Here is a 258,902-nt window from a genome sequence, read left to right on the forward strand (position 1 = left end):
ATTAAGATTACAAATTAAAGCCTGACTATCCTGGAGTTTTCCAGTTCATCAGCCATCCAATAAAAATGATGTCAAGCCTGTATGCATAATTCCCAGAAGATTACTTTGTCCTTACAGCTAAGCCCTGTCCCTGATATGAAAGATCTCTATCCACTTTTATTGAAATAAAGAACTAACATCATAATCCCAATATTGAGGTATAATCTTCATTATCTCCTGACCCTCTTGAGGGTCTCTCAATCTATATTACTTCAGATTTGGTTTATTTATAATCCTTATGTATTTACTTTTATTGAGATAGGATTAAAAACTTAAAAAAAAAAGCTTCCAAAATCCTTATGATCTCATGATTGAGTTTCAATTCAGCAACAATCAACTAATGTGGTAGAATGAGTTTTTTTTATACTGGTTCTTATAGTTATATAGTTCAAGCTTGAAAAGGAATTAATTGGTCCCCCGAGCATCCCCATTTCATCACATGAATTATTTCCATTCCAACTTGGTATGTGAAATGATGCTATTATCTTTTTTTCCTATTTAGTAAAAAAAAATGATTTGGGAGAGGTGGTACTGATAATATGTGAAAAGACAAACAGACACAGAACCATCCAGAGTTACTTTCATCTCTTTCCTTATCAAGTTTTAATTCATACCTATAGTTAATTACTGGTAAACTACAACCCTCCAACTTCTCCTTACCCCAGGAGCCTTAATGGCCTCTAGGTGTGCCTGGGGCTGTTAACTATCAAACTAGTCATTGATGCTGGTCAAGAGGATTTCTTGGAGATTGTCACTTGCTTATTTCTTAACCACAGATAAAGCAGACTTTGCTGTAAGAATGAAACGGGACTTTGGCTATAGCTTTCTTATAATGACATCAAGAAACACCCATCAAAACCACACTGCGCTGAGCTATTTTCAAGCCAGGCCACTTACCATTTTTGATGCAGTTCCATAGTGAACACTGAGAATGCATTGCTCAGCATAGCATGGGGAAGCAGCAGGCTTTCTTATTTTAGTATCTAGAGAAACACACCTTAGAGCTTTGATGTGTTCTTCACTTACATGTGTCTCTTATTTTTACCTTTTTTTGTAAGGATATGTAGGGAAATGTTTGGCTTTTAGCTTTGAAAACGTGGGTAGAAACAGAAGTGCTTTCTTGCTGCAGAAAATGCCAGGGCGGTGCTGTCTTTAAAATACGGATGACTGTTTGGCTGCAAAGAATTCTTGTTCTACTATTATTGATAAGGAATATTTGGAATAGTTTTTATTGGCTCCATTATTGGCTCTTGTGTTTTACCTCTGAACCTGCTGTTGTCTGGGCACCCACAGTAACACACTTAAGAAGAGAGTAGGGAGGCAGAACTAGCCATGATTCCAGAATCATCTTTCAGCTCTCACTGACTGCCACATGTACAATCCTCTGTTGTAATGATGAGCTTTATTAAAGTATTTACAACCCAGGGCATTGCTAAGCTAATACGTTTGTACACTTTCTATTTTCATATTTAACCTTCAGATCAATTCCTTATGGGACACTGCAGTGGATGTGGAAGTCAAGAGTCTGAAATGGTGAAAGATATGAGAGAAAAAGGAAATCATTGAAGAAGTGGTTTCAGGGCTTCAAATGGCATTGCTTGTATGGTACCCTGCTACATCATTGGCTCACAGATAGGAAAAGCCTTCTTCCTTTCCTTAGAGATCTTGTTCAAGCTGTCAAGACCATCTTTTGGCATCCCAGTTTAAATATTCCAGTAGGAGGGCTAATAATGACATTGATGAAGTAGGCTTATCCTAACCAAGACTGGAATGATTTAAGTATATTACATAGGTACCCCAAAGTATTCATTGTAGGAGAAAGCCCAACTGTTACTAATATTTCAGCATGAATTTTTGAAAAAAAACCCTCTTAGCTGTCATAATGTGTATCTAGTTGACAGATTAACTGATATAATTGTGTGAAGGAAGGGTAGACGGGAAAAGAAGGCAAAGAATATGATGGGATGTGGTCTAATTTGAAGGGTATCTACTCTCAGCCAGGGGTGGACTATGGAAGGCAGTGCTGAGGTGCAGGATGTTGGGTATCAGAGCTGAAGGAAGAGTTCCCTTGTGCCTTTGCCTTAGCTCTGTCCTAAGACACAGATAGGAGATGGTATGTGCCATGCTAGGGGACAAGGTTTATAATTTACAAGGCTGTGACTTCTCAGGGAATAAACCTCAATTATAAGACGATTTTAGAAGCTCTACATTTGGAAGTAATCCTGGCTATTCTGGTTTATCAAAATGCAAACTATAAATGCAACCTTTCTCCCTTATTCAGCATGCTCAATTACATTTAAAGCTACTTTCTTTCATTGTGCACATAAAATTCTTTCCAATCAATATTTTAAAAGATCTAGCTGGGTGTGGTGGTGTGTACCTGTGATCCTAGCACTTGGGAGGTGGAGACAGAGGATAAGGAGTTCAAGGCCAGGTTAGAATACATGAGACCCTGTCTCAAAAAAACAAAAGTCTATGCTTTGATTAGGTGAGGATTAGGGACCACAACACAGGTTTCATAACCCATCGTTGGCCTTTTAGCACCTGAAAATTTCCCCCATGCATGGGCAAGGTCAGAGGAAAATGTCTCAAAGATGATTATCTCCTCTCAGAGCAGGTTTCCAGGATCAAACTCAGGCTTCCAGGCTTTTGTAGCAAGCACTTTATTCACTAAGCTATCTTGTTAGCCCCTAAATTTTATTTTAAAGCATTGTATTTTATTTGTAATTACTAAATTTTATTTTAAAACATTGCCCTTTTTTGTTATTATTGGGTACATGAGTTCAGGCACACATGTGTCACAAAGAATGTGTGGAGGTCTGTGGTGGTTTGAAAGAAAATGGCCCCCATAGGCCCATAGGGAGTGGCATTATTAGGAGGTGTGGCCTTGTTGAAGGAACTGTGTTACTGTTGGGGTGAGCTTTGAGATCTCATATGCTCAGCCATGCCTAGTGTGACAATCACTTCTTGTTGGCCACATATCAAGATGTAGAACTCTTAGTTCCTTCTCTAGCACCATATATCTGCCTGCACTCTGCCATGTCCCACTGTGACAATAATAGATGAGACCTCTGAAACTGTAAGCCACCACCAATGAAATGTTTTCCTTTACAAGAGTTGTCATGGTCATGGAGTCTCTGCACAGCAATAGAAACCCTAAGACAAGGTCAGAGGACAACTTTTAGGAGTCAGTTCTGTTCCTTCCACCTTGAATTTCTGGGGGTCAAAGTTGTCAGGATTGTATGGCAAGCAATTTTTACCCCAGAGGCAATTTTTTATGGTCAGCATATCTATAAAGTGGGGTATATATAATTCTTTGCATTTCCCAAAATAGGTGCCTCAGGGTATAACTCTAAGTGCAACTCAGAGTGAACTGAGTTTAAACACTATGCAATACTATCACTCATTAACTGAATGCAGTTATAGACAAAGATGGTAAACCTGGGTACAAAGCTGAATGCTTCAGCCCTAGACATTGAGTGTTCATAAAGCACTTACCTACTTCCTACCACCTCAACAGAAGAAAGAGAATAAAATTAAAGAAATGTATGAAACATTGAAGACTATAGTAGCGCTTGTTGCTTTCAAAGGGTATGCACAGGTACAAGTGATTTTAGGGAACTCAATTCTCTATCAAGTTCATTAGTACACCTTCCCAAAGGATCTCCCCGAGAGACTTCAATGGTGCTGATTGCTTCAGTTTTTTTTTTTTTCCTTTTGAGACAGGGTCTCATATATCCCTTAAATTCTGTATGTAGGTAATGATGACCTTGATCTTGATCCTTCTGGCTCTACCTCTCAAGTGCTGGATTATAGCCATGGCCATAATACATTCTCACTGTTCCCTTCACACTCAAAACTTGTGAATGGGAGAATAAGTACAATCTCATTAACAGGAACAATTTATTATATGAGCATTTACCGATACCAAGTGATGAACAACTCTTGTCAAGGCGTCTTCGTCTTCTCCTTTTAAAAGAACAATAGAGTCAATTTGTTTCAATTACAGGAACTCAATTCCTTCTCCATAGTCCACCCCTTAACCACACACAAAGTTATTATTCTAGTGATAAGTTCTAAGAAACACTGATTTTCTTCCCCTCCAGGTCACCAGAGAAAAAAAAGAAAATCATCATATGTTTTATACACATTTAAGTTTGAGGGTAAAGAACCTCAATAGGAAAGCTATTAGCATGAATGTGTATGTGTCTATTGAAAAATAACATGAAAACTCCTTAGACTGCTTCATTACAACAAAGCATGGAAGGCAAGATTTGTTTTTATCTCTATTTTGTATAGAGAACGAGAAATTTGGTGTGCCAGAGGTTGTCCAGGTGGTAGGTAGTAAGCCAAACTAAGATGAAAATTTACGCCACTGGATGCTGACTAGTTAACCACTGACTTCCCATGTTATTAAAATATCTCTTATGAAAACTGCTCAACTTGTAAAGTTAAGTTCTTATAATATTCAGTGGAGGTGATGATCCCATTCCAAAGGTGGTATATATACACATATACATATACATATATATATATATTAATTTTAGTCAAGAAAGCAATATATGTATGGTTTATTAGTGACGGGTTTTTTTGTGGGGACTTGAAAATGTAATTCCCATGTCCACATAAAGCAGAAGTGTTTAGATAACCCTTGAGTGCACCTCAAGGAAATGATCTATATATATCCTTTGAAATTCTGAAGAAGTATTCCTGCTGAAAGTATACAGAACCATGACAATGCACTTGGTCTGTTCACAGGATCTGGCCAGGTTCTGTATCAATGAAAGTTCAAACACAGAACACCCAGATGGTGATGGATAAAAGGAGCTGGGGACAAGAGTGGAAGGGCATGCAGTTCCAGACCAGCCAGATGTCTGGCTCCTCATAGGGCTCTGCAGAACTGGATTTTTCTTTGTCCTATAAACCAATTGGGGAAGTTTCAGTGTGACTTTCGAGCACTCTCTCTCTTCAGGCTTGTGCCATAGACAAGCAAGGCCAAGCTGGAGTTCCTGTTTGCTTGAGAAGTAAGGGTGGAGAACAGGCAGAAAGTAGTGATGACAAACTCCTAGAAAGACATGGGACAATCACATCATGCAAATGTATCTGCGTCTCAAATGCTCACCTATGTAAAATCTTGTAAAATTATTGGAGAAGCACTTTAGGTTTACAGAGAAGAGCAAAAAGTAGATTCCTTAATCCCTCCCGCATTTATAGTAAACAAAGATTTGTTGAATCAGTTGACTCCCCAGCCTCCTTTGAAATGTGTAAGTGGAATTCTTATGGAAGCCTCTCCTTTTAGTTCATCTTTACACAGATGTGATGCCTTGCACTAATCAGTGACTTTGAGACAGTGGTGTGCAAAGCAACTGCCAGGGAAATGTTCACACTACCAGGTTCCGACTTCCCAAAACTGAACCAGAGCTAAGGAAAGGGCTAAGGAAAGGACACCTTTTGAGACGGTGCCTGTTGGACTCTGAAGCAATTGCATGCATGGAAAAACAAAGGCTAGAAATTCTCCTTGAAAGGGCGAGGTGGTACTTAATAGTCTTTTCAAATTCCTGAAATAGGTTAGAATGAAAAACAATTTTAGTGTCTGGGCTAATTTATTGTCAATGAACAGAATAATTAAAGTGAGAAATAAAGTAAAATCTTTATGGCTATCAAGATATTTCTATGGCCAGCAACATGGCTTAACAGGTAAAGACACTTGTTCCTTCAGTCCCTGGGACCCACATGGTAGAAGGAAGAACCAGTTGCCACAAGTTGTCCCTGTACCTGCACATGGCACCACCATGGCACATGTGCCCACCCAAACATAATAAATATTAAAAAAAAATTAAAGTGAAATCTTAAAGAAATCCCACAGACCATGTTTTTAAAGATGGGTGGAAGAACTAATGCAGCAATGTGGAGAGTATGGATACTCTGAATGAATATGTATTGACATGGGTGTGGCCACGTGGGTAACAAATATAGATGGCAAAGCCATCCTCTGGTCTGTTTACATCTGTTGATAGAAAAGGTCTGCCCACCATAGCCTTCTCCCTCACGATATTTATGGCCTGAAGACTGCTCCTTTACAGGGACTGCTGTAGCTTTCTTTATTCTTTGCAATTTGGGGGCCTGCCACCCAGCTCCCAAATAAATCCATGGAGGCTTTTTTTTTTTTCCCTCTTATGAATGTCCAGCCTTAGCTTGGCTTGTTTCTAGCCAGCTTTTCTTAACTTAAATTATCCCATCTACCTTTTGCCTCTGGGCTTTTATCTTTCTCTATTTCTGTATACCTTTTTTTTTAACTTCTTACTCCACGGCTTGTTGTGTAGCTGGGTGGCTGGTCCCTGATGTCCTCCTCTCCTCCTTCTCTTGCTCCTCGATCTTCTCTTCCTAGATTTCTCCTATTTATTCTCTCTGCCTGCCAGACCCACCTATCCTTTCTCCTGCCTGGCTATTGCCCGTTCAGCTCTTTATTAGGCCAATCAGATGTTTTAGACAGGCAAAGTAACACAGCTTAACAGAGTTCAACAAATGCAGCACAGAAGACTGCAACCTATCTTTGCACCATTAAACAAATGTTCCATGGCATAAACAGATGTAACACATCTTAAAATAATATTCTACAACAGACTGCTCCTAATTGTATTAGGTAAACCTGCCTCTTCAATCCAGCTTTGTACCATCAGACTTGTCTCTTGTTCAGCATGCAGTAACCCCACCTCTCTGTACCTCTCTTCAACTCTATATAATAAACATGCTGAACTTCTACTTCACTGCAGCTTCTCCATCAGAGAGCCCAGACCACCCGGTCCCAGCTTCTCAGTGCACCTGCATTTGTCTTTCCTTCATTCCCTTACCACCCAGTCAGGTCAAGTCTCTGAAGCCATCTAATCACATCAAAGCAATCCAATACATGATGTAATGTTGGTTATAATTAATTACTTCATACACCATATAAAAACATCTTTATTATATGTATTTTGATGTTTGGAACTTATTACTGAAATTACTTGGTCATTAACCTCTTGACACAGCATCACAAACAACATTTATGTGAATGAATATTTAAGAATGAGATTCTGACTTATTTAGAGTCCAATTCCAACTAATCTAACAAGAAGTTACAGATGTCTAGTTGAGTTTTATGACCTGTACTAGTCAACATTAGCATTACACAGAACTAATGAGAAAAATTCCTTTATTTCTTGATCCTTTCAAAGCTTACCAGCTTTGATTCAATTTCCAGCACTACTCCATGTGTCTCACTCACCCCCATAGTCCATTATTTTATTTCATATCATCATCGCTTGCTTATTGCTCTTATATCAAAGGGAAAACCAAATTCTTAACCAAGTAACTCACAGGCTTCATTCACAAGTTGATGCCACAACTAAACAAAACTTTACAACCTGGTGAGTAGTACATTTGAACAATTTGCTGACAGGCAGGTCCACCCAATAGTTTCAGTAAAGCCACACATTAAGAAGGAATCTGAATCATTCTCTATAGCCAGCACAACTGTACTCATACCATGAACTATTCTACATCCTTGCATTGGTCTCTCTAGGACCAGGCCTAAGTAAAAAGTAAGTGGTCTATTCAGAAAAAAAAAATCATAATTTGCTCTGTCTGAAAAGAATGATGCTGTTAGAAAAGCAGCGAGAGGCGCCCACCCCCGGATTTGGGAGAAACCGCTGCTTCTCCTCGGTCAGCAGCGCTCTCGTGGGATCACCTGGAACTTGTTAATTCATGCCCAAAACAATGTTAAATGCTGTTTACTCTTATTATCTAAACAAGCATAACCCAAACTAGGTAGGCTGCTGCACTGCTGGGTTTCTGTTGTCTCCTGGTAACCAAGAAAAGTGCCAATAGTTTTAGTCAGTGGCACTGCAAATGTCTGGAAGCTTTTCTTATTTCTCAATTGCTCCGATGATTAACATCAGGTTACTAGAGACTCGATGTGGCTGGTGCTGAGCTGGAGAGAAATCACTCAGGTAAGCTGAGGCTACTCCTTCTGTTTCTCCATCTGCTGAGCTGTTAACACGAAGACATTGCCAAGGGCTCAAGGAAAACATGGAATGTTTCATCAGTAAGATTATGCTGCCCTAGAGACAGATGTTAGGAAGCGGTAATATTTAAAAATAAAGAGATAATCACATGCTTGAGGGGAAAGAGGTAAGGGAGAAAATTAAAAAGGAAAATGGAAAGACAGAGAGGACCATGTGGACATACAAAATGGAGTTCTAGCTCTGCCTCAGGCAACCCTTTGCCCTTAGACAGGCATTCTCCACACACTGAGGTAGATCTGTAAGAAGTACTTATCAGGGCTGATATGGATTACAGAGAACAGACTTATCTCTTGTCATCAGCTGGTTAATGTCATGGCTTAGATGTAAATCCATATACTCCAGTTTCATAAAAATCTAAACATAAACTAATATTTTGGTAATTAACAGAGAACATGAAAACATTACTCAGTTCTAAATTGATCTACCTGTGACTTCTGCAGCGTCAAAGCCCTTTTCCTTCACTTATATTTCCTAAGTCACTAACAGGGACTACAACTGAAGATTAGATAAATATTTACAATTGACATGTGGTTGTCATATATTAAGTCAACAACACTGAACAGTTTTAAACAGCAGTCTCCTTTCTGTGACATTTTAACATTGTTTTGCACATAAATACAGAATCTGAACAGGAGTAATAGGAGCCAGGTTGGGCTGAAGTCCCGAACAGCTATTTGCTGCACTGCTTCTGTTTATCTGTAAAACAGAGATAATTAATAATGCCCACCTCACAGGGTGACCCACAGGATTACATGTTAGTAAATGCCGCAGCACTGCACGTGCACTCTCCGACCTCAAGAATGGCAAGTGACATCATTACAAAAGAAAGCAAACACAGAGACAGAAAGCAACTGATGCGAGCAAGCAGATGATTGTCCAGTTTAATTACTGCTTGTTCTTTTCTTAAAATCCATACACTCTGCTTGTGTGGTGTAGTAGAGCTCTTCGTTATCACATTCTCCCACTGGGAAAGGGGGAAAATACCCCTTGAAGGCAGAGGACAGGACACAGGGAGTTCCAGAGAAAGCGAGAGTAAACAGACAACTTGCACTGGACGAGGAAGGGGGAATGAGGTCTAACTTGATGGTGCCAATTACCCCCTTAGTGATGTCCCTGTGATGTCAAGAGTTGTCCCCACTTTCTGTTGGGCATTTCTAGGAGACAACTGTGCCGCATGACCACAGGCCAACGTAGGACCACTGCAAACAGTACAAGGGCAGCATGGTGAGAGGAGGCCGGGGATGCTCTGTCACGGTAGGCCTCAAGCTTCCTTGGCCCTTGCACAGCAGGCTCTCGTGCCGAGGTATTCCTTCATGATCACAGTAGCTTCACGTGGAAGGTCATGGAGAGTTGAAAATGAGAAGCCATTCGAGCCACTGTGAGGTAATCCCAGAGAAGACATTGCAGAGTAGACAGCTAAGCCAGGGTTCACAGGACAGATGTGGTTGAGACATGTAGACCAGCAATGCTGTTGAGAAAAGAGAGTATGTAAGCAGTGGAGGGCACAGGACTCTGACGACTCTGAAAGAGCTATGGAAGAATAGTTTTCTTCTGAGATGTGGTCCCTGACAGGCTACTGTTGTGGATATTGCTCTATATAAATAAAACACTGTTGGCCAGTGACCAGGCAAGAAGTAGGTTGCCAGGCAGGAAGTAGGTGGGACAAGGAGAGAGGAGAATTCTGGGAAGTGGAAGGCTGAGGGGAGAGACACTGCAGCCACCGCCAGGACAAGCAGCATGTAAAGACTCTGGTAAGCCACCAGCCACGTGGCAAGGTATAGATTTATAAAAATGGGTTAATTTAAGATAAAAGAACAGTTAGCAAGAAGCCTGCCACGGCCATACAGTTTATAAGTGATATAAGTGTCTGAGTGATTATTTTATAAGTGGATTGTGGGACTGCGGGGCTTGGGGAACCTGGAGAGAAGCCCTCCAGGAACAGGCTACCCATGCTCCAGTAGGGGATCCTATGCCCATGGATATATAAGCAGCACTAAGTTGTTTTTGTTTTTTTTCACATGAAATCAAGAGGGTAGGTGGTGGTGGGATGCAGGGGAGGGGATGTACTGATCAAAGTGCATTATATACTTAGAGTTCAATAGCAGATCAGTGAAGAAAACACTAATCAGGTTGCTCTACATGATCCCCATGGAAATTAGTGGGAATCACAGAAGATCATCAAGTTCCCACAGCCCTGAGGTTTTCTTGCTGCCCCTCCGGCCACAGCAGGATCCATAGCATTTACTAATACTGGCAGGCCAGTCTCCTCTAAGAAAGGGAGGTAGGGTGGGCACACAAGCTGACCTGCCCTACAGAACATATTTCAGACCTAAAGCAACTGAGGTACTTCTGTCACCTTCCCATCCTATTTGACTCAGAAGGATTTTCAATGCAGGGCATGAGGCACAAGCCTGGAATCTCAGCACTAGAGGGTTGAGCAGACAGAAAGCTCTGTTTCCAGGCCAGCCTAGCATATAGAGTGAGATACTATTTAAAAAACCAAACCACTTATAAGAGAAAGAAGACAGGATTTAACACAGCAGAAATGAACGGGAGGCTTTAGTTCCTGGTTAATGAGAGGCAGTGTTCTGTTCTGTGAGTCATCTTTTCTTTACTGAGACTTGGACAAGAATCCAAAGTTAGGATTGTGAGTATTCCACATAAATTAAGCCTTTTTCATACAGTCAATGGATAGCTGATGAGTCTACCAAGAATTAACAACATGTCTTAATATTTAAAAAGATAAATATTTACATATTTTAAATATTTAAAAAGATAAGACATACGCTTTATCCTTGATGAGATTTGTGTGATGTATAAATAGACTGAGTTAAAAAAAAAAACAGTAGTAAACTATCAAAACTATAAAAAATGAATTATCTTTTTCCATCTACCATACACAGAAGTAGTAAAATAGGTTACTCTTGTGCACAGAGCAGTTATAAAAGATTCTTTTGTTATAAAAATCATCATTACAAAAAAGTCTGTTTCTAGAATGACACACAATGAAGTAGGAAGCAATATTACACAAAATCTGATGTTTAAAATTTATATTTGGGGTTTGGAGAGATAGCTCAGTGGTTAAGAGTGCATATTGTTCTTTCAGAGGCCCCGAGTTTGGTTCCCAGCACCATCCCAGGTGGCTGACAACCACTTGTAATTCCAGTTCCAGGGGCACCCTATGCCTCTGGCTTCCACAGGCACCTGCCCTCAACCATACACAGACATACATGTGATTAAAAACAATCAAAATACATTTTTATAAAAAGAAGTATACTTGGTCTACTAGAAGAGGAACAAGATGTGAAGGAATAGATTACAAACACTAGCATTACCTTGCTCAGTTTTTAATGAACATTGTTAGCACAGGTGCTGTGGGATAATGCTGTTGTACACTGGTTAAATAAAACACTGATTGGCCAGTAGCCATGCAGGAAGTACAGGTGGGGCAAGCAGACTAAAGAAATGCTGGGAAGAGTAAGAGGCTGAGGCAGCAGACGTCAGCCTGCCATCCAGGGAGCAGCATGTAATGGCACACAGGTAAAGCCATGGAAAACGTGGCGACATATATAATTAACAAAAATGGGCTGAGTTTAAGTGTAAGAGCTAGTTAGTAGTTAGCCTGTGCTAATGGCCAGTTTTAATTGATATAAGCCTCTGTGTGTTTAATTGGGTTTGAGTGGCTGGGGACCAGGCGGGACACAGAAAAACTTAGATACACACAGGTATGCAAAACTATATAAAACAAAGATTTTATGGCTGTTTTAATTATCTCAGCAAATATTGCTTGATAATTTTAAGGAACTAATATGGAAAAGTCAAGTAACACTGTAATAATAACACTCTAAAGCATTTTTGTAACAGGGTACAGATACTTTTCATGAAGATTTTCTTCAAAAGATGTATTGCATCCCTTGATTTATAAAGTTCAAATTTTTATATTACCAGGCATTCTTTTATTTTTATGACTTCATTTTTAGTTATGTATATTTCTGTTTGTAGATATACATGTGAGTGCAGATGCCCTTGGAGACCAGAAGAGGGTGTTAGATGCCCTGGGGCTGAAGTTATAGATGTGCTGGGAACCAAACTCAGGTCCTCTGCAAGAGGACTGCATGTTCTTTACTGCTAAGCCTCCAGCCCTACATCACTAGGCTTTCTGAACAGTAGGCCATGGAAAGGAACCTGCAGCACGAATTGTTAATAGGACCTTAGGAATATAGAAGTGAATGCTATGGTTTTACAATAAAAAGGTGTCCATGATGTTCTGGAGATAATCATTGATAAATGGCATTGTAGAATATTTTTAGAAATACTTACACTGACTTTTAAAAAACCACTGTCAACTTACAGAATTTTAATGCATTTTCTTCTTATCTTGTTCACCGCTAAATATATTTGGCTTTAAATACTAGTGCATGGGGAGTACACAGTGATGTAGAAGAAAACCTGTCTCTGCTTTTATGTGTTACCTCTGACAAAGTCAGTGTTTCAGTCAGCCTGTGTATATCACACATTGATTGAAAGGTGACACTGTTAGAGATTATAAATAATTCAACAAACAGACTATCTGATTAGCTCTTCCAAACAGTATTTCATCTCCTCTCAGTGTTCTTTATGGTCCTAGTGTGCAGTTGCATTTGAAATCTATAGTTCTTGGCATATCTGGGCTAAGGTTATAGTAGGAATTTACCAACCCTGTCAGTCTCCTTAACTTTCTCCCACATTTCATTATATCATTCCAGTTATAATTAGTTGTCTGGTAGAATTAAGAACAGTCTATTTCAGTGAATGCTCATGTGAACATTTAACAACTTTGTGTTAGAATGACAGCTTCACGACAGGAAGAATAAACTAGAAAAGCAAAAGTCACGGGAGGAACCTCAGTTCACTCAACAATGCCAGCTCAACTGAAAATGCTGAGACTTTGTGATTTTCCCTTTTTGTTATTAAGCATCAGGCACGTTCTTCTTGCCAGAATACAAGCCACAGTTTGATGGCATTCCTGCCTCAACTAGCATGTTTTGAACTGACCTGTCTTCATTGCTATGGCTCTCTAGAAACACTGCTGCTGCTGAGCATGGATTCAGCTGAGTGCTTTGATGTTGAGCTTGTCAGTGAAAGCTATTTTAGTCTTCAACTGCATCTCCCTTCCAAGACTACAAACTGTTGCTGCTCAGACACAACATTAACCATTTGATTACTGTGAAGGAAGGGAGCTGAACAGTTACTATTAGCCCCTATTTGCAAAATCTACAGTATGAGTTGTACTTAGCAGGACTGGAACCATCTTATTTCATGTTCACATTTGGGGAACCTGAGTAGCTAAGTCTGCCCCATCACGCCCCCCCCCCCCATTCTTCCCTCATGAACTGAAGGATACACTGCTTTCTGCAATGTGATGGACCTGTAAAATGGAGTATTCTTCCTGCTGACCTTATAGGGATAGCATGACTGAAGGAGACACTCAGGAACAGTCTTGAGAACAGCTGTAGCAGCACAGTGAGTAACAGCTACAGGAAAAGCAGTAATTTTTATTACTATTTTTAGGCTGAAGATACCCAGTCCCAATTCACCAACTGTCCTACTCACATGAAAATGGAAATAAGAAAAAATGAAAAATTGCTCTATGGCATTTTCTGTATGTGTCTGAACTCTAGCTCCATAGGAGAGAGTATCATAATACAACAATGTAGTATGCTTTCACAATATAACCTTATTTCTCCCATGTTCTTTGTTGCTTCACCGTTTCCTTTTCCCGTTTAGGCAAGTAAAACTATGAGCTGGTGACAGTTGAAAGGGACACAGTAAAACTTCTAATAGCATGGGGGAATATCAGAATGGAGGGATCATCTCTTTCAGAGTTGAAAGAGACAATGGCAGAAGGCAGTAGAATCCCATTGTTAACTTGCCCAAGTTTGTACAAAAGCAGAATGCTATATATTTATGTAAAAACTCTAGGTGTACTCCCAGAGGCCCTTGTGGCATGTCTTGAAGGGGAACATAGGGAGCCTCTGTTTCCTGGCTGGGCATGAAGCAGCTTCCCACATCCACAGCATAACTAGGATGTTTCCTGTTATGGAAGGAACACTGCTCTTTGTCAGAATACCTTCTTTTCTTTCCTAGGGCCAAGCTAAACCACATTTCTTTATCTTTCTTGCCATTACCTGGAAAACTGGTGCTGAGTTTTAAAGCCTGTATAAAGTTCTGTGTATATTTACCTTCTTCCTTTCCCCACTATCGAAATGTGCATGAACTGGTGGAAGACATTATTCTAGAAAATGGGAGTCAGTGAGCAAGGAACTGAAGTTTTGTATTTGTTTCTATTGTGAATGTACGCAGGAGTACTTGCTATACTTAGGGCTTTGTCACAATAAAATCATAGTAAGTTCATATTATATTATAGTTATTGCAGGCATCTCAAATGCCATTTATACTAGAATCAAACCTGCTTAAAGATAACTAATCAATACACATACTGCTAGACTTCTATTTCTTATGCTACTGAAGCATAAATATTGTTGCACACATTTAAAAACCTTGACAATCCTATTCAATATTTTTTCTTATAATCCATATGACAATGATGCCTTCAGGAATTTTTTTTTCTTCCCCTATGAGGTCCTTAAGCTTTACCAGGTTGCCAAGGGGCTACAGAGACCTGTTCTAGGTGGACCGTAGAGTGATTATGTGGAGCAAAGCCTTTCCCTCTCCACCTAGTCCTCACCACCCTGAGGATCCATACTGCTCTATGATGAAGGAAGACTGTAATTCGTGAGCCACTCAGTCAGGGGCGCTTTTATTTAACAGTTCAGTTACTTTATGCAGAGCACTATATTCTAACTACTGAAGTGACCCCAACAAAGATCCACAGTGGCCTCTGGTTGAATATCACTCAAAACTGAAGACTGGAGAGCAAGCACTAGATGAGGTCATGGCAATGTCTCAGAACCAAAATTAGGTAAATCTCATCAAATTCAAGGGCAGCCTGGGCTGACCATGCCAAGAGAAAGAAAAGAAGGGAGGGAGGGAGGGAGGGAGATCAAGGAAGGAAGGGAAGAAGGGAAAACATCAACCTATAAGGAAGAGGAAGTTGAATAAAGGAACCTAAGATTCAACTATGTTGCATAAGCAGATAGTTCAACCATAATTGTATTTGTACAACAAGAGTTATAACTGCCATGTAAGAAGGAATCTTCTTTGGCATTTTTCTCTTCATCTAAGATGAGCAGATGTTTTTATTTACTTTATTTCTCAGGTCCTAAGGGCTTTTGAATTTACTATACTTCATACGTACAGTTTTAAAACACTCTTATTAGCCCTGTTCTCAAGTAATTCAACACTGAAGAGAAGCAAATTAACAGAGATGTAACAGACATATTGCCTATGTCCTTCCATAGATTTTTTAAAAGAAGTAATTAAAAAAAATCTGTTTAGATTAAATAAAATCTTTAGTGATAAAAACTCTTTTGTGTTTGATGTTTCCTTTCTTCTTATTTTATAAATGCAGCACTGTGTCTAGAACCCAGGGCCTTGTGCACATTAGGCAGTGAAGGTCTGCCATTGTCCAGACAGGGTTTAAAACGGGTAGAAATCTGATGACATAGCTCCAAACACATTATGTTTTGCTCAGTTTTACTGCTCTCTTTACATTCTTCTGCTGCCTTGATCTTGGATCAGATGAACCCCACTGAAACTTTAAAACTGTCCTTAGCACATAGACCCTAGAATTATATGACATAATTCTTCCTGTAAGAAATACTATGGTATTTTATTATTACAACTGAGCCTGTTCCCAAGATAGTACCTTATAAAAAGTACTTGTTGTTGTTGTTGTTGTTGTTGTTGTGTGTGTGTGTGTGTGTATTTATAGGTGCTGTGGCATGTTCTGTATGCTGTGAAAATGTGTTGCTATGATTGATTGATAAATAAAGTGCTGACTGGCCAGTAGCCAGGCAGGAAGTATAGTATAGGAAGGACAAACAGGGAGGAGAATTCTGAGAAGTGGAAGGCTGAGTCAGGAGATGCTGCCAGCCGTTGACACCATGAGAAGCAGATGTTAAGATACTGGTAAGCCATGAGCCACGTGGCAAGGTATAGATTTATAGAAATAGGTTAATTTAAGATATAAGAACTAGATAGCAAGAAGTCTACCACAGCCATACAGTTTATAAGTAATATAAGTGTCTGAGTGATTATTTTATAAGTGGGCTGTGGGACTGTTGGGTCTTGGGGGGACTCGAAGAGAAACTCTCCAGCTACATATAGGCACGTGTGTAGAAGTCAGAGGACAGCTTTTGGGAATTGGTTCTCTTCTACCATATGGTCCCAGGGATTGAAATTCACCAGGGCTTGGCTGCAAGTACCTTTAACCCCTGGGCCAGCCCAGCTCTTTTTTTTAAAAAAATTTCTAAAATAATAATATCTCACCAGCCCAGGATGGTCTCAAACTCAAGATCCTCCTACCTCCCCCAAACTAGGATTATAGACATGTGTTTCTGTGTGTGGCATTATTGGCATCTTAGGATGTTTTAGCAAGTATAATACTTTGCTGTAAGTTTTTGTGTGATTTTTCACAAATCCAAGAGTGGAAAAAAAAAAACAGCATAAGGAACCCACAAGCACATATCTCACCTTCAACAACTATTACATGCTGCCATTCTTATTTTATTCTTAGTTTTTTTTTTCCCTTTTCAGTTCTTAAAATCAAGCCCAGGCCATTCACAGGCACACACTCTCCCCCACCCCACCCCACCCCCCCTTGCCCCCTTTAGGCTATTCTGATTGGATTTCTCCATTAGGACTGTTTTTTTTGTTTTGTTTTTTTGTCCCTTTATTTTTTTGTTGGTGTATTTTTAAAACCAATTCTAGGCATTGCATTAGTTAATTTGACTGAAAAATATTTTTGTAGGATAATTACTTTACTTCACATTTAGCATACTTATTGGAATAGAGTCCATGTTTGAATTTTGCCTGGGTGTCTACAAATGTCTCATTGGTTTGTTTGAACGAGGATCACAAAAGTCCTCCTAGTGGTTATTTGGTTGCTATTATCTTCAGGTTAATAAAGAATTCTTTTGTTGTTGGTTTGTTTTGGTGGTGGTAATGGAACTGCTAATCAGGAGCAGTCCTGCTGAGTTACAGGCCCAGCTGCCCATCCCTCTCCCTCTTTAAAATGCCACTTATTTGCTGAAGAAGCCAGGAAGGATATTCTTCTGTCAAAATTCCTTCATTCTCATTCTGGATTTTGCTGACTGCACTGTTTACTGTTCAACATGTCCCTCTGTTGTCTATAAAAACACTCGTGGGATCTAAAAGAGAAATCTAATTTTCTTTCAGCAAGAATATGGACGGCATGGGTGACACTGTGGGGTACCTTCACTGAATCCAGGAAAAAACGTAACGTTGGTATGAGAGTAATGGCTGACTTCCTGTGTTCTAGGCCTGACCTATCATTACAAAGTGTTGGAAAGTTTCCCCTATTAACTATTAGTGACCATCGGCTCTGGAGTTATTATTTTATCAAGAGCTGTAAAATGGTGATTTTCGAATTCCATCATTCCAAATTATTAACTGGACTTCTCAGAAGATAAAATTCCTTGCACAAAGTACAAGGTTACCCAGAAACACAACTCATACCAAAGGGCGGGATGAATGCCCCCCTTTTCAGAATTTACCATACGTTCAGCATGTGAGTTCTTGTGTATTGCTTGTTTCGAACAGGGAGTCCTGAATCTTTGCTGTCAAAGTTGCTAGGGAGTGCTCACCAAGAAACCTAGCAAAAGTACAACAGGGTGGGACAGGATGGGATGGGTAGGACATGATACAACGCAAAGGGGTACGGGGGGGGGGGGGGACGCCAGGGAAGAGAATACCTTGGGCAAGGCTCTAGGAGGTGGAATCCAAGCCCTCTGAGTTGTCCTGGGCATCAGAGCTGTCACTGCTCTTGTCTTCACCTGCAGGGTTCTCCAGCTGACACGCCTCTTCGGCACCAGGAAGAGCGCTGCCCCGGGCCTCCTGGTTCTCCCCGGAGCCCAGAACCACATATCTGCCCTTCTTCAGCACCAGCTGCTGTCTCAGCTCGTCTGCCATCTGGGAGAGATCGCGCTTCATGGCGTAAGCATCTTCCCCGTCGGCATAGTACTTGGGTTCCACCTCACTAACCTGGAAGTGGAGGGTGTTCGAGTAGAGGTGCAGGGCGGCCCGGTTGCTCTTCCTGACGTGCAGGGACACGTACTTGGCGCCGAAGTTCTCGATCATGGCCCGGGAGGCCTGGTCCATCAGCTTCTGCGCCAGGCCGAGGCGCCGGTGCGAGCGCTTCACGGCCAGCGAGGTGATGTGCCCGTGGGGGACGTCATCGGGGTCCTCCTCCATCTTGGCCAGGACGTAGCCCACGATCTTGCCGCCCTCGTCCTCGGCGATGTAGGAGAGCTGGGGCCACGACAGGCCGTGGTAGAAGTAGTACTTCATCTGGTAGTTCTCCGGCAGGCAGAGCAGGTTGCAGTGCTGCATGTTCATGAGGTCGTCGGGCCGGGCGTTGCGGATGTTCATCCTGGCGGCCCGGTTGCCTCGGGAATTGACTTCCGCAGACCCAGCCACGCGTGCGCATGCAGCAAAGGTGCTGGAGACCGGTGGTGGCGGGAAGGCCGGAAGGCCGGCAGGCGGAAGGGGCGGGGCTGAGGGAGCTTCCGGAAGCCCGCCCGCCGTCCCAGCCAATGAGGCTTCCAGGGTGACACGCCTGCACCTGCGCACACTGGGGAGAGGGGCGGAGGGAGAGGCGTTCATTTGCTGAGCCCTGCTTTGTTTAAAATGTAAGTGTGGCCCAATGCTTCCCGTGTCTTGTATTTGTTTCAATGTTAACTTAAGTTCTTTTTTTTTCTTTTAAATTTACTTATTCCCTCTCGGTATGTAACATATATATATATATAACTGTACGTGTGTGCACCATGGTGCATGTAGAGGTCAGAGGGCAACCTGTAGGAGTCTCATTTTCCAAGACATGGGTCCCATGTATTGAACTCAAGCCCTGAGTTTGTCAGCAAGCGCCAGTATGCTCTATACTCAATGAGCCATCTCTCTGGACTCAATTTTAGCCTGCCTACATCTGAACAGCCCTATGTAACTAGAACAAATAAACCAGTATTTCAGTGCCATCCCAGGTAGTCTGCCTGACCTGCCCCTTACCCCGTGGACTGCTGCCTAGCAGTTTTCATATAATGAAATCATACTGCATGCAGAGACCCACAGCCAAGCACTGGGCCAAGCTCCAGGGGTCCCGTTGAAGAGAAGGAGGAGGGATTATATAAGGAGGGGGTGGGGGATCAAGGTCATGGCGGGGGAAACTCACAAAGACAGCTGACCTGAGCTTGTGGGAGCTCATGGACTCTAGACCTACAGCCAAAGAGCCTGCATGGGATTGAGCTAGGCCCTCTGCATGTGGGGGACAGTTGTGTAGCTTAGTCTTCTTTGTGGGGCACTTAGCAGTGGGACCAGGATCTGTCCCTGGCACATGAGCTGACTTTTTGGAACCTATTCTCTATGGTGAGATGCTTCACTTAGCTGTGATACAGAGGGGAGGAGCTTGGTCCTGCCTCAACCTGATATGCCATACATTATTGACTCCCATGGGAAGCCTTACCCTTTCTGAGGAGTGGATGGGGGGCTAGAAAGATGATGGGGGGAGGGAACAGAAGGAGAGGAGGGAGGGAAAACTGTGGTTGGTATGTAAAATAAATTTAAAAACTTAATAACAAATCATACTGCAGAAAACTTAAACATTATCATATGCAGCAGATCTTGAAGAGGTTAAAGGACCATAATTTGTTATATACATCCAGAGTACAAAAACTTATTTCCTAGTTACCTGGTAGAGATTCAAACCTGAAATCATGTACAGGAAGTTAGATGAAACCTTATTCTAGAATTAGTTCTCTATATGACCATTAATATCATGAAAAAAGTTGAAAAAATATGTATATATATATATATATATACACACATATATATGTATAAGTCTTATTAATTTTGAGATAATACTTATACCTTAAGAAAAGTTTTAAAGAGTCAAAATAAAACCAAAGGATTATGAAATTAGTAGCAATAGAATAGTCCCTTATTTTGTTTTTTCTTCTGTCCCATATCAGGTGCTCTTCTAACATGAGACAGAGACTTTGGATTTTTCTTTTAAAAGCATGCTTGGTTATAGTTTTTCTTAGTTATAATAGAACATAAATTAGGTACAAAATTTTGGAGTCACACAGATAAGATAAAAAATAGAATATTATCTCTAATTTTGTCAGACAAATGGGTTGGATATTATAATTGTAATTCTTACTTAATAACTGGTTTGATGTATATAATCTTACTATGTTAAAGTTAAAACCTTCCTTTTTAATTTGATAAAAAGGGGGAAATGCTGTGGAATAATCCTTTTGTACACTGTGAAGTTTTGTTATTGTGACTGATTTAATAAAGAAGCTGACTTGCTAATAGCTGAACAGGATAAAGTTAGGCGGAAAAGTAAAATTGAGAATGCTGGGAAGGAGAAGGGTGGAGTCAGGAGTCACCAGCAGATGCAGAGGCAGCAGGAGATAAATGTGCCATGCTAATAAAGGTACTGCTATGTCAGAGTGTAAATAAGGAATATCTGTTAACTTAAAATGTAAGAGCTAGTTAGTAATAAGCCTGAGCTATTGGCCAAGCATTTATAAATCAATCTAGCCACTAATGAATAGTTTAATAAGGTAAAATATCCAAAGGAAGAGATAATTTACTTTAAACTTGTAGTGATTTTGCTTGAGGAGGCACCATAAACTGTCCATATTGCCAGATTAGTTTCCTATCAGTGTCCCAACTGTCCCCATGTGTCATTGACAGTAATATACCAGAGATAGAAATCAATAATAGTTTTGTATGGTAGATATGAGTGTGTGGGGGAGTGAAATGTGACAATGGACAGAAAGTGATGAACAGGAACTGGCTGTTGAGATAGAGGGAGTAAGGTAGCATTTATGAACCATGGGTGTGGTCAGCATAAACTTGACTTACATTCTTACTTTATGGCTTGTTAACTATGATCCTGGAGAGACCACTTTAGTGTTCTAGGCATCTGTGTTTTATTCTATGAATGCTAAAACTCCATGCAACAGCTCTCCTACTTTGTTTTGAGGATGAAATGGGGGTAATGTATATGAGAGAGCTTTGTATAAAGGAGGATTGATGATTTTTAAAGAACTCATCCTGAAGCCCTGAGATGCTGATTGGCTGGCTGATAGACATATTGGATAAGAAGAAAGAAATGTTTAAAGAGAAGGCAATGTAGCAGGTATAGAAGAGTAGTGATTGCTGGGTGGTGGTGGCTCACACCTTTAATCCCAGCACTTGGGAGGCAGAGGCAGGTGAATCTCTGTGAGTTCAAGGCCAGTCTGGTCTATAAAGTGAGTTCCAGGCCAGGCTCCAAAAGCTACACAGAGAAACCCTGTCTCGAAAAACAGACAAACAAATAAAACAAAACAAACAAACAAACAAACAAACAAAAAGAAGAGTAGTGATTATGAGTGGTTTTCATCACATTTAAATTAGGGAAGGAGGAGCTAAGATGACAGAAGGATGCATCAATAATAATCTCTTAACTTTTGAAAGGACCCAAGAGGAAAAACCAACAGCAATGGATTTATCCCACATTCTTCCACTTAAATCTTACAATATCTATTGTCAATTATAGAACCATCCATTAGAAAGTCCATAGGAGTGGTGTATTGCATGGCCCCCTTGAGCATGGGGAGTGGCCAACTACCTTTACCTATCCAGTGAAGTAGAAAGGAGAGAGACTGAGACAGGGAAATGAAGTTTTATAGTTTCTAGGACGATAAGCTCCCAGATACCTGGCTTTTGGTTTCTTGGTGTACAACTGCTTGCCAATTCTTTATTATATCCATTCTACATGGTCTTGGCACTTTGGTAGTTGACTTAACTATTTTGTGTATAAATGCCAAATGTTTGTTTCCTAAAATTGACTTTCCCCCTTAAACCTGGGGAGTTTTCCAGTGATTGTTTAAGGAGAAAATTTGGAGTTATGTGACTTTTTCAAAAGGGCATCTTATTTAATAACTATGCCAAACAATTTGTTGTTAGGCTCAGCCATGTGATGTCTTAATTTTATCTAGGTCTAAAATTCTGTATTAGTGTAATACAGATGAAATTTGCTTCTTTGATGGATGGAATGGTGGGATTCAGAATAGAGGTAGATCGTCAATATTAAAATAGAATTCAATAAGTGAAATTAATTTTTACTAATCTGACAACAAATAGTTACACAAATTTTTACATTAATAAAGAGAAATTGGTGAGTTTGCCTTCCTACTATGTTAATAATGTTTTTGTTTTGCTTTTCATTAACTTGTATTAATTGTACCTATCTATAGAGTTGAATGTGATGCTCTCTTTTAAGCTTTGGCCAAATGTTAAATAGTTCTTCTCTGTTTGTACCCAATTTTGCAAGCAAGATGGTGCTAAAAGTGTATAGTATTTTGGGGGTACTCTTTTCCTTGCAAACTGATTAAGGGGAAATAAGCTTTGGGAAATTTAGCGTTACTTTGTTATGAGATGAGAATATATAACACATAGTTATATCTATTCAGAGTCTCACTGCAAAGTGCTTTCCTGGCATCCAGATCACTCATGCCAGTGATATTCAGAACTGGATGTATAGAAGTAGAAGTAGATTTTGAGGATTAATATAAAAATCATAGGAGTATCTGACATTTCATATTTCTTCAAGAAGTTTCAGGGATGCAGATTAGCTAGAGTTTCTAGGGTTCTCACTAAGGTGATGTCTTGGTTCAAGAGGAACCAAAAAATGTTCAAGATGGATGAGCAGAACAGCTCCATGAATGTAGGCTGAATGTTCAGCTGGAGAAGTAACTCCCCCACAATGAGGCTGCCAGTTAAGCACCACTTTGCAATTCACTCTCTAATTATTTCAAGAAATACAAAACATATTTTCAATCTTCTGCTGTGTCTTTCTGTCCCACTGTCATTAGCTCTTGGGATTTCTCTCTGCTTCACTTCCCCAACGTAGCAGATTAAACATGCAAAGCAGAAAGCACAGAAGAATGATGACACGTGGGTCTCTGTTCTCCTGGCTCACTCTGCTAATCTGCCTCAACTGCCATCACCAATTAGGGTGAAGCGATGGCTCCCACCATGGCTGTTGCTGTATTGAAATGCACTTGGAGAGTCATACATGCATGTTTCACTTGATGAACTTATTATTTAGCACATAATGTAGGAAGACAAGAGGTTCTATTTCAGGAATTGGGGACTTTTTAAATGGTTGAAATATGCTACCCATGTAAATGTATATAGTAATAGGTGATCTTTAAAAAATAATTAAATAAATACCCAGGTATTCAGCACTGAGCTAAGAAATAGGATAATGTGAATACTTCTGAATTCTAGTCATAATCCATGCCAATATATTTTAGAATATATATTAGGCTATATATATTAGGACATAGAAATAGAATATATATTAGTATGTGCATGCACACACATGACTATTAGAATATATATTATTGTGGGTGTATGTTTTAACCTTAACTTGTATAATTAAATATTTCTTATTATATATTAAATAAAAATTATACAAGTTTTATAATTTTAATAAATAGAATTAAATACTTATATTTAGCGATTTATATTTTTTTGTTTGTTTTTTAATTTTCCAGGGCTGAGGACCTAACCCAGGGCCTTGTGCTTGCTAGGCAAGTGCTCTACCACTGAGCTAAATCCCCAACCCATGATTTATATTTTTTGAACTTTTAACTTTTAAAATTTGGGTGTATGTTTTCTGGTTTAGGGTTTTCTTTGTCTTTTAGAGACTGGATTTCATATATCACAGGTTGATGTCAGGCTGACAATGATGCCATTGAACTCCTGATCCTCCTGCCTCTATCTAGTTCTTGAGTTCTGAGATTCCAGACATGCACTCACTCCTCCCTGCAGGTGGCCCAATCTCTGCAATGCCTGAGATCAGACTTGGGCTTCAGGCATGCTGATGCACATGCTCGAACAACTGAACTACATCACCATCTTCCCCAATTTATTTCTTTTCTTTCTCTGAGACAGGATTTCCTTATATACTACTCCCAGTTGGCCTGGAACTCATCCTGTAGAGCAGAGTGGTCTTAAAATCAAAGAGCTCTTCCCCTCCAAGTGCTGGGATTAGAAGTATGTGCCATCATATCTGGTTTTCAATGCCTGCTTGTTTGTTTGTTTATTTATTTTGATCTCTATCCAATGTCAGCAAACACACTCACAAAGTATTTAGTTTTAGCACTGTTTAGACATACCACACACACCATTGTGTGATTTAAATGGAATAATAATTAGTTTCCCTTCAGACATTTTCTTTATTTCTAATACTTTTAACAATACAAACTGCCTTAATTTTGTGTTGCCACAGCAAACTTAGAAGTTTGAAGCAACATAAATGTTTACCTTATAATTTTGTCATTCAGAAGTGTGGGAGCCTTATGCTTAGGTAGGCTGCTTTGCTGAGGATTGTAAGGCAAAAATGCAGCTTCCAATCAGAGTTGCCATCTCCTGTGAGGCTGAGGCTCCTCTTAGCCTCGGATTCCTGTTAGAATTTAATTCCTTGCAGTTGTAAGTCCTAGGTTCCCATGTTATTGTTGCACACTGTCTCAGTTTTCTTGTTGCTGTAATGAAATACCCCAACAAAAGCATCTTAAGGGGAAATGGGTTTATCCTGGCTCTCTGTTCAAAGACAGAGTCTGTCATGGCAGGAAGTCAAGACAGCAAGAGTTTCAAGTAGCTGGTTACATGACATCCAGAATCAGGAAGCTTACAGTGCATGAATTCATTCTGCTGGTCAGCTCTCTTTCTCCACTACCAGTCCAGGCTAGGGGATGGTGCCTCCCACAGTGGCTGGATCTTTCTGCCTGAATTAAGGCAATCAAAATAATTTCCCACAGGCATTCCCAGAAGCTCATCTTTTGGGTGATTTTAGGTTTTCTCAGGTTGATAACACTAAGCAAAGAAGAATTTTCTTAGGTCTTTTGGAATTACTCATTATCGCCTGCTATGGCAGCCATTCTACAATGTGGAAATTTGCTTACTTGGAGTTATCAGAGATATCACTAGTTTTGAATCTCCTTTAAATCTCTTACATTCCCTCTGATTATATTAAGCCACTGAGGGTATTATTGTCTTTGAGTAAGTCATCTGTGAGAGATCTTGCTGATTTCTGCAAAATCCTTTCTGCTGCGTGGCCTTGCCAACAATGGAGTGAAACATCATATAGAGAAGCCCCACTCACAGTCAGTTGACGTCATTGTGCAGGATGTCACTCTGAGAGGTAGAAATCTGGGGCATTATTCTGGAATTCTGCCTACCACCATTTCCTTTAATGCATTGTTTCTGAGTAGTGTTTTGAATGAGCAATACCCCCCATAGGCTCATGTATTTGGACATTAGACCCTTGTCAGTGGCACTGTCGAGGGAGGCTGTGGACATACAGCCTTGCTAGAGGAAGAAATCTCTGGACTTTGAGAGCTTTCAGCCTCTCCCGACTCCCAGCTTCTCCCTGCTTCATGATTGCAGTTGAAGATTTGATCCCTTAGTTTCCCGCTCCTGCTGCCTTGCCTCCCTGCCACCATAGAGTCTCAACAGTAAGCCAAAAAAAAAGCTTTCTTCCATAAGTGGTTTTGTTTTGGTCATGGCATTTTATCATAGCTACAGAAAAGTAACCTGAGTATATCTCTTGCCTATTTTCTTGCAATTGTAGGGATTCATTATATATTTTACTCCTTTACTAAATTTGGCTAAAGAGCTTCTAAAAATGTATTTACCACATGCAGCCATCACTAAGATATGACAAATTTTCTTATATATATCACCCCCAACAATTGAAATTTATTTTCAATGTTTTTGATTTTCTTTTCTCTTTATTTCTTATTGTTTGATAATATTATATATTATTATATTATAATAATATAATATATATAATATACAATAATATACAATATACTTATGTATATATTATATATGTATATATAATATGTATATATATAATATACTTATATCCTCTCCGATTCCCTTCTATTCCCACTGAACCTTTTTGTATTCCAAATAATGATTTTTTTCTTTCATTTTTTTATTCTTTGTGGATTTCACATCATGTATCCCGATCCCCCTTATCTCCCTGTCCCCTTGTATCTGCCTTCTGTCCTTGCAACCCCACACACAAACAAAACAAAAGTTAAAAAAATCAGTGGCTCAGCTGTTAAAGTCTAGACTCACAACTAAAAATAATTTCCTTTATTAAAGTATTAACTACCATTTCTTGGACTTACTCATAGGTATTCTATTTTTTGTTAATATTGTGTGTGTTGTTAGTTTTTGTCAACTTGGCATAAATCAGAGACACTTGGAAAGAGGGAACCTCAACTGAGTAATTACTTATATCAGACTAGTCTGTGTGCATGTCCGTGGAGCATGTGGATTGTGTTATCCTGGGCAGGGCTCCTGGGTTGTATAAGAAAGCAGGCTGAGCAAGCCTTGGAGAGCAAGACAGTAAACCACATTCTCCCATGGTTTCTCTTTCAGTTTGTACATCTGTGTTCCTGCCTTGGTTTCCCTTGATTACAGATTGTAAAGTATAAGCCAAATAGACCTTCCTCCCCATATTGGTTTTGGTGAATGTTATATCAGAGCAATAAAAGCAAACTAGGACTTGCAATAATTAAATTATATTTTCAATAGTTTGTTGAAGAAAAATATTTGTACATTAATGTCATATTGAAGTTAAGTTGTGTTATTATCATTTTTTTTGAGACAAAATTTCTCTGTGTAAGAGCACTGTCACAGGCTGGCCTTGAACTCACAGAGATCCACCTGCCTCTGCCTCCTGAGTGCTGGATTAAAGGCATGCATCACCACTGCTTGGCTCTGTTTTATAATTTCTAGTAATTTATTTGTATTTTGAGTTTCCTTCCAATGAGAAATGTCATTTAAGTAATAACAGCAGATTTAGTTTTTCTTGTCTTAGTCTGATAGTTTAGATTAACCTTTCATGCCTTATTGAACTTCTGATGTTCACCAATCTGATGTTGAATAGAAATATTAACAGGAATCATCTTTGTTCCCATTCCAGTTCTAGAGACAAAGCTGTTAATGCTCCGCTGTGGGATCTGTTTACTATGTATTTTGGGTACATAACTTGCATCCGGTTCTCGCCCTGTCTTCACAAATCTATCTAAAATTGCAAATGAATTCTAATTAAAGCCCCATTAACAATTTTGTGATATTCCAGGAAGTGGAAATCTTGGGAGTTATTCTGGAATTCTGCCTACCACAGTTTTTTCTAAATGAATATTTTAAGTATTTTAAATATTTAAAAATGAATATTTCTGAGTAGTTTAAAGAAACTGATAATTTTAGATTGTCTATGGAAGTGTGGAGGATGTAGAACACCCAAGATACAAATGGAGAAAAAAATACATGAAATCATGACCTACCAGAATCAGTGTTTGCTTTTCCCCTTTAACTTTGGAGTGTGTGTGTGTGTGTGTGTGTGTGTGTGTGTGTGTGTGTGTATGCATGTGTATGCATGTGTATATGTGTGTGTCTGGTGTGTGGTGTGTGATATGGTGTGGTGTGGAATATGTGGTGTGTGGTGTGTGTGTGTGGTGTATGTGAATGTGTCTGGTGTGTGGTGTGTGATATGGTGTGGTGTGGAATATGTGGTGTGTGGTGTGTGTGTGTGTGGTGTATGTGAATGTGTCTGGTGTGTGGTGTGTGATATGGTGTGGTGTGGAATATGTGGTGTGTGGTGTGTGTGTGTGTGTGTGGTGTATGTGAATGTGTCTGGTGTGTGGTGTGTGATATAGTGTGGTGTGGAATATGAGTGGTGTGTGTGGTATGCGTGTGTGTGTGTGTGTGTGTGTGGTATGCGTGTGTGTGTGTGTGTGTGTGTGTGTGTGTGTGTGTGTGTGTGTCCACCCATGCACTCACATTGGGACCTGGGGCTTGATGATTAATTTAAGCTGGTTGGCAGAGCCCCAGAGGTCCAACAATTTCAGCTCCTTCATACTGGGATTATGAGTGGTCACTGATAAGACTGAACTCAGTTCCTCTTGCTTGTTTTCTGGCTAAGTTATCGTCCTGGTCCCTCATTTCTGATTTTTAAATAAGACTATTGGGAGCTGGAGAGATGGCTCAGCAGTTAAGAGCACTGTCTACTCTTCCAGAGGTCCTGAGTTCAATTCCCAGCAATTACATGGTGGCTCACAACCATCTAGTATTGGATCTGATGCCCTCTTCTGGCATAAAAGCATAATGCACATAGAACACTCATACATAAAATAAATAAATAAATGAAATATAAAAAAAATTAGAATGTTACCTTAGGGTTTCTATTGCTGTGAAGAGATATCATGACCATGGCAACTCTTATAAAGGAAGGCATTTAATTGAGGTGGCAGCTTACATTTTCAGAAGTTTAGTCCATTATCATGGCAAGCAGCATTGGTGGCTTAGGTATGGTGCTAGAGAATTCTAGATCTTTATCCAGAGGCAACGGGAAGTGAACTGAGACACTGGACGGTATCTTAAGCATCTGTGAGACCTCAAAGCCCACCTCCACAGTGACACACTTCCTCCAACAAGGCCACACCCACTCCAACAAAGTCATACCTTCTACTAGTGCCCTTCCCTAAGAGCTTATGGGGGCCAATGACATTCCAACTGCCACAAGCGTCTTGTTATGTAATTCAGATGCCTTGAAGTTGTGGAAGTTTTCCTGCCTGAGTCTCTCTAGTGCTAGAATTCCAGGCATGCCCCATCATACCTAGCTCCAAACCAAACTTAATATTAGAGAAAAAGAGGATCATTTCATAAGAAGCATCAGTTCTGAAGGTTTTATTTTATATGCCTAATAATATACATTGAAAATGCAGGGAGTAAACTGTACGGAAGTGTAATTGATAAATGTTTGATTATTCATTGTCTTACCCTCAATAACTGATAAAATACTATAGTTATTAAATCAATAAATGTATGAAATACTCGAACAAGACTAAGAGCCAACTTTATCTGAGTGTAATTTACATAACCATTTACCTTAAATGGCAGAAGTCCACAAGATGTAATTACCAAAATAGACTGTCTTCTGTGCCATGAAACAGGTCAATAAAATCAAGTGGATTCAAATGGTATCCACTAAATTCTTCATAATGGAATCAAAATAGTACTTGATCACATAAGACACTGACAAAAAACCAACTATTCAGAAATTATATAGCATGCTTCCAAATAATCTGTGACTTGGGGGCTACCAGAGGCAAAGTGAGTATCTTGGAATGAATATAGTAAACCTTTTTAAAAGGTATCAGTGCTATTTGTGAAATTATTCTTAAATTGGGTGGTCGGTTGACGTGGCATTTATTATTATGATTTTTAGCTTTAGTGTGTCTTATATATCCACCTCAGTTTGTGCAATGATGCCCAATTCTCAAAGTTGCATAGAGTACAAGCTAAACACTTTATTCCTTGTGAAATGCCTGTGTGGGTGTAATTCTGAGTCCTTTTGGCCTAGCTGCTTCCACATCACTGGTTTTCAAGCTCTAAGAAAAGAGGATGAAGGCTAGAGAGATGGGTCAGTGTTTTAGAGTACTTGTTACTCTCACAGAGGACCCAGATTCAGTTCCCAACACCCACATGATGGCTCACAACCATCCGTAACTCCAGTTCCCAGGGGACATGAGCCCCTTTTCTGATCTCTGAGGGCACCAGGCATGCGAACGGCGCACATACATACATGCAGGCAAAACACTTGAGCACATAAAAGAAAATAAATACATCTAAAATACTTAAAAATCAAATAAAAAGAAAAGAAGACATTAAATCTTAGGCTGTACTTCACAGTCACATGATTAATTGTTGTTTGTCATCGGTATTTCTTCTGAAAGCATTCAACTCTAACACTGCTAGGAAGAGCACCACACATCCAGGTTCGCTGTGGTCTTTGTTGAAGAATAGAAAGTGAGCATATGTGCTCCATGCCATTGCTTGTATCATTAGGCATCAAAAAAAAAAAATCACAGCATCTGCAACCCCCTGTTTTAATTAGATCCTGAAGTAATGGCTGCAGCTGAGCCATTTATTGCTTCTGTAAATGAGAGCCAGTAGAGGGAAGATGCTCTTCCTAATATCACTTCTGAATGGGGCCTATGATGCCAGAAACACAGGTAGAACCTGCTAGGAGAGGAAAGCAGGGTGTCCTTTGGTGTGATGCAAATGGCCTGAGAGATCAAGCATAGTCAGGACCCAATGGTTAGAGTGTGGGGAAAGAAACCCCACTGACAAAGCCGGAAACACCCAGAGTTCCCCAATGTCACCACTCAGGGATAAATAGCATCAAATGCCAGCCAGCAAATGAGTTTTCATCTCCATAAATGAATAGTTACATTCTTAAATAATAATATCTTCATTTAAATATGATAAGGTTTTTAGAATTTTATGTGTGTTACTATGGAAAAAATTCTGGAGATATGCTCCTTAATACAAGTATATATCCAATTATTGCTAGCCCACCTGATTTGTCTTTCAAATTAATGGCTAAATATTTTGATTACTAGAAAGTGAAAATTATTATGAAATTAAAATACACATCATAAATAGCCCTCTGAACAGCTGTAATTTTCCAAAGCAATAACTTGCTGTAGCAGGATGTTGTCACTCAAAATGATTATGTCTATTTTCCTGCTTCTTGAAGATTAATGGTATCGACAAAATTAATTTTTTATAATAAAAATTTGCTTTTTAGAAATTATTACATCATAAAAATTGCATAGGAGATTTTTCCAATTGCTTGCAGAATAGATCCTTAAATTTTTTCAACATAGACTACTGTGAAGAAAAATGAGGTTTTCATAATATTAACTGAGACCAGAAAAGCATGTCAGATTTATAAAACCATTTGTTCCTACAATACCATACAAGTGAAAGGCTTTAGAAGAGGGCTGGCTGGGAGCACTTCATTATTTTGAATGCTAGATTAATGTTCGTAGTTTTCTGTTGCTCACTTTTATGCAGGGCTTGGTCTGAGATGCAGTATATTATGCAATGTTTTTTGTCATGTATCAGTGATGATATTAACAGTGTAATGCTAAACAGGTTCTGAGGAAATGAGGAGGGAAAAAAATGACTTACTATATTTACCCTGAAACAAGATTCAATCTGCCGCTGTATTTAATGCTATATTTTTCATTATCTTACAAGCATATGTTGGAACTGCTACAGATGATGAAGTTAGCTGCTGGGCAGAGTTACCATCAATGCTTTCCATCTTTATTTTAATAAGAAAAACGAGCAGATTGTTTGTGACCTTTGTCAAGGGCTTCATAGAAGACAAGGAAGCTAACCACAAAGCCGCTAGCCTGGAGCCCTACTGAATATTCACAGCCACCGTTCCTAGAATTAAATGTCTTAGGACAAAGCCATTATTACCAATAGAGCCCTACTTGAAAAAAATGGTCAGAAAGCTTTGGGTAAAATACATTTTATATTTCGCTTTAAGAATATCCCATGTTTAATAATATTTGTAAATGACCCTGTCCTATTTGGAATGAAAACATACTTCCTTAAGGTCAATACATCCGTAAAAATAATAATGTGGCATTGGGAGACAGGAAGGTAGAGCTCTGTAAATTGAACGCCAGCCTGGTCTACATAGAGTCTGGGCCAGACTAACACAACCTTCCCCTTTCCAACAAACAAAACAAACAAAAATACTAATACCTGATACTCTTTCCTAGGACTCTGGGATTGTAACTAAAGTGGCCCTTTTGTAAACCCAAGCTTCCTGGTCTATCCAGTAATTATAGATACTTACATTATTAAGTGTTTACTGTTTTTGCTGGGTTACACCCTGTACTCAATCGTTGCATGCAATTCTTACTCCGAAAGTCAATTCTGTGGTCATCTTTATATCATAGCTTGATGAACTGAACAGAAAAAGACAAAGGCGTTTACCTAAGTCCATCTTCGGTGCTGGAATTTAGATGGAGCTGAGACATAGGCATCTGACCCTGAGTGCCCAATTATTTCTCTACAGGGAATTAACTGGTGGCCTCAAACTTAGTTTTTATGGACATGGTACGTCTGGTATTTCTGGATATTAAAAAGGTGAGAAAGCTGGGTCTGTGCCATAGGCCTGTAATCCCAGCTACTCAGGAGCCTGAGGCAGGAGAGTCACAAGTTCAAGACCCACCTGGGCTATGCAGTGAGTTCCCTGTCAGTTTGAGTAATTTAGTGAAAGCCTGTCTCAAAGCATAAAGTAAAAAGAGTGCTGGGAAAGAGTTTGTGTGGCATGTAAAAGGACATACATAGGCCTTTTAATTCTAAATGTGTTTGGTTTTAAGCAAGTGTGAGAAGTTTGGCTTGTAGGAGGCATTCTTGGTTAACTTATTAAATCTTAAGATTTGTGAAGAGTCTCTTTCCCCATTTAGAAAAGTTGCATTTCCCACCTACAACTATTATAACATATCGTTAACTTGAAAGACATATATTCTCAACAGATTTGATCCTGTATGTAGACCAATACCTTTTAAATGCCCTTCACTTTATTGGTATCATTCAAACAAAATGTCCTAAGCCAATATAAATTCAAGTCCCTCATCTTTCGGTGGAAAATGGCTGATACTCCTCTTTGAGTGTGTGAAATGGCTCACTCCACAATGGGGAGAAAATGAACTCTGACAGTCGCTCTGTGCCAGTCCCTTAGAAGACCAGGAAAGTTGTACAAATAATGTGAATGGTGAACTTTCAGTCTTTTGTGCTCTTTTTCTTTTTCTCTTATTGCAAGCACTTTTTTTTTTTTTTTTGCTGAGCAGTAATATATTTTCTTTAATTCTTGTAGTTATTTATGTACAAGAAAATAAGATTGACTAGAAAAAATGTCAGTTACCTATTTTTAAAGCCTTAGGACTTTCATGAGTGATTGTTAAATTTCCAAACCACATATTTAATCGTGGCAATGCCTTACATCTGCTCTGTAAAGTGTGGTTCCAACTGGTGACAGTCTCTAACCGGTTAGGAGTGGTACACCATGTACTAGAGAGCTTGCTCCAGAATGGAAATCAATACATGGATTCGTTGAAAATGAAAATTATTGAAAAATAATTTCATTGAGCAATGTCTTGGAATGAAAAGAAAGACAGGTAGCTGAAGCTGAATGTTTTCAGTGCGGCTGATTCACACCCCAGAGAGGCACTTGAGTAGGATGCTGGACCCTGTTGAACTAGACTTTGCAATTTAGAATCCATTCCCTGTTGGGTTACCTTTGCTGAAATCATGTATCTGTTGCTCTTGTTAAGGTCAACTTAGAACCTGGGTGAAAATGTGAAGCAAGCCTCATAAACACTCCTGACAGATGCCCTCATCCACCGTCATTGAGTAATTGTGAGCACTCCAAATACCTAAGTTTTGGTTTTGGATTGAAGAACTCTGAACAACAGTATTAGGACAAGAGCTGATTTCTTTCCATAGTAAAATGAGATACATTCATTGATTTATGACTTTATTTCTTTAAAAAAGGAAGCAATTTCCATTTAAAAGTAACCCAGTAATTCTCTTCTTAGAACACATAAACTATATTTAAAAATTTACAAACACTTCTGTGTTATCATTTCATAGATATCCTACCCTCTCATTAGTAAATAGAGATATTTCAAGGGCAATATTATAAACCAATGCTGTGAGTTTGCCCAGATTAAATGACTAAAGCCCCTGACACTGAATTTCAATCATATAATTTTATGTACGTGCATCTGTTAGTTGAAAAATTTAATATACACTGTCAAAAATTTTTAAACTGAAAGCTGTTTTGTAACATATTTTAAATGAACAAAATGGAATACAGTGTTATTCTCTTAGTTTGTTTCATTCTTGTTTGTTTTTTTAAGCTTCAGCAAAGAATTCCTGTCACAACATTCAGGAAATATGGACAGTCTTCAGCAGTGCAATTGATAAAGAACAAATATGAACATAAAATGATTAATCATAAGAGATGCAGATGAGTAAATTAGGACTTAGAAATGAGGAAAATAATTAAGTAGTCATTTGTGTAAAAATTACATAGTTAGAATATTTCTAGTCTGACTTACAATCCTGTAGGAAGTAACATATAATGACAGACTGTATAGGTCTACTGTTCCAGTTCAGTTTTGGATAGTTTGATATAATATGGACATGACATTGGTTTTGAACTCTCAAATGCCTCAGATAAGTTTAATGACCATTTTTGGTTTTGATCTTCCCTAGCCTCGTAAGTATAACATATGGGTGTATCTATAAGTGACCTCATTCTTGGGAATACAAGTCACTGGAGAACAGGATAGATGATGTGAACTGGCTCACAGGGTGGGTCACCTACATAGTTTGCCTTGTGCTAATGGGCAGGATTTGAACAGATGTGTTAGAAAAAACAAACCCTCATTGTTGTAACAGTTAGTGTTGATTGATTGACTGTACCACTACAGTGGCTGAAGAAACCTGCACAGGAAAACATGATTCTAGTGGTACTATTCATAGCCTACAGATTTACATCAAAACATCTTGAAAGCAAGAATATTTTATGAACCTAGATCCCTATTTGTATGTCTTTATTTCTTTCTAAAATTTTTAATGATAAAATCAGAGTAGTTAACATTTCCTCCCTTTAAGCATTTAACAATTTTTGGTTAACACATAGTATTTATCCATATTAATGTGGTTTTATGTCTTCTCATGCGATCATAGAATTCGCTACCTCTTTCAAACATCTGGGGACATAGTGGGGTTACACGTCACATGGAAAGCATTAGCAAAGCAGGGAGGTGTGACATAAAATGAAAGGTGTGACACTGGGGTCAGGAAAGTCAAACATGAAGTAGCTATGGGCAACCCCTGACATACCTCAGGGCACTTGTGATTAGATATTTGCAACATGAGGCGCTTAATCCCTTATTACATAAAAATTTTAGATATTGAAAGAAAAAATTGCATTGAAAATAGAAGAGCTACAAATAAGCATCAGGTGATAATGCTTAGCTAGGTCTTTGGATGCAGATGAGATCACATTGTGTTACAGGAATTCTACCCTATAACACACAGAAGCTACGTTAACTCCTAATGTGAGTCCTCTTTGGTTATTTCCTCCCCTTGCATATCCAGTGGACACACATGTTAACAAAGGACTGGTGTCCACTCAGGTTCCCTTGCACATCTGCCTCCAGATTCTGATAGTTGTGGACTCTGCTCTTCATATTCTCCTTTCTTTATGAATTTCAGGATTAAAATCTTCGATTAGAGATTCTATCTTATGACATTTTTCTCCGATCATTAAATTGATCCAACAGCCACTAACAATGCAATCTGCCAAATGGCTCTTGCATTCTTTTGTCTTCTTTGAGTAGGTCTTTGTTGACTCAAGAATCATGGCAGAAATTTCTGAAATTTTATTTTCTTTTGTAAAAGCCGATTGGCTATCCTCCAAGAGAGCAAAGCCAGATTGTCTTAGGAAATTGAAACTAAAACCCTGCACTTGTGATCAGAGACCTGGATGCTATGATTCATTAATGCAGTTTTGATATCCAGCACTTGAAAAATATTCTGTATGAACAATTGGGGAGTCTAGCAAAATAGTTTTGACATTTTGCTAACATTAGTGCTTCAACACTGAACCATCTGCTAGAGAGTTCTGAGTCTGAATGAAAGGTGTAAACCTGGATTAGCATCGATACGGTTTTCTATCAAGTTTGGCTTTCTCTCATCTCCCTGGATGTTTTCCAGGTCCCTTTGGAAGCCAAGACTGCCATTGTGGAGTGCAATGCCATATGTTAAGATTCATATGACATATTACCTAAAAGTCATGAATTATTATACCGTCTCTTTACAGAGCTGTGATTGGAAATGTTTATGTAAATGTACCTCCAGTGGGGGGGGAGGTACCCAGGGTTGGGCAACAGTTTGCATGGTAGTGCAGACAAACTCCCTTGCTTAGTCAGAGTATTTCTCAGAAACAACCTAATCCTCTGACAAAGAAAAATCACTTTCTTCTTCTTCTTTTTTTTTTTTTTTTTTTTTTTCAAACAAAGTCTCCCTTTGAGGCTAGGAAACCAGACTGGTTCAGAATCCACTCACTTGTCATGTAGGCACAGGCTGGCTTTGAAGCTGCAGCCGTCCTCCACCCTTCACTTCCTAAGTGCCAGGATTAGAGGGGTGAGCCACCACTCCCGGACAGACACGATCTTTCCCCAAATGTATTGGATTTAGAATAGAAAGAACAGATGTAGGATCCCTTAGAAGGGACCCGGCAACTTCTTCTGCAAAACAATAAAATCATCATGAAAAAATGAAATGACTCAAAAGCTAACTAAAATGCCTTATGTGTAGGCCAGGAGTGGTGGTTCAGGCCTTTAATCCCAGCAGCGTTCAGGAAGCAGAGGCATGCCATCCATGCAGGGCTACATAGTGAGACACTGTTTTTTGTTTTTTTTAGAGCCTTATGTCTAAGGATAAGATAGCAATGGCAAAAGAACATATAATGTGACCACAAAAATCCATCAGTGTTCATGTATTTTTTCTTTCAGATATACATGAATATACATGTGAGTTTATATATATATATATATATATATATATATATATATATATATATATATACATACATATATATATAAATGTGAATACACACACAAACACGTATTTACTCATGTACACATACACATAGTGTTTCTAGTTGTTAGAGATAATGCAGGTTCTAAATGGAAGTTAACATTTTTTTCTAATGTTATTTAAGAAGTTAATAACCAGAGCTCTTCTTGGGACTTAGAATTATTAAACAACATTTGAACTTTTAAGGATTTAGGTACTGCCAGCATTGAATTTCTTTATGTGCAAATCAGTACTTTGAGCTAGAAACTAGACTTACACGACTTCTGCTATATTTTCTTATTCTGGCTCCCTTGCCTTGAAACATGTCAGAGGTGAATGCGTAAGGGTTACACTAATCTGGGTAGGAGAGAGTTTCCCTATCTTACATTTTATTGTCCATATTTAAGTAATGAAAAATAAGTGTTTGTATTGCTCTCACAGTATTTGAAACAATCTCTTTTATTAATTTTTTTATTTTATATACATAGAATTGAATGTGTTTAGACTTAAATGTTATTTGTCTTACTTTTAACAAGTCAGCTATATTACATGGAATTGAATGTATTTAGACTTAAATGTTATTTGTCTTACCTTTTAACAAGTCAGCTGTATTATGTCTTCCAAACATATTAGTTAAAATACATTGGAAATTTAAAAAGAAAAAGAACTTTAAAACAAGTCCCACCCCACCCACTTTCAAAGATCTGCAGTCTGCCAGCTTCTAGATCAGTTCTTAGGTGCTTTTATGATGTTTATAAAAGTGTATGGGATGATTAGTATTTTGGCTTCACTTGGCATTCAGTATGTGCTCTGTCATGCTTCATAGTGTTATAGACACATGTGGGGTCAAGTCCACATCTTCTTTCTAGTCCACCGCATTTTAGAGTTGACTAATAAAAGTGAACCCTTCTTTTTCTCTGTGTCTGTCTTCCCACCAACCCCACTTCTCTCTTTTTGCAAAGAAAAGAAGAAATGTCAGAAAGTAGGATTAGTTGATTTCATCCTGTATGCATGTTTTGCTTCTATGCATGTGTGGTGGTATTTGTTTGTTTTGTTCTTGTGCTGTTATAAGGATAGAATCAGAATTGCTTTGATCACATTTATTAATGTTTAATATTAAAAGAAAATACTATTCTTGATGAGAAATGAAGATAAGTTGTTGAGGTCAAAATACCTGTTGTAGGCTGGGCGTGGTGCACACGACTTTAATCCCAGCACTCAGGAGTCAGAAGCAGGAGGATCTCTGTGAGTTCGAGGCCAGCCTGGACTACAAAATGATTTCCAAGACAGCCAAGGCTGTTAACAGAGAAACCTTGTCTCAAAAACCACACACACACACATACACACACACACACACACACACACACACACACACACATACATACACACGGCTGTTGTAATCTTTTGAATATGTCACATTGGTTACATATAATTACCATGAAGTAGCAATGACGGATTAGTCAAAATTGGTATTACAGAATCACCTGCAAGAGACATTTATTTCTATGCATTATTGCAAGTAATTTATTTTATTAGGAATTTATGTGTATGTGTGTTTTTCAGAGACACTGTCTCACTGTATAAGCCTAGCTGGCATGGAATTTGATCAGGAACTTGTTTTATAGACTAGGTTGGCCTTGTATTCAGAGATTTCTGCTTGCCTTGTGTGTGTGTGTGTGTGTGTGTGTGTGTGTGTGTGTGTGTGTGTGTGTGTGTTAATGCCCTGGTACATATGACATTCAAGGGTCAAAAATGTTATCATGCATATCCAGCAAAATTATAAAAACTTCCAATTTTTTGAGAAATTATATGGAAACACAGACACATGTAAGTATGTGCTCCTTGTGTAATAATACAGGGATTCCTAGACCTGAACTTGCTGGACTGTATTTTCTCAGTGCCAGTGGAGTGGAGAAAGTATCCAGCAAGCTCAGTGTCGCTGTGGGATCAGCCCCACGTGATTGCATGTGGGATCAGCATGATCGGCTGTCACTGGTTTCACTGACATCTGTCCCCACAGTGAGACAAGCTGCAACATGAATTATTGAAGACATACACATGCAGATCTGTGTCATGACTATGCCAAATCATACATTTTGCCACACTCTTGAGAGCTGAAAGGAGGCATGGTTGACATCATCCTTAACCCCTTTGACAATCTGCTACCACGTTACAGATTAAAATGAAACTCATGACTATGGTACTGTATGACAGGCTGCGTCTCAGATATGAAAACACCCCCACCCCTTGACGGGCTTTTATCTGCTCTTTTTAACAGCTTTTTGCCACGTGTTTTGAATATACTCACTTTATAAATCTTTCCTGCATCAGATCATTAATATCCCTTATTTAAATGGTAAAAAAAAGAATCTCATTTGTAGAGTGGTCTGAGTATTGCAGTGCAGTGTATATTATGTTACTGAGAAAGTATGCATAATTAGAATATTTTGAAACAGCTCATAAAAATAACAAATACAAATACTTGCATCAATAATCTCTTGTAAAAGTTGTGACAGAGTTTAGACAATGTGATTAATAGTCTTTCTAATCAGGAAATATTAACCAGGGTAACAGTTTAAGGATTTGTCTTTTGAAAACTTCATGCTGTATGAAAGAGCTATAAGAAAATAATCACCCCAATCCATTACATTATTCATATAACACTCAATTATATCTGGTACATGTATCCTTATATATATGTAAGAATATGTCTGTATTATTATTTATATGACATATGTTTAAAATCATGTAGCAAATTGTATTTTTTCTATTACTAATGATGCTACCTATAATTAAATTATCCAGATATAACCGGTATGGCCTTACCTTCTCTGTGTCTCACACCACCCAAAAGACAGCAGAACACACTTGCTTATCAAATAGCATTGTCACAAAGGCAGAATAAAGCACTATTAGTTTGAAATTCAGAACTAGAGAATTTGCTACCCCTAACATTGGCTTGTTCCTCTGAAGATGTTTATGTCTTGCAGTGGTAAGGCCCCCTTGGACAACAAAGCAAGAGAATTTGTCGGCAGTTACAGCTTTTCTTTCTCACTTTCCACTCTCACTTTTCTCCTTTTCCTTCTCACTGAGGATTGGATGGTGGCTGTGATTTTTAGAAATAAATTTTTGATTAATACTGGGAAGAAAGTTGAGAGGCACTTCCTGGGTGCTCTCGTGTTTCTGCACTTGCTGTGAAAGGGGAAACTGGCTGCTTTGATTCTATGCTGTCTTTAAAGATTTTGTTGTTAATAGTGAACGTCCTAGGGAGGTGAGAACCTTCCCCCAGAACAATGGGCATGTCTGTTTGCTGCCATTCAGGATCTGTTCTGCAGGCTTTTGAGAGCCTCTCTGGAATGCACTGCACAGCATGAACAGGTTTCATTCAACCCATCTTGGACCACCGTGTGTGTGTGTGTGTGTGTGTGTGTGTGTGTGTGTGTGTGTGTGTGTGTGTGTGTGTGTAGGGGATGGATAGCTCAATTCCTGATCCTCTAGCTGTTGGAGCAGTGAATAATACGCCACCCTTTGTGTTTGACCAAGGAGTCTTTGTGTCCCCTGCCAGCACCTATGATACTATTGTGGTCTACCGTGTTAGATTCCCAGGTCTGTAAAAATCTTAGATACTTTACTCTTTTTGACAGATTTTTTTTTTTTTTGTTTTACTCATCTACTATGTTTCTGACTCAGTGTGACTGGGATCTTATATGACCAAATATTTGTGTGATGGGGTCTGGCTTTGAAATGGAAGAATTGGAAGACAAGGAAGAATGGAGGCATGTGTAAGTTCACTGTCTTCTGCTGATGAGAAGTTACGAGTTGACAGTGCTGGTGATGGTGATATCTTGGGGAAGATATCACCCAGGGATAAAGATTTGCTCCTGCATCTGAAACTGGCCTCATCCACCACACAGCAATGACCCCTTACCACAGATCAACAGCTCCAGGAAGCCTAACCATTAATTAAAACACTGCTGTTTTAAATCTTATTTGAACCTAGCCCTTCTCCTTTGCCCCTGGATCTCATGTTACGATTTGATCAATGCCCATTTCATTTGAAATCTGGTGTTCTTCTGGTAGAACATGTCCCCATGCCCAACCCCCAACCCCAGTGAAAACAACAAATTCTCTTTTCTTTCCAGTTAATTGAACCAGATTAGTTCTATCCTAAAGTCCAACAATGGCCCCTGATTGACTAAGCTAATCACTGTATTTTACACCCCATATTCTACAATGATCCCAGAATGGACCTATAATTTAGTGAGTCTATTAGCATTAATCTCAGGTATTTTTCTGGTTATGCTGAATAGGACTTAATGGGTATGAACAAGGAAATTGTCCTAACCATCTTGTGACCATCAACAGATGGGAAGAGTTAGAGCAGACAGAGGCAAAAAGTTCATGCTCACATAGTTCCTTTGTTCATTACTTGACATTTTCATTCAAATGACTGTACGCATCTCTCTCTCTCTCTCTCTCTCTCTCTCTCTCTCTCTCTCTCTCTCTCTCTCTCTCTGGTGTTCTGTTACAAATTAGGAAAATATTCTACTTAATATTACTTAACAGAGATGGCATCATTGGCCTAGGCTCAGTCTTTTGGGATCTGAGTCCCGCTATTGGTTCAGTCCATGTTCTACATGGGTCTAGGAGGATCATTCTAAAAGGGCAATTATTTTAAAAAGTCAATTATAAAAGGTCATAGATGAAGAGCCATTCTGGGAAGACAACTTCACCCATTGAGTTCACGTTTCCCTCTCTCTGGTTTGAGTAAAATTTTGAAGCCAATACAGTTGGTCCTATGGCCTAACAACAACTGTTCTATTTGTCCCCCTTTCCTCTCTGCAGCCATTCTGCAACCTGCTTTGTTAGATCCTGCTCAGCTGCGAGGTACTTACATTCTTTCTCTCTAAACCCTTGCCAATCTTGTTTTCAACGACATCATTCACACTAAAGCACTAGTTTGTGTGTGTGTGTGTGTGTGTGTGTGTGTGTGTGTGTGGGTGTGGTATTGCTTGGGAAGATGTCAAAATCTATGAGCCCCATTTCCTTTCAATATTCATATAAATGCATTTAAATAATGCTTTGAATATAGTATCCAAAGCATTATTATTTCTGTAACTCTTATCTCTGGCACACGAGTGCCAGCTAAAGAACTTCTTCACCAGATTCTGATGATGGATATTATCATAATAATGTGATGTGCTAATATAGCACCCACCATAGTGCTTGAAGTAACTATATTTGAAAATAAAACGTATTTCTCCAATTGTATACATTTGTGAGCTGCCCAGGGGCCTGGTGTAATTTGGACTGAGACATCTTTTGTCTTCCTTGAAACCACAGAGATCAAAGTCTTGCCTGTTCTCTTCTTCCCAGCTAGAGTCAGTGGGAATCAAGATGCTAGTTTTTAATTGTATTAGAATAATGATTTCCTGTAACAATGTAACAAGTAGGTTCCATTAATAATAACAAGAATGAAGACTGTTGAAAGCAGATTTGACAGTTACCTGTATGGAGAGGTTTTCCTAACCTACTCCATTGGTTTTTAGGTATGTGTGAGAATAAAATCAACATTGGAGAAGTTTTTTTTCTCCTCAGTATTAAGGGTGCACAGTTAGCTAAATGAAGGATGCATGATGTTGGTATTTAAATGAATTTTGTGGTTGCTTAGGTTACATGTATTTAAAGTTGTTTTGTGACAGGCTAAGAGAAGATAAGGTTCCATCTTACCCTCTATGTCTCATATCCAGGTCCTCTATATGTTTGTAGACAATTTGGTATTAGAGCCTACCATATATGGCACACTTTAAATACCATTGTTACATAATTGCAATGTATCTAGCAGTGAATTTTGAAACCCTCTGTGTCTCATATCCAGGTCCTCTATTTGTTTGTAGACAATTTGGTATTAGAGCCTACCATATATGGCACACTTTAAATACTATTGTTATTGTTACATAATTGCAATGTATCTAGCAGTGAATTTTGAAGCAGCTGAGCTATCTTTGAACTTTTGAGAGTAAATAAGAGAAAATTGAGCAATATAAAATGCTATAAAAAATTCTTATGCTTATGAAAGTGAAATGTATTTTTAAACTATTGTTCTCTGCCCTAAGCTAGTTATTAAGAGTATGTTGAAAATACCTGCATTGTTTGCAAATTATATCCTTATTCCCCCATGTTAATTTATTTATGAGTATGTAAATTTTATGCAAAATTAGGAGACTCCCTGGGGTTATAGCATTCTACTGTCAGCAAGATATTTAAAAAACAGATGTTTTAATATCGTCTTTAGGATTTGACGAGGGAAATTATGAAGTGCTATGTGAAATCAATTTCTTGTAATTTAAATTTTTTTCAAAAGCATATTGATGCCAATCTTCCTTAGAGTTGATATACAACCCTTATCTATTACATCTTAAAGAACTTCTCAGAATTTATTAAATACCCATATTTATTTCCTTTTATATCTTTTAGTTTAATTGACTGTTTTGGGTATGTCATATCAAAACTTTGCACTAATTTGAACTTTAGGAGAAAACCTTATTTATTAAAATATACTCAAATAATAGCATCACTTCTAAAGTTAATTTAGCATTACAGATTCATGACAATTCCCAGAGATTAAGTGGATTTTAATAGTTACTATAAATCCAGCTGTGGAATAAGATCATTTCCTCAACACAGAGCATGGAAGTGCACTGACATATTCTTTCTTTCTTAGACTTCACTTAGTTATGTACTAATGGGTTTCTCCCTTCCTGCCATGGAAAGGTGGGAATTGATGGCTTGAGATATATATATATATATATATATATATATATATATATATATATATATATCCCATGCTGAGCTCCTGAGACAGTGGCCACTTTACATCTTGCTCCTACTGTACATCTGTCTGTACCCTATACCTTCACATAAACTCCCAAATGTTCCTTCTGTAAGGAGAACTAGGCCAATACACTAAAATTGGCAGCTTTATGAATTTCTCAGTATTAACTGTTGTATAGTTTTCTCTTTCTTTTCCTGTTTTTGGTATGTATGTGTTTTGGGGTGCTCATGCGGTGGTGTGTGATTGCAGGTAGAGGCCGAAGGTTGATGTCATGAATTATCCTCCACTACTTCTCATTGCAGGAGGCTCTCTCATCAATCTCAGAGCTCATAGATATGGCTAGACCTGCTAGCCAGCTTGCTCTGGGGATCCCCTGTTTCTATTTTCTGAGGCTGGAATTACAGAGAGGCCACGACTGCCCACCCGTCATTTATATAAGTTCTAGAGATCCAAACTCTAGTCCTTACATTTGCATCACAAGAACTCTAACCACTAAGCTATTTTCCCATCTTTTCTTACTTTCTTTTGAGACTGTCTCATATATCCCAGGCTGAACTTAACTCACTGTGTAGCTGAGGATGAACTGGAACTCATGATCCTCCAGCCTCCACCTTCTGAGTGCTGGGATTACAGGCATGCACCACCTGTAATATGCACCACCTGGTTTATATGCTGCTAGGGATTAAACTAGAGTCTTTGTGCTTGATAGACAAGTAGTCTACCAACCAAACTACACCTGTAGCTCCCAGGTTTATTCTTTTCATGTGTATCTATAAGCACCTATTAAACTATGAAGACTTTTCAAAGAAACACAAGCTAGTAGGCCAGCTAGAAGGACCTGTTTTCCAATGATGTATTCCTATTTTAAAAAGTAATAATAAAAAACTGGCTTTTGGCTCTCAGTACCAACTCATGTGCTATTTTGCATATGACATTCCTGAATCACTAAATTCCAAATATGCAAAATAAAATAAAATTAATTAAGTAGGGTAAATGATGACAGTTGAATTCCAATTCAATGGGAAGGGCATGGCATGTTCTAAATACATAACAGATTTAGAAACCAACCATCCTAATTACATAGCAGATGAAGAGTCAGTAACCTTGAAGCTGAAGATGACTATGCCTCAACTTTTCTTGGCAGAAGGCTTACCGGGGACTTCTTTGGCATAGTCTGCCTTTGTAGCTCTGCTAGTCCCACTCTTGGAGGTCATGTCATCATCACCATTATCATGTGTTTAACATTTGCAAATATAGACACACATTCTCATTTGGTTATTATATCCACTGAGCAAAGTATGCTAAAATTATTTTTTTAAGCAAAGGAAGAAGATATAAGTTTTCAAAATTTTATGCATTGCAAGGAGCAAAGTAGGCTTGAAAAATTAGATGTTTATTCTGATTGTAGTTGTCTGTCCTGTATTCTAGCATGGTCTTGGTATTTCCTCCTTCCTACTTTTGAATTGGCATTGAGGATTGGCTATGTGTGTTTATTGTTCCTTTCCTCAATCTCCTCTGCATCATAAAGGAGAAACGAAGGAATATCATGTGACTCCCTTGTACGCCTTTGTTTTCTTCTCTATCTTGAATCCTGCTGCTGTGTTATCTCCATTTCATCCTTTCAGCCTATCTTAAGAGGATCTCATGGCCTTATTTATACTGCGGTATTTATTATTTAAAATGGCACAAACATTTTTATTTCAATGAGTCTAATGACAAATGACTTGTGAATTTGTGGAGAATCTCTTCTAGGACAAGCACTTTTCCAGACCTTAAGTATAACACCACAGAACCAAACCAATAGAAAACATTACCTTTGTAGAACTTCAGTTTTTGAGGCGAGGAAAGTAGAGAGAGGCTAGATATTAGTTGTAAATTATGTTGAGTGGTTATATGTGCTGTGGAAGAAAGAGGGATCAGAACTAGAAGATTTGGGTTATAAAGAATTGATTCAATTTTAAGAACGTGATCAAGGAAGCTTTGATAGCTAACCACATGTGAGCAATGACATGATGTAGTAGGGAAGCAAATTCTATGGGCATCTGGAGTAGCCGTCTTCCACGGAGATGGGAGATCAAGCATAAATCTTCAGAGGCAGAAGTACAGCACATCAAAGAACAAGGATTGCAGTTTAGCTTTTGTGAGGCCTTGAAGTTTTTCTCTGAGTGACACGAAGTCACTGGAGGGACTGAATAAAAGAAGGTCACAATTCATCTGATCATCTTCTGTTGTGAGATATTTGATTACACTGTGTAAAGATATGTCACTATGATTGGTTTAATAAAAAACTAAATGGCCAATAGCTAGGCAGAAGGTCTAGCATGGACTTCTGGACAGAAAGAGCTCTGGGAAGAAGGAAGGTGGAATTGCCAGACGGAGAGTAAGTAGAACAGACATTACAAAGTAAAGGTAATGGAGCCATATAAAAGAACGCAGATTAAAAGTCATGAGTTAATTTAAGTTATAAGAGCTACCTTATAAGAACAAGCTTAAGCTATAGGCTAAGCTTTTATAATTAATCAAAAGTTTTATAATTAATCAAAATTTAAAAAAAGCTCCATGTTTTTTGTTTTTTGATTTTTTTTGTGTGTGTGTTTATGTGCTAGTGGCCCAAAGAAAAATCTGTCTACAAGTTTTTGCTATGTTGAAAAACATGTTACTGATATTTTTGTAGCTCCTCCCAGCTAGAGATAGAATCTCCTAACATCAAGTTCCAGGCTAGCGATTAAAGTCATGTTATTTATTTGAGAGAATTAGCTTCTACAAATGTATAGAAGTATAAGCAGGTCATGTAATGGGTATGCCAGAGAACTGTAAGGTGTCTCGGAGGTAGCTGTCTAGTGCAGTTGGTGGAACATGAGACTCTTAATTCCAGGGTCATGGGTTTGAGCTCCACATTGGACACCACTTGCTGGGGACCAGCCTCAGCAGTTTCGGGCGTCCGAAGGATGGGATACCTGGAAGGCACAGTAACTCAGAGACAGTGCTGCTTCTGCAAGCTGACAGGTCACTTCAGGCTTCTGCAGTTGCTAAGTAGCTTCTCTGCTACAGTTTCTTTAGCTTCTGCTTTTGCCTTGGTAACCTCAGTCTTTTATTATCATAAGCAGGGGGAAACAGAAAGAAGAGGAGAAATCACCCGGTACAAAATGTTCTCATGATTCCAATGGTTATTCTTAGAAAATCACCAATATATTCTTCATCATCTTTGATTAAACACAGGAACTATCCCAGACTTAACACCAAAGCAAGCATAATCTGTTTTTATTATTAATGATTATACAATCTTCTGAGCACTTGACCCAGAGGCTAGCAATATGCAATTTTGCAAAAATGAACAGTAGTTAATGTACCAGACAGTCATTTCCTTCTCACACAACCTGCTCCAACCTCAAGACCCTTGCAGCTGCCTAAGTTCCCCCTCAGCCCTCTGTAAACACCAACCCCTGTGACTGGTGGGCTACAATGACCTCAGACAAGAAATCTGTCCCTGCAAGTCAACAACTTTTGTCCTTCTTATCCCAACAATTCCAAGGAAGACCTGATCCAATTTTCAGACCTTCCATGAAAGAAAGCTTACCTTTCCTGGCAGCTCTTTTCAATCTAGGAATCCAATAAAACTTGCATTAATCACTTCAACCACTGACACATTGTCTCCTTACTCCTTCAGGAGGAATCAAAATATCTGGATTAAAGTTGCCATCTCCCTTTCTTGGTGGAGGTCACCATTTTCCTCCTATTCTAGGTTCCCACTCTTCTAGTTTGTCATCCCATCTATATGTTACTCCATCCACAGTCCTCAGCCAATACCCCTTAGGCTCTCAAGTTTTATACAATGCCCTTGGAATAGCCTCAGAAATTGAATTACTCATCATGGCTAATTTGAGTCCAGTGTGTTGATGTATATCATACCATGTGCTATAGTTGACCACACATTGATACAGTTTATCCAAGCCTGAAAAGCTTCCCCAAGCTGCAGGTTCTTTCCCATGACCTGCATAAGTGCCTTAACCCCAGCCTGGGTGATCATCTCTGTATTTACTTCACTCTTACCCTGTATCACAGAAATCACCATTGATCTAGGAACAAAGAACATGAAGATCAGATAGAAGAAAAAAGACTAGCATTACAAGAAGTAATTCTGTGGAGGAGAACATAACATGTGCATGCCATAAAGCATGACCTTGGGACATGTAGACATTTCTGCCTTGGCCCTCTAGAGGCATGCTAAGCAGAAGATCTGGAGGGGAACACACGTAGGGTTGATGGTCCACAATCTCGGGTCCCTCATCTCCAATCTCTGCTAGTAGCACATCAGCCATTTTATATGCCATCCCTGGCATCTGGAGAAAGAGACAAAACTATTTAAAGGAGACAGATACTGGAGTTGAACATATCAGACTCAGAGGAGTGAAAGCTAGCTAGATTTTTTGTTGCTATCTTTGAAGGTCCTGGTGATGATACTGCATGTCTGAGGAATAACTGGATAGGCCTTCCCTGAGAAGGCCATGTGGCTGGAGGTGTGGACGAGGCTAACGGCAAATTGGCAGGCAAACCAAGTGAAAACCAAGCAAGTTCCTTTGCCTCACTCTGCATTCAAATAATAACTTGACTGGGGTGACAAGCGGGTGGAGAAAGGACAGACACACAGACACATCCCAGTAAAGCTGGGGTTAGGTGAGTGGTACCTTCTCCTGTGGAGGCACCAAGTGCAGCAGCAACCCAGATACTCAGTGAGTTTATTTTATATGTCTGAATCAAGGAGGCAGATTTGTGATATGTAGCCAAACAAGGAAGTGGGCTCAGCTGATCTCAGTAGGAGATCTCTGCAGGGGAGCAGTCTCAAGCTGTCATCCCAGGAGAGGAAGCTACCCTTTCTAATAGTTTCTGCACACACTATCAACATTTACACTAAGATAAAAGAAGGCTTTGTCATCCTTTTGAGCCTCACCTGGGGCAAGGTTTTGGCACTCATATGGGTCTGAGGTCTGAGTCTTTGGGGTTCTTGACATGGTTGTGTCCATGACAAGACACATTCACTCAAGAATTCCTCTCCACTCCTTACACATTCACTCAGGGCTTCCCCCACTCCTCACACACACTCCTCCTCTCACTTCAATTTTTTCATGTACCAATCCCTTTTGTGTGTGTGTGCTGGCCACATCTCATATCATCATCTTCATCCCAGATCCTTAGAGATCCATCAGATTATAGAACAGTCAGGTTCTTGTCTAAGAGAAAATTGCTAGAAACCAACAAAGACTCTTCCTCACATTTGCAACTAGACTGGCTACATGGTTTGCTTGACTCTCCAGGCTAAAAATCAAGAACCATCTTTTACTTTTGGCTGTTTTGAATGTTACCTGATGTCATCATATCCCGAAACAGATGGGTAATCATATGAAGTACAACCAAGGCATCCAAGAATCCATGTTGAACCTATTGGAAGCATGTGCCCAGTTCTGTCTCAGCATCATCATAAATGAAAATGGCTGACCATTTTCTGTTGTTCCTCTTGAAAAGGCTTTGTCTAATAGAATTCTCTTGTCTTTTCTCTCACCATATTGCATATATTAATAATTTGTCTTTTTGTACTAGGATCTATGTATCAAAAGAATTCAGCTAATTAGTTATGTTTAGTTTGGACCAGTACAGATTGGGAGATTGTGCATTTTGAGCCATTTGATACAGGGGTAGTGTGTGTGATACGAGAGGTAGAGAGGTATATGCTTTTAGTGTGTGTATGTAAGGAATGCAAATACTTTTTATTTTGGTAAACTATGGTAGATTAAAAGGCATAGTCACATTGTTTTTGTGGCTTATTCTTCAAAATGGGAAGATCTAGCTGGTGTGGACTGGAGGAGAACTGTTCAGAGAACTGAGGCTCCCCATCCAACAACCACATGTATTGCTTAATCTGTAAAAAAGGTTGTCTTAGACATCCCAGACTTACTTACCTCCATGAAGCCAGTGGATGAACATCTCATCCAACCCATGGGATCATGAGAAAGAAGAATTAATTGTGCTTTTAATTACTAAGTGTTTGGATAGTTTGATTAACTTTGATAGACAATAAACAGTATCATAATAAAACTTGAGCCAGGCGGTGGTGGCGCACGCCTTTAATCCCAGCACTTGGGAGGCAGAGCCAGGCGGATCTCTGTGAGTTCGAGGCCAGCCTGGGCTACCAAGTGAGCTCCAGGAAAGGCGCAAAGCTACACAGAGAAACCCTGTCTCGAAAAACCAAAAAAAAAAAAAACTTGATCATTCTAGCCATTTTGTATAAATAAGAACAAAGGTGAGGAAAATGTAATAAGAACTGAAGGAGATAAATCAAACATAACCCATTCCTTCAAGCTTCAAATATAAATATTAATTTTAGTAGACATCCATGATTTAAGAACAAAATAAACCTATGATGGATAGTGAAGGAAAGATCTGTTTTATAAAAGTACTCCTTATTTAGGCCTCTGTCTTTGAAATTATATAATGTACAAACTATGTATAAAAGTTAGACAAGACATCCTGCAAATAATGACATACAAAGCATATGTAACATATAAAATATGTTAACTCATCCCATCATCACAATAATCCTATTAGAAAAGGGATACCATGATTTGTACATCACAATGAAGAAATAGAGCTGTAGAAATGAAGTAGCTTAATCCAGACTGCTTAGGTTTGCAGAACTGAGCTAAATTGAAATCCCAGGTAGACCAGAAGTTCTAGAGTCTGCCCCTAACTACTCAGTACACTACACTCCAAAGTGAAGAATTTGATTAAAGTCTGTCAGCCAAGTTTATGGAATTTTTGGTTTATAACTTATATAACTTTCAAATTTCCAACTCAAATTTATGGGTTTCCCATTATTTTGCTACCCGTAATTACCCCATTTTTATGTTTAAATCCAAAGCTCAAACTATGTACGACAGTGAATAAAGAGGATGGAAGAAATTTTCCTCCAATAATTTATACTTGAGTTAGACATTGAAGAACAAGAGAATAAGAATAAAAATACTTTTCTGATCTCTCTACACATCTACATATTTCAACAGATATTTTTTAATGTTATGAATAACAAATATGTCTCCTAGGACACATTTTCTATCTTGTCTAACATTTATTTGTAGATATGCTAGACACCTTTTATGGTGGAATCCCAGCTTGATTTACTTTTGTGACGTTAACAGAATGAGTGGATAGATGGTTGGAGAATGAAAAGATGAGCATATGTATGAATGAGCAAATCTCATACTTTTGAATTGATGCATACCTATAACTCACAGTTTCAGTATTCCCAAGGATATGTTTCCTGAAATCTTTTTTTTTTTGATTCACTAAGATGAATTAATGGGAAGTAACTGAATTTTATTGTAAGATTGTACATCAGGAAGAATTATTTGTCTTCCTATTGTTTCACAATAATTTCTAATAACCATTATGTAATAATTATATACACATATATAATTGACTGTTAAGTGGAATAGATAGTATACATGCATATATATACACATATACATATGTATGTATGTATAGTGTAATTGAGAATTAAACAGCCTAGGGCTTTGCACATACTAGGCAAGTTTTCTCCCACTTGTTCTCATTCTCTCTGTCACTGTCTCTGACTCTATCTTTGTATCTCTCTTGTATTTAGAAATGGAATCTCATGTCATCTAGGCTAGACTCAAGCTCACTAGGTGGTCTTGAACTACCGATCTTCCAGCCTCCATTTCCCAGTTGATGGGATTAATGACATATGCTACCATGGCTGCTCCTTTTTCTTCTGAGACAGAATTTTACTAAGTTTCCTAGGCTGGCCAAGAAGTTGCTCTGTGGTGCAGACAGGCCTTGAACTTGTAACCCTGCTGTTTCAGCCTCCTGGAGAGTTAGGATTCCAGGTCTGTGCCACCAGTCCCATTCTCTAATAATTATTTTAGTATTTCTTCCATGAATTAGTCTTTGTGTGTCTATTTGAGTGGCCTTGCATGTGAGACACAATTTTATTTTTCTCCCAAAGTATCTCCTAATGTAATAGAAGTTTGTTTTTCTAAATGTTTTAACAAAATTGCCTTTAGAATTCTTTTAAAGGTAAATAATGTACCAAGGACTGTCATACAAATGGCAGAACCCAGCTCAAAATGAATATGTAAGACCCTATCTTAAAAAATATTTGAACTTTCAAAATAGCTTCATCAGAGTTTTAAACCAAATACAAGGGCAATCAAAACTCTGTTTCCCAAATTTGGTTTCCAGCATCTACTTCAGGTAGCTAAAAACTACTTGTATTTTAATTCCAGGGGATTCTGGCCTGTACACATAAAACACACACACACACACACACACACACACACACACACACACACACACACACACACACACACACACACACATGTAAAAGTAAAAACAAACCTTTAAAAATAAATAATCCCTGGTTCCTTATGATGCACTGGCCATACACATCCATGAAGTAAGCCCTGATGTCACCTTTAATGTCACCTTTAACCTTTTCATCTGCAGCCTCAAGAAATGCTCTATTGCAGGCTGGAAGAGCTCATCCTACAGTGAAGTGTGTGTGTGTGTGTGTGTGTGTGTGTGTGTGTGTGTGTGTGTGTGTGTGTGTGTAGGGGGACTAAATATGAATGTGCATATGTTTGTGTTGGGTTATGCCTGCTATGCATAGGGAGATTTTAGCACTTCAATACAGTAAGAATTATTATCGATAATTATATTACAGGGTACATTCCCAAGAGCTCTCACAAGTCAAACACACTAGTAGCTAACTATTAAAAAATGTATATCCTTCCTCGTGCCCCTGTCCTGTGTTATACTGTTACCCCAAGTAAAATATCCCAACTTTGAGCAGCATAAACTACTTTGCATCCTTTTATATAAATGTGGTGATACTATGTGTACTCTTCTGTATCCATTATTTTTCATTCAAAGTCATGTTAGAGAACCAACTCTATTGTAGCATTTACTTGCAGTAATTTTATCCTGTAAAGATGGAATTTCTTAAGACTTCACTGTGGGAATACATGACAATTCAAAAAATCTGTTTGGTTGTTGATTGGAATTTGGAAAACTTTTGTTGTCTTAAATAATAAAAATAATTCTGCTGTGAAATAACTTTGCTAAGATAGTTATGTAGTATAATTTTATAAACCAATTTGTAACAAATATATAACCAGGAATAGAATTGCTGTCATGAGTATACATATGACCAGCTTTAATGGATACTGTTCAATAGTTTTTTGAAGTCATACAAAATCACATTCACAATAGCCATTCATGAAAGTTGATTGCTTTACATTCTATCAGTGTTGGTGTTAAAGCTTTTTATATTCCTGCCATTCTGGAGTGTGTATGCAGTGGTACCACATTACGTTTTAATGTTCATTTAATCCATGACTAACAATGTCAGACTTTTTCCTACATTTGTTAGGCATCTCAATATCTTCTCTGTGAAATGTCTAAAAGGGTGAACTATTTTTTACCTGGTTACCTATATTTTCTTAGTTACTTATAGGTATTCTTAATATATTCTGGGAGTTTCTTACTTGTCTGTGTGTATTAGGGATATTTCCTTCCCCTCTGTAGGAAACCTTTCATGATTTTAGTGGTTTTTATTTATGTGCCTGATGGTTCACATTCTTAAAATATATCTCCTTTTGGAAAATGATAGGATAAAACCCATAAAAGGACAAAGAGATTCTTTATGAAAAAATATGCATCAGCATTTATGCAAATTATACTTGATTGATAATGATCATACCCAAAGCACTAGTAGTTTACAATGAACTAGCAACAACCCTGATCATGTGTCAGAATCTAAAAATTTCCACAGCAATAATGAGAATTCAGACAATTTCTGTGTATGGTGAGTGGGAGCCTTTTGACATTGCCACATGTGAGGAGCCTGGCTTCTAAGCAGAATGCTAAATTTTTAGTGTGTTTTAATAATATATCCAGGATTATTGTCTTAAGCATCACAAAGAATTAACAAAAAGCCATGTGACAAAGCCACAGATGTGTGATGAGTGGATACCCTAAACTCCCAAGTTCTGCCCACCTCAGGCTCTCATCTCAATGCTCTTTCCCACATTTTTGATGTTAGTAAATGGATGATCTGTTAATAAAACTGACACAATTGAGAATGTCAATGAAACACAATAAAGGAGGATGTGAGAATGTAGATCCAAGCTCCACAAACCAATCTATCGTTGTAAAATTAGGTTTTGAAAAACGATGTTCGTGAAATTGGTTTTTAATATGGTTCATGTCAACTTTATACTGTTTTTCTGAAAAAGTATTGATTTTCTAAAAATTCCAGTAAGAGTATTGTATAAACACTTATAGGAGTCATTATGGAAAGTCATTGTGGAGTTACTTAAATACAGCATGATTAAGCTGGGCTACGTGGGCAATGGGGACATAGCTCAGTTGGTGGAGCTGTGTGTTCATGAAGCCCTAGGATTGGTCCTCAGCACCACATAAACCAGGTGTGCTGGCACAGGCCTGTGATCCCAGCTCTAGAGCTGCGAGGATCAGACTTTTAAGGTAATCCTTAGCTGTGAGGCCGAAGTCAGCCTGGAATAGGGGAGATCTTGTTTAATAAATGTCCAACGAGAATTATTAGCACAGCTTTTAAAGGTTCCATATATGTAAATAGAACAATAAGGTTTCAAATTTATGAAAATCATTATTTTTCTTGAATCAATTAAATGCTGTGTATTTAACTCAACCATCCTTAAAACATTACAAAGAATATCATGTACTCATGTATTTTCATACTATCAATGGTTGAATAGTGATCATTTTTCCTCTTCCTCCTCCTCCCTCCCTTTCTCCTTCTCCCCTCTCTTTCTTCCTCCCATGTGTTTAAGCTTTCTTTTGTGTGTGTTTGTGTCTTTCTGTTTATCTGCAAGACATATCTGATTTGTGGAAGTTCCAGGAGAGCAGCTATATGCATATCAACCTTACTTTTGACGTACACCCTAGGCTGTGTATGAACTACATTGTATAATATCCCTAGATAGGCATCCCATAGGATATGTTGTATGATATCTCTAGATAGGCTTCCCATAGGACATATTATATGATTATCTCTAGATAGGCATCATGTAGGAGGTGGCTCAACAATCCATATCCTTCAACCAACTGATAATAATAAAAAGTGCTAAATTTAATTTATTTTTATTTTGCAAAATAAGTTCATCTTGCTCATTTTTTATAGCTTTTTTTTTTCTCTTTAAACTGCTATGAACCTTCCCAAGTTTTGAGGACAATGTATCTTTTTTTTTTGTAAAAGATGACAAAATATCTTTCTGAAAAAGAATCATATAATATGTGACACAATATAATACTTGTGAACTACTCATCAAATTAAACATGTGAGGTTCTTTTTAAAAGTGCGATTACATTTCCAATGTGTGCATTTGGTAAAAACTCACTGAGGACAACCTTAATGTCTGAAATTCCACCCTGAAAGCTGGGATTACAGGAGGGCTAATTGACAATGACTGAGCTAGAATCTTTGAGAATCTGTATTTCATTTCATCACCATAGCCAATTACTCAAGACGTCAAAGAAAAACTTCTCCATTCAGATGAACCATAGATAAATGCATATTGAATTTTCTTTGTTTCTTTTTTAAAGTATGGCTCCCAAGTCACTGAAGAATATAAAGAATACATGTAGGGATAAAATATAATGTTAGTCAGAGGACAGAGGATATCTCACTTCATTACTTCAAAATGAAAAGATGTTCATTTGTGTTTATGCTTACAATAATAAAAAATACATGATGCATTTTATAATATACACTTCCAAGTCCTGAAAATTAAAAATTTCAAAGCATTCTTTCTGTAACACGAATCTTAAAATGTCTTATTAATAAAAACAAACCTGGAGCCAGGTATTGGGGTGAATGCTGAAAGATCAGAGAGACAGAACAAGCCACAGGAACCTCACCTTGCCAATTCCTAAGCTGTTTGCTCAGACTGGAAGCCTCTGTGTCCTCATCCAAATGGATCTCAGCTGAACTGCTGCTAAAAGCCTAAAAGCTTAACCAGCTCTACTTCCTGGTCCTCATGTCTTAAATACTTTTTTGCTTCCTGCCACCACTTCCTGGGATTAAAGGTGTATGTCACCATGCCTGGCTGTTTCCAGTGTGGCTTTGAACTCACAGAGATCCAGACAGATCTCCACTTTTGGAATGCTAGGATTAAAAGTGTGTGTGTACCACCATTTTCTGGCCTATATGTCTATCTAGTGGCTGTTCTGTTCTCTGACCCTAGATAAGTTTATTAGGGTGCACAATATTTTGGGGAACACAGTATCACCACAAAAATCAGAAATAATTCTTTTTCCTGTAGAGAGATCCTTTGACCTCTTCTTTATCACTGAATTAGAAAACAAAACAAACAAACAAACAAACAAACAAACAAACCCTAGAATTCAGTTGTACTCAGAGCTGAAGTGGCACACTGCAGTTGTAAAGCAGTTTGTACATTTTGCAAAGTGCTTTTGGGTACTTGGGTTTTTCCTCATAGTCATCTAGCTTAACTCTTTTCCTGTGTGCACTACCTGTGTTCTATTTATATTTTTTGCTTCTTATTTGCAAAATCATTCATGTTTTCATCACATTTGTATTTCTACTGAGTCGTTTTGACTAATTTAGACTTTGTTAGGATTATGAACCAAAGTGGAAAAGCTATGAATTAGAGGACATAACAGTCACCGTGATTTACTATTCCAACTTTTGGAACTTCACATTAACTCATGGTGGTGGCCATGTTTGGCTGGGGAAAGCCATATGGCCAATGACATTGTTAAGAGGCTGCCTAAAACCATTTCACAGAAAGCTGGTAAACTACGACTTTGGGCTGTGGAGGCCACATGCTTCCTTTCTTCAGCCAAGAGAAACACAATAGCTGAGTTTCCTATAATGATTTTTAGAAACGTTTAAATGCAGGACTATATCTTCTCTCAGGAAGTCCAGGTGATAATTCAGGCACATCCCCCAGTATTCCTCTGAAAAGCATGCTTCTAGGGAACAACACCAACTTTTACTTCAGAAGGAATCGTTCCATTTATTTCGGATTCTAGCAGTAGTTGGGTGAGCCTGGTTCAGCTGGTTTCATAGCATGGGGATTTTCTTTGAAATGCCTTTCTTTGAAAGGTCCTGAAGACATTCCCCTCTTCTAAATCTCTTCCCCTGTTACAGGTTTTTCCATTGTGGGCTATTTTGGTAAGGGTATCTTTTCCTCAAAATAGTTATTCACTTAAAAAGCCTTCAAAATATTAACCAGTCGCTGAAGGTTCTTTGAAGAAAAATATGACTGTTCGTGTAAACAATTAATGGTTGTTAGGCATGGCAGCGTATATTATGACAAACAACACATGCTACATGATGCCAGCTGGTGTAATGATGTGATAATGTCTGAGTCATTAACTCTGGCACACAGTTTACGATGCCCTTCTATGACAGGATTAATTGATTCACACATACATTAAAACAAAAATAACTAAACTAAATTCAGCTGGAAGCCTGGCTCCTCGTTTGTCATAAACCCTGCCGTTGGTGGTTGCTGACACAGACCTGAGTGCTCAGTGGATTGAGGATCTCTTAGCTGACCTCACCTCTGTGAATGAGAGCAGGCACCTCTGGAAAGCACTAGAGAGCATTAAGGTATAGGCTCCTGGAGAAGAAGTCAGGCTGTGAAAACTTCTGTGTATATACCTATGACATGGAAGTAAATGTATAGGACATTTTAATAGTGAAATGGTTCACAATAGCTCTTAAAAGCAATCTCTGAAATAAAACAGCTGTTTTTTTTAAAGAGAATGTGAGAAATACATCTTAGATGCTTTTCTAAGACAATGAATTAGATGTTTGAAGAATTTCTTTCAGAAAGCTAATTCAGTGCTTTGCAGAGGTTTTATGGAATTATGAAAAGTTTGACTGATATCCAACACAGTAACAAATGGTGCTAACTTCTGTCTTCTGAAATTTTATCCAAGTATTGACTTGAGAGTGTTGGTAAGACCAGGGCTGATGGGATAGCTCAGTGGGAAAAGTGTTGGGGGTATGAGCTTGGAAACCTGAGTTTGACACCCCACATCCCACAGTGCAAGGAGGGAAGAGACTCTTTAAAGTTGGCCTCTGATTTCTACATAGACACAATGGCACGTGTATGCCCACACTCTCTCTTACACATACACAATAATAATAAATAAAATAGGAATTAAAAATAAATCTGAGTCTCTACAGTTCTTCATCTAACACCTGAGCATGCAGTACTAGTTTTATTAAACTGAGAACTCATTTGTTTTTCTGTAATATCAATGTATGGTATTCTATGAAACAATCAACTAGGAACTAAATTATTTCTTTACTAGATGGTCTTTTGTTTTGCTGGAAACCATATTCTATTTAACAATTTCTAGCTGCTTAAGTTAAGACTAAGGTGTAGAATATAAATTTCATTATGAAAGTGCTTCAGACACTTATTTATTATACTTACTGCTATTGTTAGTATTTTTGGCATGTGTGTTGGAGGTATTGAGTATCCAAGTGCTTAGTTTAGTATATTTTATGTAACATACTAAAAGATAAAATGCAATGGGAGAAAATTGATAACCTTAAAATATATGATTTCTTTGATAATTTGATATTTTTAATTTGCCACTCTTTTTCATGATCAGACTAGGCACGTCACACCTTTTCATGTTTAGTTTGACTGTTCTTCTAGCCTGATAATGTGATAACCATGTGATTGGTGAAGGGGCCTGTTTAAACAGGAGGTTCAGGACTCATCATCCTGAAAACATGTCATGAGATGAATGTTTCTGTCTTTCCTTTTCTGATTTCCAAAGTAACATTACAATAATAATTAAAAATGTTCACTCTAAAGAACTATGTTTTTTTTTTCTTTTCCACTGTTCAAAGAATTTTACTTGTCCATATTTTAAGACTCACATCTAATGGTAACAGCTTAGAAGATTCAATGAAATCATAATGAAGAAAATTAAATGTCACTTATAATTTTTATGGGGCTCAGAGGTCGTCACAATTAACATGTTGCATACTTCCCATTGGCATTATTTTATGCATATATTCTATATCTCTGAAGGCAAGACAATGAAAATATAATTTTAAACTCATTTTTCAAGATAGTTTTGTCCTAAACTTTATTTTATCAAATGTTTTATTAACTATTTCATTGACGTATGAAACATGAACAAAATTTCTGGACTTTATATTATTTTCCACTTGCGTCTATTATATGTTATACTTTTAATTATATGCTTTTACTGTTATATGTATGGTCCCTCTGTGTTTGACTTCGCAGCCCCTGTTCTGAGACTGAACTTGGCACAAAGGCAAGAGAAGTGAGTAATGGATTTGTCACAGCTGGAAGTAGACGAGAATGCAGTGAGGGTAAGACATAGTAAAGGCTGTAGGTTGCAGTAAATTGAGACTTTAACGTGTGATTCTGGCCACAGAAACACAAAAGTAAGTAGTCTGACGGCATAATAAACTATTGTAATTTTTTGGAAGTATGTTGAATACAAGACCCACAGTGTATGTTTAAACTTCACTTATTTTACAACTTCACTCTGGCCAAGTAGCCTTATAATCTCTAATAAGTAGTGAATCCCACTCCTTCAAAGATGACTAATAATCAGGACAGAATATGCAAATAAAAAGAAGTAAAATAACATATGCAAAGCAAATGAAGCATCTATAGTAAATGAGATAATTAGCAGGAACTGTGTCTGCAAATAGCAAATGCTTATAAATGTTAGACATATATCACAGAAATAGTCATCCAAAAGACAGATAATTATCTGACACACAGTTGTCCATACTCTCAAACTGAAAACTGCATGTATATTTACTTATAATATATACATTTATCCATAGCTATATATAGTCATATGTAACATTCACAAAAAAAGAGAGCATTCAAAGGAGACACAATGAAACAAAAAATATAAAACAACAAAAAGAGTTAGAATTATAAATGAAATAATGGAAGAAGTAATTAAATTAATTAATTATATAGATAAATTAAAGGAACAGTGGAAGATGAGAGTAAACACGGGTAGATGTATTGGAACTACAGAAACTTAGAATATGCACAAATATAATAATGTCATGGGCGCAAACCTGTGCACAACTGTAACTCCAGAAAAAGAGAATATGTATAAAGATGAGTGAATATGTTTTTTCTTTAAAAGAAAATATAATTGAATTTTCAAATCAAAATGGCATGTGGTGACCCAGGACAAACTGAGATCTAATGACTGATACCAAATTACTTCTTAATAAATTTACTAAACTAAGAGAATAATGAAAAAAATCATAACATTATCCTGGATGCTTTTTAAAAACCAGGGGAATAAATATGATCTATTTTCAGCAAGTAACAGTGAGCATAGCAACATCTGTGGTATTTTGAGAAAAACCAAGTATGACCAAAGAATCGTATTTCTAGCTAAATTATGTTTCAAGTTTAAACATTACAGAGGAACTATGACCAAGAGTGTAGAAACTTAGAACAATTGGGCTACTAATATAGGAAAGGAGGAAAGATACTTTTATTGAGAAAATTCAGCCAACCTAAAGATGGATGAAAATAAATAATTCAGAAAGGGATGTCATGTGGCCAATTAACTGGTGAAGAATTGTGGAAACTATGTACAAGTTCTAAAATTCGGCAACATAAAATCAAAACTCCACCTATCACTCCCCTGGGATGAAGAACAACCGTAGGTGAGCTAGACCTCAGTTCCCCGCAGCCCAGCAGGAGACACTCATGCTGTATTCCCTTGTTACAAAACAAAACCATAAACCGATATTATATAAACCATGCTTCAGGGAAGCATTTGGAAATTTAAATGCTTTGTGGTAAACATCTTAATTTCAGTTTTTTAAATTTTATTTTAAATTTTAATTGTGTGTGTATGTGAATGCACAGATGCCACGGAGTCCAGAGAATGTACCAGATGTCCTGGAGCTGGAGCCACAGAAGGTTCTGAACCCTAAGAGGTTGGTGCTGGGGACCAATCAGCAGCCCTCATATCTGAATTTCAATAAACCCTGAGTTTCACTCAATAACTTTTCCATTGAAATTCAGAGAAAATCTATTTAATTCTACCGGAATGATCACAAACATGGGTTTCTTTTGTTTCCACACTAAACTTTAGTCATCAGGCTCCTCTGCTCTCCAAGCTTAGCAAGCATTGCAGAGTAGACCCTCATCTTTGCCAGCTTCTCCCGAAAACCTGCTGATCTCAGTGAGAGCCTTTTCCTACATGACCACACCACCTGTGTTCTCTTGCTCATCCGACCTCCTCTGAAAAGTTTCTCCTACGTTTAATAATGTTTGTGTTAGCTTCCGAGGCCTGCTGAATAAGGTACAAATAAACCGGGTTGCTTAAAACAACAGTGATTTATTCTTTCAGTCGTAGACTACAGACCAGGATTCTAAAATCAAGGGGTCGGGGGGGACCATACATGCCCTGAGATTTTTGGTGCAGTCTGCCTTTCAGCATCTGGTGGTGGCTCTCAACGTTTTCTTTCTTAAGTTTTGCAGCTCTGTCACTCCAGTCTCTGATTTGATCTTTACAAGGTGTTCTGTGCAGACACCAGTTACCCCAAATTACATGATTGTCCTCCTTCTGTGTGACCTTATCTTTTTTTTTTTTTTTGGTTTTTTGAGACAGGGTTTCTCTGTGTAGCTTTGCGCCTTTCCTGGAGCTCACTTGGTAGCCCAGGCTGGCCTCGAACTCACAGAGATCCGCCTGGCTCTGCCTCCCGAGTGCTGGGATTAAAGGCGTGCGCCACCACTGCCCGGCTGTGACCTTATCTTAACTGTTTGCAATGACTATTCCTAAGGAAGGTCACATTCTGAATACAAGCCCAGAACTTCAACACATCTTTTGAAGCTATATAGTCAACCCATAGACTACATCATATCCTGTAAAAGAGAAGTTTTCTGTTTTAATTTGAGATGCCTAAAGAGTTCTGATATTGAAGCATTTTCCCTATTTTAAAAAAAAAACATAACATTTTTATTAATTCTTTGAGAATCTCATAATGCATACTATGTATGGTGATTATATTCATCCTCATTCTACCTCCTAACTCTTCTCAGATCCATCCTCCATGCTCCTTCTCCCTCCCTCTCTCTCCCCATTTGCTCATTGCCAACTGAGTTCAATGTGTGCTGCCCATGTACTCAGGTGTGAGGCCATCCACTGGAGCTTGGTTGACCTATAAGGAGCCACAACCTTAAACAAAACTGACTCTTCCTCTGCAAGAAGTTCTTACTTATCAGTAGCTTTGCAGCTAGGAGTGGAGGCTGATGAGCTTGATCCCTCTCCATGCTGGAATGTTTTCTGGCTTGGTCTTGTATGGATCTTGTATAGACAACCCCAGCTGCTGTGAGTTCATGAGAGTAGTGATTCTGTCATGTCCATGAGACACCTGCACTCTGGTCCTCCCTTACCTCTTGTTTTAATAGTCTTTTTGCCTGCTCTTTTGACTTTGCCCCTGCACTTTGGGAGAAGGGATGTGATATAGATGTAACCTTTGTTGTGAGAACTCCACTGACACTTACTCTTTCTTTACACTTTTACCACTTGTGAGTTTCTGCGTTTGCCACTACCCACTGCATGGAGGATTTTCTCTGATAACGTTCGAGAGCTCTGTCCTATGGGTACAGAGATACGTATTTAGAGGATAGTTTGATACTATGTCCATTTAACAAGATAATAATAGTAGGCTCATATGACATATGAGATCGATCCCCAACCATTGGTTTTTGGTCATATGTACACAGCCAGGCATGTGTTTCCTCCTATGAAATGGGCTTTCCATTCAGATCATTGTTGGTTACCTAATAACATCCATGCCACTATTTTGCCATGCTGCTCATTATTGTAGCATACAGGGTTCATAGGTAGGCAATTTTCTGATATGAAAGCTAACTATTGAAGAGGAAACTTTCTTGTCAGTACCAACTTGATTCCTCCGTGTTCTGTGATGGAGTATGTGGTGTCAAGTTCTTTAGATATTATGCAATGGTACTGACTAGTAGTTATTTCTTGAGGTAAGTGATCTATATATTTTACATGGTGTATCAGGAATAGTCTATCTAGATTTCCATCCGCTATGACATTATATTGTTATATTACATTTCATTCATCTATTTCTTCTGTACATCCACTAAGATAAATTTATCACCCATTACTTTGTGTGTAGTGATGTGCCAGACATGGTTCAGGTATATAACTAGATCCTAGAAATAAATCCTGTGGTAGATAAATTAAAGAACAGTCGTGTGTGTAAGAGCAGGGAACAAGGCAGCTGTTGGTGGCAAGGCCAGACACTGTCGAACCCCTAAATTCATGACAGAAATTTTGGAATTACCTTGAAAACAGAGGAGAGCTGAGACATGATGAAATTTCTATCTCAAATTATAAATCCTTGATTCTGAAAGAGAAAAATACTCTGGAATAAAATCTAGCAAGAAGACAGAACCATATTTGAGATGTTGTCTATGTGAAATACCTGAGAAATAGTGGACAGTCAAATGAAGGTATTAATAACAGAGCTGAAGAATTGTGAATGTGTGTGAGCAGTGTTTCTCATATAATACCAGGAGGAATTTACTGTAACCTGGGTACAGTCTAGAGAAGGAGGAGGTACATGGGGAGGAAGAGAGAGATGCTAAGTGGCACTCCAAGGACCGTCTGGATGTACCATTCACAGAGACAAAGTAAAACCATAGCAACAGAATTATATTAGGAATAAAACTACAGAGTTTGCTGTAGCTTCTTTTTTTGTCATTTTCTCATATCAATTGTTTACAATGTGTCAGGCTTTGTCATTATTTGCCAGATTTCACCTTTTTATAGAATTAGGACCCTCTCTCACTTGTTTTAAAAGATTAAAAAAAAAAAGACAGAAAGGATTTAAAAATCTCCCATTGTTATATCAATTTTAATAAAATAATTATAACAAAAATATTCAACAAGTGAACACATTAGTATTTTATTTCACTGTTTGAATATTTTGATAGTTTATTTTTCAATATAATTTTTAAAATGTCTAAAATATAAGTCCACAATAAACTTAAGACATAAGTGCAAAACTTAGAAAAATTTCTAGTGAGTCCTATATCTTATCCAGTTCACTTTATATCAACAAAATATTATAGACCAAGTAACATAAATAACAGAATTTTATTTCTCTTGGTTCTGGAGGTTACAAATCAGGACTCTGATTCAGTCGACTTCCAAAGATTCTCTGCCAGGTTTCAGACTGTTGTTTCTGACAGGGCGATGGAACTCTCTGGGGCCCTTTTATTGAAATATTAATTCCATTTATAAGGGCCCTATTGATATTACCCAATCACTCACCAGAGGCCAAGCCTCCTGTTACTATCTCAATAGGGTTGAGATTTTAACATTTATATGAACTGATTTTCAGTTCATCACAGCTGAACATTGGTTACTACTATTATTATTTTGTTGTTGTTATTGTTGTTGTCAGTTGGAACCAAACTGAAGTACATATTTTCAGAGCTTACTCATTACTCAGATTCATTGTCTACCTGTCCTCTGATGGAGTCAGCATTCTGAGAGCTTGTCTTGAGTTGCCTCAAGAGACTGATGACCTAATATGACACATAAAATTATTTTGAAGTTTATGTCATGGAAGAATTTGTATTTTTGAGTTTTAAATTACAGAGAACATCACTGCCAATACTACTCAGTAGTTTAAATCTTATTAATATTAATTTTTAAAAATAGGCTTTAAAAAATAATAGTGATTCCTTGTTAGGGAAGGGTGAGGTGGGGCTTTTTCATGCAGCCTATGTGGGCCTTAAACTTGGTAAGAAGCTGAGGGTGGCCTCAAACTTCTGGTCCTTCTACCTCTGCTTCCCAAGGACTATGATTACAGACATATACCACCAAGCGTGGTTGTGATGGTTCTTTAATCCAACCCGAAGTCCACCATATGGAAGCTAGTTACATGTTGAATAAAAGTGATTCAGACAAAACTGAGCACACACAAAACAGACTAATAAGTATCAAATTTCTTCTGTTTATGGATGACCATAATTTCAATAATTTCATTGTCCTATTAAGTGTAAATCAAGAAGAACCAGTAGAAGAAGTCTTCAGTGACTGATGCAAATCTTCAAAGCACAAAATACTAATCTATGCAATCTGGAGCCTTTGGGAGTCTATATTTGGTTTTATTTTAGCATGTTTCCCACCTGACTTAAAGTATTGCCAGCATTCTGATGGACATTCACTTCTGCTGCACAATAAAGAGCACTATGACTATGAGTAGCTAGGGAACAGTTTTGATGCCCTGTGGATATGAGAGCAGTGATAATACTAGATTTTGAATTTTTACTGAAAAGAGTGTATTTGGATTGCTTTTTGGAATTTTGGGCCTTATTTTCATTGAAAAAAGAATACAAAACTTTGAATATGTGATTCATGTCATATTTTGATTTGTTCTTAATCGAGCACCTACGTTTCTACCAAACTCAGCTAGGAGGGAATGGAATGGGGGAGGAGATCAGGGAAAAGAAAGAAAAGAGCTCTCACCTTAAAGAAACTTCTGGTCTTAAGACAAAAAGACAGTAAAACATAATTAAAATGTTATTTTCAAAAATTGCTTTTATTTATTTTAATGTATATTGGTGTTTTGCTTGCATGTGGATCTGTATACCATGTGCATGCCTGGTACCTGAGGAGACCAAAAGAGGATATCAGATACCCTTGGACTGGTGTTACAGACAGATGTGAATTGCTCTGTGGGTGCTGGGAATCGAACCTGAGTCTTCTATAGAGCAGCCAATGCTCTTAGTCGATGAGCTGTCACTCTAGCCCCAAGATGTTAATTATTAATTACTCCAAGAAGAGTAGGCCTATGGGAAGCCTAAATGAGGTAACATAAAATCCTGCCCAGGAAGGAGGTTACATTAGGTGGATACTTCATTCCCAGAATTATTATAACACAGCTTATCAATTGACCTGTGTGAACTTGGAATGAATGGCTTCTGCTGAGACTGGACACTGTGCAGAGAAAGAAATACTGGCATTCACTTGGATTGACCAGATGAATGATGGCTAACCTTCTGATGTAGTCCCTTTCTTGTCTTATTGAAAAGTCATTTCAGAGACACAATGGTGGAAAAGATCAGGGACCAGGAATCTTCTCAATCCACCCCTACCCCAGTTCAGATGTTGTGCTTGACTGTTCACTAGCTTGCTGGGTGGAATCAATCACAGTGGAAGTTTCTTGGATCAGCAGTTTCCAAACTTGGCTGCAGGATGAAATAACTTCTGTAATTAAAAAAAAATACACAAGTGTATACACACCTCTGCTGGTTGGGCTCTGGACAGGATAGTTAAACCTGTTCCTGAGATGGCAAAAGGAAAGAGAGCTTTGTGGTGACTCTTGCTGCAGATGTAGACGTTGCTTGTCGTAGAGGAAAGGGTACTTCTGAGGTGGTGGAAGGGATGGTGACGCAAGCCAACAGCACCCTCCTGTGAAGGGCCACAGTCCCCACTGGCCTCCTTCTCAGCAGCGACGCAGTGGGAAGCTGGACTCAGGCCTGAGCGTGGGGAGCACACTACACAAGGTGCGCTCAAGGAGTGACATCTATTGTTTCTTGCACAGTGCAAGAGTGTGTTATTGATTTGGATTTTATTCATAGTAGCCTTGAAGAATTGCCATCAGTTTTTACACTTGCCTCTTTATGCCATGAAATTACACATTTTTTAAAAGATATCTTGTTCAGTTTCGGTTCCCAAGTCTAGCTGGTCTACTCCATGACATGTTCATCACTTTGTGATTCTTGCATAAATGTATTTCAGGATACAACACTGTCTTAGTTTACTGTCTGTTTCTTCGATAAAATACCATGACCAAAAGTAACTAGGAGAGGAAAAGGTTGATTTGGCTTCCAGGTTACAGTCCATCACTGAGGGAAGCCAAGGCGGGAACCCAGAAGAGGGAACTAAAGCAGAGACTATGCTGCCTTTCCATGGCTTGCTCAGCTTTCTTTCCTATAAAACCCAGGACCACGCTCCCAGAGGTCAGTGCCCACAGTAAGATGGGCCCTTCCACATCAATCAGCAGCCAAGAAAATAACCCACAGATAAGTCCACAGGCCAATGTGATGTAGTCAATTCCTTGATTGAAGATTCCTCTTTTCAAGAGACTTTAGTTTGTGTGAAGTTGACACAATCTAACCTTCACAACTGCTATTTCACTTGTCTGTTCTATAGACATCTGGTTAATTGGAAAACCTGCATAATTTCCTGGTTTTGAAAATAGATGATATCAAGGAATACTCTTCTGGGGGTTGGAGGGGTGGTTCAGTAATTAAGTGCATCTATGGCTTTTACACAGGACCCGAGTTCAGTTCTCAGCACTCAGATCTAGCAAGTCCAATCACCTATAACTCCAGCTTTAGGGAAGCTAATGCCCTCTTCTACCTTCTCAAGTTCAAGTAGCTGTACTCACATGTATATATCTACACATAGTTAAATGGAAAAACCACACACACAAATCTCTCTCTCTCTCTCTCTCTCTCTCTCTCTCCAGACATTTGCTTTTAAGAGCTAGAAACTCAGAAGTAATTGATCCAGAATCCTTTGTGGAGTGTCTACTCATTGGGAAAGAAAATACACTTCATCTCAACAGGGATGCTGTTACTCTATGAACTGTCCCTGCAACTATACCCTAGAAAAGAATAAACAAAATAATGTCTTTTCATGTATCATATATACTGTTTGTCCTCAATTTTATATCAAGTAGAAAATATGAGGTTAAAGCTGTTTAAAACATTCATGAAAAATAACAATTTCTGAAGTATCACCACATTAGGTATGGGAGGGTTTTAAATGCCATATTCATTAAAAATTTGATGAACTTAGTTTTATATTACCTGATATGCATCTTTTAAAAAGCTGTTTTGGTACCAAATCCAATACCAGGTACATTTTACTTCCTGGTGAACATTCCACACTCTCTCTACAGTAAAAGTTCTGGATCCAGGCAAGGACAAGTCTTTAGAGCACACATAAGGCAATAGCTTGTAATGCAGTTTGTTTGTCCAAGGAGTTCTTGGCTCTGTAGCAGTGGCAGTAACAGAAATGTGTCTGGAAGTCCCAAGCCCAGGGAGATATGGAAGAAAGACAATGAAAGAGCAGATGGATATCTTTACAGTGCAATGATTTCAGAGCCACACTTGGGGTCATGCCCATTTTTTCTAACAGAGATGTGACAAAGAGGACAGACAGGGGCTAGTGAGAAAAGCATCTATCTCGGTGGTTTAAAAAAAATCTTTTTAGATTATCGAAGATTCTAAAGATTAAAATGAATATGATTTTAATTGTTTAGTCATAGAATACAAAAACTTGGTAGCATTGCTTTATAGATAATATGTCACATTTAATGATAAATAACCTGGTTATCAAGGGTGTATTCAGCATAAAAAATGCATATTCTTATATTGTTATTTGTTCTCTTAGAAGCAAGATAAAAATCTACATTAAGACTGTTTGGGGGCTTTCTAAGGAGACTCTTGCCGTGTATCTTTCAGTATCTCTCTTTTGTTCTTGAATTGTTCATAATCATCCATCACTTCCTGTTTCTACAATACACTGATGTCACATGGGAGTACTGAGACAACTTTAGACTCTTGATCACTGGATTTTAAAGTTGTTAAAGTTATAAAAATATTGGTGTGTATTTTAGGAATCTCTAAATTGTGTTGAAAACCAAGTGACTCTGAATACTATCAATTGGGGTCTTCTAAAAATAAAAAATAAACAAAACAAACAACTAGAAGACACGTGAGATATGTGGATTTGGAGAAGGGCTAACAGTGTTAGGGTTAATAGCGAACATATATGCTAATGGTTGTATGTTAGATGAAAAGTATGTTGTATGATGCAGTATTAGATGTAGTTGTACTAGCTCAGGGTGGTGGATATCCACAGGGCAGACTTGTTTGCTGTGACAGAACATGTACAACCTAAGCAGTCTTATAGTAACAACTCAGTGGCATTGTGCACCTTCATGTTGTGTAACTGTCATTACCATTCATTTCTAGAACTGTTTATATCTTAAACTTGACTCCTGTTACCCCTTTCCACAGTCTTGGTAATACTATTCTATACTTTCTATGAATTTGATTCTTCCAGCTACCTTGTGTGAGTCAAATCATACAGTGGCTGCTTTTGTGCATGACATATTTCACTAGAATATTGCTCATGAAGATCATCCATGCTGTAGCAGAACTCCACCTTTTTTCAGGCGGCATGTGTACACCATGTTTTGTGTATCCATGTATCTGTTGATGGACACTTGGCTTGTTTCCAATTTTGACTACTGTGTGTAATGCTGCTGTGAACATTAGCGTACACATATCTGTTTTAGCCCATGCTTCCAATTCATTTTGGAATGTAGCTAGCAGTACCATTGCTGGCTCATATGGCAATTCTAAATTTAAGTTTTGAGGACTTGCCGTTCTGTCTTCCATAGCAGATGTATCATTTTACATTCCCATCAACAATTGCACAAGGGTCCCCAATTTTCCACACCCTCCCCAGCTCTTATTTTCAATATTGTTTGTTTTTTTATAACAGACATTTTAACCATATTCTTATCTGTAGTTCCCTATGGGAACAAGAAAAATACTATCATGTGCTTATTTACCATTGATTGTATCTTCTTTGGAGAAGTGTCTATTAACATTCTTCACTTATTTTCCATTTTCTTTTTGTTTTTTGTTACTGACTGATACTTGCTTCTATTTTGAAAGTTAATTCCTTACAAACTCTTTTGTTGGAAGCATTAACTTTTTACTCTCTTGTCATCATCCTTTGAAGGACTAAAGTCTTAAATTTTCATAGTCTAATTACTCTCTTCTGGTTGTCTATGGTTTTGCACTGGACCTGGGAAGCTTAATCATAATGCAGCAATATTTGAAAACAGTGCTGGTAAAGAAATGAGTGTGTGAATGCAATTTCTTGATCGCCAAATGCAATGCAAAGATAAAAAAAACCCATGTTTTCATATTCTAGAAATAATTTGATTGAAATAACTGGACATTTAGAAGAATTTTGAAATTTTATAGTGCAACAATTGACTTCTAAAATACAGTTGATATCAAGCTTTCCAGATTTAAACTCACTGAAGAATCTATTCTGTCTTTTTTGGGATTTTTGAGGCCAGACCTTAACAGCCTACACTGTTTTGGAAGTCTCTGTTCAGGCAAGGATGATCTCAAACTTTTTATTCTCCACTTCCCAAATGCTGAAATCACACGTACACATCATTGCATCATGTAATTCCATTTCGTCCCCCTCTAGATATGGAGGAGAACATGGCCTTCATAAAGTGAAATTAAATTCTCTTCACGCTACTGTAGAGAATACAGCAAGAGCAGACTTCAGGGCTCTAACCCTGGCTGCTTGACATTCCTACAAGATGTAGGAGAGGCTGGGGGTTTGATGATGGGAGGGTCATTGTCAGTGAATGCAGACCCAGTTTGAAGGCTGACCTTAACACCATGCTTGTTACGTTATTGTTTTCTTCTCCTAAAGCTGTAGGGTAAAATAGCCAGACTTCCATTTTCAGAACCAGGCAGAACCAGCAAGACAGTGCCAGTGTCCTGCCTTCGGCCATCAAATAAGGCAGTGCCATGGACACAGAGGATACCTGTGATCAGCTATTTGTTGCTTTGACCCCATGGGACATGAAATTCTTAAGACCACACAAAGAACAAAGTCTAGACTACTAAAATCCATTGGGGAGAGGAGTAACTTGAATTCTAGTCTTCCTTTTGGAACTGCTTCCATTTGCTAACAAACATAAAAGGTTCTGTCTAGAGATGGGAAGCCAGACACTCTTTGGTGGAATGCTGTACTTAGCCACCATTTCCATTTCATTGCTGAGGTGCTGGGGAAAGTTAAAATGAGGTAAGGCACACTGGGAATGCAGAGGATAAACTAGAGAGATGGTTAGCATAAAAAGTTAGAGTGTATCTGGGCAGTAGATGGGGGCAGGATACCTCTGCATTATGAGTGTGAATGAAGTGTGAAATGGGAGGCTGTGAATTGCCATTTCCTTAGGACATTGGTGAATGCTGGATAGAAAACTATGCAATTGCAGCTTTATTTCTCAATCATCGTAAATTCCAACATCGAGGAAGCTAGTGGTGTTTTGTATACTTAAGTTTGAAATTTTACTCTGTGCACATTAATCAATTAAGATTCTCTGTGTTAGATGCCATCTATTGCAAGAAGAGACTCCTCTGGTGAGGGTTTGGAGATAACATAGCTGTAAGTCATTAAAAGTCTTTTTACTATTATGTACATTTTAGCAGAATTCTAGTACTGGGAGAGGGAAAGTCAGCTTTCCTTTATGACAGGTCTCCTGGTAGGATGAAACACTCCAGGGAAGACCACACTCCCAAGAGTTATTGGGCACACAAACTAGATCAGATGGGGCAAGAAAAAAGAAGAGTGGGTGGGTAGGCAAGGAGGCTGTAGAGTATGCCTATGAGAGGAGTTAGGGAGAGAAGCATATGATCAAAATAAATTATATGATATTCTTAAAGAATTAATAAGATATTATTTAGAAAATTGAAATTTTCAAAGAAAATTTGGAAAGTTCCTTGGGTCACAGTGCTTCCAGACACAAACCAGCTCTGAGAACATGGGTTATATAACTTTCTTTGAACCCTGAGTTCCCATATATGGCCTGTAAGTTTTAGTTGAAATTCATTAAGAGTACGTTTTTAGGTCCTTGGCAAATGAAGAGTTCATAACTCTAGTTCTCTAGTGATGGCTATCAATCACATGTCAGAAACAAAACATCATCAAAGGCTGCAGGGAAGTTTTATAAAATATGTTTTCTCCATGTTCCTCTTTACATAGGCATTGATTCATTTTCATAACATCCTTTGGGCTGGTATGAGAAAATGAAACTAAGACAGAAAGGAGAGGAGAATGCATACACAGACAAGGGGGGGAAATGGACATTGGTTAGAACTGAAGGGTAGAGGCTGTGACGGGATGAATGAAAGCTAGATAAATGATTGTCCAAATACTCCCAGAGACAAACAGTTGGTACATGATTTGGTTTTGATACAACTGTAATGAATGCCGTTCTTCTCTATGGAGCAGCATGCTGGAGCTTTAGCACAGCGCTGCTTGGTGCCCAGTGGGCAGCAAGCGCCCAGTCGCCAGTGCCACTTTCTAGTGCATGTTCATCTGCAGGATACTAAACGGGCTGCCATCCTTTTGATGTTTATGAATACAAGTAGTTACGATATGACCCAGTGGATTTTGTTTCAGGGAAAAGAAAAATAGGAGATTAAAAAAGGGAGATGGTGTAAGAATCAAGGAACAAGGGGAGGAAGGGTAAGAGGATGGTGGGGACGTACAGGATCAGGGGAGAGGAGGGTGAGGATGTTCAGGATCAGGGGAGAGGAGGGTGGGGATGCACAGGATCAGGGGAGAGGAGGGTGGGGATGCACAGGATCAGGGGAGAGGAGGGTGTGGATGTTCAGGATCAGGGGAGAGGAGGGTGGGGATGCACAGGATCAGGGGAGAGGAGGGTGAGGATGCACAGGATCAGGGGAGAGGAGGGTGGGGATACACAGGATCAGGGGAGAGGAGGGTGGGGATGTTCAGGATCAGGGGAGAGGAGGGTGGGGATGTATAGGATCAGGGGAGAGGAGGGTGGGGATGCACAGGATCAGGGGAGAGGAGGGTGGGGATGTTCAGGATCAGGGGAGAGGAGGGTGGGGATGCACAGGATCAGGGGAGAGGAGGGTGGGGATGCACAGGATCAGGGGAGAGGAGGGTGGGGATGTTCAGGATCAGGGGAGAGGAGGGTGGGGATGTTCAGGATCAGGGGAGAGGAGGGTGTGGATGTTCAGGATCAGGGGAGAGGAGGGTGGGGATGCACAGGATCAGGGGAGAGGAGGGTGGGGATGTTCAGGATCAGGGGAGAGGAGGATGGGGATGCACAGGATTCATAGGACAGAAGTTAAAAGAATTTCCTGGGTGTCTCCATGTTGTGAAAATGAGTAGCAAGCATTCTGTGTAGAGAAGAATTTTGTCTTCAGCAGTTCTTTCCCAGATTTATGTTTTGTGACTAAGGAAACAACTTCTCAAAAAATCTGTAAGCATTTTCTTTTTAGAAATTGAAAATCATTATTAAATAAAGGATTATTTTATTATAATTCAGAATCTTCTAGAGTGTGCCTGGAATAATTTGTAATAAAACTGTATGTATGTATGTATGTATCTATGTATGCATCCTCTAAATTGCTCATTTGCCAAGATGAAATTTTAAATTTCACAATAAATCTCACAGATGTGTTTATTATTGCCTTTGCCCTCATCTTGTAAAATGTATCACAGTATTGTCTGAGACAATGTAAAAAAAATTAAAACTATATTTTGACTATTTTTCCAATATATATTTATGAAATAGTGATTCCATTGTCTATTTACTTTTATTTGTAGATGATGTTGGGCTCCAGCCCTACCCAGTTCTAGCCACTTCTTGGGGTTTTCTTTGAGAATACTAGTTTTGAGACTACTATAATTCTTTCCATGATTCTAGAACCATACCCATTTTGGATCAAGAAGATGATTTTCTTGTTCATTTTGCTCAATGTTCTTAATAGAAAAACAGAAAACAGTACCGATGGTGGGAACTGTGGCCCACTGGAAAGATAACTGGGAAGAAGTGGTCAGTTAGTTGTTTCAGTGAAATACATTCAAGACCAGACAAACCTTATTGATGATGTGAGAACAAGACAGAAGAGAGACAAGCATCTACAGCATCCTTCAGGGGCTCTCTCCATCTCCTGCTCTGATCTCACTGCCCAGGCTGCACAGGTGTGGAAATGTGGAAGGGCAGCTGCATACACGGCCTTCTGCAGTTCAGAGGAAAAGCTCTGTAGACAAACCAGAATTGTCCTTATTTGCAGTCTCTAGAATGGTTCTTTCTCCTGGATTTTGCCCCATTTTCTTTGGAGTTACTAATAGAGACATAATGTCTTCTTACTAATTTTGGCTTTATAAACATTTCAGAGTTTGGCTTTTCTGTTATTTGAAAAATATACTTTCATAACTAAATATAAGAGATTTGTGGATTGTTCACACTGAGCTGAATTTCAGATGGCTTGAAACAAGATAATTAACACAGTCTTACTGCCGTCCACTTCTTTCTCCCCAAGGGTCTGTCAAGGCCTCCTTTCTCTTTTATTTGCTAAAATAAAGTCTTTGGTGAGAGTTGACATGCTAATGAGCAGTGATGTATGCTAAACACAAAAAGGGCAAGGGTCACATAATTTCTTCAAAGCTCAAGTAAATTGGGCAATAAAGATTGTTGATAGGAACTACAGCGAATATTTAAATATTAAGTTTATTAAGTTTTGATTGAAACAATCAGAATAGAGTATAGAGTCATCATTTCAGCGGCAAGCTAAAGTAAGCTACTGACTGAGATGATATTGTATCTGGACTTGGCTGAATGATTACTGTAGATCTTATTAGTTCCTATGTTCTTAAAAAAACACAGGAGCAAAATTTCCATATCTAATAGCCATAGTGTGGGTACATAATGTTCTACCTAAATGGAGATTGCTGAATATAACAGTTAGACCCAGACACTGAGGCATCTGTGAGTACAACAGCTTCCCTAGGTCATTATGGGCACTTCCATAACTATGATAATAGAAGCATCGTAGATCAGACAGACACATAATTCAGGACTCTGAGCAGAGGCAAGTTGCAGGTTGGGGATACTTATCTCTATGTCCTGTGTATATAGTTTACATTCCTAGAGCTAAATCAGAAATTATGTAGCTACTTAATGACTCTCCCCTATGATATTAAAATACTGTGTTTGTCTTTAAGTAGATTTAATAGTGCATCTTGCCTCTCTTTAGAGACCTTTAGCTCCCTCCCTTTCCTTGCTCTCCTTTGTTTCTCTTCCCTCTCCAAGTCTCCGTCTCTCTCTCCATCCTCATCTATTTCCTCTCTTTGCAGTCTGCACTCACTTGATTTGGTGTACAAAACGTGCCCTTGAGAAATTGTATCTAGATGCTACTTATGTTCATACTTCCTGTTTCAGCTCAACCTTTCTCACTCACACACATGTGCCTCACATTAAAGGATGACAGTCTCATAGCACATGGACTCCCACACCACAGTTTAAACAGGAAGTTCTGTTTAGTGGCCATATAGAGAAATTACCTACTAGCTGTTTTCATAATAGAAAACACAGGAGCTTCTTTATAGTTTGAGGGTGAAGTACTATAGTTGCCAGTATCGTATAAGATAAATTATGAAACAAGATATGCAAAGGCAAAGGTGTTTCTTAAAAAAGAGGAAAGCTGATGATCACAGAAGGGTGTTCATGGAAGGAATATGACTGAGACACTGCTAAGCTTGGTGTTTTTCTTAATACCTGTGATAACAGTTCTTGGTTGTCAGCTTGACTATATCTGGAATTACTGAAACCCAAGCAGCTGGGTACACCTGTAAGGGATTTTTTTTCTCAACTAAATCATTTGAAGTGGGAAGACCCACTTTTAATCTGAATCATTTGAGGTGGGAAGACACAGCTTTAATGCAGATCTTTTGAGGTAGGAAGATCCACATTTAGTATGAGCTATACCTTCTGCTGGCAGCCTATATAAAGGACATGGGAGAAGGAAGCTTGCTCTTTTGGCCTGATTGCTTCCACTGCAAATCCATTCCTTTACTGGCTTTAGAGCATGCTTCTTCAGGATTCTGGCATACACTGAAGAGCAGCTGAGACATGCAGCCTCCTGGACTGAACAACTACTGGATTCTTGGATTTTTTCCATTGGTAGACAGCTGTAGTTAGACTAGCTGTACTACATCCTATAAGCCATTTAAATATATACATGGAATTTATTACAGAATACACACACACACACACACACACACACACACACACACACACACACACACACGTATATTCTGTAAGTGCTATTCTTCCAGAGAACCTTGACTCATGCAACATCTTTGTGAAGGAGCTGAAGACCAGTTCAGTGGACAAGAATACTTGCTGCTCTTGGAGAGGAGCTGAGTTTTGTTCCCAGCACCCACATTTGGCAGCTCACAACTTCCTGTAACAAGGGATCTTTTGCCTTCTTTGGCTTCCACCAGCACCTATATGTATCTGCTACACATACATACACTCAGGCACACACACATATATAAAATAAATCTTTAAAAATTGATAAATAAGTGTAAAAAAATTAAACCCAAAAATTTTGTAATAGGCCGGATAATGATCCAGCATTCAAGAGTTACTGCTTTTCCAGAGCATATGAGTTTTTTTTGTCAGTATCCATGTTTAGTGGTTCACAACTGCTGGTAACTCCAGCTCCAGGGTATCTTCTGGACTCTGCAGGTACTGTATTCACATGTACAGACAGATAACACACATGCACACACACATTATATATATATATATATATATATATATATATATATATATATATATATATATATAATTAAAATAAAAAAAATCTTTGCAAATCTTCATAAAGTCATTTGCGGTAGGAAAATTATGATAAAATGAGAAATTAGTTTTAAATACTAGATACTTTTGTATATTTCACCAGCCTAATCACACAGAAAGAAATGAGCATACTGCACACCAGTCAGTCACAGAATTGGTGAAGACCCCTCAGTGTGCACATGAGAGGAGAGCAAAGATTGGTTTCTCTGAGCAAGATTTGCTTATGTTTATCCAGAGTATAATTTTTAAAAATAGTTTTTGAGATATAATTGTTTAATAAACTGTACTTGATCAACTCTTTAAATGTATTCATTCCTGCCACCATCATTCCCTCTGATGTCACAAACATGTCGGCCACCATTCAGTTTTCTGTGTGCCCTGTTATGATCGTGGCCTCTACCTTTGCTTGCTCACGCCTCCCTTTTCCCCGTTCCAAAACAGCCACTGGTTTGCCACTGGTTTCTGTCACTGTCCAAGAGTTTGTGGCTACTCTGAAAAGTGTCTGTATTTTATTGTGTATTTCTAAAACAAGTGTTTGGCCTGCATGTATATCTGTAAACCACATATGTGCCTAATTCCCTTCGAGGCCAGAAAAGGCATCAGATCCTCTGGAACTAGAGTTACAGATGGTTGTGAGCTGCCATTGTGGGTGCCGGGAATCGAACCCAGGTCCTCTGGAAGAACAGCTGATGCTCTTAACTGCTCAGCTGCCTCTGCAGCTTCTAGTTTGTACTCTCTAAAATTTTACATGAACCAGACCACATAGCTTCAGAATGTCTGTTCTAAATGTATAAAATACAAGTTCAATGAGGTGTATAGAGTCTGGGTCTGGTTCATTTTGCTGCATAATGCTTGTTATGGCAATGATATGATGAATTTTCATTCAACTAAAAATCCTTCCTCTCTCTTTTTAAAAGTTTTTCATATAGTTTCCAATCATTTAGGAATTTTTCAAAGATATTTCTTTTGTGAATTTACATATACTTAAATCTATACAAACTTGGAAGCAAATTGTGTTAGTTTCAACATGGTCTTTGATGGCAAATAATTCATTCACACTTGAAAAAAAGCCATTGTCAGTTGGCATGTTCTATGAATGTCCACTAAGTCAAACTGATGGAATTATTAAAATATTCTATACTTTCCAATTCTCATTTGCATGTCCTATTGTGATATTGGACACAGAAGAGATGATGTTGAAATCACTTGCTGCAATCAATATTTTATTTCTTTCCTATCTACTACATTTATGCTTTAATACATTTTGAAGCTTGATCATGAAGTGTTTAAATATTTAGGATTTTTATGAACTATGATGAGTATACTTTTTTGTCTTTATCACTGTAAAATGATCTGGTTTATGATTGGTAACATTCATTGTTCTGAAATTTGCCTTTAAGCACAGGAATAAGCACTTCAGATTTCTTTTGATTAATTTTAACATGATGTATCTTTTTCAATCCTCCCTCTTTTAATATTTGTTTTTGTATATGTGTAATGCTTTCTGGATGAACATACATGGTTGAGGCTTGTCTTAACTTGATAATCTTGCTTTTGATTTTGAATAATTGGATGATTTAAAGTTAATGTGTTCTTCAGCATGCTTATGTTTAAATATTTTCCTACCTATTATATATTCTTTTTTAACTGTTTTATACTGTTTTGGGGATCAATTGAGTATTTTATGGCTCTAACTTAGATATTTGAGTGATTGATAAAAATTTCCTTTTACTTTATGGTTTGTAATATGTATTTTAAAATATAATTTAAAATATCATACTACAAAGCATGGGGACCTTAAAACGTACACTTACACTTATTCTTTTGCAACCTTTCTTTTTATTCTTAGATACTAATTGTTTCAATAATCTCCTTCTGGAAAATAATACTTACTGCAGTAATCTACAGCCTTTTATTTTTCTGCTTAGATCTAAGATAGTCAATAAAAAGTACAGTACATAAGAAATAGTAATGAAATCATATTATTTCAACATAAATTATATATTCTATTTTTTAAATTTTGATGCTAGGATGTGACACATATGTTTAAGATAAAGTACTACCATTTTAGGAAACTTTTTTCTTGGTAAATAATATGTATACATTACCTTACACATATATGCCTATTTAACCCAAAGGAGTTGCATCGGTAGTGGTCAAGACATCCCTCCTCTGACTTACTGGCTGCCATGTGCTTTGAATTTATAAATGGGCTTCTCCATAGGAGATAGAGGTACATGTTATATGTTAAATAAATACGAAAAAAGAAAATAAAAACAGTAAAGTGATTCTTTCTCCCTTCATGACAACCTTAACTATTGATGTTAAAAACACATGAGATTTTACATATTCTTTTTTTAATGTGATCTCTTTATTTTAAGTTATATTTGTAGGGTCCTCATTGGTCCTGTAGCAAGTGGTTTATAAATAAAAAATAAACCTATAATAGTGACCTCACACTAAAAGACAGAATTCATTCTATAAAAAGCTGTCACTTCTAAGGAATCTGTGGTTGAAATTACTCTTCAAAACTTGCGACATATCTTGCTCCAATTAATAATGTCATGCTAGTCACTATAAAAAAACCCAAGGGCAGACAAGAGAAGACAGCACTGTTGCCATTTTCAGGAGCCTTGGCTGTAACCCAACCCATTGATTTCATCACCGCTCTCTTCCATGTTGAATAACGAATTTCACTTTCTGTGGCTTGGATTTGTGGTTCATACCGTTCCATCAGGACTGCAGACATATCCTCAGGTTCAAGACTCCAAACATCTACCCCTTCTGCAGCTCCAGCTGCCATGGCAGCTCCCAGGGCAGTTGTTTCAGGCATAACAGACTTGACTATCGGAATGCGTAGAATATCTGCCTGTAGTTGCATAAGAATTTTGTTGTTGGTCATTCCTCCATCTACCTGCAAGTGACTGAGTGGAATTCCACAATCGCGGTTCATGGCATCCACAATCTCTCGAGTTTGGAAGCAAACAGCTTCTAATGTAGCAAAAGCAATATGGCACTTATTGGTGAACTGAGTGAGACCACAGATGATCCCTCTTGCACTGGGTTCCCAGTAAGGTGCATATAACCCTGAAAAGGCTGGGACGAAGTAGCAGCCATAGGAAGTGCCTGCCTCTTTTGCAAGTTTTTCAACTTCGTCTGCGGTCGTTATAATTTCAAACTTGTCTCTTAGCCAGCGAATAACAGCACCAGCTATTGCAACAGAACCTTCTAATGCGTAACACGCTGGCTTCTTTTTGCCCAGTTTGTAAGCCACTGTGGTCAGAAGGCCATGTTCAGAAAACACACATTTCTGGCCTGTATTACATAGTAAGAAACATCCTGTTCCATATGTGTTTTTGGCTTGACCTTCCTGGAAACACATTTGTCCTACTAAGGCAGCAGATTGGTCGCCCAAACATCCAGATATTGGCACGCCTTCCAAGGCCCCTGATGTCATCAGGCCATAAATCTCAGAAGAACTGCATACGTTTGGGAGAATGTTCATTGGAATTTCAAAAAAGTCACAGAGTTCTTTATCCCACTCCAAAGAGTGGATGTTGAAAAGCATCGTTCTACTAGCATTTGTTACATCTGTGCAATGGACGCCTCCGTTGACGCCTCCGGTCATACACCAGATGAGCCACGAGTCGATGGTTCCGAACAGGGCTCTGCCTTCCTCAACAGCCTTCTGAATGGGTCTTAGGTTGTCGAGCATCCACCGCAGTTTCACCGCACTGAAATAAGTGCTCAGGGGGAGACCGGTCTTAGACTTGACAAAGTTGCTATTTCCTGGGATTTTCTTACTGAGACTCTCCACAGTAGACTGGGTTCTGAGATCGAGCCACACCACAGCATTGTAGAGAGGCTCTCCCGTGAACTTGTCCCAGATCACAGTGGTTTCCCGCTGGTTGCTCACGCCGACAGCCTTGATGTTGGAGATATCAATGTTCACTCCAGCAAGTTTCTCGCAAGCTCTCGCTATGCATTCATAGACAGACTGAAGGATTTCCTTGGGGTCTTGCTCCACCCATCCTTCTTGTGGATACTCTTGTGTCAGTTCCACACGATGATGGCTAAGAAGTTCTGATGTTTTCGAGTTGAAAACTAGAAAGCGAGTGGAGTTGGTGCCCTGGACCACCGCTCCCACCAACGGCCCCACAGCTGTTTGCTTCGAGGCGGCCATGAGCCTGGTTAGTGGAATCTGCAGCTCAGGGACCGTTTCCCTGGTGATGCCAGTTTGGAGGAGGCACAACAGCCAGTCAGAGACGCTGGAGTGCGCAGGCGCAGCTGCCTGCCTAACAGCTTCCGCTAACCTGTTAGTCCCTCGCCCGAGCCCCGCCCCTCGCCTCTCCATGTCATTTCCAGGGATTTATAGGAAAATATTTAGTATGTGCTTCACTCTTGCATGTGTGGATCTGTTTCTGTTTTCTCTCCCTTTCTACCTGTGAATTATCCTTAACATTTCTTATAGAACAAATATATGGGACACTGAAAAGCATTTTGTCTTAATACTGAAAGCTAATTTGTCTTGGGTATAGAATTCTAATTTGCTCTCTCATGCCTTCCGTTTAAGAACCATGGAGCAGTTACTCCAATAACTTCACTTCCTGTTTTAGGTGTGTTTCTGTCATTCTTGTTTTTAGTTTGCTTGCTTTTACTCTGTTTGCAGAGTTTTCATCGTTGCTGTTTAGTGTGTGTGTGTGTGTGTGTGTGTGTGTGTGTGTGTGTGTGTGTGTGTGTGTGTGTGGTATTTCCCATTAGTTTTATTGTGGTGTGCATTATGGTGTTTTTGTTGTTTGTTTTTGTTTAGTTTTCTGTCCTTTCTGTGCTTGGTGTTCATGGTGTCACCTATCTGCAGATTCACAGCTTCCATCAAGTTTGGGAAATTCTGGCTATTATTTCTCCAAATAGTTTCTTTGCTGTGCTTACTCCTTTAATGTCTCAAACCTCATGTTGAATCTGTCTTACAAGTTCTCTGGCATTCTCCTTGTTATAAAAAGATCTTTTCTGTCTGTATTTAAATTTACAGTTTATAATTGCTCTGTATTCAAGCCCACTACCCTCCAGTGTCTAGATCTGCAGTTAATTCATCTGCTGTATTTTTCCACTTCATGTGTAGCTTTCATTCCTAGAAGTTTATCTTGGGGATTTTAAAACATCTACTGAACTTTTCTTTCAAGTGTGGAATATGGTTAGAATAGCTTTTAACTTCATTTTCTGCTAAAACCTGTGTCAGTTTCTGTTCAATTTTGATTTATTGATTGTCTTCTTGTGACTTGTATTTCCATGATTCTTTGCATGTCTGATAATTTTTAATTAAATGCCAGGCACTGTGGATTACTTACCTGGCTGCTGGGCACACTGGCTCCCTGTTGTGTTCTGAGATGTCGGTAAGTCACCTGGAAACAGTTGCTTCTTCCCAGCTGTCCTGTTTTATTTTAATTATTCTTTGATTGCTTCATACACATAAACAATATGCTTAGATCATATCCACTTGTTCCACTCCGACTCTTCTCCAATCACACCATCATTCTTCCGACTTTATCTTCTTTTAATAACCCATTGAGTCTAAAATTAATCCTGCCTATATAGGTTCATGGATGTAGGGTCATCCACTACACTGTAAGCAACTTATCTTAGACCATCCTCATAAAGAAAACTCATTCTTCCTCTCCAGTAGCCATCGGTTGACAATTTCTCTTCAGTTAGGAGGGACACCATATGAACCCCTTCCACTCAACTTGTTCCCAGGATCTGAAGAAATCAAGATGGAAATGACCTGGAAGTTTTCTCCCTCTGGGTGCCTTAGAATGAGATGGTCCTACACAAGTTGCTGGGGGAGAAAAATTATCAAGTCTTAACCCGGCTGGGAACTTAGAATGCTAGAATAATGACAGATTTAGGCAGATATGAACATTGGAGCAATAGTGATGTATACATTATGAGGGGAAGCAACAGTTTTCAAATGGAATTTTAAAGACCACCGCCCAGGATGTAACTCATGCTTAGAACTATAAACCTGCCCAAGAAGCCATAGCTCAGGCCATAGGTTCTAGGAAGAACCTACTTTTTTTTTTTTCTAAATGGACATAGTATCAGACTCCCCTCTGAATTCATCTCTCTCTAGTGCAGATCTAGTTGCTCATCAGAAGAGATGCTTTGGGCAGTGTACAGTGGCTAAGACAGAGATTCAGAACTGGCCTCTGCACAGAGAAAAAGTGACTGTGGAGTGTTCATCACACCCTGTCTCTCCCAAGGTTAAAAAACACCATAGAAGAGGGGGAGCATGAAAACATCATAGAGCATGATGGGGACTACACAACCGTATCTTCTGGGTGTGACAGAGCTGTTGTGTATACAAACTCCCAGCTGTTTGGGTTCCCTGCTTAGAGCTGTACAAGTTCAAGTCCGTAACATTCCAGCTTTACTGTGCAAAATTGTTAGAAGAAATATGGGCCCTGCTCAGCCTGTGACTGACTGTTCTCCTTGGGGTAAAGGCATTTCTTTTTCTGTGAACTCTACACAGTGTCCAAAGCAAATGATGTTTTGTGGCTTGTGGGAGGAGTCTTAGCTCCCAGTCCTGGACTGATATCAGGCCCTGTTCTTCCTAACCTTCTCCTGTGCATCTTTTCATGGCATCAAGAGATTTCTTCAAAAAGAACACTGATCAGTACTCAGCTGAATACTTTGGGTGCTCTCTGGAAGAGCCCCAGATGTTTGCCCTACACAGCTCTTTTTCCCTCTGTGTGCTCTGAACTAAGTACCTTAGTGTCTCTGAAAGATCAGCTCAGCATCCTTGTTATTCCCTTCCACTGGGCTCCACCTGGGTGACACATCCCTCTGTTGTGGCTCAAACCAAGACAGTGAGCTAGTAGTGCCCACACCATTTGGTTCTCACCTCTTAAGACTCACTTTTCATTCCCTGGCATTTAGCACTTTATGCAGAACTGTCATGAATTTTATAAATGATCTCTTATATTTTTGTTCACTTTTATTCCATGTTGGCCAGAGTAAATATCCACTGAATGGAAACTTAAAATTTTTTATCTGTGAAGTTGGTGATTAAAAAAATATTTAATTTCCTGAGTGGTGGTGATACACATCTTTAATCCTCAGCACTTGGGAGACAGAGGCAGGTGGATCTCCAAGTTTGAGGCCTGCCTGGTCTACAGAGGGAGTTCCAGGACAGCCAGAACTACTCAGAGAAACCCTGTCTCTAAAAACAAAGACACAAAACAAAAAATATTTAGTTACCTGTTAAAATTTATTTAACAATCAGTTAATGGTAGCAATTTGTATACTAGGGCATAGATTACATCTGACTTAGCTTAAAGATAAGACCGATGTATTCCTAATGAAAATCAAACAGAGCAATATAGTAAAATAACAAAATGAACTGTGGTACTATTATTTCACTATTTTAACTGGATTTATTCTCCATTTAAGTAAACCCCTCAGTGATTATAAAGTGAGACAAAGAAAGGTAGCATTCCAATGCAGTTTGGATGGTAAGGAAGGATCAGGAATGTCCAGACTTTCTCCATTGTGTCTCCGTTCACTTTTCAAAAAAGTCTACCAGAGCCACTTGTGAGATATTGTACTATGTCTGTCTGAATTTTCATGCCATATAGTGTGTAAATTGCATTAATTTTTCTCACCATGTGTTTGACAGTAGTAAGACATTTCAGGTACAAAATTATAAATATATAAGAAAATGATTTAATCCATTTTTCTTTATATCCCTTCTTCCTATTCACACCAAAATATGCAAACGATGTTCTCATCCCTATTAGTTATTAAGTTTTAGACTGCCTTTAAGAAATTTCTCTTGGAGCTGGAGAGATGACTCAGAGGTTAAGAGCACTGGTTGCTCTTCCAGAGGTCCTGAGTTCAATTCCCAGCAACCACATGGTGGCTCACAATGATCTGTAATGAGATCTGGTATCTTCTTCTGGCTATTATACATAACAAATAAATATTTAAAAAAGAAAAGAAAAAAGAAATTTCTCTTTATGTACTTAACTATAAAGCCTTTTGTTCTGATTATAAAGAAATGGTTTATACAATTTCACTGATGATAAGTTATAGCCATTAAGTGATCAAATAAATGTCACAATTCAGTTTTAAAAATTGACTAATTGGCTTAGTTTCTTTAACAAAAGCTGACAAAGAATGCTTTTCAGACAACTGAACAGAAAGTTAAAAAGTTTAAACTTCCCAAACGATCAGATTATAGTAGGTAACAGCACACTCAGCTACAACTCCTTCTGAATTTAAAATCTTTATCAGTATCCACATTATAAAGTTTTAAATTCAACCATTCATTCAGTAATTTAACAAATATGTTTTGAGGGGTGTTATACATGAGTTTTATTGTAGGCAATAATACAGTGATACAGAAAATATCATCCTTACTACAGCTTTTAGGTTAGAACCATACCAACTAAATTTACTTGTCTTTAACGAAGTATCTTCCACTATACACCCTATTTTAGAGAGCAATTTATTTGAATATTTCTTTTTCCCTATCTACTCCCCTATATTATATGTTCAATGAGGACTTGGAACTGGGTATTATATTTAATCTTTAATTTTTAGCCTGTCTCAAATCCTACAAACTCAAAAAATTTGTTAAATGAATTAATGGGAACCACTGGTTATGGTCCTTGCTTAGCTAAGCAATTACAATAAAGTCAAGATAATTTATTTGTATTTATTTTTACATAATAGTTTAGCATACATTATAAATGGTTATATGCAATCAGTTATCACCAAAAGGGCAATTTGAAGTTTCACTTTGGGAGTTCCTTAGAAGTATATGTTTGTTGGTTAATTACCTTTATTAGGTTTATCAATAAAAGACAGAGGGAGGGCATTATTTCAGGAAAAAAAAAACTGTAATATAAAAGAAATCTCAACTTCTAGGACCTGGGAACTTCTGCAAGGAAAATGCTTGATTTGCTTCTCCTTGTCTGAGCCTCAGAAAATGAACTTGAGCTCCTGTTGGCTCGGGAAAACTGCTTGGCCTTCTAGTTGGAGAAGATTATTTAAATTTGTACACAAAAGTGTGAGAAGGGAAATTAAATTTCTGTGCAGATTAAAATTATCTATAAAATGCAGAAGTATTAAGGGCTCACCATGAACACAGCAAGAGGTTAATAAAAGTAGAGCAGGTGGGGTTCACAAATATTCACTTCCATTAGGTTATCAGAGACAAGCTGAGACAGATGGCATCTGGGATCGTAGCCTGGCGATGAGCTCAGGCATGGTTAGTGTAGTTCAGCTGGAGACCAGTGTCTCTTTCAAAAGGGTATCTGGGCTTCACAAAGACCTTGCTGTCCCATCACTGTGTTCTTACCTGTATTACACTGAATAATCAATAATGTCTTGAGTTTCCCAATTAAAAATATCTTTCCAGCAAGTTTAAAATGATAACAAAATTCCCATCCTTATCAAGCCTTTGTCCAGGTTTGTCTGATGAAATAAACGGTTCTAAGATAACTTCTAAAGTTAGTGTACTAATTTTACTGCTGAGCTTGCACTTTACCTATGGCTTTGGCGATTTGCTAATTTGAAAGGTCGTAGAGATATTAAACCCAGTAGAAGCCCTTGGAGGTAGTTTTAATTCTTGCTTTTCTTGTGTTCTGTTGTGTACTCTGAAAATATGGACTTTACACAGTCAAGGGAAACATCTCACCATTGGGAGATTATCAGGAAGAGTGGATGGTATTGCTGGTAGCTCAGGACATCACAAGACAGTTTCAACTTAGCACCTGGCCTTTCTGGAAAAGTGCCTGGCATTTTATCTTCAGTGAATCCCATTGGCATCTGTTTTAAATTGCTCAGCCATCCTGACACCCACAGCTCTCTTTTGGAATGCTGTCATCCAAGGCAATGTGCTGCTTTTGGACTCACTAGTCTGTTCTTAGTGGAGCCCAAAGTGACACCCATCTGTAAGAAGATGGTCTTCAGTAGATCTCAGTATCAATCTGTAATTGTATACTGAGCATCACAGAAACCATGGCATAGATATAGGAGAAGTTGATGGACAGCCACTAGGCCAGGTTGAAGAAGATGGGCAGTGTGTGTGGATAGCCTCTTCCTGAAGACATCATAGGAGTGGGCAGTGACCAAGCATAAAAGCCGAACCACCATGTGTAACCAAACCACTTCTGTATAAAGGTTAGTGCTCCAACTGCCCACCTGCCCTGTCCATCATGTATTACTGAGGACCTCCATCTCTTAAATCAAGATAATTTAAATTTTGCTTTCTGGATGAACTGTAGGCTAGTAGTTTTGTAATCTAACATATTAAGACAGGTTGAATAATGACTAGGAGGAGAATAGGTAGATGGAAAGATGTAAGGAAGTTATAATAAGAAAATGTTGGTTGTGGGATCTACATGGTGCTTACAGTGGTGTGGTGATGAAGTTCTTTCAGTTTTTTTATTTATTCGCTAATGTCCATAATAAAATGTTGGTATACTGTTATTTCATCTCTGTAACAAAGTATCTGAGATAACTAACTTTCAAAGAGAAATGATTTATTTTGGCTAAGTTTTAGAGAGTCCAGTGTGATTGGGTGCATCCATTGCTTGTGCTCTTAACGGGCTTTCTGTGTAGCAATTGTGGATGAATGCATAGCAGAGTAAACTGTCCCCCCGGGCTATGATAATGGAACCTCCCATTATCATGTCATCAAATGACCCAAGCACCTCCCACCAGGCTCTACCTCCTAAATCTCTCTCTCTTCCCATAGTACCACTTTAACCCGTGGACCTTTGAAAGACAATTAGCCTCAATAATATAGCAGCTGGGAAACTATAGCTGATGGGAAGATAGGGGAAAACAGGGAAAAATAAGCTTATGGGGGCCACAAAACATAATCAATGCAAATTCATTCCATGCAACTTCTTGTTCTTGGGCAACTGAGAGGCACAAAGTCAGAGAGATTCAGTGTAGCATAATCGAGTTAAAAGTATCTGCTCTGTAGCATTTTTTTTATTAAGATACTTGTCATTGTACTGAAGGCGTTCTCTTTTGCTTTTTATAAATTTTGTAAATCTCAGGAAAAAAAAATAACAACAAACAGCTGCCTGTTTTAACTGTTGGCTCCTAGCCACCATTTCAGATACCCAAGTATCTGTACCACTTCTTGATTTTATCACAAGAGTAGGACTCAGTGTGACAGGTTAGATTTTACTAAAAGTTGAGACTCCTTTTGGTGTTGATTTAAGTGTGTGGCCGGATGATAAGGGCATTTGTTCACATTGTTTGTGGCTCGGCCATCTGACTATTTCATACTGTGTCCTAACTGACGCATCATCACAGTTGGCAATCTTCAAAACACTGATGCATTTTTCTACATGCTGTTCCCAAATGTGCTGGACCAGCTGTTGAGAGCCATGCCATCCAATCGCCTGGAAGACCTCTTCTTGGACCACAAATCACCTCACACACTCTCCCTCTTTGTTCTAATGAAGAATGGAAAATTTAAAGCAATCTACTGTGGTTTATTACTCGTGTTCTCTGTTAAGTATGGGCCATGGGAGTCACTGCAATTCACATTTAGAAGCCCTGGCATTCTAGGTTAGCATTCACGACAGGCAAGCCAATAAGTTTAATATTCTCAGATCTAAAAGGAATTCTCTAAATATTTGAATCTTGGAATTTTTGAGTGTCTCTGCTTGTGTGCACACACATGTTCTATGTTGTTTTCCCAGTGAAAATTGCCCTGACACTGATCTCAATGTTAATGTATTCCTGCTTACATTTGACTTCGGAATATGTTACAGCTAATTATTACACGGGATGAAAGATCAGAGGCCTGAGTGAGGTGCTTGGGTTTATGAACAAAGGGAGCCCAATTCAGCATCTTGGCTTTGGGCCCAACAATTGTAATTGCATATCTTGAAACTGGTGGGATCTTTGCATTTTGTTTGTTTGTTTGTTTGTTTGTTTGTTTTCATCCCTCATTTTTTGAAAAGGGGGTGGGGAAAAGGGTTAAGGGTTTGAAGGGGCTGAAATTTCCCCTTGAACACGATGTCAATATGCTGGCATGTCTCCTTTTATTAAGATGCCATCCAACTGATAACAAGTCCTGCTGTGTTTTACCAACATAAAAAATTAGACCGGAGACCGAAGAGCGGCAGGTGGCTTTTGGCACCAAGAAATAATCACACTTGATGTGGAAAGTAAAGTAAAAGGAGCCATCTGTTCACTGCAGGAGGACGTGAAAAATCACATTAACATATTGTCACTAACATCATGAAACACACAGTTAATAATAAATTTAGTTATCAAGGCAAGTTGCATTGGATACTTACTCTGAAATTGCAGAATGTGGAAGATGCTCTTTCTTGCCTACCCCCATCTCATTTATTTACGTATATTTTAGAGAACAAAAAAAAAATCTAAGTTTGAAATGCTTCCTTGAGAGAGAGGGGAGTGCAGAAGAGAAGCATTTCATTCTAAAGCTGTGCTATAGGCCATTGTTTTTGACTGGGTGATGTGGCCTTCCACGTGAATCTGTCCCGTTGTTCTAGAACTCCTTACCTGGATGGAGACCCAGAGACATGAGTGTACAAGTGACTTGATGATACTCTGTACAGAAGATGTGGGAAATGCAAGCCCCCTGTGACAGGTGCCTAGTTGGCAGGGTGCTACTAGGGGAGGTTCAGTGTCTGCTGCCTCCCTTTGATGGGCATTTAAATGGACCTTTAATGCAGAAAGTGTTCCTGCAGAGTGTTTTTCTGATGACTTTGCTACTAAAAGCCTTTGCATCATTTCTGAGAGATCACATGTGTTAAAGCAACATGATAGGAAGGACTCCTTCCACCTTTTCTTGTGCATGTGATGTCTACAGATTCCAGTTAAATAAAGAAGCCACAAATTTTGGAGGTCAAAATGAACTTGGGAAAAGACCCCACACTATTAACTGTCACTGAGTTGCAATTAGAGTTATATTTAAACACTGTAGCAGTGGTCCTCAACTTTCCTAATGCTGTGTCCCTTTAAATACAATTCCGCATGCTGTGGTGACCCCAACCATAAAATTATTTCCTTGTCACATCATGACTGCAATTTTGCTACTGTTATGAATCATAGTGTAAATATCTGATATGCATCCCCTATGAAAAGGTTGTTTGACCCCAAAGGGGTCATGACCCATATGTTGAGAAACACTGACCTGTAGTAACCCTGTGCTTTCCATATCTAAGTCGCTTCTACTATACCTAAAAATGTGAAGGGATAGGCTACAGGGTCTGGGAAAGGTGTGGCACAGTCCGGCGGTGTTCTCTGGAGAACTCTGCTCAGTCTAGCTCCAGCATCCAGGGTCCAGGAACCAAGAGAGCCCGCACATCCAGATCTCGGGTCTTCAGCGTCCTCTCTCAGCCTGGCCTTGTAGGCGTGACAGTTACCGAAGCCTCAATGGGGGTTGGAACTTCCAGGTCAAAGCTGGAATGGCTACCCGCTACATATGTATATGAGTGTGTGTGTGTGTGTGTGTGTGTGTGTGTGTGTGTGTGTGTGTTGTCTTACCTTGCTATAATGTTTATGAAAAAATGAATTGACCAAATGATTCAGCAAAATTTGAAATGGTGAAATGAATTACCAGTGTCTGGTCAAATGTCAAACTATTGTAAGCACTGCTGTATTGATAGAGTAACATGCATTTTATAAAAGTATATATATTTAACTTATAAGATAATTAGTATATATTTACTTAAAATTGTTATTAATTGTCAATAATCTCAATGCTATGACATACATTTTGTCCTGCTGTTTTGTAAATGGAATATATGGCAAGAAGCAGCTACTGTATGAAAAGTCTGTGATAATCATCTAAAAAGGTAAATAAAATTAGGAAGTCATCAAAGTTAATGTTGCTAAAATATATTCTATAGGAAGTTGCCAAATGCTTGGACCTGTGTTGGAAATATTTTTGCCACGTTGCATAAAAAGTACCTCAGATCCTGAGAGGCAATTGTACTAACTGTCAAGCATTTTAAGAATTGACAATCTCCCTCACCCAGTAGATATTTCATTCCCTGCATGCTGGACTTCTTTGCAGTTGTTGAAAACCAAGGCAGATGGGCACTCCAGTCAGCCTGAGGGGACAGGAATAACATACTTCAGAGCACTATGTGCTCTGAGATTCTCCCTTTTTATCAGATGTTCTAATAGACCCACAGAGCCCAGGAGTTCAGTGATACCCTAGTGGGTCTTTCAGGTGGTTTTCACTCAGGTGCCCGGTAGGCTGCATGCCAACCCTGGTTTCACAGAAAGCATTGAAAATGACCTTTTCGCTATGACAGTCAGGGTTGACATAATGTTGCATTATTAGAGACAATGGGCTTGCAGTACACAGACAATTCTGAGTTGTTGCTGGTAGAACAACAGCCCCCACCTCTCCTGCTAGTTCTTCATCTTGCCAGTAATTCCAATTTCTTTCTCTGAACTTCTAAGACAGATTAATGCTATCTCTTCATTAATCACCATTGATTCCCTTTTTAACATCTAGCATGTTTTTTTTTTCTTATTAGAATATAAGATACCTGAGAAGATGACTGACTTGTACATCTTATAGTTCAGTTAATCTTGTTTTCTTCTTTCATCCAATAAGGAAATATTACTTGTCTTACCGTTTCTATTGCTGTGATAGAACACCATTGACCAAAATCAATTGGAGAGGAAAGGATTTATTTCAGCCTACAGTTCCACAGCACAGTCCTTCACTGAGGTCAGGAAGTCAGGGCAGGAACCTGGAGGCAGGAGCTGATGCAGAAGCTATGGAGGAATGTTGTTTACTAGATTGCTCCTCAAGCTTACTAAGCTTAATTTCTTACATATACCCACAACTCAGGGGTGTGTGCTGACTTGTTTTATGTCAACTTGACACAAGCTAGAGCCATCAGAGAGTAGAAAGCCTGGACTGAAAAAAAAAATGCTTCCATGAGATTGGGCTGTAGGCAAGCCTGTAGGGCATTTTCTTAATTAGTGATCGACATGGGAGGACCCAACACATTGTGGGCTGTGCCAACCCTGACCTGGTAGTTCTGGGTTCTATAAGAAAGCAGGTTGAGCAAGCCATGGGAAACAAGCCAGTAAACAGCACCCCTCCATGGCCTCTGTATCAGCTCCTGCCTCCAGGTTCCTGTCCTGTGAATTCCTGTCTGAGTTTCCTTGATGATGAACAGTGATGTGGAAGAGTAAGCCAAATAAACTCTGTCTTTCCCAGCTTGCTTTTGGTCACAGTGTTTCATCACAACAATAGGAACCCAACTAGGACGGGGATGGCACCACCCACAATGGTCTGGTCCCTCTCATATCGGTCATTAACTAAGAAAATGTGCTATAAACTTGCCTCCAGGCCAATCTTATGAAGACATTCTTTCAGTTGAGAGTCCTTCTTCCCAAATGACACTAGCTTGTGTCAAGTTGACATAAAGCTAGCCAGAACACAATGTCACTTAAATTAATAGTCATGAGGCTAACTTCTAAAATACAGTTTTGAACTATGCAGATAACAGTTCTTGTAAGAGTCAAATAATATGTAAGCCACACAAAAACTGAGTAATAAAGGTAAACTAATATCAGATAGTAACGTGTATTAAAATGGAACAAAGGCTAAGACTGATAATAACTGCACTGAGGGGAATGATTTTCTCTTGCTATTCTTCTTGCCTCTCTTGTCCCTCCCCTCTCCCATGCCAAATATTAAAAAATCGCTTCTTTTAGCTGGGTATATGTTCAAGTAACAAAGATTATGAAAGGCTAATACCTGTAATATTCTTTTTCTTTCCACAACACCTCTCCAAGGTGTATCTAAGTTGTCTTAGAGTTTCTATTGCTGTGATAAAACACCATGACTGAAAGCAACTTGGGGACAAAAAAAATTATTTCATATTACAACTTTCAGGTCATACTCCATTACTGAGGGAAGTCAAGACAGGAACCTAAGGCAGGAACCTGGGGGCAGAAATTGAAGTAGAAGTCAGGGAAGAGAATTAGTTAAGCTTTCTATTGCTGTGAAGAAATACCATGAACAAGAATACCTGTTTATGCAAGCACCTAGGAATTATATCCTGGAGAAGACTTGTACAAGTTCCAAAGAAAAGACAATACTATAAAGTGAAAGCCAAATTGATTTTTAACTAAATGAAGGCAACTGCATATATTTATGGTTATTGATTGTTACATGAGTTTATTCACAACTGGCCAAAGAAGACATGTTAGTTTGTCTTGGAAATGACTTTAAACATATATTTCTTCCTGTTTGTTGTTTGGAAGATCCATTTCCTGTCCTACACTACAATATGTATATTCTAAAGGCTTAAACCTTTGCTTAAATTATACTTGAAGTTCCCCCAGTTCTCCTTTATTCCTGTTTCTTACTCCTCATTGCATCCCATCTGTACTGGTCTGGAGGTAGTAATGATTTTATCTAAATCAACAACTGTTGATAGACACATTTTGAACATGGTGGTTGAGTGTTCACATTTTACTCTTTAATACTGTAGCTTGTGCAGTTTTAAAAGTCAATAAATATATCCAGTGAATAGTTGTTATAAGAATTTACAGATTAACATTATTCTCAAAATTTTCATTTTGTTTTACTTCAGACCATTTTTTTTTTAAATTTAGTCTTTGACAATTCAGTGCTTGTTTATAAGGTATTTCAATTACATCCAATCCAAATCTCCCCTGCTACTTCCCTAAGATCCCTACAATACCCCCCCATCTTTGCCTTTTCTGTTTTGTTGCTTATAAGCCATTGATTTTATTTTAGTTAGCACTGCCTACATGCACATGCATGTGGGACCATCCACTGGTGCATAGGCAACATACAAGTGGACAGAGTATGATGACTCATGACCAAAGAATGATGACTCCTTCTCCCTCAGAAACCATCGATTGCCAATAGCTCCTCAGGTATTGGTGAAGCCTCATGAGCTCCTTCATGCTGGAATGTTGACTGGATTGATCTTATGTAGGTCTCACACAGGTAACCATAGTAGCTGTCAGTTCATCAGTAAGGGTTTTCCTTACTGTTACATCTAGAAGTCAGCATTTCACATCACTTTTCTTCATCTTCTGGCTCTTACATTCTGTCTAGCCTTCCTCCATGCTCCCTGGGCCTTGGAGTGGGGGATTAATATAGGTGTCCCATTTAGGGATGAGAATTCACAATCACTTATTCTCAGTACTTTGACTAGTTATGAGTCTTTAAATTGACTACTGTGCACTGCAAACAAAAGCTTCTCCAACCAAGGTTGAGAACAGCAATAATCTACGGTCATAAACATAAATATGTATTATGAAGGCAGCATGATAACAAGTCAGTTTAGCAAAACAACAGTAGTAAGTTCCCCCTAGGGCCTATGGCCTCCCAAATTACAAGCTTTTGACCAGGTTTACAGTACCAGGCATGAACTTCTTTGGATCAAGCCTCAAATCAAATGAAAAAGCAGATACTTATTTCCATAGCAGTCATGCTACAATTGCTCCAGTAGGCATGGCTTGCCTGGTACATCAGTCACAGTCACAATTTCTGATGTGATTACCCCTCCTTCAAATTTTCCATCATCCGTTGCTGTTCTGGATAATAAAATTTAGAGACTACAGGAGATTTTCGATCTATGCGCCTATCTGTCTGTCTAGTTTATCTATCTATCTATCTATCTATCTATCTATCTATCTATCTATCTATCTATCTATCTATCTATCTATCCATGCAGTCTCTGTGTGTTTGTGTGAGTATGCACGTGTACTTACATAAGTGCATGCAAAGGTCAATGCTGGGTGTCCTTCTCTATTTTTTCCCCACCTTCTTTTTTTGAGACAAAGTCTCTCTCTGAACCTGGATGTCTTAGTCACTCTTCTATTGCTGTGAAGAGACACCATGATTAAGGCAACTCTTACGAAAGAAAGCATTTAATTGGGGGCTTGATTATCTTCAGAGGGTTAGTCCATTATTATTATGGTGGGAAACACTGCAGCATATAGACAGGCACTGGAGCAGAAGCTGAGAGCTACATTCGTATCTGTAGGGAGAGAGAGAGAGACGGAGGGAGGGAGGGAGGGAGGGAGAGAGAGAGAGAGAGAGAGAGAGAGAGAGAGAGAGAGAGAGAGAGAGAGAGAGAGAGAGAGAGACTGGGCCTGGCACAGACTTTTTGAAACCTCAAAGCTCACCCCCAGTGACACATTTCCTCCATCAAGGCCACACTTACTAATTTTTTCAGAGTTCCCCTCCCTGGTGACTAAGCATTCAAATACAACAGCCTATGAGGACCATTCTTAATCAAACCACCACACTGGAGATTGCTGTTTCCTGGAGACTTGCTGGCACATCTGCCTGTCTACCTGTCTCCATCTGCACTGCTCCCCAAGCCCTAATACTCCAGATGTGTGCTGCTGTGCCCAGCTTTTACCTGGGTGCTGGGGATCTAAACTCCAGTGCCCATGGTTTTGCCATAAATACTTTACCAACCAAGCTACCTCCTCAGCCCTATTTCCTGTGTCTATTTTCTACAATTCAGAACCTGTCCTGCTTTCTGTTGCTGTGATAAAACATTCTTCCCAAAAGCAAGCCAGGGAGGAAAGGGTTTACTTGGCTTACACTGCCACATCACAGTCCATCACTGAAGGAAGTCAGGACAGGAACTCAAGCAGGGCAGGAACCTGGAGGCAGGAGCTGATGTAGAGGTCATGGAGGAGTGCTGCTTACTGTCTTACTCAGCCTGCTTTCTTATAGAACCCAGGACCACCAGCCCAGGGATGGCACCACCAAAATGAGGTGGGCCCTCTTCCATCAATCACTAATTAAGAAAATGCCTTACAGCTGCCTCTTACAGACCCATTTTCTCAATGGAGGGCCCCTCCTTTCAGATGATTCTAGCTTGTGTCCAATTAACATAAAACTACCCCGGACAATGCATGAGGAAAACCAGAGCTGCAGTCTTATGGTTTGGGCCTGAAGGGCTCATATGCTGAAGGCTTGGCCCACAATGCTTCAAAGTTTGGAGATGGGAATTTCAGAAAACGATTTGATCATGAAGGCTCCGACCTCAATGATAAGTTAAGCAAGTTAAATCATTGGTGTGTTTGCAATTTGTGGGCTGTAGGGAGATGATAAAAACTTAGTGTTATGATCTAGTTGAAGGACATTATATCTTGTCTCTGGACCCTGTCTGTCTATTTATCTCTGCTTTACTCTCTCTCTGCCTTTGTGTTTACTGGCTACCATTAAGTGAGCAACATTCATCTTCAGCCTTTCTGCCAGGATGTTCTACTATACCACACATCCCCCAGTGATGAAGCATGCTGATCATGGAGGGAAATTTCAGAAATCAGGAGACCAAACAAGTTTTTCCTCCTCGAATGTTATCACAGTGGTGCTTGATTTTGTAGTTTATTAATAGTATGTAGTGATATTCTACAATAAATCTTAAAACAAAAATTATTTTACGAGTTACTTAAAGATGGTCATAACAGTTCTGATAGAAAGTTTTATTTCAATATTAAGAAAAAATTTATCATGGGGGCTAAAGAGATGGCTCAGTGTTTAAGAATACTGCTCTCCAAGAGGACCCAGGTTTGATTCTCAGCACCCATGTGTGACTCAAGTTCAGGAATTTGGTACCTCTGGCCTCTGTGGGCACCTGTACTTATTTGCACATGCCCCCACACAGACACACATGCGTACACATAACTAAAAGTGATAACAGACAAATCTTTGAGGATTTTGAAGAGAGGTAACTCAGAGACCGACTTCTACCTTTTCCTGGTGACTTAACAGAAAGTGATGTGCGTATTCTCAGAACATCTGGTAAGAACAAGGAATAGTTTTCTTTTCAATATGTTTTAATTGGCAGTTTTATGAAGCTGGAAAATAACTATTTTAACTTTAAATTGTCTTTTCAGGGAAGCAATTTTATTCGTATTTACTCTAAATGCTTAGGTTAGTCTCCTGCCTTCAAAATAAAATTTCCTTATATGAGCTTGATAGAAAGTTTCCAAAATATGTATCATTTTTGTAAAACACAACCTCAGATGCCTTACTTTCTTACAAAATTTACCTATTGTCAACCCCCTGATTAATTTTCCTTGCTGTCATTTGACCCATAAAAGTTGTCATTAGTGAGGTTTTCACATATTTTCGTAACCTAGTGGTCCCTCCTTGTTTGTCTCTTTCTCCCACCTGGCCTGAATCTCATGTCTGATCGTTTAGTATGCTTCACAGGCTGCATCAGTCTGTCATTGTTGTAAAAACAGAGGCACTATTAAATATTTGAAATGTGGGGTTTAGTGGATAGAATTAGTGGCATGTGATAGTTAAGCTGAGAAGCGGAGAACGGTGAGGTGGTGATGTCACTCGCAACCTGCGTAGTTATCATCCGTGGTTGGAAGGCACTAGGTGTGGCTTTGGCATAGTTCCAAAGTCGGGGCCAACTGCGCCATATTGCACTTAGTTGAGCGCTTCTTGGCGGTGCTGGTTCATTGACCAGAGTGCATATGAGTAAAGCCCCAGACAGGACACACTTGCTTTCAAAGCTGAACAGGATGGGGGCGCAGGCTGGTAACAGCCCTGCTCTTATAAATGAATCCAGTCAGAAAACATAATAACCATGCCAATGAAGTTTCACAGAGGCACTTTAGTGCAGACCATCCAGAAAGAAAATGGTAAGGTGACAACCCAGGAAAGCATCCCGAAGCCCTGGGCTGGGGGAGCCCAGGGAAAAGGCAGAGAGTGCTGGAAATGTGAGGACAGATGGGGCAGAGCAGGATCCAGTCCTCTAGAGAGGAGTGATGCAGGGCTCCAGCCTCAGCTTCCGGAGCTGCAACCGGGATGGGAGAAAGTCCCAGCCAGGGGGTGCTCGTCTCGGAGCAGGTGTGCTGAGACTGTTTCTGGAACCACAGTCAAACCCTAGAGCTTAGAATCAATTTCTGTTGTGTAGATACAGAACATCACCATGACAACAGGGACACCAATGAAAGCAAAGAGGACAGAACTCACCTCTCCACCTCTCTGACCTCCAAGATTCACCTAGTGTGTCTTTATGGACAAAGACACTTGGTAAGGACACATGTAGCTTGTAGAGGAATGGCTTTATCATGACAGAGCAGAATAGTAAAGGGTGGTGTGAGTCTGAGGAATTATAGGTGACTTCTGTTACCCACATTTTACACTCTCCATCTCCCACTGACTAAACCTACTCAGAGCCAGAGTTCAGTTACCATGGGAGGAGCAGGAAGTAGCCTGAGACCAACAGGTGGATGACTAGCTTGTTAGTACTTTTTATTCTTTTAGGATTGCCTTGGATTCTTTACTGCTGTGGAACACCATGACCAAAAGTAACTTTGGGAGGACCGGGTTTGCTTTCCCTTTACTTTGGGTTATAGTTCACCACAGAGGGTAGTAAAGGCAGGAACTCAAGCAGGTCAGGAACCTGGAGGCAGGAGCTGATGCAGAGGCCATGGAGGAGTGTTGCTTACTGGCTTGCTCCTCATGGCTTGCTTACCCTGCTTTTTTTTTTTTTTTTTATTTGGTTTTTTTCAAGACAGGGTTTCTCGGTAGTTTTGGTGCCTGTCCTGGACTAGCTCTGTAGACCAGGCTGGCCTTGAACTCACAGAGATCCACTTGCCTCTGCCTCCTGAGTGCTGGGATTACAGGCATGCACCACCACCACCCGGCCCTGCTTTCTTATAGAACCCAGGACCATCAGCTCAAGGGGTATACCCACCTATAGTCAGCTGGTCCCTGTGGTGATATTGTGTTCCCCTAAATATTGTGCACCCTAATGAAGTTATCTGAGGTCAGAGAACAGAACAGCCACGAGATATAGAGGCCAGAAAATAATGGCACACACACCTTTAGTCCTAGCATTCCGAAGGCAGAGATCCATCTGAATCTCTGTGAGTTCAAAGCCACACTGGAAACAGCCAGGCATGGTGACACATGCCTTTAATCCCAGGAAGTGATGGCAGGATGCAGAAAGGTATAGAAGGTGTGAAGATCAGGAGCTAGAGCTGGTTAAGCTTTTAGGCTTTTTAGCAGCAGTTCAGCTGAGATCCATTTGGATGAGGACAGAGGCTTCCAGTTTGAGGAAACAGGATTGGCTGAGAAGTTGGCGAAGTGAGGTTAGCTGTGGCCTGTTCTGTCTCTCTGATCTTTCAGCATTTGCTCCAATACCTGGCTCCAGTTTTTTTTTTTTATTTTTTTTATTTTTATTTTTTTTTATTAATAAGACCTTCTAACAATTCGTGCTACAGGTCCCTCCTTTATCAATCAAATATTACAAGAATGCTCTATAGGCTTGCCTGCCTACAGTCCAATCTTATTGAGGCATTTTCTCGTTTGGGGTTCCCTTTTCTTAGATGACTAGTTTCTGGCAAGATGACATAAAACTAGCCGGCACAATGATATTTTCTCCTGCTTGGATAATTAAAGTCCTACATATATATATTAATATATATATATTAAAGATGCAGTCCAACTTCTAACCTATTATCCAAATGTTGGCAAACTGTGGTCTAACCAAGCTCATTGATTTTAACATATTTGTATACTTGAAAAATTCAAAAGAAGACTAATGATACAGAAAAATGTATCTATGAAATTATATTTTTCAGTGTCCATAAACAAAGCTTTAATGGCGCATTGTCATGTTTAATAGTGACATATTGTCTCTAGTTGTTTCTGCATTACAACAGTGGAGTTGACTAGTTGTCACAGAGACCTCAGGACAACCCGGCCTCCAGTAATTACTATCTGGCTCATTACAGCCCACCTTTTCTTTGAACTCACGAGGCTCAGCTCTGCTGGTAGAAACGCTGCCATGTTGGTTAATGTGTCACAGGGCCACCTTCTCCTTTCACTTGCTCTTGCTCTGTTCCCTTTTTCCGTTCACTTAAAATCTACTGCCGATGTCACCAGCTCCCTCAGGTGTCAGCATCCTTACTGCACCCCAAACTAGGGATGATGCTTCACCATTCCACTGAGAGTATTTTAAGGGTGTAGATCTCACACATGTGTTCACCATCATCTGCTCTCAGGTATTCGCTCTGCAATCCCCTTTCTATAGACATTGTAAATGGATCTGTAATTATGAAATCTAGCCACCTAGACTCAGACTACCTCCCAGTATTTACTAACACTGTAACCATTAGCAGTTTCCCTTAACTTTTACTGAGCTCAGTGTTCACCTTTGTAAGAGTAACTGTTCATAAGACTGTTGTAAACATTGAATACAAGCAGACATGTAAGAACATAGCACAGTACTCCAAGTGTGTCTAATATAACTTAGCTGTTTCAAAAATATAATGAGCTTGGTGGTGGTGGCACAAACTTTTAATCCCAGCACTTGGAAGGCAGAGGCAGGTGAATGTCTGTGAGTTCGAGGCCAGCCTGGTCTACAGAGTGAGATATAGGACAGGCACCAGCAGTACACAGAGAAACCCTGTCTCAAAAAACCAAGAGAATATATATACATAATGAAAATTTAACAACCATAACTCTAGCTTTCAAAAGCCAAGGCTCCTTTCATCTAAAATAAGAAAACAGTAGTCTCCATGACCCTGTGCCTCTCCTTGGAGACTCTTTCCTATTCCACTTTCCCTCCCTTCTCAATTTGTCTGTTCTCCGTGTCTCACGGTTTCACTCTTTTAATTGTTCCCTCTTTAATGCATTTCGTTTGCATCTCACCTTTAATCTTCTGACAATTCTCTCTGAAAGGTCATCAGTGGTGTCTCAATTCCCACATTCTGCCATGTTTTCCGGTGTTTGTGTTCTATAATCTCTCTATGATATTCAGTGTTAATCACTGGTCCTTGAAACTTCCCAGCCCTGGACTGTAAAAACACTACCTCCTCCTGATTTCTCAGCTTCCTGTCTCCTTCCAGGGAGTTCCTTTATCTGTCCCTGTTTTAGGTCCTGTCACACTACACATATCCCACCATGTGTCGTGTGGTGGTTTTCTTCAGTTCCATGGTTTTAAATTGATATACATATAGTCATAAACCTGATATTACTGTGGGGTGTCCTTCTGTATGCTGCAAATATGTGTTGCTTTTATTGGTTGATGAATAAAGCTGCTTTGGCCTATGGCAAGACAGAGTATAGCTAAGTGGGAAAGCCAAACTGAATACAGGGAGAAAGAAGGGCGGAGTTGAGCAGACACCATCCAGCCAACCAAGGAGCAAGATGCCAGCAGACCGGTATTGCCACGACCATGTGGCAATACATAGATTAATAGAAATGGGTTAATTTAAGTTGTAAGAGCTACTTAATAATGAGTCTGAGCAATAGGCTCATTTATATGTAGTATTAAGCTTCTGAGTGATTATTTACAAGTGGCCATGGGACAAGGTAGGACAAAACAGCCTCCGTTTACAAATTACAACCTATCCACAGGCCAAAACTGTGCAGCAAAGTGTCCAGTGTTTATTCATATGGGCATAATTGCCATTTAAAAATCAATATATCCAAACGCGCTCATCATTTTATCAGCCTGCCTCCTCCTCATTACTTTTTGATGAAATCATGGGCCAACCAACCAGATTGCTGTGAGTCATTCTTGAATCTCCTTTTTCCTATACTTCAAACTCAATGAATCTCCAACTCTGGTGAATTCCCATTCTAAGATGCCACATTTTCTGGCACATGGGCCCCTTCACTAAGCCTTTTCTCTGCTCTGGTTTACCTTTGACCACCCCTAAGGCTCTAAGTAAGGTCCTCTCTGCTTACAGTTGACTCCTTCTTAACCCTGGGCCACAGCAGAAAGCCTGTGTGGAGTTTAATTACGCATCCCTCCTGCTTAGACCTCTCACAGGCTACTCCTTCATCAACTACCCATGAAACTAAGCTTCTTTGAATGCCATATAGCACTCTGTATGTGGGGGCTTTATTCCTTTCTAGTTAGTACTACACCCTGCTACTCCGTGGGCATGTTTCATCTCTTCACATCACTGTGCTCAGAAGTATTACCCTTTGTCCTCTCTGAGTTCTGTAGGTGTTGTTTTCTCAGATGATAGCATCTTTCCTCTACCTTTTCTCTACCTAGCCAAGGGCAAGAGCCTTGGTCACCATTCCATTACTGTGAAGAGGTATCATGACCACAGCAACTCTTATAAAGGAAAGAATTTAATGGGGGCTGAGCTTGCTTACTGTTTCTGAGACTTACTCCATTAATCATGGCAGGGAACTTGGTGGTGAGCAGGCAAGGTGCTTGAGAAGTAGCTAAGAGCTACATCTTGATCCATAGGCCAAGAGAGGTACTGTATCTAGATTGGGTTTTTAAAATCCAAAGCCTGCCTCCAATGACAAATTTCCTCCCAAGGTCACATCTCATAATCCTCCCTATCTTTCTCTACTAATGCTAGTTCCTGATGACTTAGCCTTCAAATATATGAGCCTATGGGTCGCTATGGGGGCCATTCTTTTTCAAACCACTATATCCTTTTCTAACAGGTCTCCCCCTGTCTAAGCTTCCAGTTTCTCTTTTTATTTTCTGCTTTGACCATTGTGATTTTGATTGCACTATAATTATGTAGCATAGTATATGAATAAGAGTTGGCATTTATCTTTTTATTAATCATGGAAAGAATTATCCAATCATTTATTTAAGATCTAATTGCTATTTTACAAACTAGAGAAATGATCTCTGAAAGTATAGTCTTCTAGGTACTATTTAAGTCTTTTTAAAATTATTATTATTGAAAATAAATTCTTCTCTCATACAATATATCCCAATCACTGTTCCCTCTGCCTTTATTCCTCCCAGCTCCCCCTCCCCACCTCCCTTCTCCCCCAGATCCATTCCCTCTCCATTTCCTCTTCAGAAAAGAGCAGGCCTCCAAGAAACGACAGCCAAACAGGACAAAACAAGATACAATAAGACAAGCTAAAAAACCCTCATATCAAGGCTGTACAAGGTACCCAATGGGGGAACAGAGTCCTGAGAGCAGGCAAAAGAGTCAGAGATTAACCCATTCCCACTCTTAGGAATCCCACAAAACCACCAAACTAACAGCCATAACGTATAGACAGAGGACCTGGTGCAGACCCGTGAAGGCCCCTTACTTACAAGCTAAAGTGCCAGTGTTTACAAGGACAATTCAGTCATGGATTTGCCCTTGAAAGGCATGTGGTCAAGTATGAGGCATTGGCAAAGAGTTCTCTAGTTTACAAATTGGTTCATGGTACAAATTAAGTGCAGGAGAGCAGTGAACATTAAGAATTAAACGAGTCTGTGGTCCATGATGTATCTAGAAACCACATGGAAGTCCATGATCTGTGCCCCCTGCTGGCTATAAAGGGCAAGAAAGCCACTTTTACATTGTATCAATGACTCACAGTTGAGAAAGAAGGACAAAGAAGGTTTCTGTGACAAGCTTACTCCTCCAGATCCCCCAAAATGTAACAGTATAGACAGAAAACTATCTAGGGGAACTCTTAAAATTTGTGATAAGGATGCTGAAGTGTAGCTCTCCACAATTGATGGCGTAGAGTAGGGATGCAGGTCAGAAAGAACTCAGTTTTCTTTAAGGGGCTGGCCACTGGGAATTTGACCATGCAACAGTGAGGATACTGGCAACACAAATTGGACTTGTTTTCTTCCTCTTTCTCCTTCCTCCTCTTCTCCTTCTCCTTATTTCTCTTCTTCTCCCCCTTCTCTTCTCCTCCTTCCTCTTTCTCTTCTCCTTCTCCTTCTTTTAGAGGGAGGTCACAAGAGTTGGAGGGGTGGACCTGGGAGGACTGGGAAGTGAATGTGATCAAGGTGCATGATATGAAATTCCCAAATAATTAATAAAAATATTATCTTGGGAAAAAAGAATTGAATGAGTTCATGTGGAATATGAATTATTCTCATACTGGTTTGCCAGATATTCAAAGCACTAACTTAAATATTTTGACATCCTGTTCAATTTGAGAGCAATGATTTGTAGTCACGTTACAAGTGAACTTTAGTGCAAATGTGGCTCATGCTCTACACCCCACAGTTGTACTCCTGATTAGATTTTTTGGCCTCCAACCCCACAGCCCCTCGCCCAGCATTTGGTTACAAATGTTAAAAAAGGCATTTTATTTTTTTTAATTTTCCTTCAGAAGTATAAAAATAATGAAACAAAATGCATGCCATTTTTAACGAAGAGGAGCGAAAGGGACAGAATGAGACGGCACGGATGAATGGCAGCAGCAATGGTGCCTAATTGAATAAAGAAAATTGGCAATTATAAAACAGTTCTATGAAGAATAGAAAAGAAGCACAAAAGAGGAGATCTAGACCCAGATTTGTGAAGTCGTTTCCTAAGTTCACATATCTAATAGTTTCAGAACCTCATATATATTCACAACACAGCAAAGACAGTTATGATCATTTTGAGCAATACCTCTTACACAACGTATCAAGGAAGTTTACAACAGTGTTTAAAATAATTTTCTGTTTGATACCCGCAAATATAAATTAGTAAGAGAAACATCAATGGTCTTAATTCTATCTGGTAGTGTTCCTTAGATTGATATTGAGTGACTTACCTTGTGAACACAGCCTTGTCCACTCCTGGGCCCAACTCTGCTCAGTCCATCTTTGTAACAGGGGAGAAGGGGCTTTATACCAGCTTACAGTTCTAGTTACAAGCCATCATTGTGGGCAAGTCAAGGTAGGAACTTCAAATAGCTAGACACATCATATCCCCAGCTGAGAGCATAGAGAAACGAATGCATGTACACTCAATGCTTGCCAGCTTGCTTGTATTGAGCTCTATTTCTCCATTCTCTAACATTTTTTTTAGGAATCTCTACCTCAGTGAACCTAGATCATACTACTGTGTACCTTGAGCAACTACTTCTGAATGACAGGACACTGAACTTAGATCTGGGCCCAAAATCCTCACAGGTGACTCAAGGCACCTCATATTTTGGATAGGAAGGGTGAATAGTAACAGAAGGTCTGTGGTTCAGAAATAAAAATTCCCCCATTCCTCTATGCTCTTCAGGAAAATCTGAGACACTTATGAATTTCAGATTGGAGCTCAGCATTCCAGGTTGTTCTAACATGTATTTGGCATGGTAGAATCATATAGATCACACTTTATTAGTTAGTTCATTTGTTTTATGATTTAAATATTTATGTGTATGGCAAAGGGTCATGAGTGATCTCTAGCTAAGTACCCCTGTCTGATTTCTTAGATGTTCATGATATATCTTTATGTTTAGTCCAGGGAAAGTTCACTGAAATGCTGGACACCATACTGAGAAGAAGAAAAGAAAACAATATGGCCTCTGGCCTGGGTTATTTGGGTCATCCTGCTTAAAACTGGAAACATGAGAAAACCAGAAATGTCTTCCACTTGCAATGTGTCTCTCCAGGATACTTGTAAGAGCTGGGTAACCATAAGCAGCCACCATTGGCCTTGATCCCACCAAGAGGAAGGGCTGTAGCTGCTCCCCCAAGGCAGAGCTCAGTCAGCCCTTCAGTGGCCCCCAGGTCCTCTCAATGTGTCATCCCCCAAGAGGACCCTGAGACCTCAGCCAAGAAGAGCACCGTAGCCAAGGGTGGGGAGGAGGAGGTCCACCAAGTGTGGGCGCATTTCTTACTCCCAGGCCTGTTAAATCTCAGTTAGCAGCAAGGTTTTCTCCATTGGTGGACAATGCCCTTAAGACATATGTCAATTCATTGATAAGCTTGCAAAGATTAGTGTAATTGGTTGCTGGCCCCTTCTAGGATCCAATTTCTCAGAGCCTGCCCTTTTGTGAGGAAATGGATCTATGGTGAAAAGCACTGCATGAGCCAAAAGTGAAAATGGGAATATGGTTTCCTCAGACATGCATTCCATCCCTCAATCCTTCTCCCATTTCTTTCCAAGCAGCCAGATCCACTGTCTCTTCCTCTGGAAACCAAAGACATGTCTCCCAAACATAGTCTAGAAAACTATGAAGCGGCAATATTTCCACCTACCTCCAAGACTCCTCAAAATCTCACCAGTGCTAATATGTAATCAGCCTTTCTCTAGATTCTACTGGCCCTGTGTTTTACAACCAATGCTTAGAATTGAGCCCCCTCTTCCTTTATTTTTATCTATCTATCTATCTATCTATCTATCTATCTATCTATCTATCTATCTATCAACTTTTTTTTGTTGTTGTTGGTTTTTCGAGACACGGTTTCTCTGTATAGCTTTGGAGCCTGTCCTGGAACTCACTTTGGAGACCAGGCTGGCCTCAAACTCACAGAGATCCTCCTGGCTCTGCCTCCCGAGTGCTGCTGGGATTAAAGGCGTGCACCACCACTGCCCAACTTCTGACTCTTTATTTTTATCTTTACCTTTATTTGTACATTTCTCTCAAGAACATCCCCTCATTTGACCATGAGAGTTCTAGTAGTCAGGTTGCCATTTTCTGTATTCAGAATATCTTGATCTTGGAAACTTGAGGGGGGTGATGTAGGGATAAAGAAAGGACAGACACAGAAACACACAGAAAAACTGGGATTGGGTAGGTCTTGTTTTCTCAGATGCAACAGCATCAACTACCAGCAACAAACCTGTATCCTCAGCACATTTATTAGGGATAGCAAAGGGACATGGAATTAGCTAGTCTCAGTGGGAGGTCTCTATAGTTCTTAGACTGCATACATCTATCTAGAGGGAAGAGGTTGAGGTTGCTAGTTTTTGCACACATTGCCAACTCTCAACACATGGACAAGAGGAAGTCTTTGACAATTTCATGAGCTTGACTAAAGGAAGAGTTTACCAGTTTTCATGAGTCTGAGGCATTATTAGTCCTTGTCAGTAACACGCATTCACTCAGGACTTCATCTTCTCTTTATACATTCACTCAAGGCTTCCTCTGTTCTCCACTGGTGAACACTCGTTTCCCCATGGTCTTAGTTATTTTTCTACTGCTGTGTTAAGACACCATGACCAAGACAACTTAGAGAGGGGTTTATTTGGGGCTGAAGGTTTCAGTGGGTTAGAATCCATGACCACCATGGCAGGGAGCATGGGAGAAGGCAGGCAGGCATGGTGCTGGACCAGTAGTTAGGAGCTTAAAACTTAACCCACAAACAAGAGACAGAGAAAGCTTGCTGGGAATGGCACGGGCTTTACAAACTCAAAGCCCTCCCCCCAGTAACACCACCTCCAACAAGACCACCCTCCCCAAATCCTTCCGAAACCATTCCATCAACTGGAGACCAAGTATTCAAACATCTGAGCCTATGGGGGACAGTCTCATTCAAATCGCCACACCCATTTAATGTTTACTTGTGGTTGGGGATAAAGGCTTAACCACTTCTGCTCATGTTGAGAAAATGTCCAGGTCTTTTACAGTATGCAGGTTTCCTATGGAATTGACTGAAAGCTTTGTTGGGCTTAGTTTGTACCTTACCTCTTTCCGCTCAGTCATATTCATTTCTCCTCTTCAGGCAAGTTGAATATGATAAAAACACTATATATCAAACAACGTCTCACTATCTGTTTTTAGAGAGTTCTGTCTTCATTATCTATCCCAAAAAGAACTCAACAGATATTTCTTGAAAATATATGTTAGGCACTTAACCATAGTGATAAGCTGCATGATAGTGCTTAGGATGAGCATGGTACCATTGGTACCAGAATCATACAATGTGGAAGACTTCCACCAACTTTTTCAGGCAAGTGCTATGGTTGATGCCCACTTTGTACATTAGAAAGCTATGGTACAGAGATGTTATGCTATTTGTTCAGGATCATACAAGTGGTAAATTATGAAACTTACACCACTACCTAGGACATTCAAGTCCCAAGTTCATGTTTTTAATCACTAGTCTAAAGTACCTCTCTGAAGATGTTCAATAAAATGTTCACAGCATGAATAAGAATACATTCCGATGGTATGAGTGGTCAGCTGATGCTTTTGATTAAGTAATACTTTGGGTTATCTAAAAAACATTATTATTAGCTTTAAATAAACTTTTTCCTTACAATAATATTGAGCAAAAGGTTGTTGCTTACAATTAAAATATTGTTTTTCCTCCTGTATTAGTGAGAACATTTATGATTACTTTCCTTTTCCCATCTCATCTTGCTCATGACAGTAGCTGACCTTTTATATAAAACTTCTTGCTTCTGAAATTTTTTGAAAGAGACCCTGTGATAAGCTACAACCCAGCATTTTTACTGGGATACCTCTCCTCTGTGGTTCTTGCCTCATCTAGATCTAAAGATTGACACTGTCCTACATTTAAAAGATATAGGAAGGTGGCACATTGGTCAGCCCCAGTCAGTTCTGTGGTAGATTTTGTTCTTGCTCTCCAGTATGATTGGCTATCTTGGGTCTCACTTGGTGGCCCATTTGTTGTGAATCCCATTTCTTCAGTCTCTTAGCTCCTGTCTGATCTTCGGTTCCTAGAGGATTGAATAAGCTCGCCAGTAACTGGCCACCATTTACATTTCCACCCAACCACTGTTGTTTGCTCTGGTGGTCAGCCCTAGAGAGCTTGTGACTGAATCACCATCAGCTGTGTCCTCTGCTCTGTGCATATTCTATCTAGTCGTTAGGGATTGTCATTCAATCTACTGAATCAAATTCCAGTTGGTGGTCTGTAAATCCCTGCTCTGGCTCCCTTCCCCCTTTGTATTTTCATCTTTGGCTTCAGAACAAGGCATTGCAGAATTACTTTTCTATACCCATTTATTAACTGATTCTAGTTCTTCTGAAAGTTAATTCTGGCCTTGTTTTATCTGTCTCAACTTCTCATGGTTTGGGTCATGATTACATGAATCTTATAGCTAACAAAAAAGTAAAATGCATAGTTGTGTATCTATTCAAGTTAAATGCTAAGTGTAAAAAGTTGCTTTTTGGATAATGGCTGACTTTTAATTCTGCATTAATTATCTCACTGTTACCAGAGACCAGAACATGGAAATCATTTTATCTCATTTTTGTTTTCAAATCTTAGTAGTAAGTCGTTTATTAGAGGAACCTTACAGGTTTATTGAGTGGCCACAATATATCAGACTCTGCTGTGGGTTCAAGGCCTGCTTCTGAGTTCTGGAAATGCAATACTTCCTTAATCTCTTACTCTGCTCTCTACATTTCTTACTCTTCATATAACTACTTTGAGCTAAAAATCCTTATTACTTTATGAAAATGTTGGGGGAAGGGTGCTGGTTAGTTTTTATCTATTTGACACAAACAAAGACGTTTTCTTGATTAATAATTGTTATGGAGGACCCAGTCCACTGCGGGCAGTGCTGTCCCCTGCCAGGTAATCCTGGTTGTGTAAGAAAGTGGTCTGAGCAAGACACTATGAGCAAGTCAGAAGCAGTGTCCCTCACACCACTTCTGCTCAAATCCCTGTCCTGAGTTCCTTCAGTCATGAATTGTGACTGGAACAGATAGCATAATTAACCCTTTCCTCCCCGAGTTGCTTGTGGGCATGGTATTTTTCATAGCAACAGAAGCAAATCCAGACCAAGAGTGTTGTTATTATTCTCAATGCAAAACTGAAGAAGAGAGGTATAGAGAAGCTATGGTGACTTGGCTGATATACTGCAAAGCAAGGCTGGGAGCTGGATTCCAGGTACTGAACTCTGTCTCCCTCCCAAAAGGAGGGAATTAGGACCAGAAATTAAGACACAAAAAACAACTTACTAGTTCCACATCTCATCTGGAATTTCTTTTTTAAACCAATCTGATGCTAGTACTTTCTTGAGACAATTCTGAACAAATGTTTAGAATACTACACTCTTAATGGAAGGGGTAATCTGATTTGATTTTTCTTTTTTTCTTTTTTTTGAAAAAGAAAAATCTTCGGTTCCATCAAAGCAGTGGTGTTCTGTCATTTACCTCTCTTTAATATTCATCTTTTTCTGATGGTTCCCTTCAAATAACTTGTTAGGAACAAAAATATAAGCTATGTTCCCACAGAGAGATGTACGGCTGAGAAATATAAGCTGTGTTCCCATAGAGAGACGTACAGCTGGGAGATTCCAGCCCACTGGTATTTCCGGGATACTTACTTGCATGATATCGTAAATACAGTGAATGCATGGAGAGACACAATGTAAACTGTTACTTTGAAATGCTTGCTTTTGGCACAACTTCATCACAGGCGTTTTACAATTTACAAAGCAGTATGGAGTAATGTTGACGACTTCTGTGTTTACAAATTCCCTACTTCCTCTTACTCAAGGCAAGATTTTTGGTTTTGGCACCTTTTCAGACATTCATTTCTTCTCCTCAATGTATTCTTGCCTTGAGTGCTACTCTCGCCTTTATCAGAATACCTTTTACTTTATCCCAAGTTGAAAGATTAGCTGTGTAATTTCTCAGAGGACACACACACACACACACACACACACACACACACACACACACACACCATACACACACTCACTCCAACTGAAGTTGGCGTTAGGTCCTAGAAAAATATCTGACTTCATGGAATTTAAAACATCAAGGGGAGGGTTTTGTGTTGCTTTAATTTTCACAAGATTGAAGAATATGAGAATGTGAACCATGATATACAAATCGTTGGTGTGAAATAATGCAAGAGAGACTTTGAAAGCTGTTTTCACCCACAAGAATGTTACAAGGGTTGAAATGTAAGTCAGGGAATGAGCACTTGTCTACCATGTGCAGGGTGAACTGGGGTTCAATCCTCTGATCCCAGGAACCAGATGGATAGATAGATAGATAGATAGAGTTAGAATTCCTGAACAACAACAACAACAAAAAAAAAACTAAAGATGTTTTGCTAGTATCACAGAGGTATTATTTTATTTTTGGCAATTTTCAAGATTCCTAAGATAAAATATCCAAGGCAGTGTCTTAATTAGCTCTGTCATCCTGACACAGCCTAGAGCCATCTAAGTGGAAAAATCTCCATTCAATTAAGGAATCACCTAGATCAGATTGGCTGGACGGCATGTCCATAAGACACTGTCTTGATTGCTAATTGATGTAGGAGAGTACAGTCTATTGTAAACAGCACAATCTCTAGGTTGCCCTGGACTGTATAAGATGTAGGAGAGTACAGTCTATTGTAAACAGCACAATCTCTAGGTTGCCCTGGACTGTGTAAGATGTAGGAGAGTACAGTCTATTGTAGACAGCACAATCTCTAGGTTGCCCTGGACTGTGTAAGAAAGCTGGCCAAGCGTAAGTGAAGGAGTGAGCCGGAGAGTGAGCCAGTGGGCAACATCCCTCCCATGGTTCCTACCTTGAATTCCTGTCTGGATTTCTTGACATGTTGAACTGTGACCTGGGAGTGTCAGGTACATAAACCCATTCCTCCTCAGGTTGCTTTTGATCAGGTGGTTTTAGAAATAGTTACAATGTTGTTACAATGTTTCCATGCCTGATAGACAAAAGATTTGGTATGTTAGTTAAAGGTTAGAGTAAGTGCTCAGAAGGTGGAGGCAGGGGGACTATGAGTTCAAGACTACTGTGGCCAATAATACATGAAAAAGCATTTCCTGTTACTGATTACTAAGGTCTTAGTGAGCCCTGTTGAGTACCAATAGTACATACTGAAGATGTGGGCAAGCTTTCCATGATGTTGAGACTGTACAGAGCACCTCTCTGCTTTACAACTCTGCCCTTATGTTTTGTTAAAGAGCTGTTAAAACATGTCCACAAAAGACTTCTTCAAACGTATTATCCATGAAGTCTAAACATATTTGTGAGCCACATCACACTTAGTTTAAGAAAAAAATATGTATTTTTAGTATGCAACCCTGTTTTGATACTTGTACACGTGTTCAATGATTAAATCTAACTAAATGCAATATTCATTGTCTCATGTACTTAATTTTGTGGAAAGAACAGTTAGAAATCTGTAGCTTTAACCATTTTAAGTATACAATATATTATTAAATTTACTCACATCTTGCCATATAATAGATTTATTGACCTTATTTGCCCTATCTAGTTTAAAGTTTACATTCTTAAATTACATCTTCCTAATCTCCTTAGACCTTGCTTCTGCCTTTACCAGTTCAACATTTGTAGATTCCACATACAAGTGAGGTCATGTTATAGTTGCCTTGCTTTGCCTGCCTTATTCTACTACACCAGTCTCCTGGGTTGACCTACATTGTCCCATACTGTAGAATTCTTTTTTATGGATGATGAGCACTCTACTGGGTACATTCGATATACTTTCTTTATCCATTCATCCACTGATAGGCTTGTAGGTAGATTCTGTATCTTGGTTATTGTGAATTATGTGTAGTAAACACAGAAGTACGTTTATTTCTTCAATATATTGACTTTGTAACCTTTGAATATACTTGAAAGAAGTTAATAGATCATTTAAAATTTTGAGGAACCTCCATACTTTTTCTATGATGGCTATATTAATTTACATACCATTAACACTGTATAACAATTTCTTTTTGTCCACACTTAATCAGTACTTGTTATCTTTCATCATATTGATGAAAAGTATTCTAACAAATAGGAAAGAATATCTCATTGTGATTGTAGTTTGCATTTCCTGAGAAATGAGTGATATTGAGCATTTTCCCATATAACTTTTGGTCATTTGTCTTATTTATTTACAGAAATCTCTGTTCAGGTCTTTTGCCCATTTTTCACTTGGCCTATTTGTTTTCTTGCTATTGAATTGTTTAAGATGTTAGTCTATGTGGAAACTGTTAATGTCTGTTGTATACTACCTATAGTGCTGTTCAGGTCCACATTAAAATATTTAATTAAGAATAATTAAAATTCAGAATTTTATAAATTACTTTTAATCATATTCACCTCCTCTCTTCTCCCTAACTCCTCTCAGACACACCCTATCTCCCCACCTTGTGTGTTTTTCCCCCTTTTTTAAAAGTAAACTATTGAATCCATTGTGTGCTGCTTATCTTGTACAGAGTGTGGAATCAACCCACAGAGAAAGGCAGACCGTACTCTTAAGGAAAATGGACTCCCTCTTCTCTAGAGCTAAAGCTCTCCATAGCTCCTCAGTTAGGGATGGAGTCTCATGAACTCCTTTCCTCTGCATTCTAGACTGCTGAGGCCACGCTTTATTGGTATGCTTTCCAGACGATCTATCCACACTTAAAAGCAGAACATTGTACTGCCCTCCTTTGCTCTTTTTCCTTTCAGCTCCACCAGTAAATGCTTTATATATTTAAGCGGCCAGGTGGAGGGTGCTGCAGACTGTGCATTGCATCAGCTGTGCCCACTGGAGATTTGGTAATTTATAGAAAAGGCCTGTGATCCTGCAGTCTTCTACTGTAGCCATTTGTCAGATACGGCTCTTGTGCACTTGAAATGTGGTTAGTGTGACTGAGGAATTGCGTTTTTAATTGTATTTAATTTTAGTGATTTAAATTTGAATAAAATAATGACTTCCTATTGGAAAGAACAGCTCTAATAAGTTTACTCATCTTGCTTCCTATGAACACTGTAATTAGAGGCTGTTTCCTTGCATGACTTACTTGTATCTTTGCTCTAAGTTCAACTACTAGTGACCTGATGACTTCCTGCATGGCATCTACCACACCTGGTTAGGACCCAAAGTGAATAGCCATGACACTATTTCTCTACTATCTATTGGTCAAGACCAGAGGAGTTAACTAGCCATTGGTATTTCAACTCAAGCTCTGTTTGGCCTCAGAATGCTATCTACTACAATGGGTGGAGTTTGGCTCATAATGCTGTTTGTTACAATGTATGTAGAAAATACTGGGAAGAGATGGGTTACTATGGAACAGTTTTTATATTTAACCATAAAGTTGTTATGGTTATGTTATGTTGCACGTGCTTCTTGCACAAGCTAGGTGAAATTACGGCAAGAAATGGAAAAATCTGGTGATGTTAAAAGTCATTCTTCTTTATTTTATGCAACTTTTAATGACAATACTTGCTTTGAAAAATATAAAATTAAGGAAGAAGTGCTATACTGGATTAATGCCTGGACATTAGATTTAATCTGGGAGTGTCCTAGAAAATAGTAACATATGGTCACCTAAAATATAAGACATTATCGTATTTGAAACAAAAATTCAATTATTGAGAAGAATAAATAAAGGCATAAGGAATTTATAATTGGAATAAAAATTCAAGAAAATTCAAAAAGCATGAAAGAGGTGAGACAGTTAAAATCATTGCATGTGGAGGAGAAATCTGCTGGTACGTTATCATCTGTTCACTTAAAATGGTGAAAATTTAATATATGCAAAATTCACAGTTGAAAAGTTTATTTTTTGTAAAACAACAGTTTCTGTTCAAAGTGGAGCCAAGTCTATTTTGTCTTTGATTAGAGGGAAATTTTGGAGTTTCTGGAAATCAGAGTCAAAAAACAAAGGACAAGAACTATTTCTACTTATGAATTTATAGTTCATTCTTGAAAAGTGTTCAATTTCTAAATGAAATATTTTGAAAAGTAAAAAAGGAAATGTTGTAAAACATGTTTTTTAATGTGAGCCTTGTACCCTCAGCTCATCCAGTGATACATAATGAAAAAAGCAACCATTCATGCAAGAAAATGATAGGTGTCACATAAAGAAGTCAATTAAATTGATATTTGGGGTTTATTGATTTTTTTAATCACATATCATCCTAACTTGCATGCTTATAAACTGCGACTTCAGCAAGTCTGGCCACATAAATTTGTCTGCTTAGAGAGAAGGGTCTGCTTCCTGATCCCACAGTTAATCCTGCACCCACTGCAACTACAGCAGCAGATGTAAAACGGACACAGGAAAGTGTGCGGCTGCTCTTTAACCTTGGTGGTCATGTCCTTTTGACTTAGGAGTAGTGAAGTTCGGTGGGGAGATGCAGGGCGTCTGAGCCACTGTCAGGGTTGTGTGTAGCCAGCCTCGGGTATTTCTTAAGAAAAGCTCAGTGTTTGGAGCCTATGTGCAGAGAACAGCATTAAGTACAGGAATCTTTACTTGCCCCAGATACACTCTGCTTATTATGACTTATCGGTGGAGAGAGTGGATTTTTGAGAGGTTACAAGAACATAGGGAATTGTGCTGAAAGCTTTTCAAACACCATGGAGTTCAAGAATCGGGTATGTGGATAATCATTTCTAAAATCGAATACAGTTTAATTTAAACTTTTCTTTATTAAATCAATAAAATGTCTTTGAAGAATATTTTAAATAAAACAATTTATTTTTCTTTTGTGTTCAACAGGGTTTTTTTTTTTTTTTGATAATTTAATTCTACTTCATTGATAGACTTGTATTCTATTTCTCTGGCTTCTTTAGAAATCTTCAATTCTCTCCCATCAAAATTTTTACCTATTGGGCTGGGAAGATGGCTCAGAGGTTATGAGTACTCATTGCTTTTCCAGAGGATCTGGGTTCAGTTCCCAACACCCACATCAAGCAGGTCACATATGCGTGTAACTCCAACTCCAGGGGATCTGACATGCTCTTCTGACTTCTAAAAGCACCTGTATACATGTGGCACACACACACACACACACACACACACACACACACACACACACACCTAACTAAAAATAAATAAATGAAAAAATGTTTACACATCGTATTGTGTATAGACAGTGGTCTACTCTCTTAATGGAGTTTCGTGAAATAAAAAAGAACGGCTTCTTTATAGAGAATATTGTCACGTGACTTTCTGGAACAGCACATGTCTTTTATAGTATTCCTTGAAATACTGAACACCCCAGTACCTACTAGAATGTTGGCAGTAAGGTGTTTAGAGTTCGTGGAACAACAACAAAATGCTACTCAAATATTAGATTACTAGAGGGTGCTGTCACGTGACAGTGCTCTTTCCCATATTGTATTTAAAATATAGCTTTCATAAATTCATTTTATATTTCACTTTCAATTTCCTAAGTGTATTGGTTTGATCATCATGTGGCAATTTGGGTAACACAAGTTAGTTTTTGGCCAATAAAGGGAAACTTGCTTAGTTTTATTCAAGTATTCAGAGACCTGCCTTTGAAGCTTTTGATAGTGCTGTGGAGGTAGAGGCTGAGCAGGTGTCAGATTACATCGTCACCTCCTGAGTGAGAAGATACTGTCAGGGGATTTATTTGATAATTGTAGGACTTAATGGTTTGCCAGGACTGTAACTTAGAAGAATTTGCTCTTTGTAATTTAGTTCAAGAATGCACACTTTGAATGTGTTCTCTCATGCTCTCAAAACATCCTGTCAAAACACCTCGCTAAAATTAATGTCTTAGAACCGATGCTCAGCTTTCAAGAATGCTGCAGTGATTTATTGAGTGGTGCCAGTCTACAGTGTCATTGGGTGGAGAGCGCTTGTCTTCGTGTAACTAAGGGGCTAATATCACTTCAAGCTGTTGTCAGCGGACTTGGTGAAATTGCTTAGACACACTCCCCACACAGGGAGCTGGTGGTGACTGCCCTTCTGTATTCACAAATCAGAAGCCCCAGGGAAACACTAATTAGCCACCCTCAAGGAAGATGCCCCAGCCATGTAAACAATCTCCTGAGTTCTCTGTGCTGTAATGAGGACCAAGCCCCAGCGACAGGTTCTTTTCTGTGCTGTGCCGATGCATCAAGGTTCAGCAATTTTCAAGAAGAGAATTATTGGATTCAGGCCCAGCACTGCACGGAATCTGTTAATCACCATGCAGAGACTTTGGCTCTGCAGGATCCACAGGGGGTAGCAAACTCTCAGGAGTTAAAGGAGACTTTGGCCAATGGTGTTGAGAAGTAGAGGAAGGGCAATCTCCTTAAATATTTATTTCTACACGGCCCGTTAGTGTTCCTTTAGTCTATGCAAAGTCAATACTTTGTTCTCCTTTTATTAACTTAAAAGAAAGGCTTATATATATCGCCATCTAAACTTGCAAGTGACCTTCCTCTTCTTTTTGCACTAACAGAGCAGTAATCAGATTGCCAAGAAACAAAGGGTGGCACAAGATATATGTGTAGGTACATTTGTTGTAGCTTCACAAGTGTGATTTAGCCTAAATCAGGGACAAACACAATTTGTCAGGTCTGTATGATAGAGAACTCGGGAAATAAAACATTAATGGGAACAGAACTGAAAACTCTTCTCTCCCCAATAATCAGAGAAGATAGAAGGAAACCTGAGTTAAGAAAGTCATTGCTGTAGGCAAATTGGGACTAGATAATTTTCTCAAGTCCTTGGCATGGAAGGGAGCTGTAAGTAATTTCTATGGCGTAAAACTGGAAGGGGAAGTTAAAAGGCACCAAGAACGATAACCAATGTAGCCTGGATTTGTAGTAAGCAAAGGGAAATTCTCCCTTCCCTGAGAATTTGTAGCAAAACATGGAGGAACAATGATTTTTCAGGGATTTTGAACATAGTAGCATTCATCCATTGATACCAGTTTCTAACCTGGGCTTTGCTTGTTTCCACAGCAAATATGATTCAGTGGTTAATTTCATCTTAATGTCCCAGAGAGGGCGAGAAACTAGTCACATGAGAACTGTATATCAAAAATTGTTTGTTGTCATTGCTCATAGGTTTTAAAGATTATATGTAATCTCCACCAGATTTTAGGAATGAACACAGATTGTGTGAATGCTGTGTAAGCAGCCATATTGTACAGGAGACAGTGGAATGTATTGATTGATGTATTTAAAGGATTTTAGTCGCAGTTGCTATAACTTAAGGGAAGCTGTAATAGAAAAGAACAATTAGCATAGGCTGCAATGAGTTTTCTATTACCAAAAGGACAGGAAATGATTTCTCAAGGCATTTACATACATTTCCTAGTACGTATTCATGTCATTCAGTCTCCTATCTTTTCCTTAAAGGCTCTGTAGATACTTCTGTTGTAGCTTTGCAAACTGGAAATGTCTGTTATGAGTGAAGAGCTTTGGTCTGATTTTTTTTTCAAAAAATTTCACATATTTTATGGAAGGAAAAAAATCAAACCAGCTTTACTTGATGAGAGCCAAGATGGCTAATGTAGTATCCTTCTGACTGGGTCATGGAGTACGAGACACTTAGACATTGACATTTTGAATCTGACTGAGGGCTTTTCTAGATAAGATTAATTTAATCCCTGAAGTTACATCTGGTTGAAGTAAGCAGTTTGCCCTTCCTCCTGAGGTTCCACACGGTCTTCTTGAATATAACAAAACCCCTCACTCTCCTGGGATTGTTCGTTTTCCTTGTCTTCTAACTTGAACTGAAATATCAGACCTTCTGAGGTTTTGAGGCCACCTGGTTTGGATTTGGAAGTACACAGTTACAGTTTTGAGACTGGAATTGTTTCCTCCGCTCTCTTGGGGCTCTAGCTAGTCAGTTTTGCAGACTTTGAGACTTAGTGTCTGTAAAGATGAGATAGCTGTTTTCTCTCTTCCAGAGAACCCTCACTATCCCAATTCCATTCCCATCTCATTTTGTCCCATTCCCAGGACATATAATTTGAAAGAAATTCTTTAGAGCAACAATACAGGAAAAATCATACTGCACAGAATTAAATAGGCAAACAAAGAAGGTTTATGTTAGATGCTATTGAAATGGAGGGAGAGATTGAACTCAGCTCTGTTGAAACAATGCCTCTTAATGGCTTGTAAGCAGAAGTGGCTCTCTGGTGTGGTGGAGATGGATTTTTACAGAGGCTAGTGAGAGAAGGACTCTGAATGAATACATTCCTATCAAACCCCATATTCATCAGTTTGGTGCCAATAACCAGTTTTCACTTGTCTTGGTAGCTGGAAGTAGATCTACATTGTAGTTTAAATGAGAAAGGTGCCCTTAGTCTCCCATATTTGATCACTTGGTTCACAGTGGGTGCTGCTGTTTGGGGAGTCTATGGAACCTTTAGGAGATGAAGCGTTGCTGCTGCATGTGTCATAGAGGGCAGGACTTGAGGGTTTATAACCTCACCCCCCCCCATTCCTGTGTATGAATGAAAATGTGACCATCTAGCCTTCGGCTCCTACTGCTATGCCACACCTTTCCACAATTACAAACCCTCACCCTCTGGAACTGTAAGTCAAAATAAACTCTTTCTTCCTTAAGTTGCTTTTGGTCATGGAATTTTATCAGGGCAATGGAAAAGTAACTAACATAGCAAATGATTAAGTTAGTGTTAACGATAGCAGTTTCTTTGCCAATATGCTGACTTAAATAACTTCTTATGTCCTCCTAGAAGACTACATAATGCCCTATTAAGTCTGAATGCTAAACCATGGTTAATTAAAAAGTCAAAATTTAAATCTGGTGTTTGTGGTTCATTTTGCTTGTACTAATATAAAGAACTATCTACCATAAAAATTATTTGCTTAAACCTCATTTAATACCAAAGTCTCATTTAAGAAATTCAGTGGTGAGTAAGCTTGAGGAGTTTCTTCCCTAGTAAAACTTACCTTTCAGTGTTGGAGCAATGTGAGTGGAGGTGTCTTCTGTTTCTACTTACTGTTTTCTACATTTTTACTTTGTGTGTACATGTGTGTACATGTGTACACAAGTGTGCATGTCAATGAATTCCAGTCCAGAGGCTGGAAGTCAATGTGAGATGTCTCCCTTAGCTGCCCTCCACGGTATGTTTTACTTGGTTTCTCATTCATTATGAAGTGCAAACAATTCAACTAGTTTGGCTGGCTAAATCTGGGGTGCTACCTACCACTAGGGTGTTTTTTTTTCCATAAGTGCTGGTGATTCACACTCAGATCCTCAACATTGTGCAGCAAACACTTTACCTGCTGGACTCTCTCCCCACCACCTTGTTTTATAATTTAATGAGAAATCATTTTATTTCCTTATTTAAAATTGAAACTCAATTTTTGAAGTGATATTAAGACCAATATTGATTCCACTTTGTGTGTGTGTGTGTGTGTGTGTGTGTGTGTGTGTGTGTGTGTACAAGTTAATTGAAGAAAAGCCTATTTGTTTTTAACTTCTATTCTGGATCTTGGTTCTCCAATACTGTATCCACATAATAATTCACATATGCATAATCCATGCAAATGACCAACAGTAACTAAATCAATAGCAACTGTTTTCTGAGCGGGTAAGAGAAGAACCCAAGACTTTTTCATGGTGTTAAAGTCTTACCCTTCAGAGCACCGAGGAGGGCATGCTCACTGCTAACTCCTTTGATCCTTTCCTGCTCTCACTGTAGGGAAAAGACCACAGCATAGACACCCAAGCCACAGTTATTTTCTCCCCTAATCCTGTCTCTTTTCCATTGCAATAGTTGCATTATTATTATTCATTACTTTAACATTGTGTTGTATTTTAAGTTACAGGTCATACCATTTCACCTAGAACTGAAGTAAAACAAAAAAAGAAGTTATGCTGTTTCCCTGGGGCTTAAGGAGCTTCCTGTTGGCTATAGCTATTGTGGTTACTCTTTCAACGCAGTTTACACGAGTAGACGTGTGTTAACATGCTGCTGATGACTGCTTTTCACTATACACAAAGTAGTTTGGTTTTCATCTTATACTATATTAAATAACAACAGTAGCATCTTAGGGTATTCCTCGGCGCTGTCACTGTGTCTAAAGATGTTGACAGTCTTAACTTTTTCTATGGGATTCATTCATTCATTGGTACATATATTTATTTCAAGATAGGCTCTCTCTATGTATCCCTGGATGGCATGGATCTTGAACTAGGCCGACTTTGAACTCACAGAGATTCACCTGCCCTTTGCCTTCTGAGTGCTAGCATTAAAGGCATGTGCCACCTTGCCTGGCTTTTGTGGAGTTTTCTGAAGACTTACTTATTGGTGTCATTGAAGCTTTCTTCACATAATACTCTGATTTTTCAATAATGTTTAACATGTGCTCTGAAGACCTCACATTACCTTAGTCTATATCAGTGCTTAATTTTAATAACATAGGTCAATTTAATGCCTTTGTATTATTCACAATTTGCTTATAGGTGCAGATAAGAGAGAGTTGGTATGGGCTATGTCATGTGAGAATCCTTAACCGAAATGGTCAACACTTCTATTTAGTGCCAATGATGCCTTACATTAATCTACTGAGAATTACCTTGTGACTATTTGCAAAAATGAAAAAAAAAAGGACTCTTTAAAGTACTTAGAAAGCAAACTGGGAAATTGTATTCCAGGAAATGGTAAATTGCATATCAAACATGGAGACAGCCTAGGTGGTGTTTTGGAACAGAAACAAAAGTAGTATAGATTTCTTTGGTGCAAACTTTTAAGGTATTGTTACTACTATTTTATTGATATCACTATCTTTCTGAATATGTGGGGTCAGAATGTTTGAATTTCTGCAAATTAAGATTCAGCCATAGCCCTGAGAACTTCTCCCCCATTGAGTACAGGATGTGGTATTGTTGCCAATGGTCCCCTGGGTCCTGCTTGGGAGCGGGAGAGTTGAGTTAGAGAGTCAGTGCTGTGTTCAAAGCTTTTCCAGCCTAGGAAGTTTTTAGGCTGTTTAACATGTCCCATGTGATCACTTAATTGCATGCACAAGCGTGTCAGGAGAACCTCCAACTAAAGCAAATCGATAATGTATTCAGAGCACAGTGGGGAGGCACTGGTAATGGAGTTTTCAGCTGCCCAGAGTGTGCTGGCCGATTTGCTTCTGAGTCTTGTTAGCCTGATCAATAATTAGACCAATAACTTCTGGGGCTTCGTGGTCAGGATGTGAGATACAGATTCTGATTAGGTGACAGTGTGAGCGAATTAGCAATCCAGCTTCCACAGAGGCTAGCCTTAATTGTAATGTGGAGACTGGTTAGTCCAGTTAATCATCAAACCCATAGCTTCAATTCTAGAAAGAATAATGAATGTCTAAATACACAACTTAAGATCATAGGATGACTTTTAAATGTTTTATAACATAAGTACAGCAATGAACAAGCTTTCAGATGCATCCTAGGTGGACTGTGCTTTCCTGCACTCATTGAGACTCTACACAATCTTTTCCTGACTTATCATTTGAAAAGATATGTTAATGACTTTATGTTGTATGTTCCCCTTTCTCTTCACTTTTTAATTTTCCTCTACTAATTTCCCATGTATACCACATCTAATTTCTTTTTTTTTTTTGAGTGTAAGGAAAAACAATTTGATCTGTATGTCATCATATACTGTGACTTCCTCAATTCTTTATAAGGAAACATTTAGAAAGATATTACATAAACCATTTAAGCATAAAGAATATTCAGGACCAATTTAATATAAATACTACTTGAATGTGGCTCTAATAATAATGTACTCCTAAATGAGAATGGTTCCTAAATTTTCCAGATAGATTTATGCAAAGAAACCACACTCTTTAGAACTTGTCTTTTTTTGAAGTGTTTACAACTACTTGCAGAAATGCATATTTTGATTGGTTTGAGGTTTAGATTAAGAACAAAAATTTCAATTCATAAGTTCTTAGGGTATATGACCATGGAAAAACACAGAGCTTGTTATTGGTAAGTGTCTTAGTCTTGTTGGGTAGGTTACTGAAAATAATGTATAAAGAGTAAGTAAGAAAAGCTTGGCTCACATAAGATGGCAATAACACAAAACACTGACTTCTTAGGAGAGAAAAGTAAGACAGTCTTCAGGAGCTGACATGTGATCTGAGATTTCAGAGATTGGAAGAGCCAACATGTAAAGCCCTTGAGTCACAGTCAGCCTCAACTTGGAGGGTCTAAAGAGAGGCCAACTCAGCCCTAAAAATGACGGCTCTGCCTTGTATGATTACAAGTAATCCCATGGACAGAGTCCCTAGTTTAAATGTGCTCATGGATCATACTGAAACACTTTCCTTGCTGATCTGCAGTGGTACCTGGTATATGGTAGACATTTAATAAGTGTTCATTAAATGAACTAATGGACAGCACCAAATCTTGTAAATGAAAATGGCATTAAAGTTCTGATGTTTATACAGACTTACTGTTACTGCCTTCTCCAGACAAGAGTGAGATTATAATACTGTACTGAATCATATGAGTTCTAATCTTCTGGGTAACACTTGGCTCACAGAAAATTTACCTCTTTTTATTGAAAGGGAAATGTTAATTTAAAAAAAATGTGTTCAAAATAGAATCACTGACTCATATTCTCAACCCAACAGAGACCTCAGTTAGGAAACATGTACGTTCTTCTTACCTTAAATCTGTCTCAAGAGTCAGTAGTACCAGTACAGGCCTGGAACTTGATTAAAAGGCACAGTTCCAGTCCCCCAACTCATCCCTCAAAGAAAGAATTCCCTGATGACTTATGCACACAAAGTGCTTGAGAGGCCCTGCATTGTAACAGCAAGTCCCAGACATTAGCTTTTGCAATTGAATGAAGGACAATTGGAACAGGAATTACTATTTTTTAGTTCTGTTACTGTACTTCATCCCCTGCCCAAAGAATAGAGCACTGAAATACATCATAAAAATCCTAAGCAAGCAAACACATAGATGAACAAGAGCTGTCCACTTGATTCTGGTGCATCTTCCTCCCTCCAGCTGGAGGGCTGCCAGAAATAGGGAACTGGATTGACAATAGGTTCACATTAAAATCATTCATTGTTTATTTGACATTCAAATTGAACTGAGTATTCTATAGCAATACTATTCATTGACATATCAGAAACTCAGCTAAAACGGCTTTATAAAACCTGCACTGTCAACCATTCTAGAGCTAAGATTTAAAACAAGTCCTGAGTGTGGGGATTTTTTGTTCTATGTAACTACATAAAGAGCCAGAGGTTGGTACCTGTGCAAACTGTCATATTTCATGTTTCTTAATTTATACATTTTCATGTACCATTCAGTATTGTAAATCAGTCATTGGCGGTAGCACATGAGAAGAAATTGTGTGTCTCTAAATCAGTAAACCAAATATGATTTATTACAATGCAGTCATCCTCATGAATAATCTGATGTGTCCACTTAAAAAAGCCAAGAATTAGAGAGTTTATATCCTTAATTCTCCTTTAATAACCTTTGCACGTTTTGTTTCACTTAACTTGAGACAAATTTGAGCATATTAAAAGTTAAAGATACATAATAGATATTTAAAGAACATTTCTTACTGAAATAAATTTTGAAGCAAAAGCTTCCTTATAGAGTAATAGTTGGCAAGTTTCTTCTCTTTAAATATTTTATGAACATTTAGTGTGGTTGGGAGCTATAGAACAAGCAGCTACAATAGTTACCTAGAACTATTGCAAACAACCACCAAAATGACTGAGCAGTTCAGCTTCCAAATATTTTCTCTGAGAACATTTTTTCATAGTTTTAGTAATACTTTACCATGCTGTATAACAATATTATGCCTTCAGACTTGATATTGTATCATAAGCACCTTACCATTACATTTATTATTTATTTATTATCACATTTATATTTATATAGTAGCTAGGCACGTGGCTACAAGTGAGTTTTAATTTTTTTCTTTAATTGTTTTGGGTCTGGGAAGTATTACTCAAACCTGTGCCGTTTGTGAATCCACACTGCATGGCAAGCAGAAGCAAACACGACTCCCCACCCCTCCGTCTTGTCACACAGCTGGGCCCAGTCTTCGGAGAAGTGAAGACCGTGTTCCCCTGGGACTCTAGTCAGATACCCCAGCTTCTTTTTATTTGAAAACTATTAGAAAGTTTAGTTGTTTTCTACATACTGTTAGGTCCAAAGGAAATTCCAAAAGGTAGTCCAGTGGGCTCAACCTGAACTACGGGATGATTTCTGCCAGTTAGATAAAAGCCAGCATTCCTCAGGAATTTGTGAAAAAGGGTTCCCAACTACCAAAAGGAGTCATTTCCTTTACCATTAGCAGAAGGGACAAATGACTATCTGTGATGCCTATCAAAGCCCATGCTGGCCTCCAGGCTCCCACAGTATCAAGTACCTGTTGCACATTTCAAAAAGTCCATGCTAGCATCCTAGCCCTCCCCACCTGCTCCTTTATCTTAAACTCCCTCCAGCTCCCAGGGTTCTGTTCCCCTACTTCTCACACTCCATATAAACCTGCTGTTCTCCACACGTTCATTATTCTCTCTCTGCTCCGCTCCTTCTCTCACTACATTTTCTCCATCCCCTGCTATTCTCCCCTCTCTCACAGGTAGCCCACGCCAGGTCCAGTCTGCTGGCCATGTTCAGTCTACTCTCTCTGTCTGCTCTGGACACTTCCAGATGCCTCTGGCTATTCTCTCTCTCTCATATCTGCAATGAAAACGTCCCCCTTAACCACACCATGGAGCCATCATGTCACCTGTTCGTACACATACAACTCCTAAAGAAGCTCTGAGAAATTCAATCATAGCTGTCACTCCGATGTGAGTAAGACTGAGTCTAATTTGTTGGGTGGAAAGAGTTAAATGAACTTTAACTGAAAAGCTCCCTTTCTTTTCCTCTCAGGGTACAAAATAGCCAAGGGCAACAGCGGATGACTAATGTGTAGAATATCGCAATTAGTATAGCAAGGTACTTACAGGGATCAAATTAAAAAATTCATTAACGTACGCACTTAATTAAGAAACACTTTTCAGTTTACATGATAAATTATGACACCTATTAAATCTTCCGCTACAAGCTGTAATGGCTTCTTTGCTCCCGGGTAGAGAACTATTGCCTTTGAGGTCCTTTGAAACTCCCCAAGGACCAGCACATTAGTTACAAGTGTATTAAAAACAATGCTTTCCCCTGCAAGGTGCAAGAGCCTCTTGATTGAAAACTAATTTAAACTTAAGAAAGCACCAGGGAGCAGGAGGCTATCACGTTGAAAGCAACTGACAATACACACGTGCATACAATGACCTTGAAAGGAGAAACAAAAGTCTTTGAAATAGCTGGGAAGATGTCCTGCTTTTGCTTTGTGTCTTGTTTCTTTCTGTTTCCTCATTGGCTCCCCTAAGAATAAATGTCATCATGTCACAAAGAACACAATGGAACTGGAGTACTTATCAGTAGGTCAGCGGCAAATGTGTTTTTTGTTTTCATCTAGTGGGATGAACTAGGAGGAAGAGAAGGATGGGAAAGTGTGTGCAAGGGAGGGAGGAAGGAGTTACATAAGAGTGAGGAATGTATACACACGGAGTCAAATGCATCCTTCAGACTCAGGCGGGGCTGGAGGAAGCATGGTGGTAGTGTCATACTCCCATGCTTTTCCTCAGGATATCTTTCAATGTTTCCTGTAGTGTTGTTTCAGAGCCTAGAGTTAACAGGGCCTAAAGGTATCAACTTGGCTTCCCAGGGTCACATCTCCTTAGGATCCCTGGCACAGTTCTCTTGTCTCTGGAATAGACAAGGTTTTACACATGGCCCTTGCTTATTTGCTGATCTCTGTCTTCAGTGTGAGGGGCAGGGACTATTACTAACTCTCAAATCTCCCAGGTAGGAACCTACAAACCCTCCAGATCTTTGGGTCCCAAGGAAACTCCATTTCTCCAAATTCCAAAAGGCAGAAGGGATAAATGGTTCTTTTTGCTACCCATTAGCATGCCAAAGCCCATGCTGGCCTCTAGGCTCCTTTAGTATCACAGGCACCTGTTCCACTTTTCAAAGTCCTTGATGACATCCTAGCTCTTCTCACCTCCTCCTCTACCCTAAGCTCCCTTCAGCTAAACACTTACCTTCCCCCAGTTACTCATTTCCTTATAACCCTGCTAACTATAGACATTTCTCTCTGTTCTCCTCTTCTCTCTCTCTCTCTCTCTCTCTCTCTCTCTCTCTCTCTCTCTCTCTCTCTCTCTCCCTCTTTCATCTAAAGTAAAACCTTCAAACTTCACCTTAACCATATCATGGGGCAGTCATGCCATCAGTTTATACATGAATCCTTTTGGATTCTCTGTAGGAGCCAAACTGCCGTTATCAAACAGAGGGAGGAAGATTCTAGGCAGGAAGGGGGCAAGCAGAGGCTATGAGAATCTGGGGCAGGACTAGAAAGAGAATGTCTCTTCATTCATTTCCTGCTAAGTTCTTCCCTTTGAAGTCAGGTAATGGATCACACCTTAACTTTCACAAAGTACCAACTCTGATCTCTAATTTAGAACATGGAGGTCATGTGTCTGTCCTGTTCATTATAGAAGTGCCAAGAACATAAACAAATAATCTCAACACAATTATCTTCATGTCCATTGCTTGTTAAAGCTCTTTCAGTCTTGCAGCATGACTGTTGTGAGAATTTCTGGGATGCTGGGCCACAGATCACAATGTTGATAGCAACCAGCCTCAGGTTCAACAGTTTTTTATTATTCAGAAAGCAGAAGGGAATAAACAGGAAATATGAATACCAGAGCATGGATGGTGGCTGGCCAGGGTTAAAACTCAATTACCCTACTTCCTCAGTGCCTTGGTTCTAGGAGATGCTGGGAGTGAGGCGGGGTGGTTCAGTGGAATTTCCTTTGTTTTAACATGGGGCAGTTTGGGGGAATTTCCACCACATGGTAATTTGCATTTACCACCATGATAGCTAGGTCTGGCCACAGAAAGCTTGGCCAAACCCTTGGATTCTCAGTGTCAGCATTGTCTGTTTCTCACTGTGTAGTTTGAAGATCGCGTGGCTGTCTGCAACATGACTATTACACTCCCTGATGTGGTCTGAACAAAGGGAGGCTTGTAACAAGGTTTGAACTAAACTCTAACTCTTAATCTCAACACAATTGAAACTGTCAACCTTCCATTTTACAAAGTAAACCATCTGATCAGTTTTCCCATATGATTTACACTCCTGGTAAAATCAGAGATCTTACCGAGGTACCTTGCACTTATATCCATGGCACGTCAGTTAAGAGCCGCGGGTATGAGCCACCCCAGTCCCACATCATCATCTCATCAGCTCCAGCTTGGAGAACAGAAGCTACTCAAGATGCCTTCAGGCTTTCCTGGTGCACCATAACCATCAGTTAATTATTTTTACAATTTAATCTTTCATAAGGCATCCAATGCCATCCAAAGCAGCGGCCTTATACAACATTCTTAATGATCATTATTTCCACCAAATGATATTCTTTGTTGGTTTTTTCCATAACTGTTTTGGGAGAAGGGGACTAAGTGTGGGGACTCCATTAGGAAGTATATACCAACAGGAAAGGAGAGATGCAGAATTTTCAAAAGGAACATTTTTAAGCCAGTTTCTAGTAAGTATTTTGACAATTTCCAGTAGTGGGTGACTTTGCCACCAGTAAGCCAAATTAAGCCAACTTAAAAGTCCAGGTTTAATGAGCAAAGCATCCCCAGATGATCGTAGGGGAACAGGAGATATCACATGGAAGGTCTATGGACAGGACTTTAGATACCCTGTAGGTGTGGTACTGAGGCGTTCTGAGGGAGGAGCCACTGCTTTTCTGAGGGCGGGGTCTGGAGAGGGAGGCGTGGGCCAAAGCAGGGTTCCAGCTCAAGAGTTGCCACAGTAGGCAACTAAAATGTAGTTCCAGACAATCTCCTTGGGGATTATAAAATCCATGGCTTAAATGTATTCTAACAGCAGAGAAGGGGTCTGGGACAATTATGTGTGTTCCCAAGAGGCTTTGGTTTCAAGTTTCTAGTAAGAATGTCAATACTTGACATTTGAAAAAATATTTATTCTTTCATAATTTCATACACAAATACTATGTATTTACATAATCTCTTCCTCCTCTGCTGCTCCTAGACTCTCCCTCCCTGTCCTGTATAGCTCTCCCAATTTCATGTCATCGTCTTCCTCCTCCTTCCCTTTCTCTCTCCTGCCCTCCCTCTCCTCCTCCTTCTCCTCCTTTTCTCCTTCCTATTTCTCCTCTCCATTTATATAAACCACTGAGTCCAGTTAGCACTGTGTGTCCACATGAATACAGCTTCCTTCCCTCAGTGCCTATCAATAGACAATGGCTCCTGTGGTGGTTTGAATGAGAATGGCCCCTACAAGCTCATATATATGAATGTTTGGCCCCCAGTGTGTGGAACTGTTTAGGAGGGAACAGAAGGTGTGGCCTTGCTGGACGAGATGTGTCACTGGGGTTGGCTTTTGAAGTTTCAAAAGTCTACACCATTCCAGTTCTCTCTCCCCCACCCCTCTCTCTTTCTCTCTGTCTCTCTGCCTCTGTCTCTCTTCACAAAGTGGTGGCTGTCACAACATTTAAGCTCTTAGCTACTGTTCCAGCACCATACCTGCCTTCTCTCCACCGTGATGGTCGCCCTCTAAAACTGTGAGCAAACCCCAATGAAATACTTACTTTTAAGGTTCCTTGGTTTTGGTGTCTCTTCACAGTGATAGGACAGTAACTAAGACTGCTCTTCAGCTGGGGTGGAGACTCATGTACTCAGCTCCTCTCCATGCAGTTTTCACCCTGTTGTGCCCATGAGCACCTGGGTTTCCCATCATTCTATGGGTGAAAGCATTTAGGCTTAAAGATGCAGATGTTGCCAGGGGAAGTTATGCGCCCAAACCTTAAAGCAGAAGCACCTAGGAGTTTGTTTTTCCACTTAGCTAGAAACTGTAATTTAGACGGAATGGGGAGGAGAGGGAGAGAATGCTTCTCCACAGAAGCAGTTTTTCAATGGAAGTGGGTTTGTCATAAAATGGGGACAAGTTCTAGGGAAAGAAAATAAACAGTGCACAAGGACACCAGAGGTGGGACAGAACTTGAAGTAAGAGGTATGCATCACAAAACTCACTTTCTATTAGCAAGTCAACCCAATCAGCCACAGCTTAATGCTGGAGATCATCACCAGACTTATCTTCCGAACTAGCAGCATACATGGTTTCCATTGACAGACAATTCAGATTCAAAATATTATTATGATGTCCTTCCTAGGGGCCCTTCCATGCTTCACTCTCCTCCTCTGAGTTTCCTTCAAAATAAAAACTAAGTCAAAACCTCAGCTCTCTGATCTGATTGCAGTCTTGTGCCGTCAGGCCTGGCCACATTTGGTTGTATGTGTCAAACTTCAGCAGATGAGGAAGGCAGATGAAAACTACTACATCATGTTGTGTCTTTAGCTCATGGTATCTGGTAATAAGATAGTAACTATTCCTTACAGAATGCCTAAAATTGTTCACCGCCAACATGAAGTTGCAGCCACTAAGTGACTTCCCCATATACTGAGTTATCCCCACATACTGAGGGAAGTGGACACGAACTCAGGTATTCTGATCCTAAAAGTAAGTCCCTAACATCTATCCAGGCTTGCTTTCCTAAAACAGTCACTGAGGAGCCATCTCAGCAAACGATTGCTTTATAGAAAGGAAATAAAAAGCCGAAGGAGGATGAGGACAGATCCCCATTTGAAGGAGGGGTACCATAATGCCATCATTGGTGAGATTCTAGAAATAAAAAATCAGCAGGTACATTTTCCTTTTTAAACAAAACATTCAACATCAATGATCCACATTTTTAGCTCATGTAAGTGTTCCATCTATTTATTTTACAAGCCTGCTTTAATGTTCTTTTAGATAGCAATGCTTGTCTTGTACAGTTGACTGTACAAGAAAGTTGTATGGTTGGAATTTGTTCATTTGTTCCTGAGTGTTCCTGACTTTCTTGAAGTAGAAATTCCAGACAGTTCATTTCAGATTCAGATTTTAAAATAGAGCCTGTTTCTCCCCCTGGCATGCTGGTATTTTAAAGTATAACACAAATGAGTTCTCAGGGTTCTTGAGACATTGTACTAAATCACTGGGTGAAAACGTCAACATAAGATTTTTTTTTTCAGGCAATGAGGTGTTCAGTACTAGATCATCCTTAGCAGAGGTTTTCCTTGCAGATTGTTTGTGTGTGTGTGTGTGTGTGTGTGTGTGTGTGTGTGTGTGTGTGTGCAGTAAGATCCCTTATGAATGCTTCAAAACGGCCTGTAATGGCTGCTAATCACCCTCATGTCAGGGCTTATAGCTTCAATATATCTTTCTCAGACTTCACCAGAAGACAGTTACAGTTTCAGGAAATAGTGCCTCAAACCACCGTCAAGCACATTTCCAGTCCTAGTTCACAGAAGGGCACATTTCTGTCTGTGGTTGAGGAGGGCAGTGGTCCTTCGATGTGAAGGGATTCTCATTGAGTTCTGGCTTCTGACTGTTTTCTGGAATAACAAAAAGGGTTGATGGAGGGGGATGGAATGACCTTTACTACACCTGTTGAGTTCCCTCCACTGCGTTTTTACTAAACCCAAACTACCCTTCTTCCTCTGTTAATGGGTTTTGTTTTCTACTTCAGCCTGTCCGTTTCTGACCTGATAAGAGCTGACTGTGATTCTTGGCTTAACCTCACTCTACCTATGCTTTTTGCTTGTTTTATGACTCAAGTTAGCTAATTACCTTCCTTTCTGAAGTGAGTAAAGTAAAGTTGGACTGAACTTGCTTAGTATTTCTCACCAATGCTGCTATATAAGCAATGGCTCTGCTCTGCTTGAACCTGTGATTTCTTCATCTCTTTGCCATAATGTTTGAATCTTTTGAGTTTTATGTGTATTACTATCTGAAATTCTAATTACTCTGCCTCTCTTCCTGTATGTCTTTGGATTCTGACCCACTTGGCTTTTGAATAGGGGTCTTGGTTTTGGCTCTTGTTTTCTCAAGCTGTGTCAATGAATTAATCCCCAGGAATTTCTTTTCTAACTGTTTGATCACTCTAATTTTTATGATAATTCAGATGCTTATTATATGATTCATTCAGTGTGGGTAATATTTTTGTGCATTTGCAGAATTTATATAAAAATAAAAAGAAAACAGATACTTCTGGGATTAGATGCCAAACTTATAGACTTATTTCTCAGTCAAATATTAAGCAGAAATTTCTTTTAAGTAAAACAAAAGAGTGTACTGAATATACTTAATATTCTGAATATACTGAATATATTGAATATTATTTGTGTGTGTGTGTGTGTGTGTGTGTGTGTGTGTGTGTGTGTGTGTTGAGACAGTCATAGGCCATTCAGCTAAGTAAATATAAAGTAAAACACATCTAATAACAAAAGATAATTTCCATAGAACTTACTGGGTTTTGTTTGTCTTGGATTTATGCAACATGTTATTCAATTTCACTTTCTTGTTATATAAAGAAACACATTCTATTTCTCTTTAAATATGCGTGTTCTGGTTATTTTTCTTTAAATATGCATGTTTTGGTTAGGATCTTAAATGTTTCCCCAAGGCTTGATGTTAGGTTTGGTCACTGACCTGTCGCATTTCTGGGAGGAGGGGAGACCACTAGGGAGTAAGCTGTAGTTGAAGGATTTTAGATCCCCAAGGACCAGCTGGGAAGGAGACATTGGCACACCTGGACCCCCTTCTCCACCACTCCTTTTCCTGGACCACTATAAGTTTAGCAATTTTGCTCATCATATGTTCCTCCATGGATAATCCACACTTGGCCACAATTGATGGAGCAAACCAGTCCCGTCTGAGATATCTGAAAATTTGAGCTGGAGTGAGTCCTTCCCCTTATCAGTTCATTCCCTGTAGTAACTGTGACAGCACGATGGGATGGGGCACTGACTGGCAAAGCTTCCAGCGTTGATGTTTCCATGTGTACTTAGTATCTATTTGCTTCAGCTGCAGTGAAAAAGCCAGGGACATGATACTTCTTCATTTAAAACACTGAAGTTTGATGATAGCGTCTCTCCATGCCCTAAAGGTTACTTGTTAGGGGTAAAATTTTGATAGTACAAGAAGTTACATATTTAATTTCATTCTGACTAAAAATAAGATGCAATCCTCAGTCCTCATCAGAGAAGCTTCTTTGGGCTGTGGATGGTGGATAATGTAGAAACTCACATTAGGTCAAAGTGTAGAGAATAAACATCTATGATCTGTTTAGCCATAAAAAGGGCCTCTATATCACTCCTATCCTGTCCCAGGCTTAGGGAACATCAGTAGAAGAGGAAGTAGAGAGATTGTACATGCCAATAATTCTGGGAGGGAAGATGAAATTGTGTTTTCTGGATATGCTGCACTCATGAACTCATAACAAGCTATTACCTGCACAAGACCTGTGTAAGATCAAGCCAATCAACATTCCAGAATGGGGAAGGGGTGGTGCTCATGAGCCTTTGCCTCTAGTTGAGGTGCTATTGATAGTCGATGGCTGCTACAGGAGGAAGAATAAGTTTTCTTTAAAGATTTCATCCTTGCTAGATAAACTGGGCACTGGTGGGCTGTTCCACAACCATGAAGATATGGGTAATGCAAATTGGACTCAGTGGGTTATAGTATACATGAAAAGAGAAGATAAAGTTGTGAGGGGGTTGGGGGTGTATCTGGGAAGAGTTATAGGGAAGAGGAGAGGGAGTGAATATGACCAAACTCTACTGTATGTGTGTATGAAATTACCAACAAATTAAAAATACTGTACTTGTAAAATAAAGCTTCAAGAGTCACCCATTGATTTGCTCTTATGTATTTGTCATTTTATAAACAAAATTATGAGTTTCCTATAAACTTGTGTTTGTTCAGACTCCTCTGTAGTTTTCATCTTAGAGGAACAGGAGTTAAACGGTCAGAGTTGTTGCATTATTTTAGGTTTCCATTGACTTTATCATTTCTTTTCAAGACATCATTGGGATATTTAATGCAAACAGAGGCTCTGGAAAAGTGTGTCTTCACTTTAAACCTAAACAATGCAGGTATGCAGCTGTGCTCTGGGCAAATGAGAACACTTGTTACATTGAGAGAAAGAAAGATATCATTTAATTCTTCCAGCAGATAAAAAGAGAGCAGATAGAGTTTAAGCCAGAAACTTCTATTGTAACAAAAGTGCATGGTGAATCCAGGAATGATTAAGCCCAAAGCATCCTGGCTCTCAGCATTCGTTTATCTTGAATGGGAGTTTGACACACATTTCACTTTGAAAAAATTATGATTTATCTCACTAGTTCATTTCTTTCCTTCTACTACCATCACCAAAGGCTACCTTCTGTTTGAGGGCAGACCCAGTACCAAACACCTGCGTGGCAGATACGGTCTCTGCTTTCCTTGGCTTGATCCATCTGCAGAATGAGTCTGTGTGCCAATGATGGTCATTCAAGTGGGACTAGAGTCCTAGACATTTGTGAGAATCCAATAAACATTAAGTAAACACCTTTCCTCTTCTATCAGTTCTTCTCCAACCAAGTTCACATTCCCTCCTTTCTTTTGGACAGTAGTGACCTTGCATGTCAATGAAGCATGCTTGAGTCAGCCCCAACCAGGCTCTCTAGGGTAATTAATTGGCAAACTGGTTGGCGAATGCCATGCCTAGATTTTTGTAGGTGACTTGTGACTTAGGTAATTGTTCATGAATAATTTCCAAAATTTTGGTTGGCAGAGAGTAAGTGATATTTTGATTCAGAAGCAACCCACAAGCAACTATATAAAACTACAAATGCCAAGAAATTCCATTTTGAGTTTTTAAATGTTTCTGCTATAAGAAAATTATTTTCTTTATGTTTCTTAAGATGAGTTGTTGTGTGCTGTAACACCACTAGGTAATTTTTTTGTTTTACTTTTAAACTTCAATTACAGAAGCTTCAATATTTTTATCTCCATGTAACCAATTATTAAGTAAGAATATTCATGAGTTTATTAAAACATTGTATGTATGTGTGTATGCACTTGTGGTGTACACATGTGCTGATGCATGTGTATGGCATGCGTAGTGCTGTGGATAGAACATAGTCTCATGCATGTTAGGTGAGAACTTTATGACCGTGATGCATTTGCAGCATCCAAAATTAATTTAATCAAAAGGCAACTACAAAATCATTGAAATATAGCCAAATCATTTTCATTTAACTGTACATCAATTTCACTTTACTTATACAAATTACACATAAAAATCAAATTTTAAGTAAAAGAGGCAATTACTGAACATCTATGTGTAAAATGATCAAAATTGTACTAATTGTTGAACCTATGGGATTAAAGCTCACAAAGAATAAAGTAATTCCAACAAAGGGTAGGCACTTTAGTGAGCAAATACATAAAAGGAAAGTGCTGACAACTAGGAGACTGGAGATGGACTTGTGGGAAGAGAAGGTCTAATTAGTAAACTGCTTATAGGATTTTAACTACTCTACTTGTTTGTGTCTGGCACTTTAATGGTGATGAAATCTTCTATGAGGTTTTTCCTCAAACTGCTTGTCTGGGCTAATATAAGGTTTATCCAGAGTTCTGGTTATTTTGATACCATGGAACTTTTAGTTTTTGAATACTTTAAGAGGTTATTGCAGTTTTTCTTAATCTCAATCCTAATGCAAATCCTTGATTTACATGTGTGTATTTAATTCTGATAAAGTAAATGGAAAAGTTTGTATTATCAGGAAGTTTTTCAAGGAATTAAAGGAAATGGAACTTACAAATGAACTGTATTTAGACAACTAAAATAGTTTCATAGAATTAGGGAAGAGAAAGGGAGACAGAGAAAGAGAAGGAGGGAAGGAGAAAAGGAGGGAGAGAGAAAAAGGAAGAGGGAGAGAGAGAGAGAGAAAGAGAGAGAGAGAGAGAGAGAGAGATCATTGGAAGATACAAAGCTTGAGATTAGATAAAGGTCTTTCATTCAAGAAAGATTTCTCAGCTCTTGGGGCTGAAACTCACTAAAGAGTTTTATTATTCAGGGCTGTGATGTGATCTGGTTTGTCTTTTGGACAGGAAAAGCTATTGCATAGTGACATTTGTAGGTAATGACTCAAGCTAGACTTTAGTAAGAACTGCTAAAACAGTGAAAAGGAAAGGGGGTATGAGTCAGAACAATGGCAGAGGCAATGGGGGTGGTGGGCAAAGTTTGGATACGAGAGACAGAATTGTCAACCCACCAGGGAGATTTAATTTTGTGTGTTGTGAGTTTGAAGTAGAAGCTTCTGGAAAATAAGTGTAGAAACCAAATAAAAACATTAGTTCAAAATATAAGATCCTAAGTCTCCAAGGAGAGAAGACAGTGGGATGGGAAAGTGTAAGCAGACAAATGATTGGGCCTTATTCACATTAAGTTGTTCACAGAAGAGTTAACTGACTAAAACTGATAGTATCTGGAGACTAAGAAAGATTAAGGACAAAGAATTAGATAGTGGAGATGTAGACATGGAGAGTTGGGAGAGGAATTCAAGAAAGGAGAAGCAATTATGAAAATTATTAGATTAAATCTGGGAGATGTTTTATCAATGTGATGGTATAGAATTGCTGGTGCATGAATCATTTACTGCTGTGTAGTAATAAATCACCCCAAAATGTAGCAACTCAAAGCAATACAATTATTTCTTCATAATTTTTCTGGGTCAGAAATAAGAGCATGAGTCTTAGAGAAGTGTTCTTTAGATGATTTTAGTGTCAAGACAACTACTTTTATTGAGATTGATATGATACCAATTATATATGATACAAATGACAACTTCATAATGCTGGTAGGCAGAATTAGTTGCTCATAGCTTGTTGGTGTGAGAATCTTAGTTCTTTCACACAAGGAAGGAGCTAACTGCAGTCTCTGGCTGACTTAATCTTCACTAAGAAAATCAGAATATTAAGGAAAGGCCTTTCAATGATTGGAGAATGCCAGTGGGTTAACCAGACAAGAAGGGACTACTGGAGTACAAAGAGAAGACAGTGGATAGAGGCCAGAAGTTGTTCTGAATTTGATGTGAATCACATTCCAAAGAGAAGTTGGTAATTCATAAAAAGAGGGGCATTGTTCCTTCAATGGTGGAGGAGATGGAAATAGTTGTAGTTCATGCCGGTAAATTTGTAACAGCAAATCCTCAGACTAATTCATTTCAGCTACAACTTCAGCTTTCTTGTTAAGATGGGTTGGGAAATGCAGAGAAATCTGTTTTAAGAAGCAGCAGTAGGCATAGAGGAAGGAGGGTAGCAGTTTACTATAACTGCATATGGATGAGAGGTAGGAGTGACTGGAATTACTATCAATTTGTATTTAAACATATTCCCATGTGTGAGGGATTTGCAGTGTGTATTAATCAACACAACTCTTCTTTCAATTTCAGGCATGGATTGAAAAAATAGCATGTTAAGAATAAATTTGAAGTAGTTAAATCAGAGGTGGGAGAAGTTGGCCTTTGGAAAAAAAATTGATGGGTCTATGCTATAATTCAGACAGAAAGTAGTAAGTACCCAAACCAAGATATACATCTCAATGAAGTAGAACAGATAAGACTGTGAGCTCTGAAAGAATGTGGTATATATTAAAAGACTGAGTAAAATTTGGCAGTCTATGAGATTTTAGCCTTGGGTCTCAAACAAGTCATTTATCTGATTTAAAATTTTCAATGCACTTATTTGTATGTGTGTGTATGTATGTACACCATGGCACAAATGTGGAGGTCAGAGCTTTCAGGAATTGGTTCTCTACTACCTCGTGGGTTACCTGGAATCAAACTCAGATCACCAGGCTTGCAGATAAATGTCTGTACCAAGTGAGTCATCTCACATTCCACATTTAATTGATTTTAGTGACTATACTCTTATCACTTCTGTACTTTCTATTCTCTCCCCCCAATCAACTGACATTAGCAATACAGAAATTCACTAAAATTTCTTATATTTGTTCATCCAGTAAGATGGGGAAGGTTGTAATATGGAATTTTCATAAAAATAAGGTTATTTGTGTCTTCTTTCTGTCTCCCATGCGTTTACCTTCAAATATTTCATTCTTTTTGTATTGGGGCTCATACTGGCAACACAAGGGGGTGGAATCAGAGGACAGCTTGAGAGTCATTTCTCTTTTTCCACCGTACAGGATTCTGGGATTGAATTTTGGCCACCATCCTTGGTAACGAGCCCCTTTACCAACTGAGCTATCTCACTGGCTCATTTGCTTTTTGAATATGAATATGACTTATGAAAAGATGTCTGGGGAAAGTAGCTGTTTCCTGAAAGATCCACAAAGACAGCAAATTAGTCTCCATGGCACCTGTGGATTTGGAATTTGACTCTTTGGGGTTATTTATGGAATACATACCCATTATCACTTAAACACAGTTGAGTGTTTTAGCTTAGTCAGGGACACATGAATATGTGGCTAGGATAGCTTTGATTTATTTTTATATAGCTTTGGAAGAAATTTGGGGATACCACTGATTGGAGACTAAATACAGATATATAGAAACATTGAAGTTTAAATTCATATCACATCTAAGTGTCAGTCACTTCAACTTATTTTCTGCAAGAAGGCTGTGCTGTTTCAGAGCAGGTCAAAATTATAAATAGCTAGCCTGTGCTTCCAAACTGCTCTAAGGATGGCAGAAACTGAATGCGTCATTTATGGCTAATGCATGATTGAATGTTAAATGTCAGTCAGAAAAGATGTTCTGAGACTGTCTGAGATTCTTATTGGCTTTTAGCACCCAGAGGTCTTTTCTCAGTGGAGTCTGTGCTCTGTAATTAAGAGCCTGTACTATAAATGTCTGACAGGGGCAGTTTTCGATTCATGTAACAGCCACAGACATGATGACAGAGGGCCGGCTCCAGGAAAGCATGCAAGAAAGAGCTGGGAATTCCAGTTTTTGGTAAACTTTTCTTAAAGAAAAGCACTTACGTTAATGTACAACCTACCACTTTGTTTGCTGTGAAGAGTCTCTTCATTTTGTGCCTTTGCAAAGCAGAATTCTTGAGTGTGTTCCCTCATTTTAAAATGAGGTACTAATAAGTAGATGTGTGTCTGTGCCTTGATTCTGGGATACCCAAAGAGCTCATCTGTGAGCACATTATGTCAAACTGACAAGATTATGATTGGAATTAATTTTTATATAAATCCTTTTGATTTTTATGTGCATAATTATTATGACTGGTCCTGTTATTTAGAAATTATCATGCTATATTTCAACATTTGATAGTATATTGTACTTGTGCAACTTCTAAATTGTAGAAGTTTAGTGGGAAAAGACCTCATAATTCCTTGTCCATCCATTGTTTTCAAATAATATTTGCAGGAAACATGAAGTCTATTCATGAAGAGGACTGTAGATCAAGCAAGTGTGAGAATAGGGAGCTGGGGAGGGAACCCTTCTGCATCTCTCCTGAAGGGTTTTCCCGAATCATTCCCTTGTTTCACACATTATATATTTCCAAGGATGGCTTCCCTTGAAGACATTTTCTATAAAGTCTTGCAAGGCACTGTCTTCAGGTGTCAGCTGTTTTTCTGACTTCTATAACTTATGAATGAAATGGCTGTAAACCAGGACTGTTCAAGGCCATGTCTCTAGTTGACGAAAGACACAAAAATTAAAAACAAAGCCTGATATGGAGACTTAAAGCCAGACTTTAGCAGAGAGAAAACTTGGAACGCACAGTTTTGGATGGGATATGTCCATCAAATCCCTCTTCTCAGAGCTCAGGGAACCCTACAGAACAGGAGGCAGAAAGAGTGTATGAGGCAGAGGGGATGGAGGACATCAGAACCAGGCCCTCTGCATCAACTGAGCAAGGCTCATATGAGCTCACTGAGACTGAGGCAACATGCACAGGGCCTAATGTGGGTCTGCTCCAGCTCCTCTGTGTATATATTACAGTTTTCAGTTTAGTGTTTTTATGGGACTCCTGAGTGTGAGAATGAGTGGGTCTCTGATTCTTGTGCCTTCTCTTGGGCTCTTTTGCTTTTCTTTGTTTGCATTCTCTAACTTCCATGTGATGGTTACTGTTTTATATTATTATATTTTATTTATCCTGTTTTGTTATTATCTCTGAGAATCCTGTACTTTTCTAATGAGAGATAGAAAGGGAGTGGATCTAGATGGGGTGACTTGGGAGGAGTAGAGGGAGGAAATACTGACACCAGGATATATTGTATGGGGAAAGAATCTATGTTCAATAAAAGCAGGAAATTTAAAAAACAAACAAACAAACAAAACCAAAGCTGGAATGCCATCCCTGCTTCCTCTAAGAGTGGCTCTCTCCAAAAAATACTCTTATAACTAGCATCCTTTCATAACTATGTGCTTGTGATCTAAATACTGATCTGACATCATTTGATAAATAAATACTAACGTTCTGAACTATCTATTCTAAATAAGTGTCCCTAGCAGTCTGAAGTCAGTATCATCACAGGTTTCCTTTGAGACATATCCACCATGCTCCATTCAAAGGACTCTTGTCACAATGAGCTGGCGTAGGCAGCTTTGCACGAAGACTAAGGTGGCTTATTTGTTAGGAAGACCTTTATTTTTATCAGATTATCCAAGAAAAATGCAAGCCATGCTGTTAGCTCCACTTCAGTATAACCGACATGTGACAGAGTTAACTCATGTCATGGTTTTAAGAGTTTAGAGCCTATGCTCCATTTGGGTGTGTTGTTTTTGTGTCTGTGGCAGGAGAAACAGTGGTGAGACCTGTCAAGCAGGAAAGAAGCCAGGAAGTATAAGAGGTCCCTGCATTCTACAATCTTTCTGGGGATTGTGTGTGTGTGTGTGTGTGTGTGTGTGTGTGTGTGTGTGTGTATAATATACATATATATGTATATTTATATACCTGTTTATGTATATATATGTGTATATATATATATATATGTATATATATAAACTTACCTGTAGCATGAACCTTAAAAGGTCTTATTAATAAAAAAAAAAAAAAAACCACCTGAAGCCAGGTATTGGGGTGAACGCTGGAGGATCAGAGAAACAGAACAGGCCACAGCTTCCTCACCTCGCCAGTTCCTCAGCTGATCCTGTTTCCTCAGACTGGAAGCCTCTGAGTCCTCATCCAAATGGATCTCAGCTGAACTGTGCTCAAAAGCCTAAAAGCTTAACCAGGCTCTAGTTCCTTGTCCTCACTCCTTATATACCTTTCTGCTTCCTGCCATCACTTCCTGGGGCTCTTTCCAGTGTGGCCTTGAACTCACAGAGATCCAGGTGGATCTCTGCCTCAGGAATGCTGGGATTAAAGGCGTGTGTGCCACCATTTTCTGGCCTCTCTGTCTGTCTAGTGGCTGTCTGTCTCTGACCCCAGATAAGTGTATTAGTGCACAATAAGACCTTCTAACAATTCATGCTACATCTGGTGCCCAACGCTCGTGGTACGAATTTAAGAAAAAGCTGCTTGCCTGTGGCCTTCTGGGCCCCAGCTCAGACCTGAGCTACACATTGCTGGTTGTGGAGTCACACTGGTTGGATTTACTGAAGGAGGCAGAGGTAGGAGGATCCCAAGTTTGAGGCCAGCCTAGGAAGCTTGCTAAGGAGAAGCTCCAGCCAGGGCCGAGCCACAAATGGTGGCAGTGGGACTATGGAGGCAGGAGCTGCTGCTCCGAGTTGCTGGCTGCTTCTCATTGTGTTGGTGACTGTGGTGATGCTGCTACCTGGGACGAAGGGCTCACTGCTGCTGCTTGTTCAGAGAAGAATTGCTAAGACCTTTGTGTTATAAGAAAACATTGGCAAAGGTCAGTTTGGAAAAGTTTGGCAAGACAAATGGTGGGGAGAAATTGCTGTGAAGATTTTCTGTTCTAGGGAAGAATGTTCATGGTTCTGAGAGACAGACATTTATTTACCAGACTGTGATTGCTCCAAACCACAAAGGAGGCACAAAACAAACAAACAAACAAACAAACAAGTAAATAAATAAATAAATAAATCTGCAGGGAACTATGACCATGCCTAACAGCAACTTTGAAATCTTCAAAAGGATGATGGGACACCACACTGATGGTTCCACATGGACTGTGGTAAAGCCAAACACCATGGAGAGAATGGCTTTGGACTACAAACTACTCAGGACAATTTCGAGATGGCTAGCTGAGATGATCCAGATTCACAGACAACTTGAATAAAGACTTGAGAGCATTCATTTTCCCAATATGCAGAGACGAACAACAAATGATACAGCTACCTCTTCCAGGACTTGACAATTAACCCAAAAATTTTCTTTTTAGTATCTCCCTAAAGATGTCTTCACCCCCAGAAAGCAGGAAGTAATTTTAAGGAAACGATGCCCACATTCCCAAGAGGTGGGGTGGGTGTTTTTTGGTAATTGTTATTGTTTATAATGGTTGGTTACAAGTTGTTAATTGTTAATGGTCAAAAAAAAAAAGGCTAAACAAAGGAGATTAGATACAGGGTTCTTGTTTTAAAAAAAAGAAAAAGAAAAAAGATAGAAAAGGGTAAGCCATTGAATCTACTCTGAAAAAAGGGAAGATACAGACATGATAAGATAAAAGGTAGATTTTTGGATCTACTCAGAAAAAAAAAAGAGAATATGGACATGATAAGATAAAAAGGAAGACTATTGAATCTACTTTTTAAAAGGAAATACTTGTTTTAAATAGGATAAGTAATGAAAATTTTTTATCTAAATTTGTCAAATGTTAATGGACTGGTCATTGTTAATGTAATTCTTGACTGTGTATTTTGTTTATACTTATTGGATATAGTTTTCTTGTATTATAAGCTTTTTTAATTTTAGAAAAAAAGAGGAAATGTGGTGATATATTGTTCCCCAATATATTGTGCACCCTAATAAACTTATCTGGGGTCAGAGAACAGACCAGCCACTAGATACAGAGGCCAGAAAATGGTGGCACACACACTTTAATCCTAGCATTCCAGAGGCAGAGATCCATCTGGATCTTTGTGAGCTCAAAGCAAAACTGGAAACAGCCAGGCATGGTGACTCACACCTTTAATCCCAGGAAGCGATGGCAGGAAGCAGAAAGGTATATAAGGAGTGAGGACCAGGAACTAGGCTGGTTAAGCTTTCAGGCTTTTGAGCACAGTTCAGCTGAGATTAATTCTGGATGAGGATTCAGAGGCTTCCAGTCTGAGGAAACAGGATCAGCTGAGGAATTGGCAAGGTGATGTAGCTGTGGCTTGTTCTGTATCTCTGATCTTCCAGCATTCACCCCAATATCTGGCTTCAGGGTTTTTTTGTTTGTTTTGTTTTTTTATTAATAAGACGTTTTAAGATTCATGCTACACTTACCAACAGAGTTTTTTTTATTTATGAAATGCTGTTCTTATCAAATATTGTAAAAAAAATCTAAAACTGTAATATTTTACAGAGCATGCAAGCTATGCTTTTAACATTGACTATAATAATAATTTCTTAGTTATTTCAGTGAAGTTTCCAAATAACTTGATACTTTACTAAATCTTACTATCTTTAATTAATTACACAAATAACTGCTACATTCCCATGCACATATTACTGTAGGGTTATATCTTAATATCTTGGATGCTTTCTCTAAAATGAATTTTTGCAGAACTTTAAATATTTTTCACCAATTAAATATTTCTTTTTAGGTTTATTATTATCTTAATTTTCTTTCTCTGGGCTACTAATTATTTTTCCTTTCACAGTTAATGTTGCTCTTGAGCGATGCATTGTTCTTGGAACCGTCCCGGGCTTCTGCAAAGCACAGGTGGATCTGCTATGGACCTCATGCTGTTGTCGCTTCTGTCGTGTGCTTAATAAAACAGAAGCACATGATGGAGCAATTAGGGAGGACCTCAAGCAATAGAGGAACTGTTACAATGGTCAGAGTTTGACAAAAACCAGTAAGCATTGGAAGTTATCTAAAAGTGACTAAACTTCTGCTTTAATATGAAATTAATTATAGCAATACCCTAATTATAATGATGAAGTGGACTTTTCCTGTCACACTTTGCTCTTGGCTTGAATGCAATATACAATGAGTTGTTCTTTGACCCCCATCCATAATGACTTGAATACAAGTATATAAGAGGAATCTACTGGAAAATGTTATGTTCACAAAGGATACCCAAACTGTACTTTCTTATCATTTCAGTGAATACTGTGTGTTTATTGAATACAAAGTAAGTGATGATTATACACCAAAACTCCCAGTATTTCAGCCTTATCCTGAAGAGTAAATCCAAAAGTAGACACATGAAATCATTGTGTGCAATATTCACACTCTTCTGTTGGACTGGGATTTCACCAGGCCACCCCTGCCTTTGTCTCTCCTCTTTCCCACATCTTCCCTTCTCTGTCTTCTTATTTCTTCCCTTTTTATCCCCTTATTGTTCTCTCCTGCTTTCTTTATCTTCCATCCCTTGAAGTCTCTTCCCATTGCCCTGTTCTGCCTCTTCCCATAAACACGATTGCTTCTTTCTAAGGTCTCATTACCTTAAAATGCCCCACATCCACATGGGTGTGAGTAGATGTGGAATTCCCCAAACTTCATTGTGGTGCTTGTTAAAGGGAAGACATCATCTTTGGATGAAAGCTAAAATGCTGATGGTTAAAATTCTATTTATTTTTATAGTGCCATCATGTGTGTGTGTTGAGGGAGCATGCAAGTGTGAATGGACATCACAGGACAACTTGCAGAAGTTGGTTCTTTCCTTCCACCATGTGGGTCCCAGGGATGGAATTCAGGTTATTAGGTGTTGTGGCAAGTACATTTACCCACTGAGACATCTCATTGACATTAGATTCAGTTTTGATTTTTTTATAAAGATATTTTAAAGAAGATTGTAATATGTCTCTTGTCGTTTCTAAAGTCTTCCCTTTTCTGGTAGAAAGGACATACTTGATGGGGTTGCTCATAGATAAGGGAGTATAAATAACTTAAGAGCATGTAAAATGTTGTGCCATCTCTTTTTTGTTGTTGTTTGTGGCCCTACCGTGCTTAATTGAGGTTGCAGGCCTGAGCGTGGGTGGAGAGAGGGAAGGAAATAAGAAAAGATAATTGGAGAAAATGATCAAAGCACATTAAAATATGTATATATATTGATGATGAAATGATGATGAAAATATGATGAAATTTTGAAGATGTTCCATGTTTATTCAAAATTTAAAACAATCTTAAGATAAAGAGCCCTTTAAAATATTGTATACACAGACTTTTGTTTGCATACTTAGTAATTTATATAAACATATGTATATGTAAACTTAATGAGACTCATATTTGTATGTGCATGCATGCATTCTCTACTGTCTTGTACAAATACACTCAGATGCATTTACATATATTCTGTAGTCATTGAAACGTGTGAAAGGAATGCTGGGCATTAGTAGAAGCTGTCAGCTTATTTTTATTAAAATTTAATGTGGGTACTTGTCAGTTTCCTGTAAAATTGTATTTAAATAACATGGAATTCAAAATAAGATGAAATAAAATATAATTCATGAATTTTCAAAATATCTTTGAGCAAAAGGAAGAATAAAGATAGTTTTCATTTTGTATAGGCTCAAATATCTTGAATAGAATGACTTTAGCTTAGACTTGTATACATAAAATTCAAAAATATTTTGAGATTATAGAATAAGACAGGTAATAATCACAAATTCTTCCAGTATTTATTTGTTTGTTTATGTATGTATGTATGTTTGTATGTATAGTGTATGCTTATATATGGGTTCAGGTATGTGCATGTATATGTGAGAATAATAGATTAATGTTAGCTGTATTCCACAATTGCTTTTCCCATAAGTTTTGGAGAGGACTTTTACTGAACCTGTAGCTTGCTGATTCGCCTAGTCTGATGTGCCAATGAGTTTCAGGGGTCCTTTCTGCCTCTACCTCCCCATGCTGGGATTATAGTAATCCCCCATGCCTGGCTTTTTATGTTGGTTCTAAGAATCTGAGCCCAGGTCTTCATTATTTCTTGGCAACTTATTGACTGAAAAGCATCCCCCTGCCCTCTCTTCCTGGATTTACATAGTGAAGATCACTGGTGTAACCAGCAATGTGCTATCTACATCCTTCTTATGACATCTCTCACTTTAGTTTTGATGTACATAGGCTGTCATTTATGCTCGTAGGATTCTAAAAGCTATTTGGCATGGGTTTCCTTGATCATGATGGGTTCCCAACATGGCATCAAATGAACTACATAAATAAGGTTAATGAACACCAAGGAAGAACTCAGTGTGCAAATTTGGTCTTGAATCTAAGGTTTTATCTTTCTGGAGGCACTGCTAACTGTCCCGTATGCTCAAAACATCTCCTCTTAAGAAAACTGTCTCACCAGAGAGAATCCTTAAGTTAACTTGTTCTTGGGTCGAAAATATTGAGAGTCTTAAAAGAAAAAGGCATTTCATAGAAAGAGTCCCCATATTATCTTATGATTGTTCACTGATAGAAGGCAGCCTAATTTATTATATTCATTTAGGCAGAAGGAGCTGGATTGTGCTGTGGGATGTTCTGTTTGTCCTGTGGGAGCCCTTCTTGGGTTCTTTGTGGCGTTACCCAGCAGGTCCGTATAGAGGATGATTAGGACCATGGGCCTGAGTGCAGGTGTTTGAGATGGTCTGCACTTGGCTGTGCTGGGGGATGGTCTGTATGTCAAGTTGCTCTGATTGGTTAATAAATAAAACCTGATCGGCCGTGGCTAGGCAGGAAAGATAGGCGGGACTAACAGAGAGGAGAAATAAAAGGACAGAAAGGCAGAAGGAGACGCTGCAGCCGCCGCCATGACCAGCAGCATGCGAAGACGCCAGTAAGCCACCAGCCACATGGCAAGGTATAGATGTATGGAAATGGATCAATTTAAGATAAAAGCACAGTTAGCAAGATAAGGACAGTTAGCAGGAAGCCTGCCACGGCCATGCAGTTTGTAAGCAAAATAAGTCTCTGTGTTTACTTGGTTGGGTCTGAGCGGCTGTGGGACTGGCGGGTGACAGAGATTTGTCCTGACTGTGGGCAAGGTGGAAAACTCGAGCTACAGGATTGATTTTATTTGACGAGTATGGGCAGGATTAAGTGTGAGACTAGGAAAGAGCTGGGTTGGTTCAAGGGCCTGGGAGGACAGTGGACAGGGTTTTCAGGAAGTGGACTGAGCACAGAGAGGATTTTGGATAAAGCCTTGTTCCTGAATCAACCCATGAAGGACAAGTAACTGTTCTAGAGATTCTAGTCTGAAGGTTCAAGTCAGAAAACAAAGCCAGATGACCAACTTAACTCTGTGAAGGACGAGTCTTACGTTTGGGGTTATGATCATGTGTCCCTTTGCTCTAGTCTCTCCAGTTCTGCTCTTCCTTAAGATGTTCTCTGAGGTTTCCTGGAGGCTATCATGCTGTTTCCATACTCCTAACCACAAGACAGATCATTTATAACATGGTCCTTGTTACAGGTGATAGTGACTAGAGGTATTATTGGAGTCAGTGAGTTTTAAAGTATGAAACCTTATTATCCATCAAACTGCATAAAATACACATAGAATATGTGGTATGAAGTGATATGAAGTGTTCTGTTAACCATTTAAGTGTGTAGTTTAGTGGTACTAGATCATTTACCTCACTAAACGATATCATCTGTCATCGCCATCCATCTCCAGAACATTCCCATCTCCCTACATTGAACCTCTCTCCTCATCTAACAGCTCCACACTCCTTCCCCAAGTACTGGCAACCACTGCTGTACTTCCTCTTTAGACATCTCACAACAGTGGGATTGTGTAGTATGTGTCTCTGTGTGTGGTCTACTTTGATAACAGAATTGCTTCAAGGCTTATCTGTAAGGTAGCATAGGTTAGAATCCCACTTATATTTAGGGCTGAATAATAACCATTGTAGGTATCTACCACATCAAGATTGTCCATTAATCTCTGAAGAACATTTGTTTCTTCCTCTTGGGTAATGTGGCTATTGCTGCTATGAACACTACCATACTAAGCCCTCTATTTTTAAAAGAATAAAAACCTTCATTAGTAAAGCATACTGGGTTTTATAGAATTGCCAGGGATAAGTATAGGTAATTCTGGTAGATCTTGGGTAATGTCAATAAACCACAGATTTAATTTGAGAAGTTTTTCATAGAAGACAAACCGAGTATGTAGTTAGCCCAGACGATGGCCATGCATATCTCTTATAGACTATGGCAACATCTAGATTCAGTCATGTTGGGATTGTTGAACTATCAAATTTCAGAAACAGACATTTCTCTATTTCTCTAGCAATTAGTTTTAAGGATTTCTTCCTGATCCTTCTCACAAACTTCTTGCTTTTTTTCAAAGCCTACTTACAAAACTAGGGCTGTGGGAATACCACATTCATCTGTATAGTGCACTATTTAAGGTCAGATGTTCACCCATAAGTGTTTATCACTAAAACTATTCACTTTTGTCATGTATGGATGCATCTCTGAAGATGGAGATCATTTTAATCTAGTTGTGATGTGTTTCCAGTCATGGGAAACAGATGGAACAGGGAGTGGTGAAGAGAGGGAGAGCACCATGAAAATAGGGTGTGGGAATCTGAAGAGGGTTTTATGTCCTATAATGAAGAAACAGACAAACAAACAAACAAACAAACAAACAAACAAAAAAGCTTATAAAATTGTCCCATTCCTTTGTGGAATAATTTGGTGTCATTTATATAACTTCAGCAACCATTCTGAGACTTGGCAAGACTGACAGATAAAACAAAGGGGAAGGACCCAGATTTCCCCCATGGGAATAGCCGAGTTTGTGGGACAGAACATAAATCCCGTAGTGCTGCTGTTTGCTAAATTCTCCTTATACTCATAATTGGAGCTTCATTTGATCTAACATGGAAAACTGAATTAGTGGAGAGAGAATTACGCTTCTCATGTTTGAATTGGACTCTCCAGATGCACCTCTCCAGGCCTTTTTTAGTCAGAGCCAGATCTAGGAGAATTCTAAGCTAAATAAAAAGAAACACTGAAAATGTGTTCAAATTGTCAAATGTTTTTAGCAGATCCATATGTGTCCTACTGAGCCGGACTGTGCTTCAGTTCTGGAATTAAAGTCCTAGATATTCTTTTTTTCTACCCCCATTTATATTTCACCATCTTATAATTGGTTTGCTGCTTTTAGTATTTAAGAAAATGGTTCTCATCTAGCAGAAGTTACTATACATACATAGACCAATGTTTCAGAATGAGTAATCTAATCACTAGAAATAAATAATACTAGATTAGATTACTAATAGCTTTCTTTAATCCTAGAGAATTTGATTATTTTTTGTTTATTTAACATATGACTAAGGACTAGGTCCTTAACTTCCTTAGTCTTGAATATTCTACTTTTATTTAGAAGATTGCACTAAATCATCCCTAATTCTCCCTTACTCTGAACTCTAGATATGCGGAAAAATACGCAGTGTAGTTATTTACTGAAATTTTCTTACACTCATTAGAATTGGATTTACTCTAACACTGAAGACTGAATTAGTGTAGAGAGAATGCATGGTTTTCATTTTGAACTGAACTCTAGATGTAGACTTATTTATAGAAGGTGGCTTAAGCAACTATGAAATGGGTATGTTCTTAATATCTGTTTCAGAGTTCCTTTTTCCTCATCAGTTGAAAGCGTTGTAGTGGAAGGACCTTTTGATGTCAATTTTTATATGATATTTTTAACCTGTACATATCCTATCTCCTCACATAATACCTTGTTGGAGGAAGGAGAGTCATGTTAGAATTCTTTGTACTTTGTCTTTACTATGAGTCTTAGTTTGGAAAACTTACACTCTGGCTCTTGAGCATTTTAAGTGAGTTTTTTTGGCTTCATCCAAACACTCTGGGATTTTTCAGAGATCAAAAATTTTGATGTACTTTAAAGTGTTTTGAAGAACAGTGTGCACCCAATGTTCTTACTGTTTTCTAATCAGTGAGAGCAAGTTACTCTGGGTGATGAATATATTAGTGTATAGTTAGAGATGGGAAATCTAGAACAATTCTAGAAATAGAAAGAAAGCCCTATCCACAAGTGACTTTGGATTGTAGTTGATGTCCCTGCTTTAACTAGAGCAAAGTAGCTTCATTTCCTTATAAGCCTGATAAACACTAATTTTGTTTTTAGATTGATATATAATATAGGACTATTGTGTATGACATCTGTACTCAGACAGGATAGTAAAAAGAAGATGAAGAGCTGAGAGGTCGAATGACATGATACTATACACTAAAATGGGTAAGAAAGAGGGAGGGCAGCTGACATAGCCATGTTCCTTTTGCAGACACAGTCTGCCTTTTCCAGCACTTACACATCCAGGCAATGAAGACATATCAAGGCTCTCGTGGTGACAAGAGAGCTTCCAGATCTAGTTTTAGTGTCTTCCGCCCATGAAAATTTAGTGCAGCAGCAGACACTGAACACTTTTCCATGCTCAAAGCAGTCATTTGCTATATATGTGACCACAGCGAAAAGTTTGTATGCGCTTCTGTTATTTGTGAGTTGTACTGTTTCATGGTACAAAGGACTGTGAGCCTTAATTAGTGCTATCTTTAATTTCTTTTGAAAAAGGAACGGTCTTGGTTTTTATGGAAAAAAATGTAATTTTGAAAGTGGTTGTTCCATTTCACGAGCTCAATTTAAATGTAATATCAAGTAGCAATTTCTTCCTGAAATGCTTCACTTGCTTTGCCTCTGGTGTCCGCCTTCACGTGTACATCACTAGCTAGATGCAGTTGTTTCTTTCATTCTGGCTTCCAGTTTGCATCTGTATCTGATTCTAGAAATCAGAGTTGATTTAATCTCACAAAAGCCCTCAGGAGAGCTGATAATTATTGTCACTGCCGGCAATACAAATTTGATTGGTATTCAGATCTATTGTAGTAAACTCGCAAACTTAAGCCATACTACAAGATGACTATATACAACTAACTTGTGTTGATTCATATATATTAATTTGATTTATAAATATGTATTAGTAAAATTATAAATGTGCATTAATAAACTATTCCGTTTTCATTATTACTTCAGAATCAGTGACCTGTATCTTTCTAATTTCCAGTTGTTCACAACCATGTTGTCATTAAAGAATTAGCTTATTTTTACCATGGTAATAAGACAATCACCATTTGAGAAGATTATGTATTCAGCGTGGGAATTTCTCCAGCCTTTATAGAGATGTTGATTGTAATAATTACAAATAATACTACAGGAGGGGCTGGGGAAAGAGCTCAGTAGTAGTAAAGTGCTCGATGTAAAAGCATGAAGACACCCCCAGCCCCCTAGAGCGTGATTCCCAGAGCTCATGTAATAAGCCATGTGGCACATGTTGATAATCCCAGCACTTTGGAGACAGAGATAGGTGGATCCCAGCCCAGCTTCACTGGTGAACTCCAGGCCCCAGTTAGAAGTGTCTCTCAGTTGGAGAGAGTGCCCAATGGTTTAGTGCACTGGCTGCTTTTGCAGAGGATGGAGTTTGGATCTCTCCACCTACAAGGTTAATCACAGCCATCTTAACTGCTGTTTCCTGGAACCAAACACCCTCTTCTGACCTCCTATAATACCAGGCACAAACAGGAGATGTATGTGTGTGTGTGTGTGTGTGTGTGTGTGTGTGTGTGTGTGTGTACATGTGTATATAGTCAAAACACTTAAACATATAAAATAAATAAATTTCCAAAAATTTAAAAATCAAAAGAGAAAAAAAATTAAAAAAAAAAAACAATGAAATGGATTGCTCCTGGAGAATCACACTTGAGGTTGACCTCTGTTCTCCACACACCTCCCCTCAAACTTGGACATGAAACTGCACACACAGTTATAATAATATAAATGACTCTTGTTGATTTTATATCATTTTTTAATGTATTTTTGAGAAAAAAAATCTGAACTTTCATTGAAAACAAAACTGAATCACGGTTCTCCCTAATTTTCTCTGTCCTGGGTTTTCCTCTGTGGGGATGCTCGGTGACTGTTGGATTTGATGTCTTTGGTGGCTTTGGATCTGCTTGCATGCGCCCTTTCTTCTGTCCTCACTGGGTCTTCTAGGAAGACCACATCCTTTGTGCAACATGTGCACTCTCTTGCTGGACATCGTTGCTAGTATTCCATTGAACTTTAGTTTCAGTAAGGGCGTTAATGACATGCTCTCATTTCAATTTTTTTTTTTTTTTTTTTTTTTTTTTGGTTTTTCGAGACAGGGTTTCTCTGTGTAGCTTTGCGCCTTTTCCTAGAACTCACTTGGTAGCCCAGGCTGGCCTCGAACTCACAGAGATCCGCCTGCCTCTGCCTCCCGAGTGCTGGGATTAAAGGCATGTGCCACCACCGCCCGGCTCTCTCATTTCAATTTTAATGATCATTTCAAATTTTTGGCTAGTTCGTGATTTGTGGTCGTGGGCTTTTGGAACAACACTCATTGTTTTTTGCTGATTTTTTCATTTTCTTCATTTTGTGCTCAGTTTATAGTTTGTTTTTTTATCTGTTCTCTAATTATATGCACTTCATTTTTTTATAGTTTATTAAGGTGTAAGTTTAGGTTATTGATATGAGGTCTTTGCTGTTCAATTTTTTTTCTTAATTTTATTATTTTCTACTCTACATTTTCTACTCATTTTACAGACCAACTACAGATCCCCCTCTGCCCCTCCTTCCAACCATGCAGCCTCCCCACCCCCCATGCCCACCCTCCATTCCCACCTCCTCCAACACAAGGCCTTCCACAGGAGTCAGCAGAGCCTGGTACAGTCTGCTGAGGCAGGTCCAAGCCCCTCCCTCTGCACTAAGGCTGTATAAGGTGTCCCACCATAGACACTGGACTATTTTGTCTTTCCCTTTCTGAATTTATATTTAAAATACATTTTGTATGTTACATTTTTAATTTACAGGTATTTTCAGATTTCTTTTTTTTTTATGTCTTTCTTGACCACTGCTTACTTAGGAATGTTTTTTAGTTTTCACATTTCTTGGTTAGAGAAAATGTCTGTGTTTGCAATCCATTTAAATTAACAGATAGTTTTATGCCCAATTTATATCTTGTTAAAAATATGTGTAATTGATGAATATATGACTTATATCATATAGATCAGAATAGTTAATAAAACCAGTAAATCGTCATCATTTTACTTTTTACCTAGTTCTATCAGTTGCTAAGAGAAAACAATATTAACTCTCACAATTATAGAATTATATATTTCTCCAGCTTGGATTGTTTCAGTCTTCTCAAAATTCCATTCAGTTTATTATATTTACATCTGTTTTTCTTTGAATTATTTTTTGTTATTTGCTTTAGGAAATACAACATAAATGCTCAAGTGTTTGTGGTCTCTTTACATCTAACTTTATCTAGTAACTGACATAAAGTGTATAAATATTACAGCCATTTAAGTGACTTAGTCCAATGCTACACTGCCCTTGCTACCCTTATCCCTAGAGAATATTGGTTCTTAAGGACTCAACCTCTGCTTTGGTACCATTTCTTCATTCCCTTCTGACATCACTTCTGAAAATTATGTTACACACTTAAAAATCTACTTGAATTTATTTTCTCTCCTATCTTCAGCAAGTAGACTAAACAGGAACAATCGTCTATGTTCCAGTTCAGATGGTGTATTTAGCATGATTTTTGTGTTTGTATCTATCCCTCACATATACCACTGGACACGTCCACTTGTTTTTCTCTAATGTCCTGCTTTTGACCTTTCTAGTTTATGAGACTCAAAGTGGAGAATCTAAGAGGAGTAGAGGAAAATCCTTTGTTTTTCTTGTAATAACAGCAAGCACTAGTATTTAGCTTTCCTGATTTTAACTTTATACTTTTCCTTAATATTGTACTCATATTAATCTTTTTCATGGGCATGGTAGAGGAATTCACCACAGTATGTAGTAGTTTGAATGAGAACAGCCCCCATGGGCTCATGGATTTGAATGTGTGTTCACCAGGGAGTGGCACTATTTGAAAGGATTGGGGGTGTGGCCTTGTTGGAGTTGGTGTGGTCTTGTCGGATAGGTATGGCCTTGTGGGAGAAAATGTGTCTCTGGGGGTGGGCTTGAGGTTTCAAAAGCCCAGTCCAGGCTCAGTGGCTCTCTCCTCCTGATGCCTGTGGATGTGATGTAGAGCTATCAGCTGCTTCTCTAGTATCTGCACACTGCCATGCTTCCTGCCATGATAATGTACTAAACCTCTGAAACTGTGTGCAGTCCCCAAATAAATGCTTTCTTTTATAAGAGTAAGACATAGTAGGTCTTTGTTATTTCATTCACTTCCTTACACAGGAAGTCTGATCATTTGCAGATTCTCGAGTTGCTTTCAACATGGCCAACTCTTGAGGAATGAAAGAACCATTCTCAGCTGTCCAGCTGTCTTCCTCTAATCCTGCTAGTTGATAGACAAGACGACACTAAATTGGTCCTCTCATCCTCCATCAGATTTCCCACGGGAGTACAGCATCTTCTACATGTAGACAGTCCTCTGAATAACCACCAGAAATAATTCAACCTTTTCCTAATTTTGATAATTGATTAGTCATCAAGGAAAAACGTGGGGACCATGGAGGAGCTGATCTTAGACGGGTTAGTCCACTGTAATCCCTCACACTTAAAGGCATTCTATATAAGGCTGCTAAGTTTGGGACAGGAAGAAGAAAAGCTGCTTTTTGTACTTTCTGAGACAAGAAAACTGGAAAGAAATGAGCATCCAGGATGTGGAGGGGTGAGCTAGTATGCCATTACTATGCAAAGCCTCACTCCAGATGAATGGCTGGCAAGCAGAAGGACCTCTGTTTAGACACTGCTTCTTTGCTGTTAGGAAGAAAGCTTTCATCCAGATAGTTTGGGGCTGATCTCACTTCCTTCTGCTGGCTAACGGCACAATGGCTTGCACGGAGCAGCCTCCCCTTTTTTCTGTGGCTCTTTGACACCCCCACCTTTCTGCCAGCCTGGTGTGGCTGATCAAGCTGTTCAAACAACTGGAAGACATCAGAAGTTAAACACTCATTATTTTAATTTGATGCTAATCATGTGTTAATGAGACTAATCCTTGCAATGATTCAGGTAATTTGCTTAATGGCTGCCCAGAGTACAGATTACAGCAATCAGTCACGTCTGATAAGATGTCTGTTGTGGAGAAGGCTGTCAGGTGAATGAGGTGGGAAAGACTCAGGAGTGAGGGTCTGATGCCATGTGTCCTCTGTGTGAAAGGGTGTTGGTTCAGGGGAATTGTGTGCTCAGAAATGAAAAAAAAAATTTTCACCAGAAGTCAGCTTCTTTATGCTTCTGTTTAGAAGGAAGGTGGTGTGATGAGCTTTCTCCTCTCACAGCCATGCACACACACTGAAATAAATGCAGTAGTTTATGAACAGTAATGAATATACAGTTCACTTTGCCCCAGAGAATGATTAACTCGGGAGAGTGTCAATGAGAGATGCATTTCTACTTTTGTTTAAAGAAAGTTGAAATTGCTCCTTAACTGAAGAAATCCACCAACGAAAATGAAACCACTTGGAGCAAAGACATGTATTTTTTTCCATAGGAAATACAGGCTAAAACAAAGACTTAACTGAGCCGTTATCAACTTTCCATTACAGCCAAGCATTGGGATGTCTCAGACACTCATATTAATCTACCTCATATATATTGGGGCATCTCAAATCATGACATCTCCCCCCCTTTAAATATTGAAATTTAATAGCATTAGGTATAAAGGTGTAGAAGTAACAAAAATTCAAAAGGGTACCGTATTTTTACAATTTTCCTATTATTTGCTGTCCTAGTTAAGGTTTCTATTGCTCTGTAAAGACATCATGACTACAGCAACTATTATAAAAGAAAACATTTAATTGGGGTGGCTCCCTTACAGTTCAGAGATTCAATCTGTTATCATCATGCTGGCAGCATGCAGGGAGATGTGCTTAAGAAGGAGCTACTACGTTGGTACGCAGGTAACAGGAAGTAGACTGTCACCGAGAGTAGCTTAGGCATAGAAGAACTCAATGCCCACCTCCAGAGTGACGCACTTCCTCCAACAAGGCCACACCTCCCAATAGTGGCACTCCCTATGAGCCTATGGGGGCCAATCACATTCACACTACCACATTTGCTTTTAGTTTAATAGTTACTTATGATCTCCAAATTGTCCCGTTTTCTTAAGTGTTTGAATCAGGGGAAAAGATTTAAGCTTCAAGAAAGTTTCCCGTCTTATCCCCAGTGTAGTCATTCTGACACCCCTGTGATATCCACGTCTCCCATGAAGCAGTTGAAGCTAGTCTTGAAATAGCAGGCTCTCTGTTTCCTTCCCCGATTTCACTGTGCTTTCCCTGCCACCAGGTGAACACAGTCTTTGTCTCTGAGATGCTTGCTGATCGTGTCCTTGCAGATTCTGGAAGATGACGGACAGTGGAGACACGCTGACAAACAGCTTTCGACATTGTCGTGCACTCTGACCCTCTGAAACCCTAAGCCCTAAATTCAATGCTTTCTTTTTATGAGTTACCTTGATTTTATCACAGTAATGCAACAGTAACTAAAAGAGTAGGCATGTGACCTTTGAATGTTCTTCCAAATCCTCTGCTCTTGTACCAATGATCATCAGGGCAAGAAGCACAGAAGCAGGGAGACATTTTGAGGTGTAATAAGAGAGAAAGACTGGGAATGTCACAAAAGCTTGCCTACAGTGACACACCTCCTCCAACAAGGCCACAATTTCTAATCTTTCTCAAACAGCTCCACAAACTGGAGACCAAATATTCAAACTTATGAGCCTATAGGTACCATTCTCATTCAAACTGTCAAATTCCACTTCCTGGCCCCCATAGGCTTGTGTCCATATCATAATGTAAAATGTGTCTAGACCATCTTCAAAAGTCTCCAGTTTTTCATAATCTCTATACTGTTTAAAAATCCAAAGTCTAAATTCTCTTCCGAGACTCAAAGCTTTGTAACCCCCTGTTTAAAAAAAAATTACATACTTTCAACATAATATGGCCCAGAATACCCGTTATCATTCCAAAAGAAAAGACTAGGGACATAGTGAGGAAATATAGGACTAAAACAAGATTGAAACCCAGCAAGGCAAACTACAAAGCCTATAGCTCTGTGTCAAATGTAAAAAAGTTTGGATGACTCCATTCTCTCAGTTTTGTTGATTGCAACACTCTTGTTTCTCTTGGACTTGTTTCATTCCCCTTGTGCAGCAAATTTTGGCAGATGTCTCATGGCTGTGACATCTCTAGTATCTTGGGGTCTCCAACACAATCCAGGCTTCACTTTCACAGCTTGATGCAATGGCCTCTTAAGACCTCCAGGCAGGAACTTCCTTTCCAAATGCCTTTCTTCACAGGCTCTTCTTAACTATGGAGGAAGATTCCACAATACCTTTAGTATTATATCCTTCGTGCCTCTAAGGACAGAACCTCATGGACAACACTGCTTGACATCTTGGGGTGGAGACTGGAACTCCAAAGTCATATTTCCAGAAGTTTTCATAATTGTTTTTTAGGAACAGAGATCTTTTCCCCCTTAAGTTGGAAGCATAACTGGCTGAGGGCTTTTCCCAAGGGCACCCCTCCCTTTATTCCATGTAGGATTAGGTCTTTCCTTATCTCTTTCAGCATAAGCCTTGGCTCCAACATTAAATTCTCTGGTTCTCTTTTTCACTTTACACTGTACACTTTTTTTTTCTTTTTTCCATGTTTGCTTATTTTCATAGTAGTTCTTTATAAGAGTAGTTGCTAATAAGCAAGCAACAGTCAGGTTAATTCAACACTTTTCAATTTAGCCTCAGGCAAATTCACAGGATAAGGGAAAAAGCATCTCAGTCTTTGCCAAAGTATCACAAGAGTGGTCTTTAGCCCACTTGCTAACATTATTCCCCATTTTTGTTTATGTCTCACATGTCTGAGACTTAGGCCAGTAGTGACCATTAACCAAAAGAGGGAAGAGAAAAAGCATAGCTTCAGTAAAAGCCACCTTTCTTTTGTCAAAAGGCCACAACGAATATAGACTAGGGAGGTAGAAATCTTTTAGACAATAAATACTCTGACCTCAGCTAAATATCACAGCTAAACTGTGATGCTATCTCATCCATTCTAGCAAAGGACATGTGAGAAGTTCCTTTGCTTGAATGTTGTAAGAAAAAACTCATCAGACAAAAACCCATGCTCCTTTCCTAAGTAGCGAGTAAGGAGAGAGCTGTTCCCTCCTGGGTCATAGCAGAGAAGCAGAAAGCCATGACTCTCAGTATGGTCCCACAGTAATAAGGCAACCATTCTGCTCCTCCCCCAGAATCTGTAGAAGCTGTCTTGGGAGCTGTATGTATTAGGAGTCATGAAGCACTCCTGTGTCTTCTATGTAAAGCTTAGTAGAGAGCCAAACTCCCCACCACATCTAAGGATGGACTTTACCCACTGTTTGATGGAGTGATGTCATAGAAATAAGGCTAAAACTGAAAGTCATATAAGATTCAAATTTATAATAGTTAAAATCTCCAGGTTCTAGTTGGAAATTACTCATGACACTGGGAACCAGGACAATTTCAACTTTAGCCTAAAAAGCAAATAATAAAATTTAAAACAAAAATCTTAGAGTTTCTAAAATTATGTAGCAAAGATTTAAAATAAGTCAGAAAAAAGGTTCTTCAACAAATCATATGGAACATTCATAAGACAAAAATATAGACTGGGACAAAAGCCTCTGGCTGTCTAGGTCATAGACCCTCAGGGAAAACCCAAAATTATCATTCTGCTAAATGGACATGGGTATAAATTGCCCCACAAGTTATCTTTATACTCATAGATTAGCCAACTCTTACCAGAGAAGCTTCTTTTTACAGCAGATGGTAATCAATACAGAGACCACAAACTGGCCAATGTTCAGAGAATAAGAGACTGTGGAGTGTTCAGCTACAAATGGACACATCTATATCACATCTTGTCCTCACCAGGCTCAGGGATCACTGTGGGGTAGACAGAGAGATTGTAAGATCAGCTAAGCCAGATATTTTTATGTTTCTCAAGTTACCGTAGCAAAGGTTTTCACAGGGTATGTCTGAGAATGAGAAACTCACTTTTCTTAGTTTTTGTCAGCAAGATAAAGATTCAGGATAAATGCCCAAGGAAGAAGGCATTTATGTACCCCGCCCCCCAAAAAAAACCACTTAAGTCTTTACTTTCAGACTAATACTTAGAAAAATCCTACATTTTAAGTGTACTTTGTAGGTCCAACTTTGCTTACTCACATGTGTTTAAGCTTGAGAGATTCTGCAGTGTGCATTGAGAGTTGAGTTAGCACATTTCCTTTAAAAGACACAATGAGTTGCCTCCAAAGAAAACAAAGGGAGCCTGGTATGGTTCACTTATTATCTATGACTAGATCAAAATTTCTATCAGTATCAGATGGCCCTAGCTCTCAAGGGTTTGCGGTCCCCACCTTCCTTTTAGGAGAGATGGTGTCAGTTTAAAATTAATTACTTAAATGTGAAACAAATCAAAAGATAAAACAAATCAGCCTGTTAAGACAAACATTAAAAATCAAATTATGCTCTCAAAATAGGCAATTTACAGCTTGGAAGGGTAATTGGCAAACCTGAAATGCATACAAATAGTTGAAATTACCAACTCAAGTGGTATATTACCTATTGGTGGGTATAATTTGACAATGACTCTTGCAAAAGGGTAGAGATCCTATCATTTTTCATATTTAACAGCAATATATGGGATAGCACTCTGTCTGGTAGGCTGAAGGCAGATTAAATTGAAGAAAGAGCCTTAGCTAAAAGTGAAAAGGGTGTCAGAGCTGATATCAGGATGAGGCAGAGTGGTTTTAAAATTTTACAGTCCTGTGTAAAGGAACACTCTCTCAGGGTCATCTGCTGAGCACAGTAGCCTGGTGAGTCATTTGAGCAGGTTGAACTTACTGATTCCCAAGGGAGGACAGGATGCATCCAGGGTGACAGGAGCCATCATGAATCATCTCAGAAGTGGCGCCATTGACTACACTGTTATTTACCACATCCTATTTCTGGTTTGAAAGCAAAGAAGTCATCATATGCACATTTAGAAATTTCTGTATTGACATACATTCCTTTGCATATTGGGAAGAAACCACCACTCACCACAAGCGGCAATATTTGCCACTCTGGTGGCGGAGATACGGTATAGGAGGCAACAGCCAAAGGTGGCACAGAGGACGCTAAATGCCAGGAGAGAGGCCCATCCTATGTGCCTCTGTGAGATGTTTCGTTTCCCCAGGGCTGTTCACCCTTCCCACCAGTTTCTGGTCACAACTACTTTTTGCTCTGATGCATATTTTTCCTGTGTCATTTTCCTGCTCAGAGCCTTGTATACTGTAGGATAGTTTAGTCATATCCAGTTTTTCTCCACATTGGGAAAAAATATTATCATGACCAGCAAGGCTGTTGATTTCCACCATTTTGGTGCACCATTATGACAATGGGGTTCTCCTCCCTCTTTCTCTTTAAACAACTTTATTGAGGGAGCACTAACAAACAATTATTTTCCAAATCCAAAATGTCCAGCATGTTTGTTTTTGACTTGTGTTTGTACACATGGAATAAAAACTCAATGAGGATAAACTTGTGCAACACACTTCAGTGCTCAAACTTTAGCTTTTGTCTCTTCCAAGTTCCCCTTCCTTGGTTCCCTGACATTATCCAGGAAGTTATCAATACACAATTTACCACTGCAGAACACTGCCCATTCTAGGAATCTATGTGCATGGAAACTTACGGTGGACATTTCTATCTGGATTCCTTCAATCCATATATTTGAGATATACCAGTGTTGAGTGAAATACTCATGTTTTATTGCTCAGTAGCATTCTGTTGTGTGGAAATGTGATCCCAGCCATTGTGATTTCACTTTTCACGAATCACTCTTTTTGCAAATTCTCAATTTTTTTTTTGCCTAACCCAGAGACTCATGAAGACTTTTTTCTTTAGTTTTCATCTTAAAGTTTTATCAGCCTCAGTTTTTTAATATAATGTAAGACAACCTAAGCCTTTTCTCTTTGCTTGTGGATAACCACTTATCACCGCTTTTTGAGGAGACTATTCTTCCATGACTGGATTGTTTTCACAGCAGAATTCTTTATGGCAGTTTATAGCAAACAGATATCTGCTAGATGAGATCTGCTTACCAGGATAAAATCAGGAATCACATTGATAAGTAGTTCTATCAGGTACAGAATAATTGTTTATAGGTCTTCCAAGCAAACATAAATTTGTTGATGACCAAAGATATTAATATCTTTGGGCATAATGACCCTTAGAAAAATGATTCTGAATAAGTGAATGAACAAATGAACATGGAAATATTTCACTAGCATGTGTAGATCACCATTTTTCATCCTTCTAAGATGGTCATTCCTTTCCTTTATTTGTAACCATGGACTTAAAATACTCTTCATTTAGTAGTCACTGTGTTGGACACAGCAACAGAAGACCCAGGGAGTCTATGGGATTTTAGGACTTTTTTTTTGGACCTTGTATTTTATAAGGTTCCTAAAAATTTCTTTAAGATTGGGTTTCAGTTGCCAAGAGTGATAAAATTTGACTTGAGGTATGGTGTGTGTGTGTGTGTGTGTGTGTGTGTGTGTGTGTGTGTGTTATGTCTGTGATGTCTGTGCATGGGAGTATGTGTGTCTACACATGTCCATGTGCATGTGTGCATTGCTTGCTTGCACTTTTTTTTTTTTTTGCTTCTGCCAGGATTGCTTGCACTTTTTAATGATCATTTTCATTACTCATTCATTTTTGTTCCTGGATCAATCCCAGTGATTTAAGTATGAGCTGTAATCTATGACAGCATGGGTGAATTACTAACGTAATTCTGAAAAGCTACCCTGCTGTGTGTAGTGATATATTGTGTACCCTAATAAACTTTCCCTGAAGATCAGAGGACAGAACAAGCCACTAGATTAAGGATAGAGGCCGGGCAGTAGTGACACACACCTTTAATCCTAGCACTCGGGAGACAGAGATCAGTCTGGATCTCTGTGAGTTCAAAGCCACTCTGGACTACATGAGATTGACTCAGTCTAGGAGAGAAACAGAGGCAGGCAGTGGTGGCACATACTTTTAATTCCAGCACTTGAGATCTCATGCCTTTGCTTGGGAAGCACACATACCTTTAATCCCAGGAAGTGATGGCTGGGTGGAGAAAGGTATATAAGACATGAGGAGACAGGAACTAGAGGGTTTTTCAGGCTAAGAAGTAAGTGAGGTAAGAGGTGGTGGCTGTGGCTTGTTCCTTTATCTCTCTGATCTTTCAGCATTTACCCTAATATCTGGTACCAGGATTTTTATTGCAAGATCTTTTTAGAATTCATGTTATAGCTGTGACTAAGGGAATATCTAGAAATAAAGTATTTAATTATTTGGTAACAGTTGAATCCATAGAAACTTTTATTGACAATGTGAATGAAAATCTAGTCTAATTCACTTTACAATGGTGACAAACTTGAGAGTTGCTTCTTAGAAGTGACAGTGCTTACAGCATTGTATTTGTACCATTGTTCTGTGTGAGGTGTCTGTAACCAAGTGTATATGGCACAGTAAGCTGGAGACTTGGTCACCTGAGGCCTTCCTTAATATACATCAACAACAGTCTGAACAGGCTTTGGCCAGCATGCATTCTATATGCCTTATACTTGTTCCAAATATCAAATCCAAATCCCCATTTGTAAAGCAAAGAATAAATATATAAGGCTTAGAACAGACCTTGTTTTGGAGGAAATGTTCTATTGTTATTTACTTTATTTGTCCTATTATTTTTAGATAATATTATGAATGATTTTTAATATATACAGATTGTACAAAAATTAGCATTCAAAAATACTGTGGACTAGAATGTGACAGCTGTTTGGTGGAGCACACACCTTCAAGTGCTCAGAATTTTGTAGCCTTTTTAAAGTGGGATAAGCATTATCTCTTAGATTATGTTTTTGACTCTTTTGATGCCAATGCTATAGTATCTATATTTATTTTGCTAAGAGAAGAGAATATGATTTCTTTTGTCATCTGTCCATCACTTGCAGTGTAGAGATACTGCAGCGTTTGTGCTTCAACTCATCTCTATTTGGGGTGTTAAGGTTTGATTAGGACTAGTGATGCTTTATCTGTGGCTTGTGTTCACTGTACATTATTCTATTTAGTTAGATAACGTTGTCATTGGCTTGTTCACTCTTCAGTTTTCCCAATAATTTGTAAGCAATTTAGGTTTAATCAATTAATTTTCTAAGTTGTAAATTATCCATTTTGAGATTGTAATTTGTTTTTAATGCATGCCTTAAACTATGATTTGTTTCATGCTTATAATTAATTTTGAGCTTTCAAAATAAAATTGCATGACAAATCATTATGGGCAATGCCACTTCCTTAGACAGCAAAGCTAAAAATTTGTCACAAAAGCCGACTTTGGTGCTTTTAAGGAAAGCTATAGCATCTAAAGCTGAGTAAGACAAAGTCACAGCATTGCTTGATTACAGCAGGCACAATTTTACGTTAGAACAGCTCCGCCGGTCTCTAAACAACTTTTCTATGTGCTGCGTCATTACCTGCTAGTATGTAACAAACTGCTCTAAAGTCTTTAAATAGCGGTGTTATTTGGGGTTGCTAAGATGGCTCAGTAGTTAAATGTGCTTTCTGCAAAGGCTGACACTCTGAGTTCAGTTCCTGGACCCACGCTGTGGAAGGAGAGAACCAACTCTCCAGAGTTGTCCTCTGACCTCCATTCACATGCTGTGGAACATGAGCACACTAAATACATGCAAACTAAGCTATTTATTTTGTTTTCATCTCTCTGTCTCTCTGTCTCTGTCTCTGTCTCTCTGTCTCTGTCTCTGTCTCTCTGTCTCTCTCTCTCTCTCTCTCTCTGTGTGTATGTGTGTGTGTGTGTGTGTAAATTGTGTGGGACCTACCCCACTTTTTACCCAAGGGGACTCTTGAAGAGTGAGAGATAAGAGATTTAGATAGAAGTACAGAGGGGAGAGAGAAAGACAGAAACACAGGATAGCTTTGGGAGGGCCTGGATCCTTATCCACCAGCCCAGAACTTTATTCAAAAGGGCTTTTTATGACAATGCCAAGAGATGAGGCACAAGACCTGCCAATTGCTAGATACAGCCAAGTATAGACCCTTCCAAACACCTGGTCCTAGGCCCATGCTCCATTCATCCTCTTATACAGCCCTGCTGGTAAAGAAAGCTTATATCTCACCAGGAAAACTCTGTGGGCTCCAACAGTAAATCTATAAGTGGCCTGGTTGATCTTGCTTGGACTAGCTCAGTCCCTTACAACTGAAAGGCCAGCATCTGAAAGTTGAGTGGTTATTGGATGGGGTGATGAGAACACTGGATGATATCTCTGCTAACATTTGTCATGTTGGCCAAGGGCTTGCTCATGGAGATGGTTGTTGTAGATAGAGCTTGAAGAGGAAGAAACATGGAAAACCTCTTCATGACACAGTGAGCAAACCAACTTAAATGGTTTGATTCACAAAGTTGAGACATAAGTTGTAAACATCTTCATGAATTATATGGCAATTCTGTTCCCAGAAAATTAAGATTTAGGGAACAAAGCTAGATGCAGCAGCTGAAACTGAGGCTGGTCTGTCACATGGCATCACAGTCATGAAGGAAATGAATGTCAATGGCCTGCTCACATTTTTACTTCTAGTCAGTTTAGGACCCAAACCCATGAAATGGTACCATCCACATATAGGGTGAGTCTCTTCTCCTAATTTAAACCTCTCTGAAAATGCTTTCACACAGATACGTCCAGAGATCTTTATCCTAGTTTATTTTAAATCCCCTGAAGTTGACAAGACCAACCATCACAAGTTCATACCTTGCCGACCGACACTCAACCCCGTCCGTTTTAAGTCAGTGCAGTCCACTGCTAGTCCCTAATGTGTGACACAAATGAACTGCTCATTTCTGAAAGCCTCCGTAGTCTTTATCAGTCCTAACACTGTTAAAAAGTCCAAAGTCTCTTCTGCGGCTCAACTTGAACTTATTTTGAACTCTTGTGAAATGAAAACACAGCTTTTGTACTATCACAATGTAATGGTACAGAAGAAATATTTTCATTCCAAATGAAGAAATGGGGGCGAAGGAGGGAAACCAGGTCAAAACAAGCTTGAAACCCAGTAGGGCAAGCACTAAACCCAGCAGCTCCAAGTTCAGCAATTTGGGCTCATGATGGAATCAGTTGGGTTCTAATGGTTTGGGAAATAGCACATCTTCAGGTTTGTGGCCTGTAACACAAGTAACCTTTTATCTTGGGCTGGCTCTGTTCCATGCCTGCAGCTTTCCATGAAAAATGCTCCACTGCCCTACTTTCTCTCAAATCCTGGGGTGTCTATTATAGCTTGGACTTTATCTTCACAACTTTACACAGTGGCCTCTTAGGGTTTCCTGCAAGCAATCCAACCTTGCTACATATAGCCTGCCCTCAGGTGTTTTCTGGACCTTAAGTACATGCCTCCATTATTCACACCTCTCAAATATCTAATTTCTGTGAAATGGGTTCTAGATGGATGATGTTGGCAAGTCCTGTTAGCTCAAGGTATAGCCTCACCTGCTTTGACCACAGTCTCCGTGCACCTTGAAGGCAGAGTCTTCAGAGGACTGCTCCAGATAGTTGTTTTCAAGCAGGGAGCCCCTCTGATGGCATTCTCATTCTAGGCTCTCTCAAATCATTTCACAAGCTGAAGCCATTGCTAGGTACAGCCTTTCCCTCTGGGCACCTTTCCCAGTCTCAGTGCAGAACAAGAGATGTCTGCCTCCTAACACTCTCTCCTTCCTACTTGCACAGTCCCTGTCTGCCACTTCATCCACTCAAGCTCTTTTCTCTACCACAGGGCATATTTTTCACATCATTCTGTCCTCTCCCTCATCTTCCTCTCTGTACATCTGAATAACAGCAACGAGAAGTAACCATGCCACTGTCGGGCATTATCCTATCATGAAATTCCCTCCACCAAAGAACCGAGTTTATGTACTCTTAATTTCAGCCTTTTCCAAGTTCTCAAGAATAAGCCAAGTTCTTCACTGGAATCTAACATAAACAGCCTCTAGACCAGTTCCCAGCAGGGTTCTGTTCCACTCTGAAGCTCTATGAACCACAACACCGCTGTTCCCATTTCTGTTGGCATTCTGGTCTGCCAAACGCTCCCTGGCATGGTCCATCAGGCTCTGCTTACAGCATTCTTGGACTTCTGTCTAGCCTGTAGCTCCAAACCCTTCTAAACCTTCCTCCAAACTAGTTCCAAAAGCCTAGGAACCCCACGGTGAGTTTATCACGCCATGTTGTGTTTTAGTTACATTGGTCACTTTCAGTGACACAACACACAAGAGAACTTAAGAAAGGAAGGGCTCATTTTGGCTCACAGCTTGAAGATCTCGTCTAGTGCAGCAGGAAGGGGATGTGGTAACAGCAGCTCTGGCTGTGGCCATAGGAGCTTGAGGAAACTGGCAACATTTTTTTTTTTGGCAGTCATAGAGATGTGAATTCTGGTGTTCCACCTGCTGTATCCATCCCTTTTATGTAGTCAGGAATCCCATCTTAAATGGTTCTGCCTACATTTGGAGCGAGTTTCTCTACCTCAGTTAAACTTCTCTGAACCTGTCCTTGCAAAACAAGCTCACAATTAAAACTAACCACCACAGCCATATTTGGTAAACTGGTAGCACTATGTAGTTTTTTCTTGCTTGTCAATAGAGGTGGAAGATATTCAAGTATAGACTAGGTCAGGCAGGTAATTGACACCAGCTGATGCTAACCTGATTGTGAACATCTTGTGCTTTCTGTAGCATGCCATTCTGGATCTCTGGTATGTACCACAGTGCAGGGGGGAAAGGTAAGGGGACAAAGAGAAGCAGGTAGTTATCAGAAGGATGGAGTGAGAGAGAAAGAAAGCAAGAATAATTATCTTAATTCAAACTGGGACTAAGGGAAAAAGGGCCACTGGTGATTGAGATTAGATCCCTCTTCTAATACTGAGTAGTTCTTGCAATTTGACATAAACTGGAGCGACCTGGGGAGAGAGAACCCCAGTTTAGGATGTGCCTCCATCAGACTGGCTTGGGGCATATACCTGTGAGTCATTTCCTTGATTGATGGATGTGAGAGGGTCCAGCACACTATGGAAGATACCACTCCGGGTTAGGTGGTCCTAAATTGTATGAGAAAGCAAGCTGAGCATGAGCAAGGAATAAAGAGCAAGCCAGTAAGCAGCATTACTCGCTGATCTGTTTCAGTTCCTGCCTCCAGGTTTCTGGTTTTCCTTGATGATGGACCATAACCTGTAAGGTGAAATTACTTTTCTCCTCAAGCTGGTTGTTATAGAGGGAAGTTTCTCTGTGTCCTGCCTGGCCCTGTGGTTGGGACAAATCTCTCCCACCATCAGTCCCACAGCTGCTTATAAAATAATTACACAGAGGCTTATACTAATTACAAACTGTATGGCCTATGGCTTCAGCTTCTTGCTAGATAGCTCTTTCATCTTAAATTAACTCATTCCTATTAATCTGTATGTTGCCATGTGGCTGTGGTGTTACCAGTAGGCTGGCATCTTGTTGCTCCTTCAGCAGTAGGCTGGTGTCTCTCTGGGCTCTGTCCTTCTTCTCTCTGTGTCTCTGCTTAGATATCCTGCCTGCCTGTAAGCTCTCTTGCCATAGGCCCAAACGGCTTTATTTATTATCCAATGGGAGCCACACATATTCATAGCATACAGAAAGACATCCCAAAGCAGGTTGTGGTCAATGTTCTATCACAGCAACTAAAAGGAAACCAAAACAATAAGAATTAGAAAAATATCATGTATTGAATTAAATCCAGGTTAATTGCCTAATATATAAAGTCACAGAACATATCCAGAACAATTTAGGAAAAATAAAACTAAGGATCAAATAAAACTAAAAGAGATTGAACTTTGTAATACACTGACTCTCACAAATATACATTTAGTGGCTTATGTCATAACAATAACATGTAATTAATATTATTTACCTTTTAAACAATAAATTAATGTTGTATAACAGTACCTAGATCACCAACCATGTTTGTGGTATCTTATTTTGATATTAGTGCTAAGTTGGCTCTGGGTATGGAAGAGATTGATAGCAAAAGCATGTTTGTTTTCACTTTTTTTTTTTCGAGACAGGGTTTCTCTGTGTAGCTTTGCGCCTTTCCTGGATCTCGCTCTGTAGCCCAGGCTGGCCTCGAACTCACAGAGATCCGTCTGCCTCTGCCCCCAAGTGCTGGTATTAAAGGCATACACCACCACCATCTGGCTGTTTTCATTTGAAGAAGGGACTTTACCTCCAATTTCAAAGGAGAAAGAAGCCTAAGAACTAGAAACACCATAAATATATACTGTATTTCATAATTGAAAATCATTTCCCAGACATGTAATGATGTCATTATTTTTCAAAACAGCCCATCATAGTAAAAGCACAGTCTTGACTATGGTACCCATTTCAACATATGAAAAGTCTACAGTGCACACTGTTTCTAGTCATTTAATGTTTTATTAATAAACCCAAGAAACCAAAGTTACCCCATAAAAAAATAAACAATGATCAATTCATTTAGTCATTTGTAAAAGAGTTCACCTACTAAGTCAATGGAAGCTTTATTTAAGCATATTTTTAAGGTGAAGTTTTTGATAGATTGCTTACTTGACAAGAGGTTGCATATGTAGGTGCATCTGAAGTTGATTTTTAAATAAGACCTATATTATCATGTAAATGTTCCCTAAGCTCCCATTAGGAAAGACTTAAAAATAGTTAAGAAACAGAAAGATTTGGGAGTGGGGAAGGCTAGATATCTAATTCTAGCTCTTGGATATGTAATTTGGAGTTTTGTTTTGATGAAATGCCATCTTTAGTATTCCTTTTTTCCCCTCAACAACAAGCAAAGGCAGTGCTCACTTTGCTGTATTCTCCGCTTGCCTTGTCCGCGTTATCTTCCTCTACCACACACTCATGCTCGGCAGCTCAGACTAACCACAAATAGAAATACATTTCTTAGCAGCTGCTACCAGAATTCTAAAAATATACTCTTTATTTTTTTTTCTTACAGAATTTCAAACCTTCTGGGCTTCTTCCCAGTGCTAAATTCTGTCGACTGGTTTGACTAGGGGAAAGAGAGAAAGAGGTGTTGCATTTTAAAAATTCTTTTCTAAACACTCAGAAAGGTAATAGTCTTACCGATTTTTACAAAGTGCATCTGTTACCTTAACCCAAGGTTTTCTCCCAAGTGTTTGCTCTCCATTTTTGCCTTAGCTTCTTGCCTTTTTGCACAACCATTATTTAATCATTTGGCTTGTTGGAAAGTAAGTTTAGTGTAGGCCAAGTCTGAACAGCAGCGGGGCATCTAGCTGGTATGCATTGAACTGAACTTCTCATCATACTACTGAAGGAGAGAACCCCCTGCCCTGGAGAGGCTCAGCCTCTCCTAGAGCTTAATGCTTTACTTCTAAATCTAGCACATTCTTTGGCATTCCCCAAATAGTGTATGGCATTCTTAATTACCTAATGATGGAGTAATAAGAAGTTCTAGAGACTTTCTGCACTATTATACTCTATGACATGATTGTGGAGGAACCTGAGAAGACTCATATCCTTCCTGCCCAACAGTGTCTCTTCCCAATGTACATTCTGACTAATACCCATGCCCTTATTCAGACACTGAGTTTGTTGGACAACTATAACTGGACTTCAGGTAGCTCTCAGTTCAATTCTCATGTTCCCTAGAATTTGCTTTCTTTTCTCTGCACTCTGTATCATTAATCTGAGTTTTTTGTTCCACTAAGAAGGAAAAAAAAGTTTTCTCAGTTCTTTTTGACCACGGGCCTTCAAACATTAGAGCTACTGATCTCTAAAGACTGTCCAAATCTTGACCTTGTTATTGCTCCATTTTTGTGGCATGTTCCCAGGTAGTCTGTGTCACTGTGGAACACAAATACACAGTGGTCAGAAGTTGGGTTATCGCTGTTGCAAAGCCACAGAGTTCTGATCCAGAATCTCGCAAATTGGTGGTTGCCCATACACATCTACCCTGTTCAGACACACAGAACAAGAGAAAATGTTCAGTGCTGAGAAGGGAGAAACTAGGTCCTCCTTAATTAGAAACAAATACGTTATTTTCATGGTGAGGTTGAAGGAGATGGAGTTGTGTTCTTACAGGAACCCTATATCCCACCAGGGGGACCCTGAGAACTCTTTATACTCCTAGCTATTGTCACTAAGTGGTAGAGTACTAAAAAAACAAAAGAGTCATTCAGAATATGTTCTTATTGTTGTTTTTGTTTTTATAGTGTAATACATTTCAAGATGTAACACAGCTTTGTGGTCTCCTTTTCTTTTCTTTTTCTGTATCCTCAATTTCAAAATGATCCCAGATTAGCAGGTGGATGGATATGAAAAGAGCCACTTCATCTGCAGAAATCAGTTACTGAAAGGTAATAAAGCATACTTAACCCTCAAATACATTTCATAGTTCAAAAATAGAGAAATTCAGCCATATTGCCAAGAAGGAAGGACGGAAATTGTACCATCACTAGGACATTTAAGTCAGTAACTACTTAACAGGTACTTGTACCGTTCTATTATTACCATTTACTTGATTCCTGATGCTTAGAATATTGCCCGTCTACTATTTATCCCTGAAGACCAAACCCAGATACCACATGTGTTTGAAACTTTGATTGTGGTTGCCTGGCTTTAATGGAATGTTCCATCACTGCATTTTTATTGGATCCAAACACACCTCTCAGGATCATTTCCACACCACCATTTTGACATCTCTTCCACCTTTGAGAGGAAGACCTCATGCAGTTACCTTTGCAGGTTTTCAATCTATTATATCTAATAGTGACTCCAGAATATATATTGTGAAATTTTAAAATCAATTTCTTATTTCTAGTTTCCCAGCATCTTACTGAACATTTTGGCATATACTAAAATTGGATTACATATTTTCCCTGTGAACAGTTTATAATTTGCATTTTCAATGAGCCCAAAGCTGATGGAACTGTGACAGGCCTTGAAATTGTTTGGTGGGTTTATAATGAACCTATTAATAGCTTTTCCAATAATTCATTATAAAGCGGCCAGACGAGCTTCATTAAGAACTGAGGTCAAGAGCTCTCCAGCAAGACAGTAACAGGTATTATGACTGCCAGTGGTCTGGGAAGAACACCTCCCAAGAAGTTCTATCCCAGTGGTTTTACTGCAGGTGGCAAAAGTCTAGCTGCTCTTCTTGTCCACGTGCTATGTCGTGATATTGTTCATCTCTTATTTTTATCAAGGAAGTCAACTGGAATAATACATACAAAACCAGAGAACATTATGAGCAATGTCGGAAATGTCAACCATTTTATTTAACAGTATCAGTTTTCTGCTCATCAAACAACAACAACAACAACAAAAACTATTTGGAGAAAAAAAAGTAAAGAAAGAAACTAATTTTTGAAAAGTGAATGAGAGTTACCTGGGAGTAAAGAATGATATTATAATATATATATATAAAAAGCTTAAACAGGGAAGCTGTTTTCAAAACAAATGAATGACCAGATTTACTTTTGGATTTAGTGAGTAGAAATCACTTGTTTTGAGTTCCTGAAAATAAGATATTGTCATTAAAGATAAGAGATGTTCTTAGTTTTGTGTACGAATAATTTCTGATCTATAATATTATGAACTATGGAAACTTCACTGCCAGATTTATGAATGCATATATGTTAGTCACTAATATAAATGTATTGTTTTTTAAGTCATTTACAAATAAACTTGATATTGTGTTGCTGGAGAGCTTCTCTCCAGGCTCCACCAAGCCCCGCAGTCCCAAAATCCACATATAAAATAATCACTCAGACGCTTATATTACTTATAAACTGTATGGCCGTGGCAGGCTTCTTGCTAACTGTTCTTTTATCTTAAATTAACCCATTTCTATAAATCTATACCTTGCCACGTGGCTGGTGGCTTACCGGCGTCTTTACATGCTGCTTGTCCTGGCGGTGGCTGCAGTGTCTCTCCCTCCTTCTTCCTGTTTCCCCAATTCTCCTCTCTCTTTGTCCCGCCTATACTTCCTGCCTGGTCACTGGCCATCAGTGTTTTATTTATATAGAACGATATCCACAGCAATATTGTAATCACCCATACTGCATTTTTAACCTTGTGTGTGTGCCTCTGCATTTGGTTTAAGCCAATCTCTCTCCCTACATTGATATTTATATATCTTTCTAGCATCTATAGTTGTAATACAGATGCCTTGCTTCACTGATGACATGGCATGAAAAAAGTGTTCAGCAAATTCTAAATTAATTGAGTAAATTTTGAAGAACATTGACACAGACAAAAATGCATTTTCACACAAAAAGATGGGTTGAATGAAGTTCAGAGCACATGACAGCTGAAGTGAAGGCTTCAGTTTTTCTAATTTTGTAGTAATCATTTTGAGATGTGTTAATGAACTGCATTCCTAACTGATGTTTGCTACATGAGTTATATGCATCTCAATAGGAAATTATGATACATGCATGAAGTGGATAATTTTCCTTCTCTGTTCCTTTTTCTTTTTCAAGATAGGGTTTCTCTGTGTAGCTTTGGAGCCTGTCCTGGAACTCACTCTGTAGATCAGGCTGGCCTCAGACTCACAGAGATCCACCTACCTCTGCCTCCAGAGTGCTGGGATTAAAGGAGTGAGCCACCACGACTGGGCTCATTCTCTGTTTCTTGATTGCTAAACTATTGAATTATTTAAACGTAGACACAGGAGTGATTCAGCATGCTAAGAAACTTGTTTCCTGTGTGCACATTGTTAGCTGCCTAGGAGGCACATACCCTGGCTCTAGCACAGTAGTATATCCTGTGATCTGACCCCATGTACACAACTTCTTTCACTTCATCTGTAAGCTGAGGATGGACGTTTAATAGTCAATAGCTATAAAAGTGGAAAATAGTTTTAAAAACCCCTCTGAATAAATAACATGAAGTAAATACATCTCCAAATAAAATAACAACAATAACCTAAAAACAAAAGAAAATACCAAATCAACCTAAGAATAAGTATGGTCATCTCAAGTAATATTCATGGACCTGACATACTTTGGAAGATATATGTAGAGATCTTTTCATTCCTGAGCATGTCATGGATCTTGGAGTCCTTCTCTTCTACTTTCAAACAGATTTATTGTAGGGTACCAGTTATATTTTGTGGATACAGCACTTTTCAGGATATCCATCCTATAATAGTCTACTTTTATATGTCATGTGTGGTTGAGCATCCCAACAAGATCTGTATGCACAATAGAAGCACCAAGAGAAGTTTGTACAATATTGGACTGGCTTATGTAACTAGTTCCCTGAAGTTTGGGGAGTAATAAGAAATTCTGAGAACATACTACTAAGAAATAATGAAGATTTTGAATATATAAATCTTGCATGTGTGCAAATTGGCCCTTAAGAGATACGTTGGGACCCATGGAGCTTTACCTTTGGCATGTCTCTCAGGGCATTACTGACGAACTTGCTGGTTCTCTAACCAATCAGTAAGATGAGAATGTCAGGTCTCAAGGAAGGACTCCGACTTCACCATGAAATATCTGTTCTACTAGGACCTCACAATGGGGAAAATCTTGATTTTAAATAGAAACCAGCTGCAACTTACAGGTTCTGACTAGGAGCAAAAGAAAGCCTACCTTAGAGACTGTCATCTGTCGTATGAATTAAGAAACAATTTCATGCACTATGAATTTCAGAAAATCTAAAATGATACCAGAGTCATCTATGTAAAAAGCATTAAGGGGATGTTGATGAAAGCATTTTTAAGGTTTTTGAACAGAGAGGATATTAGGCTTTAGTTACAGACTGCTTAACTTCAAAGGCAACTGATGCAAAGGAACCTTTTGATGATGACCCTTCTTGACTTTCTTACCTTTGTGAAGTTGCTAATGATGATTTCCTGAGACATCCCATTCTCTCTCTCTCTCTCTCTCTCTCTCTCTCTCTCTCTCTCTCTCTCTCTCCCTTACTGTATTGACTGCATGTTTGTGTCCTGTGTTTAAAGTTGTGGTCCTTGGTGAACAATAGAATATATATGAACACTGACAAATACTACAGACATATAGACAGATATAAACATTTAACTTTAGTACTTAATTTTCAGTGAGTTAAACTAAAGTATTAACATAGAGTTGGAAGGATATAGCTGCAATGCAGATATGGTAGTAAAGGAAGGAAAAAAAGAAGGCATAAAACCACCCCAGATAAGAGAAAATTTAGAGGGTGGGATAAAAGCAAATGTTGGCAGTATGGTTCTTTCTAATATGGTCATGACTGTTCTGCTTTGGTCTACTTTTCTGTCTTACCAGAGAAGGATCATCAAGACAAAGTTGCAATCATGACTTGTATTTTGAAGCTACTACTCTGCTGATAAATATTATTTTGCATATGCTACAGCGCATAGGCCCCATTTATGCCTAGTTCATCGTCACATTTCATATTATGTGTTATAAACAGCCATGAGAAAAATTTTAACACTGTTATTGGCTTAAGCTTCTATTTTGTGCCACATTCCTCTCCTTCCAATAGCATGTATTCTGAAGTTAGCATGCCAAGCTCAGAGTGACCATGGTGGTGTAAAGGCTTTTCTGTCACTCTGATTAGAAGCACTGTGAGATGGTAGAGTGTCATTCCTAGAATTCCCTTGGATTTGCTGTTCATATAGTCCCTTCGTCTCCTGTCTAAGTGTGAGAATGCACTCCATACAAGAGAGATCCTGTATTTTCCATTCTTTTTGATGACACTTCTAATTGTCCAACTTTGCAGCACAATCCAGTAATAAACATGATCACTCTCCCTCTGCTATCTTTTGAAAAGCAGTGGCGCCCCATAGCTGAAGTGATCAGGAAGTAATGAAACACCATTTTCAGGACCACGGTTAGTTCTACAGTGACAACACCCTTTAAGTGATGAAATGTGTTGACATTTCTTTTTTTTTTTAATGTTTTCTTTTTTAAGTTAAGTAATTTTCTTCATTTATTTTACATCCATACCAAAGTTTCTCCTCCCTCCTCCCTTTATGTTCCTTCACCACACCTCCCATCTACCTCCCCCATCCACTCCTCCTCTTTCTCCCTTCAGAAAGGGGCAGGCCTTTCATGGGTGTCAACAAAGCATGGCACATCAAGTTGAGGCAAAACTGAAGTCCTCCCCCTGCATCAAGGCTGGGCTAGGTAATCCAGCATAGGGAATAGGTTCCTGAAAAGCAACCCAAGCATCAGGGACAGGTCCTGTTCCCACTTGAGCCCTACAAACAGATCAAGCTACACAACTGTCACATACATGCAGAGGGCCTATGTCAGTCCCATGCTGGTTCTCTAGCTGAGGATCCAGAGTCCATGAGCTCCCATGAGCTTAGGTCAACTGTCTCTGTGGGTTCCCCCATCATAACCTCAACCCCCCACCCCCGACTCATACAATCCCTCCCTCCTCCCTCTCTTCAACAGGACTCCCAGAGCTCGGCCCAGTGCTTGGCTGTAGATCTCTGCCTCTGCTTCCATTATTTACTGGATGAAGGTTCTGTGATAACTATCATGGTGGTCACCAATTTGATTACAGGAGAAGGCCAATTCAAGCACACTCTCCACTATTGCTAGGAGTCTTAGCTGGGGTCATCGTTGTGGGTTCTTGGAAGTTTCCCTGGCACCAGCTTTCTCCATAACCCTGAAATGCCTCCCACATCAAGGCAGCTCTTTCATTATTTTCTCCCTCCATCCTGCTCCTAACCCACCCAACCCAATCTCTCATGTTCCCTTCCCCCACCCACCCCCAGTTTACCCAGGAGATCTCTTCTATTTCACCTTCCCAGGGAAATCTATGCATCCCTCTTAGGGTCCTCCTTATTATCTAGCCTCTCTGGAGCTGTGTATTGTAACATGTTTATCCTGTACTGTATAGCTAATATCCACTTATGAGTGAGTACATACTATGTTTGTCTTTCTCAGTCTGGGTTACCTCACTCAGGATGACTTTTTTCTAGTTCCATCCATTTCCCTGCAAATTTCATGATGTCATTTTTTGTTGTTTTTTTTTTGTTTTGTTTTGTTTTTGTTTTTTGTTTTGTTTTGTTTTTTCGAGACAGGGTTTCTCTGTGTAGCTTTGCGCCTTTCCTGGGACTCACTTGGTAGCCCAGGCTGGCCTCGAACTCACAGAGATCCGCCTGGCTCTGCCTCCCGAGTGCTGGGATTAAAGGCGTGCGCCACCACCGCCCGGCCATGATGTCATTTTTTTAACAGCTGAGTAACACTCCATTGTATAAATGTACCACGTTTTTGGTTTTTTTTTTCCATTCTTAAGTTGAGGGATGTCTATGTTGTTTTCAGGTTCTGGCTATTATGAATAATGCTGCTATGAAGGTTGTAGATCAAGTGTTCTTGTGGTATGTTTGAGCATCCCTTGGGTATATGCCCAAGATTGGTATAGCTGCATTTTGGGATAGATTGATTCCCAATTTTCTGAGAATCCACCATATTGATTTCCAAAGTAGCTGTACAAGTTTGCTCTCCCACCAGTGGTAGAGGAGTGTTCCTCTTACTCTGTATTCTCTCCAACATAAGCTGTCATCAGTATTTTTTATCTTAGCCATACTAACAGATTTAAGATGGTATCTCAGAGTCATTTTGATTTGCATTTCTCTGGTCACTAAGGATGTTGAACAATTCTTTACATGTATCTCAGCAATTTGAGATTCTTCTGTTGAGAATTCTCTGTTTAGATCTGTGCCCCATTTTTTAATTGGATTATTTGGTATATTGATATCTTGTCTCTTGAGTTCTTTATATATTTTGGAGACCTGTGCTTTTAAGTAGAGACCCTGCTGTCAGTCCAAAAGGGACACACACTCTTTCCTTTCCAGTCTGCGCAGGTGCACTATCCCTGCTAACTCATCTCCCTGCAGTACGAGTCATTGACTGGCTTTCATTTCTCAGGCAACTAGAAGATTTTCCTTACTAGTGACCTTGTATTAAATATGATAAAAATTGTAAGCTAATTTCTTCTCTACTCTTTGGGCATTTTCTCTGTGTTAAGCTCAATATTACTATTTCACTTTAAATCACAATGCTATCAGGAAAATATACTGGATTAAAAATGAAACAATGGAACAACTCTGCTATTTAAAATTGCTAGGAACACATTTAGTAAAGTGTGTCCAATTTGAGTAAATATCACATTTTAAAGGGTATTTTACACATAATACTAAAAGTACAGAAAGCTACTGCTGAAAGGATAAAGACATAATTTGGCACTTTTCCATAGTCTTCATCAACACATCTCTCCTATGCCACATCGTCAGAGCTGCAGGCTGTCTGCTAGAGTCATCTTGTGTTGAGTTGGAAGCTATAATAACTTATGAAAAAGTCTCTAAATGATGTTCGATCAATTTAAGAATTAAGATAAATTAAATTAATTTTAGTTCAGCACAAAGTAAGTATGATAGTCATGGACACAGGTAATTTAGATTCATTTGATAGAAATTCTATTTGTTTTCCATGACAATCTCTTTATAACCAAAGACACCCCGCTAAAAGTGTGGCTTCAAAACAAACAAAACAAAGAGTGAAACATGTATTTCTGGTTTAGAAGACCCGCCATTGATTGCCCTCCTTACAACTGTATTAGTTCTTTCTTGGCATACTTCCTTGGTAAAGTTGACATTCTCTGTAACCCCACCCAAGGTATGTACCTTGTCCTCAGGGTTTTACAATAGATTAGAAAAAGAATTGTCTTTATTCTTCAGTCAGAGAGGCCAGCTGAGCACCCATGTCACCCAGGACATTGTGAGGAGAGAGAGAGAGAAAGCGAGCACATGCTTCTTCATTTTCAGTGCATGTTTGTTCAAGCAATATCCCATATTTACTTGTTATAATTCATAATTCCTATGGTATAACATGAATAAAAATATCTTAGAAAAGAAACAAAATACACAAGCATATCAGAGATCAAGGTTCAAAGCTAATTAGCTGAAAATAAAACATTAAAACCGAAGGAAGGTCTTTTTGCCAGACCAGAAGGGTTTCCACTGTTTATCTTATCTCTTGATCGTGATAAAATTTCTCTGGAAAATTTTCTCAGAACAACGTGTGAAAAAAAATGATTATATACATTTAGCAAAATGCATAAAATTCTGAGCATATTGAAAGAGAAGGAGCAGACATCTACAAGCAGCTGTGGACCTATATTCAGTAACCATTTGGTTTGTGTGATGAAACCAAGATTATTTCCATGGCAAACAGCTTAGTACATCTTATTTTTATAATAGAGTCATATAGATGTTTGAAAGTATTAATTGCTAAAATCATGTAATTAAGGTTACTGATTAATTGAACTAAGATATTTTTTCACATTCAGGCAAATTTGTCTTAGGTCATAATTCTGTAACAAATATACCATAGATGGGGTAGCTTAAACAAATGAATTTTGACTGTTTTTCACAATTCTGGAGTCTGAGAAACACATGATTAAGGTGTCAGCAAATTTTGTACCTGGTGATGACTCTCCTGCAGATGGCTTCATTCTTGAAGGACCTCACATGATGAGACCGAGAGTAGCTATCTTGTATCTTCTCATGAGGACACTTATCCCATTCAAGTGAGCTCTACAATCATGATTTGACCATTTTCCAAAGGCCTCACCTCTAAATGCTATCTCAAGAATTATGTAGTGGGGACAGAGTTTAACCGATTAATCAATGAGCATGATGAATATATACTTAAGGTATCAGTGAAACAAGGCAATCAAAATATTGCATATTTTCATGGATTTTAACATTGAATACTTCAAAGAAAAATGAGGAAGATAAACTTTAAACTTTATTAAAGAGAAATACGTGTGTGACCTCTTCATTACCATTTTAAATCACTTAGTAGTCACATTTACTCTTTTGTGGTGGACGGTACTTTATTTTTCCTTCCATCTTTGCAGCTATTCTGAAGATCCTAGCAGAGCCCTGGCAAACAGTGAAGGCCAAGAAGGCATTGGAGGGCACCAGCCCAGGAAGCGGGGCGAGAGTACTCAAGACCCACCACAGTCATCTTGATTCAGGGACAGCACATGTGAAATAAAAGCTGTAAGTAGGTAATGTCATCAGCTTTTGGCTCTGTGACCTTAGAAGTGTCACACAGTATCAGGTTCCTCATCAGTAGAATAGACAAACAGTATAAACTTGAATATTCTTAAAGTTGAGAATTCAATAAAATAATGAATGTAGAAAACAGATATATCATGACCCAAAACTTCCTGATCCTATTTCTATACTTCTGTGCACCCATGGAAAACAGTTTCTGGATGATTGGAAAGGTAAATAATATTTAAAATAAAAACTCCTCTGCACTAGAATAAAACATCACAAGTAACTCATCTTCTAGCAGTAGAACTGTTTTTTCTACTCTGGTTTGTGTTTTGAGGCATGGTCTTTTATATTCCAGGCTGCTCCCTAACTGCAGGTTAGCTGTGGATGACCTTGAACTTCTTTTGTACCCACTAACCTCAACTTCTTGAATGCTGGAATTAAGGGCATGCAGAAATATGCCCTGTTTTCATTTGGTGCTGGGGACTAAATCCAGGGCTTTGTGGATGCTAAGTAAGTCCTCGCCCACTGCTGCCATCCCTAAGCTCAGCATTGATTTTAAAACTGGAATGTCATCACCTTATCACTTACTCCTTTCTATGTAAATGCTTACTGGTGTTCATATCATGCCATCGTCTTCACACATACAGTGATTCTTTATCCATGAACCTGGGAATGCAAGATGTTATTAAAGAACAGGGAAACATGTTAGGATGTAATGTCTGCTCCTTACTTTAGCTGGAATTCTTTACACACTTCCCTTAATTTCATCTTCATGTTGTTAAAGCTAATAAGTGACAAGGTCACTACCCTCCTTAATTTTATGTTGGACATAATCATCCATATACTATAATATTCCCTCAGTCACAAACAGACATAGTTATATAGGTTTCTAGGAGACAGTATGAAAAAAAAGTACTTTATATTTCAGTTTTCTAATTATTTTGCAATTCATATTTCCAGAATGTAGAAAAGTTAACACAGTTTGAACGAGTCTCCTCTTTTTCTTTTTCCTCCAGGAATCTTTCTGGCAGTTACAAGTTCAGAATGCTTTTGTGCATTCCAAGCAGTCTTGCCCAGATCCTGCCACCTGTTCCGTCATTCTGGGTGTATTTAGGGTAGAGTTCTTTTCCATATGGGCAGTGTAATTCCATTAAGTAGCAATCCAGCACAGCTACTTTTTTTTTCTTAACGTTAAACCTCGAGAGTTAATCGTCCATCTGTGTGTAATCATCAATTCCATTAAGCCTTATGGCCTTGTCAGATTATCAAACATTTTACACAGTACTCCTTTCTTCACAGGAAACACATTTGATAATTAAGGGCATGATGGAATCTAAGTTTTTGAGTTTGACTCCAAAGATCCACAGTGTCTTATATTTAATCTGGAATCAACCTCACCTCTCCCAGTCACTAAGCTGTGGCTATGTAGCATGTATGGACATGGTTTAACAAGATTCTAAGTGACCAGGATATAATGTCAGATGGACACAGTTTAACTGTTTCATTGACTTTTTTCTAATCTACAAAGCTTATCTTCAATGTTCATCTCATAGTGTCTGAATGTTGTGGGACATTTGTACTCTGTGTGATGATGTATTTGCTGTGATTGGTGTAATAAAAAGCCGAACAGCCAACAGCAGAGGTATAGGCGGGATACAGGGAGAGAAAGGAGGAGATGAATCTAGGAGATATGAAAGAAGCTGGATGGGTGGTACGTGACAGAATGTAGATTAATAGAAATGTGTTAATTTAAGTTATAAGAGCTAGTAAAAAACAAGCCTAAGTTAAGGCCAAGCTTTCATAATTAATATCAATTCTCCCTGTCATTATTTGGGAGCTGGCTGGCAGGACAAAGACTCATTACAGCCAAATCACAGTGGGTGTTTATAAGAGTAGCCTTCAGCCACAGTTTGTGTATAAGCAAACCTTGTACATTCTCTTACTGGCTTTGTAGTTCGAGGCTATCTTTACTGCAGAAGATTAAAAATCTATAGAATGACAGAAGGTGATCATGAGTGTTCCCATCAAATCAAACTTCAAGTTTTAATATTAAGTAAAATTATAAATAATTGTCCATAACCTATTGTTGACTTTGAGAATTTGGATGTTTTGTTAATTTAGCACAGATAAGAAAGAGTCAAATAAATAAGAACTAGAAAGAATTAAAGTTTAAGTTGGATGGTAGTGGTGCACACCTCTAATCCCAGCACTTGGGAGGCAGAGGCAGGCAAATCTGAGTTCTAGGCCAGTCTGATCTACAGAGGAAGTTCTGGGACAGCCAGGGCTACACAGAGAAATTCTCTTTCAAAAAACCAAAACAAACAACCCCCCAACCCCGCCGCCGATGCCACCACCACCACCACCAAAAAGAATAGATTCAGAGCTGGGGAAATGGCTGTCAATAAACTGCTTGCCTTGCAAATCCCAGGGCCTGACTTGGACACCAGAGCCTACCCACAACTAGGCTTGGTAGCAGACGCAGTGCTTGTGAGCCCACCATTGGGTAGATAGAGACAAGGATTTCTGGGACTCACTAGGCAGCCAGTCTTGCTGAACAATGAACTTGAGAACAATAGGAAACACTGCCTCAGAGGAGGTGAAGGATGTCCTGAGGTTGACACCGGAGCTTCTCCTCCACCTGTCATGCTCTCACACATGTGTATCAACACACAAATGTACTTATGCACACATACACACAGCGACAGAGAGAGAATAAAGTAATGAAACTATTCAATCCTCTGTTTCAAGATGTGATGTTGATTTGTGAGTGGGTTATGAGGGCCACTCTCCTATTTCCTTGACATTGAACTTTCCTAGTATATTTATTATTAAATAAATTCAGTAAAATTTATTACAAATATTCCATTAAAATATTACAAGTACAGCACTGTCCTAGGCAATTGGGGGTATAATTTGTGGTACAGTTAACTGAAAATACATTTTACTTTAAGAAATAGAAAAATCCATTTCTTCTGCTGTCTAAATCTCAGAAATTATCATCCCTGTATCATTTATTTTACTTCACCATGATAACTGAAATGTCTGTCTCTAGTCTATCAAAATCTAAATAATCTAATGTGTATTAGGTCACATTTTGAATACCTTGTGACAACCCAAACCCTTTTTGTATCTCTGCCTAGTGTCTGGGCCAGGTGAAGCCCAGACTTTGCATGGTCTGCTGGCTGGAGAGCCAGACTCTCAGAGAGACAGGCTTGGCCTTTGTGGAACAGCAGGTCTGGACAGCTCAGTTCACTGCACAGCCAACTCAGAAGCCCTTCCGGAGCAAATCTGGCCCAGAAGGCTGCACATATTTCTGCCTGGATAGACCCTTCATGTTCAACAGGAGCCTCTGCAGTGACGATGAGGTCCTCCATATTGCTCACACAAAGCTGCAGTATGGGACAGGAAATCTGGCTCTTTAACCCTCTGGCTGCTGCACATGACTATTTGGCTAGGAAAGCAGAAAAATGTCGACAGCCTAAGGTTTCAATGATTAGGAACAGGTTTTTGAGTGATTTTTTCCAGAATGTGCTAGTATAAATAGAGGACTGTGAAAGTGTGCTTTGTGGATTTTTTTCTTTCTTTTGGTATTGTGGTTTGTTTGTTTCCATTTCTTTTCTTGTGTGACACATTCGCTTTTGTGCCTGTGGATGCCTGAGCCAAATACCCAAATGCAGGCTGCAAGCGAAGGCACTCACTCCTGGCACTCTCTGCCCGGTGTCTACAGTCGGACTGTGGGCAGCTTCATAGCCTTCTAAATCTATCTGTCCTTGAGAACTCCTCTAGACTCTACATATAGACTAGAGGTTCTAAAATACAACACCAGAATATTACTATTTAGTGTAAGATCTGAGGATATTTTCATTTTAATGAGTAATAAGCTATCTACAGGAAAACTGATGCTTAAGAAACAAGGCTGTGTTTTAGTCTGTATCTTAGAAAACATGAAATTAATCAGTGGGTTCATATCCTGAGTGGCATGGTATATATTAGTTATCACAGGATAACAAAGGGTTAAAAATGATGCTATCTAGTGAGGATGTAAGTGAAGCTTTAACTCATTTATTGAAATCCATTTTCTCATCCTCAGCTAACACAGATATGGTAAGATGGGCAATGACAGGCTTCTGCCCAATACTAAAGTACAACTTGTCCCAGAAAATCTGTATTTCTTTAAAGCTTAGCTCCTGTAGGTACTACATTATACATTAGGGGACACTGTGACTCCCAATGTCTTGGCATGAGTTTTTTTGTGGAAATCAGTATTTTCTACTTTTCAGTATGAAGTAAAATGGAATTACCATGATATGAGAAACTGCAAGTCTTATAAAAATGAATGAAAGACACCATCAGGCCTCAGACTCCTGTTTGTCAATGATGCTTATCTACTTGGTAGTTTATCTTGACTCAGTTTCCCTGTATCTTCTGCTGCAGCACATCTACATATATTTAAACAACAGGGCCAGGAGGACACAAGCTTCTTCTGCATATGTTTAGATTCCATCAATAAAAATTCTCATACAGTCAGACTGGTCTCCGTGCTTTCTATCACTTAGAGTCTTGAAAGGTTTTCAGTTCATTGGCTGCTTTCTCAAACCTGCTTTGTGTTTTATGACTACCATTCTTCCCAAACAGTTCTTAATGATGTCATACCTTATTCTAGCTTCATCCATTCTCTGTGATTTCTGGTGTTCTCTTTACTTTTTTTAGCTTCTATCAACTTCCCTTAAGCAAGCTCTGAATTCGTCTTTCCAAGTTCCGTTATGATCCACCTACCTTTTAGTTTTCATATGTTCCTGATTATTCTTCCTGCCCTACCAGGCCTCAGCTTAAACTCCAGAATTCATTCCCCTCACATGAAATACAACTCACTTGCTGAAAACCCTGGGATCCATTCAGATGTTCAGATCCCTCACAGAATGCACACATATATAAGAAATAAAACTTAAAATTTAGTGATGCTTAAAGATTCAAGAAAAGTTTAACTAGAGGTCTGGCTATCTCCAGTGATTCCAGAATATGAGCAGACCACAGTTTCTCTTGCTTTGTTAAGCTAATCCTCTGTATTATATTAGCTTACTTGCAAATTTTACCTCTATTGAGACAAAAAGATCCTCCTTTACTTTGTACGCATGTGTTCTTACAGCCGGTGACCCCACAGGGTAGTATTCTATTTGTGACTCTTACAGCTTCTCACCAATACTTATTTTTGTTTTCTGATCAGCTTAAATCAAGTCCTTCTATCCTTAGCAGGGCAGTCAAGGCAATTTTTGATGGTCAAGCCACAATCAGCAGTGTAGGCATGCAGTGCTTCACAAGAATTTCCTTGTTCAAAATGAAGCAGAATAAAACAACACATTAAAACCTCTGCTACTGTCGTACTGTAGTAGATGGGAACAAATACAGAGACCCACAGTCAGGCATTACAGAGAGGGAGAGAGGGGTAGGTGGGGGGAGAGAGAGAGAGAGAGAGAGAGAGAGAGAGAGAGAGAGAGAGAGAGAGAGAGAGAGAGAGAGAGAGAGAGAAGAGACCATGGAACCCTCACCTCCAAGTGAGATGTCTCCATCAAATTCCTCCCCTCAGAGCTCAGGGAGCCCAATGGAAGAGGAGGCAGAAAGAGTGTTAGACTCAGGGAGATGGAGGACACTGGGAGAACAAGGCCCTCTAAATCAACTAAGCAAGGTGCATAAGAACTCACAGAGTCTAAAGCAGCAAGCACAGGGCCCACATGGTTCTGCACCGGATTATATACGAAAGCCATGTATAAGTATGGCTTGGCCAACTTTGATGTGATGGCTTTTGTTCTATCTTATTGTATTTAATTTTGTTATGTTTTGTTCTTATCTCTTAGAATCCTGTCCTTTTCTAAAGAGAGACAGAAAAGGAGTGGACCCAGAGGGGAAGGGAGGTGGGGAGGACCTTGGAAGAGCTGAGGAAGGGGAAACTATAATCAAGCTATAACCTTTGAGAGAAGAATATATTTTCAATAAAGGCTGGGGGAACCTCTTTTAGCTGTTCCACTCTTGTTGCATGCACTTTCATTTCAGAACCACAACCCTGCGACGTAATGCGTGATTTTTCCCCCTACTCATCCTAAAATGTATTTTTCATCTCATGCGTTTTGATAATGCCACCACTACATAAAAATAATCATGTGATTTGGGAACACAGATTTATTAAGTGTCCTCCTGTCATCTCTATCTTCTAAATGTCCATGAAATATGTTTCTCTTTGTTTTTGTCTCTCCAAATTTACTACCACTATGTATTTCAAGTATACATCATCCATGAACTATAAAGGATTTCCTAATCCTATATACCACAGTCTAATCTACTGTCCACATTGCCACCTCACTATCTTTATAACACATAAAACGTTCATGGTAGTTACCTGATGCAAGCCAAAGCATTCACGGATGATTTTTCTCCAAACTCGTTCCATCTCAGTATAAGCTCAAAGCAAGCTCTTGTTGGCTGCCTTGGAACACAGAATTCCTCTGTCCTAGAATGACCTTCTCCTGCCATCCCTCTAACCCTTTTTTCTCATCTGTCTCACTTAAAGGTCTACTTTGAGTAGCTTCAAACTCAGCTGAAAGCTTCCTCCTTTCAGTTGTGAACCTTGTATGTGATTTTTTTCTTCAATTATGAAAATAGATTTGTTTACATACCAGTCTTCCTTTCAAGATTGAGCTCCTCAGGGAGGAACATGCTTTGTTGGACTTAATAAGTGATTATTGAATTCTATCCAGGGACAGTCACAATGTCTGGAACATTGTGTGAAAACAAATTTGCATTGAAAAAATGCATGTAGGCATGGGTGAAGGATGAATGCAACAACGAATTTTAATAATATGAAAATACGATAGCAATGATTTCTACTCAAAAGATGTAGAGGAGCCTCATTTTCAGGAAAAGTTTAAAGTAAAAAAACCTCAATTTCTGATATTAATAATGTCAATAACAATCGTAGTTTAGAATTTATATAAATATTTGCAGCATTTTCATATTGAAAACTTCACTTACTTTAAGGGAGGACAATACATTATTATTACCTCTAATGTTCTTCAGGTTATTAGGAGAAACTGAGGAGGATGATATGTGCCATATAAACCACTCATGCAGCATGTTAGTATAGGACTAACTTAAAATCTATCATTCTCCTTGTCACTAAATATCATAATGAGAACTATTCGCTAAGATTAGTATAGAAGGCAAGAGCATCCTATTTTAATCAATTATAAAAATTCTCTTTCTTCAATCAAAGAAAGGTATTAGTGAAATGAATGAGAGTAATTAAATCTAATTTAGTCATGCAAATGAGTTTAATTAAAAGAAATCTACCCTTTAATAACTTCAGGGGAAAATGGAGTTCCTTATGGAGTTTGAAATTTAGTTAAGCTCACAAGACACAATATCTGAACTGATGAGACCACACTGTTGTAATCTGCTTGTGTAAATATTGACACATGTAGCATTTAGTTTGTCTCACAGTGATAATACTTGCTCTAGGCTTCTGATGAAATCTGGCATTTATAATTATTAAAAGATGTTTGTTAAAAATGTTCTTATCCATCATGTTCATTCTACAATTTAGATTGCTGCTGCATTGACCTTCAGAAAAATTCTTTGGACTAAATAGAGCTTAAGAAAATGAATTTAAATCCAACATTTATTGAGCAAGAAATGGAACAGGAAGGTCTGGTCCCAAGAAAGCGGGGGGTGTCTCTGCCCTGAAGATGCTTACAGTCTATCAACTGAAATGCCTTCTGTGTACAATGATTGCAGGGATATTAACTTAAAACAAAAATACAAAACATGAATGCCATAAAGAATAAACAGGACTTTATGAGAGAGCACAAACCATGAAACTTACTTGGAATGACTGGGACAAAATAGGAAATTCTCCACTAATATGGGAAAATTTGAGATGTCTTTGGGGAAGAGGAGACTTCAAGATTTCATTGTGTAGGTGTGTAGGAGGCTGAAGGGAGGGAGATGGAAGAAAGGAAGGAGGGAGGGGGAGAGGCATTAAAGACATTGGTAGGAAAGGCTCAGGCTGTGGTGATATTTGTAATCTAAGAAATAAAGCTTGCCTGAAGATCAGAGGACAAAGCCAGCCACAGAGTTAAACATAGAGGTCAGGCAATGGTGGCACACACCTTTAACCCTAGCACTAGGGAGGCAGAGATCCATTTGGATCTCTGTGAGTTCAAGGCCACACTGAGCTACATGAGATTAAACCAGTCTAGGAGAGAAACAGAGCCAGGCAGTGGTGGTACACACCTTCAACCCCAGTATTTGGGAAGAACACTTGCCATTAATCCCAACACTAGGAAGGTTGACATAGGAAGTGAAATGGCTGGGTGAAATGGGAGAAAGGCATATAAGGCATGAGGAGACAGGAACTAGGTCCCTTTTTGGCTGAGGACTCAGAGGCATTCAGTCTGAGGATTCGTGGACATTGGAGCAGCTGAAGAGTTGGTGAGGTGAGAAGTGGCTGTGGCTTGTTTCCTCCATTCTTTCATCATTTACCTCAATATCTGGCTCAGGGTTTTTATTATAAGACCATTTAGGAATCATGCAACATCAGACTTTGTTCAAAACTTTATTAATCTGACAAGGTACTTGAGAAGCTCTTTAATAAACAGACCACATCTAGCCATGGATCAGAAGTGTGGGTGGGTGGGGGGTGGGGGGATGGGGGTGGATTTAGGATGCTTATGTGTAGACATTAAAGAGATGGCAAAGGTTTTGAACAAAGAAGTGTATAAGTGGTATAAGTGTCATTTCTAATGAATATTCTGATTAAAACTTAAAAAGAATTTGTTGTGGAGGAAACATAAAGGCCAACAGGCCATGCTGGAGAGATGAGTCTTGGATTACCTGAAGAAGAAGAAGTGCAGTTCTAAGAGCAGTGACTGAGAGAATAGAAAACAGTGGTTCTCAACTTGTGGGTCATGACCCATCTGGGAAGTCAAACGACTCTTTCACAGAGCTTGCATGTCAGATATCCCGCATAGCCAATATTTACATTGCAACTCAAAACATTAGCAGAATATCAGTTGTGAAGTAACAATGAAAATAACTTTATGGTTGGGGGGCCACCATAACATGAGGAACTTATTAAAGGGTCACAGCGTTGGGAAGGTTGAGAACCATTGATGGAAAGGAAAGAGCCTGAAGGTGTTATCTAGGGCTGTGAATTTCCAAAGTGTGTATCTGGGTGGACAGTGTGGTGGGCATCTGATAGGGGGCACGTGCCCAATTAATTTCTCAGTGGAGAGAAAGCCTATTGAATCCCACCCATCCTAGTAGAACATAAGTGCAGATCCCCACCTTATCCAACCTCCTGGACTTACTCTGCTTATTCACCTCCTCACTGGCTTGTCACACAGCCCTGTCTTTATTAAATATAAGCTCTATAAAGAGGCATTTTGGTAGTATTGTTTATGGTCCTGTCTTGAAATTGTATGACATAGTAGATAAATCTCAAGGGTAGATACATAGTAGATTCTGGTATAAAATAGACAGTGGAAAAATATGTTAGCAAAAACATAATTTTGTAACAGTTTTGAGTAAAATCACTGGTGTTAAAGTACAACTTGTAAAAGTTTATTTCCATATTTCACACACTTTTTATTTTTCCATCATATTCCACAAACCAATTATATCGATGAGCTATGTTCATCCATCTAAGCACATACTCTGTTGTGTTACTATTAATTGCATTGTAGTTGTCTCTTTGTGCACTAAGTTGTATATTCACCTAAGGAGCATGGCTGTATCTTTCACCAAAAGACATATACATATACATATATATATATATATATATATATATATATATATATGGAATTAATATATTTAGATTTAAAGAATAAGCATAGAGACCCAGTATTCCAAAGTAAACTTAAAGTACCAATGCAGAAAGAAAATAAAATATCAATGCTGGGATGAACTTTATCTTTAATGGTGAGCCCTGACAAACTTTTCCTTCCTTCCTTTCTTCTGGCCAGCTTTTTCTCACAGCAACAAGGTAGGAAGTAACACACTCTACTTGGAAGTCCACTGTGATATAAGTCTTCTGGGAAGAGGGCTCATATTTTCCTATATACTCACTGTCGCTTTGACTGCTTATCTAGCTGTGAAACCACAGGGCGGTCTCCTCTTACAGGCAAGGCCCCTTCCTGTTCTCTCAAGAGTGTAACACTGATTAGTAACCTTGTCAGATCATAGCAAGGCACTGAGTGACTTCCATTCATCCTGGATGGTGCACCAGTGGCAGGTCAAAGGAATAGTTCTACCCAACCATAGACTTTGAACAAATAAAATTAGTTGGGATTCCTTATAGGAGCATGGGTAACTGATGGACAGCTATACCACTGGAGAAGAGTCTCCTTCCTCTCCCCCAGAACTTATTAATGGCTGCTACAGCCTTCGGGAGGGGAGAAGTCTTGATATACCACGTCCTCCTGAGAGGTGTACTGGGTGACAGAACATATCACTTTATGAGTTGTGTGAGCACCTCCCCATCTTACACAAGGAAGTGTTAATGGGTTCAGTCTTGTAAAAGCCTCTTGTTTATTCACAGCTGCTCTGACTTTTGAGATTCAGACTGAAGGTTTCTTCAAGCATTCATGTCTTTCTCCTAGAAGAATTACAAGTAGACACAATTGTAGCACGAATCTTAAATGGTCTTATTAATAAAATTAAACCTGGAGCCAGGTATTGGGGTGAATGCTGGAAGATCAGAGAAGCAGAAAAAGCCACAGCCACCTCACCTTGCCAATTCCTCAGCTGATCCTGTTTCCTCAGATTGGAAACTTCTGAGTCCTCACCCAAATGGATCTCAGCTGAACTGTTGCTCAAAAGCCTCAAAGATTAACCAGCTCTAGTTCCTGATCCTCATGCCTTAAATACCTTTCTGCTTCCTGCCATCCCTTCCTGGGATTAAAGGCTCTTGTTACCATGCCTGGCTGTTTCCAGTGTGGCTGTGAACTCACAGAGATCCAGGCAGATCTGTGCCTCTGGAATGCTAGGATTAAAGGAGTGTGTGCCACCATTTTCTGGCCTCTATATCTAGTGGTTGTTCTGTTCACTGACCCCAGATAAGTTCATTAGGGTGCACAATATTTTGGGGAACATAATATCACCACACACAATCAAACTTGGTACAGTACATTTCATACCCAGACATGTGAGCAGAGACTTGTAGTGGATAGAATCGCTTGACTGTAGTCCAGGATTTCATGTTTTAGTCTTCATTCTTCAATGCAATACATAATTGGCCACACAATTTCTTAAAGAATTGTATTAAAGTGATCCCCCAAAAGAGTAGTACCTCCCCTGTGTTAGTGACTCTGGCTTTTGTTCTGATTGCTTTGTGTCATAAACTATCATTTTTTATGAGTCATTTTTGAGTCATTTTGAGTCATTTCTTATAGTGGAATCTTCCAGGTTATGTTTCAATGCCATCATTCTAAACTGCTAATGGCTTTACAGATTCCTGTGAGAACAGAATTATTTAAAAACAAAACAAAAATCAACAAGTACCTTCTGTTTTATGTGCAGGAAGAGTCAAGACTATCAGTTGAGCAAAGATTAGGATCTTTTAGCATTCAACAGTTCAAAGTGGTGGTGAACAAGTCTACAAACGCAGAAAATTTTTTGTTTACCAATACAGTTGATGGGCGTGGGCACAGGAAAAGTTGCCCAAGTCAATAGTAATCTAAGTTCCTGGATTTTTGTTCTGTACTCTTTCTGTCTTGGGGGGCTTTGTTTTTTAAAAAGGAGAGGTATAGTTGATTAACAAGGTATATTCTGGACAGTATTAAGGTATTGCTGATTAGGGAAGGCTTTGTGACTCTCATTGGTACTGATTTGTACAGCATTTTAGCAGAGTTTGTGGTCCTAAGAGTCAACACACTTGATTTGTTCAGGCTGAGCAACCTCTTTCACAATATATCTTCATTGTCTGAACTTCAGGCACAGCTGAAAGAATCTGTGTGATATGTGCTATGTTTACTGGAAAATATAATTTGGTTCTTTGTAACATGTCATAGTTAAGTAGAAGAGAATACACTCATTGTCTGAATGAAAACATGAATATGAATGAAAATTCTTTAATATGAAATTAGAAACTTTCATTGTTGTTGACCTTTAAGCCCTTAATTTAAATCAGGACAAGCTACCATGAAGGCTAGGAAAGCCATCATGAGAGAGCTTAGACTTGGTATACAGGACATGATACTTTATTACATTTTACTAGCTGTGGATTGAATTTGCATAAGAAATGTTAAGTCTGCAATAGCATCAATATACATGTTGAGTGTTCCCCTTCCTCCAAAATTCATTTTAAAAATCAACATTTTCCCCTGAGGGAATGAAGTGATACTGAGATGATCTATAATCCTGTGAAAATAGTCTGGGAAAGTTCTTTTGCAGAAGGATAGATATCAAGATGATGAATATGATAATGAAGCTCCTAAGTCCACGGAGACTGTTGAATACAGCCAGAGTCAGGATGGACAGCACCTCCTTGTGATCACCAACACTTATGGTGGCTGCTTCCTCTGATATTCAAGAAGTAAATTGCGCCCGGCATCCCACAACACTTGGCCAATAATAATCACTACACTCCTAAGTTTGGAAAATCTAGGGGAGTGAAAATGGAGAGAACAGAAGGAGAGACTAACACGATTTTTTTTTTCATTATCTATCATTTACAATTTATATTATTGGTTACTCTTGTAGTAACTGAAATTTTATGACACACATTTTCATATCTTTTTTTTCTAAATGTTTATTGAAGTGTGTGTGTGTGTTTGTGTTTGATATGTGTGCCTGTCAATAGCATGGCATTCATGTGGAGGTCAGAGAACAATTTTGTGGAACCAGTTCTCTCTTCTTTTTCAGGACTTCCAGGGATCAAGGTAAGGTATGGGCAGAATGCACCTTCACCTCTAAGCTGGCTCATCCACCCTTGATATATCTTATCATTGGATTTTATTTGCCTCCAAACTGCATGAATGCTTAAGTGTAGCAAGCTATTTGACATTCTCTATAATAGCTGAACTGCTGATATTAAAATTGACGAAAGAGATATACTCAAAGTACATTACATGCTTATATGAAAATGTCTTTAGGATGCTCTGTAGCAAGTACAATGGATATATACAAATTCAAAAATGTTAAAATGTTGAAGATTTTCATACTGTTTTTCATTTGCATTCTAAAAAACGATGTTTATTGCTTTAAAAAGGAGAAATCCAACCATTTAGAATAAAAATAAATAAATAAAACTGCAATATTTCTGCAGATGGAAAATAACAGGCTTCCTTCCAGCCTACCTAGATTTTCAGTCAACTTGCTCTTTCCTTACACGGTTACAGCATCTGCATAGCAAAGATGGCTGATAATGCATACCATCCAGTTTTCCTTCCATCTCTCTTGGCAAACACCTACACAGTCCTTTCTGATCTCCTGTAGTTAGGTTAGGGATGTATAACCCAGTGTTAGGGCATAAAATAGTAGATATGGTAAATATTACATCCAGACTTACTTCCATATAAACATCTCACATATAGTCGACTAATTTCTTCCTCTCTCTCATAGTAATTCTAGGAAACTGCTTAGAATTGCCCATGATAAATGATATAACTTTCTTAACTCTTCTTAAAAGATGGGCTGTGAGTCACCAGACTGAAGCTCATCAGGGTGAGTGCCTTGTTTGGGATTCCATTTGGGAAACAGTGCAAGTAAAACTTGTGTCTCTGAAGGCCTGCTTGGTGCAGATTCCCCACTGTTCCTCCCCTTCCACTGATATTGCTGGAGTGTTAGACAAGCAAGCAATGGCATTGTAATGTGTTTAGTTCTGAGATTTCAGGCTTTATTTGTTACTGCAAGCCTAGCTTAATCTAAATCACAAAGTCTGACACAGCTCTGGGGAGGTAAGAAGTAACAGTTGCCAAACTGACTCGCAGAAGGAATGTTACTGCAAATATCTGTCAGGTCTGAAAGTCTTGGATTGTACTCAGCTTGGTTTCCATAACCCAACAGTGAGTTGCTGAAGCGGATGTGAATGCGTTTTTAGGCACCCTCTATATGGAAGGAAGCACTCATTGGGTTTAGCTGAACAGTCTTGTGACTCACACTCTGTATTTTGAGAAGAGTGAAGAAAACTATCATTTATCATGGGCACTTCTAGCATAACCACCATGATCAAATTCTCTGACAACCTCCTCAGCAACTCCAAGTCCAAGCTGTGGTTGGAAAATGGCCAAATGGTAAGTATCAGGCTGCTTTGGGCCAGGCCTGTCTGTGACACCTGCTCTACAGTCAAATGGACCACCCGCAGCAGTAGAACCCCAGGCTGGGAAAGGAATCCTACAGTGTAGCAGTGTTGCAGTGTCCACATAAAAGGGGGACCCCTTTGCTTCTTTACTTGAATGAGGCCGTTATAGGACAGATTTATCTCTTCCTTCACAGCCTATGTGAAAACCCTGATCATCTTTTGACAAAGGAAAATGTGTGCATTGCTGATACAGAAGTTTAGAGACGAAAATGAGCTCATGGTTTGGTTGTCTCTATTGGTCACAGGCTTAGAGAGCTCAAAATATCCTTGTTTAGTGTTCAGTGCTAGAGAAACAGGAAAGAGTGGATTTTTAGTCTTAGCTAGTAACCCTTTGTTGTTTTGTTATCTGCTTCTAAAAAATGCTTCTATCCAGATTATGACTTTAATTTTCTTCAAAATATACCCATTTTCTCTAGTTATAAGTTGACCATTCTCACCACAATGCTAGTTAAAGAATCCATCAGTAAGAGGCAATCATTGACCCCTAATAAATGATCTGTTATGGTGGGTCTGTGGCTACTCACAAGATGCAAGTTGAGCTAATAAAATGTTTCCACCGATTTTCAAAGCTAACCTAAGAAGAAAGATCTTTTTCTCATCAAGAAGATGTGAGAATCCACACTGACACACGCACTTGCACAAGTGTGCGCACACACACAATAGGTAAGTAGAAAATCTATAACATTTCCATTTTCTTATGGCTACAGTTATTTCACTGCTTTCTAAGCACTCATCATGCACTTTGCCTTTTGTAGTTTTTATGTTCAAATGTCTTGCCTGTTTTTATTGCTTTTTCATCACGGCCAGCTATCAAGGATATTCTAAATTTGACTTTATTTTTGAGAAGTCTTATGTTTTGCAAAATTAAAAATACAACTGAGGTTATTCCCAAATACTCCCTGTCCCCCATACACAGTGCTTTTCTCACTAGCAGCCACCACTGCCCAGGTGGAGCATTTACAGCTACAGAATCTATATTGCTGTTTCAGTGCCCATCCATAGTTTACGTTGTAGGTACTGCATGCTCCATGGTTTGGGTAAACTTATTCAATGTGTTTATTATTCCAAAATTGAGAGCAGTCTCACTCCCCTGTGGTTATCTTGTGTTCTGCCTACTGATCACTCCCTTTTCTGAGGCCCTGAAGCCATCTGTATTTTTCTGCCTCCATTGATTTGCCCTTCTTACAATGTCATTGAGGAGAAATAATAATAATGATAATGATAATAATGATAATAATAATGTAATAATAATAAATATTCTTTTTAATTGTATGCCTTCATGTAGTCATATGCATTTATGTTTCTTCAGTGACCTTTCATGGACTGATAGGTCACTTTCTTGTGGCACTGAGTAATATTTCACTGTCTGTATGTTCCAGACAGATACTGTTCACCCACAGAGGGACACCTGAGTTGCCTCTAAAATTTGGCAGTTACGATAAAGCTGCAAAACATCTGCCTACAGAATTTTATATTGACCTGCTTTCAAGTCATTTGAATAAGTACTGAGGAATGTGACTGCTGAATCAGAGCACAAGTGTCTTGTAATTTTGTAATATGTTGCCAAATTACCTTCCAATTTGGCTGCATGATCTTGTGTTCCCACTGACAATGAATGGCAGTTACCATTGCTCCACATCCTCACTAATATTTGACATCATCAGGGCTCAGATTTTTTCCATTCTAGGATATATTTGATATCTCTTTTTACTTGACATTTTCAAATGGCAGGTATTGCTGAGCATCGTCCACACACTTTGTCATCTGTATACCTTCATTGGGGTTTATTAACATCTTTAACTGCTTTTAAATTGGATATTTGTTTTGTTAATATTCAGTGGTAAGTGTTCTTTGAGTTTTTGGTATAGCTTTTTCTGTGTATTGGCCTTGCATTGTCTGTGGCGATTTCTCTCTTAACTGTTATTATTTTTTTCTCCACATATCTGGTAGGAGACACTTACAAAACCATGTGGGTCTGAGGACAGTTGAGGGAAAAGTATTTAATTGCAGCTTTATTTTGCTTAAGGCAAAATTATTCAGGCCCCTATGTCATTGTGGTGAGGTTCAGCAGTTTTCAAATTTTTGAAGATTGATCCACTTCATGTAAATTTTCAAATTTATGACTATAGATTTCTTTGTGGTATTCATGTATTATCCATTAGGGGTCTCACATGTCCATATTGGTATCCATCATTTATTCCAGATATCACTAGTTTCTATCTTCTCTTTAATTTTCTTTGTAACTTCATTTTCTTTATAAACTCTTAAAAATATCTTATTAGTGCCAGATCATCAAACATATTCTTTGCAAATTTAAATATAGAATACTATTTATTTATTTATTTGGATTGGATTTGCATGTAGTCCCAGCAAGTCTCAAACTTGCCAAGGCAGGCCTAGAACACCTGATTCTCCTCTTCTACATCTCAAATATTGGGATTATAGAACTGTGCCACCATGTCTGCTGAGAAAAATACTAACATTTAATGTATATTCTCTCTCTATTTTACTCCTTCATTCTTGGTCATCTAAGTTACTTTTAGTATAATTTCTCCTCTGAGCAAATCCTTCAGTAGTTCATTTTAACTGGTCATAATAACATTGTAATGTGGTGATATTTTGTTGTACTCTAATAGAATTTGCCTGAATATCAGGACAGAGCTAGCTACAGATTTAGCCACAGAGGCTGGGAGATGGTGGCACACACACCTTTAATCTTCACACTTGGGAGACAGAGATCCATCTGGATCTCTGTGAGTTCAAGGCCACCCTGGGCTACATGAGCTTGATCCAGTCTAGGAGAGAAACAGGTGGCGGCACACAACTTTAACCCCAGTATTTGGGAAGCACATACGCCATTAGTCCCAGCACTAGGAAGGTTGAGATGGGAAGTGAAATGGCTGGGTGCAGAAAAGCATATAAGGCATGAGGAGACAGGAACTAGAGGCTTTTTGGCTGAGGACTCAGAGGATTCATGGAGTTGGCAAGGTAAGAAGTGGCTGTGACTTGTTCCTTTGTCTCTCTGATCTTTCAGCATTTACCCCAATATCTGGCAGCAGGTTTTTATTATAAGGCATAATAATAATAAATAAAAATAATAAATAATTTTATTATTTAGATTTCGTGTTATATCATACCTTCTTTGTTTTCTTTCATCTGAATGTGTCTTAATTTCAGCTACTAGACAATTTTGCTGGATATGTTTTACAATTTTAGTTCTTTTCTTCAGTTTTTTCCACTTCCTCTGGGTTCCCTGAGACTCTCCTGGGTTCCTTATGCTGAGAAATTGCAGATTATATTTTGGCTGTGATACACACAATGCAAAGTTCTGAGATCTGTTTGAATGAAAAGAATGTTGAAGTTTTTGGTGTTAGCAGGCTGGCCTGTTTCTGTCAGCTCTCCAGTGTGTACACGCTTTCTGAGGACTGTTACTCCTTTCTCAGTTTCTTTATCAAAGCCTTTGTAGTTCTGCTCAGACTCCTCACATCTGCTCCATTTGGAGGCCAGTCTAGAATTTGGCAGTCAGTTTCAGTCTTCGATATCGTGCTTAGGTTGACATCCATTCACATACAGCTGCGAGGAAGTTGCGGAAGCTCCATGGTGTGTTTGAGCTATTGTGCCAAGCCCCGGCCTCACTGTGTTCATGGCAGTTTCTGCACTGCATGCCTGGACTCCCCTACCCATTGGTCTTGGACAAAGCTAGGATATTAGTTACCTTGATTGTTTGCATTCTGTCTATATCTCAAGACATCAAAGCATTCAAAAGAATGATTATAAGTATGTTCAAACAACTCAAAGATGACAAAAACGAAGATAGGAATAAAATAAGGAAGAAAACACAAGATATGAAAGCAGAATTCAATAACTGGAATTACTGAGGAAAAGCCAAGTTGAAATGATGCTGGAAATAAAAAAGCTGGTAAGCCAAATAAAAACTGTGTTGACAAATGGATCATATGGAACACAGACTATCAGGGTTGGAAGACAAGATAGAGGAAATGGATCATTTGTTCAGCAAAAGTCAATGGTAAACTTATATTAAAAAAATTCATGAGCCAAATATGGGGTTTGAGACCCATGAAAATACTTAAAATTTGGATTATGGACATTGCAGGAGAATTTCATATCAAAGTCATTGAACATATTTTGAACAAAATTACAAGAAAAAAAAATCCCACACCTGGAGAAGAAGATACCCATGCAAGTACAAGACCCTGCCAGAACTCCAAGTAGATAGGACCAGAAAATAAATTCATTATGACTATTTTTTTCCATTAAAACACTAAAAACACAGAATAAGAAAAGAGTACTAGTATCTGGAAGAAGTTCAAGTCACTTTCAAAGGCAGCTCTCTCTCTCTCTCTCTCTCTCTCTCTCTCTCTCTCTCTCTCTCTCTGTGTGTGTGTGTGTGTGTGTGTGTGTCTGCACACGCGCGTGTTGTCAGTACTGGGAATTGAACCTGGGACCTTGGGTATGCTAGGTAAATACTTTACCATGGAGCTAATACACATTTCATTTATTCTGCTCAGAACCTCACTCCATGAGATAGCGACACCCAAATTCCTGGTCAGTCTTCCTTCTTTAGTGAAACCTCTCTCAGAAAACAATCATAGACATACCAAGAGATTTGAGTTCCAGATAATTATAAATCTCATCACACTGACCATCAAGATCATTCATCACAGATAGTATCTGAAACCTATAGCAGAGATTTCCCTACTTTCTTATAACTTGCAACAATTAATCAGGCTTCTCTAAAGGAACATAACCAACAGAATGAGTATGTGTGTGTGTGTGTGTGTGTGTGTGTGTGTGTGTGTGTGTGTGTGTGCACGCATATTCCAACTAATAAAACAATGGCCGTCTCCCAAAGAAACACCAAGAATCTAATAATTAGTAGTTGTTCACTCCATGAGACTGTTTCAGCATTTGCAATCTTGTGCTGGTGTCCTTGGGAATTCCTGGAGACCTGCTGGTCTTCATCCTACTGTGGATTCCTGAAGAAGTAGGCACTTTAGCAACAAGATGAATTAACTTGCCAATGATCTTGAGGATAAGCAGGCAAAGAGTTAAAGCTTCCTTCCTACATGTCCTTTTAGAGGCTACCAGTAGAAGATGTGGCCTGGATTTAGGATGGGTTTCTCACCTGAAATGATCCAATCAAAAGAATCCCTCAAAGACATGCCCAGCTGCTTGAATTTTAGTTGATTCCAGACATAGTCAAATTGACAACCAAGATTAGCCATCAAACTTGCCTATCTGCAAATTTGGCAAATGCATTGCATTGTGCCCTATTCTGAGACTAAAAGTTCTTGTAATCTATTCTATGATGGAAAGTGTCACCTGGGACAGTATGACAATGTTCCTGGGCCATGGTCACTCATATTTAGCTCTAAACAAACTATTTCTTATCCTCTTCAGATCATGAGCTCTTTTGATAACATCAATCAGATACCACAGGCAATAAATGGAATTCAAGGAAATGGACCTCATGGAAATGCCATATTTGAAATTGTGAGTATGATATAGGTTTTACTGTCACATGACCAAATAAAAATGAGTTTTGCTAAAAAGAGGAGTCATCTGGTGATTCAGCCCTGCGGAAATTCATTATAAGATAAAGGAGCCAGAAGAGTAGTAAAGAAGTGGATACTAAATGAATTAGAAGGAGAGAAAATAAACATGTTATGTAAACCGAATGAAATCGTACTTCATAATGGAGGGAATGACCCCCTTATGGAATGCACAGATAGCCAGAATAAGATGAGAAAAATAAATATGAGCCTTAACTTGGGTTAACATGTTGGAAGTTGTTCCAATCTCTTTTATCAGACCTGTGGAAACAACAGTCTAGCTTTAATGACTTCCAGACTGGGAAAACAGGAGACAAAATGGCAGCAACAAAAGAGTTGTTTTTTTGTTTTTGTTTTTTGTTTTTTCTGTAGAGGAAAGCAGGGAAGGGAACAGAAGTTGAAGAGTGGTATACAATTAAAATTTTCTTTCCTGCTTCCTTTCAGATGGAGCCTCTCTTTGTAGTCCAGATCGGCCATGGACTCACAATCCTCTTCTTTAGCTTCATGAGTGCTGGATTCAGGTGTATGCCATCTTGCCCAGCTCTGTGTCTTGTTTGAAGGGAGATATTACAGCATGTTTGTACGATGATGTAGAAACTTGATGAAAGGGAAAATTAGAAGATGCTTACTCTAGTGATATCTATTAATGGAAGATTTCTTCCTAAAGAAAATTGTGTCATCCTGGTTGCAACAAGATAAGGTACAATGAATCAGGTACATTCAGGTTGTTTGGTAAATATTATGTTGGCACTATCCAGAATTTGATATTCTCAATAATTTGGGAGATAGATCCCTGAAATGAGACTGGGGTGGCCAGAGGAACTATCAGAGGTTTACAGTGACTGAAAAAACGGCAAGGAGTCATTACCATATTTAGTTATTGAGATGCAAGATTGAGTAGTTTAATTAAGATTGGGTTTCTGCCAAGTGGGCACAATGAAGGGAGTAGGCAAGGTACTTAAATGGTAACTGTATACAGGGGAGTGATTGTCATGATGATCCATAAATAACAACTAATTAAGGGTGGAAGTGAATACCTAAAGGGAAGAGCACGTGTGTGAGCACGCGCATGTGCACACACACACACACACACACACACACACACACACACACACACACACACACACGGTAAGACAACTAACTAGCCTTAGCTCCCAGTGAGAGTGAAGGTGTGTTTGTGCTTGAGTACTGTCATTGGAAGTTGAGGAACAAGAGTGGCCCTCAGAGTAGCTGCAATGAGGCAGAGCACTGGAGTATGTTTCTTTGAATTGAGAGGACAGAAGGAATGCTGTAGGATACATGGGGAAGGTAGGAAAAAGAACAATGGGAGAGAGATGTGGGAGCTAATATCTATGTTCCCTCACATCGTTCTTCATGAGCCATCTTTTCACTGAGTCCTTCTCTGACTACTTTTCTCACATTTCAAACTTCTGCCTTTCCTCCCCACCCCCCACACACCCAGAATCCACACAGTGCATATTGACATTCATGGGATAGGTTTGTTCTTTTCATATTCATAGCACCTATTCTCTGAAGCAGTATGTTTTAGTTCTGTGGATTTACTATGTTTTCTATTTAAATGCTATTGTTTTTGCTTCTGTTGTATAGCATCTGCTGTTTGATGCAACTTAGGTACTGGACTGTGATGATACAATTTTATTAAAATAGTCCTTACATTCTGAAAGACTGGAACCTCTACTGGGCCTCACAGCCAAGTTAATAATACATTTTGTGGCCACTTAAGACTTAGTCCAGTAGCTTGCTGTGTACTCAGCTTGCTTGTTGAACATGCCTTTACAAGAACAAGGTAATAAGCGACCTTACTTGGTTTCCCCATGTAATGCACAGCTATACTCTTAAGTCATATATTCTGCTGTGCCTATGAACTAGACAGCAACGCATGTGTGTATGTGTGTTGTGGTAACCATTTACTGATAAACAGCAAACAGGTCAAAAGTGACTTATACAATAATTATCTGTCATAAATGTTGGAAGTATTGCCTAATAAATGGTATGTTTAGAGTATTGAGTGCTTTGGAATCAGTTGTGGTCAGTAAGAGTAAATAACTTAATCCTTTTTAAAACTCTGCTAAAGATTGGTGCAAAGGGTCCCTTATTCCTTCCCCATGTAATGCATCTTGTGCTGTTTAATAAAAACAGAGCTATGCCCTTTGCTAGGGATAGATTCACAATATAGACACAAGCATCGGGACAGATTGGACACACACAGTAGACAGACTATGGACAAGCCAGCTCTCACACACTACAGATGTATGGAAGACACACAGAGGGAAGTGGGGGGTTGGCACTTGTGCTTTCTTTTGGTCAAATTAATCCAAGTAGTGCCAACTTTTCTTTCCATAATGTGACACTGATGCTTTTTTCTGAGTTTATCTTTAATGTATTTAACTGACACACTAGACTTTATTTTGTTACTGACAGTAGACATTATTTTCTAACTGGATGTAAGAGTGGGTGGGTGGAAATATCATCTTTATTCATTTAAAAATAACCAAGAATCTTTCAGCTGAAATATGAAATAAAGTGGTGGCAATTCATGAACTAAAATCTTGTTAAAATGGAAGAAAACGGGCTAAGAACCTGCACAGACAACAGCAGGGATACAAGAAAGTTTATTTATTTTTTGATCCTTGAAGCCAAGGGTTTCAAGGAGGTATGGAAGAGTAATCAGACTGACTGTCCAGACAAGGGACATACTCTATGGTCACGATGAGGAAAGCTGGGAGACAGTGCTGTGATGAAAAGGTTTGGGGAGATAGCTGGCGGTCAGCTAGAATTAGAGAATAAAAAAAAATGATTCAGGCAGGTGCATACCACAAAGAGGGAATATTCTGGAAGTCAGAGCCTTGTCTGAGAAGAGGCAAACCATGAACTGCTGATTTCTATTTAGCTGCAGAAACTTGCCAAATCTTCTCCCAAGGATCATCTTCTTTCTTGAGTCCTTAGCATCCACTGACTCTTGAAACAAGCCCAACACACACTCAGCATATTGTCAGTACCACGAATGTGCTCCTCTCCCACTCAGCTCTAAGTGTGCCATCCTCCCAGTTGCTCCTCATGGAGGAGTTCCAAGTTCTAAGTTTTCATGAACACTGGGATGGGCAACCTATTGCTTTACTAACTCCTTACCCTTTATTCTTCTTCCTAATATTTGCTTTCTTTAGCAAGTATTTATTGACAAAATATTACAATCACTCCCTTCACTGCACTTACACTGTACAAACACCCTTGACGACCCCTTCTCGCCACTCTGGATCTGTGCTCAGATCTACACAACATGGGGAAAGTCTCAACAAAGGACCACTTGGTGTTCTCCTACCACTGTCCAACTTGGAGCATCTAATTCCCTTATTTTGTTGTAGTTTGCATAGCTTTTAAAATCTTCTAAAAACCTAAATAACATACCTATTTAATACCTTGTTTGTTTTACACACACCTCATATCTCACACAGATGACAAGCTCTATGACTAAGAGGTCTTCACTGTTTGAAACCTTAGTCCTGGAAGCTTACCTGCAGTAGTACTTTTTCATTAGGACTGACAGCCTACAAATAACAATGCAGAGACTTATTATTAGGTATGAATGCTCAGACTTATCTTATAGCTTGTCCAACTTGCTCTTATAACTTAATGTAACCTATTTCTCTTCATCTACATTTTGCCTTGGGTTTTTTATCTTTCTTTCATCCTTCATGTTCTACTTTCACTGCTTCCTTGACAGACACTGTGTCTGCCTGTCTGGCAGCTGCTTGGCTGGCTGGCCCTGGGTGTCTCCCTATCTTCCTCCCTCATTCTCTCAAGCCCATATTCATACTTATTCTCTATGCCTGACAGCCTGTCTATCCCTCTACTGCCTAGCTATTGGCCATTCAGCTTTTTATTAGACCAATCAGGTGCCTTAGGCAAGCAAAGCAACACATCTTTACACCATTAAACAAATGCAGCATAAACAAATATCACATCTTTACTTAGTTAAAATAATATTACACAACTTTGTATAATAAGAACAATTATTAGGTAAGAATTATATTCACAATGTGCAGTCCATTTATATTTGGCAAAATTTGGAGAAATTACTCTATTATCTATCCTTTTGAGTGAATCCAAAGTTTTATACCTAAACTACTTTCTACCATAAGTTGTATCACAAACCTAAAAATACCTTTTTAGACCTTAAAAATCTTCTTAGATAAACAACTTAAGCTTTTATGTTTCTCAACCTTATAAACTTTGCACTTCTTATATAAGTTTCTTTTCTGAATTTGGTAACAAGGAAAACTGTTAAACTATAACTATCTGTTCTTCAACCCCATTAGAGACTCAAGAAGGATATAATATTACCTGAGTAAACAGGAAGTGCAACACAAACAACTTCCAAAACTATAGGAATGACAAAAACAGTTGGCTGGCTGGACAATTGTCCAAGGTTCCTCTGAATCATTGGGTCATCCATCGTTGGCCTACAGGGAATTTTGAAGGACTGGCTTACCTTGTCTTGGTTTAGTTCAGCAGTCCTTCTTTTGTGTCCTGCTTGTCCAATTTGCAACAGCATACTGTCAGCAGTCAAGGCAAGGGCAGTTTTTTTCCTAAATGGCTAGCTTTGCCACAGTGAAAGCAAACTACATATGGATGTTCTTCAATGCTCATCATCCTTTTTAAAAGTAAATTGGTACTGTAAGGAGCAGACTTTTTCACTGTCATAAATAGCCTTATGTTATTAAAACATTTTAGATGCTGTGTTCTGTAGGTCTCTGAAGGGTTTGAAGACCATCTACCTATCTAAACTTTATCTGTTTGACCTTGAAAACATGCCTAACATGACTACAAGTTTGATTGTTATAGATGACTAACTACTGACCTACATTTCTTAATTATCCTAAATAGTTTGTAATAATAGCCTTTAAGATCTAGAACTTTTATACTACATTTTAAAATGAACTGCATAGTTATAATACCTTAAATAAGAGTAGAAACGTATATAAAGTATATTAAAACAAAAAGAACCTTAAATTTGGATCAATATACAAAAGTATCTTAAATAAGAGTGGAAACACATATACAGTATTACAAAAATAACCTTAAATTTGTATCAATATATAAAAATCCATAACAATATAAAATATGTGAGGCTAGTAGTTTTTTTTATTTTAATAGTTGATTCAATAATCTACCCTTTAATACTATCATTCTTATAGCTCCACTCTTTTTTTTTCCAGAACAAAATTCCTGAATCCAATCTCCTTTGCTTAGTTTCCTCTCTGACCATGACCAATGGCAACTTGTAACCAATTCCCCTAAATGATGACAAACATCAACCAAATGGCTGAAAACCACCCATCCCACCTCTTGGGATGTGGGTGTCATGTTGTTAAAATTACTTCCTGCTATTTGGGGTTGATGGCATTTTTAGGGGACCCTGAGAAAAACTGAGAATGATCAAGTCCTGGGAAAGCTAGCTGTTGTCTATTCTTGGTATGATGGGAAAGTGCAGGGCTTATCTGAAGTCCTGACTCGAGTAGTCTAGGAGGCTGAAATTGGTGCCTATTATGAACAAAATTTCTCTATTTTTATCTTATTTTTGTAAGACTGTGACTGTCTTCTATTCTACTATTGTAGAAGAATTTAATATCATGAAATATTTTGACTTCTGCAAAACACCTTGGCAAGTAAAACACTCGGTAATTAATTCATAGGTCAGAGTACCCTGGTCATTAAAACTATGGTCATAGGATTTAAATCCATGTCATCTGAGTTGTCTGGTCTTCTTTATATTTATATTCAGATCAGGAAGCCGATAAAATAGGTTTTGTATGAACATTAGGTCTATATAATACTGCTATGAAGTCTATTGATTAGGTGCTAGGAAGTTAAATAAAACACAAAAGTTATATATTTGGCTAACATCAGTGTGGATCAAGAGCAAGGTTTAGCCTACAAGACAAAATTGACCATTGTCTAGAAGTATAAATCACAAATCCTAGACTTTTTTATTGTGTTTGTATCTTTCTATATGTTAGAAAATATTCTGAAAAAGGAATATATATTTCACCTTCTTTACATTTTCCTTAATACTTACTCTTTGTGAAGATGGGAGGTCTATTGTCATTTTAAAACTTTTCACTTTGTTTTTCTTTAAGGTGTTCTACATCTTGCAGGATATGATGGATCTCTACAGAGGTGCCCAGGTCCTCAAAATGCACAATTAGAAGCACAGGGAAATGAATTTTGGTGAACCTCTTACCCATCTCCCCTTTACATGCAGAGAAAGCATACCCGGATGGCCTTTGTTCACTCTCCCATTCTTCATCAGAACTGCTCATTTATTTTAGGCCTACAAATATCAAGGGGTTAACCTTAAGGGTCCTGAAATGGACACTATTTTTTCCATCCCTTTGTATTTACTCATAAAATGTGTAGACATTTATTACAGCATCTCATTAAGAAGTGAATTACATCTTATAAGAAGTAATGTATGTACAACAGTTTCAAAACTGTTTTTGAGATTTAGATTTTCTTGAAAAAATAGTTTTAGCTTTCCTCCCATACATAGATATATGTCATAGCCATGTATCAATTATAGCTTTAATAGAATAGCATTTCTGTGCTGTGATCCTGCTTTCTTTTCTCCTCTGCATCCCCTTGCAAAGTTGTACAATATTCCCTTCCATGCTTTAAACTGGCAAACAACACTGCTCATCTCACAGAATTAAAACCTTTCCAGATGTGGATTTGATTAATAGAAGCTTACTAACTGTGGCTAATTACTGATAATGATAGTATCACAAGGCAACTTCCTCATCAATGTCACCTTGGTCTTTTCTGGTTGCTAGGATAGAAAGAAACTCTACTTGCCACCCTCCTCCACTCCAAGTGAAAACAGGAAAGATTTTCAACTTTGCTTTGAATGGTAGCTAATAGAGGTTCTATAAAAAGCAGCCACTCTGAAGAAGAAGAAGACAGTTGCCATTTAGAGTTATATGAGAACTTCAGCCCTGTACACCCTGGTTTCACAGTGAGGATAGATGAGTCACACAGAGATAACACCCTAATACTCAGAGTGGTGGGTAGTGACCTACGAGTAGTTTTCTCTTGGGGTTTAGAGCTCCATTTTCAATTGTTTTTTGTCTCCTAGAAACAGGGGAATAGAGTTTGTATGTCAAGAATCCAAATGGAAATAAATGCCTTTCCCTGTCTGAATAGTTTTCTATAGAGGTAAAACCCTCAGAATTTCTGTCTTTCTCTGTTGATCCCATCTAGCAAGCTGTATACTATTTCTAAATAAATAATATTTAGAGGGGGGTTCTCTAAAGATATGAAAACAGATAATTCACAATCTATTGACTATCACTTTGAGATCCCTTGTTTGTCTTCTAATAGAATAGACGACAAGCATTATAAAGATAAGAAAGAAGTTTAAAAATGTTCCACATGCCTTCCACACAGATTGTTAATACAGAAATTCATGTGCACATGGGAGACTCTTTCAGAAGAATTGTATCTTCACAAATTATGTTCATGAGAAAGCCTTGAAAATGATGGTCACCCAACCCTCAAATTGTTAACTCTGTTACTGTAACTATTTAGTATGATATACTTTATGTTACTAAATTGCCTTATGCTGTTTAAACTTATTGAAGCTAGCTCTAGGAGTAAGGAATCCTTTCCTCATCATTGACTCTAGCATGTTTATAGAAAACATCCTCCAACTTTGCCTGTCTCTGGACACGCTGGTACCCTTGTCTTTTGACCCCAAAAAAGGAAAAGCAGAGGGAATGAGAAGATAGAACTCATTCATGAAGATGTTCAGACCAAGAATCTCAGTCAGAAACTGTTTCAGTAGGACCTCCTTAGTCATTTCTGATGAACATTATAAGCACATGAATCTCATTCATATTGACCAGTTTGTGATAATGTCTATTCTTGAGTAATATTGTGATTGTTAAGAAACAAAAGATCATAGATCAGTGCATCTCTCAACTCTCATCAGAGAAGCTTCTTTCTATAGTGGAGAAGACCCACAGCTAGTCAACTTGCATAGAATAGACTGTAAAGCACTTGATTTCAAAAGGGCAGCAACTCACAAATCGCAGGGATTATCACAGAAGAAAGATCAAAAGATCTGAGGTAGTGGATGACTGTAGGGAAACAGTATTTATGGGATATGTCAGTGCCATCACATGCATGAACTCATAGCCACTCTGACTACACGCACAAGACCTTACACAACAAGTCAACCAAACAAGCAGTATGGATGTTGGGGTGGGAGGCTCATGAAATTTTGTTATTAGCTGAGGATCTTTTGAGGTAACTGATGGCTCCTGAAGGGTAGATAGTCAGTTTTCTTCAGTAATATATCCAGAGAGACTACCCATGCCCCAGTAGATGGTCCTACATCTATTAAGTAGACTCAGTGGTTGTTTTTTTTTTTTTTTAAGAGCACATGAAGTTGGAAAGGAATATAGTGGGAAGATAGGGGCAAAACCAGAAGAAAGAGGAAGGGGCTAGATTTTATCAAAATGCATTATATGAATGCATGAAATTCTCAAACCATAAAACACATGAAAAGAAGCCAATGGTGATGGCGCCAATATTGTGAACTATAATGACATGGTTTGGACAAGCCCTGTGCTGTGTGTTGCTTTCGTGTGATTCATAAAACTCATTCAATTTTATCTTTAAAATGCTACCTTGGATTAGAGACTTGAATATAGGGTGGTATCAAGTGTATTCCAAGAAACAATAGAGAAGCAAAGGATTATTTTGGTTTAGCAGAGTATTAAGATGTTAGGGAAACTCCAGTTAACAGGAGAAGGAGGGAACAAGGGTGATTGCCATGTACTTCACTCACCTTATATCAGCAAGAGCAGTCGGTGGTGGCACATGCCTTTAATCCCAACACTTGGGAGACAAAGGCAGGTAGATCTCCGAGTTCAAGGCCAGCTTGCTCTACAGAGTGAGTGCCATGATAGCCAGAGCTACACAGAGAAAGCTTGCCTTGAAAAACAAAAACAATATCAGCAGGAGCAATCCTGAGGCTATTAGCAAATACTGATATTAGTTTGCAGCACTGTATAATAATTAATTGAATTTTCACTAAAGTCAAAGCATTATATCATCCATGTGTTTATATGGTAGAGTAAGTAAGCTATGTAATATAAACCTCTTCAGCCTGTACATACAATATGAGACACAATTCCTTCATACATGGTCAGCACTCTGTGACTATGGGTTCCCTCTCAATAGATGTACCCAACCATGGATTGAAAGTGCTGAGCTATTTCTATTTCCTGTAGCTGATCCTATGATGGCTGCTGCTTGCATCTTTGCTGAGCATGCACAGAGTGTTTAATGTCACAATTCCCTAAACTGTATTGTATTTATATTATATTGTACATGATATATGTGATATGCAGGCAATTAAAGTGCATAGGAGGATTATGTACATTATAAATGAATATTGTATCATTTGATATGTAAGGGATTGAGCTCTGGCAGATTTGGGTATCTGTGGGGGGTCTTGGAAACATTCCCTCATTGATCCCTAGGGAGGCCATACATGATTATGGCCTTATTTTTATTTATTTCTTTCAAGCCTGATTGCCAGGAACTAGATTGTCTGTGTACTCCTAGTTATTTGGGGGCTCTGGAGAACTCCCAGACAGCTCATTCTCCTATTGTGTTTTCTTGCCTTATTTCCATGTTGCTAGGCTGCTAGCTGCCTATGATACAGCCAGTGTTCACAGACTTCTGCTATGAGCCACAACAGTGCTTCACTATTAACTGTTGCTGAATTCCCAATGTGATATTAGGGACAAGATATGACAGTTGCATTTGTTATTTGTCCTAAAACATGATGCAGGCGCCTTTAATTCACATCACAAAAGAGACTAGGCTAAAACATTAGATGAGATAGGGAGGTAGTGATGTGAAAGACAATGGAAAAACTTGATCATCTTTTCAAAGTGGTCATAAATAAAGCTATTTTACTTATTTGTGTATTTATTTCTGTACCATGGATTGTATTTAGACCCTTTTGCATGCTAGACAAGCAGTGTTCCACTGAGCTACCTTCTGGAACACAGTTTTGTTTTTTTTATTCCAGTAGACAAAACGTTGATGTGTCTTGAAGAACAGTCACTAGAGTTAGGCAATGTGCTGTAAATGTTAAAGACTAACTAATCACTGTGAGCAACACATCCCAAAACCAATCCTGAATGCACTTCACATGCAATCTTGTCTCATTCTTTCCTCAAATGTGTGAGTCTTCTATAGTTCCATTGAAGTCATCCTCATAGATCACACAGCACCCAGCACACACACACAATTACTTACAGAGATACATTTTAAAAAGAAAAAATTTCTTTAAAATAGTTTATCCCCCTTTATGGTTCCGTATTGATTCTGCAGACATATTCTGTTTATCCCATAGTTTTTTTAAAATAAATATTTGGATTACTTGTAGACAATTAAACAATAGTTTATTTGCTTCATCAGCCTTCTCATTGCTCCCAAATTCACATGTACTTAATTTTTATGGCTAAAAAAACAAGCCAGATGGGGTCCCAGAATTAAGAGTAGGAAGTGGGAAGGGGCCGCCACCCCTAACCAAGAAACTATCTATTCTTGACACCTGCTTCCAAAGGAAAGGTTAACTTTTTCTATCGGAGTCTCATTGGGTATATTAACCAAACTTCAGGGCAGGCCCCATGCCCAACAGTAGATGGTCAACATAAAATAGACTCAATGGTATTTTTACAGACTTATTGTCTCATATTGTGTGTTTGGACACCGTTGTTTTGTTTTATTGGTGTTTTGCTTGTATATCATGGTTTCCAATTTTGCATCTTTAAGGGCTTCTTGGGCATGTGTGTTTCTTGCTTTTGCTTTGCTTTGTTTGTTTGCCTGTATGCTTTTGTTTTCAAAAAAAGAGAGAGAAAGAAAGATTGTGCAGTTAGGGATCTGAAGAGGATCTGGGAGGAGTTGGGGGAGAGGAAAAGAATGATCATAATATATTGTATGAAAAAATTAAAAAAGAACTATATACTTTTTGATGTAGGATGGTATGCTGCGGTTATTTCAAAAATCTAGTTATAATGCATATCTTTTGCAAATACTATAGACAACCATGGACAAATATTTCACTTAAATTCACAACTAACAATTTATGTCAAATTTATCTTTTCAAAGGTGTGACTTATTTAAAATTAGGTCTCAGCCTTTGACCTTGAAGATGCTAAGCTTTTGATAATTTAAAATATAACACTTGCTAGGTCAACAAATCTTAAATTCTAGTCTTCAGTTAAATTGCAGGGATTAAATTCACATTACTCAAATTGTTGTGACAGAGACAGGTTAGGATGTGTCATGTCATCAATACACGGTAGAAATAAGAATTATTAGAAGCACCCTCGTGTGTCTGCAATGTGGTACTAAAATGGATTGGCCCTTGAAATGAAAGGAAACTTGAAGTAACAGTGCAGAAGATTGATTTACTTGAATTTTAGCCTCAAAAATAAGATGTTCATGAGAACCAAATGATGAACTTGCATTAGGATTCTAGATGCACAAGTTGCTATCCATTTTCTATTCTAGTACTTCTGGGACTGGCAAAAATTCATTGATAAAGCACATAAAAACATCAAAAATGTCCATTCTCTGTGAAGTTCCATCAATTAAAAATTCATCCATTCATTTATTTATTCATGCATTCTGAAATTATCTTCAAAGACTATACACAGTCCAAATTAGAATTACCTACAAAGGTCATTTTCTTTTATGACTCAGTAGTCCACTTGATGTTTTGCATAAAGATGGTCAGAATTAAATGTAGTAATCCTTTAAAGCTACTGAATGACAGAAGACCAGCCTGGAAGATTGATCATATGAGATGTAATATTTAAAGTGATAAGTGAAGGATGAATAGGGGTTTCCCACCACATAACAGTGATGGGATTGAGTAGTGGTGGTGGTGATAGGGTGGGCAAAAGAGGATTTATGGCAGAAGGAAAAGACAAATTGGATACCTGAAAAAAACATGGCTTTTTCCAAAAAAGAGACTTGGTTTTGCAGTTTAACATGCAAGAGAAGTCTGTGAAATCAGTTTCATTGCTAGGACAAGAGTTTACTAAATGATCAATGGAACATCTCAATGCTGTGAAATAGTCTTTCTGTATGCTGTGAATATGTGTTGCTATCTGGTTAATACAGAAGCTGCTCTAGCCTATGACAAGAGAGGTTAGAGGCAGGCGGGAAATCCAAACAAAGATACAGGGAGAAGAAAGGTGGAGTTGGAGAAGACTCTGCAGGCCATTGGGGAAGCAAGATGTAATGGAACACAGGTAAAGCCACAAAGACACATGGAGATACATAGATTAATAGAAAGATAAAAGAGCTAGTTAGCAATAAGCCTGAGAAACAGACCAAACAGTTTGTGATTAATATAAGCTTCTGTGTATTTATTTGGGACCAAGTGGCTGTGGGGCACAGGAAAACTTCTAGCTACACATATTGAAATTTATGCAACTGAATAAAAGCCATATAAACATTATTAATATCATGCATTTTTTCTTCTTTTATTAATTTGAATTGCCTAAGAATTTTCTAAATAAAGGCCCTGATAGAAAAGGCTGCTTTATTTCCACATATAAGCCAGAACTCTATGAAGAATGTATTATAGATTAAAGAGGTGGGCTTTTCATAGGTTTAACTATACCCTCTTATTTATATGTGTTTCTTCAAAGGTAGGGCAAAGGTTGTAGGGCAAAGTACATCCTGGGAAGATCATTGCACATCACAAATTAATTGCAACTGAGGTGACAAGACTCTGGTCATAATGGGCTAGAGAGATATCCAATAAAAATCTGATAGGAAAGAAAAACAGGAGTCAATTTGTAAAATTCTTTCTGACCTTTATAGCTTAGTGCTTCCAAAATTCCACCTTCATATGTATAATCTGCACATTTAACACAGATCTGAGGTTGTCAATAGGACAGAGTTCACATTTGAGATCATCGAGAGCTTATGAAAGGATCCTGGGTGATTCTGATGATGATGCTGGTTTGTAGACTTCAATGTATAGAGTATTTACTGATCTGAATATTTTCCTAGTTCTTCAGAAGCAATAGCAGTAAGACTTCTTAGAATAACTACAATGTAATATTGCCATATTTCTTTTCAGGTGTCAGCTCTCCCAGTAACAGAGAGGTTTAATAGGTCTTTTCAGTGAAACCTGACTGGTACCTATGTCTTCAAGCACATCCAAATTATTTGCACATACAGAATGACCAACCAGTTTAGTGTGTCAGGAAGATAGTCCTGGTTTTTTAGATGGATTGTCCTCTGACCCAGAATGCTCCCCTCTATCCAATCGCAGGCATTCTGGGAAAGTTGGCTGACATTCACAAGGCACGTGCTGCGTAGAGAAATCATTCTGGTCTGCTCTAAGTGCCATCCCTCTGCAAAAACAGAATTTTACAAAATTAAAATGATTTAGTTGGAAATAATTTATTTTGCAATTTGGAAGATGAAGAGAATATTCATCTCCTTTATGACAATGTGCCCTGAAAACTTACTTACAGCTGAGAAGCTTTGCACATGACTTCTTCATGCTCTTCGAGTTCTTAAAAACTTGCAAAAATGTCAAATTTAGCATGGAAAGTGAACTTTGTTTTTGAGTTTTGATCTATTTATCATTGCTTTGCTTTGTCTATCTCTTGAGTTTTCCACATTGTTTTCTGATATATTATTACAATTATTCAAAATATTAATGGAACAGAATATCTTCTTTGAAGTTATGAATGCAATCAATTTTAAGTCTTTAATTGTAATTTTGTTTCCATAAAATTCTTTTAATTTAGCCTAATATAATGGCACATCAACCAGTAATAGGTACATTAAATTGAATCATGATGCTCATATACACATTTTATGACACAATCAAATATCTTAATGCATTAATTCATATCAATCAGTTAATAAAATAAAATAGGAAACATTTTTCTATTGCTGCTAACTGTGCTTTCAGCATTTACTAGATGGAGAAGTCTAAAATCTCAACAACCTGACTTTGGACTTTTCTGTTTGGATCTCTGAAATATGGCTATTATTCTAAATTTTACTGTTGATTTGTTGGGGGGAAAACAAACAAAAAATGCCTAAAATTATGCTTTAAGTTTCTTATTTTTCCTCAGGTGAAACTCTTCTTCCCTAATTATTAGCACACCAACTGATATCAATAGTGTGCCCAATCTAACTGGAAAAGTGGTCATGGTTCCCCAGAGGTGTCTTAGGTCTTGTCTAGTGTCATTGGCACACATTGAGCACTCATTGCTTTGAGTATATCAAATAATTGAGGCAAATAAGACAGGAATGATTTTTAAAGTAAGTTATTTGAATTGTGCCAACTTGACACAAGCTAGACACATTTAGGAAGAGGAACCTCAACTAAGAAAATGCCTCCATCAGATTGCTCATGATCATGTCTGTGGGGGTGTTTCCTTGATTAATGATTGTGCCACCGCTAGCAGTTGCTGTAAGAAAGCAGAGCAAGCCAGCAGCAGCACCCCTCCATGGTCTCTGCATCAGCTCCTGCTTCTGGGTTCCTACCTTGAGTGCCTGTCCTGGCTTCCTTCATGATGGATTATAAACTGTAAGATGAAATAAGCATTTTCCTTCCCAGGATGCTCTTGGCCATGGCGTTTTTTTACAGCAATAGTAAGCAAACTAGGTCCAACAGTTAGATAGTAAATATTTTTTCAGCTGCTATTTTTAGCCTGGATTTTGTTTGAGATTATCTGCATTTATAATAAATGTTATTCCAAAGAGACAAATACTATTTAATAAGGCACACTGGAAAAAAATTAAAAGACAAGTTCTCACCTACAAAGAACTTCCAGAGGCTCAAAGGGATTTGATATTTAGTATGTTTCCTTTTTTTTTCCTTTCTCTCTCTTCTTTTTCTTACTTTTTTTTTTCAAAAACACAGTACAGAATGCATTTGGAGTGAAACAAAATATGTGACTTTGTGATTTTTTTTCTCAGAGACCTAGGTCCAAGCACCTTAAGGCCAGAAGGGGATTCTTTGGGAAAACCAACCAAACAAACAAACAATAACAACAAAAAACAAAACAAATGTGGGTTTGTAGTGACAAGTTGACTGGACTGCAGGAAGACCAAAGATTCATCTTGAATTTTGAAACTGTCGATAAGAGAACTGGATTCCCCTCCCTCCCTCCCTCCTTCCCTTCCTCCCTCCTTCTCTCCCTCCCTCTCTCTTCCCTTCCCTCCTTCTTCCCTCCCTCTTTATACATCTGCTCCCTCAGTGCTCTGCCTCAGATCCACCTTCTCTCTTGGGCAGGAGCCATGGCTTCTGACAGCCCGGGTCTTCACCCTTTGCAGCTACCACAGTAGGTTCCACTGACTGACTGCCCTTATTTGATGTAAAAGATTACGGACAGGAAGGCACCCAGCTGTTGCTGGAGGACGATGCTGGGCAGCAGTAATGTCAACATCCATCACCTACACGACCTATACGCCTTCGCCACCTATAAAAGCAGACATCTTTGTTTTGCTGAACATCGTAATTTCTGTTTCATATGCTTAGAACATAACAGCACCCTTCTTGTCTTGCCGCGACATCATGCTGACTTTGCATGTAAGGTAGGGGCAGCATCGCTGGCAGTTCAGCTTTACCTTGTCAGAACTCAGGGGTCCTTCCCTCCATGGATAACTATTGAGGCCAACCACACAGCACTTGTGGACCTCAGATTCACTCGTGTTCCCAATTCTGCTCCTGCCAGTCATTTGTTCTGCTTCTCTGGGTGTTGAGCTTAGCCTGCCTCTCATACATCACAGTAAGTGTGCACCTATGCAAAGTATGCTCTTCTTAACATCACTACTGTGCCCCTGCATGTGACTGTGTGGAGTAGTATGATCCATATTCTAACCAGATGAAAAGAGGCCTAAACTGTGGTACAGCATGGAGGCCTGTCTCATATTCTAAATAACTTCTTGTAAGTTCAGTTTCTGGAAGCCTTTCCATCCCTCTCCATTCTGAAGTCATCTCTTCCATGGTCCTTAGTACTGTGTCTACAGTGGGTGACTTTTTTTTAACTCCAGAAAGATGGGCATTTTATATAAAAGATCTAAATCAGTGGACTATGAAGATGCAGGATTTCTTGTCAAATGTTCAATGACTTCAGAAAGTCAAGTTAGTAGTCTCTACTAACTTCTGCCTTATTTCAATGCACCATGTAACGATGGCCACCTGGTTTACCTGGCAACTCTCTTTGCCTTTGGACAACTAGGACTCAGCTGTGTAGAGCATGTGTTATCACTCAGGGTTTCTCATATTTTTTTCTAGTCTCCAGCTAAAGAACCAGTGAATTACTATGTGTGTGGATAGTACTGGAACACACACATTAGTGGCTGTGATGACATTTGGAAATGGGTCATTTTCCCTTTGCTCAATAAAGACAGACTTTGTGGGATTTAAATCATCAATGCTGGCTCTACCCCTACCCCAGCATTATGCCACCATAAAAATATTGAAGTGTAGCAAATGATTTGCTTATCTGTCATTACTAATGAAATAGTTGGAAGCAGCTTAGAAACCATTTTCTGCCTTTATTCTGCTGAGGAAAAAATCTGTTTCTATGACTTCCTTTTTATGCAAATGAGCATGTCTACTCCTTTTGTAGACATTATTATGGAGGGATATCATTGATCATGTCCTCGGGGTAATAAATAATTACTCTACTAACGTATTGCTCTGAAAGAAACTGACATGAAGTAGTTTCAAATTAACCACTGCTAATTGCATGCATTGTTTCATACTTATTACTGCAATCTGATTAACATGCTACTGAGTAGAACTGGCAGCAAAGGCTCTTTCTGTGCTATCTTAACTTGGCTTAGTTTTAAAACTTAGCTAAATGTAGAATTTACAGTGACTTAGAAGATTAAGAGTACCAGTGCAGGGGGAAACAGATCCACTGTGGTAAAAATTAGCTTGACCACTACTATCATTTATTTTATTTTTATGAGATCATGTTTAAAATAGGAGGCTGTTATAGACTTCAAATAGGAAAAGTACTGTTTATTATATTCATATTAGAGTCTACATTAAAAACTCATAAGATTCTTTCATTATGAGTTTCCTTCAGTAGCTCTCATACAAGAGAGAAAAGAGCCCTAACTCAGTTTAAAATGCAGTTTGCTTGTCAGACAAGGATAAGTTAATTTTGGCTTTCCTCCCCTAAATGTGCCACAAATATTAAAATTACTATAAGTTGGGACTTTTAAAATGATACACATTTGCTATTATAATTATTATTCTTAGTTATCATCTCAAAATATTGGCATGGAACCAAAGGAAAAATAATATTGTTATGCGTGTAATTGTGACCTCAAGGATGCTCTTAACACAACTGTTCAATTGCTCTATTCTGAGATTGCTTTGATGTACGTCTCTAATCTACATAAGTACTTATGGACTTAAAATGTATGAACAACACTGTCTATGCACCACATAGTCTATGTGCCTTGCAGTGTCTACCTCATTTCATCTTAAATATATTTGTACTATAGGTATAATTTATATCCTTAGTTTAGCAGTTGAGGTGACTGAGGTATAAGGAGGCTAAGGAATTTTTGCTGAGTGGTGGAGTTGATAGATAGAGCTAGTACTCTAGCCCCTAGAGTTTGTCTCTTCCAGAAGCCATGAATTTTATCTAAGTACTGTGCTGCGTCAGCTTACAGCCCTGGAATACATGCACATGTTGTCAGTAGTATATAAAATGTATTCATATGAAGGATGCTGTGAACTGATTCTTAGGTTGCTATAGCTTCAATAAATTGGTCTAAGATCTAATTGATAGTTGGTAATATTCCACAACTGATCTGTTTGTGAATAACCTGCTTTTACCATGCATCCTAGTCCTTGCCCTCCATTCTGTCAGCTAAGATTTCCTCAACACCCACAATCCTCCAGGTCTTCCTTTGATCAATCATATGCAACCATCTCCTTCCCCTGCCTTTGACTGTGCATATGTCTTCTCAGAGCTGAGGTCAATGACCTCACATTGGTAGCTTGAAATGAGACAAGGCAGAAGTGTTTGTATCATGGAAAGTACAAAAGTCTTTCATCCCTCCCTCGCCCATCTTTTCCTTCTACTGCACTCCCTGTGATCCACTACTATCCTGTCCCAGAATGAGTAGTCCTCCAAACACTGAGGTTTTCATATATGTTTCTCTGTGTTATGGAGTCCCTGTGGCATTATGATGCCAACATTCATAGGTCTGAACCTTTCCTGGACCCCATAGAATAACCCACAATGATAGATTTTCGGCATCTGGGCAGCCATGTAGCATATGGCACATGAGCTTTCTTTTTCAATTCCCCATTCATGGCAGATATCACTAATCCATCCTGACAGGACAGAACCTGGCTTGAGCCCCAGAATCCTCATCAGTAAAGTACTCTCTGATCTGGACAGCCCTGCTATGCATCCAGACTTGGTATAGGAGTTGAAATTCTTTGTGGTTCTCGGAATCAGAAATCCTTATTCCCCTCTATGATATTCCCACCCTTTATAATTTATGAGTCTTTATAGAGTCATGGGCTTAAAATGAGGACCAAAAAGGGAAAATTACTAAGTTCCCCTAAAAGTTTAAATATCTGAGCTTAAGGTCTGGTTGCTCTTCTGGTATGTGCATGTGTGTTTGTGAATGTATGTTTGTCTGGTTGGTTAATGAAAGCAATATATTCTTTGAAATAAATCAAGTGTCAATATTCTTTAACTGATGATCAAGAGGATGAGCTTAGTCTTGACAAAAAAAGGTTAAAATTTTACAATTAGAATGTCCTCTAGAAATAAAAAGTTATAGAAAATAAAATGTTATACACTTTCTGCCCTTTACACTGTCCCAGCTCTGATGCTTCAGGGTAATTCATTTAACTTAGTCTTTGTTTAGTTTTGGTGCTAAAGGTTGAACACAGGACCCTTGGCATCCTAAGCACTTTATCCCTGAACTATGTCTATAGTCTCTAAAGAAGGTACAGGCCTGTTTGGTAGTTATGGAAAGAGTATTGGAGATGTATTGCTTGTAAAGCTTGAGGTCTATGTGGAAGGGATCATTAGCTTATTAATGCAGTGAAAACTGTAAGTGGTGAGATTGTGTGGCCCATTCTGACATGAACAAGTCCACTTAATAGCTACTTATATAAGACTTTCCACCACATAAAAATGGTGTGTATGCTTGCAAGGTTCTCAAATAATGCAAAGGCCCCTTTAAAGCAGGAGAGGTTTATATCAATAGCTGAGGGATATGGAGAAGGCCTGAATTAGAGGAGGTACGCAGGCAAGGTTCCCCAGTATGGTGTCAGAAAGGCTCCGAAGAGAGGAAAATCTTCTTAATAGACAAAGATGTCAGAACATGGGCATCTGTAGTAGGGAGCTATGGTCATAAAAAGTGGACAAGTGAGTATTAACATGAGCTTTGTCCACAAATGTCTGCAGAACCTTTATATTTGACCTCACATTTTTCAGGTAGAAGTACACTAGACGTTCTGTGGAACTTTGCTGTGTGAGGGTTGGTTTCTGTGAAGACAAACCCAGGATTTAGAGAGGGTGGGTCAGAATGTACGGCTGCTGTGCACTGTGGATGGCTTTTCTGTGTTGCTCACTCTCTCAGAACCTTTGTTTCTTAAGAGGGTGGGAGTGTGTAGCTGGTAACAATGCAGGGGAGGGCTAGTCAGAATAAACCATGTTTCTTTCTGTCTCTGCTTTGAGACCATGTGAGAGAGCAGTGCAAAACATAGACATGAAGGAGGTCCAGGTCTGTGGCACAACTGAACTCCCTGGGACTGAGTGGTGATATTATTGAGTAGATTCCATCTGAGAGCTAACTTGCCTGGGGCATAAATAACACGCCTTCTGGATATGAGCAGAAACACTTAGGTGATGAGATTTTTCAAGGATTCAGTTTCAGAAAGAACAGGTGAGACAGAGGGCGAGCATCAGCACATCACTTGTAAAATATTTCTATGTAAAACTCCAGCTAGAGTGGCTGATGAGAAGATGTGATACATACTAAAGAAACCAAAGTATTCCAAAGGCACCTGCCAGAGCATGAAGCAGAGGCAAGCAATGGATTCCACGTGGAATGGGAAGTGGGCAACAAGACTTTCACAGATGTAGTAATTCTAGAATTAGAAGAGAAACATTGGCTTTCCTCTTCTTCCTTCTTATAAGAACATCCAAATGGACTCAGAAACTTGGCTACTGAGCAAACTCCTGAGTGGTAACTTCAGATCAGCTGAACATAAGAGGACCCCTCAAGAGGTTCATTAAAGCCAGGGTTTTTAAACAGCTAGTAGGCAACTAGAAAAATCAGCAAGATGTTTAAACAGTCAATTCTGCTGATAACCCAGCCAGCTTTTAGCTGTATCATGAAAACTGTCCTAGGGGTGCAGCTGGACACGATTCCAGCTCTGCTTTGGCACAGTCAGAAATTCTCTTTCTGCTACAAATTTCCACCCTGGTGAGGTCTGTATAGTTTTGGCATATTCATTGTGGATTAGTGAGTGAATCAGCCTACAGGCCAAGAAAAGGGGGAAAAATCCCCAGTGAAAGTCAACCTAGTGAGGATGTCTTCATCCAGTTTTCAGTGGAGGGAACTATAACTGATCTTAGTGACTTCAATCAAGAACAAACATCATTAGTGGCATTGCACGTATATGGGAGCTTCTGTACCTTCCTGTTTGGTAGGTCCTGATGGAGATGAAGCCTCAGCAGCATCGCTTGGATGGTTTCATTATTTTGCAAAGCTTGAGTAATGAAGTTTTTCTGCAAAATGCGTAAGCATAGGAGCAAGCAGAGACATGTGAGTTCAGGACAGCAGCCAAGCGCGCATCAGAGCCGAGCAATGTCACAGCAAGATGAAGGAAACCTGTAAACACCTGCCGGTATTTTTAGGTAGAGAATGTTCTAACATATTGCTGGTGGGTGCTGCCTGTGCGTTCGTTTCCCTATGCTGTAAAGTCAACCGATATTAAAGGTGATTTAAAAACAATAAAAAAAATGACAGTTTTATTATTGTAGATGGTGTGCATACGAGTGTGTGTGCGCACACGTGCATGCACAATGTGTGACTGTAGCGTGTGAGAATGTGCTTTTTCACCTCAGGCCTTGTACGGGCGAGGGAGCCCTCTGCTGATTAGAAACTGTACTAGATGAAAACTCGGCAAGGTTACCTTTAGTCCATCGCTTGTATTTCTTTTTGCTCGTTTCTTTTTCACATCCTAAGTGGGGATTCTTTTTTCAAACAATTGATGGTATCAGTCATATACCTGCAAAGGTATATGTTATTCCATTAAAGGTAAATTCCTCTCACCTTTGACTACAGAGGTGATTTTACTTTATTTCAATGAAACCACAAAGGTTTACATGACTATGAAAAGAATATGAAACAGAAATAACAGCACTTGGCAATTACTGTGGTTTATCAAGTGTTGTTTTTCCTGATGGATGTTTTATTTTTTTATATACATTTTTTTTCTGAAAAAGAAGAAAGATAGCTGGGAGATTTATGTACACTAAGACCTAATATGGGCAAATTAGATGCTTAATTCCTTTCATATTTATCAAATTTTAGCTTCATGCTTTTACAAAATAATTACAGGACAATGATTAACAGACTTAAATCAATAGGGGAAAAAGAAACACGATCAGACATGCTTTCAATCATTTTCAGCGTGACTGGGCTAACGGGTATTACGGTGTCACTGTCCTTCCTTTCCCAAAGCACGATGACTTTGTGTAATTGCATAATATGAATAGTAATCATTCTTGTTTTTAATGAGAAATTAATAGATTTCTTAGAAATTTGCATGGAATTTCACTGGATTTTTATAAGAATTTGAAGAGGACTACATGAAGTCGTTGCTTTCCTTAGACGTTCACCCTCAGTGTGGGTCGGATTCTACCATGCTGCCAAACTCTGTGTTTCCAGAAAGCTTCATTTGAAGGAAACATGTTGTGATAACTGTTAGGATGTGAGGGCTCTAGCTTTAACACAGGTCGAATTTGGCTACCGCATTGATGTTGTTTCCATGCTGATGTCCACTTCCTCACTGGTTTTTGCGGGATATTTTGTCTGTTGGTTTTTGTTGTTGTTTGTTTGTTTTTGCAGTTCCTGTATTAAAGTGGATCCTTAGCCTTTTTTGGAGCACAAAATATTAAAAGGTATACCGTGTAAACTTAGGATGATCAGTTCACTGTTCATAACAACAACCACAGAGATGCCTACTATGTGCCACTCTCTTATTCAAACAGTCACTCAGACTTTATTAGAAACAGGCATGGATGTTCTTCTGTTTGTCAGCTAGTACTCTGCTTCCATGTGACAGCTCTTCTCCAAAGGTAAACATTGAAGGAGACCATTGAAAAGACAATCCATCTAAAGACCGACCTGTGCCTTCTCGAGTGCTGTGTTCTTAGTCTCTATGGTTTTGTTTCTCTTTTGCGTTGGCCCTTTCCTAGGTTTCTTGTAAGCTCAGCACAGCTAAAACAACTGATGTGCCTGTGAATAGGAACCTACAGTAAATTTGAATGATACTGATTTCTTTAGGGCTGGAAATCTACTTAGTGGTTTGACTTCACATTTTTCCCATGTATCTGAGTAAAACCACATTTCAAATCTGTTCACAAACCAGAACTGATTTGCATAGACCTGCCATGCAGCTTCTGATGCTTTCTGACTAAAGAAGTTCGCAGTCATCAACCATCACAAGTGCTGAGAGTTTCACATGAGGCTTTTTATTCTTGTCACTTGCCTGTGAGTCCTCAGCAAAACCCTGATGCTCAGTCCTTCTGATGTGGCTGAAGGGCTAGTCTGTGATGTGACTGGGGAAATGGCCACCTCAGCAGGCTGTCAGCAGAAGATTCCGATTCTATTCACAGTTTAAGCCCATCTCTGCCTTGCTGACTCTCAGAATGCAAATATTTCTTGAGTGGTTTAATTTGCAACCCTCTCTGATACCTGTTTTTATTCCGGTTTGTCTGCTGGATTCTGTTTTGATTTGGATCCATGTTCCACCTTTTTGTGGAAATCTGCACATCAAACCTGGCTGATCATCAAGCTCAGACTACACACAGGTCAGCACACAGTCTGAGGGTTAGGCTACTAGTTGGGAGCAAGAACGAAGTGAGATAAGAGCATCCAAGATGTCTGGCTTCTCTTCGGTCCCAAGGAGGCTGTGGAAGGGAGACCATTAGGATTATGATGAGATCAAGTTAAGGTGACTGAGCTCTTGACTAACAGAAATACCGTTCTTCAGTTAGGATTGTTTGCCTATCATGATATAAAAACAGATCCTGTTGGATGATATGTTGGTAGTGTGTACATTCACATGACTATGTGAACAGCATTCCATATAGCACAGCTCTAAATTCAGCTGCTGTGCATGGAATGGGCAATGCCTGGAGCTACTGTTGCTTGAGTTTGCTCAGAGTTGGAGATGGACCATTCAGGGTCATGCTTTGTTCAACCATCAGGAATGGATACATAAAATTTGGGAACAGAAATAAAATTTGCAGAGGCAGAGGGAATTTAATCAAGCCTGAAAAAGAAATGATTCTGTTACTTTTTGGAAGGAGTCATTTAGTATGCTACATTTCCAGTGAGTTAATTTAACTGTCTGGGGAAAAAGTTCCATGGAATATTATGTTCATAACCACTAGCCAAAGAACAGTATATTTTAATTTAGAAGCTGTTGCTCCTCTTCATATATAACCAGTGGGTTAGCAAAGCATTTCTGTCATGGCATGCAGTTGGCTGCTGAATAAAATCAGGCTGTCACCTTGTACATTTCTGACATATTTTGTCCTGCCGTCAGACTGAATCAGAATGCCTGTTTTTGTTCTTCATCATGTTGTTGTTTTTGTAATATTTTTTTTAATGCAAGATTCTCCCAACCTAAAAGCTGATGGCCAAGAAAGCGTGTATCAGATCATCAGACTGAAAATATAGTTCTGGCCCCAAAGCACAGACAGTGTGGGGAAAAGACACCCTGCCCAGGAAAGGCCATGGCTGAGCAATTCAGCCAAGTGTGTTTAGTCACCTTCTTCATACAGGAATGACATGAACACTGGTGATTTTAATGGGAATGCCCCCGCCCCCCCCCCTCCCGCGCCCGCACTAGACTCGTGTGTTTGAATGGATGGCCCAGCCTATAGGGAATGGCTCTATTAAGGTGTGGCCTTGTTGGAGGAAGTGTGCCACTGTAGGGGTGGGCTTTGGGATCTCCTATGCTCAAGCCAGACCTAGTGTGGCAGTCTCTCCTGTTGTTGCCTGTGGATCAAGATGTAGGACTCTCAGCTCCTTCTCCAGCACCGTGTCTGCCTGCATGATGCCATGTTTCCCACCATGACAATAACGAACTAAACCTCTGAAACTGTAACCCAGTTCCAGTGAAATGTTTTCCTCCTGTAAGTATTGCTGTGGTCATGGTGTCTCTTCACATCAATAGAAACCCTAATTAAGACAAATACCTTTCAACAGGTAACCAATTTGGTCTCAAAAAGTTCTGTGGCAAATCCTCAAATATTGCTTCTAGAAACTTCTTAGGCATTCCCCCCGCCCTTTTTTTCCAATCTGAAGCCCAATTTTGTTTCCTGGGCATTATTTCCCTTAAAAAACCAATACTTCTTGAAATTTAAGTCTATAAAAATAATTCAATAGTATAATAACAAATGAAAAGTAATCTTGCAACAAGGATATCTTAAGAGTAAACAGGTACTGTAGGGGTGACTTTGGGGTTGTGCAGGCAGGAGCACAGAGCACAATAAGTGCCGTGGAGTCCTGTGGTTGTTGGGATTCCTGGTTTGGTATTTAAGTGAGGTTTTGTCAATGGTCTGTGAGTCACTCGTGGCATCTGTGTCACTGTTGAATGAATCGACTACTCTAGGTGTCAGCACAGATAATCATAGGACGGTCTGAAAATGTAAACCCCCAAAGCACATAATTCCTTTCTGGCCACGATAATGAGCAACTCTGACCTTGGTCCTCTGTGTGTCTCAAGGGTGTCTGTATTTAGGGAAGGCTGCAAAGATTGGGGTGTGGTGTCCCACAACTTGGCTTGAATAATTTGGATTCTCTGGGTTTCTGCACGCTTCTTCCCTGACAGCACCATACAGAAATGCTCTCGTGAACAGAAAGCGGACCACACGAGGCAGAGCTGGTTTGGTCCTATTTTTAACACTCACTTGCTCTGTCACTTTGGGCACAGTTCCAACCCTCTACAGCTCAATTTCCTCATTTGGAGGAATAATACAAATAATGTATTAATCTAATAGTTGGCTGAGAATGTAAGAGGAGTCGGGAACAGAGTGTTCATGCGTTGCTATGCTTTGAACGATAATTATTTGTAAATGTATTTAACACTATGTTGGCTGATTTTCATGCCTTCAAAATCAAAATAATTATTTCATCTTTTGTGCTACAAGTTGTTTGAAGTATCAAACTTGGTGACATGATACATAAAACTATACAAATCAAAGGCAAGTTTGTTAAATAGTTTCTTGGACATAAACAAGTGTGCGCACACACACACACACACACACACACACAAATGCTAAGATTTTGGAAATGTCTTGCCTGATCACACTTAGCCTTGGGGTCTTCTGATATCTACTGCTTAAATAGTGTTGAAGTAAAACTGGGGGCATAATTTGGTTGCTCAGCTATCAGCACATGTCAGTGGTAAGGCTATGTGGTCTGGCATCAATAGATCAGCTGAGATGAAAGTGTTTAGTTCATATATATGAAGTAAGTGCTGCAGTCAACATTTCCCTTTTCAGGGATTGATACACTGTGTATCATTCTTCAGAAGTAAAAGCTTCAACTGCAGCATATCTCCTCTCTTAAGATTCACTAAAAATGATTCAAAATGTGAATGGCTAATAACCCAGTATTAAATATTCCTTGAATCCAAGATGTAAGATTTTTTTAGGGCCAGATTTACATACTTTCCATATTCCCCAGAAATATTTCTAGTCATTGTTGAGTCTGTAATTTAGTGTGAGTCATTCTAAAGAACTATCAGACACCATTTAGAGGTGGCTTTTTTTTTGTTTGCTTTTTATTGTTGTTTTGTTTTGTTTTTAAGCAGGCTTGAATTGTTCTTTGAATAAACTGTCATAAATTTACTATGCAATGTTAGAACTCTTGATGCAAATGCAAAATAATAGACATAATAGTTAATATGTATGTGAACTGATTTTATAAGACTTAAAATATTTGGAACAGCCAGGTGGTCGTGGTGCATGCCTTTAATCCCAGCACTTAGGAGGCAGAGGCAGGCGGATCTCTGTGAGTTCGAGGCCAGCCTGGTCTCCAAAGAGAGTTCCAGGAAAGGCGCAAAGAAACCCTGTTTCGAAAAAACAAAACAAAACAAAAATTTGGAACAATTATTGAAATGGCATTCTATTTCAGCCTACCCCCTTCCCATTTTACTGTTAGTGGAATTCCATGCACACTGGAATGTTCAAAGAAATAATGGTGTATTTAAAAGGAGAGAGGAGTCTTTCTAGATGGAAAACTGTTTCTCCTGCTCTCAGGATTCCCTGAGTTGCCTGTAGTTTTTTGCCTGGGGTGGGGCCCAGTAAGATTTCTCCCTTGTTTGTTAGCATTTATATTGGTATCATTCCGGTCTTTCTTAGGCAGCCATTATGAGTTGGTTATTCAATACCACCTGATAAGATTTGAAATCATATGCATACAATATTATGCAAATTGTTGGTTACAGTTTATATTTAAAAGTGTGTGTGTGTATGTGTGTGTGTGTGTGTGTGTGTGTGTGTCTGTGTGTGTTTGTGTATCTGTGTATGGGGTGTATAAAACAATAACTTGAGCAAACAGCATGCCTTTGAAAGGGAAAACGTGCCTGGGAAGAGTTGGAAAGAGGAAAGGGAGAGGAGAAAGTCATATAATTATGTTTTAATTTCAAAAAGAAAAAAATATTTAAAAAGCAAAAAATAAAGCAAAACAAAATTAGAAAATTAAAAACAAACAAGAGCCGGGCAGTGGTGGCATATGCCTTTAATCCCAGCACTGGGGAGGCAGAGCCAGGCGGATCTCTGTGAGTTCGAGGCCAGCCTGGGCTACCAAGTGAGCTCCAGGAAAGGCGGAAAGCTACGCAGAGAAACCCTGTCTGGAAAAACCAAATAATAATAATAATAATAATAATAATAATAATAATAATAATAACAAACAAGAAAGTGGACACAGTTTTCAGAACTAAAATTATCATTGTCCCTTGTTTGAAGCCCTAAACAACAGTTTCCCCCTAAGGATTTATCCTTAGGAATTTTCCTTTTTACTACTGTACTCCATTGCTGAATTTAATCTTTTTCTTTAAATTCTAATTTTACTTCTAGAGACTTTTTACTTTTCACTCTTTTTCAAATTCTTGCCAATAGTTGCAATGTATAGCAAGAAGCTTTACAAGGCATGCTAGGTGCCTGCATGTAATTGAATCCTATTTATGCTTCAACTTTATCTTTACCTTCTTTGTGTTTGCTCTAATATGCAGGCCCATTTATCCATCTGGCCATCTAAGTTAGGGCTCTAAGATGCTCTATCAACATTTGGCATCAATTTCCAAATGTAAGCATTTTTCAGTATTGTCTGTCCTACCATTGGAGGATTTCTTTTACACTGAGATATTGCCTCGTTATCTCTGTCTCTGTTTACACCCTTTCCTCTAAAATGACTACTTTGATCAAAGTTGGTGTGGAGGTTTGAATAAGAATGGCCCTCATAGACTCATGTATTTGAATTCTTGGCCCATAGGGAGTGGCACTGTTAGGATGTATGGCCTTGTTGCAGTAGGGGTGGCCTTGTTGGAGGAAGTGTGTCATTGTGGAGGTGGGCTTTGAGGTCTTATATGTTCAAGCTAGGCCTAGTGGCACACAATCTCCTTCTGCTGCCTGCAGATCAAGATGTAGAACAGTTTCTTCTCCAGTACCATGTCTGCCTGCATATCGCCATGCTTCCCACTATGAAGATAATGGACTAAACCTCTGAACTGTAAGCAAGCCCGAATTAAATGTTTTCCTTTATGAGAGTTGCCATGGTCATGGATTCTCTTCACAGCAATAGAAACCCTAAGATAGTTAGATTCTTAAAATATATCAATACCCATGACTCATCTTTAAATTTACCCATGACATTGTATTGCCTGTTAAATGTGAATCCCACTATGAATCTCTCAAACAAGGCCACATAGAGGAAGTGCTACCCATGCTCCTGTTTATAGAATTGGGCTTGTTGTCATCTCCTTGTCCACTTATATATTCTACAAAAACCATGTTGTTGGTTTTAATTTTTACCTTTAGCTTCAGTTAATAAATTCTCATTGAGTCTCTAGAATTCTTTCCAAATCTTTCATGAACCTTTCCTTGATGTTCCTTTTCTCCACTTTTCCATCTAGAGCTATATAATGTCACAGTCATTTGCATATGGTTTTGCATGTGTGTAATCATAGCTGTCATTTTTTGTCTGAAGATTTGGATCTGGTGCTAAGTTTTGTGTAGGCTCTTTGAGGGACTTTGCCATTTATATCCTTCAAGTCCATACTTATGTGGTCAAACATAATTGCTCACTATCTGTCTTAAATGAATAAGCATGAAGTGAGCAACTACTCAGACTTGTAGATGACCGTCATTTTCCATGGTTCACTGTCTATATACCTTACATAAAAATCCTTAGAGAACTGGGTATGTATAAACTGAAGTTTAAAATCTCTTATCCAAAATGAAAGTTTCCCAACAAATTGCTTCTCCATGTAGTCATTGGTTATGTTAAACATGAGTCAAAGATGTTTTAAGTTGTACACCAGTCAACTGCAGTCAGACTTGTTGCTTTGGAAGTGTGTAAGGAGAGAGTTTAAATTCCATCTTTAGACTGCATTTCACATCCAGAGATTGTGGACTCTGAGACAAATGTTCTTACTTTTTTCACACTTGACTTTTTCCCATATAAACATTGGCTTAATTTTGTTTTCAAGTATGAGATATACAAAGAACTGTTATTAAAAGGCAGGGAATACCAGGTATGTGCTACAAAGCCAATGCAAGCCTCCGGAGGGGTGGCAGTGATGCTGTGTGTCTGTCTCTATGTGTAGTGTGACATATGGTCTGGCTCCCCACTTTGTAGAGGCATTTCTTTGGACAGAACAGCATTTCATCAGTTATGCATAAAAATTATGGAAAGTTATAATTTTGCACATTAATATAAAATGTGATAAATTATTTCTGGTCATTGTTACTTTATTTCTCATACTTTTTCCTATTCCCAAATTATTCGATTCAAGCTCAGAGCTCTTGAGCCTGACACTTGACTACAAAATTATGTGTATATTTCAAAGACAAAGAATGTTACTCACAAGGCTCAAAAAACTAGGTCCTCAATTTAACACTTGTCAGAAGTATTAGCACTTATCACATTTTATATTGCTATTTAGGTAAGGCACTTATGTCCATGTCTGTGTAATATAAATGTTACTTGACCCAGAAAACTATTCTTCCTAGGAAGCATTGGCAAAACCTGCCAAAAACAGCTCTTGAATACTTTGTTGTGACAAGACTTATTTCTTCTTTTGTGCAAGATTTGAAACCAGAGCCACAGCATTTATATTGGCAATAATTCCCAGACAGATTTTTGGCCAAGGCGCGCACGCACACACACACCAAAACAACCACCTTCAGGTTCGGCCCATTTCCATTCAGCTAATTTTTTTAACCTATTAAAATCATCCTGTGTTCTGAGTGGGCTCTCTCTGATGAAGATATTTTGTTTTAGGCCACAGAACCACAAGTCTATGCATGATTAAAGTAATAATATGTCTGGCCAATGTTCTTGGCTTTTTTTTTTTTCAGACTACTTGACCAAGAAGCTATAAATAATAGTAAATACTTTGAGGTAGAAACTATAGTCAGTGGGAGTTTTTCTAATAAAGGAAAACCCTAGGGTTTTCATCTGTTTTATCTTCTAATGGTATTGTAACAAGACTGAGTTCAAGTACAAAACAAACAAAACCAAGATAAAACATGAAATCTGACCATGAGTGGTTTAAAAGGGGAAGGGTCTATTTGGCTTGTGGAAAGTTGGTAGCAGGGAAAGACCCAGCAGAGTTCTAAGACCTCTTCACTGTGCTGTCTCCACATGGCATCTCTTATTTTTGCCTCTTTGATCCTGTTCACCAGGCTATTTTTGCTCTTCCAGGCTCCTAGCTCCTATGTCCAAGGGTTGAAGCAGAGGAAAGAGAGAAAGATGAAATGTCCTTCTTCTAAAGGAACTTTGTCTTTTTACTTAGAAAGGCACCATCTCCCCTGAGACTTCTATCCATATCTCATTGACCTAACTGGTACACAACCATACCTAGCTCCAAGAAATTTTGAGAAACTTTATAAAATCAGAGTCATTAATAAAGGAGAATTGGGAGAAATCTGCTTTGAAATGATCTTTTTGTTTGTTTGTTTGTTTGTTTTGTTTTGTTTTTTGAGACAGGGTTTCTCTGTGTAACAGTCCTGGCCGTCCTGCTGGAACTCACTTTGTAGACCAGGCTGTTCTTGAACTCACAGAGATCCACCTGCATCTGCTTCCTGAGTACTGGGATTAGAGGCATGTGCCACCACTGCCTGGATGACATGATACTGTTTAATGTAAACTACAACTGCACAATATTTCAGTATTCCAGAATCTTCCATTTGTCCTTTCAGAGCTCTCCAACTGTCTTGACTATGTTACCTAATTTAAAGGCTGCATACTTTTCTTAAGTTAGTTTTGTAACGTAAGTAGACAGGCTATATTGAGGAAGTGATGCTAAAAAAGAAATAAACCACACACACAACAGGAGCATAAGGAGGCAGATGGGAAATGGGAAGGCACTACAGAAGAGTGTGGTTGCTGGTGAAGTCTACCTTAGCATCCCGTGGGACATTGGGAGTGTAAATTGAAATGAAGTCTTTCCTAACCTGAGACAAGAGATCAGGACTTTTGGATGCTTTGTAGGTTAGCCTTTGGTCATTGACTGCTGGGTAAGCAGAGGAGGTAAAACTCCTGGACACTTCTAAGCAAGGTAACTTCAGTCACTCAAGGTGTCTTAGTTTATATTTAAGGGGTTATATTGTTGTGATGAAACTATGACCAAAGGCAAATCAGGGAGGAAAGAGTTTATTTCATTTTACAACCCTCAGGTTACATTCTATCACTGAGACAGGTCAGTGCATGGACTCAAAGCAGGAACCTGGAGGCAGGAGGTGATGCAGAGGCCATGGATGAGTGCCACTTACTGCCTTGCTCCTCATAGCTTTGTCAGTCTGTTTCCTTCTGCTCCCAGGAGTGGCATCATCCACGGCATGCTGCGTCCTCCCAAATCCATCACAAATCATTGGTGATTGATCAAGAAAACACACCACAGGCTTTCTCACAGGCCCAGCTGGAGGGAGCATTTCTTCAGTTGAGGCTCCCTCTTCCAAAATGTCTATACCTTATGTCAAGTTGATGTAAAACTAGTCAGCACAACAAGGGTAATCCTCCTGAAGAGGGCACAGGTATAAATCAGCAGAAGTTCCTTCTTTCCTGACTTTTGTTTCTAAGGACTCGAGATAGATGAGAAAAAAAATCTCAAGAGTTTAAGCAATCAAACTCTATTGAGAAAATATAAGATATAAGGAATTAAGCTGAAAGATAAGATTGTCAAATAGTGAATCATAGTCTTTCATAAAAACAAAATTAATTTAATTTTGTTCCTTATTTATTTATTTATTTATTTATTTATTTATTTATTTATTTATTTATTTATTTATTTATTTTTACATATCAGCCACGGATTCCCCTGTCCTCCCTCCTTCCACCCCCGAGCCTTCTCCCTCAATCCACTCCCCATTTCCACCTCCTCCAAGGCAAGGTCTCCCCTGGGGAGTCAGCCCAGTCTGGTAGATTCAGTTGAGGCAGGTCCAGTCCCCTCCTCCCTACACCACGGCTGAGCAAAATGTCTCAGCATAGGCCCTAGGTTCCAGAAAGCCAGCTCATGCACCAAGGATAGGTCCCAGTCCCACTGCCTGGGGGCCTCCTAAAATAAAATTTGCTCTGTTCATAGTTAGAGATTATGAAATAAGCAAAGGGGATCTAGATTTTAATATTTTACTTAAATATTATGTTAACAATATGTAGAGGTTGGAGAGATGGCTCAGCAGTTATGAACACTGCTGCTCTTGCAGAGAACTTGGATTTAGTTCTCAGCACCCACATGACAGCTCATCACTACCAATAACTTCAATTCCATTCTGGTTTATTCAGACAACACACACACACACACACACACACACACACACACACACACACATGCAGTAGACTAACATGCATACCCATAAAATAAAAATAATCAAAATCTTTTTAAAAAATCTAATCAATTTGTTTTTTCCATTATTTTGGTAAATTACAAATAAAATGTGTATCATAAATGATATTCTTTAAAATATGTGAAAAATTGAAAATATTTATATGACTGAAGTTAAAATTCACATGCAAATAATCTTTAAGTGTTTTCATAGAGATTTTTTTCTCTGAACTATAGACCAAATATAATATTTATTAAAGATAAATTTAGAAAAAAAATAGTTGTGTACTACTTTTATTTTTATAATATTTTGGTACTGAAATCTGATAAAACAGGCCTTAAATACTCTGGGGATAGTTATTACCTTAAGAGGAGGCAAAAATGTTGCATAGTTGACAGTGAGTTATATGATACATTTAAAATATTTTGTAATAAATTCTGTAATGATGATCAGATATGACCCCATTACAATGATTAAACATGATTTGTAAAATTCATGATTAATTTACAAATACAAGGACTGCTTTAAAATGCCATTTAAAATTCCAGGTGCTACTTTGTCAGCAAAATGAAATTTCTCCTAAGTGGAAATTAATTAAAATAACCCGTCAAAGAGCTACAATGTCCCAAGAAAGACTGGTTAATCTGTCAACGTTGTAAATAATACACAGTTATATGAAAATATTAACTATAAATATGTAATTGGTGATTTTGCTAAAGTGAGTGGAAAAAGTTTATTAAAATAAATAATGTTTGGTAGTTATGAGTCCCTTGATCTTATTATTTGATTAAACATAATAGACTTAATAGAAAGTTCAGATAAACACAATAATAATTAAATTGTCTTATCTATGGCTGACTCACAGTCATTTGAAAACTGCTTCATGCTTATAAATGCATGTGTATCAATACTAATTTTGTTTCTCTTAAGGCATGTGTGTCAAACCAAAAGAACACAATCTTTTGTTTATGAGTTATTTGTCTTATTTATCATTTTTAAACAAACCCGCCTCCCTCTCTATTCAAGGCAAACTGCAAATATTCGACACCTATTTCCCTTTGTGGTTTCAGCTGTCGTAACAAACACTGTGTGCAGTCAAATGAGACTCAAGGAACTGTGCTTAACGTCTTAACAACAGAGTGGTTAAGTTGCTTTTATTTTGAAAGTTTGAAATCTAGAACAATACTGTAGAGGTTCAGAGTAAGTCTGTAGGATCAAATTTTAAGTCAAATTTGGCTCTAAAATTTCATCTCATCAGGCACTGTCTAAGTCAGCATGGACAAGTTATTTAGCCTCTTTTTACTGTAATCTCCAACCTTAAAATCAAAATGATCTCCTTTCCTCCCTGGATTGTGAAGGCAAACCATCTAGCCCGGTTGACAGTTGTGTTTCTGTCATGCCAGCACAGCACGTGTCCAGGCAGCTCACACATGATTTGCCAGAACGTATTATGAGACGGGACCTCAGCTGTGTGTGCATTTTGGAACAGACCCAGAAACTGAGTTGTGGTCTTTGGAGAGATTGACATCATCATAGAAGCGCTCATCAACTCCCTATCCCACCCAGGAGCCAGGGGGCAATAGTGGAGACCCTGGAGAAAACTTGAAGACGGAGACCCGTTTGGCGGGGCAGCAGCCTCCTTGATGCTCTAGTCAGAGTCATAGAGTGAGCGGAGCTGAGTGACAGACAAGGCTTGCCATAGCATTCGCCACACCAGTGTTCGTGTTTGGGGATCTCTGTCTCCTCCGGATGACAAATGCGGTGATGGTTTTGGGGTGGGCTTAATCAAGTTGCCCTAAGAACCTCACAGTAGCAAGTCTCCTGGGGATATTCTCAGGAGGAAGGCCCCTCTTCTGGAAGCTTGCTGGGAACCAATTTTCAACAAGTTACCCTGTATTCTTCTGTTCTTTGATCATGCTTTAATCCATGAATCCATGCTAGTTATAGTAAGATTAGTTTGTATTTTCTTTGGTCACTACTTCCCATTTCCACTTGTCTTTCAGGTTTAATGATCGTTCTCACTAATAGGCTTTTCTTCAATACGCATGTAAGAATATTATTTTATATAGTTACATTTCCATTTAATCATTGAATGATATTGAAAGTGAACTCTACTTTATAAATATTATGTATTTTTAATGACAAGAGAAAAGAGGTCTCAAATGACTACAGTAAAGTTGTCAGTACAAAGAAAGAGAAGCGGTAACATGTTCCCTTGGGGAGTCATGCTGAAATAAAAAGTGATATTTGTGTTGGGGAGATGGTTTAGTGGATAAGAGCGCTTGCTTGGAAAGATGAAGCTGTGAGTTCAAATATCCAGTCCTCGTGCAAAGCTGTTAGTGTTAGGAGCCTCTGAATAGGAAGCAGGATGCAGGGGATGAGGGAAAGGGGCAGGTGAGTCCCGGATCCAGACTAGTCAAAAGGGTGAGCTTGGTTCAGCGAGAGACACAGACACATTCTTTAAATGAATAAGTCGCAGAGCACAAGAAGACGCTTAGCACCTCTTCTGTAGCTTTTGCATGAATACACAGGCGCACTACAGACACACACACACACACACACACACACACACACCACGGCCTACGCACACAAGCATGTAAACACAGGAACCATACACGCATGTGAACACATAAACATACACACAGACACATCAAAATTCAAAAAATACTTTGAAGGAATTATCTTAAATCATTGAGACGGATTAGTGATCTTTTTATGGTTTCCCTATATTATCTTTCTTTACAGGAGAACTCTGTACAACAAATTCATCATACACACACAAAAAAAAACATAAAAATCATTTAAGGAGCTGATATTTTATGTGCCAAAATTACAACCCAAATTGGAAGATAGAAGTCCTTGCCAACAAGTGTTTATTTTTAAGTCCTGGACAGCCTGCTCACTATGGCAATTCCAGCAGGCACTGTGAAAGCACCAATGACACAGAAGAGACCCAAGGAAGAAGCGAGTCGGGATGACTTGACACCGCCCTGCAAATGGGACGAATGTGTGCTGTTGCCTTAGATATTAATAAGATCGCTTGAAAATATAAATGATCTTATTCTCTCAGAGTCAGAAAGAGAAGCCTGCTGCTCATTTGATTTCCCTTCAGCATGTGAAGTTGTCCTTCTGTGTACTCGTATGAAGAGAAGAGGCTGGGCTGCGGGTGCCGTTGCTGCCTACACACCCATCTCCAAGATAACCACGTTAACTTTAGTGATTAAACCAATGGAGAATTTGTATTGTGGTTTATCCCTTAGGAAAATTGAACGTATAGTCTCAGGGTTCATTTTAAGTCTGGAGAATTCTGCTCTCCCTGCCACAGTTGAGTCATGCTCTTGGGTAATACAGTCTGCCCTTGACCTGGACACGACTGGTGATGATGGTGTTGTGAAGGTCGAATCTTACACACTCAAGAGTAAATCTTGCTTTGTGCACCCACAGAACTTGCTCTGGGAATTCTAACAGTCAAGCAGACATACGAGGCTAGAACATCACAGGAGCTCTTAAAGAACTGTTGTAACCCAACCTGGTCCCTCTCAGCTTATGACCTTGCTCTATGGCCTTGCTTCTGTCCCTGCTTATGACCCTGCTTGCTTTACCCTATACTGTCTTTGTGAGCTCTTCTGTCAACTTAACTGAGCATCTGGTCCTGGCTACTCCGTCCCTCCTTCCAACTTCAAAGAGCTAAGTTTTGCCCCACTCCTTTTTTGGTTTTTTGATACAGGGTTTCTCTGTGTAGTTTTGATGCCTGTCCTGGATCTTGCTCTGTAGACCAGGCTGGCCTCGAACCCACAGAGATCCTCCTGGCTCTGCCTCTCGAGTGCTGGGTTTAAAGGCATGTGCCACAACTGTCCAGCCTGTTTTGCCCCTTAATGCCCTGGTATAAGTCTGAGCCTGGCTTGGATTCTGTTCTTTCACCCTTGCTGCCGTTTGCTTCCATTGACCCACCTTGCTGTGTGTGCTGAATACCTCCTGTTATTTAGGATGTTTGCATTTCTCTTTCAGAGTAAAATCTCAATGCATTATACTATGATTACAAGAGTTAGATAAATATATAGGTTGGTATGAAATTTCTCTTTTCCATTGTATACCATCCTTAGATTACTAGAAATGGAATAGGTTTAGGAACCATAAGACAATCTAATCTTACAAGATTCTAAATAACATTTGGAAGAAACTACTTGTTCAGGATTTGAATAGCACTGTTGGGGGTAGTGCATACGTGTCTTAATGGATAGAGAGTTGTGATGGTCCCTTTTTCCTCTTTTTAGCAATGGCCCATCATAATGCACTCAATGTGGAACAAGAAATCATTCCCAAAAGTGTGTGAGAGAGAAGGGGCAGGTTGAACCTCACATAGGAAACAGGCATCTATCTTCTTATGGCTGTGGATTAGAATGGTTGACAGGCCCTGAGTTTTTTGATAGAACAAACATTACAATTGCTTAAGGGAAGTTGGAATTATTCTGGCAGAAGGCACCCATATTGAATCCTTGAATATCATCAAACACAGCAAACACAGCACTACAAAAAAAAATAATAAAGAAATTTAATTCACAGGACTTTCAATCTCCATAGAAAATGGAAGATAAAAGAATAGTTGGAAAACCACATGGGTTCTAGGATTCTGCAGTGAAAACAAATCTATCCCCTTACAATTGTGTGAAGTTCCTAACAGAGATCGCTCTGAGTAAAGAATGATTCTTGCTAAGAATGTAGCTGAGTGGTGGAGCAGCAGGGGTGGAGCACTGCTTAGCACTGAGGGGACCTAGGGTCAGTCCACAGTGCCACACAAAAAGAAAGGTTCTTGGTGCGTTGCTATACCTACTGTTCCTTATACGGCATGGAGTATGTGGCCAGTCTAGTGTGTGCTATGGGATGTGGTTCTATACTCTGTGAATATATTTTGTTCCCATTCATTAATAAATAAGCTGCTTTGGCCTATGGCAAGGCAGTTTAGAGGCAGGCAGGAAATCCAAGGAGAGAGACAGGAAAGAGGAAGGCGGAGTAGGAGAGACACCAGACTGCCATCTTAGGAGCAACCTGTAATGGGACGCAGGGAAAGCCACGGAACACGCGGCAATACATAGATTAATAGTTATGGGTTGAGTTAAACTGTAAGAGCTAGCTAGCAAGGGGCCTGCAGTTTATAACTAATATTAAGCCTCTGAATGATTATTTTATAAGTGGCTGAGGGACCTCAGGGCCAGGTGGGACCTAAGAAAACTTACACAGCTACAAGTGTGTTTTATAAAAGGTCTTTACTTTAGAAGAATTAACTAGCATCATGACTATGAGAAGCAGCCATTTCTGTTCTCACGTTCTTTTTAGTTGAATAAACTGGGCTGAATTAAATCTCAGACAGGTTTGCAGTAGAAATTACTACTTGAATCCACAACTTCTGATTCCATGGCTTAGAATGCATAAACTTTGTCCTCCTACTTCATCACATTGAACTTTTACAACATTGCCACAAAGTAGTCAAAATTAGAAAATGCTTCTCAGGTTTAAGCCAGGCAAACTTCTGAAGCAGGGGAACTTGACAACTCTCCTCAGGGGTCCTATCCCTGCATGTGAGTCATTTTCATCCCACTGTTGGAAAGCTCTGAATCATTGCAATGTCCTCTTAGATATGTTGAGTCAGAATGTATATCAGTGGGGTAAAACTTAGTATCGTGCAGATGTTATGCTTTTAATGTTTTAAGATCTCAATAGCCTCAAGACAGACTGAAGGACAAATGTGCCAAAGCAAAGTTAGAGCAAGCTTTCATATCTGCAGTGAGTTTGAGCTGGGGGCAGAAGGTCCTTTAGGGACACAGAAACCCAGGTCCAAATCTTGGCATTAACATACATTTCCATTACCCAGTCTCTGTTTTCTTGTCTGAAATGAGTATGACAACATCTATTTTTCAGGGTTAATATGAGCAATGTTTACCTAGTGAATCTAATTACACATTATGAAATGTAACTTTTTATTCAGAGCTAAGGGCATTTGCTTACAACGCCCTCATACACTCGAAATTGAATTTTCCAGTTAGGATTCGTTTTTTGATGAATTACACCATATTCTCCTGGAACTGTGCAAATTCCCTTTTGCTTCTATAAGGCTCCAAAAAATGCTGAAGAGTATCCTCAATGAGATGATGAATGAGTTGATAGAAAACTACTAAGCATATGTAAAAATTTTTACTCAGTTATATGCATGAAGTAAGTTCTTCCATACCAAATAACTTTAGACTGGCATCCAATATGTTGTTTTTCCTCATTCACTCAGAGGCCCTCATAGATTCCTATAAACAAGTAAAAATAACCTACACATGTAACTTTCATGTTCTTGAAAGACTGAGAATCTTGGTAATGAGATTATTTGTGTAGATGGGTACTAGGAACCATGGCTGTGCCATAATATTAAGTATTAGCTCTTTGTTGTTGCTACCCCATTCCCTTAGTTCCCATTCTTTCCTAAAATAATGTCCAGTTGACTCTATTTATGATTTCTAATTATAATTGACTGTAAGCATGGTAAATTTTTGATAAACTTACATTGTGAAAGTATTTGTTTTAAGCAAAGTAATGGACACTAATTGCTGCAAAATGTCTCGGGATTATTGGTGTTGATGGCAACAGGACAGATGCAATTATGCAATTATATATTTGTATGTCCTCATTAAAATCATAAAAAAATTAATAAATATCAGGGGTAGAGATTTCTCTATATAAAACTATGCTAAGTACCCAAATGTGGTGAAAACTGTTCAGATTAGAGCTGTGGCATATACTTTTGTGACTCTGGAGATAATTTATGAACATTGTTAGAAGGTTTTTATGGAGCGAAAATGAGGTCAGATTAAATTTCTTCCTGATGACATTAAAGCTCCAATCACAACACACAGACTAATAAATGATACTTTTAAAATAATGAATGTCCCATCAAAGCCTTTGGGAATGTTGTGGACACTGAAGAGAATCACAGGCCCTTAGCACTATATAGGACACATATTCAGTTTAACATTCAAATTGTGAGCTCTACTTTACACAAGGCACTGAATTTATTACCAGAGATGAGAGAGAGGAAGGATGAGACAAAGTTTTGAAACTCAAGGAATTCACAAACCACCAACATCAGTGGCACGATGCACCATTACTTCATATAACAAAGAAGAAAAACAAAACAAAGCCCTGGCAAGCATCATGGGATGCTGCTGCAATGACTCTAAGTGCATGCTGGTCTCAAAGATGTTTTAGTGTGAACACTATTTATCCTAGAATCTGTGAAATATGGTAGGCATGAACTCTAACCCAAGCTATGCAGCATTAAAATTGAAATGAAGCTGCAGCATGCCTTAAGGGAAGAACTGATTTTAGACAGTTCACAGAGTGTTTCACAAAGGGCAGAGTAGGGTGTAGATTTTAAAAAAAAATGCTGCAGTTTTGCCTTGTGCTAAAAGGATGGATGGGGTAGAAGCATTCTCAAAAGACGAAACATGCCTAAAACTTGAATGGGCCACATAATGAACATAAACAGGTTTGGGTGGTTTGAATGAAAATGGCCTCTATAGGCTCATATGATTAAATGCTTAGCCACCAAAGAGTGGAATTGTTTGAGAAGGATTAGACAGATTAGGAGGTGGGGATTTATTGGAAGAAGGTTGTCTACTTGGAGGTGGACTTTGAGGTTTCTAATGCCCATGCCAGGCCCAGTCTCTCTCTCTCTCTCTCTCTCTCTCTCTCTCTCTCTCTCTCTCTCTCTCTCTCTCTCTCTCTCTCTCTCTCTCTCTCTCCCTGCTGCTTGAAGATCAGGATTTTAAGCTTTCAGCGACTTATCTAGCGCTGAGCCTGTCTGCTTCCCTGCCGTGATGACCATGGGCTAACTCTCTGAAACTGTAAGCAAGTGCCCAATTAAATGCTTTACTTTATGAGTTGTCATGATCATGGAGTCTCTTCAAGCAGTAGAATAGTAGCTAAGACACAAGTCATATATTAAACAGATAAAATCAGTGACAAACTGAGATTTTTGACAGAGGCATTCAAATAAAATGGAGGTGTTGAAGTATATGAAAAACTTTACAAGTTTGGCTGAAAACAACTATCTGAATCATAATTCTTGGTTCATCAAGTCATGAAAAGGTTGAATGAAGAAACTGAAGAAACTGGAAAAAGGGAGAATTAGAGAGGAAGATTTGTTTGGAGAAAAATGTACTCCATAGTCCTGTTACTTGGAACATATTTAGTAGAGCTTCAGTGGGGTGACCCAGAGGTCCCCTTTGTTCCAGACATGGAGGACTTCTACTGGACTCTGGCCTAATGGTCTGTGCAGCAAAAAATCCAGCAGAATAACCAACTCTCTTCTTCTGGCTTGTTAGATATTTATGAGTTCCCAGTACCAGCCATGAAATGAAGGTAGATTAGCTGCTTTGAAGGGAATTTTGCTCCAAATGGTGGCTTAACAACATGATTGGACCTTCAGTTATGAATGGCTGTAAGGTGTCATTGGAAACTGAAAGAAGTTCAGAGCTGCCAACTATGTTTTAAATGAGGGTGCTCCAGTGAGTTAAGGAGCTATTGGAAGGGTTGCCAAACCTTTGTGGCTGGGTCCCAGTGGGAGGTTAATTCACTGAGGGCATTCTCCTGAAGGAGAAAATAGGAGTGTGGCCCCTTGGTGTCCCACTCTTCTGTCTCCTGGCCATTACAAAGTCACAGTTTTGTACCACCATGCTCTCTCTGTCCTTATGTGCTTCCTTGCCTCTTACTCAAAAGCACGAGACCATCCAATTGGAACAGATCCTACAAAATTGGGAACTAAAATAAACCTGCGTTTCTAGTTTCTAAGATAATTATCTCAGGTAATGCTAACACAGCTGCCAGGTGATGCTCACTTCCATGGCGGAATTTGCATTTAGGGAGGCTCAGCAAATGGAAGAAGCAGTTTCAAACACTGGTAAGGATGAAAGGGACTTCTTTCCTCTCTCCTCACTCTCTTTCCTCTAGCGTTGCCTTGGCATGGTTGGAAAGAGTATTTCGTAGCAAAGAGGAAAGTGAATGGCAGTGAAGGACCCTTTCTACTGTGGGCTGCAGTTTCTCACGAGGTCCAGCATAGGGAAAGGACATCTCCAGCTTTGCTCTCACTATATACACTTGAGCAATGCAATGCTCTGACAAACTTAGTCACCAAACTCAGATCATCCTTACACGTTAAAGGGAGTAAGTGAAAGAAACATATCTAAAGAAGAAGTAAAAGGTCATAGAATTGTTTCAGTTTATATTGGGTTTGCATGCTTGTGCTGAACAGTTTCTAAGGCATTGTAAAACCCTAAAAACTGAATTATCTGTGAAATTACACACTGTGGATCATCTTGATCAATGTGAAAGGTATCTAAGACAAAATGATCTGGACAAAATAATAATATGAGGCATGACTGACTAAGAATTCTGCATTTTATTTCATGATCTGGTGGTGAGACATGAAAGAATTCTGAACAGTAGACTTGCAGGCCCATGTCCATGGGTAGAGTTTCAGTCTTTGAATAAAGTTATATGTTTTCTTTGCTTATTATTCTATTATAATGTTTATTTGTTTACATGTTTCTTATGGAAACTGCAGTTCTTATCTTTAGCAATTAGAAACCACTCCTTTAGCCTCAAGATTTTTGATCAAGGAAAATTTAACTTAGATTGTCTTTAAGCAAACTAAGTTCACAATATTTCCCTCTGGCAAACTGATTCAATTAAAATATATGAATAAAACATTTGTATAAGATCCAAAATGAATAAGTTTTCTCATATTGTACTTTTTAATTGACAGCTTTGTTTAACTGATCCTATACAGCTTGAGTACTCAAAGTGAGCATTATACTCTTAAAGAGGTTAATATCAATATTATGTAAAACATTTATGCTACTATGGGGTGTTGTGGAAGAAGACATGTAAAAATCCATAACAGTTCACAAAAAAGCAACAAACACATGATGTAGATAAACAGTCCATTAAAATGGTGTAATGGTCACCTAGAATCTCAATGACATGTCACATTGCAAAATCCACAAGTTCTCTATATTACAGTAGGCTCCTATTTAACTAATATGGCTATAGCTAACTCATTTGGTCTTGGTTCAACTATGGCAGTTTGGCTGTGTTTCCTGAGTTATTCATCTTCCTCTTGAAACAGGAGACTGTGTTAGACATGGAACCCACAGCCATGTCAGATACGCAAAAGGACAGATAGAAACATGAATGTGCTTGGAAGCCTTAGGTCACACATGCCTGCTATTATTTCAGTGTTTAACACATGTTGCATAACCTAATCTAAATTAAAGGGTGAGAAATACTTCATATTATTGATGGAATTGGATGCAAACACATGATGTGATGGCTGGGTCATAGTACAGCCAAACATCTGGTCAAACATTTTTCTAGGTTTCTGTTAAGGTGTTCCTAGGTTAAATTAATATTTGAAATGGACACTGGATAAAATTCTTGATTAAGGATTTAATATAGGGCAGAATGATGGTTACCAAAACAAGTGCCTTGGAGAGAGAGACAGAGACAGAGAAAGATAAAGGAGAGGGGAGGAAGGAAAGGAAACACAGAGAGAGAGAGAGAGAGAGAGAGAGAGAGAGAGAGAGAGAGAGAGAGAGAGAGAGAGAGAGAGAGAGAGAATAACTAAGGTGCAGAGCTGGTTGAGATGCAAAGGGGTCTTCCTAATTCCATATCCCCCCTTGTCAAATATCAGATTTGCATGATGCCGGTCTCCCACAGGGGTGGTGGGGACAGCAGGCAGGGGAATTTCAGCTCTCTCATCAGGCCACAAGAAGACAGCTTGTTCTTCTCTCCTGCCAGGGCTGTCTGTGTTCCCTGCCTAAGCAGACACAGTCTCTAGCTTAGCCCATCTGGCTTTCACTGTACGTACCAAGGATTATTCTTGGGATTCCTCTAAAAGGGCATATGGCATTGTTTTTTTCAACCAGAAGTCTTTGAAAACATGGGAATTGGTAATAGAACTTACCTAGGGTCCAACTCTGGGAACTCATTTGAGTCACTGAAGAGTAGGAACAAATCTCAAGATGCCTGAGTCATCTACGACATGCCATGTCTTATTATCTAAAAAGAAAAAAAAATTACCAATGGGATTATAATGAATGTGGTAATCATAGACCAACATTCCAAGGGGAAATTATAGCTCTCTGTAGCTTACTAGTTAGAGTTTCTTAAATGAAATAGATTTCTCTGTTCTTCAATATCATCTGTATAATGATAATTTTTATCTACCTGCTAAACCTGCAACCTACTGATTGCAGTTAGTTACTAGTTGCTGAGCATTACTTCCTGTAGACAAAATTCTAAACAGTCTTAGTAAATAAGAAAAACAGAGCCAAATACAGAGGAAATAGCCAAAGAGATCAGAGAGTTATGACTACCTTATCTTACCACCTTGCTGCTGTCGCTTCCCCAGAGGAGAGTGTCTTCCTGTCTGACTTGTCTTTTTATGGCCTTTCTGTTCTGCCTTCTCATTGGCTCTAAACCCAACCACATGACTTCCTCGTCACTGCCTATACAGACCTCCAGGTCTCTGTGGTTGGTACTGGGATTAAAGGCTCATGTCAACACACTTGGCTGTGTCCTTGACCACAGAGAGACTCTGCCTGCCATGTGATCGTTTAAGGGTGTGGGCCACCACCACCTGACTGCTATTCCTGACTCACTATGACCTCTGATCTCCAGGCAAACTTTATTTATTAACACACAAATAAAATCACATTTCAGCACAAATAAAATATCACCATAACTTCCCAGGCAATCATTTCCAACGAAGAGCAGAACTTGCATTGGCTTCAAAGTCCAGAAAGCAGGCCAGGCAGGAATGAAGCACTCAAGTCTTCCCTTGGCCCATCCTGACTCTGATTCCATCCTGCCTCCATTTAGAGGTTGTGAGTGCTTCAGAATGACTGCGCTAAGATAGCTATTCTGCCAGAGGCTTAATGTCTATGCAGGTGATCACAGAGCAAATTCTTCCTTCACAATGCTCACCGACTCAGTGGCCAATGGCTGTGGTTGAGGATTTTCTGCTTTGGAGACTGTACGTTAGACATAGAGCACTGGTTCAGCTTCTTCACTATTTCACAGCTGGAAGTTCCCTGTTATATGCACCTCTGTGCCCCTAAACACAATACCAAGGCCCACCCTGATCTTGCTTAGAATAGCTACAAAAAGTTGGAAATTACCAACGCCTTCTGTGGTTGAAATCTAAGTAAATCAGAACATTGTGCATCCAGGCATCCATGCTCCCAAACCAAAGACTTCTCTGGTCTCTGTCTACTCATTGTTATACATGGTACAGGTCACAAAAAGGACAACACCCACACACACACACACATATCTCAAATCCCTTCACTTCTCAATATTGTGCCACCATCATCCCCTCTGTCCTTGCACCAGTTCCATTGTGTTGGCTGAAGACAGAATGACATTTTTAAAAGGAAAATCTGGTATTCCACCTCCTCGATTTGAATCTTTTAGCAGTTTTTTTTTAATTCCAATATATTGTTAAAAAAAAGAACACTTAAATAATGTAATTCATCATTCAAGGCTGCAAGTTCTCCATGGTCTCTTTCCTTCCTTCCTTCCTTCCTTCCTTCCTTCCTTCCTTCCTTCCTTCCTTCCTTCCTTCCTTCCTTCCCAGTGCTCCAAACCTCCAAGAGGCTTGATGGGTCATACTCTGGCCAGACTTACCCTTATTCAACAAATACTTTATTATTGAAACTGAAGGATGAATAGGGCTTCAACATAGAACTTCAAGGTATGATTTCACCTGTAATATTTTTTCAGTTCTGGTTCCTCGAGCAAGAGTTCTCAAAAGCACATAGATTAGTGTGCTCCATATTCTCAAATCTGTAAATGCTTTAAAAGGTTGTTTAATTAATGTTTGTCTCTTCTTGTAGTCTACAAGCTCCCTGGGGGCAGGAACTTGGTGCATTGTGTTTTCCAATATATCACCATACAAAGAGTAGATACTCAATAAATATTTATTTAAGAAAGAAATTAATCCACGCTGGCATGTTTTGTCAATACATAGCAAAGTTTCAAGGCAGCAACACTTCCTCATATTCATCTAGAGTACAACCTCTTTCTTGAATGTTTTCTTTGACCTGTGAAAGTATTCTCAAATGGGGCAAGTGTCATAGACATATAGACATCTTCAGCCTCTCTTTTCAACAGCTACTTTTTCTACTTAATCTCAATATGCCCATGAAGAAAAGGGAGGAATGTTTCTTCAGGAAAAATATCATGGAAATACATTTTTATGCCAATGGGATAAAAGCAAAATATGTGAGGCAGGATGGCCTCTGTCTATTGTTCTCTCTTTTATTGACAAAGTCAAGTACAAATTTTCTACAATGGTTTATCAAATCACCTTAAATCTAAACTTAGTTTAATTGTTCGACATCTTCTTTGACCAAACTGGACTGCTTCTCCCTTCTCAACTCCTTTGTTTTTTTCATTGCTGGGATGAGAAATGGTTTTATTGTTCTATTTGCTTTCTGGAGGTCTTTCTCAATCATTCATCTATGAAACACCTCTCTTATATGCTTCTGTGTTCAATATTTTCTCCAGGAAACTTCTGTGGTCACTCCCTCTTGATGTTTTTTGCCACATTCTATCTAGCTGTTCCCAGATCACAAAGTTTCCTGTGAATAGGGCTGATGTTCTTCACTCAAATTTAATTATTTCAAACAAAGGGGATATTTGTTTTATGAAAATGATGGTCACATTATCTTCTATAAGCCTTGGTGACAAATAACAATCTGACTCCAGAAAATGAGTGGAATCAGGAGATGGAAAGTGATGGACAACTAAGCCAGCTGCATCTCAGACATGTTGCCTCTTCCCCAGTTCCCTCCTGACTCTTCTCTTAATTTATCAAACAATGGAGAACATGTTATTTGAAATTAGACACATATGTGAATTACACAGGCTCCAAATTACTTAGTATCTTAGTGGAAATCGAGCCTGAACCATCTGTCATTTACATCTCTAGTTTATGAAGTTTCCTTTCAGCAATATCATTTGCTTATGTCCTGCACAATCCTTGCTATGGTTTAGTCTGAAGAGAACTTGTTCCTCTTTCTTCATGGCAAATGAAGATGTAATAAATTATAGAATCAGTGTTGGTGTATAGAAAAATAGTGGCATCAAGAAGGCAAGTATTTTAATGTGTGGCACAAAGGGACAGAGCATATTTGGGACATTGGAGAGATTATTGAAAGATAAGTGAGTGAAATGATTCTCAAGGGTTTCTGGTACCCTCTGTAAACATAACTCATGATTACATTTTCTCTGAGAAAGTGTGAGCTGGCAGAATGCCTTAAAAGGACGACCCAAGGAAGACCCAGGAGATCTCGGTGCTGATGTGAAGTAGCAGTTCATGGAAGCTCTTATCAGGGGTCAGCTGAACTCAGAGGTCAGAGTGCAAGCAAGCAGAACGGACTGGCTCAGGAGGGGTGACTTCAGACCTAAGCCTTCTCCTTTGCTTTGCTCATTTGCTGCAGCACAGTTATGGTATAGACCAAATTGATGTTTGCAATATATAAACATATTTGGCAGCCTTCATAACACACTCCTTAATGAATTTTACTGATAAACATTATGGAGTGTTGGAATTTTCCTCAAGCAGCTTTCTGGCTAGGCTTCCAACAGCCTGAGAATGAGAGGGTTAAGTGTTGTGATCATAAACCATACAGTAATTGCTCTCAGACCTATTAGCAAAATGTCTTGCATAAAGTGTCATCCTGCCATTCCCCATGGGTCCTGTTCACTAACCCCTTGCATTTTGACAGTTATTATCATCCAAGCACAAAACAACACTGCTATCACCCAGAAATACCAACAATAGTAATGTATCAACATCATTGGGTCTCTGGGAATAATTATTAAAATTCTGGTATTAATTGGAGTGTGTTACAGTAAAGCTAAGATTTTATGTTTACTTTTCAAAAATGCTAGCAAGTTAATTTCAATGGAGATCTATCTATCTATCTATCTATCTATCTATCTATCTATCTATCTATCTATCTATCTATCATCTACATGTATATGTGTGTGTATACATATGTATATGTATACGTATACGTATACATATATGTATATGTATATATCCCCTTCTAAGGCAGTATTGCCCTGTTTACATAAATAAGACGTAAATGTTTAGGTAGACTTCCTTAACATTCATTGAAAATATTGCCTGAGAAGTCCTAGGTAGTCTACTGTTTCAGGAAAATGTGTTTCTTAACTCTTCCTTTTGCTGTGATAGTTATATGGAAAATTGGAGAGATGGCTCAGCAGCTGAGTACATATTACTCATGCGACTCACGTAGCAGACTCAGGCTTGGGTTTCCAGCACCCATGTCAGGTGACTCACAACTTCCTGTAACTCCAACTATAGAGGGTTCTATGACCTCTTTTGGCCTTCACAGGTATCTGCAAATATCCTGCCCCCCACAAGTATGCATAATTAAAAATTAAATCTTTAAAAATGACCAGCTCATCGGTGTTGCCACTTCACTTTTATTGTTATGCTTCTTCATTTATAAACTTATATTTATGAAATTATTTTTATGAATAATTTTATTACAGGGACAACTATACTAAAGATTTCTGTTCAGCAAAATTTTATCTCCATTTCTTCACTCATAAATAGGCATTGTTTTCAAAACTTGTTATTTTGTTTTCTAACCCAGTGAATGCTTTCCCCCCAGTGGAGGGTGTGGTGGTGCTCTGTCAGGTATCTGGGGATCAGTGGCCAATGACTCGTTCAGTGTAGCCTTAGAAATCCTTCACATGTTTTCATGAAAAAACAGTTATAAGAGTGAGCAAGCACACCTGTTAAGAATGCAACTAGAGGCTGGGTGGAGGTGGCGCCCACCTTTAATCCCAACACTGTGGGAGGCAGAGTCAGGCACATCTCAGTGAGTTTGAGGCCAGCCTGGGCTACAAAGTGAGCTCCAGGACACAGAGAAACCCTGTCTCAAAACAAACAAACAAACAAACATGCAATTAGAAGTGGGAGGGATACAGCACAGCAGTTGAAAAAATGCTTAGCAGTGTACATGCATCTTTAAACCTCTGTGGCTGTTCTATTTGTGAAAATGTCACTGCAACAGCAAGTCACATGGCCAATTCTATGGTCAGAATGGGAAAATTATGACATTAGAGGTCCATAGACATGCACGTAGGAAACCATTCACTGTAACTGTGCATAGCATTACTACTCTACTACAATAATTAATACTCTGCAGTGAAGTTTATTATTGAGGGAGTATACACACTGAAGATTGGTAAGCTAGGCACAGTTAGAAAACTCTATTAGAAAGGAATTTTTTCACAGCAGAAAAGGAATATATCATGTTGAAAGGATGTAAATACAGCTAAATACAGAGATTAGCTGGACATCTTGCAGACCAGCAGCTCTGAGGAGGGAGAGAGCGAACGGGAGAGGAATGGGAGAGTAGGATGTTTGCATTGCCTTACCCAGAAGAACTGAGACGGTCAGTGTTGTCATCCATTTTTGTCGTAGTTCCTCTCCTGGTGTCTGTGATAAAATATCCTGTCAAAGGCAGCTTCAGTAAGGCAGGGCTCGTTTAGAATCACAGTTTGAAGTTATAGCCCACCATTGAGGATGCCAGGGCAACGGGAGCTGAAACCGCTGGTTGATCACATTGTGCCAGGAAGAAGAGAGTGGTGAGCCCATCTCTACTGCCAGATTTCTCCTCTTTGTGCAGCTCAGGACCCAAGTTCGGGAAATGGTGCCACTCACTTTGGAGTGGGGCTTCCCACCTCAATTAACGTAGTCGATACAATCCTTCTCTGCCATGTCCAGAAACTACCGTAACTAAGATAATTCCTCCTCAGGTATGCCCAGAGCCCTGTCTCCCAGATGCTTCCACACCCTGTCGTATTGACAGTAAGCCTCCTCCACAGTCTCCAGCTAGACAGGTTTAAATGTGTTGTTGCACTACATATAGACATACTGGCAAGATGTGATGTTGTCGGGGTGTGTTTTATGAACATATACTAATATAAACAAGATGAAAATAGGCTATCTAGGCCTACTAATAATTATAATATGATATGATATATAACTATTGATATTTAGATAACAGTTGTGATTGCCCATGGATAAGTTCTTGGAAACACCAGAACTGTACTATTGTCTTCTTGGTAGTACTTTTTACAAAAAAAGCCATTCCTTATAAAAAAAAAAAAAAACCTATTTATTTATTTATTTTATTTCTTGAGCCTTGTTGTGTATCTCAGACTCATTATGAGGCTCAGGCTGTCTTTGAACTGGTAGCACTCTTCCTGCCTTAAAATTTCAAGCAGTGGCATTGCAGGGTGTACCACCATACCTGGCTACAAGAAAAATCTAGTATGTTTTGTATGTGTATGCATGTGTGGTGCATAGTGCATGAATATGGGTTTATATTTTCACATGTGAGGAACATGAACATACATGTGAATGCATATGCATGGGGTGGCCCATGGCTGACCTGTGATGTCTTTTCTTTTCCATCTCTCTGTATCTTAAGCAGGGTCTCTGTCTGAACCTCGAGCTCATAGGTTCGGCTGGTCTGGCCAGCCAGCTCGGTCTGAGCAGTTTTCGTTTCACCTCCTGTGCTGGAAATCCGAACCCCAGTCTTCACACTCACCACTCAAGCACTTCGTGGCTGAACAATCTACAAAAAGCATCACTCTTGAAGAAAGGATTAACATTGATTGCTGAGTATGGCATGGGAAAGCTGAGATTGCTGCATCCCATGGTGCTGAGCAATGATGGCCACAGGACCGAGAACCTACTGGCCAAATATGGGGGAATTATAGCATTACAATCAATAATGGTAGTAATAGATAGAGACATTAGATCAAATTAGAATCTGTCTGTATGAAAATAAATAAATAAGTCATTATTTTTTTTAACAAGGTATGAGACAAACAGTTTCATACTACCGTTCTGCAGAGTCAAAGAGAGCAAATAAATTCTTAGTGGTGGCACCTAGAAGAGGCAACATTTGTCATTGAAATAAAGAGAGTGTTCTTAGAATAGAACAATTTGAGACTGTCTTAGTTAGGGTTTCTATTGCTGTGAAGAGACACCATGACCACAGCAACACTCATAAAGGAAAACATTTAATTGTTATAACTCGCTTATAGTTCAGAGGTTCAGTCTATTATTGTGGCAGGGAGCATGACATTATACAGGCAAACACGGTGCAGGAAAAGGAGATGCTACATGTTGACTGGCAGACAACAGGAAGTAGACTGTGACACTGAGCATGGCTTGAGCATATCTGAGACATCAAAGCCCGCCTCCACAGTGACACACTTCCTCCAACAAGACCACGCCTACTCTAACAAGGCTACACCTCCCAATAGTGCCGCTCTCTTTGAGGGCCATTTTCTTTCAAATCACCACAGAGACTGTTCCACCTAATAGCCTGTTGTGAGACTATAACATCATATCTGTGATGCTGTCGAAGATCCACAACATGAGAAAACACTAGGAGATATTAGACATTTTTAAGATGAACGAGATTCAGCCAAATAACTTGCATGTTAGCTCCAAACTAGTCAAAGTCAGGAAAAAGAGAAAAAGCACACTGAAAAACCATTTGGGGTGGAAAGAAAACCAAAGTAACATAACTAGTAAAAGTCTCATGTTATTTGGTATGGGATAATTTATGACAAAGAAAATTATAGGAAAAACCATGGACCCTGAGTGGAGCCTGAGCAGCTGAAGTTTGTAATGTATCCCTGTCAACCTAAGGCTGTAGATGGTTTGATGGTTATGATAAAAGTATCATTGTAGGAAGGAAATAGTTGTTAAAGACCCGAGAGCATGCCTGCTCAGCAACTTACAAACTACTTAGCAAAATAAAAACTTCTTTGTACCAAATCTCCAACCTCACAAATTTATTTCAAAATCTAAAACCAATCCTTTTCCCTCGAAATACATACATCTTTAAAAAGTGCCACTTCAGAGATCCATGAGCCCAAAGACAAACCTACATTTGATAGTCACTGAAAAAAAATGAGAACAGATGGTAGATATATCCCTTCATTTAATCTTAAGGAAATATAATTAAAATAATTATTTAGCTTTATTATCAAAACCTAGGAAAGCATGTCCCAGGAAAGTTACCACTAGGACTTCAACTTTGTCTTCATTGACCCTGCTCATCATAACTGCTTGGCTTCAACTGGGTGCTCTGATGTCCAGATACTGTGATTTGATAGAGGGGCTTTGCTGTGTGTTTACTGCATATCCTCAACAGTCCCATGCCAGCCTAATAGGTACTCAGTGTGTAGCAATGTCTTTGAGAATAGGTTCTTCGCCCACCCCACCCCACTCCAGAAGGCTTTGTAACTGTAATTAAGGAATGGGATATACTTTTACAGAGAAAGAAGGAAGAATAGTTAGGATTCTAGAAAAAAATGTGGCCAAGAGACAGACTAAGGTTTGGAAATTAGAGGAGTTGGAAGAAATTTGAAGTAGTCTACTTGGAGGTGGAACACTTTGCCTTGGAATCATATCTAAGGTGCAATAGGTATTAGGAAAATAATTTTCAAATAAATGGGAGCAAATTAGAAGCAAGGGAACTCTAAGATAAAACTTGGCCTACTTTACCATGTTGCCCTAAACTGATTTGAATTCTAGCTAGTACATGCCAGAAATATTTGGGAGACTACCTTGTGTATCATTTATCCAGTTCTACTGAATAACTGCTCCTTAAGGACTACTGCTTTGAGCAGGGAGACTTTAAATTGTGTATTTTTTACATAATGTCTATGAATCTGGGTATAGATCTTTTTTTGTGTTGTGAAATGAAGGCTAATCATGGATACAAGATGGATGATAACTATTCAAGGGCACAGTAATTTGATTTGGCATATCCAAAATATTTTTGTCCCATGATAAAGGTCTTCCAATAAATGTTGAAATGCTCTTGCCAGAAGATATCAGGATGACAAATATGGCAAAAAGTCAAGAAAGCCTCCCACATAGGAAACAATTCCCAAGTGTCTCCAAGTATGCAGCCGCAAAACAAGGTGTTTTCCTGTCCTAAGTGTTCTGTCTGATTATTGATGGCATCAAAAAATATCACCACACAGACAAACCCCAGAATTCCCTTTGGCCTTTATGGACTGAGCCCAGCTTGTATGTCTGCCCAGAATCGAGTGGGAATTAATTCTTTCTAGACGCCATGTGTCAACCTAATTTGTGGTTTCCTCCCCTCCTGAGCTGCTGGCAAAGGAGAACATAACTACCACATTGTTCTCTTACCTGAGCTGTCTTTCTAGCGTCACTGTGAACAATGACCCTCACAGAAATGAAAAAGGAGTTACAAAGTAAATTGAACATTTCAGAACTCTTAAAATCCTTACTTTAAGCCCTCTCCTAATGAGATAATGCATTTTTACTAGTGCGAAAAAATAGAAATGTCCTGCTTCTAAAATTCCATTGGTATATCATTAAATGTTTTATCTTTTTCTGGCACAATGTAGATCAACAGCTGTTGTGTCCATTCTTATTTTAATCTGACATGCAATGCAAGTAACATATGTAACACACATGGAATGCTAGTTTTTCCCTATTCTTTTTATATTTGGCCATGATGAAGGCCTGGCTCCCTCTCATGCATTGTTTATCTTGGTCAGTAGGGCCACCAGCCATCCACTATCCAAATCAGGAACTTCAGATTCATCGTGACCTGTCTCCTTCTCCACTGTCCCTAAGTCCATTCTGTCTCACCTCCAATAATCACGTTGTATTTATTTTACTGTCCAAATGTCTCTGGAATTCACCTCTACCTGCACAATATTATGTTATAACCCATAACTAACGCTACCTAATTCATCTCTTTGTGTCTAACCTTGCTCTCATCAAATACATCCTGCATGTAACAGCTAAAAATAATTTTAAGTCATTGTATTGCTCACTCTCAGGTACTCTATGAGGAGGAAGACCATAGCTACCTTATTCAATATTGTATCCCCGATACTCAAACATTGTTTGACAGAAAGTGAGCACATGATAATTATTTATTAAATGAATGGGTCTGTGGTTCTGAGTGAGGAGAGCATGACAAATTCCCCTGGGGTTCTTCACCATGCAGACACCAGCCCCAGACTGGAGTCTCCATAGCTACCAGCTTCCCAGCATAGGCAACATAGACTGATTCTCTTACCATTATGTATTCAGGGCTTCCTAATTTGGCTGGTGCCTGTAACCTGAGCATTCGTTCCTGCAATGCCCTGTTAATCTGTACACTGAAGAAAATCACATTTAACTTAATCCAAGACCATACTGCCCCAGTTTCTCACCCTATCGATGTGAATCGTGTTTTACTTTCTCTTTGTCCTTTCCCACGTGTTGTGCCAGATCACCCTTTCTCCTCGGTAAATGGTGTCGGCGCACACTCAGCTCAGCCTAAGGAAAGGCTTTGGAATACCTGGTGTATTTGATTATTGTTGCCTTCGTTGGCTTGTTTTGAATGTATTTGTGTACTACTCTCTATTCTTAGCCAGGGTAAATGTTACCTTGGTTGTTCAGGGTTGGAGACATGATTTAATCCTCTTTGAATTCTCATTACAAATATCACTCACTATCAGCTTGTTTAATGAATAAATGAGGTCTACATTAGACAAAAATTAGCAAAAGCCAAGATTAGAATATATTGATACCTTTGATGTGTTTATGCTTTCAAAGTTAAGACTCTTTCTTCATCACAATTAACCCAGCATTTTATAGAATAACAAATAATAGAACATGCATTTTAATTTCAGCAGTCAGATCACATTTAAACATTATATTTTTTATTGTCTCAGACGGTGCCCAGGATTTTTCTAACACTTATTTTGCTGGCATCTGTAATCTAAACATTAGCTTTTACCCATAGCAATCAAATACTGCCAATCATAATAGAAATGTGGGGGAATCATTGCTTAAATCTTTGGCTTTCCTTCTTGCTAAGACTACTGGCATCTGTCCCCAATGAACAGAGTTCACATAAGCTCTGCCTGACCAAATTGCCAATACACATTTCAAACAAAATAGACTTGTGCAGAAAGAACTGCTTTCTCTGTGGCTGTGAAGTCTGTCCTTTAATTAGCATTCCCATCTATTGTTCACAAAGCATGCTGCTTAATTCAATTTCTATAATGGAAAAACGGAAAAGAAACAGAATATTTCTTACACAAAGAGGCAGTGGCAGAATTTTTAATCCAGGGAGTAGGAATAGTTCAGGGTTAGGCATTTACTGTCTTTGCAGGAGTTTTACCCAAGGGCATTTGGGTTTAGAAGATGTTCATTGGACTGAGGATAGAGACCTGGCTCAATGCAGTCTCTCTCTGTCTCTGTCTCTCTCTCTGTCTCTCTGTCTCTCTCTCTGTCTCTGTCTCTCTCTCTCTCTCTGTCTCTCTCTGTCTCTCTGTCTCTCTCTCTGTCTCTGTCTCTGTCTCTCTGTCTCTGTCTCTGTCTCTCTCTCTCTGTCTCTGTCTCTGTCTCTGTCTCTCTCTCTCTCTCTCTCACACACACACACACACACACACACACACAAGCATCATTGCTATTTTTGTTGGAGGTAATTGGTAGTCAGTAGGGACTGGCTTTGTCACTTTGACTCTTTTGCCTGAATCTGATGGGTCTCTTGTTAACTATGAGATGCTACAGCAACCCTCGCAGCGCTTTTCAATTCATTACCTACTTTAGACAAGTGATTGAGTCTCCATGTAATACCTTTAATGGAAGCTGTGTTAGGAAAGCAAAGGAGCTTCAGATGAAAGAGACAGGTATTTATTTTTAATGGGGTCACCCTGTATCAGGTGAAAGTCTCTGCTTGTGGGTCAAATGCAAGCGTCACACCAAGTGGATGTCCCTGTGAGATGAGCAGGAGCAGAGCTGGCTCATGCTGCAGTTTCTTAGCCACCTGTCTTTGAAAGTATGCCCCGTGAAGCAGCTTCTAAGTTATCCCTGCTGACAACTGGTGTGTGAGATTACTAAGACTCAGACAAGTCGGTCATCTTTTTTTTCCTCCCCAATATAAATTCTGTGTGTTTGAGTGAGGGTTTAGACATTGATAACACTTAGCAACTCGAGCTTCTCTTAGCTTACCATGGAGTAAGACCTTGGAAAACACTGGTCATCTTGCCTTTCTGAATAGTATTGAAGCAGTTTATGTGACTAAAATCTGTTCTATTGGGCAGTTTGAATGTTGGGGATAGATAATCTTCCTTAAACATTTTGCCTTTGATACATTGGAAATATTAGTAAAATAAAAAAAATACTATCGCCTTTCTAATTCTTATGGACAACCCAAGCAACAGCAGTAAAACATATAATCTCTACTTAAGAAAAGTACAGATAGTTTGTACTACGAATTAAAACATGTATATTCCCCTCATTATTCTATTTTAAACATTCAAAATAATTAACAAATTATAAATGATTCAGTGACTATTGTATTTCACTATAATTCTTTTACTAACTAGTTGGATAAAATATGCCTAAGCTTTATATCACATAAGTTGGTTTTGATGGCCTGTGTGTGAAATCCCAGAACTCAGGAGGTTGAAACAAGAGGATTGTGAGCTGGACACATGGCCATTATGAATTCTAGACAATCCTGAGTCCCATTATAAGACCATATCTACAGAACAAAAAATAATTACATCATATAAATAAATTTATGTGGTAAATTATAGCTTTCCCACATCTATTTTAGATTTATGATTCTTTGTGAGGCCAGAGGTTTACTATGTTACCTGCAGTGGTTTGAATATGAAGAGCTTTTCCCAAAGATCCATGGTTTGAAGGCATAGTCCACAGTGTAATGGTCAGAGGTAGGGAAGATATTAGATCATGAGAGCACTGACCTAATCAATGAACTAATGTATTGATGGATTCATTACTGAATGGAGGATTAGGAGCTAGAGGAAACTTGACTGGAGAAAGTGCTTGAGGGCTTGTCTTTGAAGATGTCTTTTCTAAGCCTCCATATGTGGAGGTTTGAGGTGAATATCAAGAGTCTGAGGCAAGGTCTGTCCCAGAGTTCACGTATTTCACTAAACTGGCTGGCCTGCAAGCTCTGGAGGATCTGTCTGTCTGTCTGTCTGTCTGTCTGTCTGTCATCTTCATCTTCTGAAGCACTGAAGGCACAGATACATGGTGCTGCCTTGTTGATTTGTTGTTGTTGTTTTATGTGGATACTGAGGACCCCAAACTCAAGTCCTCATGATTGTAAAACAGCTGTTTCACTCAGAGAGTTATTTTCACCACTCCTATTTTTCATTTTTAAGATCCTTCTAGTTCCTTAATTATTTTATCTTATGCATCTTAAAATTCACTATTGTATGTATAGCTCCAAATTTGGAGGAAACATAAAATAATAAAAGATTAAAACACTTGTAATTCCCTTTTGGAGTCAAATTTTCTCACCCTCAATCTCAATAACGATTGATTACCTTTCTTATAAAGATGATGACAATGACCAGAGGATGCTGAATAAATGGAAGCATGCAGATTGCATCAAAATTGTGCATACCTCCTTTGCTTAGAATAATAGTGAAGCATACATGTAATAGTGTGTGAGTGCCAACAGTGCCTATCAATAATGCCTGGATTGGTTGAGTATTGGGTGTTATCATTCTCTTTGCATGTACATAATTTAAATCTGTTTATTAAAAAGCACTAAAATAGCTATTGCTCTTCATGGCAAATTTTGATGAATAGTGTGAATGAAATTTCTATTATTTCCCAGAGAAATCCAGTGTCGGGAAGCTGAAGGTGCATGGGGAAAGGGGTGAGAAGACCGGAAGGTAAGAAAACACAGAGCTTCTCAACCAAAGGAAATGTTCTTTTCAACAGAGCTGCAGTGCGAATTTGCTGTTTTCAGTTTTCTAGGCTTGCGGCTCAATATAATCCCAGTCACGGCGATGAGAGCAGAGCACAGGGAGAAGTAGACAGAATGTACGTGATCCAAACAGGAACTGCTATGGAATGCAGTGGCACAGACCTTCTTCCTTCACCGGCCTTGGCTGTGCCCCAGGCTCTGCCAAGTCAGTACACGTACGACCTGTTTAGCACTAGAAGCCTGCTTGTGACAGGCTGGCTCCTTGAAACTTCCAACTCCTTAATTGGCTTGAAGGAAAACTTTGAGTAAGAGGTTTATTTGCTCATGCTGTACAAATATGCCTGGTGAATCTTTTAGGTGAAAAAATGAGTAATTTCTAGAGCTTTAAGACTAATAGAAGACCACATGCAGATGATTGGTTCATAAATATAACACATGGGAAGGCAGAAAAACATTTCCAGCAATGTATTTATGAATTGCATTCCTTGTACACATGTCTTACAGCATAAGGGCTTGTTCATTTGTGTAACAAACTCCTACCAGGATTTTTTTTTAAGCATTTATCTACTCTCTGTCTCTGTCTCTCTCTGTCTCTCTCTCTCTGTCTCTCTCTCTGTCTCTCTCTCTCTGTTTCTCTGTCTCTCTGTCTCTCTCTCTGTCTCTCTCTCTGTCTCTCTCTCTCTCTCTCTCTCTCTCTCTCTCTCTCTCTCTCTCTGTTTCTCCCCCCTCCCCCGTCCTGTGTGTGTATACACCTTGGTGCAAGTGTGGAGGTCAGAGACAGTAGATAGTTGCCTCTATCCACTGTGTGACTTACGTGATCAAATTCCCATTGTCAGTCACTGAACCATGTTCCTGCCCCTACCTCTTAAAAACATAAAAGCTGTTTACCCAGAAATGGAGAAAGAAACTTACCTGTACCTCTAATGGGTATGATCAATTTTACATGGTTCTTCTGACTTTACTTCCTTGATAATCTCTAAGGGTTGATGTAGACTTTTTAGGAGTGGTTAAAAAATTCGAAGTACTATGACCCCAAGATTGGAATGGTTTATTAATCTGGACTGTCTTCTTCAAACTCTATCTGTGATTCTCTGGTCTTCAGTTGGTATCCACTGTATTGGGAGGCACTAGAAACTCTGGACGATGGTGGCTAGCTTGTAGAAATGGATCACGATGGGCAGGCCTGTCTAGGTTAACCGGACCCTGCTCCCTGCTATCTGCTGTGATGGGAACAATGTCTGTGACATGTTCCTGCAGCCATTGGCAGAACTTCTCTGCACAATACACTGAAATCCCCTGCAAGCCCAGCCCAGGCAAAGGGAGTCTTTCCTCCCTTCCAGGCATTTTGTCATTGCAATGCGAAAGGAGCTAACACAAAAGTTAAACTTTTAAAACTTGACATCTTGTGCCTCCTGAAGGGATGCAGTGAAATGGTGGCATACATACGATGCTCACGGATGTTAGGAACCAAACTACAAGACCGTGTTACAGCTTTATTGCTCTGCTTACAAGGCTTGGGAAGACACGAACAATGGAAAGAGTATTTGCTGTGGTTTGGGGATGAAAAGATCAATACTTCCTTAAAAGCAAAGCATGGGTTTCTTGTTGATGCATCTCTCCATGAAAATCAATAAATTTTGTTCTTGATATTTCTTAAGGAAGTAATGTGAAACTCATACATTGATTCACATTATTACTGTTTAAAAAATTAGTTTTATTTTAAAATAGTATTAGGTGACCCCCACTTGACAAATGAGGAAACTAAGGACTGTAGATGGGAAGGTCATTCAAGCAAGTCAGTGATGGAGCCAGGACTCCATCTAGGTCAGCTGAAGTCAAACTCCATGACGTTAGCTCTGCTCTGCAATTTCTTATCTTGTGTTTAACAAATTGCTCAATCTGCAATGGAGCTTTCCACCTTCAATGTTTGGATTTCACCTTGAATGAACAACCTGAAGCATACTTTTCCTTTCTTACACTTGGCACGTTGTCTCTCCTCTCCAGGTTGGACGCTGATGAAATCGCCCAGCTTCACTTTAATTGGCATTGGCAACATGTGGTCCCTGATAAAAAGCATATTTTTTCCCGAGATTGCAGTCATCAGTTGGGCTTATTTTTTTTTTCTTTTTGGCCCCTCCATCGAGCTGAACTTCTCTGGAAAAAGAAACAGCAGCTTGTGGGTTACTAAGTGCCAGGGAGCTGAACTTGAGGGGAGGGGATTTAAAAATACATTCGAAAAGCCTGTGAATGCATGTGTATGCATGCGTAGACTGGCATCCATCACCCAACCCACCTATGGTACATATGCCGAACTAGTCAGTGTATGCAAAACTCTCAAAGGCCATGATTTTGATCTGTAGCCTATTTATTCCAAACATAGCTAAATGGGGAGGACAAATATAGAAAGTGATGCTCCAGGGGCCCTACGGCCTATATAGAATTTAAACTCAAATGATTTGCAAAATCACTACTAAGACAGCTTGCTCATACTGTCAGCGTGCCAGCACCAGAAGCTTGTGGTGTATTTTTGTCTTGGCAGATGCACATTCTGTTATAAAGGTCTGTTCATCTGATGCCTTCCTTGTTTTCAGGTAATGCTCAGCATCTTCTTGCAGAGGGAGGCGTGTTGGCGAGCCCCCGGAGGGTCTCTAAGTCACAGGCAGGGACAGTGTGCACTCTGACCCTGATCAGAGGCCGGTGTCCTGGCTTGTCTCCCTAAAGAATTCATCTGTACTCCAGACAACTACAAGTCATGGATGTTCTCATTCCTTCCACTTTTCGAATTTCCAGGACTTTCAGAGCAGAGAGAAAATAAAGCCAATGTTAGATAATGCCAGAATGATTATATTGATTATATTTTGTGAAAAAAAAATCACCTCAGGTTTGAGGAAGATTTTTTTTTTTTTTAGATTAAAAAATATCGTGGTTTTCCAAACTGATTAGCATAGTTTTTCAGCCACTCTGAAGTGTTTGTTAGGCTTCGCATGCTGGTCTCCATATGCCTCTTTTCAATTACATGTGCTGCCACAAGTCTGGCTAAAGGAATGCTTCTTTAAAAACAGAAAGCAAACTGTTAGGCTTTGTACAGTGTAACTAGTTAGCGTGCGATGTCTCAAACTGCCCTGATTTTATCACCAAACTGCTAGATGTTCTGTTTGCAGAAATAGCCACTCCAATGTGCCTGAAAATGAGATGATACTCTATGGGAATTAAAGACATGCAGGGGAGCCAAAAAAAAGGCTTAAAATAACACGAGGTCAAGTGGAGATCGTTGCTGCTGTGGGGGCTGTCTGGGGAGGGCTTTCGTTTTTGAAGGAAGCAAAAGTAATAAGCAATGATTCTATCGAATGTTTCTGTTTGGTTGATTGGGAAATTTTCAAGTTATTTGAAAATTTAATTTCTCATCGCAACAACTTTGTAAAGCTAGTACTGTCATTTTGCACATTAGAAATCTGCAGCCGAAAGACACGATAGTTTCTGTGAGGGCCAGGAGGAGAGTGGTGTTATGTAGAACAAGTCAATGTGGTTCTAGGACTGCATCCCACCTTCCAGTTGCTTGGAGAAAGGAGTCAAGGAGACATTGTAGGTCCTTTGTTCATCTGTGCTTAAGTTGCCGAACATGGGGTAGTATTAACAGCCTGGAAATGCTCTCCAGTCACACCCTTGAGAGCACCTGTCATATAGCCAGTTCTCAGGAAGTGTTTGGAGAATGAATGAATGAATGAATGAATGAATGAATGAATGAATGAAATCTTACTTTCTTGGAAGTACCAGAAGTAAGCTAACTAGCGAGCAAAACAAGACACCGGTTGGACAAAGCAATCAGCACGTGAAGCCTCTAGT

The 258,902-nt window shown here is 38.9% G+C and overlaps 2 protein-coding genes and 1 long non-coding RNA gene across 3 annotated transcripts; 1 reads left to right on the forward strand and 2 right to left on the reverse strand.

The window, feature by feature from the left end:
• Positions 1-7,214: 7,214 nt before the first annotated feature.
• On the reverse strand, positions 7,215-18,728 carry Naa11 (N-alpha-acetyltransferase 11, NatA catalytic subunit). The gene is made up of 2 exons (XM_006975362.4): positions 17,978-18,728; positions 7,215-9,570 (listed from the first exon to the last, which is right to left on the reverse strand). The coding sequence occupies exon 1, from the start codon at positions 18,651-18,653 to the stop codon at positions 17,991-17,993; it is 663 nt and encodes a 220-aa protein (XP_006975424.1). The 5' UTR covers positions 18,654-18,728; the 3' UTR covers positions 7,215-9,570; positions 17,978-17,990.
• Positions 18,729-18,813: 85 nt separating this feature from the next.
• Positions 18,814-204,494, forward strand: LOC121820968 (uncharacterized). The gene is made up of 10 exons (XR_013043036.1): positions 18,814-18,913; positions 59,007-59,095; positions 60,639-60,709; positions 167,753-167,867; positions 169,074-169,133; positions 177,661-177,805; positions 192,728-192,821; positions 197,580-197,672; positions 198,176-198,431; positions 203,890-204,494. It is a non-coding gene; the product is annotated as an uncharacterized LOC121820968 (long non-coding RNA).
• Positions 78,620-84,239, reverse strand: Gk2 (glycerol kinase 2). Its single transcript, XM_076546687.1, has one exon. The coding sequence runs from the start codon at positions 80,631-80,633 to the stop codon at positions 78,798-78,800; it is 1,836 nt and encodes a 611-aa protein (XP_076402802.1). The 5' UTR covers positions 80,634-84,239; the 3' UTR covers positions 78,620-78,797.
• Positions 204,495-258,902: the final 54,408 nt, after the last annotated feature.

This window comes from Peromyscus maniculatus, chromosome 10 (genome assembly GCF_049852395.1).
Source record: "Peromyscus maniculatus bairdii isolate BWxNUB_F1_BW_parent chromosome 10, HU_Pman_BW_mat_3.1, whole genome shotgun sequence".
Classification (NCBI taxonomy): Eukaryota; Metazoa; Chordata; class Mammalia; order Rodentia; family Cricetidae; genus Peromyscus; species Peromyscus maniculatus.

Excerpts from the sequence above, each read along its gene's own strand:
- Naa11 (XM_006975362.4), bottom strand. The coding sequence starts at position 18,653 with ATGAACATCCGCAACGCCCGGCCCGACGACCTCATGAACATGCAGCAC.
- Gk2 (XM_076546687.1), bottom strand. The coding sequence starts at position 80,633 with ATGGAGAGGCGAGGGGCGGGGCTCGGGCGAGGGACTAACAGGTTAGCG.